The sequence below is a fragment of the Aythya marila genome (genome assembly GCF_965140915.1).
Source record: "Aythya marila genome assembly, chromosome: 20".
Classification (NCBI taxonomy): domain Eukaryota; kingdom Metazoa; phylum Chordata; class Aves; order Anseriformes; family Anatidae; genus Aythya; species Aythya marila.
In genome coordinates this window covers 3,507,566-3,751,358 of record NC_139061.1, presented here as the reverse complement: position 1 = coordinate 3,751,358, position 243,793 = coordinate 3,507,566, and the positions used below count along the sequence as shown (strand labels likewise).

Below are 243,793 nucleotides of genomic sequence, written 5' to 3'. Positions count from 1 at the left end.
GGGTTAAAACGTGAGGTGAAGGTGGGGTTAAAACTTGAGGTGGAGATGGGCTTAGGGTTAAAACTTGAGGTGAAGGTGGGGTTAAAACTTGAGGTGAAGGTGGGGTTAAAACTTGAGGTAGAGGTGGGTTTGGGGTTAAAACCTAATCCAAAGGTGGGCTGAGGTGGGGCTTATGCATTTTCCCCTCAGCCACCAACTGGCCCTGGTAATCATCTCGAGCCCCGTCTGCCAGCCGGGCTCCACACACAACGAGCGTTCCCTCAGCGGCTGCATAGCACCACAGCTTAATAACACTGGAGCTGGGGCACCCATTATGTGGACCCACACTGAACCATGCCGAGCCCCCCGTGTTCCCCCATATCCCCGGGGGTCGCTGAGGAGAACCCCCTCCCGCCAAACCCCAACCCCTGACAGGACTTGAGGGGGGGGGGCAGTGGGCGGAGCCTAAACCAGACCCCGCCCCCTCCCTGCCTGGCCCCGCCCCCGGCTGTCAGGCGGCAGCCGCCGGTCCCGCGGGCAGGGGCTGGGGCTGGGGCTGGGGCGGCCGCGGGATGCGGCGCTGAGGCGGCGGAGGAGGAGGAGGAGGAGGAGGAGGAGGAAGAAGAGGAGGAGGAGGCTCGGTGGTGGCGGCGGCTCCGCGCTGGAGGCTCCGCGGCGCTGCCTCCCGCAGCCCCATGATGTGCCTGGAAAGCGACGGCTCCTCCGGCAGCAGCCCGGCTTGCGGCGGGCGGCTCCGAGCCGGTGACGAGGAAGAGGAGGAGGAGGAGGAGGAGGAGGAGGAAGAAGAGGAGGGAGAGCGCGGCTGCTGCGGCCGGGGAGCGGAGGGCGAGGTGCAGACGCTGTCGGGCAGCATGAACCCGCCGCCCGAGCGCCCCGCAGCCCGCCGCAAGGCGCCGAGCCTCGGCCGGGCACGCGTGGCCGCCGCCGGCATCCTCAGCGTGGGCAACGTGCTCAACTACCTGGACCGGTACACGGTGGCAGGTGAGGGCAGCGCTGCTTTTCTGGGGCTTTTGAGGCTCCTGGATGGGGTCCCCGGCTGGCATTTGGGGTTTTGGGGTCGGGGCTCGGAGCGCGGTGGGGTTGCAGGGGTCCCGGCTCCGTCTCGCCCTGCGGTGGGGTAGGGTGAGGCGGGCTGCAGCGGCGCCCATTGTGAGCCCCCCTGGTGGTATTGTTCTCTGCTTTGCCTTAATTTTATGGGAAATCAAAGGAGGAGTCCTTTGTTTGGCCGGGCTTGGCACGGCGCTTCTTCTCCGGGCAGCCCCGGCAGGGATACTGGAGGGGCTGCGGGGTGCCAGCAGCATCCCCAGGCCAGGGGGCAGCACCCGCTGGGGAGGCGCAGCCCCCACGAACACGGAGTGCGAGCCACGCCGAAGGAAAAACCCTTCTCCAGGAGGGTCCCTGCCCCGTGGACCTGGCAAGCAGGTGCCACCAGCACTGGGATGGGCGCTGGGGCATTGCGCTGCACCTTGCGGGGCGCCTTTCGCCTTCGAGCCGGGCGCTGCCAGCCCAGGTTTGGACACGAACGTGTGCCAGGATGCGCTGCTCAGTCCCTAGAGGGGACTCCTCGTTTATTCCCGTCAGGCGATAGCAGCGGGGAAGAAAACGATCGCCGAAGTTTTTCTAATTAGAAATGAAGTAGGCTTGGCGGCACTCAACTGTCTCGTGTAATTAACCGTAATGCATATTCTGCGTTTGGCAATACTGATAATTTCTGTCTTCGGAGCTTACAAATGCGTCTGCGCATGTATGAATTTTGCTCTATGCATATACATACTTTAATCGCTAGGACTCGGTGTGGTGTTAAGCAAATCAGCGTATTTGTTTATGCTGCATTAAAATATGTTTGTAGGGCAGTAATAGGGTGCAAGGGATACAAACCCAGTCGTTGCTGTCAGCGTAAGTTGGCCAGGATGGTTTGGTTCTGTTTGCGGTAGCAAAGTGGAAAGGGTTAGAATGAAAATTTAGCTGAGTGCTGTTGTGGCTTTTTATTATGATATTTAGACAGGGCTTGCTCCTTCTGGAAATGCAAAGGCCCAGTCTTGGGAGGTACCAAGCAGTCACTTGGTCCTCAGCATGTTACAGGAGGAAGCCTGAAGATCCAATATTGCTCTGTTATTAGCCGAGGAAATTGTAGTTTGCTCCCTCACCCTCAAATAGGAATCTCTAGTGCGGAGACTGACCACGAAGCACCATTTTCCTTCCATGCATAGAAAGCTTCCTTTTCAGGAAGCTATCCCCCAGCATGCATACACAGGCTATTTATACATGTATTTAAATCATTATCTTATTCACCTGTTTGTAATGTTACTTTGAGCAACAGTTCTGTCATCTCTTTTTTTTGGTCTTCAAGTACAGAATATGTGGGATGCTCTGGCAAGGGAGGGGAGAAGCATCTTCATTTGTGGGAAGGCTGAAAAGTGCCTGACCAAAGAGAGGATAAAAATGCCTGCCTGCTGGGATGTAGCATCACCAGCACTACAGCATTTCTAGGGTAAGCTCTGGCTTGGCAGTACCCAGTAACCGCCCCGTGGAACTTATCTGCTAGCTTTCAGCTTGATAGCAAAGGTTACGAGATCTCCAACATCAGACTTTCCCTTTAGGGACAGCTGGGGGCAGAACCAAGTTTTGCACGACCTATTTGTCTTGTGCTGGTTGGTATTTGTTTTTCAAACTGATGTTTTATAAAGTGCTAATCTGAAACAAGGAACAATTTAAATCTGGTCTAATAGAAGAGCTGTGGTAATAAAATTATATATTTTTGTGCTCAAAGCTGACTTCATAATGAAGTCTTCTTTAAAAGCAATCTTTGCTTTTATTTGTTGAGTCTCAGTGCATACCACATACTTATGTGACGTGCACTTGCATATGAATCAAGCTAGCACTTTGAATATTCAGTTCATGTCTCAAGACAGGTAATAATTAGTGAACACAACTCTTCAGACCTTCAAAGTACGTTGCAAATATGAATTGTTGCAGCAACATAATATGGTGCTTTAACACTAGCCACATTACGGCAGGGGAAGTAGCATGAGAAGTTACGACTCACCTAAGGCCAGTGACCTGCTGTGAGAACTGTGTTAATTCCTGGTTCCAGCTCCATCTGAAAAAAGTGTTCAGGAGCGGCGGTACCGATGGAAACTGGTTCCTGGGGGCTTGTGTCTCCAGGGTGATCCCTGCTGTGGGTTCTCTGAGGTCAAATAAGAGTTGACCTTTGTCATTAACCTTTCTCTTGGTGTCCTGTAAGAGTCCTCTGCCCATTTTTTTCTCTCTTTTTTTAAAGGAAAACTTTAGGACTTCTTCCTGAAATGCCCCAAAGTGGTCAGTAGGCAGCTGACTGATAGACATGAGCAGAGAACCTGGTTGTTTGGCCATGATGCTAAAAGTATGCCTTCTGTCTTATTTTAAAACTTAATTCACAGCCGTTTTGGTCTTCCTGGTCACAGATGCACGTTTTTAAAGCAGGTATATATTTAGTCAAAGTCATCATATTTAGAAAAGATGATGATCTGTGGAATTCTTTGTGGCAGATGTAATTCTCAGAGCATCTTCTGCTATTTTCTAACTAACCCACACCAGTTAGATAATACACATCCAGTCAGTGCAGGGAGCTCTTATGTAACAGAAAGAAATTGGAGGCTGCCCTCTCCCATGGCACTTCTTGCTCCTCATTGCTAAAAGATGGACAGCAAATGCAGTGTTTCTTGGTGTTTATGCTCTTAATTCTGAATATAAAGATTGTGTATAATGATTTTTTTCAGGGTAATCTTTTTCAGGTGCAGCAAAGAAAGAAGTAGGTACCTGTTTCCCTAGTTCTGGTTTCAAGGACGTCCCATTACAGGTGAAAGACGTTTGGGACGGGATGTGTCTTTTGGTATCTGGGACATTCAGTGACAAAACTGGAGTGCAGTTGGAGATGTGGGACATGCACAGCTTCACACCTGACACTGAGTTGAGGCTCTTTTGGGAATACGCAGTAAAACTGGGCCTCTGCTGAGGACCGTCCTATTTCCTATGGTTTAAGAATAAGTTTCTTCCAATACTTTCAAAATAAAAAGCCTGAATAGTGATATTGAATCTTTCAGAACCGTCCTAATGTTGGTGCAGAGCTGAGAATTCCCACTGTGTATGGGGAATATTAGAATATAATGATATTTGGGAGAAGCTCTCCCAGACAAAATGTGGGAGTGCCTCTACTGTGGCTCTTATAAAGAAAAGATTGAAAACAGTGCTGAACATTACTGACTTGAAGGGAAATGATCCTCTGCAATTTTCTTAATAGGTCTTTGATCATACTGAAAACAGTTGCCTGTGGAAAGAGTGTTCTTTCAAAGAGCTGTGATATTGTGTTGCTATTAGAAAAACAAAAAATAAGGAAAAGGGAAGATTAGCAGTTATGAAATCCTTGTAGATTACCTGTGACACTATAGCATTTCAGCCATCTAGTGATGCTGGGACATATCCTCTTCCTTAATGAAGTTTTGGGAAAAGTCATCTTACCTTCAGAAGCTTGGAATGCGGTTTTGCAATTATGCCACGAATGACCTTTTACTGTGCCTGCTGTTGACGATGAAAATAGTCTTGCTTCATTTAGGGTGTCACCTCCACCTTCTAATTCAGACGCTACTTCCTGGCATTTCTGTAGTGCCTTTAATTTAAAGGTAATGATTTAATTAAGCTGGAGAACTCCCCAGCAAAGTAAATGAGTCTTACTATCCCACTACAGAAGGGGAAGAGTTGTAGAGTGTCGGCGATTTGCCCATGGTAATGTAGTTAGTGGCAGAGTCCTGGCTGGGACGAGTCCATCCTTGAGATTCTCTGTCCCTGTGACGCAGTAAGCCATAGGCTTTGGTCTGGTGTTTTTGTCTTGTAAATGTCTGTAACTTGCTAATAACCATATTTGTGTTAATTAGCCTCCCATTACAACACATAGTTGCAAATACCATTCTTTGAAGATACACACACATGCAAATGATTACTGAAAGTTGAAAGTCAAGTTTAAAACTATGTAGTACAAGCTATAACTGAAGGGTTAGGAAGGGTTCAAAACTAACTCCAAATGCCAAGACATTCAGGAGTTTATGAGGCAAAACTGCTTTCTGTAATTTGTGAGTTCACGTTTGCAATTGTAATCTATTACCTTAATGTGTGAAATCTTAGACTGCATGAATATCATTCATGTTTCGTACTGAATGGTCTTCATGCAATCTAAGTATCATACAGGTAGTGGGATAAAGGGAGCCCCTTATCCCGACTGTAACAAGACTATGCTCAGTGCTTATAGTTTCAGGGAGGAAACCATTAAGTGGCAGTGCAAGCTCTTCATTTTTCATCTAGTGAAGCTAATCTGAGTCTTGCTATTACCTAGGATTCAGCTGTAGGACTGCAATGCTGGCAAACACTAAGAAAGGATGCTTGAGCCAGTGGTGTCAGTAGCTCACAGACACGAGAATCTGCAAAGGAACAACAGTATTTTTTTTTGCTTGGGCACCTGTTACTGGCTCAGAATTCAAGAAGTGCTGCAGTGTGAACAAAAGCCGGGAGAACTGAAACTCACACACTTCAGAAACGAGCAATAGAAATCACTCTGCAGCGCGATGGTGAAGCCTGTGTAGTAGCATCTGGTTCTCTAATGTTGTCTTTCCCCTGTGCGATGGGCTTTCCTGCATCGTCAGCTACTTCCTGTTTGCTGGCTCTTATGCCAGTTGGCAGGATTTGTTCCTGAGTATTTTACATTTCAAGTGAAGTCTTATTATGTTTAATCATAGTATTTTTCTTCCTTGTGATGTAGATTTGCCAGATAGTTACTATCTTTGTTATTATGTGCAGATTTTCCTGTTTGCCTCTGAGATCCTCTTTTATGCCTGTTGATTTATTTTATCCCTAAAGCATCCAAGCATTCACAGTCAGTGAATATGGGCTTTATTACATGGAGTTAAGGTCCTCATAAATATTCAGTGCATTCTTAAGAATGTGATGATCTTATTAGTCCCTTGATCTCTGAGACTGTCAATATTAGAAGCTGTGTGGAGAAGCTTCTCTGGTCAAAGGTGTAGGAATTCTGTAATCATTCCTTCAGGACTTTTCAAATATCATGCCAAGCTATAATATGGTTAAATTCCATCAGTCGCCTTGTTTTCAGATGTTCCTATTTATCATATATTTACTCTTTATTACTTCTCGTTGACTGTACACCAGAAGCAGCTAAACTGCACACTAGGTAGCATGGTAGACTACTAGGTTCAGTAGACATTGGTAAAAGACAGTGACTTTGCCATAACATGAAAGTCCACAGCTCTTGCTTTATATTTTAGAGAAGGTCACCCTGTATTGCAGGGGAACTTATGACTGAAATATGGTGTGATAAAATGTTGCCTGAATCAAAGTTTGTAAAGATGTAAAGATCTTGAGGTACTTTATAATAAAGGTTCTGCTAATAAGGGTTTGTGACACCTATTCAGGAGATTCAGCAGGAAACCACAGTTTTATTTTACAGATAGAAATTAAGAACTTTGGAGATCAGAACTTTTGCTGAGTTGCTTGTTGGCATCATCATTGCTCTATGTGTACTAATTATAGGCAAGGACCCTGTAGTGCAGCTCCTGCTGAACAAGACAGTGCGCCCACAGTACTTATAATCCACATGCATCAGTGTTTTGGGCTTAGGTGGCAAGGTTTTGGTAGCAGGGGAGCTGCGGGGCTGGCATCTGGGAGCAGAGCCCAGCAGTTGCCCCATGTCAGATCAGAGTCAGATCCAAAAGGGACCTGCTGCTGGCCAGAGACGAGCCTGTAAGAGATGTTGGTTGTGCCTCTGGGAGAGCAAAAAGGGAAAAACCTGCTGCATGACTGCAGCTGGGAGAGAGGAGTGAGAGCATGTAGAGAGCCAGCCCTGCAGCCCCCAAGGTGAGTGCAGGAGGTGCTCCAGGCACACAGCAGCAGTTCCCCTGCAGTCTGTGGAGAGGCCCCTGGTGGAGCAGGCTGTCCCCCTGCACCCATGGGTCCCACATGGAGCAGATCTCCACGCTGCAGCCCGTGGAGGAGCCCCTGATGGAGCAGGTGGATGTGGCCTGGAGGAGGCTGCGGCCCATGGAGAGCCCCTGCAGGAGCAGGCCCTGGGGCAGAGCTGCAGCCCGTGGAGAGGAGCCCACGCAGGAGCAGGGGGTCTGGGGGGAGCTGCCACCCATGGGGGACCCGTGCTGGAGCAGTTTGCTCCTGAAGGATGGATTCAGACCCCTGTGGGAGCAGGTTTTGAAGAGCTGCTGCCTGTGGGAAGCCTCCAGACCCCATGTGGAGCAGGGGCAGAGTGAGGATGAAGGAGTGGCAGAAACGAAGCATAAGGGACTCACCTCAGCCCCCATTCCCCAGCACTGCCTGGGGGGAAGCAATGGTGAGGGTGGGTGGTGGAGAGGTGCTCTTAGTTCTCACTGCTCTACTCTGTTATCTGTAGGCAATAAATTACATTAATCTCCCTTACGCTGAGTCTGGTCTGCCCATGATGGTAATTGGTGAGTGATCTCCCTGTCTTTATCTCAGTCTCTGAGCTTTCTTTTCATCATAGCTTCTCCCCTTGTTCTGTAGAGGAGGGGCAGCGGTGGAGCTTAGCTAGCTGTCGGTGTGAAGCCACCACAGTCAGGAGATACCAGAGGGCTGTAGGCCACAGAACCTGAGGGAAATGAGACACTGGAGAGGTTAGTGTAAGGAGCCCCAGCAGAGAAGCTGGTATGTCCTTCTGTAGGCAGCACAGCCAGAGACTGGGGAGGGATTTGAGGGAAGGCAACAGGAGCAATCAGCAGGTGTCTGCAGGCAACATCTACCAAACATGATGAGCATCACAGCAAAAAGCATGAACATGTCCATGGGAAATGGGAGATGGAGGATAACATCTTTCTCTCTAGTTGAGTTTTCTGGAAATTGGTGCTGTGGATGTAGGGTGTTGAGTGTTTCAGAGAAAAAAATAATGAATGTTCAAAATCAGTTCTATGCAGGCCCTATGAAATGCCTAAGGGGCCATGGAGGTTAATGGGAGTTGAGCAGGATGGGCTTGGGCTCAGAGCCCGAAGAGGTGCAGTGATGTGAACAACTCCTGCTGGTTTCTAGAGAGGTTTGGGTACAGAAGGTGGCATGAAAACTGTATTCTTGGTGAACTGGTCTGAAATTCTTGTCTGAAAGTCAAGAAGCACATCTGAGACAGGTACGGGCAAAACAATAGCAAAAGCTTGACAGCAAAGTAAAACCAAGCCCCTTAGTTCTGATTTATGACTTCTAGAAAACCTCCCTTTGAGTTTGGTACTATTAAAATAGCTTGGCATGCTATTTATAGACTGAACGAGTACTGTACTTAGAATTGGCGTGTGCAGTAGGCATCTCATACACACATTTTCTTTTTTTTTTGACACGTTTGCTTGCATTGTTGTTTTGTGGGTGTTTGTCTTGTGTAACCCAGTTATTTCTGTAGGGTTGCAGAGAGAGGAAGTGAAAGGGAGGGAACACGAGTTTCCCTGCTTTTGGTTTTACAGCAGTATAAATAATCAGGAAAGTGAGAATATAAGGGATCCCGGATGGGCTGTGGGATCCTTCACTTCACAAAGCAACAGCTTTGGACCTGTTCCCAGTCAGGAGAGGCTGAAGGTTTCTTCTGGAGGGCTCTGTGCTGGTTTCCTCCCCTCTCTTCATGATGCGCTGTGTTTCATGAAAGCCTCCACACAAGACAACCAGCATGTTGTCTCTCAAAATATAGAACTGCAACAACAAACAAGGTGGTGAGGGTGATGTTTCAGCTCCCACCTGTACTTTGGTTTTGAGGGAACATGTGTCAGTCACCCCTCTACAGAACTGCAGATTTTCTGTCACAACTGAAAATCACAGAACAACTTTCCCTGAAGAGAAGGGACAGAAAGAAAACAGACAGAAGAAAAACTCAGCTTTATGTCTCGCCATACCTAAATGCAGCAGTATGAATATGCCATGCTTATGTTGTTAGTGAACAGAATCATCTCCTACAGGTTTTTTTGTTTGTTTGTTTGTTTGTTTTGTTTGTTTGTTTGTTTTAATACCTTTCCTATGCTTCTGCTTGTGGCCAGCAGCTGCAGTGGCTGATCAGAGCAGTGCTGGGAGAAGATCACGGCTATACAGAGAAAAGCTGCAGTAGCAGCTTGGAGCTTGGCTGGCAGAATGAGAGAAGCACATGGTGGAATGAAAATCCCTTCAGCCTTGCCATGTGATGGTGTTTCTTTATTTTTATTTTAAGGCTGCGTTGAGCCAAAACTGCTCTAATCCATTTTATTCCTTGTTCAGGCTTTTGCCCATAATTAAGTAAATAACAGAACACAGTTAATTATTTCTGTTTCATAGCTTTCAATTTTCTTGAGTAGTATTAGAAACACATCGTTACTGCCGTAGAATGTGAGCCCTGTGCTCTTGGCGACATGGAAAACAACAAGAGTGGATGAGCTGACAGGTGACAGGACTTGGGGCTGTGTGGAGCCTGCAGGGCTTGAATTAAACTTACCTGCAGGTTTGCTTTGATTCCTGTGGCTGTCCTGTGATCTGCACTCTGCATATTTTCATTCCAGAGAGGAGATCCTTTGGGAGAGACTACCAACAAAGCAGTGCAGATCCCAAAAAGGGGGGGGTCATGCCCTGTTTGGTACATGCAATTTTTGCTTTCTTCTGTCTGTCACCTCTTTATTTCATGATCTGGGCCTGTGTTGTAGTGACGACCTTGGATGTTGTGCATTTATGCTGGTGTATAGAGTTGCTTTAGCTCAGTTTTTCTACCAGGTGTGCAGTTTGGGAAGCTTAGGAACAGCTGTTTGCTCTTGCTGTATTCCTCTTCAGTGAGGAATTGCTCATTTGATTTTTTTTTTTTTTTTTATTTGAAAATGTGTGACTGTAACAGGATATTGGTGCTTTTTTATTTTTCTTTCCCCAACAAGGTACTAGATTCTCCATTTTATACTGCCGTTAGCGTTGTGTTGTCTTCTCCAACAGACCCATATCTCATATTGCAACCCATATCCCAGCTGGACCCCTGCAGCATGAGGAGCTAAATACCCTGACGTGGCACCAGCCAACCAAGCTCCGCTGCCATCCAGTAATAATTTAAGTAATTGGGCAGCTCGGGGTGGGGAGTGCTGGTTCTGGGACACTCGCTCAGGACTGCTTGAGGTATGTAGGGCAGGGACTAATTTTGTGCAGTTCCAAGCATACTGTCAGTGCTAAATAATAATTAATATAGAATTGCAACACTATTAATAAATATCACCTGTGTAGGTTAGGAAACAAACTTTGCAATAAAGAAAAATGATTTCTTCTTTTTTTTTTTCCTGACACACCAATGCGGTTCCTAAAGAGCTGTCATTGCATGTGTTTGTGTGTTAAGCTATTAGAGCTCAAATACTGCTGCAGCTATATGACTGTCAAAACACCTATAATGGTCTTGTTATTCCATCCAGCAGCCAGAAATGCTGACTAACTTTCAGGATAACAATCTTTTATATATTCAGGAAACAAAATACCCACGGGCCACTGGTGACTGACAGCTACAGTGCTCTGATTAGAGCTGACAGTTCCTGATCAGCTGTGTCTTGGATGTGTTAGTCTCTTTTCTGATGGGGAAGGGAAGGACAAAAGCAACACATTGTGATAGAATCAGGAGATAAGACTTTTTTGTCGTTGTTGTTGTTTTTTTGTTGTTGTTGTTGTTGTTTTTTTTTCTTTTGCAATTTTAAAGGAATTTGCGACTCAGAACTACCAAACATAGTACCCAGGTAATAGTGCTTGGAAGAGCAACCACTGATCTCTCCGTGATGGCTTTCCCATAATGGGGTATGGAAAATACTAAGGTGCCAATTTCCAGTTGTTGATTTTAGCTGTAACAACAATGTGCTGCGATTCCTGAGCTTCTGATGATGGGCAATTAAGCAATGGCCACTGAACAGTGTGGGGTTTTTTGTTTGTTTTCTTCCAAACAGTATTAATACAAAGGAGAAAATGATTTTGCCCCTAAATGAGAGGAATCCCGGTGTTGTGTTCACTTGTGCTTGCATGCAATCTGCATTAACAATCTCATAATCCCTAATAAAAAACCTGGAGTCATGGGACACAGCGTGATGTTGGGTGATAGCTCTGGGCAAAGGTTGGGCGCTTGCCCACTAGCCCTCTCTGCCCTTTCATCGGGCCTTTTTCCCCAACAGCATTCCTTAGCTGTTGAGGGAATAACAAACTTCATTTCATTTACCAATGTGTTCATTTAATTTGCGTTTTTATATGCTTGCAGATGCTGGATGCTCACAAGCACTGTGCAGCATTATCCCTCATGTGCTGCGGTGCGCTTGCCAGCTCTGTGGTGCACTTTGAACTGTTCAGAAGCACTGAAAAGCACTGAAATGCATTCGATAGATGTAAGATATAATATATCAAATAATGAGTTTACTGCTCTTCCCTATTTCATTACAACAGTGGCTTGGTAACACAGCTAAAACTTAGTCGCTCATCATTTCCTTCAGAAAACCTGTATTTGGATTTAGGCATAAATTGCACCTCTTGCATGTGGGCAAATTCCAGCTTGGCATAAAGGATGTCATGTGCAGCTATTTTTTGAGTTAGGTAAGTGCCTGGTTTTGTAAGCTAGTGCACTGTTTGAGACTTGCACCAACACCCATAAAGCTGGGTGGACCTTTCGCTACTTGCTGAAATAAATTTTGTCTCCAAGTTGCTGGGGTTGGAGGCATCTTTCTCGAAGAAATAAACCTGTAAGTCCCAGCAGTTAGAGGTGCTGTGCAAGGGGAACAGCTGCGCTTCTTGGAGCTCACTTCTAGCCCAAACATATTTGTCGAGTCATTGCATGTGGCCCTTCCACAGGGTCTGAGTCTCTCATGCCATGCTTAAGTAAAATTTTTTATTTTTTTTTAAAGGTGTGCTAAGATGCATGTGAAATTAAGGCCTTTTTTGGCAGTTATTTATGGTGCAGTTGGTGAATTTTAAGTTGTTACTAAGCCTCCAAAACTATCAGTTTTTTGGACCACGGCTTGAGAGGGATTGCAGCAGTAGCTGAAGAACATGGAGGTGAATCCCTTCTGCTCTGTTCTTCATTGTTCTTGTTAAACTTGTTTTTTCTCTCCCTAATCAGTAATGCTTCTGTATTCATAATAACTTTCAAAATCATGTTAAAATATATATAATGGTATAAAATGTCAAAAACTGAGTGCCTGATCGCAAGCTTACATTTGCCTCAAAAATGTACACTTAAATCACTTGCATCACTGAAAGCCACTTTACTTCCTCAGAATAAATTAGCAGTAGAGCTGTGTTAGCACCAGGCTTCTTGAAGAAAAAGGCAAGTTCTGTGAGTGGCTGGAAAGAGGTTTCTAGCTAATACAGTCTGAATTAGGATTTAACCTTCTTGATTTAGATATTTATTTGAGCTTTGTTACACTCTCCCTTCACATTTTCCATGTGAATATGAAATATGTTCATCACCATTTAGTAATTACTGGACTCAGTAACCGGACAATACTTGTTTTTATTCACTCCAAGACTTGTGCAACTGAGCTGTAAGCTGTTTCAGTCTTGAGTGGGAGAGATTTCTTATGCAACCACTGTCTGTAGTGAGAGAAGAGTGTGCGGAACAAGCAGAGCCTTGGGAGAGCTCAGTCTGGCTGCCTGGCCATGGACACTCAGCCCCCGGGCTTTGCCTGGCTGCCAGAAGCCAACAGGTAGGATCGTTCGTGGTGCAGACATCACAAGTTAGTAGACTGAAATCACTGATCCCATAATTCAGCTGTTTCTAAATTTCATCAATCACACTTCTGGCTGCCAAAACAAATGTTTTTCAGCCTTTCATTTTTCCTGGTAGATTAAAACAAAGACATACTTTTTTTTTTTTTTTTAATGCATGAATTTTGCTGCAGCAAAGGAAAATGCTGAGAGGAAACTCTACCAGCAGCGCTGGTTTTCCACCATTTTCAGTTCTTTCCTATGCATGAATAAGGCTTGCTTTCACGTTTTTTTTGACATATTTTTTATTTTTCATCATTGGCATTGACATCATATAGAGGATTACTGTTTGCAGCTTCCAGTTGAACACATTGACTCCATTTTCCTTTGCTGGTGTTGAGTTGTAAAGGCAAGAGACCTAAAATATAGACATTACAGTCATGCAGAAAGTTTCTATTTAAAAAAACTTATAAAACTAAGTATGGTGGTTCTAAAATATACTTGCTCTTTTATAATTACACACTTTAGATATTAATACATGTAATTTTGAAAGTGTAATTTAGTCTCCGGTAGGTAGCATCACGACGATTTTAAGGTAGGTTTAAAAAAAAAAAAGTGCCTAAATATCTTGACAAGAGCAATTTTCTTCTTTAGGATCTTCCTGGGTTTAGTATGGAGGACCGGATCCTAGACTGTGGTGAGGTTTTTTTGTTTTTGTTTTTAATTTTGAGCCAGGACAGCAGAGGCTGAATTGATCTGTCTCTTAAAGAAACAGCCTCAGGGTGCTCCCATGGGATTTCAGGACTGGAGGGAAGCAAGAGCACACTTTGGGTACATGCAGTTGGCCAGTTACAGCTCAAAAAGAGGCTTGTGGCAGCTCTTAAAAAGCCAGTTAATAAAAGAGTTGCTAGCATCTGCAAGTGTTATGGACAAAGCGTGTCAGTCTGTGCGCGTGCTGGTGTGCTCACAACCAGACTCCAGACTCCCCTGCTCTGTATTTCTCTGAAAACATTAGTTTCCCTTTAAATCTGGGATAGTGTCTTTCCAGTCAAAATTGCTATGTGGCATGTGGTTTGCTGAGGGGAAAGCAAGTAATTTGTTGTCTACCGGGCGATCGTGCCATGTCAGCTGTCTGATCCCCCTGTAATTTCGCTGTGGACCACTGCTCAGAGCCCCTGCTGCTGAGCATGCAGCTGCATGAGCCCTTTACGTTCAGCATGGGTGCTTGGAGGGTCCTCACTCTTTATGTCCTTCTTTCCCTCCCCCAGGCTGTCACTTGTGTGTAATCAAATTAAGCAGTGGCACCAGCCCCAGCAGAGAAGAGCCCCTCTGTTAGAAGGCAGGCAGTCCCTTTAGAGTTTGCTCGCAGATTTCATCATTTGCACCTGCCTTTACTGGCTACTGATCCGACCTTGCCTGCCAGCAGCCTGTGCTGAGAAGTGGTCCCTGTTCCTTCTATCTCAATTAAGAGTTTTAAGGACACTTCTTTACTTGCCAGCCTCCTAAAGCTTGTCTTTGTCCACAAACACGCTGCATTATATTTTTACAGGGTCCAGTTGAACAGTGCTTTCAGCGCGTGTAAGGAACACGAGAAAGGGCACTGTTAGGAGGTTTCTGTTAAATACATAAAGAGCGGCAGCAGCCCAAATCACCAGCAACTGGTGTCAAGTGATAGCTGTGTGAGGATGCTGGGTGATCTGAGGCAGTCATTCGTGGCACGCTGCAGGTTTTTATTTGAAATTCTCTGTAAGTTGTAAGGCCTGGCTTGCTGTCTCTAGACATTGTGGGCCTAGGGCTGCTGTCCCTGCCTGCACAGGGCCCCGTGGGCCAGACACACTTCTGCCTTGGCAGCAGCCCATGGGTGTGAAATGGCCTTTGGGCTGTGTGATGGGGGAAATCAGGCTGTGACAGGGGAAATTCAGGCTGGATATTTGGAAGAGGTTCTTCACCAAGAGGGTTGTCACACACTGGAACAGGCTGCCCAGGGACGCAGTCATGGCACCAGGCCTGTCGGAGTTTAAGACGCGTTTGGACTGTGCACTTAGTCATATGGTCTGAATTTTTGGGTAGACCTGTGTGGTGCCAGGGGTTAGACTCGATCCTTGTGGGTCCCTTCCGACTGGGGATATTCTGTGATGTTGTGACTGCACAGGTCCTTCTGTCCTGCCCCTCACTGCCTGAGGCAGCCCTTGGAGCCCCAGCAGCCATCGCTTTCTCAATGTCGAAGTTGGAAACTATTTCCTCCACCATCACCTACAGGTGTTTCCCTATGCCATGAAGCCATCTCGTTTTAATATCTTCCATTGCAAAGTATTCACTTCTTTGTATTCAGCACTTCTTGGCTCCACACAGCCTGTGTCCGCTCTTTTTCTCTCATTAAAATCATGAACTCAGCACTGTGTGGAGGAACTTTCTGAGGGGCCTGCTCAGCAAACTGCAGCAGTTGGTTTATGTTGGGGTTTGCTACTGCAGCCCCCTCATCAGGGATAATTTTGCTGCTATGCTTTCATTTGGGTGATGGATATTGCAAATTCCTCTGTGGGGGTTGCAGAGGTACCTGTGCACCCAGAGGGAGAACCCCTGTGCCAGAGCTGGAGCGTACTGTGGGGCTTGCCGCCTTGTTTCTGCTATTGCGTGTTAAAAGCATGAGCCTAGCTGCTAAGTACCTCCCCTTGGTGATTGCTAAATGTAGTTCTTTATGTATAAGCAAGCTCAAACAATAGAAAATATATGAAATATGAGCCCTTTCTTTGTGCTCGGGTGGGAACATTCATCTCGCTTTGGTGAGGAACGTTCACCTCACATTTCCGAACATTGTGTTCAGCAGATGAGCCGCTTCCTCCTCCTCCTTCAGCTTTTGGTTTCTCCTTGGAGAAAGGGCTGAGAGGCAGTGCTAAGATGGACTGTTAGAGTAATTATGGAAAGGAGCGGGCATAGTTTTAAAGATGCTGTTGTGTGATTTCTTTGTTACTGGATGGAGGAGGGGAAGATTGGCGTGGTCTTTGTTTTCACACAGTGTGGTCTACTGACATGTAGATGAGCAAGAGTTACCCTGGGAAAGAGTCGCCTTCAGACTATAGCCGTGTCCCCAACTGGAGAGAAGAGCCATCATACAAGGAAACCTGAAATATGTTTATATCCCACAGCTGGCATCCTTCTCTCAAGCTGAGCACTTACAAAGATTACAGAAATTTTCATGTTGTCTTTGCTGCGTGACTCTGTCGCTGCATTAAATTTGCTGAGAGAAACCTCCTTGCATGCACATAGGCATAATTTCACACAACCTAAGGCAATGAGATTAAATTACGGAGAAACTTGTTTTCTAAACAGTTGCTCTCAGCCCAATTTCGCAGAGACTTTAATAAGACAAACAACAAATAGAAAAACTTTTTTTTTTTTTTTTTAAAAAAAAGCCCTTAAAATAGAGATGAGGTTAAAAGGAGACTATCTAATTTTGTTTGCATTGTGGTCCTAATTTGTCGCTCCTGGTGACTTGAATTCCTCACAAATTGCTGGTTTGTCTGCAGATCTGTAATTCCCAAATGCTGTAATTTTGCCCTTAGAAATGTTGGCCACTGGTAGCTCTTTCTGAGTTGGAATTTTGAATGACTTAAATTCCACTGCATGGTCTTTTTCTGTTTAACCTAGGTGGAGACTTTTGCCTCCTGAGGAGTGGGAGGTATAGGAGGTGCCTCCTGTATGTCTAAAGAAGGTGCTTACATTGCCTGTTGGCTGGAGGAGAGGTCTGTGTTTTTAGTGCTGTGGGCAGCCATCAGAAGATCAGGCTAGAGAACCAGGCTGTCCTGGTGTAGGACACTTCAAAATGTGAGATCAAATGCTACTGCTGTGCAAAGTCCAGGGCTTTCCCAAATGCTCTGCTCTTCAACTCCTACCAGCTAGTGAAAGGCTCACATTCTGCTGTAAGCCTTCGGCTGGTTTGAAAGCACTAGTTGCATATTTTGAGTTTCAGCTAGCATCCAGTCCCTTATTCTAGGCCATATGTTTAATTGTTGTGACATAAACTGAAAGAATACATCATTTATTGTAATGCCTGAAAACCTGAAATACCAAGATGAAAGGAGAGATGGATCTGAGTTGCACTTTCATCTGGTTTTCATCATTTGAGTTGGTTTTCATCTCTATTTTTTTTTTATTATTATTTTTTAAGAGCACTGAGAAATGAAACCTTATTCGTAGTTCGTTTTTTACATTAAGATTATCCTCTGGGCTTCCCCGTGATAAACTGTTGTTAAAGTGATAGCCTTAGTATAGATGTCTCAGGAAAGAGGACATGACAAATAAATGCTGTCAACAAAACTAGATTTTTCAAGAGCTTGTGATGTAACCTAAGCTGTGGATGAAGGTCTGTCTTGAAGGACAGAGATACTTCAAGTTCTAGATATTTTGACTTAGATATCTTGATATTTCTGCCCAGCTCTGTATTGGAGTTTTGATGCCTACTAAAGTAGTTACTGAAGCTTCTTAAATCTGAAGTGCCTGGGGAAATCCTTTTGGTTATACTCTAATTATGTATCATTTCCAGTTAGAAATTGCAATTAAGGGCTCTGTCGTGCTCTGTTCTGTGCAGACGAGTAATGACAATGAGGGTTGGGAGGCCTGAGCTGTCTGCATACGACATGCATCATCTGTGCAATGGGCACCAATTCTTTCACTGCTCTTTCCTTCTGTGCAATAGGCATAGCCTCTACCAATAAGGCTGACCGCTGTTATCTGTGCTTCTGAACAAATTAACGAGGTTCTAGATTGTTTAATATGTAGCAGCACAGTGGGCCTTTGCAGTTTGCAGGATGCTTACGGGGTGCAGCAGCAGAAATAGCACTGCAGGCGCTTCTGTGCAGTCAGTGTACAGCAAGAAAGTAAAACCACATTGTGTAATTTTATGAAAGAGAAGTGTGTAATTTAAGCAAAATGCTTTACTTGATAGGCTGCAAGCATTTATTTTTCAAACATGCCATGAAATGTTAGTAGTGGGTATGTATCAAAACGTTTGATTGTGAAGGAGGAATGTTTATTTTGGGTTGAAAAGTTTTAGAAAGGAAATTATACTCATATCTTCATCAAAGTTGAGTAATGGGAAGATGGTTTGTAAGGAAAACAGCTGGGCTGAAATCTGTTCATGTTAGCGTGAATAAAGGGCAGTTGCACAGTGTTTCTGCTCTGTGACTGGGATCAGGATTTGACTCCCTTTTTCCTGTGTGAGAAAAAGAGTAAGTTGAAAAAGGAACAGAGAGCTCAAGCTAGGTTTCTGACACTGCCACGAATCATTGCTGCTTGCATTACACAGAGTGGATCCTGTTGCAGCAGTCACTGTGCATTTTGACACTGCTGGACCTCTGAAAGTGGTGCTGGAAGCAAGATTGCAAATAGAAAGATGATGGAGAGGGGACTCAGCCAGGGGACTTCAGCACGAACATGTAAAAACCACAGGCAGCCGCTGTCCCAGAGCGTGGCCATCCTGCAGACCTGCAGCATGCGCCTGGGTAGCTGGGCACAGCCTCTCCAGCTCTGCTTTCCCACCTAGTGCATCAAGACTGCCAAGAACTCCACAAATTGGAGCCCCCAGCACAAGAAAGACAGGGGCATAGTAGAATGAGTCCAGCGGGAGCCACAAAGGTGATCAAGGGGCTGGAGCACCTCTTTTATGAAGGGAGTTGGGGTTATTCAGCCTGGAGAAGAGAAGGAAGACCTCCTCTGAAAGGCCACAATGGGGCTTATTTTTTTATAAATAAGGTGGAGGGTGACTTTTTACATGGGCAGATGGTGCTCAAGGCCAGGCTGGATGGGGCTTTGGGCAGCCTGGGCTGGTGGGAAGATTCCCTGCTCATGGCAGGGCTTGGAATTAGGTGATCTTGAAGGTCCCTTCCAAGCCAAACCATTCTGTGATTCTATGATTATAATCAATACTCACAATGGTTCAGTAGATTAGTTAATTAGTAATGTCAAAGCATTGGTGATGACAATGTTGTTGAGCTGCTCTGCCTTGTGTTTGGAAGCTGAGGACAGCAATTGGAATAGGTGGATCCAGAGATGGCTGCTCAGAGCAACAAAGATATCTTCCATCTACCTGCTCCGGTTGTTTTCAAGCTGCCAGGGAAACACGGATGCTCTGCTCGCTGCCTTGTGTTTGGCAGGCACTTTCCAGTGTGGCAAAGCACCGTGCTCCTGCAAATGAATATGCAGTTCGTTTGTGAATGAGTTGGCGTGCACAGCTAATTTCCTTTTGCACCTCTTGTCTGCAGCTGATGTTGGTGTGTGTTAAAACATGAAGATTTCCCTGCATTATGCTGAGGGAGAGAGCGCATGAATGAGACAGCGAGTGTGCGTGCAAAGGGAAAGAGGAAGAGAAGGGCTTTTAAGTAAAAAAATATGATGGATTGCATTTAAATACCTCTACTTTGACAGAAATTAATGGTGTAATTCAGGGCATATCAATTAAGATGAAGGACTTGGAGAGGAAATTGATGCAACTCAAAGCACTTTAGGAGCTCCTGAAACTAGGCTGTAGCTAGCTGGAACAAGGGAGGCGAGCATTTGGACGTGCCTCTGTTGAAATAAGATGTGCTTGGTCTTCTCTGAAGGTTTACTGGAATATTTGTAAGCAGTGGCACTGCTAATTTTTTCTTAGAAGGTGAAGTAGCTACTATTTTCTGCAGGGAGGAGAAAGTAAAATAAACCATACATACACCACCAGCGCTTTCCCTTCCAGGTGCTTTTCCTCCCCTGTAGCTGTGGCCATGGCCACACCAGTGGCTGTTTTGGCAGGTGGAGCAGGAGCAGGTAGGCACAGCAGGGTGTGCAGATGGGAGTAAGCGGGGGACTGGGACACTGCGCTCATCACATAAGAAAGATGAAGCAATTGAACCTTTGTGGGAGGCAGAAGGCGGCAAAAACAAACAAACAAACAAAAAAACACAACACAAACAGACGACTCATCCCTTAATCAGATAGCCATAGTATTATTTTGGTAGCAAAGCAAAAGTTAGATGTATATTTTTTTTGTCTTTACAGAAGCAGGGCTTGTTTCTTAACAGTTTTATGAAAAGAAGGGGTGTTGCCTGGTCAAAATACCTGTCAGAATGACAGAAGCAATACATTGTTTTCTTGCATTCTCCTTCTGTTTGCCTCTCACTTAACCAGAGGCCTGGTTGTGTTATGTCTGTGCTAACTGTACCAGGAATCACTGTTTGGTTTGTAAAAATTAAATAAAAAGAGGAGGGGCAGCTCTGATGCAGTCTATCAGAAACATACACCCTACAGATAATAATAATTGCTGCAACCGTGGCCACAATATTGAGTAGGCCTTTCAAGTTTACCATGAAATTTATAAACAAGTGCATTTTGGTTCGATTGAAGCGTGATCAGGTTTTGGAGCCTGTTTATTTCTTTTTTTTGGGGGGGGGATTTTCTGCACAAACACAAGATTTTTGAAGAGCTTAGTCTTAGAGGATTCAGGAACTGCAGCAACAGCTGTGCAAGGAGAGCGCCAAATGCAAGGGTGAACAAGCAGATGAGAGATGGCAATTCTGAAATCCTACTCCTTAAAGTTAGGACTGATTCTGTGAGTGTTAAAAAAGCCACAGCGTGAGGCAGTGTGTGCTATTGTCAAATGGGAAGCTAAAACTTGTCAAATGTCTGCTGGCAACTCCAGAGAGTGAAGCTTCTGCTTTCATTGCTGAGTCAGGGTGAAGGTTTCTCAGAGCTCCATCTGCCTTTATTAACCTCCTTCCTGCAATCCTCCTTTCAAGGTCATAGTCTTTACCTTTAATTGGCTCATTTCCCTACAGCTTGATGTAAAAATACATGCTTAAAAATGATATAAGCGTAAGGCTTATTAGCATGGAGTAGGAAATCAGGAAATCAAGTATGTTTAAATAGTTCTTGCCGTACAACTCTCCTTAGTTTTTGGACTATTTTGCTCATGCTGTTGCTCCACCGCAGCAGAAATCTCACTCCAGCTGTGCATGTGAAGGGTGCAAATATCAGCACCAGCAATTTTCTTCAAGCATTTTCTTTGTGTTCGAATGGAGCACAAAAAAAAGGCATCTGATCTGACAGGCAAACCTGATGATGGCTGTGCAGAAACACTTCTCGGTTTTGTTTTCAAAGCGATTTCTACAGGTTTTCTCCCCTTCTCTATTGCACAATTCATCTGAATGGAGATGTATTATGCCTCTGGCACACAGCAGGCTCTATGTCTATAGTTGTTTTATGCAGTCTTTTCTTTTTGCAGCATCTTAGCGTGGCTTGCCTGAGGTGAATATTCTCTTTCTCCCCACACCAATAAAGTGGCCCTAATAACAATATGAAACTGGGAAATTATGCAGAAAGGAAGAAGGTAGGAGTAGGATAGAGCATGTTTGCATTTGACAAATGTATCTGTCATCTCTAACACCTGCTGGCCATCTTCTGTTACCTCTGAATTCTGCAGTCCTCCTCTGGGCTGTAGCACATAAGACAGGGACCAGCAGTTTGTGACCCCATCTACAAGGAGGCAAATATTTTTGCCCCAAATTCCAGGTCATTTAATGTGTTTGCAAGAGGTTTCCCTCAGTCTCTGATGTCCTTTCAGATGTCATTCTCCATAGTTCTATTTTGTCTTACCTGTAGCAGACACTTGATAAGAATGATGGTATAAGGTTATACATGTATTTTTAAACAGTGGTTGTATAAAAATCAAACTGCTGATCTTGTTTCTTGACAGAGAAGGAAGACTCACTATATTTGGTTTCAGTTTTAGTATTCTTGGAGCAGTTCTGGCATTTCCTAAAGTTGCTTCCATCACAAACTGAGCCATATGAACAGGAGACAAAATCAAAATCAAATCCATTGCATGGGAATTAGTGTTGACATGAAAGGCAAGTTTCTTAACTGCAGAAGGAGTGATAGTTATTCAGATATTCCAGCAGAAAAAAAATGTTCAACTGATTTAGGGGACAATATATTCTCAACGTATATACATGCCTTACAGTACTAGTAAATACAGCATTTTAGGATTTGATTATGCTTTTATGTAGAAATCTCTCTTGTCTAAAACAGTGCCTTGAGAAAAGGACAGATGGCAACTCTTTCCCAACTCAACTTCTGTAGTGAATAAACGGGTGGCTACAATCCTTCTGGTTATTAGCAGTGATATATATTAAGAAGATGCCAATTTGTATTTGCTACATGTCTTAGATTTCACGCAACACTGCAGCACTGTGATAGAGAGGTATTAAAAAGCAGCAGCTACGTGATAGGCACTTTTCCAACCATTTTTGTTCTCTGTCCAGCTTTTCAAGAACAACCAGCTATGTCACAGTTCCTCAAAACTGAATCAATTTCCTTGGGGATCACCAGGTGCCTTCGAAGCATGCCTGGGGTATTTCCAGCTAAGCGTTAATAAGGCTTCTTTCCTAGGCAGATGGGTGTTCTGGGTGTATTTTGCGTTGGCACAAATGATTTTGCCTTCAGTAACTTCTAGTTTTCTGTACATTTTTGATCCTTTCGAAGTTTAGGTCTGTGGTTGGGGACTGCAGTAGGCTGATGAAGCATGAACAAGACTCTCAAGGTGATCTACTTATGAGTTCTTGTTCCTTATTAATTACCATTGTTGTAATGAACAGGCGGCTAATACAGGAGGCAGGAGAAGGGCAAAAAGCAATTTTTCAGATTTCTAAGAAATCCATTGGCTGGTAAAGAAAGGCTACCGGTTTGTTTCCTTCTAAAATCCACTTGCATCGGATCCATCGTCACTTCCACTTTCTTTTCAGTGGCAAACCAGGCAGAGCAGATCGAGGGTACAGCTTTGTGGTTGTGCACAAATCTCCTTTAACTTGCCATAAAGTGAGAGAGAAATTGGATGGCATGGATGGAGTTCTTTTTTGCTTGATTTCCTTCCTCTCATTGCTGCTAACATGAACATGTGAAAATTACCCCAAGCAAAAACACTTAAGCTGAGATATAATCTGCCAAGGGAATTTGGGCATCCAGCACCTGCTTAAAATAACAATAAATTAGACAACTGGTTGCCATATTCTCAGTGCAGCTTTGAAAGTCTCTGCCTGAAAGTATAATTACAAATAAGATTTAAACAATGCCATTTATGTATAAAAGCTTTCTGTGAGTCATGAATTGCAGCTTTCTAAATTAATGGAAAGATTAATTTTCTCATTTTCATTTCTCTCCTCCCCAATACCTTGTGGGGAGTAGCTCACGGAGTAAATGACTTCTGGTACCCCATCGGTGTGGAGATTGGTGAGGAATGCTGCAGCTCCCTTGGCCAAGCGCGTCCCTCCTGGGAACACCTGGGTGCCTGCTGAGACCTGCACGGAGGTGTTTGGGTGCCAATCGTGCCTGCCTGTTGGCCTGACTTGAAAGCACCCTCGGTAGCTTGGCGTTTGCCTCTTTGAAAATAAAGTTCCTCGCGGTACGGGAGCTGGCGTATCTCTCTTGTCAGGTCCTTGCGGATTTACCTGCTATCCGCGTGTGCTGGAACGTGTTTGGTGGTGAGCTGTGTCTGTGCTTTGGGGTGTTCTGCACTTCTGTCCAGACCAAACTTCTGTCGGTACAGCACCAAGGGACTGCCATAAGCAGCAGTCAGCAGGTGCTCTGCCCAGCTTCCCAGCAGGTATCTTGCGCTCCATGTGGGGCTTGGAAGCCAGCGAGATTCCAGCCAACGTCACGAGCGGAAGGAATAAAAGCTTTTGGGCACGGCATGCTTATGCAAGACCTGAAGTCTGCACCTGCACCTGCAATATGTATACCCCACAGCAGAACGCTTGACAAGGAGTTTCTTTCATCTGAGAATCTTTTTATCTGATGGCACCAGCCTTGGTGCTCGGAGTTTGCATTACTTCCTGAATCCTCAGTAGCTTTGCTGACCACACAGGCACATTGCAGCTCCTGAGTTACCCTCGGTAATCAGATGGCACTGAGATCATTTGCTGCTTTGCTTCAGAGACAGGCACGGCTTTTTCTTTTTTTTTTTTTTCTTTTAATCCCCTCTATGTTATTCAGAGTTCTAATGGACATATAAGAAAGATGGTTTATTTCCTGACCTACACTTAAATAAAGAATAAATGTTGAAAAGGATTGACATATGTCCTAAAAGAAGTGCCTTTAATACCAGGGATTGAAGTGCATGGGTTTCTGTTCAGATTGAGGGTTGAGTTGTCTTTTGATTTTAACTGAATCTTTTCTTTTTCTTATCTATTCAGCAAGAAAGTATATCACAGGAGCCCAACAGGTTGTTTCTTCAAAGGGAGTTCTTTTTATATTGTGTACAAGATTGGTGGCTAAGCATTTGCTTCCTGATCCCATCTCTTCAGCAGCTTAGATATTAGTATGCCAAAGCATGGTGTGGGTAGGGAGGGAGAGAGAAATACTGCTTATGTTAGTTGCTTGTGTGCAGCACCTGTGTCCAAGCTTGGTTATCTCCAGAGATTTCACAGTTTTTCACTTCACCCACGAAAACATCTGGAGAGCGGGAATGAGAGTTCTGGACTGTATATCCCCAAAGTGATGTCTGCTGGCCACCTAAAAAACTTCGAGATCTTGTAAGGTTTGATTTTTCACCTAAATTGTGTGATGTCTTTCTTTATGAAAACACAGACAATTTTGACTAACAGAGGTGAGACTAGTAAGTGATACAGGATAATGCATGTATTTCTGTGTTTGTAGGTGCAATGGGGCAATACTGCTGATTTGCTTCTTCATAGAAAAGAATATCCTCCATGGCTGGCTTCAGATCTATAACGTAGATGCCTATAGCTATTCTGAAACAGGAACGTTGCTCTGAAGTAAAATCTTACTACTACGACCAAAATAAAGAACTACAGCAATTCCAGTAAATGGAAGCGAATTGCAAGGGAAGCAGTTTCCTTTAAACTGAGGATATTTTGTAAGTCACTCTCTCCAGGTTATTCTTTGTCTCCCATTAATGTTTTGATCATTTGGCCCATTTCAACCACATTTGAAGAAGGAAGACTTCTCAAAGGTACAATGCTGAGAGAGGTTTCATAGAAATCTGGATACAGGAAAATGAGAGTCCCTGTAACATGGTCTTAGCCTTTATTAGATATGAAAGAATCCACAAGGGCAAAAGATTTTCAACATCCACCACCTCTGAAAAACCTTGGAAAATGCATCTTCAAGATATAAAGCTGTAGGAAAACAGGGATCATTAGTTCTGCTTTTAGGGACTTATTTTTAATTTATTTTATTTTTTTGCTATAAACTTACTAAGAATTCACTCGTGGGACATCACCAAACCACTTTTTTGGGAAAGATGTGGGCTTCTATGAGCTATGTCTTGTGGCTGTCCTGGGGTATACCTCAGGACAGTTCATGAATAGAAGCTTAACAAATTTAAGCCTTTTATTGTTTGCTTAGGGTTAAGGGGGGAAACCCAAGCTCCTTCTCTATCTACCTGTATTGCTGTGTCTCCCAAAACCAGTGGAGGCAATGTCCTTTTTTTCTTCTTCTGCTCTGCTAACTATCATAGATTGAAATGTGGGAGACTTGCTGGCAACCATTTAAAAAAAAAAAAAAAAAAAGAGAGAGAGAGAGAAAGAAAAAAAGACTTTTGAGAAATGACAGGTTTAATGCTATCCTTTCTTTAAACAGACACCTCTCTACGAGGTGAAGGAAAGGTTTTCCTGTGTCCTGGAGAGAATGTACAATTATTAATATTTTTTTCTGAATTTCTGTACTCATATATTTTTTAAGAAATTCATTACTGAATGTCCCAAGGGATAGTTCATGAAATTTGGTATCAGTCTGAAATTCGTGCAAGGAAGTCAGGCAGAGCTGGGTCTGTCACTGGGTGATGTTGAGGTGGAATTTAGCAGCATCGAACGCTCAGCTACGTCCTGGCATGCTGCAGGAAGAACTGGGGTTCACCTCCCACAAAGAAGGAAGCGTGCTATAGTGGTTTATCCACGGGAAATGTTTCCTTTCCTTCCACCCTGGTCTTTCCTTCAGCATGGCAGTAAATTTTTGATTCCTTGTTTTGCCTTGCAGCCGTTAAAAGAGGCAGGCCCATCAGCACTGTCGTATCACAGACAGCAGGCACTGTGAAATCAGACCTTTGATCAAAGGCCTTTGTGATTGCAATATCAGAGGCTGAGTAGCCTTTATCACCTACCCACAATCTACAAATAAAGTTTGAACGAGGAAAGTGGTTAAAATGGATCTGCTTTCCCATCACAGAAATAAAAGCTACCCGAAATCAGAGAGCCTCTCACTTCTAATAACAGCAACAGCAAAAATGTCCCTGTCTGTTTTTTATTTGGGATGCACATGTCTTATAATTAATCTTCCTTCTACTAATTTGCCTTTCATCTGGGGCTCTTCTAAGCACTTCACAAGAGCATAATAACCGAGCCCTCCTGTATCTGTGACAGACATGATTATTGTTATTATCTTCATTTGACTAATGTGGGCTCAGAACCTCTGCGGGATCAAATAACTCACCCAAGGTTAAATAGCGATTTAGTGTCAGGACCTGGAGCAGAGCTGCCCTGGCTCTTCAGCCTGGGCTGAGCTCAGGTTTTGCGAACATGGGTGTGTGAGCAGTGCACGTCACTGTCCTGTTACCAGAGCCCTTTGGTAGAGGTCCCGTGCTGATGCAGCTCAGCAAAAACAAAGTCACAGCAGTGGAGGGAGAGCTTCAGAAATTGCTGTAGCTCACCCTGGATAAAACACTCTGGGACAACCCCTGTTTGTGCTGTGAGGATTTCCTGGTGTCACTGCCGTTGCGTGGCTACATGAATGACCCATTCCAATTATAGAGAAGCCCCAGCCCTCGTGCTCATTTTAGATTTTAGTACACGTTGCTCTCATCTAACCGCACGCCCCCATGCAGATAGAAGGTTTTACATACAGCTTTTGCTGCCGTATTGGCTATCAGACGTAGCAGAGCACAGTAGGTTCTTTAATAGGTCATGCTTAAGAAGGCAGGGTGATGTATTTAAATACCTCCTATGATAACGCCAAAGCTGGTTCCTTTTATCTTTTACTTAACAGTGCTGTGGGTGAGCCCTGGCTTCCTTAATGAGCTTTTGTGCCCCACACGAATCATCTTTGAAATCCCCGCGTGCTGTGCTAATTCACTGAACAAAACCACTCACCTTGTCAGCTAGATGAATTAAAAGACGTTGGGGTTAGGGTAACTAGCGCAGCACCATGCTCAGTCATTTCCTAGCACAGCTTGACCAGTGCCCAGGGAGAAATACAAATGCTGAATGTGTGTTCTTAGTGTGGGAGGTGCGTGCACACGTGTGCGTGCACGTGAGGAGCGTTGTGTTGCTTCGTGCCTAGGGAGGGATGTTTTCAGTCAATGGGTGATGCTGAAGTTGGCAGAAGAGCTTTTCTGCCCATTCACAGCTTAAAAAATGCCCGTGATTAAAGGACTGCTCCCGATTAGAGCACAGCGAAGGCTGCTTTAAATAGCTACAGAAAAAGCACAAGGCAACTCCAGGAGACTGCTTTGGCAGTGTGTAGTAACATACTTTCAAGTCTCATCAGCAAGAAAAATGTTTCCCTCAGGTCATGTGTGGATATGAAAAGAGCTCCTCAAAACAGGACCTTTGGATTTATTGACATCGTGTGCTATACATCGATGCACTGTGCACTAGGATTCCTGCGCAGATCAGTGTGATGGGAGAGCACCAAGCGAATACAAGAATAGGGAGGGGGAAGGAGGAAGGGGATGGGGGATGATCAGAAGGTGGGTGAGGAGACCTAGGGTTGTGGTTATCGTGCTCTAGAGAGAGCAGGGAAAACGGTGTGTGGGGGGGGTACAAGAGAGCAGCTGGCAAAGGTGGACTTGGAGCAGCTTTATCCTCCTTTCTTTATGCAGGATGACAGACTCCTAAGCCTATTTGCCATGTTCAGCAGCAGTGTCTCTAAGATGTTTAAGGCATTTAACACCAAGAGCTATTCTGGGATTACTAAAGGTAGGGGAGATACTTGTATCGCCAGTCAAAAGCTTTTTCATCTGCAAGTTACAGCAGGAAGATTTAGGTAGCTACTTGAAACAGCAGGGTATTTTCACATGTTTCCTGTCTTCTTAGAAGTGGGCTGCAGCGCCAAGTTGGCATTGGTGTTTTAGCAGTGGAGGATATGCTATAGGCAATTCCAGCTTTTCTTCCTTTTGCACTTAAAGCCTTGTGATCCTATCCAGATCTAGGTCACAGAGGGAGATTTGTGCAGTGGACATGAACTAACATTAAGAAGCCACTTCTTCAAATTCGGATGCAGCTTGGCAGGAGCACTGGAGATGTGCTTGTATCCCCCCGTGCTGATGCCAAGCTGATTACCAGCCCTCGTTATTACCCCAGGACTGTGGCAGCAGACATATCACGCATTCACTTTTAAACAGTGGTGGTTGTGCATGGCAGAAACCTGCTTGGAACATGTTTGCTGTTGTGCCTGGTGGCTTTAACGCCTTGCTGCTCTTCTGCAGGCCACTTGGTACAGGATACCTCTGCATCTGGAATCTCCTCCGTGTTTTATAAAAAAAAATCCCTCTCTGCAGTGAAAAGGCTGGGAAGCCCCTTGCAGCTTAATACCATTATGCCAGCACGCCCTGGACAGCTTGCGATGTTCCAAAATAGCTCTGAGGCATTGCTAAAGAGAAGCGAAATGCAAACAAGAAATGAGATGTAGTCACTTGGAAATATGTCCGATCTGAGCGCATATTTTTGCGGATTTGATAGAAATCTTCTTAACTGGAGAAATTAGCTGTCATCTGCTGTAAATCACAAGTCACTAATTACCCCAGTTGCTCACTCACATCTCAGTCTTCCTTGTTATAAAAGCGTGAGGCTTTAGAGGGGAGGGAGTGGGTAAAAACCCCTCACTGCCTGGAGTCAGTGACAGAGAGCACAGAAGCTTTCTTCTGTTAGCCTTCCTAACCTTGAAAACGGCATTTTTTTTCTTTAAATAACTTTATTAAACTTTCTGAATTTTATTATAATGACATGATTTACTGCCAGCCCCAGAGGAAGAGCTGCATGCACCCAGAAGGTGCACGGGATAGCACAAGCTTTGGGTGGGCTTCCTGTTCCCACCCCGCATGTGGGGCTGTGTGAGAGGCTGAGATAACGGCTGGGGAATGAGGCAGGCAGCAAACTGACCACATAGAGGTTGTGCTTGCACAGAATTAGGTCGAGAACGATTAGCTCATGTCATGCACACCATTAGTGTGCAGCTTAGTACTGTTGCAATATTTGCATGTACCTCAGCAGGTTCCAAAGCAGTAATATTTTACCATTAAATAGCAGTACCTATTTACTAGGTAAGCGATATTATGTTGTCAGTAAGGCGTGGCAATATGTTTCAAATGTATTTGGTTAAAATATAAGCAATAAGATGTGACAGTAAAGGCATCAAATTGATTAGAACAAGAGCCTAACCATTGCACGGTATCTCCAGAAGAAATAGTGAATGACTCTTTTGTAGATTTTGCCTAGCCAGAAAACCATGAGAACGGAGCTGTGAAGTCCATAACCACATCCATCTAAAGCCAAGAAAAATCTCCAAAATCTATCCAAAGAGAGGTTTTGTAGATGCCTATTTTCATTTGCTTGCCATTTGTGGCTCATGCCAGGTTCCTGACTCACTGTCACTCCGCTACGGTGATACGCTGAGCTTTCCAACAAAGCAAACAAGGGGGCGGTGAGTCACCGGCTGCATTCGTATGTGCTTCATTTGCTCTATCATTAGCTATACTGTTTTTGTTTATTTTAATTAGCTCATGCACAAAGTCTCGGAGATACATTTCGTTGCACGAATTAGCTAGGCTGCTTAGTCTTCAGTAAAGATTAGAAAGCCAGAAGACAATGAGCATTTTGGGTGGCAGGTCCACCTTTTTCTGCCATAGTGTGCCTACAGAGAGTAGGAATGGGGGGAATCTCTGAATTTTCCAAGATTTGAATAAGTGGGACAAAAATGTCCTTATTTTTTTGAGGGTCTGCTGTTTCATCTGGAAATTTGTGAAGCCTGTAGCCTTTTCCCTCAGTAAAGATTTTGTTTCTTTCTGTGTTAGAGCAGAAGTATTACTGTGCAAAGTGTGTCTCACTTGGTCTGTATGCATTAAAAAACTACAAAAGGCGTCTGAACTGAGTGCTGATAGAGAAGATGGGTATGGGAGAAAGGTCTGGCCAGCTTCGTCTGAAAGCTGCTAATGATTTCTGTCATCTCAGATGACTAATGCAAACCTCGGTGACTAGTTATGTTTCTGTTTGTTGTTTGAAGTTACAGCTTCTGATTTTTCTGTTCCACATAAGGAATCATTCCAAGCCTCAACAAACAAGTTTGTTTTTAAGCCCAGGTCTAGGTGCCAGTTCATTTTAGCCTGTCTTTTTAGCCAAATCACGTAATTTGTCTCTAATTGAAGTCTTTCCTGGGCTTGTGGGAATTGCAAGGCTGGTTCAGATAGGCTAAGGCAGGAGTCTCAAAGTGAGACGAGGCAGGGGGGAAATTAAAGATCTCTCTGGGAGCTCTATGGCGGGGAGGAAAGGAAAGCAAAGGGACACAGCAAGCTCAGTCTCAGATGTGACCCGTTTCCTTTTGTAGTTTTACTGGTGAGAGCTGTTGTTGTATTGGATCACAAGCAGAAATTCATCCATGTTCTGGAATTTATTTAAGCTCCTGGACCCCTGTTGGCTGAGGATTCCATGTTCTCCATTTGACAAGGGCTTCCTTCCCAGCCATAGTCCTGGGAACAGGCCTACACTGTAATTAGGGAGATGAGGGATTTGATTTGGGTGTGGTTTTGCCACTGAGGCACCCAGCATTTGGCAGCCACAGTTGCATTCAAAGTCCTACTTGTTTTGTTTTGATTTTTTTGTTTTTAATCTGAACAGGACTAGCTGTCCTGTGCTGCCTTCCCTGGACACCCTGACCCTGTGTTAATGATGCCTTGTGCTAATCGATTCTACACCTGATGAATTTTTTTTATATCCCCTCCCACTCTTGCAGGCAATTCTGTGCTAAGACTTTGCATGCAACATTACAGTGGATTTCTGGCTATATTAGGGAAAACATCATTTATTACTACTTACTCTCCGCCAGAGAGAGAGAAGTGTTTTTGTTGTTGTCTTTTAATATCTTTTCTTCTCTAAGCCCTTGGCTAATTGCATTCCTGATTATATATTTTTTTTCCTAAAGCTTAATTACTTGTTACATACCATGCAGGTAAGCCAATAGCCTTTGGGAATGAATGAATAGCTCAGATACTTCCCCACTGATATTACAATAATGATAAAAACATTGAATGGAAAAAGTGGGTGTGACAGGTGGTACTAGTCTCCGAGGGTAGCGTTGTTTTTCTATTCAGAATAGGAATGGCAATACAAAGCAGACAGAAAGTTTTGTTTCATTTCCCAAGCAACAGTGTGCTTAGCAGAGTGTGCAGCACCTCTCCTCTTGTGAAAGCCCACTGAAGATGCTGTTGGGGAAAACCAGCAAGTCCTCTCGTGTGCTGGAGCTCCGGGTGCACGTCCCTGTGGTTCTGACCCCATTTCAGACCCAGATCCATTCGGGACCTTCACCCAGTCACCTTTGGGAGCGTGCAGGGGGGGTGGCCTCTCCCACCCTGGGGCGCTCAGTGTCCGTGGAGGCTTTGAACTCTTATTGAACACTTCCTTGGACTGGGTTTTGTTAGAAGATTTGTTAACAGCAGCTTCACGGCCTGTAAGTGACGGCAGCATTGGGCCTGGAGACCCTGGCTGGCTCAGAGCTTTGGCTCAAGCTGCTGTGCTGGCGTTGCCTCCTCACAGTGCCTCTATTGCTCAGGGAAACCCCTTCCTAAGCACGCCACTGTGGGTGCTGGCAGTTTATTCCAGTGCTTTCTAGGTCAGGAGTTTCTTGCCTGTCAGCGTGAGCAGATCTTAGGAAATCCTTGTTTTGATTTGTCATGTTGCTGGGTTTGTTTTGTTTGCCTGCTTTTCTCCTAATTCTGCAATGTTATTTCAAAATCAAAGAGGGCTGTTTCATCAATGCACACTGTCATGTCCTGCAACGGTGGAAATGAGTTTTGCAGAAGGCAAGTCTGTGTGTATGTCCTGAGGAAGCTCCTGCCGATGTTTTTGAGCAGGACATCACCACTCATTTAGCAATACCTAAGCAGCAGCCCTGCTTCTTTTGCATGCAAGACAGGGAATGCTTTCATGGCAGTCCAAAGAAGGTGGTACCACACTTCAGTTCTCGACTTGCGAGTTCTGTAGCAGTGGGAATTTATCTTGTGGTACAAATATCAGCGGGGCTACCACCGTGTTGTTCTGCAGCTGAGTATTTAAATAGGGTCCAAATTGTGAAGCCTGCATTTAATAGCTAGTGGGTGGCTGAGCTGTAGCCAGCTCGTTTGAAGCTTAGGGATGTGTGTGTGAACTGCAGTCACACCTTGGGGTTGCAGAGAAGATATAATCACAGAGACCTCAGAATAAACTTCTCCCCACCTAATCTTTTCACATGTCTCTGAACAGACAGGTGTGTGCACCACTCCTCTGTCTGCTTAATGCATTATTTGAAGCAGGTTGAACATGGCTGCAGGCAAGAAGGAGAGCCTGATGGTAACGAGGTGGCTTGTGTTTAATGGCTAGGAGGCCAGGGCTTGGCCATCCCTGCCCGGCTGCCTCCACCTAAGGGAGCTGGCCCCAGAACCAGGGAGCATCACCTGGGAAGGAAAACGCCTTCGTAAGGAGAGGCAGGTGCACCAGGGAACAGAGGAAAAATACTTGTTGGTACAGTCTGCTCTCTTTGGGAGCTAAGAGAGTGAGGCTGGGTTCTCCTCCATATTCTCTGAGGCTTCCCCAAAGAGAGGTGCAAGGCCAGGGCTGCACCAGGGCAAGGAGAGGGTGTGAGTGTGTCAGTGCCCAGCTGCTTCCCAGGGAAAGCAGTGTGCCGGTTCCTTTCAGACACATAACTTTTCCCCATTAAAAGATACCATTTTAAGTGTTTGTGCTTTTTTCAATAAGTATACTGGCCAGTGGGACTGCAGCACACAAGCACTGCTCAAAGAACACCCATTGAGTTACCGAGGCAAGTCTCAGGGAGCTGAAACCTGTAGCATTGGTCCCGTAGCTTTGCACTCCATGCACAGCCTCACTCTGTGTTTGCCTTGGAAGCAGCTGGAAATCAAAGGGGGGTGTTTTGTTTTGGTGAGTGGGAAACAGGGCTCTCCCAAGGGAAGCTATAATGTCATTTTGCTTTGAAATTGTGATTTCAGTGTGGCTGAGCATATGAACACTTTCGTACCATGGCAACTCTTTATTCATGTGTAAAGGTTAGGTTAAGAGCCCGTGTTTCATTTAAATATAAAGGGTATCCAAGGCACTCTTCGCATTGGTTCTGCTACAGAGTAGTTCTGTAAATGATGGCTAACACAAGAAACGTCTGTACTAAGGTGACCTTCTGTTCAGAGCAGCTTTTTACCCCATAGCAGATTACCATCAAGTCCTGCAGCTTTTGGTTTGTTGTAGCTCTGGCCAGCAGACAAAGTGTGTCCTGACATGAGCTTGCCTCACGTATGATCAGCACCACCCACCTCCATGTTTGCAGCCCGACCTGAGCACTTCCAGGAAAATTCTTCTTTCCCAAAGCATTTCCTCTAAATCAGAGATAACCTAGGCCATTAAATGTGGGCCTGCATTCCTCCAAGTTGGGTCTTTCGTGCTCACTGTTTGTGAAATGACCATTACAGAACAGGAGGCCACAGCACTCTGGATCTTGTACTGGGCCCTGGAAGCCCTCAGACACTGAAGGCGGATGAGGTCAGCCACATTCCTCTTCCCCATTTACTTGACATTCCTATCTAACACTCCACACCCAACCACCTTTTATCCTCCAAATTGCTCTTAAAAGTCCTCTTCATGGCCAGTGCCCACAAAAATCCCACATGTCTTTGTCAGGTGCTCAGACACCAGAGCAGTCCCATACTGGGGCCTAGTAACCTAGTAACCTATCTATTAACCTGGATGGGGCTGGAGGATCTAAACCCACAGGCAGTCATAGTCATCGCTCAGGGTTTCCAATCCTGTCTCTGTGCCCATCTCGATCAGCACTCCAGGTCAGGTGCTGCCTGGGTTTCGTCTCTCCAAGCTCCGCATCAGCATTAATAATGGCTGGTTCAGCTGGCGGGGTGCTTTGGGGAGCTGGCACCACATTTCCTGTATCTTTGTTCCGTCCTGAGAATGCCAAGTGTGGTTGAGGAAATAATAGGTGATAGCCCTAGCGTGTGCCATGTAATCAGACAGACATCCCAAATGGCTCTCAGCCTCGCCAAGAGGCTGTCTCGAGGAGAGTGGTGCCTGCTGTTAGCTGCTCATGGCTGTTTCCAGGTCCTCCAGACATGTAAGCATGAACTTTAATCCAAGCAGAGCCTTGTCAGTCACACGTGGCGGCTTCCCTTTCCTGGATTGCATCAGGAGCTGTGAGACACCCGGCAGCACATCTCCAGGAGCAACACCATCGCTGTCTGGAGCCTGGATCCAGCTGCCTCTGCCTCCCCATCACCTCAAAGCAGAAGGGAAAGTCAAAAGCTCTATCATTTTGCTGTGTTCTCCCTTGGTCTATCATTGCTTAATTGTATCCCTGAGCTTTATTAAAGTTTGGGGTGAGTCATTGCCATGCTGAGGTGAAAACAGAGCTGAGTGAATTTAGGAGGAGTGTCTTCCCATGTGCTGAGCAGGAGAAATCCCACAGCAGAGAGAAACTCCTATCACTCCATAGGTGTGTTGCATCATCTGCTTGCTCCTGCCTCTAATTTAATGCTCCAAATCCCATATCAAAACACCTGGAGTCCAAAGAGAATATAAAATAGACTTGGAAGAGGAAATTCATGCCAATTAGACATGCAGATCTCTCTTAATCACCTGAGATCTTCTTCCAAGCTCATGCAGGCCTTGTAATTGCGGTGCTATGTTGTTCTGCTGCATTGCCTATCCACAGAACCCACTTCCTTCTCCACCGTCGGAGTGAAGTTATAAGTATAAGCCAGGGTGGCTGCACTTCAGTGCCCTAATTGTGTTTCCTTTATGGCTACAGTAGTTGAAGCTGGTGAAGTACGTTGGAGAAAAGCACTACAGAACTGCAAAGCCATTGTCACAGCATAGGAAATTTCTTTGGGATCAACAGAAAGACCTCTCCCTCGCTGTGTAGGCATCGTTACAGCCCCTTGCACTTGCTGTTCTGGTTTGTGGTGCATGTCCAAAAGAATTCTTCTTTCTGAGGCTATGGCTCCTATCACCTCCCAGGCTGCTCCTCCTGGTACCTTTTGGTGGTTTCATGTGCCTATTTGGCATTGTGGCATGGCTGGGAATATGCTGCTGTAGGCAGGGCAGGCACCTCGGGGTGGTGGAGGCAGCTCTGGACATGTGCGTGTGTTCTCATTAGGAGCTCATGTGCTCTGATCAGTCACCGGATTAGGAGCACAGCTTCACACAGTAACCGGGACTGGACGGGACCTCTGCAGATAATCTAGTTCAACCTCTCTGCTCAAAGCATTCTTTGTAGTTCCTTTAAAGCTAAGTAATCGGTCACTTACCCACCTTTATTAAGTTATTTAAAATATATTTTATGAATATGTTTTGGAAATGAGATGTGCCCCCCCCTCCCCTGCAATGAGTTAAATGTAAACTCCCATCTTTGCTCGCCTCTTGTTAAAACTTTTTAAGTCTCCTTTTGTTAAAACTTTTCTTGTTAAAACTTTTTCCTGGATTCAGTTTAATTAATTAATATATTTATTTATTGAGCCATTTGAAGCACCTAAGGTGCAGAATCAAATTTCCCTGTGTTTCTATGAAATAACAAAAGCAAGGGATCTGGATTCTGCAGTAGTGTTGCTGAAGGAAAGAAAGAAAGAAAGAAAAGTAGAAACCAACAAAACAAAAACACCAAAAATAGACAAACAATGAAACCCCAAACCAAATGAAAAAACTGGTCTTATTTAAGAAGAAAGGAAAGACCAGTTTCCACAAGGATTTCATCCCCAAACCCTTGGCATGATGTTATATCTGCTGAGCTATGCTGTTACTGCAGTAGCTTAAAACTATTGAGTGAGCATGTATAGAAAATAAGCCAATGTGCAAACTTTAGAATTTGTATGTCTAAAGGACTCAAATTTGAGGCTTTGCGTATGCTTCCCGAAGTGTTTGAGATGTATGCTTTTCAAGGGCTGTGAAGGTATTGAGTTTCTGCTCTGTTTTCCTTGCAGGTGTGTTACTAGACATCCAGCAGCACTTTGGAGTCAAAGACAGTGGGGCTGGCTTGCTACAAACAGGTAAGAGTATTTGTTTTCTTGCTGGTTTGGTAACCTTGCTCATCTCAGAAGGGTGCTTTCAGATTTCTTCACTTAAGGTCTTTGGTATGTTTGCTGTGAAATGCACTCTTACGAGGAAGAAGAATGAGGATGTGGTTGGGGGTTGTTTTTTTTAGTGGGGGCGTTGTTTTGTTTTGCTCGCGGGCAAGAGGTCAGGGCTCAATGAGTGCAGAATGAGCCAAGAACAAAGGAACCTAATGATGTTATTTATGACAAATTCAAATAAGAGATGGCTACCTAGATCAGAAAGCTCATGATAACCCAACAGCAGGATCCTGTTGTTCTTGCTCAACAGAGGTCACTACTAAGTATGAGGTGTGATGCCCTTCATGTGTTCTATGGAGAATCTGCTGAATGTACAGTAATTGGGAGAACAGTGTGACACAAAAATGTAAAACACATCAGGACAAACACCTGAGGATGAAAACTGCAGGAAGTGCTGACAATCATTGCATTTATGCTACCTCATTGATTAAAAATACCCCTGTGATTTTGGTGACATTAACATCAGACATTTCTCTCCCTGTATTTAAGGAAGAAAGATAATTGAAATTCTGATGTCTGTCCTTTTAATGTTGCAGACATCTGCAGACAGAGCTGTACAACCCCAGGAAAAACCCAGCTTTTCTGGCCTGTGGTCCAGAGGTGGTTTAATGGAGTGGCTTTGTCAAGGACTAGAGTTGATGACACTGAGTAGCAGTCTCATGACAGCACATTTGATCTTATGGAGAGTTGAAAGGACTAGCCACACAGCAAATGCAGTATTTTAAGGAGAAGAACAGTCCGGTTTGGAAGCTTCTGACAGAATTATTAGTTGGAGTTGTAGAAATGTGATGCTGTGGTTGTCCTGCCATTGTCCTCTGCCTGAGGAAACCACCCTGGAACAATTGTATCTCTGAAAAAGTTCGAATTTGATTAGGGTTAAAAATAGCGGGGCAGAAGGATGCTTTTCCAATCCATTTTTTCACAGTGATTACCAAATGCTCACCAGGATCTTGTGTGTGGAACCATAGCCAACAAAAAGGTGTATAAAATGATTCACTCTTCATGATCACACTAGAGGTGAGAATGTTCTGGAGCTCCATCAATTGGCCATAGGTTTCAGGCTATTTGAATCACTGCAACATTTCCTCCTTGTTATTTTCTACAGCCCATATCATAGCAGGTTCCTCATCTGTGGTTAGAGCTTCTTGGTAGTGTTGCAATACAAACAATTAATAGTAGTCCATATTAGGGCTTTAAAAATACTCAGGGGACAGCAGAGTCCAGCTAAGCTGGTGTGTGCAGCACGCGTCCAGAACAGAAGGTCTGAGCTTTACAAGTGTAACTGATCATAAGGAGCATCCACCAGTTATGCCCAAAGTGGCACTGGGTGTCTGTCAGGCTCTTTTCTACACCAATTATTTGTTTTTATTTATGGTGCTCAGAGGAACAGATCCTCAATGTATCATTAGACATGAAGTGCCTTCAACAAAACATTCTGGTGGAAAATGGCACTTGCCAAAGCACATATATAATCTTCATTCCTCTCAGTGGATGAAATCCCTCTGCAGATGATTTACTGACAGCAAGCAAGAGCTAACCTCCAACGGGGCATTCCATTTGTTAATTGCAAGATGTGTTATTTATTTCTCTAGCAAATGTACAGGGCATCTGAAAACAGCATCATTGAGAGAGTGCTGCTGAGTGTGTCATGATTTTTGTAATCAATAAATATTGCTTTAAGAAAAGCAACATTTTCTCTTGTTTTTTGCTGATCTGAAAACGGAGGGCTTGACTTTGCCCCTGCTCTGTAGATACTGATGTATTAATCACAGTGCCATCACAATCCAAGGAAACGACTGTTCACAAAGTAATACACCATTTCGCATAAGTGAGGTTAGGGGCACATAACTGAAAACTTATTAAATGTATTACTTCAGCTTAACAAATTTCTGCCTGGCAGCTGGCCCATGGCCCATGCACTCTTGACGCTGGCAGAATAAAACATGCTGGCCTAAACTGCTGTAAACACTACCTAAAATCTTGCAACTATTCTCCAAGTCTGACCTCTCTAAGTGTGCAGACTGAGGGAAATGGATGCAGAGTGTTAAAGTGTTTGGCCAAGGTTGTAAAGGAAGCCTGCAGTTGAGCTGGGACCAGAACTGAAGTCTCCCAGATCTCTGTCTTAACCTTGAACAGTTCTTTTCCAAGCAGAGAGTCAGAAATATCATCTTACTCCCAGGAGACGGTCCTGCTAACTAATTGAGTGATATGAGACGAAAGACTGCTCATCCTGAATATGTCCTCTGAATAAAGAGTAGATTAGTCTTCAGGTTGTTAATCCTGCATCTCAATGAGTCCTAAATTAATTTACAATGTTAATGAGGGGGAGTGAAATGTGGTATTCTCTGTTAGTTCATATCATTCATCAAACAGGCTTTAAAAAATAATAAAGAAAATCCTTTTAACTGAGAAAAAACAAGGCTGCTCACAGTGCTTTAGGAAGAGATGGTGGAGAAAACTCAAACAGCAAGGGGAAAAGAAATCCACCAAAGGCAATGTATCGCCCTGCAGTCATACCATAACCCATTCTTTGCAGGCACAACCAGTCTCTTAGCTCCCTCACTCCGAACATTCAAAAGCCAATTCATGCACTCTCAGCTTCTGCTGCTCTCTGGAAAGCAAAGGTGACTGCTTTCTTAGGAATTGCCAAGGCAGAATTTGAATTTTCATCTTGTCTTATATTAATCCCAAGATACAAGATATTTGCCTAGGAGATATAATGAAAACTGGTTACAGGAAAACTGTAACTCCCTGCACAGCAAATTTGCAGGGACGCTCCAGCCTCATCCATAATGGAAAGGAGCAGAATGTGGTAGCCTCTGTAGCAAGGATCCCATGACAGCAAAGGACACACTGACAGATGTATCACAATTGCTGCTTGCTCGGTAGCGTTGTAGAGTAACAGGCATATAACTATGTTGATTTCAGAGCCTCAATTATGCCTTAATGATACTAAAATTCTTCCCTTTTAAAGCTCTACATGCGCACAGTTATATAAATAATAGTTAAGTGCACTTAATGGTCCTACAGGTCAGCGTCCAAGCTTAATTGTTTCCTTTCCTTTCTTACTGGTTGCCTTTCCCAGATGGAGAAAGGATAATCTTGACTGATCTCAGAAGGTTATGAGGCATCTCCTTGCCCACTTGAGTAGAGACAGTAATTTGGACTTGCCAAAACTAGAGTCCTCTTAAAACACAAAGACTGGGAGTATGGGGAACAGACTTATCAAACTGCTTCAAAATAGCGTTACTTATATCACATTTGCTTCCATATGCAATTAGCCCACAGGAGCAGTGCCCACTACTGCACTGTTTTTCACTGAATTTTCTTTCCCTTCTTTCTTCATTTTTTGTGCTTTATTGCTCTGCCTGCTTTCCTTGCCCTTGAGTTTATTTTGCTTTGCATCTCTTTCCAGTGTCTATTTAGCAGACCAGAACTCTAATAATAACAGTGCCTGGCTCTCAGTACAGTTTGTCTTCTGTATATCTCCGGATTTTTTACATAGGAGGGAAAATGAGGCTTGCCCTGTTCTACAGATGGAAACCAAAAAAAACAGATGGGAGAAATGTCCTGCCCAAAGTCACACAGCAGGCCTGAGGCAGAGCCAAAATGAGAACTGCAGTCCAGTTCCTGGACACAGCACTCAGCCAGGGCAGTGGTTAGACCCCGAGCTTTGGTCCTTGTTAATGGCACTGCAGTCTCCTAGCCTAGGCAGCTCAGGCTCTGGGGAAGGAACATTAAACAGTGGGGACTGCCGCAAGCAGAAGCTGTGAGCCATCAAATGGAGATTATGGCAAGGATTTTGTTAAAATTCAGAATTGTTGTTGTCAGGAAGAGCATAGGGATGTCATTAGAGCAAATCCCGGTAAGCAGAAGTTTGTACCGCCAGGTCAGAAGCTAAGAAATGTGAGGCAGTGGAGATCTGGATGGGAACTGCAGCTCTGAAAGAACTTGTGTCTGCACACAAAGAGAAGATGGGCACTTCCCTGAATGCCTTTCAGCCCCTGTTTTTCCCAGGAAGCCTAGGTACTTTCTTAAGTCTCGTTGTGGGCTGATTTTTCTTGTAAGGATCAATTGCAACTAAAACTTCTGTTCATTTGAAAAGTGAAACTTTTACCCGCCGGAGTTGCCCTACCTTTTGAGCTAACCTAGCCTTGCAGTAGGTTGCAGCCTTGCAAGGCTGTTAGCAGCTCTGGCGTGCTGTGATTGCATCAAACAGGCCAAGGGCCTGTGAAGTGGGAAGGAGACTTGACATAGGGGAGGGCATACGGGAATGATGAGATAAACCAGACTTACCAGAAGGAAGGTTTTTCTTTCAACTGCCTTTGACTCACGTCTTGTCATTGGCTTATGATGACAGTTGATACTGCTCTGACATTTTTGATGTATTCCAAACAAAGACCACTGCCTCTGGATGAGATGCTAACCTTGAATATGTGTATATTACGTGATCTGTAGGTGCCACATGCTTCTTTCCTATTCTACCATCTGCTTCCACCTGAATAGATGCTGTCTTGTTTCCCATCCCTACTGTGCATAACCCAGTCAAATCTTCATCTTTCACTTCTTCCTGCACATGCTTGTCTGTTCTCCTTCCCTTGCTAGAGCAGAGGAACTCATCTTTTGGACATCTCCCTGTTTTCTATTTAAAATTCACAAGCTTTCATTTTGAGTGAATGTCTTCTCCACATCACAAGGAGAGCACTCCCCAAGGCCTGCTATCTCAGGTGTCCCATGCTATTGCAAGCCAGAAGGTGAGGTAGAAAGTTTTGTGGCTGCTTTTCTTAACTTGTGACTGCAAACGGTTGGGACCACCATGCCTTACCCAGAGCAGCTCATACTTCTGTCATCTCTTTCCCCAGCCATGCCAAGCATCCTTACGTCCACGTTACCCCACTGGGGCTCTGGAGCTCTGAATGCCAGGACAGGGTGGATCTCTCTTTGTGCCAAAATCAGATCCTCAAAGTCATATAAAAATGAGTAAAGCCTCTTTCCCCATTTCACCCTGTCTGATTTTGTGTAACTTTTTCAGAACTTCTCCAATATTCTGTAGATTGATGGTAATACAGGGATTAGGGCAGTTTGTATAGGACAGCTTGGTTTTAAGCAATAAAGATGAAGAAGCAGGACTCTGTTCACACAATGTGCCTCTTCAGGTTGTTTATTTACCAAGGTAGGGTGACCTGAGATAGACCAGAGCCTGCTTATTGCCCGCATAAGTCCTTTACACATTCTGGCAGGCCTTTTGTCCTGTGTGCTAGGATGGTGTCCGACACGCCAAGAAGTCTGGGCAGTCTGAAGGTCTGATTCATGAAAGCACTTAAACGTATTTGGAAATCTCTTTGCAATCAAGAATGAAAGTATTATCTTGAATCAGTGAGCAGGTTATGGGAAAATGTGTTTGTGCCCTAGCCCAGTCCCGTGTACACTGAGGACCAGGCTATAAAAATGCTGCTCACAATGGGAGCGATCGCTAGACAGCCCTATATTGCAAAGTAAATAGTCTTTGCTGTGGGGAGAGGGACAGGGAGGGGAAGATGTCCTTGGCTGCTGCTAACAGCAGGTAAATACTTGAGCCAGGGTTGCACTTTGTCTTTTTATTGTATGTGTCAGCAAGTGAGTGCAGGCTCCTAGAACAGGGGAACTCTCCAGACTGGCTTGTCTTCATTAACGTCTTGATTTTATGGCGCTACATGACCGCTAACACAACATAACAATTCATTTCCCTGTCCCGCCTTCCTCTGCAGAAGGAAGGTTTGCCCTAGCTGTTGGCCTTTCAGCCAGGGCAGGTACTTGGGCTGGTGTTGCAAGAGACTCTTGCACTTGTGCTGCCTGTGGCATGCCTGTTCTTTAAGCAGATACTGGCCTATTTCCCCTCAAGCTGTAGTTCCAGCACCTCTTGCCAAAGCTGTGTTCATTTCGGTAATTTATTATAAGTTTGAGGGGAGAGATTTCCCACAGATTTTAGAGAAGTAGTTATCATTCCACCCGAATTTCTCATAGTTCTTAACATAGCCAGCTCATCTCCCCCTGCAGATGTTCCTCAAACCTCAGAATTTCATTCTAGCTCTTTATGCTGGAAGAGGGATTTTTTATTGGGATTGTACAGTGCTTTTAACCAACCTTCTCTTAATACCAGCTCTGCAACCTCATACAGCAGTTTTCTGCAAGGTATCATGTGTATCATGCCCAAATAGTTCAGAAGGGCCAAACTTGCTGCCTTTTGTTATTTACATTTACACTGCTTTTGGACTTCTGAGAGAAGGAGATGAACATTTGAATCATCTTAAGGTTTTGTGTTTTTTTTTTTTTTTTTTCTTTTTTCTTTTTTTTCTTTTCTTTTTTCTTACTGTTATTAGACATCTAGTGGCTACCAGCTGCTGAAAGAGAGAGGTGTGTACTTGTATTCAAGACTTCACATTTGGCTTACTTTTTATCCTTCCCCTGTGTGATGACACTAAAAGCTTTTGCGAGTAAGTGGACAACCTGCTGAGCTTTAATGCATGCTTTTCATTGAGTCTGAGAGTCTGATCTTCAAGTATGGTGAGCAGAGGATTGTTTCTATGTGATCTAAACCAGAAGGAGCTCTGTATTCCCTCTTTACTCTGATCTGGATCTGTGCATATTTGCTACTGATTCCCGTTGAGCCGTGTAAAGGTATGTGTTAGCCCAGAGGGGAAGATTTTTTGTCTTGACATGGAGAGAAGGAGGACATAGGCCTTCTATGAACTCAGGGTAAGAAAATAGACCTAACCTTTACAGTGCATTCTGTATATTTACTGTGCTTCATCCCAGGGGAGCCGTGAATGTTTTTCGCTCTTAAAAGATTTATTTTAGGATTGTTTTGGTTTTGTGTTGTTCCTTGCACACATCTGAAGAACTCTCATTTTCTTCGAATGCAAACCTAGAGCTCTGCAGGGCTGTGTTGTGAAAAATGTAAGCAGTTATGTTCATACGGGGGGGCTCCGATCAGGTGATAAAGAGGTCAGGCTTGGCCTGTGCCTGCTAGGAGATTTCCAAGCTAATTTCGTGTAGTTGGAAGCGATGTCGGAGGAGGTGTTTGATTTGAAAAGAGATCATTTGGATAAACCAAATAGTTTTGACCCAGTGTAAAAGAGCTCTGGAGCACCAGAGGTGCCAGCTTGCTATGAAGCAAAGTGCATTGCTGTTATACATGTAACACAGCAGGCACCTCACAGACTCTGGAAGTATAGGGGCATTTCTGTACTGGGGGAATGAAATACTAGGGTTCCGGACCAATCCTTGTGGTTGTTTTATTTCTCTGATGTCCTGTCTTGAGTTCCCGGTGATCTAAACATTTGGCTTTTCCTCCAAACTAATGGCTCTCAAAATTCTGGGGCTGTGCACCAAACCACTGTACATCCTTACAATCAGATTTTTATAGTGTATTTACAGTAATTTTTCCCATCTGCTGATAGAAGGTTGTATGGCAAAGACCAATTTTCTCTTTAAATTATGCAGGGAACCTGCTTTCAGAGGGGAAATATTACTGACCACAGTCATTGCTTATCCCAGTTTGACATTAGTTCTCACAAAAAATCTGAGTGTACGTAAACATTTTTGGCTGAACGCTCTCTTCAGTTGTTTTCGAGTTTTAGTCAAATGGCTGTGAATGGTGTAGGTTCTTAACAATCAAGTCTCAGAGGAAAAATAACCAGTTATTTGATGGGATGAATAGTGGAAGCAGGCGTTCACACATGCTGATGTTCTTTGCTGCTGCAAGCAGGGAAATGTCTTCATTTTCAGCAGGAAGGATCTTTCCAGGGAATGTTCAGTCCTGATCCTTTTATTCCCCCCACTCAGTTACACATCAAGTTATTCTGAATTAAAAATTTAGACAGATTTAACCATTTCCTTTAACAATTTTCATGCACTGATGTTCACAGCAATGGGAATTATTTTGCATAATCTCTTTCTGCATCATTCTCCTTGCTCTTTGTAGATGCACTGGACTGGGGATGAGGCGATTCTGATTTATGCTGTTGTGGGACAGCAGTGTTGAGCTGAGAACAGTAACAGTAGCATGATCCTTCTGCAAAGAGTTGCCTTAAATAAATAAGAAGCTGCAAGAACTTTATTTATTTATTATTTGAGATACACTAAGTAATTTTAAGTGGATGGTTACAATAAATTACTATTAGGGTAGGCTTGGAAGTGAATTAGGGAGGCAATACAGATAAAGCAGTTTGAACTTTGATTTCTTTTCACAGTACTCCAGTGGAACATGCTCCAAGTTATTTGGTACTGGCTTTTTCCTTGCCTCTATCCACCCTATATTTGAGGGGTCCTGTTGGGGTTAGCTGTCAGCTCCATGCTTCCATATTCACCATGCTATAGTTTTTCCAACCTACCTGGCCATATAAATAACATTAAAAGTGCCAGAGTTCTCTTGGCCATGCCTTTTGAGCACTAGAAATCATTGGCAAAGTCTGACAAAGAGAGGTGCTATTTCATGGGAGCCTCTGTGACTAAACAGAGCCAGGTAAGGAACATGGGTGAGTTAAAGAAAACAAAAGGTTTTTTTTTTTCTTACTCTGGAATGCACAGGGTGCTTGCTTTTAGAGATCCATGCGTCACCAAACCAAGTTGCATTCAATTTAAGCATCTGGGCTGTTTTTAAAAGCAGTCTCCTATTTTACAGGTGTGGTTTGGGATATATAAATGCTTAACTAATTGTGACTGCAAATCAAAGTAGTTAAGTGGCACAAATAGCACCAGCAAAATTGCTCCCAGGGTAAATTGCAAGCTCAAAATTAGTGACTGAGTTGAGGATCCTTTAAAAACATGATACTAAAAATAGGTATTAGTTCAGAAGGGCTGATGTAAAGAGTTGTTATGGTGAGAACCATGCAAGTGTTTGACTAGATAAATCCACCTCCTTCATCAATCTTCTTGAAGGTAAAACTGCAGAACAGGAACATGAAAATGTCACATCAATTTTTCTTTTTTTCTTTTCTTCCCCTCACCCCCATTTTTAAATTGACATCTTCTACCAGCAATGCGCTGCCCATATGACATCCCTGCTGCAGGAGTTCACAAGAGCACTGCTAAAATGTATAAATCTAATGCACTGCTCTGTTGCTCCAGCTCACGGTGCAGAATTTAAGCTATCAGCTCTGCAGCTGCTTTTGCTTAGTCATGCGGCCTTAGAACGATGATCCATCTCTAAGGGCTATTTGATTTTATTTTGCATCTTTTATAAAAATGATGAAATCTTCTCATGAAGAAGCCTACTTCTGCAGGATGTTTAGCTTCACAGATACCTGCCGTGCCCTGCCCAGATACCAGCCCTACAAGTTGGCTGCCATGCTGAAGGTGCTGGGGGTTTGTTGGCTGCAGGGGGGCTGTAAAAAGACTGCACAGAGAATCAAATGCAAGATCCTGCATTGGATTCAGCGTCCTGTACGTGGGCTGTCTGGAAGCTTCTTTTCTCTCTTCTTGTCTTGTTGAATGAGCTGCTGTACTTTCAGTTTAGCACTAACACGTGCCAGGTATTTTAGACATGGATACAATCAGCGGAACCTTGTAGAAAGAAAAAATGGCAACGAGCTGAAGTCTGCAGCAACGACTCCACTGGTGATCTACATCAGTTTTGCAGGCTTCCCGTGTCCATACAGGTGGTTTGACATTTCAGTGTCTGGCCACAGAAATAAGGAGATTCCACGGGGAGACTGTGTGCCTTCGTGAGGGAGCCTTGCCTTTGTGTAAGGACACACCCTGGGAAAGCACGGGGGCCTGGTGATGGCCAGAACACATTTCCCTGTTTGACACACACAGTGAGTTTCGCAGCCTGTGCTAACAGAAGTGGTGGAAAATAAAATTCTTTTCCTGGTTCTTCGAAGTGTGTGACTAATGGTTTGCATGGACATTTTGACTTGCTAATAAGAATTGCAGCACTGCAAAAGTCCTGCTTGGTATCTCTACATCTCTAGATCTCTAGATCTTTGGCTAGAGCCAGAGTTGGCCCTAATTTTTTTTTTTCTTTTCCGCATTCCTACGTACCAGCTGTCCCCAGAAGTGCTACATTTAAAACCCCAAGAAGTTCAGTTTGCTTTGGATTCTGAACTGAGACACCTGAGCTGACACCCCAGCCTGTAAATCCCATTCCGTTTCTTTTGGTCTCTACAGGCAGCTGTGAGAGTAAGAAGAACAAGTAGGGTCTGTTAACTTCTCCAGGTTTGTCCATCAGTTCTCAGGGAATTATTATTTGTGTGATACGAGAATAGGGAGTTCTGTGGAGGAAAAGTGGATTCTTTTGATAGGTTGTTGTGGTTCATGTGCAAAGAGACTTGGCTGCGTATTGCTTACTCGATTCTACGTGTACCCTTGTGTATGGGGGGTGTCCGAGTTTGGGTGTGTGAAGTGGAGCAGAGTTCAGCACCCTCCGCAGAGAGGACCTCCCAGCTCCTCACAAGATCACTGAGGCTAAATCCATAACCGTGTGTTTACCCTGCTGGTGGTGAATTGTGCTCCATCAGGTGTGGGTCTGCTGCTGTCCCCTGCCTCCTCCAGCTGCTGTCACCAGCCCAGAGATGCAGGGGGTTCATTTCTGCTTTTCCCACCCAGAGCCTTCAGTTACTTCCAGCTGTGTGCTAACTGCTTTGAAACCCATGAATGTAATCATACAGCAAAGTATTAGCAAATGTCATACAAAGGTGTGTGTGTGGAGGGGGGGGGGTGCAAAATAAAGAAAAAAATATTTAAAAGAAAAGTCTCTTGAAAAAAAAAACAGGAGAGAGAGAATTTTCCTGCAAAGCAGGTTGTCCAAAGTTGCCTGTGTTCTCTGAGGATGTTTCATGGCAGCAAAGGTGATAATACAGGATATTATACAATAAATGTTGAATTTTCTCTAAAAGCTCCCCAGTGAGATACTTCAATCATCTGCTAATGTTATACCTCCCAGTGGCTTGAACAATGCAGTGTATGACACTGAGCTGCAGAAATGTTTGCATTGTATGTAAAAGATGTTGGGTTTCCTTGTTTGGACTTACGGAGCTTGATCTTTATGAGTTCTTAGTCCAGAAACTAGGCTCCTATGTCTAATCACCAGGTAGATAAACTGCTGGCAACACCAGAGCAAGTTTTCCCCCAAGACTCAGTTTTCGGCTGTACAGGACTGCTAGTAGGAGCCGTATCTGTCATCCTGGGAAACTGATGATGGTGTGGTGTCTAGGGAAGGGAATGGAGCAAGTGCTGAACTCAGACTGTCTTTAGACGGGCCACCAGTCAGTCATCACTCTCACCTCCTACATATTTAGGCCTGATTGAAATGGTCTTTTTTAATACGTTAACAATCCCCGAATTCACCAAATATTGTCTTTCCTTTTTCCCATTAATGTAACTGATGAAGCATAAAGGCATTGCATTTGCAAACCTTGCGCATTGCAGTATTTATTTCGAGTAGTTGTTTTCTAAGAGTACTCATTCTGCCAGAAATATACTAGTGAGAATAAATGTAAAAGCAGAGATTATTTAAAACAGGAAGGTAGTCATGCACAGGCTATCGAAGCGACTATTAACCTTGGGTTCTTTTATAGAGGTCATGTTCTTTTATCCAGGGATGCACCTTCGGTTGCCAAGCTCGCTCCTGGATCTGCAATTCGGCTTGCTATGGGAGTGTTTGTACAAGTCAGGGATACCTTGGAAATTCTTCTGGGTAATAATCTCAGAAATAACAACTGTCAGACAGATCCCCAGTGCAGGCTCCACCGCAGTTATGATTATTTTCCTTTTGCAAACCATGGCAAATTAAAGCATTAGGAACAACATCAGTATTTGAACAATTTCCTTAAAGAGGTTTATCGCTTTCTGAAGGCCACTCAGAAATACGTCCTCTTTGTCTAAATTGCTGTTTATAAAAGCAAGAATCAAGAGCATTTCCAAATGATGCCAGCCAAAACAAATCAATGATTAATTTCTGTGGAATCACGATGGCCACGTGGAGGGCTGAGAGAGGCTTCCTTCCATGCTCTTCACAACCCTTCTTTCTTCCATGCGTTCACAACCCCTCCGCTGTGCTCAGGCCACGGCTGTTCGAGTGGTGATGGTGGCTGCCCTGTGCTGTGCTGGCTGCGCAAAGCCATGGGAGGTGGGATGTTGTAGGGTCTTCTGTATGTTGTAGGGTCCTCCAGATGTTGTAGGGTCCTCCTCCAAACTTCTCTGGCTTGCTCCCATGTCTTGTTAGACATTGGGTTTGGGTGGGTGCCTGGAAAGCCTGTCTGTTGTGGCTAAGAGAAGCATAGGTGGAATTATGAAATGTGCTTTCACAGAAAGGGAAAAGAGCATGGTACCAGCTGGGAGTCTAAAGCCTTCTTTTTGGCCAACGTTTTATCCTCCTCTATGGTACATCCAGCCTCCTCCCTGACCCCACGGTGCTGTAATGGTTCGGCGTTGCCTTTCCTGGCCCTTGCAGCTATTGCTGGATCCGTTCTGACCAGACACGCAGCATCTGTGACTGCAGGCGTAATGACTGGGGACATAACATAAATAAGAAGCAGTTCAGGGTACAGGATAAGTGAGAGCACAAACGGTTCCTTCCTTGCCTTTTTAGAGAATTGGTGACTCATAATGAAACTAGACAGCAAATACTTCGTTTATACTGGCGACACTCTTGGCCAATGTGTCTGGCCCGATTCGGCCAGCCCCTGCCTCTGTGCGCACACATTTTGCCTTCACATGCCTGCCCCTCACTTCCCCCTCAGGGGACAAGTTTTAAAGATAATCTGCGTTATTCGTTTGCTCATTCTTAAAAACGAGGGGAGTGTAAAAGCACGTGAAGGCAGGTTGTGTGTTTTATCTTTTCCTCGTAATGCAGAAGCAGTCAGCAGAGGTCAGTTGCTGGGAACCACTCTGCAAACTCACCGGCGAGCGGTTAGCTCGTGGAAATGAAAACCACCAGGAGTGTTGTTAGGGCCGGAGCTTAAAAGGCTAGATCTTCATCTGGATAACAGATTGTAATAATAATCTAAATTAATTCTTGGGAGGGAGAGAAATCCTGAAGCCTGAGGGCTTAAACCAGCCTCTAAGTGATTCAGCTGCCTGCGTAGGGATTTTCTGTACTTTCCTCGGAAGGATCTGCTCGCTGTTACTGTCACAGACAGGATACCAGATTACACGGCTTTCTTATCAGTTGCCATTGTTCTCGTGTTTTTATGAAGTGGTCTCCTGAGGTTACATGAAAGGTCTTTTATTGGGGGATTCATTATTCTGTGTACAGTGGCAGCGCCTTGGGCAGAACGATGGACACTGCCGTTAGGGAGAAACTGGGAGATTCCATCGAGAGAGCAGCTCTCCCATTGCTGCTTTGAAATGAAACCCAGCCAGCACTGCAGAAAGTTCCTCTGTAAAAGGAATGCAGTTTTGGGTGGTAGCTTACATAGCAAGAGCTGTCATTGAGCTAGATGCTTCTGTATTTCACATCTTTTCTCTACTTTTCTGCCATCTCAGAAAAAAAGCAGGAGCAGGACACTACACCGAAATTCCCTCTGAAATCAGCAAGCAGTATTTTAGAAGTAAGGGTCTGGGGGGCGGCGTTAAGAAATGTATGTGCTTCCTCCACAAATCTGTCTGTGAGAAGCACTAAATCCCCTGGGAAAGGGGAAATTTGGAGGAAAAACTTTGAGGGAAGTAAAACCATCCCAGGCTGCTTGCTGGATTAACACCCAGCAAAAGCAGTTACCCACAGCTGCTTTTATATCCACATCGTCTGTGAATTTTAGCATGTGTCTATTCCACAGTGATTTCTATTCCTACAAAAAGGGAGTTAGTGTAAAGCCACACGTGGTGAAATTTTAAGAGCAGTACCTCATGGCAGTGCTGTGTACACCCGAGAACCAGGTAGTGAATAAAAATCAGCTACATCAGATGTTCTCGCCAAGCTCTTGTGATAAGGGGTAATATTTTCACCCTTTAAAATTCAGTTTAATCTGGCAAATATTTGCCTTCCTCCAGATAACTCGAGGCAGATAGCGTAAGAGCAGGGTGAGGTTGGTCTGTTTAGAGAGATCTGAACTGATCTCCATGAAGGAAGTTGGCTACAATACAGAGATGAATCACCATTTTCTCCCTGCAGACCAATACTTTTCTTAGTTATTGAGGTTATATTGCTTTTAAAGGATACAGTTTTCCTGATCTGCCAAAAGCACTCTTGAAGATGTATATGGCTTGAGCTGGAAAGGTAACAATTCTGCAGGAGAGCAATGCGAAAGGAGTTTGCTGCCAAAGCCTGGCACACTTTTATTTGCACATGTAGAAGCACACACTGTGAATACAAGTCCTTGTCCCGATGTCTGTGCTCTGCTCCTGCACTTTAGCAGGATCTGGAGTGCACTGGAGCAAAGTCTAATTTCATCCTTTTAACCTGACCAGAGTAGAAAATGTTTGTAAATGAGGCTGTCAGTGCCAAGCTAGTTGATAGCCAATTACCTAATTAAAATGAGAGTATAGCCATCTTCCTTTCCAAACCAGGAGCATGTACTTTGGCAAGCCTGCTGTAGATGGTACAGTGGATCCCTAAAGAACTGCAATAACAATAAAGAAAATCAATGTGTCCCGCCGGCTGCCCGGAGGGGATGTGTCCTCCCCATGCATGGAGCAGCGTGGATCTGCAGGGCTTTGATGGGGGGCTTTCTCCTGCCGCTCTCAGCATCCCCTTGCTGCCCACTGGCATCGCCCTCAGGGCTGGCAGCCTGAAGATGCCCCATGAGCCTGGAGCCGTGCTGGAAGGCGATGGCTGAGGGGCTGCTCCTGGCTGGGACTGCTCACAGAAAGAGCAGCCAGGCAGCACATCCCCTGCCCTGCCGCGGAGCTGGAATTGACTCACCTGATCTGTGCCCCAGCTGCTCGTACAGCCTGCTGCGAGGGATGCGTTTGGTCACTACAGGGATTCCCCAGCTTTGTAAATACAACCAGCAGCTATTAGGAGCTCATGGGAAGAGGTTAACAAGGCACTGGTACTGCAAAATAGTCATTTATTTCTGAGTTTCCTTTTACAAACAAACCTGAAGCCTGACGAAAGCTCTGGGATACGAATATATCAGATACTTTTTTTTTAAGCAAGTTTCCATGAGTGCCATGGCATGAGAAGCTCCTGATTCCACTTTAGAGAGAAGGGGAAGCACTTCCTATGGTATTGTTTTTCATAGGAAGCTGCTGCTGTTGGTAAATTAAATGTAGCAAAGAATTTATTAGTAATACACTGAACTATTAATGCATCTCGCTTTTTTCCTGTTCTTTCATTGCTCCAAAGAGGAGGTTTTGAGATTGATTTCTCTTTGAGACAGAATGACTCCTACCAAGCACTAGTTAATGATTTGAAATTAAAATGTTCATTGAGGTGGCATGTAGGATTAGTCTGGTCTGGTGGCAAGAAGGGATGGGAAACCCCATTTTAGGATGAAAATACTCTGAAATTGGAAGCAAGGACCATTGTTATACCAGATAAGAATGATACACCCTTCTATTAAGAGAATAACAGATTTGAAGCATTTTTGTTGCTACTTAAATCTGATTCATGGCACGCAGCACAAATTCCAGGGATCAAGGGATTTAGATTATTCTACATTATCAGCTTTAGGCTGTCATTTCGTGGTGTGTTTAAGTACACACTGGGGTTGAAAAGGCTTCGTGGGCAAAGGTGCACACAACTGCTCCTGCCCTAAGGAACTCTTCCTGCCCTAAGGTTAGTTTTCCATCCTCAGCAGCTCCCCAGTTTTGCTCTCCTGATGGCCACACGAGCTCTGGTGCTGGTGCAAGAGAAATGAATAGAATAAAGATCCTTTGATTATGTGGTCATTTAAATGCTTTTCTCTGGCTCTCTTTAGCCGTGCACCCTGGCTCTAGGGACTTTACCCTGCCCTCATCCCTGCCAGAGCTTTAGTTGGGATTTGAGCTCTCCTGTGGACAGCATGTGTGCAGCACATCCTGAAAAACTGCACAGAACGGGAAAAACAAATCTCCTTTCAAATGTGTTCTTCTTCCTGAGTGCCAGGAGTGATGGCTGGCAGTTTCTGTACCAGCAGCTAAGATCGTTTTATGTGTGTTTCGGTCATGTTGAGGCAAAACCAATCTTGTAGAAGTGTCGCTCGTAATGTCGCAGTGCTGCAAAGCTATTGACCAGCTGCGTACCTCTGGGATCTCCTGTTTAGTTTGGGATTGACCAGAACAAAAACAAATCCATCCTAATTGGCTAGCTAAGTTAATGAGGTTTTCCTGCCACTGATTGCTCAGTGGCAAAAACCAACCCCATGTCACACATTGCATGGGCACAGACGTACAGCCAGGAACAGGTGGGCGACCCTGCAGCGCTCTCAAACAGCAAAGCTGGTCAAGTCAAATGGAGAGGAAACTTCCAGGGTACAAAGCTTCTGTTAACTGACCAGGTGCTGTGTTATTTTACCCTGAGAGTACGTGTGGGCAAGGACAAGGTCCTCTGTAGTTTTAGAAGCATAACTTTGTGAACCACATTCAAGCTTTTACAAGTAATTCTAGGAGCAATTCAGTAACACATTAATAAACCATTACCTAATCAAGCTGGCAGAAATGATGCAGATGCAATTATGTCTTTTTATTTTAAAATTTTATTTTTATTTAGAATAATGAAGGAATAGTCCAGACCAAAGGTCCTTTTAATATATTATTCAGCCTTCCATTGTGATCAGTAGCACATGTATAAGAAAAAAAATAAAAATAAAAATAAAAATAAAAATAAAAATAAAATAAACAAGACAGGATCATGGTGATAATTCCCTGGTATAAGTTATCCACTGGATAGCTGAGGACTTTCTAAACAGGGAGATTATCTTTAGTAGCCCTCAGAGTGGACTTTTTCTAATCCTGTTTTGAAATAACATAAACCTCGAGCTCCTGTGATAACATCCCAGTGTTTAGTTAAGTTCTGTGCGTAAAGTATCTCCTTTTGATTTGAATTTTGCAGCTGCCTCTTGGTCAGTCTCCTAATGATGAGTTATTTCAGGTTTGCCCTTTTCCATAGCATTCATGGTGCCAGACCTCTTCTGTAGCCCCCACGAGTTGTCTGTTTCCCAGTATGTTTCATGTTTTACTGTGAAAGGACCTGTTTTGTCCCCTGGACAGTTTTCTGATACTCTCTCTACTTTTCCCAGTAATAACCCTTTATGTTTTAGGGATGCAGTAAACTTACGAGTATTAGAATGTGTTTACTGGCAAAGAGGCTCTGATCTGTGATGCATTGGGGATTCGTAAACAGTTACACAGAAACAAAAAACTCAGCTCTAATGTCCACTGAATCAGGCGGGAGTCCTTCCATCGACTTTGCTTAGGAGTCTAAATCAAACTGCACTAAAAGCTTTTTGCAGAAATACATCTCCAAGTGGAAGTGGATATAAAACAAAAGTGGCTTTGACTTATTTAATCATTCATTTCCATACTGTAGGAAATGCAAAATCAGGGTTTAAACAGACAGAGAAGCTCATTTTCTGTGTTCTGCTGCTAAGTGTCAGCAATGTTATGTTTTTGTAGGCAATAGCTTTGCATGCTTTTGTATGTCACTGCCATGGAAAGCAGACTCCCATAGCCTGCTGTTCCTAGCCCCTCTTTTAGGCCACCATGTAGTGAAGCAGACTGTGGAACTGACCCAGATGTGAAGATATTTTTGATGGGGAGAGTCTGCTGGAGAGACACAGTGGTGTCTACTCTTCACGTGTTCTCACATGCAAGTTTTAATCCCCCAATCAAACATACTGCATAGCCACAGGAAACAAAAAAATCTGCTACCAAATACACTTTTTATTTCATTCCAAAACATGTTCCTTGCTGTTGGCTGTCTGCTGGACTCCCAGAAGCAGCTCACTGTGGGGTTAGGCCATTGTAGGCACAAGGAAAGTGGAGGACTTACACCAGAACCCTTCCTTTCGATTGCTGCCTGCAGCATTGTATTAGGAAGCACATCTCTAGTAACACAGTAGCTGGTTTATTGATGTTCAGGTTTCCAAATCCCTTTAAAACAGTGGCAATGTAATCACTGTAATTCCCAAAGTGAGAAGCAGAAGGTGGGTTTGTTTTTTTCTTTTCCTTTTTTTTTCTTTTTAAATTGCATTGCCTGTATAGAGCTGTTCAAAATTTAATCTAGTAGCAAGTTAGCTCCTGCATGAAGTAAATTTGCTGGACATCCAGAGAGACTGAACAGCACAGTAAAATGCAAGCTTTTCCTTTTCTGTTTTAGATCTTGCTGTTATACCACACTCAGCTTCCAATTCACAGCCGCGTTTTCCTTGCCTCCACAGCACTGATTGCCTGAATCAGAACCCCAAGACTGATTTCAAATGTGGTTTGAGACATTTTAGCCTCTTTGCAAGGCCCAGGTGAAAGGAGGATCATTACCAGCATTTAGGGAGCACTGGTGTGCTTTGGGCCGTAGACGTGAGGACCACAGACATGATGTTGTTAACATACCAGCTTAGGCAGGCCTGCAGAAAGCAGGCTGCAGCCACCGTGTTTGCTTGAGGTTTCTGTGGCAGGCAGTATACATGATAGCAAGGCTCATGTTCTCTGCAGCACATTGTACCTGATCGTTTCTGTGTTCCTGGCTTGTCTACAAGCAGCAATACTGCTGGCTGCAGGCGTATGCCAGCCTCAAGCCTTTGGTGACAGCGACAATCAGGGTCAGCAGCCGGCAGCACGGCTGTCACAACCACCCCTCGCTGCTGCTCAGACCTCCCTTTGTCCTCTGAACAGCTCTTGAAGTCGGCTCTTTGGCAGAGCAGAATGACAGTATTCACATCTTACAGGTACTTGCAGGAGGATTTGTGGAGTGAATGTTCAGTGTTTGATCTGTAGCTGAGTGATGTTGTCTGAAGCCCACTCGTGTGAGAAGCTGCAGGCCATGCCCGTCTGTGGGCCGCAGCGCTCCTCGTTAAGCGTGCTTTCCATTTCCAGGCCTCCCCTTCATTAGAGCTCTTTCTTGTAGCTGTTGTCTAGGCTTTGGGGACTGAAGAGGGATGCATCTCCATCCCTCAGCAGCAATGCAGAGTGAAATATGGCTCACAGCCATACATCGCATACTCGCCCCGTATGGGCTGGTGGTGTGTTGTGCTGTACGTGGCAGTTCTGAGAGCTCCGACTTCCACCTGACCGCTGGGCTGTAGTTGCTCTTTGCCGAGCACAGCTTCTCTCAAAGCTCTGGGGTTATTAATGTGTTATTGGACTAGTCTTCTGGTTATTCTTGTCTGATTTTCTGTTTCCAAGGAGTGGATTTCCCTGCAATTCCCCCTGAAGCAACTATTCCTGTTGGCTGAGGGGAACAAAGCAAGTCTTCAGGATATCCTTTGCTGGGAATATAAGGGCTAACTCTCGGAAGGGTCTGGGTTCTGCAGTGAGGCAAAGGGGGGGAATTACCAGCATCAAGTCCTTCCCTGGGCGGCATCTTGTCTGATGCCAGACGAGGACTTGCCAGGAAAGCTGTGTTCAGGCCTCGTCTGTCTTTACAGGCACGTTGTTGTAACTGGGTTCTGACCCTGTCACAGCAAAGGGAACCAAGCGGCATCGTACAGCAGCCGTCTTCTCGATGTAAACACGTATGTCGATGCTGTGTGTGTATATCTTCACCCTAAACATGTCGCTTATATTTTGTGTCAGTTTGCTCTAAGGAAAACTGGCACCTCATGGTGCAACATGCTCCCCGTGGAGAAGAAAGGATATCTTGGAGCTTGAATGCTGGTGAGTGGCATCTGCAGTGAGGGAAACACAACCTGAAGGGTCCTGCCAAACAGGGAGATACTAGAGAAATGCAAACAGTGTGAGTAATCAGGTTCACACCTTTTAAAGCACTGCTTTTGTTCTCATTAATGTGCTGAGGATGCGAGCACACAAGGGTTGGCAGTTACGGAATTCTCTGTTTGATCTCATACTTCGTTCTGGTCTGGGGGAGCTTTCCTGGCCATGTCAAAACAAACATTTGTACCTAAGTCCAATTGATGTGGTGTGTTCCCAAGCCTTTTTTTTTTTTTTTTTTTTTTTTTTAATGCTCCTGGGTTTGATGCTATTAGTATATCACAGCTTTGCACAACATATGGAACTGATGGTGTGTTTCAAAGCTCCTTACACTTGTCAGAAACTTCTAGTCTGCACGATAGTCTGGAACCCAGTGATCTTGTGTTTTGCACTTGGCAAAATGCAGTAACATGATCCATCTGTTGGCTGTTGAATCAGAAATGAAGTAAAACAAAATCCGTGCAGAGGGTGATATAGCAGCATACCTACAGTAGAGTTTGTGATAATGAGGATTTGGAGGCTAAAGTTCTGCGCAAACAATTGCATTGTAAGAACTCATCATCCGTCAAAGGAAGAATGTTTTAAATCATGTTGCTGAGATTTCCCAGGGCCTCGGATTGCCCTGTAGTCAGACATCTCTTTTCCCTTGATCACATCACTGTGTTGTGTCTAAGCTCTCAGGTTCAATGATAAGCTGTGCCAAAGGATCTTTGTTCTTGCTTGGCTCGTATGGTGCTGTAAGAAAAAAATCACTCTTAGTTGTGATAGTAGACTTTCAAAAATACCTTTAGCATAGATAAGGTCCTGTAAACAGGACACTGCTGAAGCTGGAAGACCCACATGGGTTTGAGATTTCTGTAGTTCATCTTGGGCAGGTCCCTTTTCCTGTGTCTTAATTTCCTTACCCCTGAAGTAGAAATTAATGATATTTAACTTCCTTTCTAAATTGTCCCAAGCCTCACTGTGATTAAATGTGCTGTGTATGTGCTGAGGAGTATTATTATAGCATAAAGCTGTAATGAAAATGAAAACAATCAAAGAGGCACTGGAAAAACATGTCTTTGAGACAGTGGGGCTGGATGGGCTCTTGGAAGAGCCTTATTCCTCTGCAGGCAGATGTCAGCGGATACCAACAGCAGCTTGAATAACACGAGCCCAAGTCCCTGGTGTAGAAATGGCTCCAACAAATCCCAGCGGAGCAGCGTCTCATGCAGAAAGAGCAGGATTGTGCTTGCACACACCCGTAAATTATCCCATCTGAGTGAGCTGGGTGTTCTGGTATTCTCATTGTTTGGAAATTTGTTGTTGGGAGAATATTAACAACCTCGCAGCACATAGTTCTCTGCTGTGTCTAGGTGGATTGCCAGTCCCTTGAGGCAGGGGCTGTCTGGGTTTGCCTTCCACACAGCCAAACACATTGTCAGCACTCAATTAGATGTGGATATATGGTTTCATGCTGACTCAGAGCTCAAAGATAGCCACTATTTTTTTTCTTGTTGAGCATCCCTGCTTAGAGCAAGTGAGCTATTTTTACCGGAACCTTTCTAACATTTTTCCTGATAGGAAAAAATAAATCCTGCACGCTTGAAGTCAAAACCAAAAGAAGGGATCTTTTCCCGGAGGTGTCTGTAATGTTCTCAGCCTTCCAGTAAGGGAGAAGTGCAGTCCCTGCGGGTGTCAGTGTCGATGCCTCTTCCCTCAGGGTTACACTATGTGGGTGACCTGGGGGCAGGAGAGCCCCCCTCGGAGACACAAGCAGCTGATCAGTCCACATAAGAAAAGAGCTACGGAGACAGAAGCAGCAGTGTCTTAGGAACCAAGGGGTGCAGAGCTGATGGGTCAGAGCCCTTACAGGCAACAATTGCAGAGCAAAGTTGGTAGATTTGTGTTTGGAGGGAAAATGAGAGAAAAATAACAGCGACCCAGCCTAGTTCCAGTAGGCAGAAACATTCTGGGGCTGTTAGCTCAAAGGTCTGTGCTTTCTCTTTCTCCCCTCATCTCCTGTGCTTCCACTTCTGGGCTTTACTTTCCCGGTGGTTACAGACAGCTCTCCACAGGGGAAGGTGCTGGCTGAGCGGCAGCTCCCTGCCTGCAGTCCCTGAGAGATGTCAGAAGCACACGAAGTACGCAAAGAGGCAGGGGAGGATGCTTTCTATATCCACTGTGTGCTTGGCAGAGGAGAGGGAAGGGAGTGTAAGATAGATGGTTTTTAGAGCTACACATTTTTGTAATTCCAGCTGTGCACAGAAAAAGCTGGGCAGTGCTGGCTATGAAGGTGCTCGTGCACCTGTACGGGGTGGGACAGGCATTCAGAGGCAGAAATAGACACCGAGCCGTCCTGTTTGGCAATTACCCTCTTCCTGCATTCTCATCACGGCTGGCATTTTAGTGGCTAAGCCACAAAGGGCGGTATGAAGACAAATGTGATCTCCTTTTGAAAATACCTGTACTTAAAAGAACCTCCCTCCTGAGATGGCATTCGTTATGTGTCACACGGTAATTTGCTCCTGCAGAAATGGATCTCAGCTCCACCCGGCGCTGGGACTGAGCCACTTTTGCTGGCACTGTTGGAGATGGAGCACTAAGAAATTAGCTGCATGGCGTACTTAATGGTGACTGACGTTGCTATAGCTGCCCACAGCTGCTCTGAATGCAGTCCCTGCCTTTTCAGTGTCTTATCCCAAATCCCAGTGGATTCCTAACTCTGCCCTGGCTTGCTCTGTACATCTCTTCAAGTGCTGGTAACGTTCTGAGAGGGCTTTAAGTGGAAATGGAAGAGGAGCTGTTGATTAGGAAGAGGCAAATGAAATGCCAGCTTCTGTCACAGTTCTCTCCTAACACAAAAGATTTGTGGCAGGGGGTTGATCCGGAGCAGCAGCTGCTGTGGTGTCACTGGGATGCTCACAGGAGAGGGTGAATACAAGAAGGAGAAAATGCTGTGGGAGAGGCAGAGGAGCCAGCCTGGAAGAGGCTGGCACAAGCACCAGGCTCCTTTACTGGAGTACACCCCTCTGCATTGTGCTGTGGCCTTCTCTTCCCAGCTGAACGCACAGGTAATTTCCCGTCTTCTGGATAAGATCTGTCCTTCATGGTGTTCACTTGTCTTAGAACCCCAGCTCCTGCTCTGGAGTAAGCCAGGTTTCCATCCCATCTGGTAACATGGCCTAGCTTCATTCACCTCCACTCAGCCATTGCAGTGACTGTAAAGTCACTTTTTGTTTGTTGTAGAGCTGTGTCTAGTGTTCAGGAGTCTCATCTGTCATTTGCAGGAGTAATTGCAAAAATTGATTCATGGGAAATGCCTGTAACAGGCAGATCCTTTTGACAGATCGCACGGCCATCATACTCTGCATTTATTTGAGTCAATCAATGCTTTGATGCATATTTGGGTCATAAATACTCTGATAGCAATTGCATTTATTATTATGACAGCTGTGTTCTATTATCTATTATTTATTAGGTTCTGTTGTCCTTTCGTTTTACACCTTGTGGAGCTGTCAAGTTGGCTGTTTACTGGTGACAAAACTCACAGCTCATTTCAGAACAGAACCTTCCAAAAATAAATTCTCCAAAGGGATTTGAGTAACAGCAGGCTATATGCTGTTGGAGAGGCACTGGACGATCTTTTTTGGGTTTGTTTTACTGGAAAGAGCAGGTTTGTGCGTTTTTGCCTACTTTTGCCCAAATTCCAGAATTAGACTTCACATTTATCATCCAGAGGTCATTGAAGCTAATAAGCCGGCTGATTAATGTGAATTTTGGATCACACCCTGTGTGTCTCAGATTTGAATTAATCGGGTTATTCAATATTTGAAATGGTGGGATGCTGACTTGGATGTTTCTAATTTTCCCTTAGAAGCTCTTTTAGCTTTATGTCTTTTTACATCATAAAAACGGCAGGAGATCTGATTGTGAGGCGAATGAATTTCGGTGTCCTTCCAAGGGCAAGGCCAAACTGCAGTAGGCAGAGGCAGAGTCATTTTCTGCTCCTCATTCCCAATAAACAGCCACATACCCTGTGTGCCAGGAGGCTGCACCAGCTTTGCAAGGTGCCGAGCACATTGGTGTTAATTCAGGAAAAGCATTTAACCACGGAGCCGATGACTCTAAAGTGCTTAATATAAGCGTGTGCTTAAGTGCCTTGTTGGACTGGGGCCAGTGCAGTTAGACCCTTGCAGTGCTGAGGTTTGTAAGCCAAAATTTGTGCTAGCTTAACAGCAAGATCGTCCGTACTATTACTGTGATGTAATGCTGCACGTACTTCTTTTTGCATATGAACATTTCTGTGTCTTTATCTGTTTATTTTACTGTAGGAGCAAAAATAGTAAATCTGTAATTCCCACCATAAACATCACAGTGCAAAGTTGATATACACACAATTGCATGGCTTACAAAGTAGATGTAAATGGGTATATATTATTTATAAAGCAGCTTTGACATCTTCATATATTAAAAAGGAAGAGACATTTAGATCATTTCACAGTTGAGCATTCTGCATATTTTTGGGCTATCATGTATCACCATCCATGAAAATTTCATAATTTGTGTCCAAACCACTTTAATTGTATGCATACATTCCAACCAAAGGAGTGTGCAGCCTGCTCTTGCCTTTTTTTTAATTTATTTTCCCCCCACCCATTTCCACTCTTAAAATAGATGGCTAAGGTAGGACACTGCCAAAAGCCCACCCTGCCTTCCTGGAACTACCCAACATGAGTCATAACTCTGTGACCAAAGGTGGGTCCCCAGGTATTCCAGTGTCCCACCCACATCCTCCCGGGTTAGCTGAACCCAAGGCAGGCAGTAAAAGCCAAAATTTATCCTGGGATAACTAAACAGCACTAAAAGCAGTGTAGTTGTTCTCATCCAAATCTCTCATCAAATCTCTAATGCAGACAAAAGCCAAGTATAAATCAGCCTGGTTATTTCTGCAAAGTTCCACATGAATTGTGAATAAGGTGTGAGCACCGTGTTTTAGGTATTTTCGGTGGTGTTACAGGTCTAGGCTGGAGGAGTGAACTCTGAAGCTAAGGAGATTTTGCAGGGAATATTCTACCAGGAGCCTCATTCCTACATGCCAGAAGGTCTTGGGTTAACGCTTGTTGTTTGTTTGTTTGTTGTTTGTTTGTTTTGGTGGGGAAGCCTGGGGGAATGGGAACTCATAGCCTTTCAGTTAAAGACATCCCTGGCCTGTGAGGGAATTGTAGGTCAGAACTGTTTCTTTTAGTGAAGTAGTTGCTCAGGGACGTGTGAAAATACAAATTCCATGCTGGTGAAAGCACCTAAGGAGAACTAGAGCTTTCTGCCTAACTACAGGGCTGGTGCCAGTACAGTGAACCTGGTAGTGAAAACTTTTTCCTTACTGCCTCATGATTGCCTTAATGCACTGGTAGGATGGATGAAAGAATTTCAGTTTTTGTGGCCTGTTTCTCTCTGGTTTCTGCTGCAATGACCAACAAGGAGCCCATGTTTTGCTTTCTGTTTAAAATTCCTTTCAGCCTTCACTTCACCTTCTCAGGGATGTTTGTGCAGAAGCTCTTCATTTATTCTGCCCTGGTTTTGCCAATCCCTGGATTCTGTGCTCACAGCAGACGGTGAAGGGCTGATGTTTTCAGACACAGCACAAGATCAGTGCCTGAAGTTTCTCTGGGAATGAGAAAGCTGGTTGATTAAGAAGACACTGACTTCTGAAAGCCTATCAGATCGCCTGACTTTGTAAGCCAGGGCTGCAGAACATCTAATTACATGGAACTGCTCTCTAGAGGATTTGGCTTGCAGAAAATTAGTTTTCATGTTCTTGGCCTGATGTTTATTAATGATTTCTTTCCTTTTCTCCCTTTGCAGTTTTCATCTGCAGTTTCATGGTTGCGGCGCCCATCTTTGGTTACCTTGGGGACCGTTTCAACAGAAAGATCATCCTCAGCTGTGGGATCTTCTTCTGGTCAGCTGTCACTTTTTCCAGCTCCTTCATCACTGAACAGGTAAGATCTCTGCAAAGGCACTTTGCGGGGTGTCCTGAATTGCTGGACAATATGTTCCTAAAAACACCCGTGACATGCTGCTCGAGTGGAAGGTATCCCTCGGGTGCATGTTGGACATATGGTGTGTTGTGCTGCCTGGCCTCTTGTGGTTGAAGTGTGATCTGGGTAACTGTTCTTCCCTAACTGTGAAATCTGTTATCCTTTGATCATGCACGTTCATAAAAATAACAAGTGAGACTTAGCGAAACAACAGTTTCTGTTGATAGAAGAGTTTTGTTTTGGGAGAGATTCTCAAGAAACTTTAAAAGGCTTAAAAAAGACTTGAAAACAATCCATGGCTATACAGTGGGTCTCTTGTCCTCTTATATCATAGCAGAAGCCATTGGAGTTTGTTGGGAAGTCTGCTTATGGCATGTGGGATGACAAATGCATCAGTTTGTTTCCTTTCTGTCAAAGGCAGTGGATGATAGCACGGAGATTAGACATAATTTTAGCTCCTTTTACACTAGATGATGGATATGTCTGGGGAACTGATGATGGAGTTGTCAGGCTTGCTTCATTTTGTCAAGCTACACACAGCATCCCACACCTGCTTTCGGCACAGCCACAGCACCCCGTTTTGAGGACTCCTCTTTGTGTTCTTTTCCTCGCCTCTCAGAGGCACTTAGAGGAAACAATTATCTGGCAGATTCTCAGGAAGAATATCCTCTTGTTTAAATCATATTATAGAGGAGGTTTAATTGCTGCATGTGGCAACATTCCTGGAGAGACAAATCACTGCTCCTGGTAGCATCGGACTGATTTCCCCAAGAGAGGCAGGGGCATTCCTCATCCTTTCTGCCCAGCTGCGATCCAGAGATTTCAACAGTTGGGTCACGCCTAAAGAATGACAGCCTAAACCTCTCCTCCCTGCTCCCTCCTGCCCACGCACGTGCTCTGCTGTTTCTAATAACAGAGAGTTTCCACCTAAAACAGGCAGTGGCAGTCACATGTCTGTCTGGCTTTCAAGCTGGCTTGTCACTGCGTTGCTAATAAAAAACGCATATGGCCAAGTGCAGAAGCCTTTAACTCCTGTAAATTGTTCAGGTTTATAACTGGGCAGGAAGCATCCTTTCTAAAGAAAGAACATGTCATCTAAAATTAGGCTAGCTTTAAAAAAAATAAATCAAAAAAAAAAAAGCCACCCACAACTTTCTTTTCATGATATTTTGCAAAATCAGCTGGATTGTAGCCCAAAGAAGAGGGAAGCATTTTTTGAAGAACCAATTGGACTTCTCACATTATGGCCATGCATTCAGGCTCAGGTTCTCAGCAGTCTCACTGCAATGAACCTGGTCCTGTAGTTAATGTCTTCTCCTCCTCTGCTTGTTAGGCACTGGACCTGGCCTGATGTCATTTACGTTTTCAGAGCAGATTTCTAGTTTAAGGATTTGGGGCCTCTTAGCCCCAAAGGACTAATATAGTAAGGATTAATATATATCGTCATCAGTATACAGGAGCTCAGAGTGGAAGTGGCGTATCTGTAGCCAACGAGAGGGAGAACAATATAATATAAATAAATATAAATAATATAAAGCTGGACTGTGTTGGAAATCCAGACCCCAGTGTTTTGGAAGTGACAAAAGAACCACAATCAAATAGCCTGATGAATTGATTTCTCCTGGATTTATATAAATACTAACTCTGGACCCAAACTACAACCTTGGATACAAACTCCCCCATATCTAGAAAAGTCTCCTCTACTCCTTTTTACTATAGTCCTGAGCTCTACCAGGTGTTATGGAGTATTTTGCAGCTGCTGTATGGCTGTGCTCTACCCAGTGGCTGCAGCAGCTGAACAAGGTCGTAAACATAATCACAACTTCACGTGGTATCCCTGCCACTTCGGTATCCTTCTTGGAGGTCTGATCTCTAACTGTGAGGACATGCCACATTGAACAAGGTGAATTCCTGAAATACTAATGAGAACAAGCATCAGAGAAAAGCTGATGCAGTTTTTTTTTTTCTTTATGCAGTGACTCACCAGGCATTTTTTCAGATTTTTCACTTTTAAGATTCATTTAAGGAGCAAAACACTGGCTTTTCTCTCAACATTTTTTCCTCCTTTCTTTTAAGACAGTATGTGTGTTTGTCACAGAGAAAGGCTAGGAGCTGAAATGCGAAGAAACATTTGCTGGCAGAAATAAAAGCAGTAGGGAGGCTACTATAAGTAGATAACGTAATATAAGTAGATACATACTATAAGTAGATACACATCCAAGTTAGCATGAAAACCCGTGGCTAGAAAGAGCAAGTTGGCACAGGCAGAGCCCATAGAATCCTGTACAGAAAACTCCTTTATGTGGTGACAACAAAAATACTGAAAGAGTCCAGAAACTACAGTCATTCAGTAGAAATAGCAAACCGTGTCTTCAGGGATTGCCTTTCTTCAAATTTTGACAGTGTCTAGTGCCCCGTGAATGCTGTCACTGTGTAATTAATAGAGTACACATCCACATAGTGTAGGTTTGGAGTGTAAATGGAAGCAGACAGAGGCAGAAAGCAGCTACAGTTCTGGTGGACACTGAAGGCACACAAATTGTAAAGGTTTCTGGCAGTGTGTTGATAAAATTTGAATGTATAAAGAACAATCAAAAGGCTGTAATTTGAGTGAAAATGTAAATTATTTATAATATATTGTGGAAACAAGCATATAGAAAAGGACATTTTCATTTGTCCTACTGTCAAATTATGCAGTAAGGAAATAACTCATGTGACAAGAAAAGAACATGGGGGAGATTATTCATCAAGTAAATGAAGAGTGAATCTCCCATCCTCCAAGATCTAAGTAATAGGCTCTCACAGGACAGAATCAGTCCAAAATTTAAGGATTTAAGGCTAGTTTTAGAGTGTTTAGGAGGTGGTGGTTACAGAAAACAACAATGCATCATGCATAGCAAAAATAAATAAATAAATAAACAATCAAAGTAACGGACCCAAATAAATACTGTATCAGAGAGTAATTCCATAAATGCACTCGGTTTCATGGATGAAAATAGCTGGCGATAAATTTAACTAAAGGAAATCATCAGAAGTAACATGACTGCGATGATATTGAGAAGTTCGCATTTATGCTATTGAATAATGGAATTTGACAATTTACGTCAATGCACCACTTCTCTGTAGAAAAATGAGAAAAGAGTCCTCCAGCACTTTGTCTCTGATACCTGCACATTTCTGCTCTATAACACTGTTTAACACTTCCTAAAATAAAAGTTATATAAAAAGTCATTAACAAACTTGTTCATTAATCTAAAATTGTTTAAAGTTGTTACATATTTAGGCAGATCTCTAGATTAGCTCTGTTTATAGAAACTTCAATAAAGCATGTATATATCTTAATTTGTGTTTTGTAAGTATGAACACCTGCTTAGAAATGACTTCCCTTTATGCACGCCTTTTAATTAGTTCTGCACCTGCAAGTATACAAATTTTGGTACTTTCACCTGCAAAACCATTTTTTTGTTGATTTAGCTTCTGGCAACCATTTGGCTTTTGGCAAGCACATTGGGGTTGTTGGTTTATGCTTCACAATAAATCAGCAAAAAATAATTGAGCTGCTTGCACAGTGTAGAGTCACAGCACAGAGAAATTCACCGAGCGTACAAACCTCATGGAGTTTTTTTACTAAGATGCATTTCCATCCATACAAATAGCTAAATATTTGTCTCTCTCCCTCTATATCAATATAAACTCTGCTTTAATAAGTGATTATTTTTTCTCTAGATAGTGTTTTCATGAGCATAGTACCTGATTACCCGTGTTTTGGCTGAGCATCCTGAGCTGGCTGATAGTCCAGAACATCACTGGGAAGAGTACGTAGCCCCATTTGCACCATTCTCTTGTTCTGAGCAGCTTCACTTGAAGAAATGATCTGGAGTGATCAGGCCACATGCTGAGAGTTTATTTCTGGCTACTCGAATATCCACATCTATTAGTCGTAATACTACTATTAGCTCTGAGAGCTGACCATTTTGGCCAGAAATCTGTCCTGAATGAAAGCTTGTTTTTGGCACTAACTTTCCCACACTTCTTAGCAGAAACTTCTGAGAGCTCAGGACCCCTCTCCCTCGCAGACAGACACCAGCTTCTTAAAGCAAGAAAGAACTTGAAGGTGGAAAGTTGCAGACTATTCTCCCAGTCTTGTGAAATCCTGCCATTTCCCACGTGAACGTCATGAGTAAAGCATATTTCTGTGTAAAAGGGATGCTATTTAACAGATGAGCAAAGTACTCTGCTAAGAAGTTTGGCTCCAGTAGGTTGGGAGAACAGGCATACCTAATAATCAAGCAGACCAGGCTGTGGTAATGTGGGTTTGCTGGGAGACATCAGATCTGCAGATGGTAACAAGTTCGGGAATGTGAAAGCAAAGAATAACAAGGTAAACAGGGAATATGCTTTTGAATCCTTCAGTTCTTTGTTAAATATTTCTGTTTAAATGTCAATATAGCTAATGTGATACAACCTTCTCATTGCACCACCTGCAAGGTAATCAGTATAGGTATGTCTACTACTGTTTTTTCTTTTTCCTCTTCTTTTGATTTATCTCTGAAAGAGGAAGCAAATAGTCCACTATGGAATTCCAGCTAGCCTGCAGTGCTTGCTAAAGTCCTGTGTTTCAGACTTGACAGATCTATATTTATTGCCAAAGCTCATCTTTCAAGGAGTGCTGAAAGAGAGGCAGCAAATTAAATGAAGTATGGAACAAATGGTTAGCTGAGTTAATTTTAAAAAACATAAACACAAACCAAGCCCACACCCCTACACACCATGATTCACTCCAAGCAAAAAAGTGTGCTGGCAGAAGTTGTCTTATAAAACATACAGCTTCTGCTCCTTTGTTACCACTGCATATGATAAATCCCCAGTTTGAAAACCAGAAGCAAACAAAAGCCTGAAGCCATCTTTTTTGTATGTAAGAAGGGAACCGAGTGTTATCTGGGAATCGCTGTGAATTGCTGGAATGTTTATAACCCATTGTTTCATCCTATTATTTTAGAGGGGAAGTCTCTTTTAGAAAGAAGGCAAAATAGATTCTCCAAGCACCTTTGCACAGTCTGTTATATATACACTCAGTCCTTTCCCTCATGTGCAATTCTTGACTCCTTGGGTGGCTGTTGCAGAAATCTGCTGGGGCTGACACGGGATGCTCCTGGACTAAGGCTCTTAGCTGCCTCTGGTGTATTTTGCCAGCCCTTAATGTGGTACTGGAGCCCTACAGATGAGCATCAGCTATTGACATTTGGATTTCTGCATGCTTGCCCTTTTTCATGACTTCTCTGGAAAAATATTGTCCCCACATACTTTCATATCCCAGAGGCAGAGATTTGAGTGGGTCATGCACTACAGTAGCCAAGGCTCTTGCAGCCCTGTGCATAGTGCTGGTATTGTACCCTGCTGCTCCTCGTGGTAGCTGTAGCCCAGTCCTGCTTTGCCTCTGCTCTGTTAAGATGAGACATGATGATCTGCACATCCCTTCCTTCCCCCCAGCTATCAGAGCTCCCTCCTCACCATGGCAGAGCTGCTGTGCTGTGGGATGGCTCACTGGGTCCCAGGTGAGGGAGGATGCCGTGCTGAAGCTGGGTGGAGGAGAGGGAAAGGATAAGGGCTCTCATCATCTCTCTGCACAGACTCCACTGCAGAATTAAGTTCTTTAGGGACGGAGTCTGCATCACTTTCCCTAATACCTGAGAGCACTCATATTAACTTGCATGATCTCATATGGATTATGTGAGGTGGATTGGAGGAAAACTGTAAATCATTTTTTATTCTTTCAATAATGAAGCATTGCCTGGGCTGGTATTCAGGTGTGCTGGGCATCTGTCATGTCTGCTAGGGTCTTCAGCACAGCTGATACCAAATACTGCATGGGAAACTGTCTTCTTGTAAAAGCAACATCTTCTCTCACACAGACAAGTGTAATGATTTGAACTCTTGAATCGTGGGTCCTCATTGTTCCCTCAGATTTTGCTGACTTAGGACAGCAGAGATGGGAGAAGATTTACATAGATGCAGTAGTTGCAGCTTGCTGAAATAAAGTGAGTGTAGAATTACCAAATTACCATCGCGTGTTTGTCCCTGACTGCTTTATACTCCTACCCTGTCCCTTTCTACAACTTGCAAAGGAAATTATAAATGAAAAGCGGGTTAGGGTATTCTCAGAACATCAGCCCCCAAAAGACAATCAATGAAAGAAGGAGGCTTTTTCTAGGTGTTACCAGAAATGCAAATGGTGTATTTTCAGCTTGGAGTGGTTTTTCCCTCTCCAGTATTTGTATCTATGTATCTGCAAAGCACTTGGGAAGAGTTATTGAAAACCCAGCTGGTGATGGCTGCCAGGAGAGAGTCAGTATAGCTCCAAAGCTTATTCAGAAAGCTTATTCATATGATGGAAAAAAAAAAGGAACTTAAAGAAACTATCATAAGGAATATCTCTACCATACATAGCATTCCCAGTCTACAGTGGGTCTGGAACAGGGCCGGTTGTGCTCTCACCTTCAGGACCTGAGAGCAAGCAAGGTTACAGCCCCAAGTCTCAGCTCCCCAGAGGTTGGGGCAGTCAGACACCACCCTTTGCTACCTATTTTGGGGTTAATAAATCTGAAATAGTGCAAAATCTGAATCAAATCTGTGGATGCTGAAATAAGAAGGGATGCTTCTGTCATTCAGTGTTGTAACTCACCCGAACTGATGCATCCTGTTGCCAGTTCATTAAAGCGAAGGCAGCAATTTGCACAGAAATGTCAGAACTGCTCCTCAGAGCTCGGACATTTTCTGGAGCAGGTGGACAGAGGTTTGTGCTGGGAGAGAATCCAGAAATAGGCTTGAGGCTAAATCCTAATTTGCCTTAGGTCTCTGCGAGGGCTCCCTGTAATTGCCTTTTTCAGAGAGCCATTGGTTATCTGGGTTATTGGAAAATGTTTAAATCATTATCATTGGGTCTGCGACTGTGGTTCTGATTCAGCTCGTCCTTTGGAAGTCTGTGGGAGCCTTTTCTGTGTCCTTGTGGGAATTGAGTCAGACCCTACATCTTTTTAATCAGTATGCTTACATTTGGTGCTGTTTCATTGGATCAGGAAGATGCCTAGAGGCACCAGCTGGGGACTGTGGTGCAGGCATGAAAAATCTTCACAGGCTGAAGACCTTTACAGCTTTGTCCCATTGTTATGAAGAAACCTGAATTTACAGTCTCTAGGTTGGAGAGGAGGAAGGGTGAGCTGCTGTGCCTTTTAATGGATGGTTTGGAGGCAATGCCTGCTTGTAGCTACCATCCTGCCTGTCCTGCTTTTATTGTGTCTGAGCAGGAAATCTCACCTGAACCAGTTATTTGCTGAGGAAGCAGAGAGAGGAGGGTGTATTTATTCCATTGCCAGGCTGTGTGTGTCTTGGAAGCATTCCTTCTTGTGTTGCCTGGCAAAATGTGTACTTGTCATACTGCAGCAGAGGCCTCACACCAGAGCATGCTGATGGACCACAAAAAGGTTGTCTTATTGCTTCAATGCTGCCTTATTGGAAGTCTCTAAAATGCTTTAGCATTGTGCTTTATAAATAATTATTACTGCATCTTAAGGTCAACCACATTCAGAACATCCCCAGATTGGAAGAAAAGGAAAATGTTCCTTAAATAGACTGAGATTGAACCAGTTGGGAAAAAAAAAAAAAGTGCTGCATGTGAGCTTCCAAGCAGACCTTGGAATATAGAGTAAGGAATTACCAAATGTTGTATCAGTTTGATGTGGTCCTTGCAGTGGTGGCTGTGATCTGAGGAGCACAAACCACTCCTGGTGCAGTGTGCCCCCATCGCATGCTGTGCTCCAGCGCTGGGGAAGTCTGCTTGGGTCAAACGAGGAGGCAAACAAGGAGGCAAAGCAATCTGGATGGCACCGGGTGATCCTGTTCCTTTGGAAGTAAGCTTCCCAGACAACTGTGTAGTGAAGGTATTGGATTATGTCCCCTTCTGCTTCACTAGGGTGCTCAAATACAGGTCTGGAGAGATGTTACTGTTCGTTTGAGGGTGCAAGCTGACGTGCAATTAGCATGGATGGAAATGAGGCAGTTTATGGCCAGTGTTCTTGAAGCTTATGACTTGGAAAGAAGCATGATGCTTCAGGAGAGCTTGATTAACGATGCCTGACAGACAAAGAAAATAAACAATTAATTCCACCCAGTTTAAGGCTCATTAGGGGGCCTGGAAACAAAGCTACTCTATTAACAGGGCCTTGGTGGGGCTTGAAAGTTGGGCATATTGTCCTGGAAAACAGGATGCAGGAGAGAGAGAAAGTGTTATTCAGCTGCTTTGGCTTGTGTTCAGATGCAAAAGGATTGATTTGGGCCTTTTTTTTTTGGTTGAGCTTTAGTTACCTACTAACAGAAAAGCCTGGGTCACACTGTAGGAAGTGTAAGTGATTCTTCAGTAGCCCACACACTCCATGGCCTCCTGGGTCGTGCATAAAGGCTGAGAAAAGGACCATTGTGCTCCAAGTAATGTGCAAATAGTGTGAAGATGGGAAGTGTCTTGTGGTACCGGGTGCTAAATCAGTCTTTTGAAGTGCTGGCATTGCTTTTTAAATGCATAAAGTTCACATGGTACACAAAACACTGGATTTGCAATTCGGATAACAACGAATTAGAGTACTAATCTCAGCCCCATGTAATGCGTTTGGAGCTGGAAATGCCTGGGAATGGTGCTGATCATCCTGTCTGAACATGATGGGCACGGTCTCATGAGAAGATAGTGACATAACAAATGCATTTAACATAGTTAAATGGGATTGTCATTTTGTTAAATCAGCTGGCTTTTGAGAATGAAATGAAGCTACAGCATGACAAAACCTTGCCACTTTATAGCGCTCCAAGAAGCATGTAACAACTGTTTAAAGAAGATCATGAATAAGAAGCTAGGTAGGAGGAATCGGTAAATGCATCAGCTTCTCTCTGGAAATCTGATGCTAAAAGTGAGACGTCAGTCAGATGTAAGCCAAGCATATCGTAAGGTCGGCCTTTCTCACAGTGCTTGGGTGCTCCCGGATCCTGGCTGAGTCAGCAAGCCAGAGAAGTGTGAGAACAGAAAGCAAGAAATAAAATTCGCTTTAGAGTCTGGAATGATTCCAATGTTTTTTCAGCAAAGTTGCCTACAAGATCTGCCGTGCTGGTGTACTTAAGCCTATATTGTGTACAAAGGAAAATATGCTAAGAATCGGTGAAACAACCAATTTTCTGGCGCTGTAGCTTTCTTTGAGGTAATTTTATTTAAACCTTGAGTTATTCCATTCCAGTGTATCCTTTATTGACTATTAGAAATCATTCTACCCTTGAAAATACATATAATTAGTACAAAACTTTCACACCTGGGTGTCCCAGTCAGTTGGCTGATGCTTGTTTCAAAGGGTGCTGAGAAATCATAGTTTTTGCAGTTGTCTCAGGGAGAGAAACATGGGGTTCTGCTCTCCAAGAAATTTGATTAAATTTCAATTTAAAAATTGATCCAAACCAAAGCAAAGCATGATTGAGCCAAGACAGCCCATCGGGTTCATGTGGTTAGATCTCATAAGTTTCTATAAGCATCAAAGAAGGTGGAGATGTTGTTACCGTTGTGTTCCACTGCCTGTAAGTTTTTATTCTGAAAAAAAAACTGCTATTTGTTTACAGCCAGGTTGCCTGGATTCAGTCTCTGCTCATGACTCATCCCGTGGCTGGAACACGCCAGCCTGTTGCTGCCTGTGAATACTCTTCAATGTTGTGTATTCCAGGTGATACTCCAGCTACTGTTATCTGAAAGATTGGCTGTCAAGAGCCTTGCATGGTTTCCACAGTTGCAAAACTCTGCTGTGGTTCTCCCAATCTTTGTGATTACGTTATGGTTGCCTTGGCACGTCCTGGTGAGGGAACGGTGATAATGGCTAATGCTGGAGATATTTGTTGCAAGCACCACTAAGTGTGTCCCGCATGACAGATTTGGAACAAGAAACAACAGTTTGTTTCCGACCCAGAACCACTAACTTTTCTCAGGGGAGCACTTTTGGAAGATACATTCTGGCCAAAGTGTGTGTAATGGTGCTGTAACACGGAGAAATGACCACTATTTCAGCCATCTGAAATGTTACAGGCTCCTTTTTTGTCTGACACCAGATCCACAAGGATGAAAAGAAGTGCTTTAACTCAGTGTCCTAGCAAGCACTGGCAACATGGGACACTTTACGATCCCTGTGATTTATTTGAAAACATCGACCTTTTTCTTTAAGGTCTATTTTATAAGCAGCTGTGCATGTAGCACTCCACCAGACAGTGTTCTGGTGCATAAGCAAGCTGCTCTGTTACATTCCTTCCAGTTACATTCCAGACCCCCATCTTTAATGACCAATATTAATGACCAAGACTAAATTCAGAAGAACATAAATCCCAACATTTGAGTGTCATGTAATGTTTTTACCAAGTCAGGTCAATCAGATGAAAAGCCCTTCAATTAGAAAGCTGAAATCCAGCTTTGTCTTAACTGAGGCTTTTGTCCTGGCCTGGTGGTGATGCTTCATCACCCAGTATCTTGTAATTACATTACTTAATTAGATAGAGAATGCAAATTAGGCCTTTTCTTTTTCCTTTTCTTTTTCTTTTTCTTTTTTTCTTTTTCTTTTTCTTTTTCTTTTTCTTTTTCTTTTTCTTTTTCTTTTTCTTTTTCTTTTTCTTTTTCTTTTTCTTTTTCTTTTTCTTTTTCTTTTTCTTTTTCTTTTTCTTTTTCTTTTTCTTTTTCTCTTCCTCTTCCTCTTCCTCTTCCTCTTCCTCTTCCTCTTCCTCTTCCTTTTCATTTCCTGCCCCAAAACGACTGAAAAGTAATAGAAAAGTCTCTTGGGACTGCCACAGGTTTGAAGAGAGGCCAGTGATGGGAAGCTGGATTTCAGAGGAACTAAGAAAATCTTGGCCCTGATTTTTGTATGTGTGGAGCACACAGCAGATCCCTGCTGGCTCTGGGAAGCACCATGGGAGTCTTGCTACTTTCAGGGTATTTTTGTTTTTGTTTTTTTCTCCAGAGTGCTTAATTAGATGCTTCACTTTAGAGCCTATCTGTAGGTATCCAGTTGTTAAACACTTTAGTTGCTGATTGAAGTGCATGAGAAGTGAAAAAGTAGCATCTTATAGTCTTTATTGGTTAATCTTACATACTAAATGATAATATAAATCTCATAATATAAGATCACTTTAATCAGCCAGTATCTCAAGTAGATTTCCAAATAAAACTCTCCACATTCAATTAAGTGTGCCTGAACAGGCCACCTGGGAGAACTAAAGCCATTAACAAATACTAGAGACAATCAAAGGAAAGGTGAGTGGACTTTGTTTCATCTCCCTTGCTAAATTCTATGTATAAATATGTATTTAGTTCTCTTTCTCCTTGCTGTAGTCTCTCTTGTACTCCTCGGGGGGCTCTGAATACCAGATGAATTTTCCCAGAAGGAAATTGTTCAAAGGTGAGGAGCTTAGAGTTAAAAGTTGGTAGGCCACTGAATGCATCCAAAATGAGCCAAAGTTTTGAAGTGTTTGACACAGTGCAGTTGGATGCAATAGAAGAATCAGATTTGCTTTAGAAACTGTAGTGTAAATCCATCCTAATTCAAAGGGTTATAAATTAATGCTTGAGTAAATGACTGAACAAGTGTGCTGAGGTTTCAGTAACTCAGCAGCTTGCATCTTGGTATGGTGTACTGGTCTTGGTATGGTTTACTGGTCTCACCTGTAACATGCTTGTAACCTCCAGCCACCATATAATAAGCAGGTGTGAATTAAATGAGCATATTCTCTAGTACATTTATTTGCTTTGCCTATCTATCTGGAGAAGCAGGTTGGATACTTGAAGGAAGACTGAGAGCATTTTCACTTCAGTGTTTAACCTGAAAGTAACCTGCTCTGGAGAATTCAGGGGAAGACCTTTGGGTACGATAAGCGTCCTTCATTGGACACGAATATTTAAACTTGTACACTTCCTGTGCCCAAGAAGATCTCAGGGAAGCCAAGTGACGAAAAGCCTGCTTGGGGTGAAGGCGACAGAGACGCAGTAGATAAGATGTTGTCTGCCCTACGGATGTGAGAATTTGAACAGCTTACCTTTGCTAAGGTGGCATCCTTCCTCCAGAACTGTGCTCCTAGCCCTAGAGAGCCTGTAGTGATGTTTCAGAAAAGCTAACTTGTTGCTCTGTTATTACTGTTCACTGTCCAGTGTGCCATGTAATGGGTCATGTCCTTCACTTCAAACCAGGCAAACTGCTTGGTCAAGCTCTGATGTGTGCAGGGGTACTTGAGCTTTCAGGTCAGGACATTCAACTACTGGAGGGTTCTTCTCACAGTAAGCTTGGCTGATGGAGATGCTGTTCAGGGAGGCAGTGGAAAGCCCCAAGAACAATTTTGGCATGAACCTGAGCCAATGTATACTCTTGACATCAAGTGTGTTTGGAAAGACCTAGAGGACCTTTATTTCTGTACCTAAAATCTGCTTTACGAAGCTTTGAATAGCCTTCATCCTCTGAAAAGCAGCTTTACAAATACTTGCTGTCTTTTCCATGTCATCAAACAATACTGAGGAATGCATAGCTCCCTGGGGAGGCTCAGACTCAGCCTGCTGCGTTGCTTTAATTTCAGAGCTTTTTATCAAAGACTCAATCCAACCCAGAGCTGCAGTGAGAAATGCTGAATAGGATGTGAAGCACAGGATGAGGACAGGGCTGTATGGCCTCCCAGTTCTATCTTGTTGAGGCCTGCAGCTGGAGACAGTGTAAGGCCAAATGTTCTTGTAAGCCTTTTCAGGATGTCATCTGGCCTCAGATATGGAGGAGAAAAGGTTCAGGGGGATCCTATCAATGTGTATCAATACCTTTCAGAGGGCAGTAAGGGTGGAGCAAGACCCTTCTCAATGATGCCCAGAGGAAAGATGAGGCAATAGGCATAAGCTGAAATAAGAAAATTCCATTTAAAGATAAGAAGAAACATTTTTACTGTGAAGATGGTAAAATACTATAACAGGTTGTCCAGAGAGGCTGTAGCTTCTCCATCCTTGGAGATATTCAAGACACGATCCTGAGCTACCTGTTGTGACTTTGAGCAGGGGACTTGGATTAGGTGACCTGTAGAGGCTTGTTCCTTCCAACCTCAACCATACTTTGATTCTGTGATGTGCGGGCAAAGGAGAACGGTGTGAAAATGATGAGGAAAGATGGACTTGGCTTCAAGAGTTCAGTTTGAAAGGAGGCAACCATAGAACTTAAATCCAATAGTGATACAAGGTACAGGAGATGTTGTGTGCAGCAGTGACTTACAAGGCAGTTGTGGTTATAAAGAGATGGGGAGGGAAAAGTGGTTATGTGTAAGTGATGACATGCACTACAGGGGGAAAAAAGAGGGGTCTAAGCCCACTTGCTTCTCTGCAGTGGACCAAACAGCAAAAGAACTGGCAACTGCAGTGAATCTCCCCAAGCTTCCCTACCAGCACCACTCATTTCTGTTAAAGGAAGAAAGTCACGGTGGAGGTGAGAAGAGTTGTTTACAGCTAGCAAGACAGATAGCTGTACTATGAACCTCTAAGTGCACTTCTATCTCTCTATTAAAAATACTAAAATAATAGACAGCTGAGTGCTAGCAGCTCACACCATTACATCAGAGCTGATATTTCAACAGCCTGTTGCCAACCAGGCTCCACACAAGCATGCACCATGGCTAGGCCATTTCCATGCCACACAGACTAAACATAAAGCGGCTCCTTTCAGTTGTGGGAAATCCTGAAAACAATGCTTACCCAACCTATTGAAGCAGAAGGAAAATATCTACCAACAAAACATCTAGTGAACAGTTCTGCTCCCATGGTTTTATATATCTTGTTTTCTCTGATGGCAATCTTCATGACTGATTAGTTAGGAATACTTGTAGATGAAGGCAGATATTTGTCTTCCCTCATTCTTGCACAAAGATTTCCCTGACAGTAAGAAACCAAATGGCCAAAATTTGGCATGAATATTCAGTTGCTTAAAAGTCTAGGCTGCACTTGACAGAAAGACATGGTCTTCAGGACTGGCACAGGGAGACTCACAAATGCTGAATATATATCCCCTCTCTAGCTTTTCATAAGTTTGATTCTCTTTTAATTGAAGGACAGTTAGGACCATTCACACAACAAGGTAAGAGGTAGGATTTTGTGGTCTGTATCTAGATGTGACACACCATTGCTATTCAGTGTGCGAACCCAGGACTTGCATCCAACATGGAAAGCCAATGCCTTTGTTAGATGTATTCAAAATGTATAAAGCTTTGGGAGTGCACAGAGCTGGGAGATGTATTTAGGCTTATCTATTCTGCTGTAACCTTTGCCATCCTCCTGAGATACGGAATGGAATTTAAAACATCAACATCATCATTTAATGCCAACTTGTCTTTCGTGACATGTGAATGTTCCTTTCTGACTTGGAAACTTTCAGCTTCTTAAAGGTGGCTCCATCATTGCTGGGAAGACTAAAAGAAATGCTTGGTGTCTAAACAAATATCTCACCTGCATTTGTAATTTCATTCCATTGCTCAGCTCTTCTAGTGATTCTCAGCTAATGAGGTGGAATTTAAACTGTGAGTTTAGAGGAGCCAATGCTCTTAGTCACAATACCGATACTTAGAGGCATACTCCTGTTTTGGTTTGCATCATGATTAATGGCACAGCTTTGTGTACCTGTGGTAAAGGGTGTGGTGTGTCATCTTTAACCACTTAGATCCCTGCAAAATGCTGATAGGGCTAGGAAAACGTAATGAAATGCAACAAATGGTGTTTGTGTGACCAGGGCAAATGTTTGCATGTAAATGCAGCTGTCTGTCAAAAGCGACCACAGTTGTCCAGCCCTTGAATATTCTTTTGAGCTCCTTGGGCTTTACTTCGGGCAGCTGACTCCTGAAGTACATCAGATATACTATATCATATATATATACATATATCAGATATAATATATCAATTATCTGTCTTCAGTTGGTCTAACTGATCACTTGGGACTGCTGCGGTACGCTGGATATTGTCAGTGCAACACCCTGCCAGCCACAGAAATGCAAGAGTATAGCTACAGTACAGTTCAACGGAGTTTCCTCTAGAAATACACAGAAATTAAATCAATCCTGATGCTTTCTCCTTAGTTTCCACACATCGATTCTAGACTTTATGTAGCAGTCTTCCTGGCATGTTGGCATGGATTGCTTTCTCTATGCGTGTCTTCTTTCCAAGGATGCAAACCCTTGTTTGTTGCATAATGTTTATATAAAATAAAATAAAATAAAATAAAATAAAATAAAATAAAATAAAATAAAATAAAATAAAATAAAATAAAATAAAATAAAATAAAATAAAATAAAATAAAATAAAATAAAATAAAATAAAATAAAATAAAAAATTATTGCAAGCCTAAGTAGTTCAAATATGGAATTCCATGGTCCTGAGCCTTCTTTTAGAAAAGTTAAATGTAGATCTGTAGAAGGTTAACTCAATATCCTTGTAATGAGAAGGGTGCAGATGCAGTTCCTGGAGCTGTATAACAGAGCCATCTTTTGGACCAGCAACATTGGTTCAAAACATAGCTTGCACTGGTGCTGTGCATTCATACTAGTAATTTACTCTACATTGGCTATATCTGTGTGATTTTACCAGTTCATGTAGCCCTAATCTAAATGAAGCATGTATTGAGCTTGTTTTAGAGACCCTTACAAGCTACTTCACATGCAAATGCAAACGCTTAATAACTAAAGCTTAAGGATCATGTGATTCTTTAGACAGTAAATCTGGTGGTTCAGAGTTGTACACATATTTGGCAGCTTATAGGTTTATCACTTACAGCTAATCTTTTAGAGAACTGTGGCTTAATTCCTTTTGTTAACTAATTAAAAAAGAGAAAGAAGTTAAAGCTGCAATTAGACCTATTAAGACTTGTATTACTCATTCAGTGGTCTGTGCAACTAGGATAAATGTATAATTAGGAGGTTTGTCCAAACATGATTAAAGCTAGTCATGTGTCCTATGCCATCAAATATTGATGCGTGCATGAGATTGAGAGTAAAGCCATATGAAAATGTGAGTATAAACCATGTCATACTTTTCAGAGAAAATATATGATCTCTCTTTTGGTGTATTATAAATATTTCATGCAAATGATGAAAGCTTTTTTCAGATGAAAATCCTGGAGGGATCATGTCTGGCCTATAGCTCCCTGTGGGCTAGTATCATTCGCAGCAGTAGTTAGACCAGGTCCATCTGACCCCATCAGCTATTGCTGTTGTTGTGTGCAGCTTGCTGATAGTTTAAGAAATCCAGAAGTTTTCAGGCAGTGCATCTCTATTGGAACCATAAACCATAGAATATCTTGAGATGGAAGGGATCTACAAAGATAATCGAGTCCAACTCCTGGCTCCACACAGGACCACCCAAAATATCAGACCTGATAACCCCTATGTCTGAGAGCCTTGTCCAAATGCTCCTTGAACTCTGGCAAGCTCAGTGCTGTGACCACATCCCTGGGCAGCCTGTCCCAGTGTCCAACCACCTCTGGGTGCAGAACCTTTCCCTAACCCCCAGCCTGACCCTCCCCTGTCCCAGCTCCATGCCATCCCCTCGGGTCCTGTCACTGTCCCCAGAGAGCAGAGCTCAACGCCTGCCCCTCCGCTCCCCTCGTGAGGGAGCTGCAGGCCGCCATGAGGCCTCCCCTTGGCCGGCCCTGCTATGGACTGAGCAATATGGGTGACTTTAGCTGCTCCTCATGCATCTTGCCCTCTAGACCCTTCACCGTCTTTGTTGCCCTCCTTTGGACGTTCTCTAATGTTCTTCTTATGTCCTTATATTGTGGTGCGCAGAACTGCACTCAGTACTTGAGATGAGGCCACACCAGTTCAGTGATCAGCTGATGCCCTGAGGCATGAGGATTTGTATCCCTTCAAAAACTCTTATCTGTTTTGGAGGATTGGGTTTCTTTTTTGTTTTGGTTTGCTAGTTTTCAAATTACAAAGTAGTAAATTCTTCAGCTTAGAGCTAGGGCATGTTTTTCCTTCCATGTGGTTAAGAGACGTGAAGAAGAGCAGGTCCACTGACCTTATCTACCTCAGATAAACATGCATGAGGGCTTTCTCTGTGCACTAGTTTCTGGTGCTGGTCTCTCGTGAAGGGGGATTCCCAGGAAGACTGTGGCAGTTCAGATTCTCTGTCAGCCATGATTCTTTCCGTAAATTGGTGGGTTTGTGGCATATACAAGTTGGCGAAAGAGACTCAGAGCACCTTTGCATCCTAAATTGCTCCCAGAGCTCATAGCAGTTGCATGGTATGGATCAGATGTCCCGACCACAACTCCTCTCCAGCTGTCCACATCCATGCCGGAGGTCAGAGCTGGTACCTAGGAGCCCTGCCGCAGCATGGCAGTGTCTGTGACCCTCTCTGCAACACTTTCAGCTGAAGCACAGGCAGGGAAGTGTATTACTGCCATACAGCCCGTTCAAAGAAAACCATTGCATCTTTACAAACCAGGAGTTGTTGGCAGCTCTCAAAGAGATGCAGACATCTTTGACATGACTGTTAGCAAAAATGAAAGGCATAAATAGATTGTTTGCTGTAATAACTCTGTTTCAAAAACCTTCAGTTGCTAGTGATGACCCAGAGAAAAAGACACTGAAGTCTTGAAGCTGCTGGTCGTAACCTTCAGAAATGGAATAAGCTCAGGTGCTGAAAGCGCACTAAGTCTTTTTCAATTTTCCTGCCAGAGTGAGAAGTATTTGCTCAGATGAACAAATTACAGAACAGCTCCAAAGCAATGCAGAAAAGAATAAGCTTCTTAATATATACCAATTTCTGCTTGGGGAACAGTGAAATTCATTTACCGGTTCCCTCTCTTAGCTGCCTGTGCTGCTCTTAAGGGCAGATAATGTAGAGAAGAATTTGGCTGGTGTCAGCCCTTTTTGCCTCACTAAATTGCTGAGAGTCCTGGGGTAGGCAAAGATGATAAAGTACTTGGGGGAAAATGTAGTGTAGAGGAAATGGTAGAAGTGTCCTGCTCCGGCTATGGAGGAGAATGGAGCTTCCTGTGTATGAGTAATATCTGTCATTCCCATTTGTTTATGTCGGTTGTAATATTCACATACAAAGAGAGAGAAAAACATGTGCGTATGGGTGTATGTGTATATAAATACACACATAAAATAGCAGTTGTCTACATTGCATGCATAGTGGTTTTGGGATCTGTTTCTAAGTGGTTCATGGTATATCCGTGGATATACCACGCGTAAGAATTTTTGAGTCATTTTGTTGTTTGTATTTTTTTTTCCTATATGAAAAATGAAAAGATTAGGCCTCTCTCTGAGAGGACTGTTTTTTTTTTTTTTTTATCTTGGGGGTAGGTACCCAGCAGTCCCTGTTCAGAGATGACAAAACATATGTTCCACTAACTGTTATTAGAGATGGAAGATTGAAGGCTCTAGCTTACTGAAATTACTGCATATTTTTTTTGTATAGGTACCAAGAGAAAGTGTGCTAGCAAATATCCAGAGATGTTTCAGAAAGATTAGAACAGGCACTAGCTTTGCAATCTTACAGAGCTCTAAAACAAGGCACAACATGATAAATTATAATTCCCTGGTATTGTTGTAGATTTTTAATGTTGTGCCTTGTCATTACACCTAAATAGCTGTATTATCCATAGTGCTGAATATATCATCTCAGAATGGAAATAGCATTTATGTCTTTATGCACATTTTGTTTTTATCAGATTGCTGACATTACCATCTGAAGTCAGAATCTCATGATGTAAATTTGGATACCTTTATACCTTTTCTTCAGAGAATATATTTAAAATAGTAAGTAGATATTTGGAGTGTGTAAGCAAGGGATAAGCCAGAGAGGAGGAATCGAGGAGGAACTAGGGGAGAGGAACAAGTATATTACTTGTTGCAGATGATTTCATTGTATGAGGATTCTGATTCAATAGTATAGGTGGAACCAAGTCACTCTTTACCACTATTAGAATTTTTCCCACAATTTTCCTGCTTTAAGCAGTGTTTGACAGGAAGCTTATAACAACGTTATTTGGAGGAAATCCCTGTCCAGTTTAATCAGGGAGTGATTCCTGGCTGGTAAGCACAAACCTGGGGCATTTTTATGTAGGTATTTCAAATTTGAGGAACATCCAGTGCATTTGCAAATTTGTCATTCTACAGGTGTAACGATCATATACTCATGCCAAAACGGACAGATGACTGTTTTGTCTGTCACACTCTCTGTGATCCAAGACTTAACCTCTTACGAAACCAAAATCAGCCTCCAATTCCCCTGCTTTCTAATTCTGCATGACTAAGTCATTCAGTATGTTATAAATACTGTTGCTCATTCCAAATACATTGGGTACCTGTGCAGCAATCATTGTCAGCATACTCCCGTAGTAATGTGGAGTGGTTTAGCATTGGGCAACTGGCATAAATTAAAAACTTGAGTCACAGTATTGCCCTTTCTGCATACACCCACACATCTCTGTTACGTATGTGCCACTTATGGGAGTTAGATGAATGACAGCAGCACCGCAAACGCCCTCCCAGCAAACAAGGAACTTGTACACACTCAGAAAATAGGTATCGATGCAAGATTTACATCAAAATAAGAGGAAGTGAAGAGTGCACAAAAGTATTTGTTTTATGTGGCTACAGGAATTTTCAAGAAATATTTTTCAGCTAGGGGATTGCGGTACAGAAGACAATGAAAATATGCTGGTGGTAAAGTTTTGTCTGCTTTATGACTGAGGTGTGTGTCTTGATGTTTGCATGGCATTTTCCATCTTTGTGAATGAAAGACCTGTATTCTGGCTTAGGTTTTGCTGTAGGGCATGAAATCAGTCATTTTCCTGCAACTCCGCTGTAATTGCTCGTTATTCTTAAAGTATTTTCATGTTTAAGGACATATCACATTCCCTGCTGTTCTTCACAAATGATCTATAGAATAATAACAGTAAACTTAGGATTTGTAGAGGCTACATTTGTAGAAAAAGGTTCCCTGCACATACAGTTTTCTGCAGTTGAGTGGTGTTTAATTGCTGCACCTGCAATTACTTCTGGGTGTAGCTCAGGTTGCTCAGATGTCTAAGAACTTGATCGTGCTGATGTATCAAGCATTTTGGCATCAAAGTACTGTGCCTTATGCCTTCAAACAGCAGCACCCAGAAAATTGCAGGTGTACCAGAAAAGGTTGGCTTGAAAATCAGGTCCTTGCACTTTACAAAAATGTTGGCTGAAACAGGGTAACAGCCCATGAAAAAAATTCTATTAGATGAATAATTCCTTTTCATCCACCTCAGGCTGTGTCGTGCTGAATGTGAAGCCCCTCTCCTTGTTCTGTTCAGTTACCATTTACTTGGAAGGGCACATCATTCTTTGGGCAGCTTAATGCTTTTGTAACCTGCTCAGTTGCCTTGTGTGGCTCTGAATCTTTCATCTGGTGGTAATAGTTGCTGAGCACACGGATGTTCATGTGTTCAGGTGGCTCACAGTAAATCTCAAGTCTTATCTCTTCATAACTCTGTGCATCTCGGCTCAGACTGTAACCTGAGCTTTCTCAGAAGTGTTCAGCTGTGGCTTAGTCTGTCTTCCTGCTGCAAGGGGGAGATTTATGCTTTTTTCAAGGAAAGCAGAGAGGTCGGTGCTTAGCACCTTTGGAAATCCTCCATTATTCAGTATCTTCTAATCATGGAGAAAATCAAGAGTTTGGGAGATTGCGGGTTCAACTCCTGCGCAGCTTTGAAGAGCCTCCAGAATTTCACCAGTCTTAACTCGTCCCTTGGCATGCCGGGGAGGCTGTGGTTGCGCTCGGCAGGTATTACTTTCCCTGGATCCCAGAAGCAGGATTTGTTATACTCAGACACCTCCCAAAATCTCCCTCTGTCAGTGCACTGTTGCTGGCAATTAGATTTAACATGCTGAAAATAAATTGAGGGTCTTGCTGTCTTAGAAAATCATATTGAGTGCGATATGGTATTATTGCTACTTTTCTTTCATGCCTATAAATCTTCACAAAAAATATATGGTCCCTTTTATCCCCAGCAAGAGATAAATAAAAAGAATCTGAGGTTTTAAAAAATAAATGCATACAATGTTATCACTTTCCATTCACATGTGTTTATATTTCCCTAGCTGGGCAGCTTTCACTGTTGTCCATCCTGAATTCAAAAATATAAAGCGACGCTTGCTAAGGTGTTTTATTTCTTTTTGCAGTATTTCTGGCTTCTTGTGCTCTCACGAGGTTTGGTTGGCATCGGCGAAGCAAGTTACTCCACTATTGCTCCAACCATCATCGGAGACCTTTTCACCAAAAACACAAGGACCCTTATGCTGTCTGTTTTCTACTTTGCAATTCCTCTTGGCAGGTAGGTAACATAATGCTTTTTTCATCTGCTTTTGGCTTTTCTTTTAAAGTTAGCTCACACAAATCTTGAGTTGCTAAAGATGATAGTTGTTCTGTCTTTGGTTGGAACAATTTAGACAGGAAAATATTGTCAGAAGTGACTAATTAGTTGCAGGAATTGAATTATTTTTTCTAGCCCTGTTACTCGTTCACGTGTGACTTTTGGGAACTAGCGGGAAGGATTTATTTATTTTTTTACAGAAATTGGGTGGGAATGGAAACAAAATATTTTAACTGACTTTCTTGGAGCATTATTAAACTAAGCTATCAATTTGAATACTATTATATTTGTTCTGAATTGGTGCTTCAATTAATTTGAGGTCCATCCACTGTGGATTGAAAGGTCAGCTATGAACTTGAGATCAGTGTCCAATATTCCATTGGATTTCAGCATTTTTAGACCAACAGTGCTGGGAAGAGTTACATATTAGCTGCTATCCTCTTCATCCCCCACGTTTCTTCCCTGAAGAACTAGAAGAGACTAGAACACACAATTGATTTTGACTGTTTTTATCTTTGCTTAAGAACAGCTGTGATTGTGGTACTCTATTAAAACTCAGACTGATTCTCATCCTTTCATCACTTTCAGTGGCTTGGGATACATCACTGGATCAAGTGTGAAGCAAGTTGCTGGAGACTGGCACTGGGCATTGCGGGTAAGCCAGTCTCTTGGTGTGACATTCACATGCAGGTTTCCATTTTTGAGCTTATAACGTTGACTATTCCACAAGCAAAAAGTGCTTGTTGGGATTTTTTTTTTCCAAATCCTTCAGCTCTTCAATGATAAAGATAGCTTGAAATTCAAAATGTTCCTAAAAATGCTTTTTTTTTTTTCTTTTCAAAGTATATATTTTTGTTTATTTTTCCTCTGTAAAATTGCACATTGTGAACACTCTGAATTCACCTTCAATAAGCACTAGCCTGGCTTTGGGCCAGTTCATAGGAAACTTTACTGAGTCTTATATATCAGTTTTAATAACATCTTAATAACAGCTGTATCAGTTGATCAGTGTTAGAAGAGTTCTATCACACAAATCCCCAACCTGTTATTATATACACTGTTATATAGAGACGGTAAAGGATTGGAGATTAACGCCTGTGGATATTAAGTGCATAGCAGATGCATTCTCTAAGCAAATTGGAAAGGTATGTGGTTTTGGCTCATTGTACTTGTTTTTCTCCCTGCTTGGGAGCAAGAATTTTCCAATCACTTTATTATCAGTCAACCATGGTTTCTTGATGAGTTTGGGAAGATGAGGCATTGGCCTTAAATCAACTCCACAGTCTTTCAGGCCCTTGCTGTCAAGAAACTCTGAGAATGGCTTCCTGCTTTGAGGAAAAAACACTTTGTTCCAGTTTCCGCTTGTTTTTCTGCCCTGAGACAGTCGGTTTCCTTCTACTTTAACCTCTTGGGACCTTGATAAACGTGTTGAAAAGATAATACATTCCAATCACATACGCACAAACAAATCCTGCACACAAAGATGTCTTGAAAGAGCTGGCAGGAAGCAGCCCAGCAGAACTGTTTTCTGACCTTTGTCAGTCTGGGTGGCATGTGCCCCAGTGAGTTGCATTCTCTGGCTTTGGCACTTCATGAGGACAATGAATCTCATATAGCCCAGGCCAACCCCATTTGTAACAGCAGGTGATGAAATATGTGGGTTCCCATCTCAAGTGAATGTTCCTTTCTGTGGCACGGACAATTGCCTGTCCAGCAAAGGTAAGAAAAGCCAGGAAAGTCACTGTGAACAGTTCATTTGCACCTAGGAGAGTTTCCATCTGTCAACCTGAAATGAAAAGAATTAGGTTTAATAACCTAAAGCTTCAGACCAAGAGAGTGCTTGCCTCATTCAATAGCAGAAATGCTTTAAGGGTAATATGAACTTTTGAGCAAAGGTTAACACAAGGGAAGAGAAACTCCAAAGCCCCTTCTCCCAGTCAAATTGTCTGATTTTCGGGTGGCCTTTTGCAGACCCAGGAGTTGGACTTCATGATTCTTGTGGGTCCCTTCCAACTCAGGATATTCTATGGTTGTATGATTTAATGATTTATCTTGGACCACTCTTCTATCTGTAAAATCCAAATAACTAGTTTGTACAAAGAAATCATCACTAGCACTTTTCTGTTTGGTTGAAGTCTCCATAGTTATCCTGAGAAATCCAGACAGTCTGCAAGGCTGTACCCCTTATGGGATCTTGATTTCCACCGTAAATGACACATGGATGCACGATTCCCTGACTGTGTGAAACTGTGGGAATCTGTAAGACAAGCTCCATACTTCCGTGAGTGTTTCTTAGGACAGGATTGCTTAGTTTTGTTAGTCAAACAGCACATGTCGAAAGCTTCCAGACATCAGCATAAAGGAGCCTCTGTTCTTTTGGCAATCGTTGTACTCCTGCAAGATGTACTAGATTTGCCAACGTGATGCTTCCCTCTGTGATGCCCTGTGGCCTCCAGCTCTGGAGGAGGTCAGGAATACTCAGTGGGCTGAAGAAGGCAGAAGGGCACTTTGGCTAGGGGCAACTTTGTCTCTGGATCTAGCACTAATGTCAGTGTTTTGCTGTAACATTGCTGAGTATCAACAGATATTATCCTGTCAGGGGAGTAAGCCTCCAGATAAAAATCAGAGACTTGAAATTGTATGGCTCTAGAAAATACCAGCATTTCCTTTGTTTGTTTGTTTTGCTTAACAGTGCTATGTCTTCTGTTCAACTGTGATAAGAGTACTGTATTGAGCTTCATTTGTCCCTGGATGAGGAACACTCCTGGCTTTCCAGTTCTAAAATATTTTTTTTGTCTTCCATTACCTTCCCTAGAAGAGTTCTGGATTTGTCTTCTTTGGGCATGTAATATATCTCTATGTGTAAAGACCATTTTCAGGTTATTATTGGAAGCATATTTTTAGGAACAGGAATTTTATTTTGAAAATGGCATGTACAGAAGAGATAATAGTTCACTGAAAGTCCGTGTTTCTATTTTCCTAGTAGAACCATTTTCCATGCTAACAATAATGGAATTTCAGTGTCAAAAGGAGAATCACATTCATAGCTTGTAAAACACTGTAGAATGTTTGCATTTTTGTCTAGTGATTGACAGAAGGGATTGGAAACTCGGAAACCTAAGTCTTGAATGTGTCATTTTTCTGTCTTCCAGCTTGAATTTTCATTGTTTCTTAGTCTGCTGCACACTGAGGTAATCACTGAAAGCTGCCTGAAAATGAGAAACCATTGCAGATTAGATGGAAGACCACAGAAAGGGTTGCATGTCAAGCAAGGATTTTCAAAACCAACATGCTCCCCAGATCCAGAAATCTTTCACCTGGGTTCATTGCCCATAAGAGGCTTTTAAACTCTCCCAGAAATCAGTTGGTCTCTTAGCCCAGTTGGGTGCAGGTTTCCAAAGAGTTAAACATCACCCAGAATCTTGGTACTGTAATTACACAACTAAATGGACTGCCTTACCTCAGAGTATTCTCAAAGCTTCATGCTTGCAAAGTGAGATAAGAGAGTCCCAGGAATGACAGGGAGGAAGGAAAGGAGCAGATGCCTCAGTGTGCTCACAGATTCTGGATAGCCATAAAGAGCTGGGTTGCTGAAATGAGACTAATGTAATCTGTTTCTTACTGACTACTCAAATCAAACACTGCTGACTTCCTCTGCTATTTTCCTGTTCCTTTCTCACAGGTATCTCCACTCCTAGGAATGATAACAGGGACACTCATCTTGATATTTGTACCCGCTGCTAAAAGAGGAAATGTTGAACAACTTGGGGGACAGCTGAAGGCTCGGACCTCATGGCTAAGAGACATGAAGGCACTGATAAGAAAGTAAGAACACCCTGCTGACGTATGCTTTGCCTCTACTGCTTAATGTGAACATCAAATGGCCTGTACTTAACACTGTGGGGTTGGAAAGTGGCATCATGCACAGTTGCAGAAAATTCGGTGTGTGGGCCTAGGAAAGAAAATCACAGTTACGTTTTCACTGGATGTTGACTGTGATGACAAAGATGAATTCCATCTTTTGCTCTAACTTTTCCAAGATTCAGATCTAAGAGTCTGCTTTGTTTGGCTCATATGTCAGACTAATTAAGGCTTTTGAAGTGTAGAAATTGCTGTGTTCCTGTATTGTTGTGCCACTGTTGTTCAGATGTCCTTTTATATCCTTTTATATGTCCCTTATATTCATTTTCTTCCTTGAAAAAGCTACTCTGCTGAGTGGAGAGTTCAATTCCAAAGCAATTTAAGAGGAGAAAATACACAAAAGCTTGCACTACATGGCAAATTTAAATATATATATATAATATATATATATAACCACATGTGACTGCATGTGCATAGAATGTGGTTGGATGCTTGTATATCTGCATAAAAGATCACACGCTTCTGAGTTTTTAAACAGCTGCACTTGCTTCCAGAATGCTTGCCTTTGAATGTGCAAATATTTGTGTGTGTAAATTCAGTGTTACCTTGGAATTCTGATGTAAAACCTGTGGTGTCCTTCATTCTTAGAACTGCTGGCTAGGATGTCTTCCTGGTGTTGTCACACAGTGTCAAAGGGCTATGAAAAGTGGTGATGGTTAATTTATTGGTATTTTTATATTACTTATTTTGGTGGTTTATCCAAGTAGCAAGCATATAGTAACCTGGAAATAACTTGGATGGGGAGGGAGAGGTGGAGCTGGTAATTCGGGTAACCAGGTGATATTATGGTGACAGTGCTGTAATTCACACATCACATTTTAGTGATTAAGTACTGATCGTCTCCTGAAAGGGTCCCAAAAAAGTGGTCCCTTTGAAGCACCTCTGAAGAGTTAAGCACATTATTATCAATAGAACGTCTTATATGAAGAAATATTTCCTGCTTCTTCTTCTCCATTTCTTTGTACCTCGTGTTATCTCTGCCCCTTGGCAAAGGGAGGTGAGTAGTGGGTCCTCTCCTGGTGCCCTCACTCTTTCAGTTTTCCTTCTAACCCTTCCCTTGGTTTTGCCTCTCGTGTCTCCACAGCCGCAGCTATGTGTTCTCCTCACTGGCCACCTCAGCTGTCTCTTTTGCCACTGGGGCACTCGGCATGTGGATCCCTCTCTACCTTTACAGAGCACAAGTCGTGCAGAAGACTGCAGAGACTTGCAATGCGCAGCCCTGTGGCACCAAAGATAGGTGAGGTTCATACACCACTGCTTTAAAGAGGGGGGAGGGAGGGTGGGGGCTTATTTACCAGAGGAAACAGGCAAGTCCCATGGAGTCAAGTCACTAGAATGTCTGTAATTTCCTGTAGATCCTTGCAACAATGATAGGAAATGCTGGGATTGTAAACTGGGTTTTATTTCTCTTCTTTTCTTCATTGCATGAAGTCAAACCAAGGCAGAAGTGATGACCTCAGCTCAGTCTTAGTTCCCAGGCTACTGTACAGAAGGAGAAAAGAGACAGCTGTCTTTGCCTCAAAAAATGGTTGGAGAGCTGAGAGAGAATGAGGTTTCTTAAGACCCATACTGATTTCTATGATAGCAGTGGAATCAACTGGCGTGTCAGGGTAGCCAAGGTAGTGGCTATAATTCAGGGCTTGGACTGGTTCCCCTAAAGGCTGCAGGAACTGGCCCCGAAGGCTTTTATTTCTGTGAGAGGGAGGACTTCACTGTGTTTCATCGCTCTGTATACTACTGTGTATACTGAGTTTTGCTGAAGATCTGGGAGACTTTGGTTTGGATTGCTTGATGTTACATGGTGTGTTTTTTCAGAGCCAGTGATATAATGTAGCTTGCAGCACATACGCTGTGAGAAGTAATTCATTGTTCTGTGCTTTACCATAATAGCACAGAGCATAAAATGCTAACAAAAAATAAATGTATTTCTCCAGGTGAATAAAAGATATGAAAAACTGCCTTTTGCCAGCTCTTTTGCTTTTTAGCTTTTGAGGGAAGAATAACATTAGGAAAGCCTTCTTGCTCTAGCTGACACAATCTCATCACAGGTAAACTACTTAGTGGTTTGGAGTACCATCGACTAGAGCACCCAGCAGGCAGCCTCGCTCTATTCTGAAAAATGCAGTGAGCAGAAAATACAGCTCCAGTCAGACTGCCCATCTGCTGTTCACAAAGACAAGTTTTCCACTCCTTGATGACACCTATATTTTGAGCTACCCTGGAGCTACTTTCATGTAGTTGCCAAAGACTGTAGCCTGAGTCCTGCACATACAATACTAAGAAACCTTGACAGCTCCTGCTCTTGAATTTAAATAAATGCATTTTGTATGTGTATTATAACAGCAAAATAATCTAATCAGCCTTCTTTGAAATGGGCTGGAAGGAGTTAGAAAATTGCTGGTGTTTGTTGTCTTGTTAGGTTTCCATTTCCTTAAGCTTCCAAGTGCCTGCTCTGTCCATGATTTCCCTTACATGATCATTGTGCAGGTTATTACTTAGGGTCTTTTGTACATAATTAGCTATACAATGCACTTTGTAGGGAGCTAAGTTCCACACAAAGAAGCAGTATGAGCCCTCTGCATCTCTGTGTGTTCATCAATGCCCTTGTACAAGGCTGAATTTTATCTGCTGTTTTCCGTAATTTCAGGGGAAGGGTGCTGCAAACACAAACACTGAGGATGTAGCTCATTTGTTTTATTTTAAACATGCAAAGCCAATATCCAGATTTTCACCAGCCAGTTTACCCTACTAATTTGTTCATAGGTCATCCCCATTTTGGAGAAAAAATCCAGAAAAATAACTGACTCTCTCTCTCTCTCTCTCTTTTTTTTTTTTTTTTTTTTTAATAGCTTGATCTTTGGAGCAATCACATGCTTCACCGGTTTCCTGGGTGTTATCACAGGAGCTGGGGCAACCAAATGGTGCCGCTTAAAAACCCAGCGAGCTGATCCTCTTGTCTGTGCTGTTGGCATGCTGGGGTCAGCCATCTTCATCTGTCTGATCTTCGTTGCTGCCAAGAGCAGCATTGTGGGAGCCTATGTAAGTATAATCCTTTGCATATGTCAGTCTTCTGTCTACCAAACACCTTAGAAGATTGAGTGCATTGTCCCCTGCAGGAAGGCTTCGATGCTTTTCCCACTCTAAATGTTCTTCATTTTTCCCCTTGGCATATTGGCACTGTATAGATGTGCTTGGAAGGAAAATGTGTTTCACTGTTTATCCCCTCTTACTGTCATCAGAATTTAGACCTGGGCATTTAGCTCTTGCATAGAAACTCACAGTTCCCTGCCTTTGGGTTGTTCTCTCTGTACCTCTATCCATAATGCTATTGCTCTTGCCTAATGGTTTGGTACAGGAAAATTGGCAGCTTCCCTTACAATAAGGGTTTTGTAGCAGCAGTGATACCAAATTGTAATTACAATATAACTTGTCTGTGGGCACGCTTTTGGCTACTTGTAAGTACCATTAATTTCCATAACTAAGTAGCTTGCTGCAAACCAACAGTAATTAACATGTAAGTTCAATTTGTTGTTGTTTTCTATATTACCATAGCACCTGAAATTCTAGTCACAGCTCAGGAATACACAATACTTGATGCTGCACAAATGCAGATTTAAACAATGGTCCCACCAGAGCATTTATAACCTAAAGATATAAAAAGACATCAGATAGTTCCAGACAAATAGTGTGAAGGGAGAAGGAAAAACTCAAGATAATGTATAATAACCTGGTATGAGGTATTAGTCTTGCTTTCAGGAAAGAGTGGAAATCCAGTACACTGAACAGCTCTCAGGTTCTCTTTCAGTGTAATAGAGGGAAGCTTGATAACTTTTTGAAGGGACAGCTTGAAATGGTTTGAGTAGTGGGATAATTTCCAAAAGCCTACCCTAGTCTCCACACAGCAGTGCACACTTCAGCAAGCAATGAGAATTCGTTTACAGTTAATCAAACAAACCATCTATTGCAATTCCTCACTTCTCTGTATTTCTAGCACTAGCGTAGCCACGGTTATTTTCTAGGTATTTGAATAGCTGCCATCACAACAGGGGAACACAAGAAGAAAGAATGGAAGTTTAAAAACATGAACACAGAACCAAGAATGCCTACTCTGGCTATTCAGGAAGTGTCAGGACCTCTGGCTCATGGCATGGCCTACAGCTAACCTTTGATTCAATGATCAGCAGAAAAATGACCACCTGGGACAACCTGTAAGAGGGTGTTACTGGTTGGCAAAACATTAGCCTTCCTTTTATTCCAGCTGTCTCCAAAAGAAGAGATCTGTCAGATCCCCCTGCCTGCCCCTCCCCTCCACTTCTTTGTGCAGTCAGACCTGTGATTTTCTCCTTTGCCAGCCCTGATGACAGACATGTTCATTTATGGTGCTTAGTCTCTTTATGCAGAAAGTCCTCCCTTTCTAAGCTGGAAATACTGTTTTCAAAAAATGTACAATGAAAGGTGGTTATTGGTCTCATTTTCTCTCTGCTTCTTTTTTTTTTTTTAATTCTCAAGGCAGCAGCTTTTTAGCTTCCATATTTCCATGTGACTATTCCGCATTGTGTAAATATATAAATATAGATGGTATCATTTAACCAGTCTTAGAAACAGTTTATTTTATGATGCATGAGCAGTAAATCTAATAAAGAGTCAATGATGTGCATTGGAAGCTATATCTGCATATGGAGGGGGTATAAAGAATATACACCTATTTGCTGATGCTGTTAGGCTGATGCGTACATTTGTTGCAGGTAACACTGTCTCTCTGTAGCCCTAAATATGCTTTCTCTGCTGCTAGAAAAGTATTGCATGTAAAGTAGATAAGAGAGCCTAGTTAAAGTACCAAATGGGGAATCAGAGATCTGAACTCTCTTTATAGATTCTAGATGTGGTGGGGGTAAGTTATTTGTTTTACCTCTGCAAAATGAGGATTCTCAACTTACAAACTTACCTTGGATCATTAATGATTGTAAATCACCTGAAGTTAAGAGATCTGTGGATAAGCAACTCACTACAACTTTATATAAGAAAAAAAAAAAAAAAAAAGTGACACAACATCTGCTATTGATGGTGTTTAGTGTTACAGGTGCTAACCCCACTGAGAGAACAGGTCTATTTTGGAGCTACCAATGTCTCATAACACAAGGTATTACCATGGTGGTGCTATATATCAATTGAATTGACTTTTCAAAGCAAGTTTCAAACATGAGCCCTTGTTTTTCCACACCATTCAATGTTATTTCAATCATATAGACACTTGAGTGTTTAATTCCTTTTATTTCACTGGGAGACCTGTTCTGCAGGCTTGCATGGTGTAGCAGTGCCTCTACAGTTAAAACCACCTGTTATAAGTCTCATAGGTCTAAAATGCAGCAGGCTTTGTTCTCTGACCCTGAAGTTGGAAACCCCAGATTTGATGGACGACATGATAATTAGGTTACCCTCCTTATCTCAAGATCCACGATAACAGCTTGTTCTGGAAAGAATAAGGTACAAGTTGTGGGTGGCTTTTCTCGTCTCTGATCGCTTCCTTTATAGCTGTATCCTGGCTCTCATCCTGAAACAGAGCTTTCATCCTGAAACTCATCCTTGAGTTCTGTATGACCATGAAAAGCAAGAGTAATGTTCCAGTCAGCTCCCCAGCATGGTGGTATTTCCCCACCTTCTGTACCATGACTGCCCTTAGACTTCAGTCACTGGTCATACCATGCCAAAAGCGAAGTTACTGCATTTGGATCTCTCTTTGTTTCAGAGCATTAAAATGATCACTTCCAACATTTAGATAGCTAGACTTGGAGTTTAGCCTCAAACATAAAGGTCCATAAGAGACCAAGAATTGCTTGGCTTGTTTGTTTGTTTTTTGAAAAGACCTAAGGTGTGGCCACCTTGCCCCTTACACGCTGTCAGCTCTCTGCTGTCTTCCTCCCCTCCCATGCATATGTTCTTCCTCCTGCACGGTCTTGTCTTGCAGGTGGTTTTGGTCCCTGAGGGCAGCTTCTATTCCTTTTCCATAGCAGTCCCTCCTCCTTGGAGCAGATAGACAGACTTCTTTGTTTATCCCATCTTTTCACATTAATCCAGTAAATGACTGGAAGCAGTAGAGTGGCTGGAAAGACAAAATAAAACAGCGTTCTGTATCATTTAGCTGTCCAGACACTTGTATTTCTGTCTTTATACTATCTTGCTTTGCTGTATAGTGCAAACAGTTCTTACTCTGTTTTCCTTGCAGCATGTGTTCTAGTGTGTTGTATTGCAGCTCCTTAAAGCAGCAATTTGTATATCTTCCGGTCTCACTCCTTCTGAAATGTGTGTTCTTTGAAATATTGGTTTTCAAACCTGCCTCTTGAAACCCATTAGCTGGATAGCATCATTGTATCATACTGCTCAGACATTTCAGCAGCGTATTTTAGACTGGTTTCAGTCTCCAGGTGATTAGAGAGATATGTTCTGCCTCCTTTTGACAGTGTTCCAAGCTCCTGTTGTACCTCAATTTCAGCATCCATTTCAATTCCTCAAAGACATTTCATGATCTTGCACAAACAACAGCTCCCAGGCTAAGCCCTTGCCATAGAGTTTTTACAGCATCTCAGTGTCAGCTCCAGGGAGCTTTCTGTTGACATGGTGTTGGTGACTTATCTGCTTCCGAGGCATCAATATTGCCCAACACTGGGATGGAGTTAGGCTTGCTTCAAATTGAAGAGTACATGTGGGAGTCTTAGCCACCATTTCAAAGAGAACTTCAAATAATGAAGATGTAGACAGATACACACGCTTTGCAAATAGCCATAGAGAGAGTTTATAACCTACTTAGATCTTGCTGGGAGAGCTGCTGGTGTGACAGCTCTGAAGTCTACTTTACTTATCATTTTTTGGAATCAGAATTTGCTCACTCTGATCACATAAACAGAAAGACTTCAGGGGGACTGAACTTCTATCGGCTTATCAAAGATGAGCAACTGGATACCAAAAGGAGATGGTGAGATATTATACAACACAGCTGGATTCAGAAGATCTATCTCTGCAGCTGAAATCTCACTGTAAAATGATGGTTCTAAAAGTGTGTGAGGAGTTAAACCCATGACCATTTCAGGAGCTATCGATCTGTTCTGGAGGCTGCCCTATTTGCAGTAAGCATCCCTAGAGCCTCTCTCCAGCAGAAATGCTGCATATCCTCATATGCCCTTTGTGGTGGATGAACTCATTTTTACAAATCCCCATTAGCAGCCGACTCTTTTTTTAATGTCAGTATCTTTTGTCCTACTTTTTGATCTTCCTCTTGTTCCTCTTTTTCTTTTACCAGTATCCACATGAGGCACATGTTTCATGGAAAAGCGTTGGGCGAAATGCACGCTCAATAATTCAGGTCTGGTGCTCTGAAGTTTGTAACATTTCAGTGATTCATCGGACTTAGGCTGAATTTGTGCAGAAGAGGGCAAGTTTTACTTGCTGTGTGTAACAGCTTGTGTGTGTGTGTGTAACTTATATAACCTTAAGGCAAGCAGTTGCCTGTTTCCAGTGTTTTATGATCAGGCAGGGCATGTCGATGCTGCTTTCAGGAGCGTGATAACATCTTTTCCCAAGCTCGGTTTAATCTCTCCAGCTGCAGAACTCCAGCAACAGTGGCTGCAAAGCTGTGATAGGGCAGATTTCAGTGCAGGTCAGGAGAGCCCACCTGGGATCTGGGATGCCCTTGCTGCACGTCACTTAACTTTTGTTGACACCTTCATTCTTTGGCTCTGTCTGTCTTAGCTCGGCAGTTCAGCCGAGCTCAAGGCAGAGCAGTGGACAGTGGGAAAATGGAAAGAGAAGACTTCCTAGCTCAGCAGCTGGGCTGTAACTGGCTCAGACACCATCACAGAGGAAGCAGGTCCAGTCACTGAAAGAGGGGATAGGGAGGAGGAAGGTATGGGAAACAAAAATAATTTTAGAAACAAATAGAGGAAGAAGCTTTCTGTAGGTCAGTGCGTAAGTGTTGCTAAATAAAGCTGTCTATTCCTGGCAGTGACATGGTGGTCGGAGGGCTATAGGCGATCTCGAGCAGGGTGTGGGAAAGGAGACTGCTGTAGTCACGTCAGACCAACCATAGGCATGGATCTCTGAGTTCCTCCTCCCACCCCAAACTGCTCATGTGCAAGCAACAGGGGCTGGGTTGGGGCTGTGAGTGTCAGAGCTTGCAAAGAGAACCACAAAATGACATCCATCTGAATGCTTCCTCAGAGCAAAGTGTGTTGTGTATTTCTTGCTGCTTTTGTTTCATCAATGTATTGTACCCAAGTCAACATAACAAAAGCTGAACATATGGTAAATAAAAGGAGAATCTTTGGTTACCTGAATCCAAACCTCCATAGCTGCTAAGTTTTCTCTCTAGATATAACAACAACAAAAAGCTGGGGGTGAGGTGGGTTAGCTGGGCAAAAAGCAACCTTTGGGGAATGTCCAGTAAAGGTTTTTGCTTGCCTCCTTACTGGAGAGGAGCAGGGAGGGTCATCCTTACAAGTCTGATTATTTAAGTGGTGTTTCATCTGTGTGCTCTTCGTAATACACAAAGGAAGATGGAAATGTGTGTCTGGAAGATTTTCTGTCCTTTTTTGTTGTTCTGTTGACCCTACTTTTCTTTGTTAAATTGTTAACCTACAGCATAAAAGCAAAGGGTCGACAACTGAAATACAGGGAAAAAGTTTTCTGATGTGGGCAGTGTTCCCCTTGAAACTGTGTCACCCTAACTCTGTTGGGCTCAGTTTGATAAACATTTCTTTTAATGACCAGGTTAAATTAGTTTCTTCTCTTGGTGATCACTTCCAGTTCTTCAACTGCTCTAACTGTTTGCAGAACCATTTAGTGAACTGCATCAGGGAACTGACTTGAGCTAAAAATAAGCAAAACAAGCCCCTTTTCCACCACCTCCCCCTCAAAAAGAGATTCTTTGCCTCGTAGCAGTTTTCTGATCCGAATCCCAGCTTGGTCCCATTGTACAAGCGCAAGAGAGAAGGCAGCCTGGGGATGGGAGTAAGTGAGGAAGGGCTGCCAGGGGTGGAAAGGGTGCATGGTGGCTGTTTATACCACACCACCATCCCACTGCGTACATAGGGCTTTTAATGTATTTTGTTGACAGTCTCCACAGAGTCAAGAGTTGCAGCTCACTACAAGACAGCGATGTTGCGAGGCCCATACTTAAGTCCTTTCTTAAGTGCACCTAGATATTAGCAACATAAAACTTGTTATAGTGGCTAGACTTATGTTCCCCTCAAAAAGGGCAACAATATACTACAGAGGGTAGGAATCTTGCACGTGGTGGGTATTTGGTTTGCTAGAGTTTAACAGAGAACTTGGTGCCTAGCGAAGAAAAGGACTGTTCTGGGGAGCTGGGGCTTTCTGGCTTCTCTAACTGACCTTTGGAAACAGAATGATTTCAGCATGGAAGTCCAGGGCTGTCGCTTCTGTTTGGCTTCTCATCTTCATCTGTTACCAAAGGTGTCAGCCTTATATTTATCTGTCCTGTAGATCATAAACAGTTTATACTAATGAAGCTGCAGGCCAACCCTCTCAGGGCTCAGATAAACATCTATAGGTTTCTAGTACTCGGGATAACCACAACATGAACCAGAAGTGGATTGTGTACAGAAGAATCCTTTGAATGGATTTGAGACAAATAAGCGACAAAGGAAAGTTTGTGACAGGTTATTTTTCCCTTAAATGTCAAGTGAATAAATCTTCTCCTTTTTGTGTGTTTTGTTACAACAGATTTGCATTTTTATTGGAGAAACTCTTCTGTTTTCAAACTGGGCTATCACAGCAGACATACTAATGGTGAGTGTACCTTGGAACAGCATCTTTCTCTTCTGGGGGCCAGAGCAGTTTGTCAGCTTGCAAGAACAACCTGAAGTTCACATCTTCATTTAAATGCCTAGTCCCTAGTTCAGCCTATTCTATGTTTGTCTTTTTTTTTTTTTTTTTTTTTTTTTTTTACTTGCTGAAAAGGAAAGTGAGAGAAAAAGAAAAAAAAATCTGCTTTTTCTTTTTCCTGAGCACCAAGGTGAGGCATTGTCCATAAGGGACACCATTACTAGGTTCAAATAGTTTCCCCAAATATTAAGTATTTTCATAAAACCTCACATGTAAAGAACTCAGTCAGCATTTCCTAATAGCACATTAGTAAATTTTGTTATCAATAACTTGGCTTTGTTCTGTAATAGGAAATCCTTCCCTCCCGCCCTCCCCTGACCACAAAGGCAGCCATCTACCTCTCTCCTTGGCTTAACTCCAGCAAACCTAGCATTCAACACATACACAATAGAAAACCTCTGGGAAAGAAGAGAGGAAAAGAAAGTATAAAGAATTTTTGGACTAAGTCCACCTTGTTCAAGAGGAAACTGTCTGGGATTTTTCACCTCGTGTCCTTCATTTTCCATTCTCTCCCTACCATAGTGCTTCCTAAGTCTTACAAATCAGCAGGCTGATGTTAGCAACTAGATTTTTGTCTGAAGTAGTCTGCATGTTTGCTAAAGAGCCTTGCATGTTTGCTGATGCTGCCATCAGAGACGTACAGAGCCTTTCAAATACCTTGAAATCCCATTGTGAGGGAGGTTTCTTGTTGCTTATTGTTTGATAAAGAAGGAAACTAGGGCACAGAACCATTACAGGACTTGCCCGAGGTCTTTTGGCAGGTTGTTGACTAAGCTAAAAATACAATCAGTCTGGCATCAATAGAAAACTCCCTTGACTTGTATTTGTTGCTTATGCAAACATCAACAAGAAAGCAATCCGGCTCAGTGTTTCTAGATATAAAGATACTGGGGTTGATACATTGATTTGACAAGAACTTCAAGCTTCTGCTTAAATTCTGTTTGTGGTTTAAGTTCAAGGTTGTGTTTATATTTTAAGATGGCTCTGTAGCTGCTGTAATTGCACTGCCTGATGATCCTTCAGTCTTTCACTCATTTGTGCAGAGAGCACTTTGTGAGGTAGGGCAGTATGGTTAATGCCACAGCTCTCGGGTATGAATAAGACACAGAAGCAAAGGTTGTCAGTACACCTCAGGACTGTTAGAAGGCTTTTAATTTCTCAGGTTCGCTCCTCCTACCAATCTAGCCTTACTGTGTTAGAGCTCAGCGTAGGCCGAGCAGGTGTTTACCCTGTACTTATATTGGTTTTGCAGCTTGTGCTGATTTCAAGGCTGTCGCTGCCGTTCATTCAGTGGTATCTCAACATTTAGACAGATGTGCCTTCTCCAGACAGCTGTGCTGAGGAAGAAATTATAGTACAGTATCTGTAGCTGCTCATTACTGCCTCCTGCCAGAGCTTTCTGTCACATCCTGTCTTTGGCAATGAGATTCACAGGAGTGCTCCCAATTCTCTCTGCTCAAAATTAGCTTGTGTAGCAGATCTGTTATATCCTCCCTGGCACTGCCTGAAAGAAGTAAGGGGCAGGCCATGGAGCATGTCTGCAGTCCTCCAGCAGTGGCTCTCAAAGAGCAGCTCAGGTGGCAAACGCTGCTGTCATCAAGGCTTCGCTGGATGAAGGGGATCTGCTCGACACGTTCAAGGTCCTGCATAAAATCTGTGCCAGAAAGAACTGAAACTTGACCTCTGTTGTCTCAAGCTAACCTCAGAAGACATTCTTCTCCCAAACAATTCATTATATTGAATGTACCAAGGATGCCATCATTATTCCATTTTAATTACTGAGCTTTTTTGTGTTGATTTCAATGTGACTTTGGTATCCTGTAGCTTTTTAATAGCTTTTATAGGTTTGCCATCTGTTTTGTATGAGCAGCATCATATAGTCAGTTGCATTTTGCACGGTTGCATTTGCAGTTGTATATATTGCTCTAGTGCAAAAAAAGAAAAAAAATCCCCCTTAAGAAATGATTGGAAATAATTGGAAAAATCTTCTTAGTTCCAATTCTGAAAACACAAGAAGGAAGCAAAAAGCATGTTAAAAACTGGATTTTGGTAATTGATGCCAACTCTTAAGTTAGCTGTTCTCTTGCCTGTTCAGACAAATGAACTGGAGTGTCATATCTAATGCCCAGCTTAATGCATTATCAGCATGAGTAGAACTGTAAAAGTGCCATCCGAATAAATGTAAACGTCCACTTAGATCAATGCAAGCCTGTAAGCAGATGGTCTGAAGTATGTTTATGTTACACAAGGGGTTTGAGAGGATGTTTTGTCAGACAATAGGTGAGAGGCAGGGCTATAGCCATGTTTGACAGGCAGCTCTGTAAGAAGTTCTAGCCAGAGAAAGGTGTGGATATGCTTCTGTGAGATGCACTTTAAATGTTTTGCAAATTAATTTCTACTGATTACTATTTATTTGGTGTAATCAGAAGTGTGTCTGTTCTTGCCTGAGGCTGGTAAGGAGTTTAAAAGCATTATTAGTGTAAGCCTAACAACACTTTAATCATATACATAAATATTATCTTATTTTCATAGACAAAAAGCTTTCAATACTGGCTGATTTCAGTGAGAGCAGACTTATGCCAGAAGCGAGGGTTTTGGTAACTGCATCCCAAGTGATTTATCATAGCTCTCCCAAGATTTGTAGATCTCACGACTGCTTAAGAGCCCTATCTGGCAAGTTGGTAAGCACCTTCAGAGGTTTTGCAAGTTTAATTTCCTTGGCAAAAAGAAGGATGTTTGCTTCGTATCTTCAAACTTAATTGTTGGCTCTTCACAGATTCGTGCTTCCATTGCTCTTCTGTTCTTGCCAGTGTGGCAGCCTGTCTGCAGTTCCTCAAGCTGACTGCAGTAAAAGGTGCTGAGGGCTAGGTTTGATAAACTGTCAGCACTGCAGCATGCACCGCGCTGCCTGAGATTTGAAAAGGCTGATATTTGTTCCAAATGCAAATTTGTACAAAACAAGCCTTATTCTCCTGAGCACAACTCTCCAAATCTCCTCCCAGGCACATGTTCAGATGGTGCTTAGGGAAGGGAGGTGGTTCTTATGGAGCATGCTAATTATGAAACAGATTTTATCAGCCATCTTTGCAAATTGGCCTCAAAATTACCAGAAACCCAAAGTAGCATTAAAACTGCCTTGTAACAGCAGTAATGAATGAGCTTCAGTGCAGCAGGCGAGCGTGTAACATTGTGAGTGCTTGGGATTTTGTGGAGTCTGGTCCTCATAGTGGGGTTTTTCCTCTATAGCACATCTCAGAAATAAAGATGAGGGACAGGGGCTTGGTGGCATTTTTGTGTGAGAGCCAGCAGACAACTTGAAGGACCTCAGCTACAACAACATACTCTCATTAGATCTTTGATGAGAAAAGCCATCCTCCAGCTTATGCAAAGTCCTGACACTCATGCAAAAAAAAATGCTCTCCATATTTTCCTTTTCTTCTAAAACATTAGCTCCTTCTAAATGGAGGAGACCAGCCATAGTGTTTTGCTGTACAGTCTAAGTCTTCCTTTAGTCTTGAAACAGGCTGAGACTGACTGTGGCTGAGCTACAGCCCTGGAGGAATGTGCCTTTTGTTCTGCCAACCTTCCCCATAAATAAAAGACAATTATTTATGCAGTGTAAAATACTGTGTATTTTTACAGCTGAAGAAACAGCATTTCCAGAAGCAGCTTGAATTGTTGCTTCCCTCAGTGAGCTCCCACATGTCACAGAGCTGTGTGTGCTGTCCTTTAGATTTTAGGGCAGGGAGGGAAACACGAACGGAGGTGCACAGCCTGCTTGGGGCACCTGCACGCAGCTCTGAGCAGGAAGGCTGTGCCTGGTTCTCCTGTGGGCCAGGGTTTGTAGGTGGATGTGTACTTCCACACGTGCTGCGATTTGGAGACCAGATTAGCCTCCTTTCACTTCATGTAAAAGTTCCTTTTTAGACAGAGTCTGTCTGTGACTCGTCAGTGTGCACGAAGGGCTCTCAGGCTGCTTTCCCTGGAGCACAGCCTTTGCCTGTCCTGAACACCTGGGCTGTTCCCTGCTCTGCGGGGATGGAGTTTACCTCAGTTTTCTTTGCCTTTGGGGATGAAAGAGACCAGTGTGTGTTGCCCTCAGGATTACTGTGTGACCCAGAAAGAGCAGCAATTGTTTTAGAGTGTAGTTTTCTCTCACGATCAAACTTCAGACCTTACCTCTTTGGCCCATGGCCTTCTGCTGGGAGAAGGGTGATCTCTCCTTGGCTTTCCTGGTGAGCTGGTTTCAGACCAGCTCATTCTGCCAGTTTCCCTACAGGAAGGGAATGTCAGCAGCAAACCGTGCCCTTTCTGAGCCTCTATTTAGAGAGGAGAGGTTTGCCAGAGCCGCTTGGTCAGCCTTCCCACCCATCCTGTGTGCTGCCTGCTCTGAACCTGGAGGCAGAGATGAGCCGTGGCAATCCCACGGGCTTCCGCCTAGACCGCTGTGGCTGTCCCACCTCCAGTTTCTGTGGGATGGTCGAACCAGGCCCGGTCTGGTTTGAATTTAGGTCTATTTTAGTATCAAAATGCCCCTTTAAGGCTGTAATTTACTGCTGCCTTCCTAGAACAGTGGCTAATGTTTGCTACCAGCTGCTTCCTCCCCATTGGAATAAAATGCTTTCTAAGCAGGGATAGGGTGGAGTATGTTTTGGTGTCTTGTAGAGGCTGGTTTAAGCCTTTTTTTCCTAATCTTTTTAACATTTTAACAATTTAACATCTCATTTTTTAACATCTTTTTAGAGGAGGAAAAATGTCACGTTCGTTTGCTTGCAGGATGGTCAGATGGGATTGGTTTGGTTTTTGTCATTTGAATTCCAGGCTAAGTTCACCAAGTGTTTTGGTGCCTTTTACTGATAAACCATATTGATGGTTTCAGCCAGCAGGCAAACTGATGGCAAACTGAAAACTGGTTGGAAATTGTGCCACTACTTGCTGTATTTATGCATAATACAGATGTACATGCAAAATTATGTATAATTGTGTGTATTCATGTGTATATAGACATAGATATATACACACACGATGCAGCAATTATTCAAATTTTTTTCTCCAGTTGGCTTTAATTCACTGTCACTCATTGAAAATGAAAAGTTTTGAATACATTTACAATTTCTAAGAAAAGGGAAACAATATAGAGCCAGGCAGGCTTTATTTTCCAGCTTTGTTACAATGAAGTGTAGTGTGCAAAAAATATATATTTTAGCACAAGTTTAAAATTCCGTGTTTCAAAGATCTACACAACTCTAGCCTCTTGAATTAGATAGAGTTTCAATTTATTTTCTCAAATGCCTTTTTCTCGAACAGCTCTTGCAGAATGCCTCTCACTGCAGCTGTGTGACCTGGGGCCAGGTGGAAAGAACAGTAACTCATTTTTTTGTGTTTTATTTTGTCTAATCTATCCAGGTTGTACCCATTACCGTGTGTCTTTGGGGAATGGTAATGAATTGTGTGGCTCTCCTGGTGTTTCACAGTGTGACCTTCAGTATGTCTCTGTGTCTCTAATAAAGTCTAGACCTTGATTTTCCTCTTGGGATTTCTGTGAGCCTTCAAGTCCATTTTGAGCTCTTTGATGCAAAAGGAGGCCAGTGTCTGACATCTGTAGTCAGGTGGCTGCTGTGGATCTGATCATTTGCTTTTCTGATGCAGCACAGGAGTTTAACAGGGTACCCATTTCATACGTGGCATCAGTGTGCATTAGCAGTGTGCATTTGCAGCTTTGTCAAACCAGTAAGGAAAGAAGTGGTGTGTCTTTCCCAAGGCATATGCATAAAGCCCTAATGAAAAGCATTTAATCTAATTTTACCCATCATTCCCAATTGCCTGTGCTTGGGATGAGATGATCATTATAAAAAGGCACAAATTCTCTTCTGGCGTGGATTTTCTGGGTGTTGTTTCTGTTCTTTTATTATAGTTAACTCTTCCCACTGCAGAGAGGGCCACTCCGGGAGGGTGTGATGAGCACTGAAGCACTGCTTCAGGCTCTGTGCCCTGAGGTACGTTGCTGTTGAGCAGTTAGTTCTCCTTGACTCAACCAGCTAAGGCAAATTCATCTCTGTGTGTTCTAGCTGGGGACACACCAGTCCTGAAATGTCACATTTAATTAATAAACAACTTCAGGAAAGCATTGCAAGAAAGAGTTGAAGCCTGGGAAGGCAGGCCTTGTGAAGAAAAGCTAAAAGCAGTCCATCAGAGAGAATGTAGAAGAGTAAAAGGGATCTCGGTCCACAAATAGCTAAACCAGAGTCATTTCTGGCAGAGCAGGCAGCTCTCCAAAGAAACAGAAAAAGGCAGAACAAGACTCGGTGCTCAGAAGTGGAAACAGTTCACTTGGATTTAGGAATTCTTCATTATTTACAGTCTTTAAATCAAGACAGGATCAATTTCTAAACCAGGATGTGAGGATGTGGTGATGTTCTTAGCCAGCTTCTTTCACAAGTTTTATGCAGGAAACTTTTTTTTCTGTTTCTAAATGTATGTTATAAAACAAAGATCTTTCCACAGGACCAGAGTTCGTTGTTTTGGTTTGCTTTGTTGTTTTTTTTTAATCTTTCATTCCTTTCTATGGTTATAGCCCTGTTTTCTGCAGGCTCTGGTCCCTTAATCAGGAAATAATTCATGTTTTCCATTGATCCTGTGTAGTCAGATTAATATTGCGTGACCTGGCTGAGGGTGTTATGTCCTGTTAGAGGAGTGGAGACCACACGACAATATCTTGGCTCTGGAAAATTTCCGTAATGTGTGTTATCTTTCAAAAGTGGAATCCCATTTTATTGTATTTTATTTTTTTGTAGGGAAAATGAATTCCCTCAAAAACTGCATTAATTAAGCAATACAAGAGAGCTGGACGGGTTCTTTAGTTGAGTTTCCTTATGTATTTATTTTTCTTTTCCTTTCTTCTTTGCAGTACGTGGTCATCCCAACGCGCCGTGCAACCGCAGTGGCCTTGCAGAGCTTCACTTCGCACCTCCTGGGAGATGCTGGCAGTCCTTATCTGATTGGATTTGTAAGTGCTCACAGCAGGTTTCGGCAGGGTTGTGCGCCCACGTTTGTGTTTGTTTACTGACTGTTTCTCTAACTTGCCAAGCTGAACTATGCTCGGGAAGGGAGGCCTGTATTTGTCAGCAGAATGGGAAGTGGTGCAGTGCAATGCAACTTTTTTACACGCTTTCGTTATCTGTGGGCCACAATTCAAACATGGGAGGAACACTTGTGCACAAGAAGTGAGCTTCTAAATCTGCTTGGCCAGGGCATTTGTAGACTGCACTGTAAAGTGAGATTGGTTGCTTCTGTGGTATGGACAGCAGTCCATTAGGAATTAGATTGGAACAGGGGTGGTGGTAGTGGGGTTATTAGTATTCCTTCTGGTGTGCATATTTTGTTTTCTATTAGTTGTATGCCTTTCTGTTACTGCTGCACTTGTTGGCCTTGGTTTGACTTGAGACATCTCTTATTATGCCACCATTACCCTACTGCAGAGTGAAACAAAAGTCCCTGCTCCAAAAATAGGCCATCAGAGAATGTTCCTAGCTGAAAATATAAGGCCTGGGAAAATGTAATGAAAGAAATCTAGCTATACTGGGGTCATTTATTTCCCTTGAAACCTTCTGTTGTGTTTAATGCACTGCATTTCAGAGAATATAGATCATTGTTTATAAAATACAGCAACCTCCATGTAAAGCATTAAGTGATAGTGCTCATGTTGTGTTGAAGGTGCTACAGTTTTCCAGCAATGTAACTGGGACTTTAATTAGTCTTTACACCTGAGAGAGAGCACTTGATGTGCTCTTGCTGCTCAGTAATGCTGGCTGCTGTGGAACTTTTTTTAACAGCTATTTCTCTTCTACTTATCCCATACTCACTAGCGGGTGTATATATACATATTTATTTGTGTTTAACATATATATTTATATATACACACATAATATTTTATACACACATAATATTTACTGTTGAATGCGAGGTCCCCAAAACAATATAGTTGCTCTGTAGCCCTCTGAAGTTGACATGAAAAGACAAATATAGATAAGACTGAATGGATCAAAGAAATGAGAGACATCCCTAGAGAACAAATATATATGATTTGGCTTAGTCTTTATTTACATCAATGTTCTGGGCACCCCAGGAGAAATGATCTTATTTTAGAAAGTATTTGAAAGTGATGAGAACAAAGGAGACACTGGGAGAGATGGATTGTGTAGGGTGGGCAACATGGGGGAATGTGAAGTAGGAGTGGAATAGGCAGGCATTGCTTTGGGGATGGGTGCCAGGGATGAGGGGCAGGGTCTGGGATGCAGGAGAGGCTCCCAGGTGACTGCTGCGTGTTCCCTCTTCTTTTTAAATAACAGGAACATCTAGGACCCTGAATGTTGAACATTGCCTAGGGCTCTTGTGTCACAGATAGACACAACTTTGGTTGTAGAAAAAATTGTGCCTTGCCCTTCTGGTGTTTAGACACCAAGCAAGTTGTGAGTTACTTCAGGCTGCCTGCCTGAAAGATGCTTAAACCCAATTTAATGGCTGCCTTGGTCTTTCTTTAGAGTGGGGAAATATTAATTACGATTTTGAATTACTCTTTTCTAATGCTGTAGTTTTTGGGCGGTTCTTGCTTGGGAGGAGGCTCTCCAAGTACAAGCCTTCCCTGCAGGGAGCCAGAGGGAATCACTTGTGCCATGGGAGGCACCGGCACCCGCTTCTGTAGCCTCTGGGCTGGCTTGGCTGACTCATGCTCCTGCACTACTCAGGCTGAAAGGTCAACTGGAGCTTTCAGATACAGGAAAACAAATGCTGTTCAAAGTGAAAGGACAAGCAGACAAATTTTCCGCTAAGACAAGCTCGCAAATTAATTGTTCACGTCTGCAGGCTTTTGCCACTGGAATCGTCCAGCTGAGCAGTGGGCCAGAGACCTGCAGGCAGCATAGAAATCTCACTTGGACAAGTTAAAGAAATGGCTTAGATCTAGGATTTCCAAGGCAGGCTACAGGAGCTAAGGAACCATCTCCTGGTGACTTCAAAAGAGAGTTGGGAGTCCAATTCCCGTGGTCCTAGGAATCCCCAGCCTGAGGACACCGTGCAGCAGGCCAACACCAGCATGCAGGTCTTGAAAGAGAGAGGGAGAAGGCACGATAAAGCAAATGAAATGACATAACAGGAACACTAGAAACAGTGAAATTCAGCCTCCTGATCACTCGGGGTGAGAGACCCTCAAGATCTGCCATTTCTTCTAACTGCTTACAACTTCCACCTGAGGCTCCCTCACTAAAAGAGCAATGCTTTGATCCAAATATAGAAACAGAGAATCATTAGGGTTGGAAAAGACTTCCAAGATCATCTGGTCTAACTGTCCCCCTACCACAGGTATCACCCACTAAACCATGTCCCTAAGCACCACGTCCAACCTCTCCTTAAACAGCTCCAAAATAGCTGGCATCTTACATAGTTTTGGGGGAGTTCACAGTGAGTTTCTTTCCAGCAGTGCCCTTAGTACAGAATCAGATACTCACGTCCTTGTAGGACTAAGCTGTGTCAGCCAGTTGTCTCTGTTTGCTGGATACCAATAAATGTTGTATTGATCTTATAATCCTCATGTAGAGCATAGAAAAGTACTTAGCAGCTGCAGCCTCGCATGTGCGATTGCTCCCTTGCTCTGTGGTGTGTTGTAAAAGTTGAAGGTCAGACTCACGTTTTTCTGTAATCTCCCCCACTTCCAAATCCTGCCGTGCAGTTACATCTGATGAATGTTTTGCATTTATGCACTTTCCTATAATCATCAAAAGTGCCAAATATATGCTAGTGTTTAAAAGCTAAGTGGAAGGCAGCGGGTATGTATGGTTGTTTTTCATGTCTCTTTAAATATTGATAACTTTTTTTACAGTAAAAAAAAGATTAAGATTGTCTTACAAAGAAGCTATGCAAATGCAGTCTGAGGGTGGCAGCTATAATTTGCATAAGGTTTTACTACCTGCCAAACACAGAGATCAATTCCTACAAATCAGTGCTGCCTGTTCATTCACAAATTAGAATAGGCATTGCTGCAGTGTTTCGTTAGATGAGCCAGTTTTCGTTCCTATATAACTGTACCTTTTTCAGGACCTTTGCGATACCCTGCAGAATTTAAATAATTCCCATTTAACACCTTGGAGTATATCTCCATGCTTTATTTTTGAGGTAATTTCCCCTGTTTTATGTATTAGACCCCCGTGCCTTGGTACTTTGGCTTTCCTTCCTCCAAATCTGCCATTTTCTTTTCTCTGTGAGCACAGCAGCATTTTCCTCTTCCACGCTTGCCTTGCTTCTAGTCCTGGCCGTGAGGAGAGGCAGGCACCTGCTGCAGGCTCTGAATGTGCCAGGGAAATTGCTGCTGTGGGCACGCACTGTCCTGGCTGCTCTGGTGCTGGTGTCTCTTCTGTTAGCTTTCTGCTTTATTAAATTCTTCCACATCTTCCCTACACAACCATCCATCAGCTCTGGGGACTGAAACCTGCCTGCATCTGTCACCTGGCAGCACCAAGGTGAGAGGAATGGGGCTTTAAAGTGCCGGTGGTCAGCATCCCTCCCCCCGTACCTTTTGCTGGGCTGAAAACTGCTCCCTGTGCCCCACTGGCTGGGTACCCACCTGGCCTGACCTCCTTGGCTGCCACTTCTTTAGGTTTATCAGAGGGACACAACCTCCAGCCAAGCAGTGTGGGGCCAGCAGCCCGCGTCTGGCATTGAGTCTGTTTGTACCATGCCTGAGCACGCTGTTTTTCCTGGCAGCACAGCCCACAAGTGCCTGGACAGGCATCTTCTCTCTGAACAGTTCCCTTCTGAAAGCCAGGTCTGAGTGTGGGTGACCTCGTAATTAATTGTAAGCAAGTGTGAGCTGTTCTGCTTTGTTTTGAAGGGGTTTTGTGCAATTTTATTACCTAGAAAAAAAAATTACGAATAAGCCAGTTGTCACCCTTCACTTTTCTCCCCCAGCTTTCTTATGTGAGTAGGTTGATAAACTAGAGCTAATGAGCTACTTAAATAGCAGGAATGCTAATGGCCTTCCTTTAGCAAGTAGTTAGCAGAACAGTGTTAATTATCACTGGTGCAGAGTATCAAGAAGGCACATCAGCATATGATTAGGGGCAAGAAAATTTGTAGGGAATGCAGTAACTGAGACGCTTCTTTAATGAAAGTTATAATTGGAGGTATAGCTATAACAGCCTTCTTGTCCCAGTTTGAGGCAGCCTTTTTGGTGATTTGCTTTTAAAGATGTTTACCCATCCAAGTAAATATGTAGGTATAGGAAGGAGATTTTCTACATGAAAATGCTTGCCTGCTTGGGGAAGCTGAATTCATGTGTTATGGTTTACAACTCCTATTTTATGGTTTAAAATACTATGGCTACTCCAGAGTAGATCTGCGGACACTGCTACTCTGCAATAACATTCTCTCCAGTTTACTCTGCTACACTAAAACAGACAAATGTGCAAGTTGTTCTCCCAGCATCACTGTTTTATGGACTATCAGGAGCTATTCCACTGCTGTTGTGCAGTTAAGGGTGGAACAGAGGTCTCTGTCTTGTTGCCTTTTGCAGCAAGCCCCTTTCCAGGAAGGCCACCTCCCTTTTGCTGAGGACTCTTTTTGGTGTGTGTCTGCCTTGTTCATTTTTCAGGGCTTGCACCCTTTGAGAGCAGAATCAAGTTTTCAGTGAGCATTGCCTGTAATGATGAATCAAACCCTGCATCCTGAGAGCTGTCCCCCTGCCCAGTGGCACTGCATTTGAGGGATCAGACCAGAAGCTGTTTTTTACCCATTTCTTTCCCTGCCACGCAATCATGAACCCGTAACAGCACTGTGCTGGTGCTCACGAGGAGTATTGGCTGGGGGAGCACAGCTCAGGGTACTGGTGTAGTAAGTGACTTTTCTAGGATCGTCGCATACAGTTCTAATATTTATAGCATATCTGAGTGCATCTAGGCAGCATCTTCCATCACCTGATGGAGAGAGGTGGCATGGGAGACACAGTCATGGTTGTGATTGTTCCTAGTTTCCTTACCAAGTGCCAGCTGCTTTGACTGCTGTTCTGTAGCCCCAGAGTATCGCTCCTGCAGTCTTCCCCCACAGCCGTGCTTGCAATATGACCCAGATTGTGGTGGATAAACTGGGGCTTGCTCTCATAGTCCAATATCTGATGCATGTGTTTCATGGAAATATTTCAAGGAAAACTATCCCCAGACTCTCATCCTTACTAACTATTTCTTCAAGCAGTAAATTTGCATTGAGGATTTCTCTGGTCCTGGCTGAGCTGAGTAATTAAAAGCTTTTTTCAGAGTGCATGAAAAGGCCAAATCTTTGACATGGCTGTCAGCTGCAAAAAAGGGGAGAATTAAGCACCTGGAAATCAATCTGCACAGGATTTATTTCATTTCAGTGACCTAACAAGCTTTCCATTTCTGCTGACTCATCAACAGACAAGATTTAAATCTGTCCTAAAAAAAATAACCAGATGACTTCCCTTATATAAAACAGTCTTTGCCAAGGGCTCACAGCCTGGTTTTCTTTTCCAGAAGAAAAAAGTGCTGTGCACCTGTCATTCCCTGTGACTTTGGTTAGAAGTGCAGCTTCTCAGTATTTTTGATAAATGGATGTTTAAAGTATGTACAAGTATCTAATTAAAGCAAACCCAGAGGTGATCAGAGGTGATCTTTGTTCCACTCAAGTGTTTCAAGCTCTGTCCCATCTGCTCTGTCACTTCTTTTCTGTGCACTAAAGATCTCACCTAAGTGGCTTCTTTCTCAAGTTCCAAGGACCCTGTAAACTCCCAGCATGACCAGTGGAAGGTGCCAGTCCCCCTTGCTGCTGCCAAGCATCATGTCGCTCCAGTCTGCAGCAGGGAAGATGGTGATGGGTATCCATCCTGCAAAGAAATGAGAGTGCAGGGACAGGGATACTGCTAAAGGTGTGCTCCCAAACTGCAGTCCCCTACCACAGACCTGATTTTTGCACCTAAGTGGGCATCACCCACCCCTACACATTTAGTACCTGTGCCCTAACATGAGCCATGTTTCCTGATTCCACATTGCCTGTGGTACAAGGCATCTCCTGCTGGGAGAGAAGAAAGTCAGTGTTGCCTTACAAAATCCCTGGGCAGCCCAGACCTGAAGAGAAGGGCAGTTAATGACATGGAGAAAATAGTCTTCCAAACCTCTCCTGTTGGCTAGGGCAAATGTTGTCTGGAGGCAAATGTTGCTCTAACACCAACAGACACACAAAGTCCATTTGTTAGCATTGAAAGTGGAACACTTGATTGATTTTTTTAATTTTCTCTGGCCCTTTTAAGGAAGCACCAGTTATTTAATGAAGTCTGCTGATCCTGGGAGGAGTAAAAGGGCATAAACAGATGAGCCCAACACAGGGGAAGCAGTGCAGGAATTCTTGCTACAGGTCATACTCAGGTACCATGCACAAATGCAGGCTATTGATATTGTCACCAGCCAGGTAACAAATTTGGCTTTGATCTCAGAAGGGCACAATTAAGGTTAACAGGATGTTTGACTTTTAGTCCTCCAACATGGGATTACGAGGGGTGCTGTGTTAAGGAGTCGTGCTGAAGAGAGGAGCCAGAGAGAACCTGGCTTGTACCCAATTGGTAATAATAAAAATGGGGAATTTGTGCCAGGTACTGCAGTGGAAATATCCTTTTGTGTAGCAAAATTTGTGTCCAAAAGGCAAAGCCAGAAATGTAGAAAAAAAACAAGCAATTGCAGAGGAATTGAGATGTACCACTCAGCAATAAGAGAGGGCAAGTGAGATGATGATTGCCATTACATTGTACAATTAGGGAATGACTTTAACTGCTCCTGCTCTTCAGGAGGGAGAGTAACACAGGAGCAAGGTGTCTTGCTGTAGAGCTTCAGCATACCTGAATATCCATTGGTCCAAAAAAACAGCACATGCTTCCAGAGAAAGTTTCCCTTTGCCGTCTTCTGCACTCAGACTGAGACACGAGCAGAGATTCGGGATGTGAGGATCAGGCCCCTTGGAGCCGTACTGTTTGTTCTCCAGACAGTGGGCATTTTCTCTTGCTGGACTCCACCCAGCTGCTTGCCGCCCACTGAACACATGTCGGTTGTGTTCTCTTATAAAAACACCGTGAGCTGAAGTGTATTCAGCAAAGTCATTCGTCTTGGCCCAAGACCTATCTTACAGAAAAGAAGATGTGAACTTTCATGCTTAAGATGTTATCGAATCCTTGCAAAACTTGCAATGCAGTAGGAGAGCTCACTCACTTTCCACCCCCAGGTTTTGGATAAATGTTTTGGAGTTTTTTGCCACTTACCAATTGGCAGAGCAAGAGAAGCAATCCCGTACCTGACTCCTTGCTGAAGAACTGGAACTGACTGCATGCAGCACCTGCTCATTGTTACTTGGGACAGAAAGAAGACACTGAAAATGATTCTAGATTGGGTCTTGCCAGATCACAGTTAGACAACTCAGAGTCCCATCATTGCAAGGAGCCTGCAAGCCAAAAATTGAGAGGCCAGAGCAGACCATTTGGCAAACTGTGTGTCATTCTTGGAGCACAAGGCTGTAATAACATCCTGTGTCCTCTGGAGAGGAGATGCCAAAGTCCCAGCCTTAGCAGGTGGCTTGTACTGAGTAGAACACAACAAAGCAGAATAGTGACTGCAGGTTAACAGCAAAAACAATATCTAAGCCCTGATAAAAGTTCCAGAATTAAGAGATTGGTGAGCGCACTATAGGAAACTGAGGTGAAATCAGTTTCCAAATCCATCTGGCTTGAGGGATGGAATTTTACCTTGGATGGGAGGAAACACTGCTGTTCCTAAAACATGCACTTAAGATTCTGTTGGATTAAAAATTTCAAAGGTATTTCAAAGGTACCATAATTAACATTACCAAGACCTGTTGGTATAAAAGGTCAATATGATGCGTTAGAAGGTATAATTAGGAGTGTGGGGCAAGGTGTATTGGGAGTTTTATTTGTTGGAGACTACATTTTCAAACCTGTTTTTAGCCTAGAATGTCATGTCACCTATGGCTGGCTTTTCATCATCCGTAGCTGATCTATCATGTCAATTTGGTGAGTGATTTATTGCCTGCTCCTTTCGGAGGATAATTGGATCCATTCCCAATAATGAAATTTCTCAGTTTCTGTTGTAGAATAGCCTCAGTTCTGGCTATTGCACACGGATTGAATAAGGAATTTTGGTTCATAATGAAGAGAAGGGGAAATGTGGGGAACTAAGGTGTCTGGATACAAGAGGGAATAGATTGCCAGCTGAGGTCCCTGTCTTCTGGGAGCAGTGCGTGTGCTGTTGATTTCCTGGTGGTGCATTCTTTTCACATTCAAGTCTTTTTGCTACTTTTTTTAATGTCTCTCAGATTGTTAGCCACTGTTGTTTGTCTTTCAGTCTAAGGACTTTTTTAGCCATCAGTTCTCACCTGAGACTTGGTGCTAATGCTCCTGTTTGTGTGTGTGTGTGTTATACAATGTGAATGAAGTTCTCTTTGAGAGGCCAGGAATGCTTCCTTTGCTATATCTGAAACACTGAAATTTTCTCCTCCTCCTTTCTAGAGCAGGGAGTGAAACAGAGAAATCTGGCTAAAAACCTTCCATCAGTTCTGTAGATACACTCTTCCTGTGTTTATTCACTTGTCTCTGCTTGACATTGCTGTCATGAGAGCCGGTCCTCTGCTCTTTCGTGCGCAGCGTAGTTTCCCCTCCTGCACCAGGCTGGCTGCTTCTCCTTCCCTTCACTGGAGCTGGAGTCAGGCTGAGTAATGAGGAGGATATTAAGTCACGGAGGCCACCAGTGCTCCAAAGAATCTCCCTGCTACAGAGCCTTTAAAGCACACACCGTGACCTCTTCATTGGTGTCTCCCTGAGTGTCATCTCTCTGTGACCTTCTGTTGAGCTTGGCCCCTCTGAGGCATCTCTACGCACACATTTACCTCCCAGGTCAATGCAGTTGGCTGCAGGGCTGTGAATCGCTGCTTCCTCCTGACTGTAACATTTTATCACTTCACTTAGCTGTAGTTTGTCTAGATTTAAGCTTTCAGTGTAAGATTTTGCTACACCACCTTCCTCATCGGCAACAGCATGGCAGTTTGGGAGGTGCTGCACAAGCTTTGACTGTTTCTAGAACTGATTTGCATGTGTGCACGGCCGCAGGATTTTATGCTGCAAATTGCCTGCAGTCTTTTGGTATCAACTGGCATTTCTGTCTCAACAAAAGGTCACAGACAAAGCCAGAACTGGACATTTAAATAGCCAATGCCTTGGGACTCACCCTTACTGCTGCTACCTCTGTTTGATTTATAGAGCGTAGTTGTTTGCTGGACAGTAAATATTAAAATGTGATTGTCTTAGCTGCAGACACTCATTAAATATTACTGAGCTTTAGCAAGAGCTTCTCATACCGATTTAAATACTGCGAGGTTAGACACCCGCTGATTCAATCACTGAGGTAGCTAGGGAGAAGGTGGAGAGGGCTGAGGGAAGAATAACAGATTGGGACAGAAGAATGATGGAGAGGGGAACCTTGCCATGCTGCTCACAGCGAGAAGTGCCCGGGCTCCAGAGTGCAGAATAACTGCGTTCGGAAGGCTAAAGCACGCAAAGGGCATTCAGCCTCTCATGAACAAACTCTTCCATTTTAAATGTTGTGCACATGTTCAGTGGGTGGTTGTTTAGGGAGCTGTGTTCCCTCGGTATTATCATGTCTATTTTTCATCTAAGTGACTAATTTTTTTTTTCTCTTCTCTCCTAGATCTCAGACCTGATACGACAAAGCACAAAAGAGTCCCCGCTCTGGGAGTTCCTCAGCTTGGGGTATGCACTCATGCTCTGCCCGTTTGTCGTTGTCCTAGGAGGGATGTTTTTCCTGGCCACAGCCCTCTTCTTCCTAAGTGACCGAGCCAAAGCCGAACAACAGTGAGTAACCTGGCAATTGCAAATGGGGAAGTACCAAAGCCTGTTTTCTCTCTCGAACTCTTATGCTTGTACTCTTTCCCTGGGCCTTGGTCCTTCCAGGTAAAGGATGTCAGGTTGTATGGTAAGAACCTCAGCTCAGCAGAGTGCATGAGGCTGCACGAAGCACAGGGGCTTGGGTCATGCTGGCTGGGCATCCTTTACACGCTTCTGCTCTGGTAGATCTGTGACTGGCTTACGACCTGGAGGGGAGCACAGCACTTACAATCACAGACCCCTTTTACCCTTGCGTGAGCATGCCACAGGCCAGGCCATCCGTGAGGGGCTGCTGTGTGCTGGACCTGTGGACTGCTAGGTGGACAGCAAGAGATACCTTACAGAGCTTGGTGGTCAGCTTTGAGCCCAGAGTCCCATCTCAGCCCCCTGTGTCCTGCTCACCCCCTCTAATCTACAGCACAGCAGGCAAGAAGGAAGGAAGCTGTGTATGTGGGGACACACGCGCTCAAGGGTCACTGTACTAAAGATAGTCTTACCCAGTCCCTTGTTACAGCTTGTAAAAAAAAGCTACTGTTTTGCAGTAAAGAAACCGATTCGGACCACCTCACGGTTGGCAACTACAGTAATTCAGAAGACGCTTCCACATGACATACACACTCCTGGGGTTAGTCTCTTTCTCCTAATTGTTGAACAATAAGAGTACCTGTGTATAATGGCATGCTGAATATGCGGGCAGGTGACTAGTCTGGAGCTAGCTGGAGGTTGACTTTGCCTTGCTCCCACTGGGAGGAGGAGGAGGTTATCATTCCTGTGAAGTGGCTGCGAGAGCCATTTGCAGCGGTAGAGGAACAACGGCGTAGATGTGCTGTGGTAGCAGCAGTGCTGCATCAGACAGCCACAGCAACGGGGACTTTGTGTGACTGAGCTTCACCTGTGTAGATCTCACTGCACAAGTGTTTGCATCGGTTTAGTGACACATGTAGATACGTGAAGCAAAAAAACACTATGTGGACATTTTAGCAGCCTGTGATAATTGCACAGACCAAGAGAGCAGAGCATACGTTGCTGTACATTGCAGAGAGTGGCCCTGGAGTGTCACTGTCACTAGAAATGATACAGCTACAAGGCAAAAAAGGCGTTTGGAAATTGACACAAGCGTGTGAACAGTTTGGGTGACACTCTATGGCTCACACCATCTTATCAGATGGATGCAAGAGATTTGAAAGCAGTGCCAAAATGCTGTCCTGAGTCCCTGTAAGAGCAGCTCCACCTTCCTTTTACTAACACACACAAATACAAGATAAGGTTTTTCCTCTCCTGGTGCCTATAGGTATCTATTCCACCTATGATGAAGTGTTTAAACATGCTGGAGAAAACAAGACAAACAAGACCTCATCATGTATCTTGTAAGAAGCTTAAGTCTTGCATAGTTGAACTTTGGTGTGGCTTTGGGGATGTGGCATGACAGGCGTGTGCCCGGTTTGTTACTATACATGTATGCTTATAAAGGCTTTAAGTTGTAGTAAGTGAAGATGTTAGGAAGAACCTCCTAAGAGAAAGAAGAGGGCAATGGTACAGCAGAGAATCTGGAGAAGACATGAAAACCTGTATGGGTACCTAAGGGCCTCCAGAGCCTGGGGAGCCATGAGGATGGGAACTGCTCTGGCTGCCTTTCGGCTCTGTTCCTGTAATGCCAGACATGAGCTGTACACGCAAGTCTAAGCAGTGCTGATCCCTTGGGGACATGGCAAGATGAACAGAAGTTTCTAGGTGCTCAGGGTGACTTTTATTGCAGCTGGGAGCCAAAAACACAATTTGGTGATAGGGTAGTAAGTAGTAGAGAGATCACAACCTACAGCTCTCTTTTATCCTGAATAAATGTGTTTATTTTTGTCTGTTGTTGTCTAGCCTGAGCAGATTTGGTTGTACTCTGTTCCTCCCAAAGCATGCCAGCTCCCAAACCAGTCACAAACAGGTCCACTTAGTGAAGAACCTTAGTTACACAGGCATCAGACCTGCTTTTGCTGTACTCTCTTTTTCAGCATCTTTCCCTTTCCTGGTCCGATTCGCACTCATTTCTGAATTTTACATTACTCAGTCACTGATCCTACCGTTGCAATCTGTCCCAGAGGCAGAGCAGTTGTCATAAACAATGGCTAACAAAGCAATCTCTCTCGAATGACTTCTGCATTCTTTCTGGATACGCACACTCCCATGTTAAAAATACTCTGTCATCCTACCATCAGATTTCTGGAGACTGCAGCTTAATTCAGGCTTGACACACTGCTGAACAGTAAGGCAGTATCTTTAATAAGGTTGGCAACTGCTGAGTAAGGCTTCTCTGCCTGCCATGTGCGTGGTGTCTGTGCTGTCAACTGGGTCCCGTCTGCTCTTGCTGACAGGGTTTGGTGGTCTTCTTGGAAGAATTTACAGAGAAGGATTTGTTATTAGCTGCATGTCTGCCTGTGAGAGAAGACAAGTGAGTGTTTTGCTATTAGCAGCTTAGAGCTCCATGCTGGACTCAAACCCAGTGTCCATCTCCCAGCTATCTGACAGGCCATCTGCACTTGGCACCGCGCACCTTTGGCAATGATAACTGCCTGCCTGGCCAAGCCTCTCTCATATCCTACCTGTTATTTGCTGGGTATGGGAGAATTTCTTTTTCAAGACGCCTTATTTTCTCTCTGCAGTCAGTCGTGCTGCTCAGACAACGGGACTTGGAGCTGTGCTTTGCCAAAAGAAATCAATTAACCTGCAGGAATCACGAACGCCAGTGTCACATGCCAGAGATTAAATCCATTCATCACCAGTAGGGTCAGGGCGTGTGGGCCAGATGTCGCAGACTCCTCTAATGAACTAATATGGAAGCAAAGAAGTGTAACGCTGCTCTCTGCAGCCCTGCTCTGCCTATGGAAATTAAGCTTTCTCTGCTTTAATTTCAGTGCTTCTGTGAAAAGGAGTTCTTTTTTTGGTTTGGTTTGGTTTGTTTGTTCCTTTGTGTGATGGTCTCTGGGTGTTTGCTTTGAGATAATTTCTTCTTCCAGGCAGGACACAGTATCAGGATAGCAACACTACTTTCCTGTAAAGCTTTTTCCAGTTTCCACCACGTTTCCTTTCAAAAACAGAATTTCCAGGCTTTCAGTGCCTCATGGTGTTCTTACGCTGCTTTTATCATTGCCACAGTTCTTGGCATATGTTGTGCACTGCTTTTGTAGCACAGGAATTCCAGTCAATGGGGTTGCCCCTCTCACAAAAACACTCAGAAAAAAAATCTTTATATAGCAACTCTTTTCCTAAAAAATCCTGATTCTTTTACAGTGACTTTGATACTGTCTTAGGAGTCTGACTGCTTAAAGAGGCTTTCAGTCAATTTAGGACTAGCAGAGAACACGATACAGTACATCACTCTGTAATATAATCCAATCGTTTTTGGTGCAATTTTTAAAACACAAATTTAACCTCACCCTTCCAAAGTGCTAAGAGAGACAAAACGGTTAGAGAATAGTTTCTGTAAGAGCTCTTATGCACTCGTAATCATAAATATAGCAGTTCTTTATGAAACCACTCCACTACAATTACGGCTGTGGTTTCACTCGACTATCCTGTTGGTCCTTTCCTGTTCTGTAGTGCTCTGGTGGAGGGCTAAAGCAGTCATGTTTTCTTTCCAAACATACCTACCTTCTGTTATATATTTCTCTTACATGCATAATGAAAATTTATGACACCCAAGTGGTACTTGGAGATGCTCTGGGAGAGCATACATACAAGGAGAGGGGAGAGTATCCTGCCAGGACAGAGCCCTGCAGAAACAGATCAGAAATCTTATTATCATCCAGATAATAATAATTAGTTACAATAATAACTTATAATAATTATTACAATTAACATGTTAATGACTAATATAAATATTATAATAATTATTGTAATAACTAATGAATATCAGCCAGATAATATAATTAGTTATCAGCCAGAAGGCAACTTCCAGAGGTCAGGAGCACTTCAGGTACTTCACTTGGAAGTAAAAGCTCAGCACTGCTGGGAATTGCGTCTGTGGTCTATGGCTTGTTTCTTGCTCGTAATGCAGATAACTTGAAAAAACAAAGCCTCACCCTGGAGAGCTGCAGAAGAAATGCCTATATTAGTACTTAGTAGGAGCAGTGGCTTCACTAGTAATTAGGAAGAATGTGCTCTTTTCATTATGAAAAGTTTTTTTAAAAAGTCCTTTCCACAAGCTCTGACCACTTTTGGATGCCAGGGCATATAAATCACTGTAATGTAATTAGCATGTAAGATGATTTTTTCTGGGCAGTCAGCATGAGTGTCAGGAGCATCAGGAGCTTTGCTGTGCAACGCTCCTCTGTTTCTGCACAGACACCGACCTGTGGGACCACAGATGCTCTGCAGCAGGCACAGGGTGGTTCTGTAGTCCAGGGTCCAGTCTCCAACGATGTCTACTTCCAGTTGTTGCTGAGAGAAAACCCAAATTCACCTAGATTTTTCCAGAAAGACACCACCCTGTGCAGGTGTTGGATAATCTACCCCTCAAATGATTTTTTTTTTTTCCTATATCACTTTTTATTTAATCACTGATTTTGTACCTGGAGGCTTGAGATTTTCTGTTCTTTCCTGTCGCATCCAGCCATACAGCAAGATGCTCTGGATGGCTACCCAAGGTTTATAATTGTTCAGTCTCTCCCTGCATCCTGTATGATATATGCTGGGTATTTCTGCCAAAGATACAGCAATGCAGATCAGGCAGCAGGATGCAACTGCAGCGTATATCCCTGGCGCAGACACAAACAGGAATAAATAGCTGCCCTGATGCAGCTGGTCACAACAAAAGAATTTAGGTATTTAACTAGCTACCACCCATCACTGCAGAGAGACCTGCAGGCATAAATGGTTCACCTGCTTGTTTACATGACTGGTAAAGAATCAGGTTACTTTAACACCTCTAGAAGGGTTTTTTTCTTTCCTAAAATCAAACATTTCATTAGAAAAAAAAAATATATATATATATTTGATCAGGTGAGGAAACTCTAGCTGAGTAGCAGTGTAATTAACATTTAATTTTAAAAGTGGTGGTAAAACACTGCAAAGAAAATACTTATTACAGACTAGATAGTGCAAGACAGAAAGAACAATTCCTAGTCCCTGCACCTTTTCTGCTGTCTTAAACATGGCAAATCTGAAAATTGCATTACAGGAAAAATGAGAATAATCCATTTTCAGACTCTGTCTCCTGCCTCACATCAGGCTTATTTTTAGCCTTTTCTAGAACTAGATATAAAATGATCTTCCAGTTCTCCTATTGCAGCAATTTGAAAGTGCCTGACCTTATTTTTGCTTTGCAGATTCTATTATGTGGGGCAGGGGAAGGACTCACAGAGCTGTCAAGCCTCCTTTCTCTGATTTTTCTGTGGCAGTGGTTAGAGACAGAAAGGAACCCATCAAGTGACCTTATGCTGTTGTCAGTACAGGAGAGTCCCCTCCATTAACAGTGTCACAGGTATAACTGGGGGGCTGGATTGATGTACAGCACATTCCACTCCGGTCATTTGCATTACTGAAAAGAATTTATCTTTCATGAGATAATTTAAGATGTGCTGCAAGGTGTTTTTTTAGAGAAGCTGAACATGAACTTTAGAGAGCTGTCTCAGTGCTGCATTGAAGCAGTGCCAGTCTGAGGATTTCAGGGCCAGCTAGTGGATTTAATCACACAAGTCCCATACAGGAATATTTGAACAGTTCACCCACTGCTGATATTCAGCTATTTATGGGGAATAACACGATTGCTTTGCTTGCTTTTTTCACTTTACAAAAAAAGAATGAGTTAAATATTTTCTATAGAAATATAAGCTCAGGATACTTTTTTTAGCCCAGATAAGATGCCCTTAGCCTTTTGAAGGCATGCCGATTTGCAGCAAAAAGCCCAGCTTAGGATGCAGAGGCTCTGTGATGATAAAGGGAGAAAGGCAAGGAGTGGAGTGTGTTCTGAAGATCATAGAGTGACATGAAAAAGATGCATAGACTTCAGATGGAACAGGATTAGACTATTAGATGGTTTATATTGAACCAAAGAGTTGGGAGGTGGTGAAAATATAAGTGTTTTTTTTTTTTTTTTATTGGTGGAAAAAGCCTACTTGTAGAACTGGTGTGTGGTTTTTGTTTGTTTTTTCCCTGTTTACTAGTTACGTTTCTAAATTTGTAAATGGAGCTAGCAGATACAAGAATGTAGTGGCTTGGGACGAGCTGAATTTTAAATGCTGATTTGCTTTCTTCAATTGGGAGCTGCTGGTTTATGCAGATGGAAAATATGGTCTTATACCAAACAATTAACTGTTTTGTTCTCTTGCTTTAGTCAACCTGCAGATTTCCTGCAGGTTATGTAGAAGATGTCAAAGGTCAGTCTGGTTGTTCACAGACACGTTGAGATGAATCGCAGTCCTTACACAAAATGCTCACAGCATTTGAAATATGCTGTTCAAGTTAATTGTTGGCAGCAGGAGCTTTGCTTAAGTATAGGCAGAAGGACAGAGCCAGCTGGTGCTGGCATAGCTCTTGCTGTCTGCAGGCTGTGGCAGAGGCTGCAGGCAGAACGTCGTGGTTGTCCAAGCCCCTCCATTGCCCATACATACTGTCCTTTTGAGGTTAATCTCCTGTGCCACAGTATTCCTAGACTATTCCCAGCTGTTTGCTGTTCTACAGCAGAAAGGGAATTGTTCCATGTGGCTGAAGTTAGAGGGAGGCACAGCTTCCTTTTCCAAGAGCATCACAAGAACTGCTTTGAGTCCTGCTGTCTTGGTTACTGACTCTGCTGTGACCTTCAAGAAGTAAATGCTATCCCTAAAATGCTCATCATCTGGAAAACAGGATTAAAAGCTCTTGCCCACAAGGTGGAAGGGGACTTAAACCATATGCTCACAATCGATGAAATATGGCACATTGTCACTGCAAAGGACAGTTCTTGGCGTGCAAGGACATTGCCACACAGGAAGGTATTTTAAACTCATGCTAAGACAGTTTCTTTGCTAAGGCTGCCCTGGCACAGGTATGAAATCTGATGAAATCTCATGCAGGTGACTGGAGCAACTGAACAGAAGGCAGTCTTCCAAGCCAGAAAGCCTTTCTGACACAGGGAAATAGAACCAGTAATGAAAAATGCTGCTTTGCCAGTCTGTTTCCTGAAGACTGTCACAGTCACAGAACGTATTATAAAGGTATTGACTTTTATCAGCAGTAGATGACCTCTTCAGGTGGCGAACTGCATGCTCATATTCAAGGCAACTGTGTTAATAGGCTAATTAGCACTTAGCATAATGGCAGTCCGTGGACTTGTGCACTCTGAACCTGGACCAGAGGTGTTTGGCAAGGCAGATTTTCAGCCAGTCGTGACTCTGTGTGTGTGTTAGAGTAATTTAATTGTGGTTGGGGCCTTGGCCTGAGTGACGTCTTTTAGTAAAACAGGGACAAAACTGTTAGCTTATTACTTCCAGTACTTCCACGAGGCCTGTCTGAAGTGTTCTGGCTTAGTCATTCCTCAAGTTGCTGCCAGACCACAACCACATGCCAGAAAGGGCTTGCCCAGACCATTACAGCAGAGCAGAGCAGGACAGTTCCCCATAGAGGTGGACTTGTCAGTACGAGGTTAAAGGTTGGACTGGATGGTCTTAGAGCTCTTTTCCAGCCTGAGTGATTCTGTGATACCTGGTAGCTTAGAGACTGGTAAAAGGAGCTGTATCATGAGGCAGTTATTTTTGGAGGGTAAGAAATATGTTTGGTTGGTTGGTTGGCATCAGGAAATTGTACAGGAGTTTTTGTTTAAAGATTTAATTAGATCACACCTGTCATGTTTTATCCTCCCTCTCATTCAATCATGAGAAAAAAAAAAAAAAAAAAAAAAAAAAAAGCAAGACCCTCCATTTCCTCTTTCTTCCTTTATTTCAGTGGACATGAGAGTTACGATTTTATCTACGTTTTCCATGGCACAGGCAATCCCACCACCTTAACCCTGAGTTCATCATTATCTGGCAGCATTGTATACACAGGGACAGACTCAAGCCCAAAGTTTTGAGGGCTTCAGAGACCTGCATCTTCAGTAGCTTTGGAAGCCCCATTAGCGTACCACCACAGAGCAGTAAGGCAGAGTTAGCTCTGAAGTTCATTTTCATCCAAGACCTTGGTGCCTAATGAGTGCTGTTAACTGCTCTTATTCAGATCTGTTCTGTTGCAGCTGCCTGGAAAAATAGAAGAAAAGGTTATTAATTTTTTCTTTACACCATTTTTCTCCTCTGATAAGATCTATGGAAGAGGAAAAATAGAAGCTGACCGTGTTTATTCCTCTGGGGAGAAATATATTCAGCACCTGGGTTAAATGAGCAGATAGAAAATACTAACAGAGTCTGTGCAGCTTTGAGGGGCTGTACCAAATAAATAGAGAAAAAAAATGTATTTGCTGTACACGATCATCATATTCTGTTCACCAAACCAACTGATGTGCAGGAAGAGAAGGGGATTTAAGCCAATTCATTACTTTAGTGCAGCTGGCAGAGCACCTGTCACCACCAGCATGAAGCCCCCATCAGGCTGAACCCACAAGAGAGCTGCTGCTCAGTGCAGGCTGACACCGTTTCTGGCTGCAGAGGGAAGGGCAGCTCTATGCCAGCAGCTGCCAGGAGGGCTGCACTCAACCAGGTCCCGTTGTAGTTTGGTTTGGAGTGCTTCAGATTTACACAAGCCCCAGGCTTCCTCTCTGGGTAGAAGTGAGTGAGCAGAAGCAGCCAGCAGAGCTAAATTAAGCAGTGGTTTCCTACTCCAATGTAAGCTACTCCTGTTCTGCTTCTTTTTTAAAAAAAAAAATAGTGTTATGCTTAGTGTTCTTTAGTAAACTGACCTCAGTGTCATCCAGCATACCCTTTTCCTGGGAGGCTGGAGGAACCTGTCATGCTGCATCAGGAAGCTCGGTGCATGGACTATTTTTAGCTGTGCCAGTCCTGTCCCTGTACCACTCGCTGGGATCTTTCTAGCTTGATGTATTACTACTGCTCACCTTCCATGCATCTTCACCTTCAGTCCTTGTTTTCAGATGCAGCATGCTAGGAGCCTTTTAAATCAAAGCGCTGAGTTTCAGCGGTAATGCATGTTGTTAATCTTGAGTGTCTTGGACAAAGTTAGTGATTTCACTATCAAAATAGCTCGAGTTCAGTTAAAACAGGACATGCTGTCTGGAAGCAATCCTTAATTTGGCTGTTCTTACACCTGGCTCAGGACATAATAGGTTGCACTAAGGTTAAATGTAAAGCAGCCGTCTTTTAGGGCTGAGATGGAGGTAGAAATGCACCAGGCATCTTGTTCAGTGTCACAGCAGAACTCTGCTGTAGAGCAGGGAACTCCAGCCCCTTCCTATTGCAGGTGAAAATTGCAACTATTCTTTGTTACTGGAGGACAGTAATGGCTTGTGCTTGTGTATTCTACACTGCTTGATGAAATACTCTGTGTAACAAAGGGTTTACAAGGTACATACTTGAACTGGAGTCTCCAGCCCGCTGGTTGTGCTGTTGGTAACATGTCTGGCAAAAAGGAGGTGCCTTGTTGGGACCAGTGTGTTACCTGCACAAATGTGGTGGAGAGCCAAGCTGAACAAGTGCTGTGCAGGAGCTAGGGCAGCAGGTTTGGGTTCTGCAGTCAACAAAATCCCAAGGGCAAGCAGAATACCCTTTGATCCATTTCAGGGCCAAAAATCTTTGCACGAAGTCAGCGCCCACACGTGCAGCCCTGTTAGCACTGTGCGTTACTAGATGAAACCTGGTGCTTTCAATGGAGTTTGAGTGAATCAAAGTCCTCAAGGGAAATATAACAAAATCCCAGTGAAATGCAGCTATACATCCCTGCGTGGTGAAATACTGGTGAGACAAAGCCGTAGAGTCTGTGTAGAGTATGACTGACAAATAAATGGGGTAATTTGTGCTTTTTACGAGGTGTTTCCTGGTCCTCTGCTCCCTACCTGCTTGTTTTGCTAGCAGGCCAACTGCAAGCTGTGTTTCTGAGGGTGCTGACAGTATGCAGTGGTGGAAAATATGAGTGAGGTGGTCTGCAGACTTGTGTCCATTTCCCTCCTTTGTTTATGAAAATGTTAACGTGTTTTGGCAACTGGCTTCGGCAAGGATTTACGTCGTGCAACTGATCCCTGCCGTAACAAGCTGGTGGATGAAGTGAGCGATGTCAAACGTACCTTCCTAATGTCCCTGCCTTTCTGAACCACAGCTGGTAAACTAGGAGGTGGTTATTGTGCAGGGAGAGAACTTTGCCTGTGCCTAAGCCCACTTCATGCTCCTTTGTTTTAGAGATCTCTTCTAGCTGCAGCTACACTTGTCCTCTTTTAGGGATCAGAGAGACCACAGTGACCGCACTACTTCTACCCTAGGCTTTTACTTTACCTGATGGACCTGAAGTTGTGTGCATCTGAAGATCAAGAAACCCAAAGAGGAAGGCTGCCCAAAGCTCTCCTGCTCCATAATGATTTAGTCAGTTCTCTGCAGGAATGCAGTGATAACGATGGTGTGAGCTAATGGTGTGTGCAAGCGACTTCCCCTGTTCGTTTATCAATTGATAAGATTCACTGCCACGTCTGAAAGTCATACAGGTGTGGAGCTGCAAATCAGGATGCTTCGCCTTGATTTTTCTCACAAAGGTTGAGGCAGCAATGTTAGATTTGAATGCTACTGATGAGCTTCAGTAGCTGGATTTGCAGATTGCTGCACCTGGCTGGGCTGCTAATCATCACCGACACACGGCTGGCACGTGTGTCATTGGCTCTAAAGCTCTGATGCAAAGAGACTCTTTAATTACCTGCAGTATTTGGAAAAGAAATTTCATGTTTTTCACAGATTTAAGACCTTAAGGTCTCTGCCTTTCAGTGTCTGTCCATGTAAACACTTCATCACCTAACATTTCTGGTTGCAGTGTGTTCACAAGGCCTTCTGGAAATGCTCCTTGGCCTTGCAGTGCTTACGGGAGGGACAGATGGCTGCTGCCCAAGCTTGGGTGCTCCCAGTGTTCATCAACAACCTCACCGAGACCTTGTGTTTGCCAGCTGAGTTTGTTCAGCTTTTGTAAGTGGGTCTGACCCTTCTTTCTGCTGAGGCCACTGACATCAGCCCTGCTGCCCAGTAAGCGCTTCCCAGGCAGCTTTCAAAAGCTGCTCATTGAACCCAGGTTTACCCCAGCACTGTCTGAGAAAACTCAGCCAGCGAGGACTCTGCTGAAGGGTGCCATTTGTGACTCCTACATTCATATCCCCCCTGAAGCACTGCTTCAGCCAGACACTTAGAGCTCATCGCGGTGCTCCAGGAACACACAACTCCCTCCTGTGAGATGGAGGAAGGAGCCTTAGTCACCGGCAGGGCTGCTGCTACGTACAGTGATGTAGCTGCCCCTGTAGCCCCAGTACTCTACTGAATGAGCTCTTGTTAGTCAAATAATGAGTTATTTGCAGGCTAGAAGGACCCCACTGAAGCGTTTTATTGTTGGTTGTAAAAGTTAAGTGATGTTAAGTACAGCAGGCTGTAAAAATTAGGATGTTATTTCCTAATACGCTTCGCTGTTACAGAAGCCGGAGCCTGACTTGTTTAGATAACAAGAGAGCGAGGCCTTTTGGCAATCTACAGGATACTAAAATACGTGTGTTGTTTAGGTTATGTATGAAACTGAACATTAAAGGGTGTCCGTAGCGTTCACAAAAGTTTTATTTAAGCACAGCCTCTCTCTAGGAGTCTCATGCACGATGGTGCCCCACACACCGGTCTGTAAGTGTGTTCTTCTTGACATCCCGTTACCTGCTTGAGGTTAAGCTCATGGACCGAAATGATAAAGGTGTAGAGCTCAAACATTCAGTAGGCTGTATCTTATGGAAGTCAGTGGGATATATATCCCCCCATGGCTTCTCACAGCTTCACCCCACATCGCTGGAACAGTCAGAACTGCAGGTAGGAAGGGCGGTCTGGGTTTTGTTCGTGCTGGCACAGGGTGGAGCAAAGCATTCAGGGACTGGATTTGAGCAGCAAAGCCTCTCTCAAAGGCTTTGGAAGGCCCAGATTGTGCCAGGAACTGTGCAGCAGTGTACAGCTGTACTCTGCCACTACAAACCGTAAGCTCCAGCATCTGTTGGACTGGTGAGCAGCTACACTGACAGACCCAGCACTTGGAGAAACATCTCTGCACAGTTCCTGAAACTGAAACTAGTGTATAGCTGACCTGTAAGGGGTTCTGGTGACTCATCTGTTATCTTAAATTCATCTTCTTTTTCTTATGCAATTCTCTCACCTGCTGAGGTGCTGTGAAATTAGATGCATTTTACACAGTATAAATATTTAACAGCCCTAAAGCATGTAGTTTAATATTAAACAGTCACATAAATGCTTCGGAATTATAGATGCTGTCACATTACATGGAAATGGTTTGATAGCATCTAGGAGAAGTATTTGGGTTTGACAGGGGAGGAAATGATGGGGTCAGAAGGAGTTGGTCTCATTTTTAACTGCTAGAGGAGCCCATAAAAACAATCAAAAAGAGTTGTACAGCTTCTGTTCTTGAAAGGCAATTTGGGCAAGTTTCCTCCCCCTCAGGAAATAAGAGAGTGGTTCCCACCCTGCTCTCTTCAAGGAATGAAAACATTCACAATCTTGAGAAAACAATGCAGAGAAAATAGAACAATTTGGGAACCACTGTTTAGTCAGCAGATATCCCCAAATCGGAAGCGATAACCTATTCAGTGTGGGATTATCATTATCAGAAAGACAAGTGGGACTTAAATGAGGATTTATATGCTCTTGAGTCGTGTTAGCTTAAGCCCATGCAAGACATTTTACCACCTAAGAGAATCTAAAATTTATTATGAGCATTTTTGCTTAAAAAAATAAATTCAGAGCTGACCTGCTGCCACCCGTCAGCTGGGCTTTGTTGAAACCCGGCTGTGCACAAGTCAGTGACCATTGTCTACAGCACAGTGTTTGAGAATGAAGGCTGCCCTGAAATTTGGGAGACTACTTCAGTTCTCTCTTCTGCCTACGAGCTTCCTGTGTGATTCCTGAAAGTCCATTCTGTCCCCAGCAGGTTCTCAGAGTCATGTGGGGTCTAATTTCCTGTGAAATCTTCTCAGTGCATTTCAGGAACAGCCCCCCTAGGCCTCCATTCCCTTCTGTAAAAGAGAGATAAAGCAGAAGTTGAGAGAAATGCATTAAAATGCAGCGGACGAGTCATTCTCGTGACTTCAAGGTAGCAGAAGTACTTATGCGGGGGGTACTTTTTATTCCATAGGAGGCTGAAACATACGTGATACAAGAAGCAGAGCCTTGTGTGCTCACCTGTCAGCAATGCAGGGGGGGTCTCTACACGAGAGATGGTGTAGTGTCAAAACAAATGTCTTCTGTGTATATTCTGTATCTTGTAAAATGTGGAAGGGGTACCTCGGTAAGGGACATTGCTTTCCAACAACATTACTGAGCAGTCAAACAGCTGGAGTTTTAGTATTCTGCGATAGCTTCATAAAATAGCATGGTTTACTTCCTGCTTCTAGCACTGCCTGTAGCATCACAAGGTAATGTTTCAGCTCTCTGATGTATTCTGATAATGAAAGCATAGTTAAAATGTTCAATAGACTGTCCAGTGCAGTAGGGCTACAAAGAAAGGTAATTCTACAAAGAAGCTCAGGGCAGCTCCTGCATTAAAACCACCTCAGTTCAGAGCCTTCAAATGCAGAAAAGGCACAGAGGCTTCTTTGTGTCTTGGAGAAAACTTCCTGCGAGGTTGGTGCAATGTTCTCTAGGCTGAGCTGGGCCAATTTCTGCTGCAGATATTTCTTGGAAGTTGACCTCTAACCACTGGTTCATTTTCATCCTGGAACAGGTCTTAACCCAGCACCATCCCCTTTCAGCATCAAAGGGTGTCTCAGGCCAGGTGTGAAGTCTGGGGAGCCACAGATGAGTTTTAATGAATCGGCATTTTCCAAAGGAAAATGATGCTTCACTGCGTTCTTACCTGGTAGGCACTCAGGCAGATACTTTCTGTGATCTTGCCTGTAAACCTGCCCGGGTTTTTCACTGATTCAGACAAAAGTGGTGCTTTTGCATGTGATTGCAAAATCCTGCTGCAATCCTTTCAGGTATACAATACCAGTTTTAGTTTGTTATTCTAAGTTAGCAGCCAAGTGGTATGAGAAGACTCCTACTTTGTGACTCATTTGTTCTCCTCTTGGCCAAGTACAGCTAGAGTGCATTTGGGTAAAGCACTCAAACAAACGTGGCTCCTTAAAGCCAGACCCTTAAGTGAGGTCGGGGTTTTCCAGCACGGTTATCCAGAACCCGGCAGTTCCACTGATGTCAGTGACCACCCAAGACAGAAAGCAAGTCCCAGGTTTATTGCAGTCCGGGGGTGACTTGTCCTTCTTACAGTCCACATTAGGGCCCTGCTGGGCTTAACGTTATCAAAGGAGATTGTTCCTGTCCCTCAGTAACCACAAGCTGGGAAGGCATGAGTGGTGTTTAAAAAGCCAGAGAGGAGGGGACATTTGCAGCTGCAGGAGAGCTGGTGGCAGCTCCAGCCTAGAGCTGCTGCTGAGGAAGGCTGAATTGCACAGGGTGTGTACTGCAACAAGAAGGAGCAGGTCTACGGGATAAACCTTTTGAAACTACAACTGCTTTTTTCCCTGGGTACCTCACACAGCAAACAGGATCCGTCCCCCTCGCTGCCCTCAGTAGCAGGAGGCAACAGCTTCTCCCTGGCGATGCTGCCGTCCTCGCCGGACCCCATCAATCACTTGGGAGCAGTTGTCTGGAACAGCAGCAGGTCTTCAGGAGCTGAAAATTGAAAGGCAGCTTTCTTTTTAATTTAATTTTTATCAGTGGTGACTGTTTACATTTATGCTGTCAAGTCTGAAGGACACCATCCAACAGGCATTGTATGCACAGCCTTGTCACTGGCTTCGGGAAACAATTGCTACGTCTGAATGCCTCCGGGGCCTTCCCAAGTCCTTGTCAATTAGTGTCAGCAATATTACTTGGCGTGTTCCAGCAATTGTCAGAACTGCTATCAGACACCACTGTGAAAGGGTTTCAGCTTTAATAACTGTCCTGCCCTGTAGTATAACGTGCTATCTCTTTAGAAACTGTTAAGCAGTGGGAACCTGGATTTAAGAGGCTGGTATGTTTTTGGAAGTCTACTCCTTGGCCAGCTGCAGCTCTCTCATGTCTCTCTTGTTCTCCCTTCCCCAGGGTGAATCACCTCGTGATGCCACCAGCCTCTGTCAAAGTCTGAGACGGTGAGTGACCCCAACCAGCAACTGCTTTCAGCTACCCATCCTCTCCAAACCCCTACCAACTCATTTCTTTCCATATCACTTGGAAACTGGTTAATTTTTGATAGCCACAATCTGCACCTTTGCTACCTTGGACCCAAATCAGAGCAAAGCAAGAACACAAAAACCAGGGGTCAAAACTCAAGTGTCCTTTGTTGCACTGAGGTATTTCTAGAAGCCTTGTGCTCCCCTCTTGGAGCAGGTAAGGCCATGCAACCCCTATCAGCTTGAACACCCAGAGGTGCGATTGTCCGAAGCCAGAATTTAGGCTTTGCCCAAATATATCTTGCATTCCCAAAACTTGCTGCTGCTTTGCTTTTGGTCTAACATCTGCTCACTGTCACGTAGCCATTTCTAGCAGATTCCAAATCCAAACATTTCTGCTGAAAAATGCTTTGTGGCAGCACGAGAACGCCCGTGTTGCTGCTAGGACTGTCCCCACTGCAACCCTCAGTCAAGGGTGATGGCTCTGAGACCTTGGCAGGGAGCCAGCGGGACAGCCCCACTCCCACTCCCACTCCCTCTCCTCCCTTGTGTTCAGGCTGTTCTTATCGCTCACCGGCAGTCACAGCATCGCAGCTCAGAGCTGCAACAATTGATAAACACTTCCCAGCATTTTACTGTAGCCAAAATTAATTACAGCAAGATTTGTTTTTTGAAGAGGAGATTTCTTTTCTATGAATTAAATGCATTGAAAGACTAATCATAAAATCAGAACTCGGTAACACACATAAGAAGGGCCTTTTGGGGAAAACGATTTATTACAATCTCTAGCATAGCAGATGTATTATTTCCACGGAGGGGAGGATGTTTTGGTAGAGGCTGAGGATAAAGTAGGCCTGCCTGTACCTTGCAGTCTCTGGGCTGGATGTGTAACCATACGCCGTCATTTATCAGCAGCTTTTAGACAAAAGTTTTTTTAAAAAAACACAAAAGACTCAAAAATTGGGGAGCAAGTGTGAGTTGGTGTTGCTGCGACTTCCCTTACAGAACTGAACACTTGGGTCCTGTGCACACATTTTTTTTTCACTGTACTTTTTTTTTTTTTCTCTTTTGGTCCCATTTTATACAAGTTGAGAGAAACCAGGCTATCTTTATAGGGAATTTTTCCATAACCCAGCAGTCACTGGTTTTTAAGGTCAGGGACAATTTCCTGCACAATATGGGGCACAGAACCTCTCACAGGAAATCCTGCAGTGAGAGAGCTGGTTATCCTTTCCACATAAGCTAGGAAAGCGGCCGGCTGCTTCAATAATCCACAGCGTGCACAAGTGGAATCTCACCAGTCAGGGGAGATGCTGATGCTGCCCTTTAAAGCCAGTGCACACCACCAGCGTCGGGCTGAAGGCAGCGCCTGCTCCACTTTGTCAGCAGCAGGACTGGCAGCGGGGCTCCGCGCTGGGGATGTGCACGCAGGGCTGCCCCCACCCCTAACCGGGCTCTCCGGGGGAAGCAGTTTTGAAAATGACAATTTTAGGTGAGAGGTGGTCTCTTCTTGGATGAACTGTAGGGGTTAAAAGCAGCCTAGCAAAACTCAGCCCTGCTCTCCTCTGTGCCACTGCAACCCACAGCACAGCTGTACCTGTAACACCGAGGTGAACAGGACACAGCTGACGCCCTTAATTACTACAGGCAGGAGTGTAAATCTGGGACAGTTTGCCTGGATCACAGCATCTTTGTGCTTCACCATTACCAAGCACCGCTCACGCCGAGCCCCCTAACCACCTTTTCTCTTGTTTGTAGTTGCCAGTGAAGGAAACCACATGTGGACTCCTGCTTCCACCACCACAATCTCCAGCTCGAAGCCCTTCCATACTGGAACCGGCGGCTCCTTCAGCTCCACGCCGCCCCGGGAGGGTTCTCCAGCACCAAACCCATCGCAGCGCTCCACCTGCGGGGCCGGGCAGCAGGAGATGAGCAGGGCAGCCTGGAACAAACGCTGCTGGAGCGTAAGGACATTCCCAGGTTCCTCTGAGCATCGCAAGCAACTCTCCACCGGCCCCACAACCCAAGTGAGTGACTGTAGATTGTGTACATGGTTTTAGTTGTAGCCGATGAAGTCCACATCGTTTATAGGACAAGCTCCGTCCTAGCGAATGCTGCTGTTCTGCCAGCACTCCCGCACCCAGAGACTGCACTAGTTTGGGGACCTGTTCTGTACATCACCTTTTCTTTAACACTGAAGGCTCAATTCAGATTATTATTTTTTATTTAAATATGTCGTAAGATGCTTTATCTCTGCTGAAGACATATATATAAATATATATATTTAGATAAACAGTTTTTATTTAAACATTTGAGATCTGGAGCTGCCTGTGCAACCCTACCAGCCATGAATACGTCCACAACTCTCCTCATCTCAGTGCCCTGCTGTCAGGCCCTGGGAGGGCACCACAGGAAGAGTCCCAGGGGCTGGATGACTGCCTGTCACCCGAAGCTGAGCAATGGGACAGAGGAGAGAGTTTCACTGCACTGGGTATGCTGGCGGTTGTTACAGAAAGGCCCAGAACTTTTGACAGAAATACCTAGGGGCTCCAGATTTTGCTCAATATACTAAATTCAGCCTTGCCTAGGAGATTCACAGGTTTTAAAAATACCAAAATCCAGCTGGCTGAATTGCTTTACCTAGGGCCTGGTAGTGCAATACTGCTGTGCCAGTGACATCACGCTTTGTTTACACGCATATCACGGTATGTGCATTGTCCGTGCTAATTCTCCCTTGTCAGTATTTTCAAAGCAGGTGGCTGATACTCTACAGTAGCTGTTCCCTTTGGAACGATGGTTAGGTATAATGCATGTCCATCCCCAAGCACACTCCCAGCCTGCTCTTACTGGGGTGTCAGTTAATCATTTATCTTTATAAAGATGTACTTGAGATCTTTAATATACAAGGCCAGTGTCTGAACAAATGCAGAAGAGTGTGTCTGTAAAGCAGTCAGAGTGCCATTCCCCAAGAGTCTTATGTCCTGCACAAGCCAAATTTATGCTATGTCAGCTTGATGCTGCAAGAGTGTGGGGAAGGAGGGAGAGCACAGACCCTGGAGAAAAAGTCAGGCTTCCAGAGAAAGGGCATTCTTCCATGAGCTCCCCACTCCCTTGCAATGTTCAGATGTTTGCCATAGTTTAGACTCTCTCCAGTTTAGTCCACACCTTGAGAAGGTGACTGCACCTCGCTCTTGTGCTCATGTTTCATAAGTATCTGTGGCTGGGCTGCAAGTAGGACTAAATCAGCAAAGGAAATGCAACGCTGGGACTTGAACCAATTTAAGCCTGAAGTTGGCTGTCCTGATTCTGGTGTACGTTTGTTCAGGGACATAGGAAGGTGCTGTTAGTAAAGGTGGGTTTTACCTCTCATTCACTTGCTGGATGTACTGTGAGCTACAGTACGCTGTTATTGTAAATACAGTCAGTAACTCCAGTTACCAGCAAACTGGTCAGCACTCACTGCGTAGCCAGTCTCTGCCCAGGCAGATGTGTTTTGAGGGTGACTCCTATAACAACGTGAGCATTTCCTCCTCACGAGCCTCCACAGGACTATTCTGCAGAGGCTAGCCTGTCACCTCAAATACTTTTACAACGTCTCTAAGATTTGGTTAAGCAACTAGTGCCAGAAATTTTCCTCGAGTGCTTGGGCATCCTCTGGAAAACAGCAAGTGGGTGCTAGAAATAATAAAGCAAAACAAATCCAAAACAATGCTTCATTTCCCACCTCGTGCCACTATTTACGTTTGTAGGGGAAATACCAGTGCTGTAGTCTAGGAGCCAAATTTTTGGCTTTAAAGGCACATGAATTTCTGATTCCCATTAAGAAATTCTTTGTTAAGCTGGCTAAAAAGAAACAAAAAGCAACCAAACAATTAGTCATTTCATCTCAGAGACCAAAGAAGATTTGCTGTATTTCCCAAATTGCTTTTCTGATAGGCTCTCTCTGCTGTAGCATTTACTGTCAACAAAATGAAGCATTAATGCAAAAGTTCAGAGGTTAGAAATTATCCTTAAATGTAATTCTCAGGCATCAATAATGAAAAGGGAACTTAAATATGTTGTAGTTTCACTGGCTCTCCTTGTTTGTGACAAACCCCAGTCCTTGTTGGAGAAGCTCTGCACTGTTACAGGAGGCCAGCTTTATCTTCTGTGAATATGAAGGAAATTGCTGTGGCTTTCTTTTTAACAAGGATAAGGGGATGGGAGTAAACAAGGGAGTGAGAAGTGAGTCCTACCTGCAGCAGTTCCATGCCAAGGGACCCCTGAATCCCTGCTCCCACCTGTTCCAGGCTAAGAGAGGGGAGCCAAAGCAGCAGCAATGACAGCTCAGGAGAGATGAACAGGAGAAGGGACAGAAAATCTGGCTGCTGCCCCTTTACATATTCATGGCTCCGTATTCAAATGGCTAGAAGCTGAAGGTTGGATTTCTTGTTGAGTGTGTCTTGTTTTAGCTGTGTGTTTGTATTCCAAACTGGAAGAATTACTCAGTGAGAGCTTCTATAACGTTACTCTGTCTGTTAGAGGGAAACCAGCTCACTTGGATCAAGGGTCTGCAGACCCTTGGGGAAAGTCACTACCTGGGCCTCAGTTCCTGTACGTGCAGAGCTGAGATGCTTGCTGCTGAAATGAAGTGCTGTTGTTTCTGTACTATAGTGGAGGTCAGAAGCTCCCCATTATTAAAATACAGCTTACCATATCATATTGTACTGGTGCTGAATTCTGGACTTTAGCATGCAGGATTGTGCTGGTTTCCATTATAGCTCTGTGTGTAACAATTTTAGGTAGGTATAGATGTAGTCAGGCCCAGAAGCTGTTAGGACCATTTGGCTGTTGACCTCATAAAGCAGTGTACAAGTGGAACCATTTTTGGTATACACATAGGAAGTGTTTCTGGAATAAGAACAGAAGTCTAGGCTGGATACGTACTACTTATAGCAAAGCTGAATAACAACCCTTATGAAAATTAGTATCTCTGTTTTTATAAAGAAAGGCTGGTAATAGGAAAAAATAATTAGTTTTTAATAAAGAATACACATATTTTAGTATCCATCACAACCAACGATGCAAGATTTCAGCCCATCACTTAAATAAATAGTTGTTCAGACCGTCAAGGTTACATTCGCAATTCAAAACTTCCACATAAAATTAAATGGTCGCAGTAAGGACAGAAACACCTGCAAAGCCTCTGGTTTCCTGCACACAAATTGACTTCATGTGAATGTCTGAAAATGAGTGTGCACAAAAAGCAGCCCTTGAACGCATTTGAAAACATAGGGGAAAATACTACACCAAAAGGGAGCAAGCACCCCATCCCTCATGCCCTCCCATGCATGTATCCATCTCAGGCAAGGGAGCCAAGCGAGGGGAGAGGATTCAGGTTTTGGGCTGGTGCTGCTGCATTGTACCTTACCCTGCTCCTCAGGCTGTGGCTGGCCTTTCCGCAGTGCTCTGCCCTTGCTCCCCACCTCACTCCCTGCAGGGCTGCAGCAAGGCGCAGTGCAGGCTCCTTCCACCCTCCCTGTGCTCCCTGGGACCCAGAGGGTTCGATGCAGCCTTGCTGCACGCATCAGGGTCTGTGCCTACCTGTGCAGGGCGTGGGGTGTCCAGGGGTGTCCAAGGGTGTGCAGGGCTTAGGGACAGTCCAGGATGCCCCTCAGTCAATCACCAGGGCTTTCTTCTGCTCCACTTCATGAACAGTTTATTGTGTTTTTTTTTAAGCAAGTGTTAACTCCCTCCGCAGCTAATAGTGCATTTGCACCAGTGTACCACTGTGAAGCAGCCAGGCTGCTCGTACACAGCAAGAGGAACAGAGGTAACAGGAACTGCACAGAGAGGCAAGAAAATTACCCAAAAAGCAGCAAGCTGCCAGCCCGAGTAACTACACTGCCTCCTGCTGCCACCACTTACGATCTGGGTGAACCCAAGAGCCTCTCACCTTTTACAGACTAGCTAAGAGAGAACCTCAGGGTGCCATAACCCTACTAGATGAATGGATGTACTCTGGAAAGCAGAGTTCCTCTCTGCACCTTCTGTCCTAATTGTTTGTTTTCTTCTCTGTTTGCTTTATTGTTTGGTAAACCAGCACTTACAATCACTTTTACTATGTGATGTATGGGAGTAGAATAGTATATTTTCTTGTTATACAAGGGAGGAGTATAAAATAGTTTTCTGATTTCTTTCAGAAGCAAATGACTATTTTATTTTTTAAGAGCAACTGATTGTGAATCTCAGAGTATAAAAAAGAGAAATAAGCCAAATATATACCTTTATGTAAATTAAGAAATAAAAGTATTTAAAACATACCTCCCGGCTCCCTTTCCTGTGTCACCACTTGCTCTGGTTGTGCTCTCCCGTGGCTGCTGCCCGTGGGGCTGGTCCCTGGGATGAGGCTGCCCCAAGCCCCACGGCTCCTGCCACAAACACTGACATGGCCCCAACAAGCCCACGGTGTCTGGGCTGGCCACCAGCTGCCTGGGGCTGGTGTAAGAGCAACACCACTGGCAGGGGCAGGGGGAGCAGGGGGTGGGGGTGGCAGCCTCCTCTTCCCTGGGTCGGCCGCCTGGGTCCAGCTCAGGGCCGGAGCTTTAGGGGAAGGTGTCGGTGCTGGGCAGAGACGGGGTGAGCTGACAGCAAAGCCAGCGCAGTGGTAGCCGTGGGTCAGGTGTTTGGGACAAGGGGCAGAAGCAGAGCAGGAATTAATCCAAGGCACAGCTGGCCCCAAGGCCACCCTTCTCCAGGGGTCCTGCCAAGCCTCAGCTGCTGGCTCCACAGGGCAGTGGCTGCTTGTTCGTGGGCAAAACAGGGTGAAGGGGCTGGGTCTGCTGCTTCAGGTGCAACGTGCTGCTGCACAGCAGCTCTCCTGTCCTGGCCACACAGACAAGGCACAACTCAGCCCAAGTGTCTCCTCTCACCGGCCACGGAAGCGTTCTCCATCTCCTACAGGCCTCCACACCTCCCTTCCATGTGCTTTTCTTTCAATGCAGAGCAGGTGTCCAGGCCAGGAGGCCTGCCCCGCTGCAAGCAAAGGGTTTGTCCGTCTAAAAAACCAACCCTGATCACCTTGTGGCACTGCATCTCAGGGCTTTCTGCTTAATCGTACTGTGTAAGTGACTTAAGCACGGTTTCATAGGTTTTGATGTTCGAGCAGCTCAGTTTGAAGCTCCGCTACTTCAGCATCCGTCAGCCAACAACTGCTGCCATGGCTGTACTGTTCCCTTTTCTGGATCACAGACATCGACGTGCCCGTACCCACACCCCACACAGCCACCCGGACACTCGGTCACTCTTCCAGCCCCAGTAGCTGTCCCTGTTGATAAATCCTCCCCACGCTGGTCCCCTCGAGATCCCACCAAGGCCATCTGCAGTCTGACACAGCCTCACTGCACGAGTTTGCAGAGCACCTTCTCTGACCACCCTCGACACACGTCGACACCAGAGCAGGGCATCGCCTTGGGAAGACCAAGCGGGCTGTACAAGCTGCTGCCATTTATGCTGGAGGTGTCTGAGCTCACTGCTGGTGGTCGTTTACATTTGTACAGAGATCCCGACTGCCTGGCAACCTCTCTTTCACTTCCAATCAACTCCAACACACTTCAGCCCCCTCCTGTTGTCCCCGGCACAATCTTGGTATGACACAAATAAAGCATTAAGCTTAGCATTTGAAAAATATGCTGAAAAGGATGCATTTACAGTTGATTCATCCTTTTCTGTGGCTATATGCAATGGCCAACAGATGCAAGGCAAGCCAGGAGGAAATCCACGTGGCCAGGCTTTCCGGCCACCAGGAAGAGCCATGCTGTGACCCTGGATGCTGGGAACAGGGGGGCTGCAGCCGGCCCGGGACCCCCTTTGCAGCACAGAGCCTGCCGCAAGGCACTGCTCCAGGCCAAGCCTGCAAGCCAGCAGCAACCAGCCGGGGCGGCACAGGGCACCCCCAGTGCCCCAACAGTCGCCCTCTCATCACTCCTGCCACAAAAACTTCCTCTCCCCATTCACAGCCCCTCTCCCTCTTGCTCGGCTTGGGACAGGCAGGTGTTTATTGCCCTTTGCAGGGGACAGATTTTACCACCCAGCTTCACCCGACTGCCACTTGCAGCCTCCCCTAGGAATTCAGGCCGAATCTTCCACCAGTCACAGGCAGTGGGGAGAGTCCTAACGCACCTCGTGCACCAAAAGATCGTGATTTTGGTTAAAACAGTCTATAACTTTCAGACAAGGAGCAGCACAGGACTGAGAAAGGTGAGCTCACAGCCCTGCTCCTGGCAGGACCCCCCTGCCTCAGGCAGAGGCCTTTCCCTAGCACCAGGCCCGCAGACAGGCAGGAGAGCTCCCGGAGCTCAGAGCCCCAGGGCCTGCGGCTCTTTTCTTGCCTTCAGCACAACCCTTGAGCTCTCATCACTGCCAAAGAGCTTCTGAGCCCAGGACAGCTGAAAAGAAAAGGCTTCATTAAAATCAAAGCCTGGTCTATCCCCTGCAAGCCCTGAAGGTCCGGTGACAGATGGACATGAAATCAAGGCAAATGAAACCTTTGCAATCGTTGGAAGGCACAAATAAGTGCCAGTGAAACACGATTTGCCATGGTGGATTAGTGACTGCATTTATACACCGTGCATCAAAGCCAGGCTAAAGCCAGGTAATTTAATTGGCAATGAAGTTGTTACTGCAGCAGTGTGTTCGATGCCTCACAGCTTTCCTGTCCCTTTTCCCTTTGCTCTGCAAACACTGCAGACACACACAGGAGCACAGCAGCGGGCAGGGAGGTCACTGTCGGCCTCTCCAGCCTGGCAGCGGGCACTGCCCAGGTGCCATCCCCCTGCCAGGTCCAAGGCCAGGTCCACGCCACGCCTCGCCCTGCCCTGGTTTCTTCCCAAAAGGACAAACGGATCTGCATGGCCTCAAACCTGGTCCTTAAAACAACCCAGCGGTGTCTGAGCGCCACACATCACACGAGCTGGGGAGGAGACCCTCAGACATCCCCAAAGGCTTCACTGCAAGGGCTCTCAGGACAGACTCCTGCGTGTGGCCCCAGTACCTGCTGGGCCACCACCTGCCAGGCCCGGGAGCGCCAGGCTCAGCTCCCACCACCATCAGGCTGCTGCTGTCCTGCTGCACAGCCTGAGACAGCCCGGGGGGCTCCAGTGCTGTCCCCCAAATCCCCACATACCCGGTACCCGTCTGCTCACCTGGCTTCCCCCTCCCCACACCTGCACTCTGTTTCTCCTCTGGTTCTGCAGGGGCAGCAGTGCAAAGTCCCCAGACATGCTACTTCCAGGCACAAAGAGAAGGAAAGAAATCATTAGTGAGGCAGACTTGAAGACATGAAACCTTCACTCCCCTTCAGAGCATCGCCAGACCATTAAAGGCAGGTGACCTGCTGGCCTTGGGTGACCTGCTGGCCTCTTACCTGCTGCGTCTGCACAGAAGTTGAGAAGTCATCACTCAGGAGACAGCTGGGGGGGCATCGAGATCCAGGGGCTTTGCTGGGACTGAGGTCTTAACCAGGCAATGAACCAGCTTTCAGTATGAAATGGCAGAGACTGGGCAACAGCCCCGATGCCAGCAGCCCTCTTTGTCTCCTTGCTCTTGGAGACGGGAGCAGCGGTAATTGCCAACACCTTCTGGCTGGGCACAGCGGCTGGCAGCTCTCCTGGGGGTTCGAGAGCAGCTCTTCTAGTCAAGGCCCTGCAATAACACCCAGATCAACAAAGGGCTTGGGAGAAAAGCGCTGTCAGGACGAGTCCAGCCCCAGTTTGCTCAGAACTGGCTGGTGTTTGAGGTGAGGAAATTGCAAGTGAGAGAGCACTGCACTGAGAGGCCAACAGCAGCCTTCACCAAGCTCAGTCCTGCACCACCGCAGCCCCTGCTGAGCCTGGAGGCCAACAGTTGGCCTGAGGGGGCTAAAGGAGAGCTTCCCTTCACGTGCCAAGGGACCCTGACAACCCCACAGAGCTCCCCTTCTCCTCCTTCCCCAGCCTGTGCCTCTGCCTAAAAGGTTTTGGACTCAAAGGGCCCGGCTCCAGCCAGCTCCCCCTCCTCATCCAGCACAGACGAAGGCTGCAGCCTCCAGTGCACCAAGTGCTCCTCGGCGCTGCCTCCCTGGAGGGCCAGAGGAAGGCTGCTGTGAAGGCAGGAAGCAAAAGGCGGGGGCAGGCAGGACACCCTCTGCTGAGCCCTGCCAGCAGGCACCACAGCTCAGCCCTTGCCCGCTGCTGCCAGGAGCTCCTTGGGGTGTGCGGCAGGCCTCGGGGATCGCTGCTGGGACATGGAAGTGCCTCCTGGGGACCTTTAGGCCTTTTAAGTCATTGCAAAGGCAGACGGACAAACAGCCACGGACAAACGCAGCCTTTTGCAGCTCTTCTCTCGCTCCCTCCAAAAGCCCCACGGCAATTCCGGTGCCCTTACCCGTGCCTGGCAGAACAGACCCACCTGCGGGAGGACAGGCAAGGAGGGAAGAGGCTTTAGAGGCAACCACAAGGTGAGTGGGGTTTCAAACGCCTTCAGACCCAGCTCCCACAGGAGCCAAGAGCCCAGCACAGTGAAGGAGGTCCTGGCGCTCTGCAGAGCGCTGATGGCTTCCAGGAGCCCAGGAATACGTAAGAAGAAGCTTTTCCGAGCGGTCGCCTTCGCAGAGTGCTGTGTGCCTGCTGGTAGCAGGTGTGTGCGTGGCTGCACTGCGGGCCTGGCAGCCCAGCAGATCCATTAACCATTTCCATTGCTTCACTGCTTTATTGATGTCCCTGTGCTGTCACAGGGGCCGTCACCCTTCCAGCAAAGGGCTGTGCGAGAGAAAGCAAAGCGGTGAGCTCATGGTAGTTACTGGTGACACCTGAGCAGCCCAAATTGGATATATTTAACCTCAGAATATGCAAGTGCAAACCCATTTAACCCCCAGGCATGTCAGGTATTCAGCATCTCCCAGCCTGGAAAAGCTGCAAGCACTGCTGGGCCTGGCCAGGACAGAAACATCCCTTTAGGGATCACTCCTGAACCTCCAGGGCTCGACCACACAACAGCAGTGCCAGCTCACCACCGCATCTCCTCAGGGGATCCAAGCAAGCCTCTTGCTTTTGCCTTGGGGAAATCAAGGGGGAAAAAAGGAGGCCGTGCTCCCCAGCACAGGCTGTTTGGCACTGCCAGAGCCCAGACAGGACGAGGCCTCCTGAAGCTTTAGCTGAACCTCCCACACAAGCCAGACCTACAGCTTTAGAGCTCAGCATTATGGCAGTTTTATTTAAATTCAAGGAGGGCATAAAAATATAGTTATAAAAGATGCTAAAACAGTCCTCTGAGTCACATTAGCCATGCCAGGCCTGGGTGAGTCCATGAAGTTTTACTCCTGCAGCGCTGGAGCTTTTTTCTCTTTCCTTTTCTTCTTGGCTTTGCCCTGCTTCTGTGGGGTCTCCTGGCTGGCGCTCCCTTTGGCTTTCTTTGCAGCTGGAACCTGCTCAGCTTCGTTACCTGCATCACCTTTTCTTTTTCTATTCCTCTTCTTCTTCTTTTTGTCAGCCACGGCATCACCGTTCACAGCTCCACCCTTGCTGCCTGCTGCTGCCACCCCATTCTCCCTGACCCCTCTGTTCCGATTCTTGTGTTTCTTGCTGCCAGGCACAGGGCCTTGCTTTTGCTCGGGGCTTCCTGTTCCCAGGGCTTGCCCCTCTGGGGCTGCTGGCTCTCCATCTTTTCTACCTCCTGGTGCTACTCCGTTCTCCTGGACGCCTTTCTTGCGATTCTTGCGTTTCTTGGTCTCTGGGAGGAAGCCTTTCTTCTTCCGCTTCAGCGGCTCCGCTGCCTGCACGGGTTTATTGGCTGCTTTCTCTTTCTTGGGCTTCCTGCAGAGAGAACACCAAAAATCAACACTAACTCAGTTTACAGCCAGGAAGCACCGTGGTGCATGCTCCAGGCAGAAGCAGGAGGAAGCGGAGAACCCCCCACAAACCCTTCCAGCCTCACCCAGGCAGCCCAGTATAACCCAGTTATTGCCCTGCACCAGCTCAGTCCCCAGAAAGGCACCTAAAAAGGAACCAGGCTGCAATCCCACAGCCCTTCTGGAGAGTTGTTTGTGCTGTGCCAGTTCAGGGTGGAAAAAAAAAACACATCCTGAGAACACGATGTTAGTGTTTGCCTCTCAGCACCTCCACAAACCACACCTGCTGCAGGTCCAGTCCAGCTCACCTGCACAAAGATCCCTGGGTCCCACAGCAAGACGGCACCAACAGGGGCAGCAGGCTGCGCCCTCAAACCCCATCCCTTCCTCAGGCAGCACACAAAACTCGGTGTTTCATGCCCACTAAACCCTCAGCCACCCCGTTTGCAGTCTCTCCTTGCTGCTAACCCAGGCCTTGCCCCTGGGCCAGACCCAGCAGTGCGGTGCCAAGCGAGCTGTGTGGGACTGCTGATGGGACCGGGGCTGTGCCACGGGGCTGGGTGAGGCCACCGTGCCCTGGCAGGCTGTTGGAGGCATCAGGAGGGGCCACAGCAACAGTTTCAGCTGCCTTGTGCAATTCCTCCCTGCCTGTGAGCCCTCTCACAGCGAGCCACATGCAAGCCTTTCCCCCAGAACCTCTTGCAGGGCTGAGATGCCTCAGATGAGGCCACCCACAGGCTGAGGCTGTGACTCCCAGCCGTCAGCAGAGCCACCCAGAGCTGTGCACAGTGCTAAATGCTGCCAGAAGGAAGAGGAAACAAAAAGCCCAATTGCAAGCTACTGGCAGGAAGGAAAAAAAGATCCTGCCCTTCTTTTTCCCCAGGAGTAAAAGTCAAATCCAGGTGCCACTTAGCACGGGAGCATTGAAGCACGAAGGCTGAACGCTCCCAGCCTTCAAAGCAAGGCAACCTGGCTGGGGACCCAGGCACCGAGGAGCCCAAAAATCACTGGGGGGGGGCTGAAGGCCCTGGGCAGGGTCTCTCTGGTATTCACTCACTTCCCCTGACAGCTGCTCGTTCCCTGCAGGCTCACATCTGCAGGATCAGCCCACGCTGATGTGGTAGGAGCTGAGTGATTGAGCCCAGCCCAGAAATGCCCCGCAACGTTGGCGATGGCTCTTGCACCAGGCCACTGCTCAGAGCTGCAGGTGCTCTGTCCTTGGGTAATTGACTGTCTTACATCTGCTGGCAAGAGCAGATCAGATATCAGACATGCCTCGCAACCCTCTCCCAAAAAAGGCCCGATCCTAACCATGCACACACCTGAGCAATGAGCCTAGCACCAAGCAAAACAAGAAGCGTTTCACCCTCACCACCCCAGCAGCTCCAGTTAAGTCAAACCCCAGTCTGAGCTCAGTGCCTTGATTTCCCTTCCCTTCCTGCTTCCCCAGGCCAAAGAAGCCAAGCAGGACAGGCAGGCAGCCCTGCAGGCGAACCGAGAAGCCCGGGTGCCAGCCCTACGTACGTGTGGTTCAGCCACCGCATGGCATTCCAGTAGAGAGAGTCGAGGCGTGCTGACTTCCCGATGCCTTCCTGCTGGTTCAGAGCTACCAGCACTTTGTCCAGCTCCATCAGCTCCACGTGCAGCTTCTGCAAGAGGCAAGTGCACACTGACAACGTGCAGGGTGAGCTCAGAAGGAGCCACCTGGCTTCTCTAGGCCACTGCCCTGAGCCCATCCACAAACACGCTTCAAGTTGGGGGCAAAAACTGGCGAGTTACACCACTACATACAGGGTTTGCTTGAAAACTGGGTCTCTAGCATGCCAAACATGAGTCTAAGCTAGAATTATCTGGCATGAAAGGGACTGAAAGGTCCTTTAGTCCTTTTTCCTTTTCACCCTGTGACTGGGAAAGGGGGGATGAAGATGATGTGCTATGTACCTACCCTAAAGAAAAGCAAAAGTGTTTTCAGTCTGGTTTCGAAAGAACTCAATCATGCTGCTTCTGACTGCCTGTAACAGCTTCTGTGACCCAGTGGACAATCTCAGTAAAACCAGACAGAAAGGGGTGTCTCAGAGGCTGTTCAGGTCCTCCAAGAACCCCGGAAATAATCTCTCTCCCCACCCACTTTCCTATTAGGTCTCCACAAAGAAATGGGCTGTGGTGCGAGCTTATCAGTAGGAAACTGGGCTTCAGCAATTATGCTGCTTGCGTTATTTTGCTCTCATAAATAAAACCATGTTGGAAACTTATTTTGTCACCTATAGAAAATCTCCTCGTGTTCAAAAATACCATTTTTCTTTAGAGCTGAACAATGCCCCATTCCAGCTCACAAAGCTTCTGCGTAAGTCTCAGTTTCTGGTAATCAGTCTCTGGGGTTCAGTGAAGAGGAGAGAGCGATCATCTGGGACAAAACCCAGCTCACCCCCACCGTACCCTAGGCTGCATTTCTCCCAATGAGAAAGGAGATGGCACGGATGTTTGTGGAACACTGCACAAATCCTTCAGCAAGTTCTTGGAGATCAGCTCTCAAGAGCTATGGATCTCTCCTTCAGACTGGAGGGGTTTTCTGTACTCAAATCCAGCCAGGCGTTCCCTCCAAGGGAAGGGATGTAGTGATGAAGCAGTCACAAGGTAAAATCCAGGCCTGAGAGCTGACAGAGCTCTTGGTGGTACAGCCCTTTGGCAGTCCGTGTGTCGAGGAGTCAAAGCCCCGCGGGATCGGGTCACGCTCTCACCTGCTGCGTCACGGTTTTGAGGAGGAAGTTCAACAGCTCCAAGCTCCTGGCAACTTTCTCCTTCTCGGCCTTCACCCTAAACTCGTCGACCATTTTCAAAGTCTGCAAATTAAAGGGAGAGATGGAAGAGGAGGGTGCGTTAAATGGGGAAACAAATCGCTCTTCTCAGGGAAAGCAGAAAATCGGTAGGGGTTTGCAGGGTTAACCTGTCACCAAAACAACTCTGGAACGACGAAACCCACCAAACGCCTGGGAGGGTATGAGGTGGGAGCTGCTGTAGCCCAGGTTAATTAAAAAGTATCCGGACAAAATAAGAGCAAGCCGCTCTTCCTTTGTGCCTATCACAAAGGCACCACCCTGCTGCTCTCCCTCGTCTCTAAGCTGAAGCAAAACTGGCGACAGGTTGCTGGCTCCTGGAGAAAAAGAGGGAAGACAATAACCCCGTATGGAAAGGCCAGGAGAGTGGCAGACAACAGACTCACCTGAGGGACAGCAGCAACCCAGCTGCAGGAGCTGGGATTTGCACACAAGGCGCTAATGTAAAAACCCATTAACACTCACGCCTGGGAAATCCCAGTTGCCGGCACTAGAACAGGGCTTGTCAATCAAGCTTAAACCCGCTGAAAAGGATGGAGAAAATCTCATCGCTTTGTGTTACCTTTATGTGCTGCAGGCTTTCTGAGACACTGAAAGGTCTGGCTTAGAGGAAAATCACTCCTGAGACAGGTCAAATAAAAGCCAGAGTTATTTACAAGTAGAGAAGCGCAGCGAAGAGCCACGGAAAGGCAGCTGGATCAGAGCGGCCACCCAGGGGCTCAGGGGTGCTGATCCTCTGCCTGCAGCTGGTCCTCGAAGCCCTGCTTACGTGGTCCTTATCCTCCCTGCTGCACTGCTGTGTGAATGCACAACCACAGCAAGCCCCGTGGCTGGTACGGGTACGCTAACGTGAGTCGGATTTGTGGGGACAAGCGTGCCATCGCCTGCGGTGTGCCCATGGCAGCTCCTGTCCCTGCAGGAGGCTGTGCTCGTGGCCAAGCTGCCTCTGCCTGGAGTGTGAGTGTGCCAAACTGGTAACAGGCAAGGTTTGCCCCAGCCGGAGCACCCTCGGGTGATGAGGTGCCGCACCAAACCTGTACCCGGTGGTCCAGAGGTGGGGGTGTGCTGCGAGGCGCCTCCTCTCCCTTAGAGCAGCTGCAGCTTTCCCTGGAAGGCATTTGCAGGACTTAAAGGAAACGGTTCTCCAGCTATGGCAGCATAAAGCAGGCAGATAAAGTAAAAATCCTTGCAGACACTGAGAGGAGGGAGGAATTCATTCCCCAAAGCGAGGCTGTTGGGCAGTGGCCCTCCAACAGCAAATACCGATGGCCAGCAAGAGCCTAAGGAACACTGAGCAGAAAAACGGGGGAGACCACAAAATGCTCTGCAGGAATAGCAGCCTGCAAGTCCAGTTATGTACTGTCTGTGCAGGATTCCAGCCCCTGGGAGTGCCTCTTTTAAATAACGAAAACACAGCCATCTCCTGACCAGGACACACGAGCTCTGTGTCAGAAAGCCACCACGGTTTGCTGGCTGGAATCGAAGTGGCAACTTCATCTGCCCATCAGTACCTCGCTGACAATCACTGCCTCCTGATAGACAGACGAGCTGCAACCCTGCTCCAGAGATGTCATTAACCTGCAAGGTCACACAATTCGATGGCTCAGAAGTCTCTCAGGTGAAACAAGGAACAAATATTGGGGTGTGTGACTGAAAAACCCCATCACATGTAGGACACAATGGGCCCTGCACACTCCATGAATTGCACCTACCACGGTAAGTAACAGGAATGGTCAGCAAATCAGTTATGAAACAAAGACTGATTCACATAAAACATTTCTTTGCAGTGTTAGAAGAAGATAGTGGTAGGCTAACAGTCCTTGCTGGCTCAAGCAGCTTTCCGAGGGGCTGTTTAGGTTCAGGTCTCTGTTTTGCTAAGTCACAGTGAGAGAAAATCAGTACAGGTTGTCAGCACTTGGACAGGAGCAAGAGGAAGCAGGACCATACTGTGAGGAGGAGCCACAATGAAGTCAACTAAAATTTCATCATTTTAATATACAAATGCTAAAGAATTAAGAAGGTGTTCCAAATAAATTGCAGTTTCACTGTAGATAAGTGATGCATCTAAATCGTGCAGGCTTGGCTGTCTGTCCTTGCTGCCATCCCTTCTCACAGCATTGATATTCTGAAGGGTTTGAAGCACACCCTGCTGAAGTCAATAGACAAACCTCTGAACAGCACTCGAGGGGCTGATGCTACAAGTCCACAGCAGTTGTCAGGTGCTTGGGAAACTGGGACGTGCACTGAGTGGTCTGGGTGCCCGACCAAACTCCTGCAGAGCTGCAGAAGGAAAGGCAGCGTGGCTTCCCTGCTGGAGATGGGAGATACCACGGGGCTACTGACATCACTGCAGTGAGACTAAACATCAAAATTAAAGGATGTGTTTTGCATGAGCCTGGAAACCAAGGCATGGTTACACCCGCACAAACAGCCAGAGGCGATCCAGTACAATTTAGGTGCTCTGCAAACAAACAGCTCCCTACTAACATGGATTGCTTTGAAACAGCTCTCAAAAGACCATGAAGGAGCAAGGAAAACGGTGGGGGGTGGATGGAGAAGCCAGAGGAGCAACAAAAAAGCAGCAGATAGTGAAGAAGTGCAGAATGCACAATTCTCTCTGGTCCAGCACTGCCAGGTATTGCTTTAAGGAAGCTGGATGCAGAGAAGCGTTGCCGTTCCTCAACTGCTCTCCTTTCCCCTTCCCTTCTGCTTCAAAGGGCATAAAAGAAATGTACTCCAACGAGCACAGAAATGCCAGCTCCTCTGTATGTGGCACGGTTCAGACAGCCCTGCCTTTGAGAGTCTCCAGCCCAGTTCCTGCTCAGCTCGGTGCCATTTTCCCAATCTCACCACCACGCAGAACTTCCCCATGACTTGCTACCAGAGATGCTCTCTGCTGTCACGCCGTGCTTCGCTCCCTCCCTCCCATAGCAGGGAGTGCACACAGCCCGGCGTTTGGGGTTTGTGTTGGGATGTTAATAAAGGAAACTGATGGGGCTGCTGGCAAGCCTTGGGGACTGCTCCCAGGGAATGAAATCCCAAGTCTCTTCCACGCTGAGTCCAAACCTCAAAAGCAGCTTTCCCAATTCCTAAATTCTTAATGTCCTAAATTCTTGCTACATGCAGTACCCACCTTGTCTGTAGGCTGGGGGTTTGCAAAGCAGATTACTTGGGTCCCTCACTCAGTGATCTGGAAGCTGAAGCTAGCACTGCCACCCCGAGTGCGTGGGTCAGGCGTTTTAGGGGCCTACAATAATTTCACTTGGGGCACATGTAAAATGCAATAAAAATAAAGCGAAAACCATTATGTAACAGATGGCAGACTGCAACATGTGGCAAACATGCCTTAAAAAGAAAAGCAGCATTTCAGTCATCTGCAGCATCCTTCGGAGAGCCTCACACACCGGTTAGATTGCAAAAGCCCTGCACGAGGTATCTCCATTTTACACAGCAGAACCGAGGCACAAAGCAGTGGCTTTGCTTCCAGCTCTGCTGTAGGTGATGGAGGGTCCAGTGAAAACCCAGCCAAGCTTGTCAGACTGCCTGTTCTGTGATTCTCTGCCATGTGCTGTTTGCAAAGGCATCCAACTCTCCCTTCCCCAGCCCTCTAAAAGCACTAGGAGTGGCATAACCCCATCACCTAACACGAAGAGCAGGGAGCACGTGGCTTGTACTCAGGAGCCACACTTCACCACTTGCTGATCTTGTTCTTTTGCTGCCATTGCTGCCTCTGTTACTCTGCTCCTTCAGTAACAGCCAGGCCCAATTTCAGGGAACCCTGGTTCCAGTTCCAGCTCGGTAATACCCGTGACAGGTAATCGTGCCTGCACATCTCGGCTGTCAGCATATCTGGGCAGGTCACTTTCCAAAAGGAAAAAGCAGGGAGGCAGTTTCCACAGCTGGAACTCCCACCTCGTCGCAAGTCAATGCAGCAACACGGTTCCTGACTCGCCCTGCGTGGATTCAGCTGGCAGAGGTTGGGGCTTGCTGTGCCAAACACGCTGCTTCCAGGGGCCTCTGGCTGTGGCTGGTGGATGGCACTCCTGGATCCAGAGTCCTCTGCTTCTAGGATTTCTACAAGAACAGCACATCCTCAGCAACCTATCCATCAGTATTTCTTTTATTTCTAAGCCCTGTTATCCCAGCTATTTCAGGATCCAACCTTCACTGCACCTCTCACTGCGGTCCCCAGCATTACTTCACCTCCACAAGGGCTGCGGAAAACAAGTTTGCTGGCGCACAGGAGGTGAATACCCGCAGTAATTCACTCACAGAAGTAGGACAGGGAGATGGCAGCTAGAAAGGGGCATTAACCACGTAGCTCCATGCCTCAGATTCCCAGGCTGGATTTTAGCCTAAGCCCAGAACCCCTCTAAAAGCTGCAACAGAGCAAAAGGTGCTGCGTGTGCATCTGGAGCCAGTCAGCATCCCAGCCACTGCCCCGCTCTCCCTGCAGGGAAATGTCAATAAGCTGTTTCAGGGAGCAAAGCAGTGTTTCTGGAAGTCTCCCCAATTGCAGCTGCCTGCAACCTCAGCCTCCTGCTCCTCCTCCCGTTCACAGGTACCTCGGTGGGGACACGCTCAGCCCCGACTTACAAGGCACAGCAGTACCTCGGCGTCCGGATGAGCACCCTGCCACCGAGAGCAGAGCACATCTCGCTGGATGTGAACACCGTGTAACGTTTATGCATTCCCAGCACGTCCTTCAGCCTGCTCCATTGTTCAAAACAAACAGCCCTTCCCCTCCGTGGGCTCAGCCTGACAGATCTGCGCGCTCCGGTGAAGCCCGGCCAACCTGCATTCTTTCCACCTGCCGTGCTATCTCCATCCTTCCCCCTCCTCCCCCAAACAGACCTGATGCTGACGGATAAATGTGCAGATTCACGGCCGAATGCAGTGCCAAGAGCCTCCTGCAAAACACACACCTCCACCCACCCCGCACGGCCTTGCACCCCCTGGCACAGCCCGGGGCTGCTGCCCTGAGCTCTGTTCTCCAGCAGCAAACAGCTCAGCCAAGTTTCCGCCCCGCTGAACGTCCGTGGTCACACTCAGATAGAGCTCAAGAAGCCTGAGCTCGCTTTGCTGACTGCTTCCACGCTGGCTGTGAAAGCTGAAGCTTTGCTCTTTGCTCCGTGCTGCTCACAAGGTCCATGAGCAGACACGACCTGAAGTTTTGCTGCTGCTGTGGCTCGGCTCCCCGTGGTGGAGCCACACTCTGAGGGCCCCCCTAAGCGGGTTTGGGGCCCTACAAGTACGTGCCCATTACCTGAGCCGAAGCGCAAGATCTCCCATGTCAACAGGCAGGTGAGCTGAGAGGTGTGGGAGGGGAACAGTCCTCCTGTGCTGTTCAGAGCAATAACAAACCGAGCTAATAACAAACTGAAAAGCAAATGAAGGATTTCAGCATTCGGCACACTCGTAGCTCCTGTCATTATCTGATGCAAGCACCCTTGTCTCACCTGTAATTACCCTCCCCTTGCTCCTGAGGGGCATGCCAGCCTTATTCCCACCATTTTGCAGAGGCTCAGGAGGCTGAGCACAGCACTGACCCACACAGACCATGGCAGAGCCAGGAATCAGCCAGGAACTTAAAACCCAGGCGAGCCATCTCCAAACACTTCCTTTGTGACCGTGTTCATTGAACGCGCTCAAACTTAGGGCTAAATAATGGAAGATGAGATGGGGACGAGGGAAGAGTGGGCTTTCCATCCATCCACAGAGCAAGATCCACTTTTCACACCAATGCACACAGTTTACATTAGCACATCCACACAGGGAGGGGTTCTCACACCACCCACTTGAAGGGCTGCTGCCAAGAGCACTAAAGGAGGAAAAAAAGCATGGACAATCCCTCCTCCCGTCGTTCCCTCTCACTGAAGTTTCTGAAGACTGAAAGTGTAGACAGAGAGAGTAGGGGACTAAGCAAACCCACATGCTGAAGGGTGTAATTAAAGGTCCTTTTCTGCAATGTTTATTTTGGCTGTTATTAGAGGGAGGAGCCCAGAAATCAAGATGACATTCTTACAGAAAATGCCAGGGCTTTCCCAAGTTTAAAGATCTGATCATTTTCTCCATAGACCGCATGCAAAAGCAGCAGGGAAAAACCATACGGGACAGCGGAGGGAACAGAGGGAATGAATTCTCCGCAGAGACATCCAGTACTCTGAAAGCACGTCAAAGATATCAGTTAAATCACGACTGGCCTCATTTTACAAGCTGAGAGGCTGAGAAAGGGCAATGAATTAAGAATTTATAAGGATGGACAGATAAAAGTTCAGACAATCTTCAAGAAAAAAAGAAAGAAGAATGGCTTTCTTAGAGATTTGATGAAGTCACTGTTAATAATTTATCTCCATACAAATGAAGACACCAGTAATCAAATGTGATGCCCTTCAGAAATGAAGGGCAGGAGGCTGTGTAGCATAACTCTCTCTGCTTCTTCACATGCCGAGTGGCTCCAGCTACTGACTTTAAATCCCTTGCTGAACCACACGACACCGACAAAACCCTCTAATGCCCTATGATGGAAGTCTTCAGAGAGTATAGAGTAACTTTCAAACTATGAGTCCTGGAAAAGAGGTTTATCTATGAATAAAAAAAAGAAAAGAGGGTTATCTATACCACTCCTCGCCCGGGCCATGTAATCCCCTGCCTGTCTACACTCGCTCCTTTCTACAGAAAAACAGCTTTGGTCCAGCCCTGAAGCTGGGTCCTGGGTGCTGTGAGTGTTTTTACACCCCAGGATGCCCTGATTGCACTTGGGGACCAACCGACCAACCTGAACGCTCTACGCTCTGCTCTTCCTGTCCTTTACGCAGGATACAACACTGGCAAAACAAGTGAAAGAAAAAAGAAACCAGTGAAGTTGGGCCCTTCCTCTCACGTACTTACTGCACAAGTCAGACAAAGGAAACCCTCAGGAAACTGCTGCATACAAGCCAGAGAAAGCAGCTTTACCAACAGTTTTTCTGACAGCTGTTTTGTTTTGAAGTTGCCCAACCACGAAAATACGCTTTTTGTGGCATACTCCTCAAATCCTTTTCCATTTTCCCGTCTTTCACGTTGTAACTGGGAGTTTCAGCCTAGGCTGGAAGTTACACGAAGCACCTCGGTTCAGGAGGGCAAGCCAGTCCCTGGGAAAGGGATGACACAAAAAGGTAATGAAATTATGTATTCAGATCCCAGAGCTTCCTGCCCCAAATCTGTCACTGAGTTACTAAAAATTGGCATGGCTTCAAGATCACTCTAAAGACAAGACAGCGATTTTATAACCCATCAGAGAGAAAACAGAAATACACCTAACAAGGGGGACAAACACCAAAACATGCCCACAATGACAACCAGCAGGGATGAAAGACCGAACTGAGAGCAGCACGATAAAGTCAAAAAGATGATGTGTGATCCCTAGCAAAGAGATCCCTCACCAAAACGGTGACTGTTCCCTACGGGATATGGGGAATTTGGGCCTCCCGGGTCCTGCCACTGACTCTGGGCAGCCTGAACCCACGGCCACCAGCTTCCTCCTGGAGATAGCACGGGGACAGGGACTGGTGCCCAACACAGAGCTCTTCTGAAGCCAAGTTAAGGAACAGTCAGATTGTCCAAGCAGAGAGAGGGTCTCTGGGATGTCCCAGGAGATCAAAGCTTGATTCTTGGCTCGCCTCCCAGCCAAGCATGTCATCTGCAAAACAGGGAGAACAACTGCAGCTAAACGCATCAGCTCTTGGATTTCTGCAGAATACTTTCATCATTACATCAGCAACTCACTGGTTAGAATTTCCTTTGTAAAGCGCTTTGAGACCTGCTGATAAAAGAACAAAGCTGTCTCGAAGAGGAAGGAGTCTCTCTCAGAGGCTACAGCACCTCAGGTGAGCTCTGTCATTTACAGCATGAGGCAACAGCACTTTGTACTGTAAACACAACCGAGCTGTCTAGACTCCCAACCTCAGAATAAACTTGAACAGCCGTCCAAAGGTTCTGCTTGGTGTGATGCAGCCTGTTGAGGACACAGGAGGCCAAAACTGTGCTAGAACTCTCTCTCTGCTCCTCACCACGGCCTGCTGTTCAATAAAAGCAGCTCACGGGGCAGTCCCAGGGCCTGTGGATGAAATTTTCTACCCAAAAGACCCAGCAGGAAAAGCCAAGGTCACCAACAGCAAGTAGGGCTCTCCTAAGAACGAGTCAACCCCACAGTAACCGCAAGGATATCAAGATTTGCCTTGCTGACAGCAAGGAGGTGGCAGACATGAACCCCTCATGACTGTGATATCTGTTTTATAAGCATGCTTAAGCATCTTGGGAACAAATAAGGTCACATTAGCTTATGTAAGCACAAGAGCCATTGCCCCACAGCAGCCGGAGCTGCTATTTCAGGAAGCTGTCTCTTCATTTAAAGCTCCTGGCTGTTGATTCTCCCTCATCTGCCTCTTGCTTTTGCACAGATAATTCAATGATATCCAAGGCTGCAGTCTTCTCACGTTGCTTCTTCCCCAGTTCCAGCACGTATCAGTGCCCCACACCCTGCCAGGCTCCTCACCAGGTGGTCTGTAGGTATGCAGTGCACGCACTGAGGCAGCACAGGACGGAAAGCAGACAGCAGCAGGTAGCCTCCTGTCCTCTCACACAGCCTTACACCTGCAATGACAATCCTGCACTTCGAGAGCCACCAGCCCCATAGCTACAAACCTGACCAAGGACACAGAGCGCAGGAGGAAAGCCTTCAGGGGGCAGCTTAAGGACAATGCCACTGCCTGACTTACAAGTGCACGTCAGCCTCCTCAGTCGCAGAGTTGGCCCTCCCAGGCTGTTGCACTGGCTCGCTGTGTCAGAGGGGTATAAAATTCTGCATTACCATTTTTTCTTCTTAAATGATCTCTTTGTGAAATATGGTGGCAGGAAAGGCCCATGACAGCAAACACAGATCTTTTAGCTAGAGGTAGGACGATAAAATTTCATCATTTAGGATTTCCAGAGCATTGTGAATTACTGCCCTCAGTCAGTTTCTCGTGGGTAAGTGCTCCCACACCAACACCTACCTGTGAACACATCTCCTCAGAAATCAGGGCTGACCCACTGAAACAAGATGGAGCTTCAGGAGACAGCTGCAGCTCTGCAAGTGCCCTCCCTACCCTCTAGATAAGCAGAGGCATGGACGGACTTTGGGGACAGCAATGGTGTTGTTTGGCCCAAGCTCTTACTAATAGCAATTGCTTACTCCAAGCAATCTCACCCCATAATTTCAGCACCAAGCCTGTAACTTCCACCTGGCCTGCAGCTCCTCCTTCAGACAAGCACACAATTTCCACCCGGAAATTCAGAGCTAATAAACTCAGCAAGCTATTTTAATGGTGGATTATTCCCTTTGACAAATACATCTTTTCTACAGATGCAAAATTGCCCAATTTCCAGCCTCCAGATTTCACTGTGACTTCTAAGTGGGATTTTTATTATCTCCAAAAGAGATCGGTCACGATATGAATATTGTTCTACTACACAAGAAAGCTGCTGCATGTTTTTACAGCTATTACTCAGGTGTGCATTTCAGAGAAAACGTGCAAAAAGACACAGAATACCTTCTGCAGCTCTAGAAAGTTTTACAGCACAATTGTCAGCCTTTGGCCATGAGTTAAAACTGTTGTACGGAATATAAGGTCTTTGATCCCTACAAACTGCAGCAACATTTAAAGAGGAGCAGCCGATCCAACTCCAAGGAGCCATACCAGCACTGTGCTGCTGCAAAAGCAGAGCAGGAGGAAAGGAGGGAAAAAAATGCATATACATCCACCTACAGAGCAAATGGGAATGGAAAAATGTTATGTCAGAGCTTTTTGAGAACAGCCAAAAAGAGAAGTAGCACCCGTGTGCCGCTGGCAGCTAACAGTGTAGGAGGCTGCTGCCCACAGGGTACACCTCGCACAGCCCAAACAAACTGACACTATTTCCCAGGAATTTTTCTTTAAACACAAATGGCCACAGAAATGAGAGGCGCTGAGGAAGCTTTGGTAGCAAAGCTCATTAAAATATTGGAGGGGTTGCAAGATGCTAAACTTTCCCTGCCGAGGATAGCATAAAGGCATCGTAAATGTTTGTGGTTTCCCAGTGAATCACTGAAGTCCTGCAGGCGTTTAGCTGCTGCAGAGAAACATGGAGAAACCAAGCTGGGAGGAGTGGCATGTTTTGTGTAGCTGGAAAATAAAACCATAGCTAACTCCACCCATTGGATTCCTGATGTCACCATTAAATACAAGCATTTAATGAAGCCCAGGATTACCTGCTTCATCAAGTATTGTAAACACCACCTCTGAATTCCTTGATTTAAGCTTGCTTAGATTTGTCCCTCCTCAAAAGAAAACAAGGCTAATTGTTCTGTTCCACTATGGTAAGCTGGAATGCCCTAAATCACCAGGTAACCAGCATGTAAGGAAACAGGAATGAAAGCTACCCTTAGGAAGAGGCCAATACTTCAGTTACATGTGAACACCAGGACTGGAATGTCCCATCTCATGGCGTTTAGTCACCACACCATAACATTAATTTGGCTGTTTGGTTCCCCCCATCAATCCCCAAGCAGCTAATTGGATGGCATCCTTCAATCTCCTCCCTCACAGATCACCTCCTACAGAACAGCTGCACCCAGAAGCTGTCTTCAGGTACAATCCACGCCTGCCACTGCATCAGGAGCCCTGCAATTTCTGTATCACTGTTTGTTTTTTCTATACATGCACTGCTTGCCGATGTATGTAAAGGTTTCCCTGGTAAATAATTTCAGCAAACGCGTCTGGTCCAGAAGGTCTGCAATGCACCAGGAGCCAGAAGTCTAACAAACCTCAGCTCTCTATTTGTCCTTGAATTTTATTCAAATACAGAACCTCCATAAGACTTTGTGAAATTAAGTCAGTGTTCACAATACCTTTCATTTCAAAACTTATTTTTAAAGCAACCTAAAATTGACCCGAGTGTATCCCCTAAATCTCTGTTCCTCCACTTCTTGGCTCCATACACAAGCACTAAGCTGTACCAGGCACCTTGTTGCGCTCTGCAAAAACACATCTTGTGCTCTGCAAAAAAAATAGCAGTGCTACAAGAATGCCGTAATCCCCGTGAACACTACTCAGACCTGGGGTGAGCAGGCACAACCCCACGGGAGCACAGCCTCAGACTCCAGCTCCGAGGCCACGCTCCACTCCAGCGAAAGCAGCGTCCCGCAGGTGCTCCCCGTACACTGAACACGTTGAAGCTTGTTACCTCCGACACTTGGCTGATGCTCTCTCTGATCAATTCCTCCCACTCCTCCTCGGTCATGGAGAGCTTCAGCTCACGAAGCGGCAGAACCTTCTGGAGAAGCAGGCAGGCCTGGGCCTGAAAGAGAAAGGGAAGAGAAGGCGTGAAACTGCGCGCTCTCTAGGGAAGGTGTTAGCAATGCAAATACCCCACTGAAGCAAACAACTTAGCCCAGCAGCTGGGGAACGCTGTGTTACAGACACTGTATTTATCATCGCCCTGTTAGAAAGCAGCCTCTAGACCCTGATGGAGCCAGTCCTCAACAGAGAGGGTCGTGATTGCTGGTTGAACACACGGATTTAGAAGCGGAGGTCAAAGGGGTGGGAAGGGATCATGCTGCTCCTGGATTCGGGCGCTGCTATCCGAAACATGCTTTCATATCTGGTCTGAGCACACTGATTTAGTCCCCACAAGTCTTCAGGCAGCTCTTTGCGTGACTCTACCCTCTACTGTGCCCTGACAAACGCAGTAGGCACAAATAAACAAAAATAAAAGCTGGCAGATCAGCAAACGCTGCTTTCCAAAGGAACCCCAGATGGAAGCTGCTGTTCGAGCAGCACTCAGCCTTGCCCTGCAGTCAGGCTCACTCGGTAAGCCTGGAAGTTAACACAGCAATGAGAAAGGGCAGCCAGTGGAAAACCAACAGTAATCTGCAATCTTCTCACCTGTCCTTTCCTGTTTCAGCATCCCCCTTGTAAGGTTCTTAGGTACAAGATTAATTCAGCAATGGACAAAAGCAAATGACAGAAACACAGAGAATACTCTAATGAGGATTAGTGCAAATAGTTTAGAGGATTTAAAGGGAATGTTTTCCTAACAGCATGGAGTTAGTGAGCAAATTCTATCCACATACAAAGACAAATTACTGCCTCTAGCTGCCACCATGCAGACCAAAATCGAATGCAGGTATAAATAACAAAAATCATTGGGAATTGTATCAAGAATTAATCTCGTCCAAAGGAAGCAAGGGCTGCCCTTTTTTAAGCATACACCGCAGCTGAACCCACCCCTACAGACAACAACCGAGCTGAATTTGTGAAATTCTTTATCAAAGATGCCCTTGAGATCAAAAGTCTAAGAGATCTCAAGAAAAAAAAAATAGACTGGTGATACCAAACCTGGCCTGCAGATACCCCATAGACACAAAGGAAGGAACCTGAAAACCATACAGCAGGGGGCTAGAAACTGGCCACGTGGTACCCACACTTTGGAGCATTTGTAGGGAACTCTTTGTTAAACAACTCAAGGTGAGGGAAGAGAAGAAATCTCTAGATTTTCTGAGAGCATTAAGACCATCCAGTGTTGTAGGTGGTCAAACCCCCAGCCTGAAGGGCTCAGGAAGGTCTGTGCGCCCCATCCAGCACACTCCAGGCTCCTGTGATGGAGGGTTATGTGTTTCTCAATGCCCAATTATCCCACAGGCACCCAGAGCAGCTTTCTGTATTAAAGGATCTGCCGGAGAGACAAGACATCAAACACAAGGCCCCCACCAGAAAACTCCAGTGCTTGTGTTTGTGTTACACCAGAGCAACGTCACACAGCGATGTGAGCTTACCTCCAGCTTGCACCAGTGTGGCCAACGTACAAAATTATCCAACTAGAGCAAGCTTTCACCAACAAACTACTTCTGTTCATTACTTGGGGGAGAACAGAAGGGAGAAACCAACAAGACTACGTCAAGAGATTTATGTTGATTTAATGAGAGAGGGAGAGCCCTAATGCCATGTTCGAGGCAGGCGAGCTTACATATTCCTTGTAATTATGGGGAGGCTGCGTCCTACAGAACAAATTATGGCATGTCTGCATGCATGTACCAAATGTAGTGGAAAGTCACTTTGGTGCAATTACAGCGAGAACGTGACCCTCGCAGTAAATGAAAGGCCATAATTCATTCTGAAGGGCTCAGGCAGGGTCATAAACCTCAAGGCACCATCTCTTCGGCAATTACAAAAGCATTCACACTGCAAATGGGGGAAAAGCACAGAGAGGGGGCCTCTTAAGCAACCCTGGTGGTATTACAGGATTTACTCAAGAGATGAGCAGAGGACCAGAGGCACAAGGAAGCATGCCAGTCAGCAGTGGCAAGAGCGCTGCAGTGAGGAAAAGAGCTGGAAAGGAATCAAAGCCATCCAAAGGAACGAGGAGCTCTGCAGACCTGAGGTTCAATGGATGGACTGACAGAGAGACCCTAAACAAGACCTGCTTCTTGGTCAGCACTACGCTTGACAATGACTTAAAAAGAAAGGAAGAAACCCGCTGCACATCCATCCCTTCTGTGTCACAGGCTGGGAAGTCAAAATACCCAGGCATCTGAGCACCCTGGCTGGTGCTATCCATCTTTAGCAGTTTTGTCACGCTCCCAGCTTTCATACCTCCAACCCCTATATTAGATTAAAGCAAAGAGAAAATAAGTTTTGATTTCCATGTAATTAAAACATTGCTATTGCTGTACTCAACGCACTCCTGTGTTTCATGATTGTTTCTTTAACCCAGTGATAATTTAGTATCAAGCGTGAACAACTTTCCTCATTTGAAAGAGTAATAGTGAAATAAGAGATCTGCTTGTTGGTTGAAATAAAATTGGGCTTAAGAACATCTCGGTTGGAGAGCAGACGTGACACTAATAATTATAATGTCCTACGCTGGAGTTTAAGGTGATCGTATTTATCGCACACTCGGTGACTCCTCTGATCTCAGATGCAGTTATTAACGTGCAGCTCTCACACAGCCTATTTTTCCAGAGCAAACTGCGCAGTTAAATAGAGGAAGTTAAAGCACTGGGAGAAGAGCTGACTCGAGTGGAGTCAGCCAGAAGGCTCAGGGGCAGAACCAAAACTAAAATCCAGTTCTTCAACCCAGCAGGAAAGAGCACGGCCCACTCCTCCCACCGATGCTATCCCATTTCTGCAAGTTCAAGCCAGAACAGGAGAGGCACCGATATCCCTCTTTAGAGAGAGGCACATCCACTGCACTTTGCTCCCAGCACTGATCAGCACCTGAAGAAGGATCCTAGATGCCACCAGGAGATTGCTTAACCAGTAAATGCTCTCAGGGAAACCATCTAGCAAGCAGGACCATGAAGCTGCCACATCATCTTGGAAAATAACAGCCTTCAGCCGTGGCCTTTCAGCAACAAACTCATCCGATGTGCTGTCAGGGCTCCCCCCCGAGAAATGCCGAACCACTGGCTGAAAGGTCAGGGAACAGCTCCCTGCAGAACAGTCAGGGAGTCACAAAAAAGGTTTTTTTTGCAGGAGTCACAAAAAGGGTTTTAAACGCTCAAAAAGATTCGCTTTCACGAGCTCCAGGAGCTTCTCCTGAAAACAAGTGCTTTATCACCTAACGTAAGCGGGGCTAGGAGTAGAGGTGCTATGCAGAAATAAGGAAGGACCCAAAGTGACCTGGATTCCCAGATCCCTTGAAATCACAAAGAAGCAGCTCTCTCTTTGCAGTTCACCTCCTTTATCTTCCCTAAAAAATCAGACACAATGCAGCCGAAAGGAGATACATTAGGGATGTGAACTTCCACGCATTTGGAAGTGAATGTTCACTTCTCACCTCCCACCTGCTTCCAAGGTTTCCAGACACCACATGCCATTTCACCTCAGCATCACGCTAGCCTGCTTTTTGGGAGCCCAGCTACTCAATGTTTTCCAAGAATGAGGCCGTTCAGAGGATTTTTCAAGCCATCTCCCAGACTAAGCCTCTTCCCATTGCTAGTCACTTCTGCAAACCAGCTGCTGTTACTTGGTGGCGCCCTGTGACAGTGCGCGTAATCCAGAAAGATCCTTCAGAAACAAAAAATTGCCACAAAATCTACCCATTTTCTGTTCTGTGAAACAGAGGGTTTAGTGTGTGTGCACAAATGCAAGAAAAACGTGCACAGGAAAACTGCATTCATGCAAGATGTTTCCATTCATGTGTATTAAAAAAAAATAGCATTTTACCAGCTTGTGCTCAAGGACACAAGCCCTCTCCTGGCTGAGCAGCAGTAAAGAAAAACCATTCCCTCTATACACATCACACCCGGATCCCTGTCTACTTTCTTACAGCTTTCTCGGAAACAGTTAGGACCTGTCCAGGTGCCCACTAGAAGAGGCACTGATCCTACACAAAGCAGCAATTCCTGACTCCTCACCAAGGCTTCTGAAGAGCAAGACCACACGCAGAACACATTAGGAGGAGCCAAGCCACTCCAGCGGTACAAACCCTCAGCATCAGAGCATTATTAACCCCTGTCATTTCTCAGAGTCCATCCTTTACCCTTAATATGTTCATGATGTGTCTTTTACACGCGATGCAGGCACCAGCTGCACACATTTTACCATCATGTCACAGACCAGCAGCAATTTGAATTGGGTTTGGCAATTTTGGAAGCTGCCACAACAACACTGTTACCAGGAATCTCAAAGAGGCTTCTCTGCATTTTCTCAGTGCCAAATCAAGCCTGCTGTGTTTACGACAGCCCTGCAAAGGAGCCAAGTGTCATCAGCACTTCACAAGCGGACAGAAATAGCAGAACACCCAAGGGTCCCAGCTACCAAACTCCGGTCCAGTTCAGAAGAGAAAGCTCCCACCACCACCAAGCACAGCCTCTGAAATGAGAATGTGTGAGAATATTCCCAGGCAGTGACAGCTTTTTATTAAGGAGGGAGAAGAATGCTGCAGCCCAGCCATGCCCTAGGAGCCGCTCGGTTGCCTACTCAGAGCATTTACTCCTTAAGTTCAGTAAAAACAAAACAAAACAAAGGCCATAAAATAGTACAAAAAATAAATACAAGTGAATTCTGTTCAAGCAAGGATAGTAGATACATACATACACTCCCACATATATCTATCAACCATATAACTAAATGAGGCAGAAAGGCTCATTATCAGTCCACGTGGGAGAAGAGAACAAACAATAACTAACTGTAGTGCTGACCCTGTGGTTTTCTGGCAGTTTTGTTTATTTCTTTCTTATCCAGAATGACTACACAAAATGCCATTCAGTATCAATGGTCAAGATTTCTCTCTGAGACAGTAAACGTGCTCCCTGCAGTAACTGAGATGTGCTGCTAATTGCCAGATGTGCTCACCTCCCTGTTTTGGAAGCTAAAAAGGAGAGCAGGCTGGCTGGGTTACACAACCTACCTTTACCCTTTTCAGTAAAGGACAAGATATGCAGCCCGACTGCTTTAAATGGCAAGCAACGGATTAACCCCTGCCAATTCAGCCACTGTCTTCTTATTGAAGCTTTCTTATTGAGAACCTAGCACGGGGTAGCCATGTAGGTCGAACAGCAGCTCTCCTCGGTCTCCGTCCTGCTGAGCTGGGTGGAGGGGAATGGACCGAGATGTCTTTGATTCACTGCAGTTGTGGAAGAGAAAAGCCACAGAGAAACAAGCCTTTGTGGCGATTATGTCTGCAATGTTGAAGAGACAAAGGCACGACCTAAATTCATGTTAAAAAAAATAACACACCACTGTTAATAGGAAGACACTCGATTCTTATGCAATGAGAAATGCTTTTCTCAGTCCCACGTGTTTTAGGAAGCCGGCTGGAGGTGGCTTTGTGAGTGAGTGAAAAAAGGTATCACACAAACACATTCCCATGAGAAAAGACACTGAAACCAGCAGTCACCCACTGCCATCAGCAGAGGAGCAAGAACAGGAGGGTGTGCTCACCCTGCAGCACCCCAAAGGGGGTCTGAGGGCTCACGTTTGGCAGCTGATCCCAAAGCAGCCTGCAGGGGAAAGCTGATTAACCTTCCAAGCTCCCTTGGGTACTTCCCGCTTAGAGAAGAGAGACACCAAGTTAGCTGGCTGGCCCGGAGCACATAGCAGGACAGTAAGAGTCTCCTGACCCAGGACGGTCCCTGAGCTGCAGCAGTCCTCCCTACACGTTTTAACAGACGTGGTGGGAAGTTTAAATGCTTACCAAATACACAAAGATGCATTTTCCCCACCCATCATTTTTTTTAAGGGGCACAGTTTTATCAACATGAAGTATGCCACCAGCCTGACAAGTGCTTCTCTTTCCCTTTTTATGTATATAGAAATAAATAAAGGGAATATAAATACACACACACAGAGAACCTTAGAAAATGACAAGTTTTTGCAACTCAAACTTATTTTTAGGACTGAAGAAGCATCAGGAGCTTTAGTGCTATCATCATTTCACTGCTCTTGGAAGTCCAGGAGACAAAAATATACAGGTGGCATCACACCACACAGGCTACTGGCATTTCAGAGCACTGGTATCTCCCCTCTGGCATACACACGACAGCAGCAAGGCTGCTGGATAACCTGACCTGCCAGCACATTTGATTCAGTGAAGGAATACATTATAAAACAGCAGCTCGCAGTATGTAATCCTCAGCATTAAGACTATTCTCCAACCACAGGGATATGGCAAAAAAATAAATGCACTTCTGAAAATTCTCACCTACCAAGGCCTGTGAGACCGCAATCACATGGATCACACGCTGCATTAGCAACAAATGCTACCAGGAAAGCTGGGCTAAAAAAACATATGCCAAGAATATGGGAAATTCTAAACGAGCCTTTTTTTTTGAATTGTAAAAAATAGTCAAACTATGAAATAAATTCCTAGGCTATGTGCCATTTGTTGCGTGTTAAAAAACAAGAAAACACAGCACGCTGCAGCTAACAGGTCTCCTGGTTATAGGAGAGTAACTTGTCATTTATTACTACAGGGCAGGGCGTCCAGAGCACCACAGCAGAAGTCTCTTCCAATTACTGTCACAGCTTTTATGAAAAGAAAACTAACAGCATGCAAAGCCACGAAGCAAGTGCTAATCTACCCCCATTTCTACTCCTACGGTTCCCCTATTTTTGTGTTTACGTTGGGTGTGGGATGGAGAGAACGGCTCCAACAGCACAGCACTGAGTTTTGAAAGGGCTTGCTTTCATTCCTCTGCCACATTTGCTCTTTGCATTTTACCATTTATGAGCCTGTAAGCTACAGATCTATTTGATAACAGTTTGGCAGGCAGAACCCAAGTTAGGAACACCCCAGAAAGTTATTCAAAAGGACAAATTATGAGAGTTAAAGGAGAAAAACCTTTAAAAGAGATGAGCATGGTGCTCCCTGCTCCGTACAGCAGGTTTGCAGCAGGCAGTGCAGAAGCAAGAGCAGTTCCATACATATTGCGAGGTATACTCAAGCTTGCTGTCGTACCTTGACACATTATAAACAGAATTATAAAAGATTCGGATAACCCACTGAGCCCTGCAAAGCTGTGGACATGAAGGAAGTGTCATGACCAGTATTTAATGGAGGAATTTAACTTGTGACTTAACTTAAAAGCCTGGACTTTCACACAGCCCGTTGACCTCAAAAGGATCAAACTGCAAATTCTCTGGGGAAGACAAGAGGAGGGGGAAAAAAAGGACTCTCTCCCTTTCCTAAGTTAAGGACAAACAAAACAAGTATCCTCCAAGAGCACTAACCAGTATTCTCACTGAAGAAGCATCAAATGCCAAACATTTACTTAAAACATACAAAGGCTTTAGGCATAGCAAAAGAAAACCAGAGACAACTAAGAAAGCTCTAGTTTCCCTCAGTCCCCAAGCTGTAACTGCAGCACTCTGCACGTGGCACACGCAGACGTGTTTCATGTGTTTCAGTTGCAAGGGGACGGGAAGATAAGGCAAAGCCCTGACTGTGGCTTTAAAAAGCTATTTTTGAGAACAAACATTAATGTTAAACAGCCACAGCACTGCCGGAACGATGCACATAAAAGCAGTGGGGCTGAGGTTCCCAGCTAGCAGCTAGCTGCAAGGTTTCAGAGTGCAAAGCACTGGCCCCTTCTGGGATAAAAGGGACTTGGTACAGCATGGCTGCTGTGTTCGGATGTGCCAACTGCCCATGCAAGGACACATGAGCATCTCCACAACCCTTTCTTGGTTTAAAAATATGCTGAACAGTCAACCTCCCAAGGCAGCCTCGTAAATTGGACATCCACCTCTACCTGAAACCTATCCTGATGCCCTTTCTGGTGCTGAGCACCACACTGTCAGCAGGAGAAATCCTGTGCAGAGCTCCTGCCTGCAGGGCCTGTGCAGGGCCTATGAAGCTGGTGAAGGTTCTGGAACACAAATCCTGTGAGGGGCGGCTGAGGGAACTGGGGGTGTTTGGTCTGGGGAAGGGGAGGCTCGGGGGAGGCCTCATTGCTCTCTGCAACTCCCTGAAAGGAAGGTGTGGGGAGCTGGGGGTCGGCCTCTCCTCACAGCTAACCAGTGATAGGGCCAGAGGGAATGGCCTCAGGTTGTGCCAGGGGAGGTTCAGGTGGGAAATGAGGAGACATTTCTGCTCAGGAAGAGCAGTCAGGCACTGGGTTGCCCAGGGAGGTGGTGGAGTCACCGTCCCTGGGGGTGTTCAAGGGAAGGTTGGACGTGGTGCTTGGGGACATGGTTTAGTGGGTGATGGTGGTGGTAGGGGGATGGTTGGACCAGATGATCTTGGAGGCCTTTTCCAACCTTAATGATTCTGTGTGCAGAGCAGGCCCAGTGACAGCCCCCACAGGCCAGCTGTGTTATCCGGGACTGCCCAGGCTCCTGGGGCCTTCCAGCAGTCACAGCCAGCTCATGCTGGCCCAGAAAGACCACGAAAATCTATCCTGCACGATCATCTTGCTCAGGAGCTGAATTCAATATTCCCTGCTACAACCCAGTGCCTCCAGACTAATCAATCAGCTCTTTCAAGACATTCCCTTGGCCGGCCTTGCCAAGGCCCGATATTGCTGTCGGTGACAGGGGAACGTGAGCAGGATCCAACGTGGCAGGCACCGAAGTCGTCTCACCAGACACCAGTTTCCTGGCCTGTAAACCTGCCCTCCTGCCTCCAGGCATGGCCAAGGCAGAATAATGAAATAGAAGCAAACACAGAGCAAAATCCCCTGCCCACCAGCCCCTGCCCTTGCTCCCACACCCTCCCTGTGCACCCAACACCCCCTGCAATGCTCTGGACCGGGAAGGAATTTGCTCCTCACCCTCCCTCGCTCTGGCCTTGCCAAAAAAACAGCAAAGAGGAGATTTACAAACCCAAGAACAAGATTTTCCAGCCAAAAAGTGATCACAACAAATGGTATTTTACAGTTTAAATTAAGTTCCTGTGACAAATGGATGAGAAAAAGTTTGCAAGGCTAGTTAATTACAATATGTAAAGCATTTATGTGGCATCTAAATCATATTTTACAACCTTGGATGACAGAGGCAATCTTACTCAGTGTACTCCCACCAAACATCCTAGCTCATCAGGCTCTTGCAGTTTTCGGTGTTTTAGAATAAACCATTCTGCACTGCAAACCAGTTTCATCCCAAGTAGACTGCACCTGTTCCTCTCTCCTAGTAAAAAAGCAGATTTCCACAGATACAGCAGGATACTTTCCATCCAGGAAGCTTTAAATAACTCACAACAGCTTGCATATTAGCACGTTTAAAAATAATTGTCACACATGAGACACATTTTGCTCATCTACCAGATGTAGATTATCTGTTAAGGCCTTCTTGAGCGCAAGAAATTATCAATGAGCTTTGTTTTTTCGTGCCTCATTTTTAATGATAACTTTTATTTCTTAACCCTTGAAACAGCCAACATCCTTCTCTCTAGCCAACTTCTAAACAAGCTAAGCAGTAGTTTGCAAATGCAAGGCGTTGTTGTGTCCTTACGGCAGCTGGAACATATGGCCCCAGTAATTCCCAGTGCAGGCCAGCCTTCCTGTTACTACCTCCAGCTCATGGGGAAACAGAAAATGGCAAAGGAATCGCCGGCTTATCACCTGCTAGGTGGAGCAGTAAGTCTCCTCCTCAGAAGCTGAACTGGGTCTCACCTCCAGGAAAGGAGCTCGTCACCAGGGACTGAGAGGTGCTGGAAATCTCTTGCCAAAATGAAAGTAAGGGAAAACCAAATGCACAGGCTGTTGGTGCTACACTCAGATCTTCATCCCTGCTTTGGAAGTTCTGCTTTTGACTTTGAGGTTTCACTACCTTGCTTGCTGAGAAAGAATAAAAACTCCCTGGAAGACAGCAACTGAGACAACACCGACTGTGAAGAAATCCCATCACTCTACCCCTCCTGCTGACTCCCCACCTCCTCTTTTTAATTTTTATTATCCTTCACACCCTTCTTCACCCACAGCTCAGATGTCCTGCTTTAAGCAGCAGAAAGGAGAAGTCAAGAAATCTATACAAGTCCATGACTATTCCCAAGGCTCTGAGCAGCAGCTGTCGCATCGATCAGACGGGCTGTTAACTTCATTCTGCTGCTACCAAGCGCTTGTCTACACTACAGAAAGTTTTATCACATTAGCTATGCTGGCATATCCTCCTCCTTCACAGCATGGAAGCAGCTATTCCAAGACACGAGCACTTTAAACCACCACCACTCAATCTGGCCGAAAACACGGGATGAGCTAAACCCCACAGAAACCACTTTATGCAATACAGCTGCACCTACACTTACCGTTAGGTCAGCCTGAGCCCTACAGGTAAGAACAGCAGAAAGCCAAGGACTGGCACTCAGGATGCTGAAGAAGCCTGCCTGCAGAGCTGGGAATATGTGCAGGGTTCACGTACATACAGGTTTCTTCATGCCCTAAAACATCATTACTTAATTTGTTTAAGCAAGGACTCTGCAAATCACCGGCAAGTGTGCTCTCCGCTGCAGGAGGAGGGGATTTTTTCCACGCTTGGTTCCTCTACAAGCAGTGCTTTGGAGGATGCTCTTGTCAGGGTAAAAGCCTAATGAGAGGAACCCACTTCCAAGAACCTGCTCGGGACTAGGGTTGCAATGGGGCATTTGTGCTCGTTTCAGCCTGCTGCTTGTTTCAGCACCGTTCTGCTGGAAGCCAGGACAGAAGAAAAGAACAAATAAAAATAAAAGCTCCCTCCCACATTCACCACAATCTAGCATGAACTAGTGACAGAAATAAGACGTTACCAGATTTTAAAGGCAATAAAGATGAGGCAGTACACATGGGGAAAAGATCTGGCACTGCAATTTTTCAGAGGCTATCTGCTTGCTAAATGCTGTGCTGCACTGGCAGGCTTTCTGCCTGAGATGAAGGGTCTGGAGGACATTCAGGCAGTCAAAACCAAGAACATGCCGTATAACACATCGAGCTCGTGGGCCAGGCCTGGCTGAAGGCAGTAGACACCAGCTTTGATTGTTTCATTCAGACACAGCCAGTGAACATTCAGGGCTGGGAAAGACATTATATACCTGTGCTCTTTTTTTGTTACCAGAGGCCAACTGGCAGCCCCTCAGGGGGCTGCGATCCATACGGACCGATCCATATATCGGTCTGCTGCTTTGGTGGACGCAGAGATTCATTTCTCCCCGGGGTAGCTACTTACCATATATCAGAAGGGCCAATCAGTCTTAATGTTTCCCTCAAAAAAAAGTCAATACCTTATTATCCTAAATTCTTGGAAAATACAAAGATGCCATAATTAAGTGAGCTGCATGAGAACACAAGATAAATCGGTAGCAGAATGCAGATTAGCATCCATGAGCAGTGATGTTTTCTTGCTCTATCCATAATGCCCAATTACAGGAATATAACTGGCGAGGAATATTGGTACCACAGGATGTACTGAGATCACAAGAGGAAAGAACACCAATGGACCCTCAGCAATGCATCCAAGCCTCTCCCTTCCCGCTTCAAAACAACAACAAAAAAAAGAGTAAAAAATATAAATAATAATAATAAAAATCTGGAAATATGCACCTTTCCCTCTCCACTTCCAAATACAATTCTCTCCAAAATTAAAAACAAAGTCACACTTAAAAAAAAAAAAAAAAAGATAATAATGATTTGGTTTCTTGGTATGGCCCTGTTTATTCTGGAGCATTTCCACTTTGCTTTTACAAGCTCCTCGCTCTAAACACCAGAGGAAAAAAAAAAACCAACCTTTTGTAAAGAAATGAAAGCAAAGATTCTCACAGAACATTCCAGTAGCTAAGGCTCAAAGAACAGTGCCAAAGATGAGACACCTCTTGGAGAATCAGTACTGAGGGCACCGTCCTTTCTCTCGACATCTTCTTCAAAAATACCCCTTCCCCAAAACTTTCATTTTGTCAGTGTGGATTATACCCACATACACACGGGATTCTCAAACACCAAGAGGCTGCACTGACACCTCAAGTTACTTGCATGCATTTGTAAGACCAAAACCAAAATTGCTCCTGCCAGTTCCCTGACCTGGCTGCTCCTCCCAACACTTCCGAAGCCAGATGTCTCCTCTGCACAACAAAGCCAATTTTCCTCAATTCAGGAGGGACACGCAATAGGATTTTCTTTAGGCTATTCAAAAGGCAGCTACTGCATAATGCAGCCTATTTAAGGAGATTTTGTTAAAGTCAAATTTAATAATTTAGGAGATTTAAGAGCAGTATGTGTTTGAAAAAAGCTCAAATTGCCTAGGCACTGTGTGTCTTTTAGCTGCAGTCCCTGATTCACCAGACCAGACTTAATGTTGCAGGGATGAAGGTTATCATCTTTTGAGAACATTTATCAGCAAATAATAAGAAATTAGAATTCCAAGTCACTCAAATGTCAACTACTGAAGTTTAGCTTTCAAACAGTAAAAAAAAAAAAAGTACACATCAGTAAAATTGTTAGCTTGGAACACCGAAATAAACAGCATTGCTAAGCAAAAAAAAAAAAAAAAAAAGTTGGAAATTGCACTGGGCTGAGCTTTGTAGATTCACCGATCCGGCCACTTGCCAGCATTATCTTTTCAATTTGCAGAATCCACAGAGAGAAGCATCGTGATGTGACAGAGTGCACATTGTCCCAGGGAAAAGAAGCGTGGTTCGAGTCCCTGTTCTGCTCAGGGGTTGCTGAGAAATCCTGCCAGGAGATCCTCATTCTTTCCTGCAGGGAAATCTTTACTCCTCTCTAATGCTTTAACTTTTGCAAAGTGACCTTTCAATGCAGGCTAAGGGAAAGCAGAAACAAGCAGACAAACCCCATCCCTCCCCTATCCCCAAACAGCAACAGAGGGACCCACCACTTTCTATGGGGGCTCGTAAGCACGTCCTTGTCAGCGAACACTGCTCAGGTTGGCATTTGGTTTTGCACTGCAGAAGCCCTCATCCTTCACCACCTGCCAACAAAACTCCCCCCACGCTTGCTATTATTTCCAAACCATTATCCAGCAGCCCGCTGTGAACACAGCACCAAACGCTACCCAAAACTTCCAGCCTGACATTTAGAAAATATTTTGCCACATGAATACAGCTCAAGCCCATACGATGGTCACCGGCTCATCACAACCACAGGTGTTTCCTCCCTTTCTGCCTGTGCTGTTATTAAATACACAGCAACGAGCCTGCCTCCAAGCACAGCTCTCCATGCGCTCCGTACCTGCTCACGGAGCTGCCGACGGGGCTGCGTTTGCCAGGCTGAGCAGAGCACACTTGGGAGGTTCGCTCTCAGTGCACATCTCTTTAAAAACTATCAACTCCCCATGTGGCAGATGGCAAGTTTAATTTACTAGGCTAGGAAATTACTCTGCCATGGAAAATCACTGCAATGTGGGATGTATCTAACTCAGCAAGTCCATCCAAGACACAGGGCTGATAATGCTACCCATTGATCCCAACCTTGCATAGCTCTGGCCAGCAGCTGTGTCTCCAGTACCAGCTAAAGCCTATGTGACCTTCTGATTTTCTTATTTCTTCCCAGCAACACACTGGATGTGTGCTTCCTCTGTTAACGTTGGATTTGCTACATGGTCATCGGCACAATTAGCTGAACAGCAGTGAGCAGAATGAGCAGTCTGCATCCTCAGAATCAGAACGAAGAGGCAAGGAAGAGCTTTTGTGTGTTTGTGCTGTGCTCGGGGTGGTGGAATTTAAAGACTGGGACACCTACGAGGGCAGCTTCCCTGTGCCAGCCTGGCATCACTATGGATGTGCATGTGGGTAGTACAGACATCTGCCTGATAGACACCTTTTTTTTTGCAAAATACAGAGGAGCCATTAAAATGCACCAAGAAATACAGGAGAAACCCTCATCTGAAGACAAAAAATGAGCAAATGTGAGCAGTCAGCAGCACGCACGATGTTCCAAAGAGACCCTGCAAGGCCCAGCGACAGGGGCCTGTCCGAATGAAACACAACATGAGCACACAACGTGCTCAGCACAAGTACAAGCAGAAACTCATGCCATGGGATTTCAAGCACTCAGCCTAAATGCAGTCAGGAGGACCTGAAAAATTTAAACAGCTCTTTTTAAATTTTCAACCATCTCATACAAGCGAGAGGAAAGCGAGAAACATGGCTTAAAGCAATCACTGGAGAAGGCCACATTTTACTATCACATCAGACACCTTTCCAAAGAACATCAGAGACTATTTATGGATACTGTCAACATCTTCTGGTCCTCTGAAATAAAACAGTTTCTTTTTGAGCTCTCCCAATGCAAGAGGCTCTCAAAAATGAAAGCTGGGATACAATAATCCACATCCACAACCATCTGAAAGGTCTAGGAATTAAAAATCTTGGTACAAAAAATGTAGAGCACTGGCCCTGACCCAGCAAAGCACTTAAGCATCCAAGTGTTCCCCCTTCAGCTTCAGAGGGCCAGTTTACATACCTAGAGTTACAACATGTCACAGGGCTGTGCTGGCTCGGGACCAGATAGCTCAAAAATGTGCAAGAGACCACCCCTGGTTCAGCTTTACCTTGCAGCACTCAGGATCTCCTTGACCATCTCCTTACAGAAAACAAAAACAGGAACAGGAGCAGGACGCTCGCTGGAGCCAAAGCGTGTCAGTCTGACACACATTTTCCAGCTGCAAATGGCTTCTCTTGTAAGAAGGGTCACTAAAAAAAGGGCATATAGTGGACAGAGGAAGACAGCAGCCACTGTGACAATGCATGGCACAAAGAAATCTGCACTGCCTGCAGGTAATTCACCCTCCTGAAGCTCTGCTCACCTCGATGCGACCCTGGGACGAGTCCTCCCCCTAGTGACACCTCTGCGAAGGACAGAGGCACCACACGTCCTACCTCTGCGAGGCGACAGGGGATGCTTTGAAGGGCTGGTACTGGCACCAGCAGTCCAGCTCTCCCTTCGGATGGAAAGGGGCAGAGCTGAACTGGTGCTGGTGCTCATCTGGGGAGGTTTCTTTTGCTTCATGATTAACAACAGCTAATGCAAAATATTCTGTAACAAGTCCTTCCCGATACCACCTGCTGGAAACTATCTGCGAGGATGCAGGCGACGCATGGTGCATGAACGTAGTGATCTGTTCATTTATCACAGCACGAGGAGGAACTCTCCCACACATACACACAGAGGGGTGCTGGCTCCTGACGCTTTGCAGTGCCTTTACTGCTTTTGCAGTATTAAAGTTTAATTACTTTTTAACTTAGATACTTACACAGAACATAAACCGCTCAGAACGATAACTGTCAACCAGCCAAGACCTCTTTGGCAGGACGTCGGGATCATGTTTTACTCTTCTGGTGATGGCAGCTCTGGCACAGAATTGCTTCAGTTCTGTAAAAGTATGTCTATATATGTTTGATCCCTTTGGGGAGACTGCCAAAGTACCGAGATTAATTAGCAACTTACCCAAAATACACTCTCTATTAGATCTTAAAGGGTTCCTTGTCACAGAATGCTTTATAAAAACACATTTTGAAATATTAATGAATCTATATGACAAAAGATGACATTTCGAACTCCGTCTCAGTGCCCATTCTCATCTCCACACTAAGTAAAATGACTTTTATTAGTTTCATGACAGCTCTGCACTTACATCAGCTTTGCAGAGCTGTAGCCAAATCATGGAAAAGAAACTCACTTGATGGACAAATAGAGCATCGTTATGCTCCCAGCTACTGCGACGTCCTCAATCAATATAGATTTGAAAGTAAATAACATGACAGGGATGCATTCAAACAGATGTGTGACTACGCTGCAGAAATAACTACAAAGGCTCTTAGTAATTGTGTTGAAATGTACAGTTGTAGTGCCTTTCCCAAAGGAGCAGAACAAGGGACAGATACCAATTCATTTGCCTAAACCCTGGCAAAACATTACAGACTGGAAGCGGTCTGTGTCTGCCAGTGAAAACAGGACAAGGACAACAACTTACTCCTGGTAGCAGTGGATAGTTCGTTTACTAGTCTTTCCCAAACTGGTTGTGACCATAAATTAAATTTCTATCAGAACTCAAAGACAAAAGAGGTGGGGCCTGTGTTGAGCCACTTACCCTTATGAGGCCTTTGCACAACAGCTGATACACAAAGCCATTAAACTTAATTAAACCCAACAATGGAGGAGTCAACCCTTAAAAGAAGGCTTCCCTACAGAGGTTACCACCGGTGAGATATCTCCAACCATGTGCCCAAGGCAAAAGCTCTTCTATTTCAACCTGCTTGCAGGGCAGCAGGGCGTAGTGCATGTCCTTGCTCAGTGCTCAGTGCTGTACTCAATGAACCACGATGCAGAGAATCCCCCCGTGCACCAGCTACCTGCGGCAGAAAAGCAAGAAGGCTCCACAGAGAGGCTGTCAAGGAGCCTAAAACATCTCTACAGAAGTCCTAATGATGACATTTTGCAGCAGTGCCTTGTGTTGAGAACACCAGCTCAGAAAAATCACACTTGGTTCTGAGCAAAATTGTAATCCCCTGAGGAGAGAAGGAACTGTCCTACCTCTGTGGGTGCTAAATGCTCTGTTGGGAGCAGTGCTTCCCACAGCACTGTGCTGCTGGCCAACAAGCAGAGTTTCTTAGGGAAAAGCATGCTTGTTCCAGCCTTCCAGAGGCTGTGCTTCAGCCAGTTCAGAGCTGGCACCTGGAGTGTGTGCTTGCCTGCAGAAACCGGCACCAGCAGTAAGCCTGGGAACTTTGGGGCAACCAGGCACACATTGCCTTGCTTCCTCTGCCTCCCAGACTAACAGAGTGAGGTGACAGCTAGGCAAGAAGCAGCAGAGCACCAGCACATCCAGTCCCCTGGCAGTCCCAGCCTGTACGAGCATGGGTGGGGGGCACTGCGTAAGAACCTCACCGTAATTAACAGTGCGCCACCAAGGGCTTGGCGCTGCGAGAGCCTCACTGGGACAGCCCGAGACCGCACAGTTACAGAACTGGATGTTACTGTGGTTCTGCTCAGCGTACTGATGCTGCTAAAAATAAACCAGGAAGACATTCCTCACCTAAGGCTCAGGAGGGTTCTGGTATGCAGCTGAGTCATGCACCAATCATTAAAATAAACACTTCTCAATTTCTGGTTCACGCTCCATCAGCACAAGCCAAAAACACAAGCCTTTTGTGCATATCGAAAAAGCAACACTGCACCCGCTGAAACAAGGCACAAGGAAGCAATCTGAAGGTCAAGGTCTTCTGGAAACAATTGCAGTAACAAGAAAAAAAAAGAGAAATTAAGAAAGGAGGAAGTAAGAAAAAGATCACACGCACTTTTTTTTCCCAAACAGAATTGGAGAGAACATGTTCAGTGCTTGTGGAAGACATCAGACTGACAGCAGCATCCTTAGCCAACAGAGCAGCACAAGCCTCCCCTGCCTTGTAGCACCACACTCGTTTTGCTTGGCTAATTGTAATGCTCTGCACTGCCAACAGATCACCTGTGCCAGAAGCTCGGTGAAGTTATTAGCACCAGGTCAACGCAAAGGTGTATCACATGAGCTCAACTTTTGATGATTTGTCATTTTCCCACCCTGGTCTTATCATGTAGAATATATCTCAGCTGTCATTCGTGTCCAAGTTACACAGAGGGCATGTGTATACGCAGGTATGCTTACAGGTCAGGGATTCTAGAAATGTGAGCTACACTTTAACCAGATGATGCTTACACTTGAGTAAGAGAAAGCTATCAACCTTCTTACACGTACAAAAAGACTGTGATGTGTACACCGGTACCATTGTCCTGCCACTGAAGGCATCTCTGCTACCCAAGTATAAGGCCATACGTAATTAGTGTGACCGATTTTCAACACCTCTGTCTGTAGAACTGAATCCAACAAGCTGGACTAGGCTGGACTAGGCTAGCCAAAAATGTTATAATTTTCTTTCTTCATTACTTTAACTTGAAGCATTCTTTTCACATGCTCAAGATCCTCTTGAAAAGCTTCACAGTAACTGCTTACACTCTAGTGATTTCATACAATTTCTAGTCACTTTTTCCTACAGTAGACAACAGTGCATGAACACACCATGGATGTGCAGCCTTATTCTAAGAAAACAGTGCAGCTTTCTAAGTTACATGTTGGTTTCACTTAACCACGGGAAAACAAACATCGACACAACTTCAGGAAAAAGATCCTGGCTGCTATTGTAGTGTTAAAAGGAAAAAAAAAGAAAAACACAGCAAAACCCACAAGATCGCTCAGTTAAGTAAATGAAAGACATCCAAACATCAGTGCGTTCATTTTTCTAAAGCCTGAAGCATTTTAGCTTGCACACAGGCACCTTTGGGACAGCAGTCTTTCTTCTTTAGCTCCACACTTAAAGATATGCAGAATTCTGGATAAATAAGCCAGGCAACCCATAACACTGAGCGTTCAGAGCCCCAGCTCCCAGAGCCCGTGCACTGAGCTGGCAGAATACGATCTGTCGTGTCCTGCAGTCGGTGTGGTCTCACAAAAGGTGAGGCCTGGCCCAGATGCATGAACTGCCTGAAACCAGCTGATTTTGCAGATCCGCTGTCACACGTTTCCTTCTTGTGTCTTTCTGACGTATGGGTTCAAACAGCGACCAGGGGAATTCAGGGTGGGACGAAATCCTCCTTCCCAGGTCAAGCACCCACTGCCCTTCCTTCTCCCACCCACAAGTGACCCCGATGTCTCCAGCTCTTTTCTTTTCCAGGGCATTTGTTATGTGAGTGTCTCCTGCAGGCAGCCCTGCTCTGGGAGTAACCCCACAGGATCAGAGCTTGGCTACAGGTACGAGCTGCAGTTTCAAGCTCAGTCTCAAAATTCACTGTTCCAGTTTAAAACTCGTTACACGGGCTGAGCTCACTGCTCAGTCTGCTTACCCAGCCCCTGAGAGCAAGGTTTAAAACTGCCCTCAGAGCTCTCAGCCCTCTGAGTGCTCTGTTTCATCTTACAAATTACTTCGCTGTGGAGGTGAAAAACCTTCCTGCTGCTTTAGGCACGTAGGAACAGCAACAAAAGAAAAAAAGATGATGATTTAAGTCACACAATCTAAAATGTTTCTTTTAAAGCTTCATTTTTACGCTTTGCAATTGACACACCTGCCTTTGGATCTCTCCAAGGGAGCTGTCTCTCCAGCAGTCACCCAGACCAAAGCCACACTATCGGATGGCTACAAGCACCTCAATCCTAATGGACACAACGCAAAAGGTTCAATGTTCTCCGGGTTTTAGAGGTGAGCACCTGAGGGAGACAGGATGCACAGAAAGGCTGCAGCAAAGCCAAGAGCCAGTTGCCCAAGTCACCAGTTTCATCCAGCCCTGAACACAACCAGCGAATTGCCCAACCTTAAAATTCACACAGCACAAGGGGAAAAAAAAAAAAAAGGGATGTATAAAGGGGAGAGGTAAGTTTTTACTCAAAGCATTTTCACAATGATCTTCCAATATTTGACAGCACAAATACCAGGGCAGCAGGCAGGCAGCGGGGTCCCCAGGGTCAGGACAACTGGCTGGGGCTGCAGAGGCCACGCTGCTCCTCCCCAGGCCAGCACCAGCTGAGCACCATGTGAACGGCTCCAGCATCTCCTAGAGGAACCTCTCTGCTACAGCTGCCCAGCGGCTGAGCTCAGCAGAGCCACAGCAGCCCACAACAGAGGGCACAGGGAACAACATTGCACCTACAGGTTGGATTTGCTGTTTCTAGAGAAGAGCCCGGTGGTCCAGGCCTTGCCACACACTGTACAGCTTGCTGAGGAAATCACCTCTACCAGGCCAGGACCACCACTCAGGGATCACGTTTTACTTGACACTACAAGCCCCAGCAAAAGCAGAGACCCCTGAAGTAAGAGCTGGACACGCCTGCTAGCCACCACAGCACCTTTAAGCCCCTTAAAAAACTCAGGGACTGATGTGGCTGAGAGGAGGGACAGAAAAGCCCTGCCGGCCCCATGCTGCTCTCACGGACTCCCCATTTTTCAGAGTGAGGGGAAGGGACGCCCTCCATCCCATCCACCCCAAGAACCACCTTTACTTTTGCTCAAAGCTAGCTACAAACCCAACCTGAAAGCTCCTACCCATGTGGGAAGGGCCTCCCCCAGACCAAGCGAGTGTGGGCAGCAGCCCTGCTGGGCCAGAGCCCAGGGGTTCATTACCAACCCACCTTCCTAATGAACCAGGGCTCATTACCAACCCACCTTCCTAATGAACCAGGGTTCGTTACCTCCACCTCCCCATGCAGAGCACAAGTCCCAACCCAGCCCAGCCCTGAGGACTTCCTGCCAAGGGGATTTGCAGAGCTAAGAAGTCAATCCCACAGTGGGATTAGCTGTTCATACAGATAGAGCAAGCACAGCCAGAACGATCAGCACTAATAACAGGAGTGTTAGAAAGGGAATTATGCCTCATATCTCTGGCACTGAGTTAGTGCAATGCTCAGAGGTCAATATTCAGAGGCTGAAGATGGAAAACTACCCCCCTCTTACCTTTGGAGCACTGGGGCTTGTCAAAGTCAGGCTGTCAGGAGCCATTGGGTGTCTTATTTAAGACTCTGAGATGGGACAGCCCTTTTGGTAGCTGAGCCCCTCCGCCTCACCCCCCCAGAGGCTGCGGAGGCTCCAGGGAAGTTATGCCCCTGCTTTGCTCCTGACATCACTTTGCCACGTGCACTCATCTGGCTTTGTCCCCATCGGACACCACCAAAGCACTGAGAATTGAAAACGTGCATTAAGAATCAGTGGAAATATTTTATCTGAAAACCTGTCAAATCGGACATTTGATGAGGGGAAGCCAGAATTCCTGAAAAGGAAACAGTTTGCAGAAAAGTAAAGCTGCAACTCCAAAAGCTTTACATAGCTTATTCTCCACATTGCCTTTGTTTAAACAGCAGCACATCCACGTTCTCCATCCACACTCCCACACACAGCACGCTGCACGTCCTCCCCTTCCCCTCCCACCCACAGATAAACTGGCTCTGGAAACAAAGCTTGTGCAGATAACCATGGAAGCTCTGAAAAAAGGACAATGCTGTTCCCTGTAGGGAAGTGAAGATACCCACGTAAATGAAGTTGTCTTCTTGGGATATTGTTCTGGTCTCTTGAGGATAGGATCAAGTACATACCTTATAATTAATTTGTTTGTCATTTGTGTAACACATCCTTATTCCTACCCACTGAGATTACTCATAGCTTAATTTTCTCTCTTTTTTTTTTTTCTTTTTTTTTTTTCCTTTTTTTTTTTTGTTGTTGTTGTTTTGTTTAAATCACAGCCATTCCTATTAGGTAAAACAGCCTGAAATTCAATTTTCACAGACAATGTAAAGCAGCCCTAAAGGAAACTCACACCTAGATCCCTCCGCTTTCCTTCCAGTGATCAGAAACAATAAAACAGCTATTTATGAAACAGAAAGGTCGATCTAGGATGCACTTCTGCAAGGGACAAATGCACATTACAGCTAGGGGGTGGGAAAGTTTGAGACACAATGCTACTGGCCTAAAGGGGTTTTGGTTATTAACTGCGTGGAAGACACCCCCACTGCAGCACAGTGAAAATCCAGACAGGAATCATTCCCTGGTCATGCAACAGTGAGCTGTGCAGTCACCCTGCAACGTTTTATTGATAAGGCTCCACTAATTTCGTGTTAGTCAGGCACATGCAATCAACCATCAAAAATCAGATCTATAGCACAGGTGGTTTCAAACTAGACACAGAAGCACGTGGCCTAGGAAATGCAGGGCAGCTGGCAAGGCACGGAGCAAGACTCAAGAAGCTAACTTGGGGCTAGTGTTCGGAGGCAAGGATTACGACATGCTGCATTAACACAGAGGAACATCTTACCAACAAGAAAGTAATCAAGGAATAAGTGACTGAAGGCAACATTACAGCAATCAGGCTTCAGCCCTGGAAGCTGCAGGCAGTTTTTAAAGGAGATGCTACCAAAGAGCCTCCATGACTGTGAATACATAAGCTGTTTCCACAACTTTAGTCACACACCTCAAGTAGCAAGGCAGTATTTGCAAAAGCTCTCCCCCCAGGAAGCCCAATTCTCAAAATTGGGCAGCCCTAAAGGCAGCAATAAGCATATTAAGCGTCATCAGAACTGCCGTGATTAAGCGACTTTGCTGATTGACTGTTTAATACAGCCTTGTTTGTTTGCTTTCTTTCTTACCTGCTGATGTTGCCTGGCTCCCGCTGTGATAGACTTGACGAGAGTGTCTACTAATGGCTTACACATGATCTGTAACAAAGAAAGACCCAGTCTCTTATTAGTGGTTTGCTGACAGAAAGGTTTGTTTTTCACGCAAAATGGTCTATATTTTACACAGCTTTTTGAGCAAGAAGAAAATGCTGCAAGGAAAGTGTCCAGAGACCAGCAACAGCTTATTTGAAAATTAGCAGCTTCGCTCACACCAGCCTGGGTGAAATCTTGGTCACAACAAAATCAGCAGCAAAACTCAGAGCTTGGAAAAATCTGGCAAAGATTTCACCTCCTGTGTTCTGCCTGCTTCTTGATTTAAGCCTGTATCTGCCTGGCACTTTATGGAGGCAGTTCACTTCATGCACAGGAACAGTCCCAGAGCAGAGGAGAACATGCTGAGTTAAAGTATCAGAGCTTGGGGACAGGTCTGATCCCATGAGCAACAGGGACCAGAACTAACTCCCAATAGGAAAGCCTCTGTAGAGAGGTTATCTTAAAGTTGCACCCTGCAACAATTCTTCATCGAAACAACATTTCCAGAGTAGGGGTTACTGTCAGCAAAGACTGCTGAATCTCTTTTCTGGCATAATCCAACAATTTCTAGGCTTCTATACAAAATCCTGCCAACTTTATGGGGAGAAAGAATCCAGGCACAAGAAATGAGAAAGCAGGTGGATTGCAAACACCTAACTGGCAGACCTCCCGTGCTGTCTATCAGGCACTCAGAGGTCTGGCCCTAACAAAACATGGATAGCAATTTGCTGCAAAGTTCACTGAGGTCTTGTGTAGATGGTTATTTCAACCACACCACCTAAAATGGCTTCTTTTGGGAGGTAGGAAGACCACTAAAGGAACAGACAGCTCTAGCAAGTGGGTAAAACCCAGCTTTAGAAAGGCCAGCAGCTACATAAATCACTACTTTTGTTTTATAAAAGGGATGAGCTTAAAGACTTAAAAAGGCATTTCTGCAAGGAACAGTCATTTGGAATCCACAGGCTCTAAAAGAAACCTGCAGATCTTTTTAAGCTTGCTCTCCAAGTGCACAGCACGTAACTCTCCTCTTCCCCTCATTTCACTGTCTCACATAGGTGGTGCCATGGGATGGTGTCCTAAGAAATGTGGTATGCAAAAGAGCTTTTTCCTTAATGGATTCCCTCCTTCTCTGGAAGTATGGAGCGTCTTCCCCTGTTACACAAACCTGTGTCTCCTCCCACCCTCCCTTCAGACATCAGTTCTAAAAAGTTGAAGATCCTTGAGAAAGGGTTTCTGGCTGCTGTCTCTATCTCTTCCTCTGACGTAAAAATTGCTGAAGAACCTTATGGCATCCAGACCCACGGATGGTTTCATAAAAACTGGCTGTCCTTATAGTGGAGAGCAGCTCTAAGCATGGGTGAAGTCTGCAGGAAATGCCTCAAAGATTGTGGACACTGACACTGTCTGAAGATCCAGTTTGCAGATTGGACTCCAATTAGATTCTACATCCTACAGCCTTCTTGGAAAAAAAAATGAGAAGCGGAGCATGCAGTCAGAGCGAAGTTGACCAGAAGCTGCATTAGCTGTTTAAACAACCTGGCCCCTCCTGCCTTTGTGCAAGCATTGTTCATCCACGTTATCTCAAATACTGGTAAGGAATTAGAGCTTCTTAGGGCATCCTTTACAGAGCAGCCCTCTATCCATCTACATTCTCCATGCTCTATCCCAATCCAAACCACAAAGGAGATCCTCGCCTTCTGCAGCACTGCTATCAAAACATGCAGTGTTACGAGTTTAAGAAGGTGAAAATCTGAGGAAACCATGCAGCAGTTTTAAAAGCCCACAAAAAAAAAAAGGGAAAGTTTCTCTCCCTACTTTCAGCAGGCTTACAGCTGTGTTTTGGAGCCACCAGCAGCCAGGCAGCAACACTTACTGGGAAGCGGGTGAAGAGATCGAGAAACATGGAGCTGGTAAGGGCGCTGTTGCGTTTAGTCAGGAACTGCGTCAGTGCCTCCTGGTACACTGCAGTCACTCTCTCCACATCCAAGCAGCCAGTGCTCAAAACCTATGGGGAAAAAGCAAAAGAAAAAAATTTCCCCTAAAACACAAGAATCAATCATTGCTAAATGAAGCAATTTATTTCTACCAGTGCAGAGATTTTTCCAGTAGCTAGATATTCTTGGGTAGTTTATATGATACAGGCATATGAGCTAGCACATAGAACCAAGACAAAACAACAAAGCAGGTCCCAAATGTGCTCTCCTAAGTTCCCATAGCAGAACGATCGTGTTAGTGAAGCGCTGCAGAGAAGCCCTCATGCTGATCAGGGACCCAGCAGTCCCAGAGATGTGTAAATGCTCTAATATCCCCCTCTGGTGGGGAACAAGAAACCCAAACACACAACTGAGACCTGCAGAGGCCATGTGGATCTGAACTAACAGCACAGGGCTGAACAAAGGGTGCAGCACCACATCCTGACCTTCCTGACTGCTCTCATCTTGCCAGGGAAACACAGCTCTCTAGAGCAGGAAGATTTAAGGCCCAGGTGACCAAAGCTGGGATCTTCACAACAGCAGATGGGTGTTTTGCAAGCTTCTGCCCAAGGAATTTTTCCACAGCCATACAACAAATTAAAGCCATGTTAATGCTGTGCCCTGTTCTCAGGTCAAACTCCTACTGCTACTGCAACTGAGCACAAGCTAGACTGAAGATGTGAGGGTCTTAAGTGCCTATGCTTAGCACTTACTTGATGTACCTACCTGTAGGGGAAAAAATTGATCCCTTCCTACGCAAATGTTTACTACAAAAAAAAAATGCTCTGTAGTGACAGGTTTTTCTATAAATTTAGGTCTGTTCTAGTTTCATCTTGTGGCTTACTGAAAAGCTCCAGAACACGCTCACAAAGAACTGCTCACTGGAAACAAACCTCATTTGTCTCTGGTTCCCTCCTACAAAACCTTTTAAGACTCAACACAGCACCAGCAGCAGCACCCAAACTGGACTGTGTCGCTTCCCGAAAACCACCAACTCCCTTCAGCTGCTGGCTGTGGTCTCAGACCAGAGCCCCGTTCCCACAATAACAGCCTTTGCTCTGAAGCTGCAGAAGGATGCAGCACGTCTCACCCAACACGCGTGGTGTTTATATTCTCCAAACATCTCCTCCTTTGTTTCTCTTTCCAGGAAGGCCCAGCACAGAACAAGAGCTGCTTGGATTAGCACTCCTGGTCTCTCGCTAAGCCTTAAAAACACTCACTATCTTTTCAGCTGCTAATAATATCTCAGTGTTTGTAATTTCCAGGCCCTCCTCGGTCACGAGGAAGCCCTGTTTATTTTCCTCCCCCTTGAAATGTCAGCAGGATTAAGGCACTAAGCCCTGCACATAGTTTAAGAGGTTCAGAGGCAAGTACAGCCTAGCTGGAGAAACCCTGCTCCCTGGTTTCTAGTGGAAGGGACTGCACCGAGCTGCCCAACACACAGGGGCACCAAATTCAGAGAGCTGTGAATTCAGCAGAGACAGCAGGTGACAGGGAAATACAGCAAGGCTCCCCAGGTGATACGCTCACAAAGCAGAACCAGATGAAGACCCTCCATGCAAACAGCTGCCACTGAGATCTGGGCTACTCCTCTCTCTCTTCACTCTGAGATTACTCAGTCCAAAACTCAGAGAGGAGTTCACCCTCATCCACCACTGCCCCGTGTACCCCTGCTCCTCAGCGCCCTCCCAGAAAACACACAGACTGCAAAGAGCTTAATGCAAAGAACAGCAAATAAGTCAGGAGGGCAGTGCAAATACACATGAGGATAAAGTAACCTGGATCTGCTGTGTACCAGCAGCCCCTGCTGGCTATGGGCAAGCAGGCACTGCAAAGGCAGAGGGTGAGGCAGAAGGGAAGGGAAATGTGACAGTTTATGGCACGGAAAAGAAATCATGGAGACAGCTATCCGCAGACAGAGGAAACAGGGAGATGGGATAAGCAATGCCCACTCAGCAGAACAGGGTAATGCAAGTTCACTGGCAAAAACACTGCCGTGACAGCAGCCTGCTGTCTTACCTGACAAGCCTGTGGGATGGCGTTCTTCTGCTTCTTTGGCGCAGAGACAGGAGCTGGAGACTTGTCAGACACACTGCCTTTCAACACTTTGAGCAGGTACAAGGAGGCACTAAGAAACAAAAAGGGGGAGAACAGAGCAGTTACCACAGTACCGCTGCAAATCCACCTGAGGGCAGAGGCCAGGTGATGCGGGCAGCCTGTTCCCTCCCGAGAGAGGTTAAAGAGCCTGAGAGGGTCCCTTTCTGCAACCTAACCCACTCTTGCAGATTTAAAGACAAATCTCAGGAGGCTGCATCCTTTCACTGGCCGTCACTGCAGTCACACACATCTTCACTACCAGCCTCATTTCCTCAAGCACTTGCTACCAGTTTTGACTAGCACAGTTTCAGAATTCCTGCATTTGCCCACGATTTGAGAGCCTGCAGAGCCCAGCCAGTGCTGCAGCCCTCCCAGCCTGGGCTGCTGTGTGCCTGCAGAACTCAAGTAAATCACCTGAGAGAGCCTGCAGACAGCCTGCTACTTTTGAGAAGTGTCATCTTAACTGAACATGCACACAGCAGCTCCACTGGCACTGCCAGAAGGTGTCAGGGAGCCGTGTGGCACACGGAGCCAGCCCTGCACTGCCAGGAATTGCCATGGGTCCTGCGCAACCATGGGCTAGGGGTGCTGCAGGGCCAGCACTGCCCAACGGCACTGGGTTGACCATGCAGCATGTGCCCACTAAATAAAATTATCTTGAGAAATCCCAGATGGAGTCTGAAAGTCTCCCTGAATCTGCCTGCAAGCCACAAGAGAGCCTGCTGGTAAACGGCACTTCTGTTTGTATCAGGGAACAGCAAGATTACACGTTTCCTAGTAGATTCACATGTGGCTTATCCTAATTCACCTGTAGGCAGTGGCAAAGGAATGAACACTTGTACAGACAAGAGCCACAGTCACTGCTGTTTGCACTGAGCCACCACGGAGACAGGAAACCCCAGGATTTACAGAATGATCATTGCAGATGGACCATAAATTACACTCATCCCTGCACTGAATCACACACAATTCATTACTCTCTGATGAAGCCTCCTGGGAGCATTTTCCATCACTATTAGCAAAGCTGTATGAGGCAACTGCTGTATCACAGAGCCCCTAGAAGATCATCACCAAAAAACGGACATCTCTGTTTCAAAATGCTTCACACTGTCAGGATGTGTCCTCATGTAAACTAGTCCTCATGTAAACAGACACAGGCAGCCAGCCTTCATGGAGCCTCTCACTTTTGTGAACTGTTTAACCAGCAACATTATGCCTGCTTACAGACCAGCCACAGTCACAGCCATGCCCACAGAGCTGACTGGAGAAGCTCCTTCTTAACACTTACCTGAAATAATAGAGAGCCACTGAGGAATCAGTGTGCTTGCAGGCTTTTTTCACAAGCCTCTCCACAAAGGCATGCAAATCATCTTGCAGGGCTTCCACTTTCTTGCAGTACTGCTTAGCTCGGCACAGTGAGTTCCTGAAAGAGCATTGAGAACAAACTCAAAGCCACTACCAACAGAAAGAGCTCTGGAGAACACAACTATGAACCCTTATCACTGGGCTTAGTGCAACACATACACAGACACGGTGCTAGCTCTGGGCAGCAAAAGAAGCAGTCTTTGCTGGGGCAACAACTGCTCTTCACCTCAAGCAACTTACTCAGGTGGCAAAGTCAACTCTCCTCCAAAGCTCCCACAAAGTGAAGCTGGCTGCCTCAAACTCTGCTACTGCAGAACTGCTTCTTAGCAGCAGGTAGAAAGCAGCACTGAAAGCACCTCAGAGCAGTGCTGAGGATGGCAGGGAGTGGTGCACAGAGGCCACACCACACACCGTGCATTATGCCTCCATCTAGCTTGTATCCTGCTTTATTTGTGGCAATGAGCAGCGAGAATTTGCACTTTGCCTGTCTTAATAATAATTTGTTGTGAGTTTTATTCCAGCCACAACAGGAACTCTGTAAGTGTGGGCAGTTGTCACGAAGTCTGACTCAGAGGTCAGAGGCCCATGGAGATATTCAGCAATGTGGTACTGTGCCTGCAGCACCAACTGTTTGTTCTGTAGGTCTGACACTTGACTCTTTAAGTCCCTTAGACTAGAAAACCCAGATCCTGATTGCTATCCTGCAGGTTATAGCTAAGCACTGTCTATGTGTGTATGTGCAGTAATCTAATTCTCCATCATCTATAAGCACAGCTATTGACTCCAGTGTTAAAAAGACTCATTTCTAGGATTCAGTCAACACTACTGGTGCCTATCAAAAGCCCTCACCAATTAGCTGGAGGATTACGGACACTTACGTGAAGATAAGAGCTGTTTTCTGCAGGAAATCAACCTCCTGCTTGTCCGAGTCTGAGCTCATGCACTGTTCTATCACCTGAAGCAGAGGCTCGATGATGTCAAACACCAGGGGGTTCTCTGGTTGCTTACTGAGGAACACTTCAATCAGATCCAGCACCTGCAAACGTAAAGTTACTGAGCTGAGAACTAATGCAGACAGGGAAACATGATGGATCTACCCAGCACAGCTCCTTCAGAACAGAGCAAGGTACAGGGAAGGGGTTTGAAGAAAACTGTACTTGCAGCTGAGATCAGTGTACCTTCTGCTATCACCTGTAATGCCACAGCATGAGACCATAGAGATTTGAAGTTTGAAACTGAAGATTAAAAGCTGCTGGTTGACTTCAGCCTATTTTTTGCAGTGACATCATTTAAAAAAGCAGTGTCACTGACACCCAGCCAGACCTGCAGCCACTGCAACTTGGCACAGATCCCTGTTAGCTCCACTGACGGATAGCTCTTACCCCCACAAGTCCCCTTTGACCTGCAGACACCGCATTACCATAAAATCATCCTCTTATTGCCCAGCATTGAAACAAAACTGCAGTGAAGCCAATGGTCACTACACTAATCAGCCTTCCTCCTAGCTACCCTGACACCGGACATTTGGATGCGTGAGCCGCTGCAGCTGTCCCTGGATGCCCCAACACCCTGGACAGCCCATGCTGACACCAGGTGGCCTCAGGTCAGCATTACAGACACAAATAACCAGGGGGTGTTAACCACAACCCGCCGGAGTTAATGAGCCTAACAAGACAAGAAAAGCTTAGGCTGCAAGGTTACAGGAGAGATTTTGTGTGTTTGTTCACACTAAGGCACATCATAACTAACGTTAAGTAGCTCGTGGCTTGCAGTAGGCTACAGCCAGCACGCTAGTTCACCAAAGCTCTTTGCATCAGACACAGATCTCATACCTTGATCTTGAAATCTCTCCGCAGGATCTTCTCTTTCCGAATCCTGTCTCTCTCATCCTTCTTTGCCTGGATCCGTTTCTGCTGCTCCGCAAAGAGGGCCGAGATGTTCTTGTCCAGGGCCATCATAGCCTCATCATCCAGATCTTCATCACTCTCATCTTCTCCCTTTTGTTTTTCAGAATGCAAAAGCCACGTCACTCCATGGACTTCAAAAACAGCTCCCAGCCCTCCCCTGCCTGGGACTGCCCTGACTCTGCAGGGAGAGGAGAACCATGGCCACTTCAGGGCAAATTCACAGTGGGGATGTTGCTACCTCCAGACCCAGAACAGCAACATGGAGAAGGAAAACAGATGCTTAGACCACTGAGAAACATAGTTCGTATTTCCTGTTAGGTAATCCTGGCTGCACTGTACCAACACTTAGAGCTAGAGGACTGGGAGAGGAAAGAGGCCTGGGGTTTGGACACTAGCTCCCTCTGCGCTGTTTTTCCTTCAATAAAGAGGTTAATATGCTGCTATGTTCATAAACTTTATAGGAATCATTAAGCCACACTCCAGCACTGCTACAACGAGGCTCCAGAGTGGCCCACTGGGATCACACTCCTCCTCACAGGCTAGCCAACACAGACACCACATAGCAGTATCTCAGTGCTTTAGTTCACATCAATCTTCTTTATTGCAGGCAGGAAAACAAGTTATCAGGCTAGACTAGGCAAGCAATAGCACTCAAGGCACACTAACAATAAATAAAAGAAAAAGTGACTTATTGGCAGAGCTTTCTTTGACGATCCTGACCTCCTGCATCAAATGCCATACAAAGATGATTGCCAGGGTTATCACCACATAGGCTCAGATAAGATGCAGGGATTCAATAATCTTTCACTGCCCCAAACCTCCTGGTATCAAAGTAGACACTCAAAACATACCAATACATTCTGTGCTTTGAGAACATTCATCAGCTGACTGCGAAAATCTTCATCAACTTCTTCATCTTTTTCCTCGTCTCCGCTGTCATTCTCTTCCTCAGTGTCATCTTCATCTGAGGAGTCCTCACTTTCTTCATCATCCTGAGGAAGAAAAGTTCATCTCCTGACCTATCCGTTCTTCAAGCCCTACTTCATTCCTGATTCCCAGGTGTGTAACTTCAGAAATAAAAGCTCAAGTCTCCCCTCACCCCGTTATCTTGTCTACAGCCCTCAGATTGAGGTAAGGACACCTCAACTAACAACAGAGATAACAGGTCTTCACAGGAGCTAAAAGCAGAGCATAATACAGGCTTCTCTGTCACATTAAACAAGTTTTAAAGAGAAGATTCCAAGGAAGAAATGAATTAACAGCCCCCATCTGACTTTCCTTTCTGCTAATGCCTGTAATGCTTTGTGACTCGGATCTCTGTAGTTCTTAGAATCCGAGATCTCAAATTCAGGTTACTGTGCATCGCAGCAATGATTCAATGTGTGCCTGCCAACGAGAGGCCTGTGCTAAGGTCAGGATGCAGTTGTTTGTTCTCAGGAAGCCTCACCTATTCAGACAGCCATACCTACAACAGCGTTTTCCTTCAAGCCCGAGAGACTAATAAATTTGTACTTCCAGCAAACCATTTCTGTGTTGCACATTTAAAATAAATCCTAATAGAACAACAGCTATTTCATTCAAGACAGAGAAATGCAGTTACATCTATTACCACAGATCAGCAGAAACATTATTTTTAAATGGCAAAGGTCTGAAAAGTATTTGGCACAGGCAATGGCCCAACAATTACCGTGTCCTGAGCAGACTTTTTGTCTGATTCTTCCATCACAACAACAGCACTTTCTTCATCCTGATCTTGGTATGGATCAAGAACCTGCAGAAAATAGGAATTGTTTTTCTTGTTTTCCATACTTTGTTTTGGTGCCTTTGTGTGTACAACAGACATGAATTTCAGCACAGCCAGAGAGCTGGATGATGATGTAGTAAGTAAGGGCATTCAACTTTCTGGCTTGTAATACCATGTTTGTTCACACATTAAGTTCTTTCTATAAGTAACAAAAACTGTGGAGAAAATTGAAGATGTTGGAGACAGATCAAACATTTTCATTTGTTACAAATTAAGTATTAGGTTCATCCTATAATATACTTGACAGCTGATCCCTGCAATCTATAATACCCTCTCAGTAGACACTGCTTTACTCAGTGATGTGACCAATGCAGATTTTCAGTGCCAGTTATTTTTAGCACCTCTACACTTAGCCTTTCTAGAAATAAAGAACAAGTTACCATTGATACTCACATATAAAACCTAACAGCTATATAAAATGTCCCAGGAATTTCCTTGGGCTAAAACTACTAACGAATACAGCCTAAAACTAGCGCATCTCAGGCTCCCACAAAGAAACTGTCTGCAAGCTGCTTTTATAATTCAGCAGCACACATTATGACAGACATCTTCTAAATTGAGGAGGCTTTTATTTAATCCCAAAATAGAGACACACTTCTATATCTGTTAGGGACAAGACAGGCAAACGGTACAATGCCCTACTAATGTCTCACTTACATCCAAGATCAGCTGCAGGCCCTTCTTGGTCAGATTAGGACAAATGCGTCCAAACACGCTCTTGGAGATCCGACGTATGAGCAGGCTGGGCTGGGCAAGGAGGGAGAGGAGGATTTCCACAATCACCTCAACCCATCCTGGCTCTGTGTTCTCTGCAAAGGAACAAACAAACAATGACAGGTAGGGGCAAAACCACTGCACTGGCACAGTGAGAAGAGGCTGCAGATAAATTCACAAAGGGAAAAAAAAAAAAGACAGCCCTTGCAGATACTATTTGAACTACTCATTCAACAACACAGACCAGAAATAATTGAGTGTGAAAGTAAAGACTGTTGCTGTATTGGAAAGGCTGCTAACCATGGGGAGAAACACACCTGAAATTGTCTTTAGGCCACTGCAAAGCCTCACCAAGTAACAAACTTATTGTTCATTTAATCATTAGTTAGATTACCAGTTCTTCAAGTCATGGGACACCTACTTGGCCACATTAAAGCAATCAGCAGTTAGACAGCAAAAGCACATGATTTTTATAGTGTTTCCAATGAAATCAGGAGTCACAGTAGCCCATGAAAAGTGCTGAGTTTTAAGAGTGGCCCCTCAGTCTGAGAGTTCAGGACCATTAGTCTGAAAGTTTGGGAATCCTCATCTACATACAACCAAGTCACCCAAAATTATAGCTTTTGTTTTCACAGTACCCACAGATTTACACAGGGATTTAAGGAGACAATAAGACCATAGTTAGAGAGGAAGTCATAAGAACAAGACAGGTTCTTTCCTGCTCAAGTCCCAACCTATCTCCACAGGCCCAAAATGAGAGCAGGCTAAAGCAGCAAACAGGCTGTATCTACACACGGGACACATTTAGATGGCCCAGAACTTGAGCTCTGAAAGCAGCAAGTTTCAGGCCTGCTGGCTGCATTCAGCAAGCTCTCAGGCAGCACAGAACAAGGACTTAACAGGACTGAACTCCCTTGGATGCTACTCAAGTGAACCACAGCCAGCCCTGAAGCCCACCTATTCTATAAGGGGCACCCAGAAACACCACCAGATGATGATGTGGATGGCAAACGGGCAAGAAATTTAGAAAGACATGGGAAAAGAACAACGGAGACTCTCCTGGGGACAACTGCATTAAGCCAGAAATGATGGAGTCAGAGTGCTTCACTAATGCAGAACCACGATTTCTGTCTTTGACAGAGCATTAACAATCCCACCCCACTTCTTTCTGCAGAAAGGACTCACCGGTCTTTTTCTTCTTAGGTTCCTTGCTGAATGCCCTCTCTGTGCAGTTCAGAAGGTCACTCAGAAGATCCATTGTCTCAGATGGGTTCTGTTCAATTACATACAGACAGTAAGCACCCTCTCTGTGAATTCCCCACTAACAACAGCAGCACAAGTCATATATCCCCAATATAAGAATCTCACTAAATAGGTACAGATATTAAAATCAGCTGCTAAACCCCTTTGCAGAAGAAAATATGAAACTAAGTAGAAATTACTCCACTCAGCAGCAAATCAAGGGCAAAAACAATGCTCAGACCAAACTTTGCCCCTGTAAGTTGATGTCTACAGTCAGTGTAAGAACCAGAGTTTATAAGCTGCCAATTGCCCGTTTTTAGTAGCCAGAGGCTGTGAAAGATTGGATCTCTGAACAAAAACATCTGCAGCTGGGTGTTCAGAATACCCAGCTGTCAACATATTTTACACCATTCAAATATGCTTCAGAGATCTTACCTTGAAAAGGTGAATGGCCATTAAAAGCAGAAATTGCTGAAAAGCAAAGATTTTGGCACTATCTGCTTTATTTTCCTTCTTCTGCAGGTTCTTCACAGACTGAAGTGTTCTGAAGAAAGAAATCTTTTTGAGTCTTTCACAATTACCACAGCAAATCCTCTCCTATGATCAGACTAAAATCATGACCAAATCTTCAGTACCATCTTCTGTACTCAGCATTTTATTTACAGATATTGGACATATGTACAGTATACCCAACAAATTAACCCAACAATAGCATCTCAACCTCTGTATGGCTTAAAAAAACCTCTGCACTTGGGCACAGGCTACATTCCTAATACTACAGCCAAGGCATAGTAGACTTTTATAGGAAATAAAGCTCAGAAAAGAGCACCAGAAACAGTCACTGGGAAGTTAGAACAGGCATTATTAGGGGAAAAGCTTAGCAGAGTTGCTAACATGCTTGGGAGAAAGACTAGAAGTGAAAATAGAGAAGGGCACAGCCACCTACACACACTTAACACACTGGTGGAACAAAAAGGAATTGGGTGATGAGAAACAGAAAGGCATCCTGCTACCCAGTGCCTGGTGCAGGATACTCAAAGGAAAGAAACAAAACTGCCACTGCCTGTGAAATGGTTCAAATGGTTCTGCTACAGCAGCCAGAACAACAGGAGGACAAAAGAATACAGCCAAAAGTTTTTACCAGCCCAGAGACTAAGACTAGGGCTTTTTTACCTTCCTCATCCCAGCAACCCAGAACCCAGCTTCCCGAGTCTCTCACCTCTCCCAGGCATCTCTCTGATCCTTGGTAAAAGGCTTCACAGCTTTGACGTACTTCTCACTGGAGAGCAGCTCGTTGGCATACTCAACAAGGAGGAAGATCCACAGCTTCCCATCGGCAGTCACACCATGGACGTGCTTTTCCCTCAAGGCTGCAGCCTCTGCCGTATCCCCCAAAACGCTCAAAGTGTTTAAAGTCTGAAGCAACCTGCAAAGAAAAACAGTCAGCATGTTATCAGCAGAGGAACAAGATGACCTTCTCCATACTCCCCTAAATAATGCCCAAGGCAGAGCACTCATCTCAGAATTCTGGTCACAGCCCAGATTCACAGGGCATAGTTTCAACCCATACATGTATCCAAGCACAGGGATGTATAGCTCATTGTCTCAGTGCCCCCAAGGACACCATACACTGTCTATTATTCTTGTCCTCAGCTGTTTCCCATTCTATGTCCCATCTATTTTGCCTCTACTGAGGTTACAGCACCAGCCTTGGCAAGTACCTAAGAGTGTCTGTTGTTATAGGTCTGTTTTAGTCTCATGCATAGCGGACAGAAAGCCAACAACAACCTGTGTAACCCCTCAACCTCTCTATAGTCCTTTCTCTTCTAGCTTGCAACAGAGACAACAGAAAACATATGAGAAAAAGCATTCTGAGCTCAACTCTACATTTACCTGATCATCATGCACATACTCGACAAGTTTGCCATGCAAAAACGTTTTTACTGAAAAAAATGTTTAGGATTTTCAAGAAATCTGTCTAGGATCTCCTTAAGAAAAGCCATTCCCTGGTCCTAGAGTCAAACAGAAACACTCCAGTTCCAGCTCACAGGCCCAAACCTCTTGCTGTGCCATTTGCAGGGTGATTTTATTCTCGGGAAAGAAGAGAAATTTCCAAGCAAATGCAAGCAAAACCCTTACCCAAAGAAGTAGTTTGCTGCCAGTGAGTGAGCCTGTTCATCTAGGGGCTCTGATAAAAGGGCATTTGTTTCCGGTATTTGGGAAGTCTTTTTCTTAGTCTCAAAGAAAGCATGGAAGAAGCAAAACCTAGAGTAGACAAAATGAGAAAAAAAATTAACTGCCAGTTTGGTCATAACAGAGCAAAACCAACCCATGTGTGCAAAACTAAATAGAACACAACACTACATATTTACCAAATTTTTTTCAAGGACCTCCAAGCCATGAAAAATACCACTATCTACATTAAAACCTTTTCCTCAAGGTATGTGGGGTAAAAAGAGAGAAGGATGCTCATGACTTCACAAAAGTGTCAACACTTGAGGCCGCACAATACAATACTCGGACTGTCACGACTGGGTCATATCCTTCAAGGCTTTCAAAGTGAAAGATAAATACCAGTGACATCCTCAAACAGCCTAGGTAAGCAGGAATTTAAAATTTACTGAAAATGTACAGGACCAAGTTGATCATAAGGGTATAAATGAGAAGAGTTTGTCCAAGTTTGCAGAATGTATTTTAAAAACAGAACCCAGTCTCCTAAATGACTAATGTTACGGAATATTTCCATGTCAATTTGCCCAGTGCCATGGGAATTGCTCAGCTGGAATACTGCTGTAGGGCTAACCAGAATTGTTGCAAGCACATGTGGCATTAAGCCTTTAAATCGTTCCCACCTGGAAATGTCCATGACAAGGTCCTCTTCTTTCTTCACTGGACTTTCAATGATGCTCATAAGCCGGTGGATGATCCATTTCCTCAATCGAGCAATCTTATGTTGTGTTCTTTCAGTAAAGAAGCAAACACAATCAGCAGTATGAACGCTACACTGAAGTAAACACAAAACTCACAATCTGCTGCAGCAAGAGGCGGCTTTCAGTGTTAGTGTTGCTTTCTTCAGTAAGAAAGCAACAGGTAAGTAAGAAGAGAGACAATCTTCCCAATTTTGCTTTACACTATGCAAAAGACAACATATTTATGCCACTAAGGAACTACACAGTTCACTGATGACACTTCAGGAATTGCATTAGTCCATCTCTGACCTCACTCTATGGACATGTAACACACACACATGGTGTTTTAATAGCTTATGTCTTCTTCGGAAGAGCTCCCTGCCCAGGTAACCCATTATCCACAGCACCAAGCTGGGATATTCAGTGAGTAGCTGTGCCAAAGTGGAGGACAGAGCTGCCTCTTGGGAAGCTTTCCTAGCTGGAAATTGTGACAAATATCTATGAAGGACCTAAATCTTTACAGGAGACTTAAGACAAAAAGTGGGTGCTTTGCTGTGGGCCAAGAAGCTGAGAGCACTCAAGGCAGTTAAATATTCAAACTCAGATAAAAGGAATACGCAATTCCTACAAAGACCTGAGAGTCTGTAGTGAAAAAGGAAGCCACTGGAGACTTTTGCCTGTTCCCAAAACAGTTGCCAGGGCTAGAAAAGCAAGAGAAAAGGCTTTTCTGGCCATCCAGTCTGTTTTGATCAGGGAACAGATTTCTAGCTGGTTCTCACTGCGTTTGCTCCTACATAACTTAATTTTGTCCCAGCAAAAGAGTCAGATGTTGGGCCTAAACCTTCTGGGACAGAGGAAACGGAACAGGAAACAATTGTCAGCTCATGGCAAGGGAGCCAGCAAACTCTGGCTGTCCGACCCTGACTTCACACAGGTAGCTACTCCAACCACAAACAGAAAGGAAAAAAAGAAGGTGCATCACCAACATACTCACTTGTTCACATTTTCTGGGTTCTGCTTCTGACGGCTAGTTGAGAAATCTAAACAACAGCTCAAGTCTGGCCTGAGGAACATGTCTTTGAGCCAGTCAATGTATTTCTGCAACACCACTGGCTGCAGGTGTCTGACTACCCTCCAAATGCTGGGCACCACTGGATAGCCTTGATTCGTGAGAGTAGAGAAGCCGATCATTACTGCTAGCTGCCTCTCTGGATCATCACAGCTGTTCAGAAATGCATCTACGTATGCTTCCATCTCTGGAGCAAATTTAAATCGGTCTGGAAGCTGAAAAAAAGAGTCAAATGAGTAGGTTAAGAACCTTACACTGAGTCTGAGTATCTTTATGAGCACAAACCACTGTCCAGATTTGACTGCCATAAGGAAATTAAAGTCACGTGCCTGAATATTTGTCATACAATTAGGCGGGATCAGAAAAGTCACCTATTTCATCTTATGGTCTTCCTCACGTAAGAGGAACCACTGTAAGCAACCACACAATCCTGGCACGTACCTCAACCCTTCAATTTGGGCTTTCCCAACCAGTCAAGCTTGAGCAGGCTGGACCACGTGCTGGCCAGTGCAGCGAAGCTCTTAGGCTGATTCTTTTTATGGGGATGAGCTCAGGATGTTACTCACACCATCTGCCTTACACCTTCCCTTGATTCAGAAATTCCCCCACATTATTTCTGGTCTCCTCTAGCAGCCCTGGATCCTCCTCACCTACAGTGCACAGAAAAAATCCCACCTTCTCTCCCTGGTGTCTCTGAAGTGTTGAGGCATTCTGAAAGGAGGAGGAGTTGACATGTTTAACCCTAAAAACATGTCCTGAAGTGTTGCTCTTTTGTGCTAAGGCCTATCCTAAGTGCTGTCACTGGTCTGCAAGGTGTGCAGCTGGCAGACTCTTGGCCCTTGGAACATTGTCCAACAGCATGCAGACCAGGACACATCTCACCTCACCACACATCTCATTTCATCACGTCTTTTCACAGCCTACAGTGTTCATTCCCACTCATTTGTTCTGAAAAAGCAGAACTTTAACTGGTGAAACCTCGAAGAGGGCAGGCTGTGGCTTCACTCCAAAAAATGAAACTTTTGTAAATCAATAAAACAGCTTATCTGGTATCACCATGTCATAAGCAAAATAGCAACCTAGCAGGAACAGGAACGGTAATGAATGTGTAGGGAATGATGGTCTTAAAATAAAGAGTTTATAGATTTCCAATTAACTACAAATCCATCCAACCATAAAATAAATCCTCCAGCAAGCCATTTCACACAAAACACAACTTCACAAGGTCCTGTATTTAAAACCCCATACATGTGTATGAAAGCTGGGAGAAAAACTCCGGAAGATTCTGCCATAAACAGGCTAGTAACTCACAACAGGGGATTCATCAATCATTTCCCAACAAAAGCAAATCAAGTACATTTGCTTGCTTGTTTAAACAAAAAAATAGATCCAGTAAGATAACTGTCAGTCAATATCAGACTCAAGCTTTGTCTAGTTTCATCTCCAAGAACAACCTGAATCCCCTAAGAAAGTATAAGATTATAGCATTTGCTTTCCAAAAACAACCTGTATCAAGGAAGAAAACAAAACTAAATAAAATCAACAGCAAAGAAAATCAAACTAAGACCTTTTCTACTTCTTCATCAACAATACTAGGCTTTTCTTTTGTGAGACATTGCGTTCAGTGATTTGCACACTTCAGACAGGAATTAAATTAGCAAATCTTTTGATGCACATGGAAGAACACAGCCTAGTTCACTGTGGAACACAAAAAGAAGCAAGATACAGGAAAACAAGCAAGCCAGTGGATAAACCCTGGCAAAAGTAACTTCATATCCAGGGGCACCATGATAATCATTATTTTCAGAGCAAAAGTGCACATCCATTTCTGCTTTGGTACTAGAATTGAAAGACTACAAAGTCCTGTCCCTCCCAAGAGAAGACAATGATTTTGGGGCCTACATCAGAATATTTAGGACTAGGACATCATGAAAAGACAAGCCAAAGCCCATTTTTATTGGTATTCTTTCATTTTTCCTCCCCTTGTTGCAGGTTTTTTTTTTGCTTGCTTGCTTTGCAGGAGGGAAGGCAGAGGACTTCCAAAATCCAGCTCCCATATTGCACTGAGATGTGCATATTGAAGCAAGTACTAAAATACACAGAAGCATGAGTCGTCCCTTTTTGTCTTTGCTTTCAAATGTTCATGCAACACCCAGCACAATGACAGACAAAAAGGAGCTTCTGGACATGCAAAATCAAAAGGCCTGTCAAAGGATGACACGTGACGTTGTCAATATGCTGAGGGCTGCCCTTCCTCTGCTTCCCCCACGGCAAGAGCTTTCTCGGCAGCACCAATGGAAGCAGGGGGCTCAGTGCTGAACAGTTTCAAACTCCTTAAAGTAAGTCTGAATAGTAATACACAAATAGACAATAACAATCAAAAGCAGTCTTATAAAAGCCACTGCAACCAGCAGTCACACAATAACCCTACCTTTAGTAAGGGCTAAATTTAGTCCAAGGTCTAAATCACATAAACTTATTTTTAATACAGGAAGACGTGTAACAGGAAAGGTGGACAGGGGCTGGGGGGAGGTTCTGCTCAGAACAGGGGCTTTAGGCCTGAGCACAAGTACTTTCAAAGGACCTACCTGACTTGTTACCACATGTTCTCCGTAGAGCTGCATCACCTTCCCTTTGAGAACCATCTGTAGCTGATCCAGAGACAACAAGGGCAGAGCGCTCCCCAGCAACCGGTAGCACATGTAACTGAACAGAAGCGAGGAACATTAACATTTTCTCAAGTAGAGCCACAGCCGTAAAGCCACAAAGAAAGATAAGACAGAGAAGAAGTGGTGACGCAGGCTATGTGGAGTACACAAGAAGACAGAAGTCAAAAACACACACTTTCTACATGGATCCAGTGTTCAAAAATCATACTGCTGAAAATTTTCCTTCTGGCTAGCACAGCTGTTCAGATCTTTGTCCAAAGCAGGTCCTCTGCTGCCCAGAAATAGATCAGTCCACACCAGCAGCCCCTTCCTCAATGCACTTGCTGGATCTCTTCTCTCTACGTGTTTATTTCCACAGGCCTAAAAACACTTACTTGTTTGTGAAACTTGCTGTCAAATTTGATCAAAATTGCCCAATGGGCTTAAGAATTATTAGGCAGACATTCTGCAGACACCTCTGCAGAAAAACAGGCTAAAAAGGAAACACTTTTGAGCACACAAAGGTTATTTTCAGACTTACCCAATTCAAGACAAGTAAGACAAGGTTTAAACTTGGAAAAACGTTTTCCCTTCACTGTGATATTCATACAACATGTTAAGAAAATATCTAAGTGCACCTCTGACTTTCAAACTCTTGATTTAATAAAGATTAAACCTGGCCACAGACTGTCATGCTATGGTCCAAAAAATGAAATTATGCTCCCCCAAAATGCTCACACTCACGTTCAGGATTTTGCAGCGTGTTTGTACAGCATGAGTCTCCACAGACAGTTTAAATAATCCTACAAAGATCTAGTGTTAGACTTGAAAAAGGAGCTGAAATAGACACTGTTATGATTTCAGCCCCAGCCATATCCTTCTAAAACACAGACCATGTCAGCACCCAAACCAAAGGAGCCCAATAATATCTAGGTGTTTTAATGGAGCCCATCCTACAAAGCACAAATCTAGCAGTATTAGATACAAAGTTCACAACCTTGGTTTATCTACACAGAAGTTGTCTTTAAGCCATGACAACAAAACAGCCACTCTCTCAGACACTTACAGAACGGAATGGTACATTTCCTCTGACAAGTCTTGTAGGAGCACACTACTGATTGAAGACAACTTTATGCCTGACAGGGGTATCACTGTCATGTGCTGTCCTTGGTAAATTTAAGCCCAAATTTGTTACACATCGTAATTCCAACAGAAAACTTACTGGTAACTTGTGGATTTAGGCTTCCTATAAAGTTTCTCATGAATACCTAAATAATCAAATGTTCTCATGTTGTTTACAAGAAACCATAAGTTCAGTCCTACCACAGGAACAGAAAGATACAAGAAACAGAAGCAAGAAACAGAAGAATAATAGGGGAAAAAAAAAAAAAAGTGTATGTTAAAACAAACCTCACAGGTCCTGATTTCTCCTTGAATAGCCCGTTCTCCACAGCTTCTTTCCAGAACAGTTCAAAGGCACCTTCCTTTAATGAAACTTCGAGCAAAGCAAGCCCTACACTGGGCAATTTCTTGTCCTTCTTCTCTGACTTGGCAGCACTTTGCAGAAGCTCTACAAGTCTAGAAGAAGAAAGCATACGATGTGAGAGAATGGGCCTGGAAGGGGATTGCTGAAGGCCAAATTCATCCCACTGAAGAATGCAGGACACTTACAGAGCATTGCAGGCAGAGCTATAATTTAGTAAACGGCAGAGCAGTTAGTGCCTACCCCTTAATAACACCTGCAGTAGCAAATGCAGGCAGAAGGAAAGCGTTACTTTTCTCACTGCTATCCAAGAGACCAATAATATTGTATTTGATAGTCTTAATTTTAACAACTTACTTGGGAATATTTTCTTCATTTACAATAGTAGGTGATCCAAACAGCTTCTTCAGCTTTTTAGGTTTCAGAACACCAGGGAATTTCTGTATGCCCACAAGTAAAAGGTGGAGGTTCTCTGGAGACTGGAAAGCTGAAGTGAAGTCAGCTTGCAGGATACCAAACAGGACCTCCTCAAATATGGTTTCAGGAACCTAGGTCAGAATGAAGGTAAGAGAGCATGTGAGAAACATCTGAGGGCATTTTACCAACCTGCTGTGCAGTACATGAAAATATCTGTATTGTAGGGCATCTTACTAAAAGCCTGAGTGTTCCAGAAACTTCAGAAACAGCTTTTATGGTGCAACCAAAAATCATGAACAAATTTTTATCCAGTATTACTATCCAGTCCCCAGGTGCTTAACTACAGGGAGCAGGACAATATGTTGTCATCAAACAGCAGTTCTGGTCAACTCCAGCTGAAATTGTTCTCTTGCCATCTGCCTGTTCCTGTCTGTACTGCTGTGCAGCTCAGAGAGGAGTAAACACTCTTGGATTAGCTTTTAATTATATTTCCATTAAAAGTTACTTATTTCAGTAGGATTTGTTGGTAAACAACTGTGTTGAATGGTTTTAGAGGACACCAGATCCAATGTTTTCATCAATAAAATATGGAAAGAGTCAAAACGGCTTACATTTGGATTTTCTGAAAGATTAGATTCAAAATACATTTAAACCTAACATCAGGAGTAGACGGACTAAGGTAAACCAGAGCATCCTTCTCAGAAAAAAAAAAGCATCTGCCCACAGATAACTTAGAAAATAGGTCCTGCAGTTTAAACTTACTCTTCCATAACTCCCCTTTGACTTTTAACTATGAACAAACCAATGGAAAAGCAGTCCCCAAAGCGAAGTCCTCCCTCCTATCTACCACATGCTGTGGCTATACCTCCGACAGGATGTCCACAATAGTTTTGCTAGGGAGATCTTTGAGGTGTGCTTGGTATTGTGTCAACTGCTGGAGAAGCTGGATACTCTCCAGCAGAGCTTTCTGGTCCTAGAAAGGAAAAGTACATCAAAAATAGAAGACATACATTAGAGGTTAAACAGAAGGCTTAAATAATCCACTACTGAGACCCTCATGTCTATTTCGAATAAGAAAACAATTGCTTCCTGATGTGCAACTTTTCCCAACAGTATTTTCTGGCTGTATGTGACTACAGATGCCTTACTTCCATAAGACGTAGTGAAACTTTTGGTACCATCTGACACAGTTTCTACTTTCTAGTCAGGAATTGATGTTTAGAAGGTACAAAAACTGTATGGATAATGCAAAAGAAATGAATTGGACTTGATGCTCCAAGTCCCATCTCATCCACTAGCCAATGGCCCAGTCTTTCTTTCCACATCCTCTCTCTACTTCAGCCAGCCTGAGAACCCCTACTCACAAGCAACGTAACAGCAGTGTTACCTTAACAAGCCGGCCAGATTGAAATAAAGCTATAACTCCAAAAAAGTTTCCAAAAGCTGCATTTCTCACAAGTTTCTGAAAAAGAAAAAAAATATTGGAGTAAAAATCCACCCCACTGAGATGTTAGATCTCACATTCAACTACAACTCTGACAGAGAGTTGAAAAACAACCCCCCATATTATGTTTAAGAGCTACTGTCCTAGATTTTCTCTCCAACACACAAACAAATCTCAGATAAAACATGGACAGACAAGAGTATCATCAACTTCCAGTTTTCAGAAATATTTCAGTTATTGCATTGTACTCGTTTCTCTCAGTAAGAACCCCAAAGTTACAGTATCCAGGCTCCAAACTGTCAAAGAACAGAGAAAGTTAAACTTGCTGTTCAATGATGCTATGCGCTGACTCACCTTCTTCACTTTTTCAAGATTGTGTTTTTCTTTTATCTGTTCCAGGACACTGAATACTGGAATTTCCTCAAAAGCCTGCAACACCTGAGGAGATGGATGAGACAGCTCAGTTTGCAGTTTGTTCACTCTATGAAGTATTAACAAGTTCAGCCAAAACAGACCTGAACACTAGATGTGCTGCTGTGGGCAATAATGGAGCACAATTAGATCAGTAAAATATGTGTCAGAATTACAACTAGTGCAGACATAAATATATCTGCTGATATTCCTTTTTTTGTTGTTGTTTTTTTCTTTACATGGCATAGCAGGATTAATAATGAGAGCATCCTGCTGCAACTATATGACCCTGTAGAAAAGCAATGAGACTTTTCAGCATGGGCAAGGCCCTGACCCAAGCGGGAAGAGCACAGGCTCCTGTGTATTATCAGCTTGTTAGGCGAGATGGGGTCACATCCATGGCAATGACACATAAAGTTATGTGTATAGACTCAATGTCTGCAACTACATGTTATGTTAGAGACTCAAACAGCATCAAGAAAGTATCCTGAAGTGGGTAGTAAAGGGTTGCCTTTTCAGATCTCCCACAAAAAGCACCCAATATCAGAAGGAAGTTATTTTTAAGAAGCCCAGACAGTTCTAAACGCAGCACGTGTAAAAACTTGGCCATATTTCACCAGTGAAGGCTGCTCCTGAGGCACGACCGAACCCCTCGCGGCCCCCACAGGGGGGGAGCAGCGGCCCCAGCACTGACCTGCGCCAGGGCCAAGCTGAAGCCCGGCCGGGCGGCCTCACGGGTGGCTCCCAGCCCTTCCACCAGGCGTTTGAGGGCGTACTGCATCTCTTCGTCCTGAAACACAAACCCAGGCGTTTTTGGGGAGGCGCCGAGCATCCCGCGGGACCCGGCCGCGCCTGCCCCCTTCCATCCATCCCTCCATCCCTCCATCCATCCCGGTCCCCCCCTCACCTTTCCGCCATCCCTCAGGTGCCGCAGGAGGTTCTCGGTGGCCGCCAGCCGCACCTCCTGCTCGGGTTTGGCGATGTCCCAGAAGAGATCGAGGAAGGCTCGGCCCTGCCGCAGCACCCCGCGGGGGTCCGCGACACCCCCCCCGCCGCCGCCACCCGCCGCCCGCTCCGCCATGCCGCTACCACACGTGGGGCCGCCACCACCGCCGCTCCCTGCCCGCTCCTCCTCTTCCGGGGCAGCGGGGACGGAGCTGGCCCCGCACCGAGCCTGGTCCCGCACCGGGGGTGTCCCCACGCGGGGTCTGTCCCCACGCGGGGGTTGTCCCCGCACCGGGGTTGTCCCCGCACCCGGCCGCCGCCGCCCCCCCCCCCCCCCCCCCAGCCCCGAGCCCCCCTCAGCGCCATCTTCGCGTCCCCGCCCGTCCCTCCCGAGCCCCCGGGGGGGATCGGGGCGCCGTGAGGGGGCACACCCGCGGTTAAACCCCCGCGGCCGGCCCCGCTTCTCCCCCGCAGCCCCTCAGCGAGCCGCGGGGCTGCTCCGAGGGCGGTGCGGGCGCTTGGAAAGCGGCGGAGGTCGAGGGAACGGGGTGGGGGAAAGCTGGTGAATGCTTCCAGACACGTGCAAGCAAGAACTCCTCACGAACTCCTTTATTTTAATGACAATTTTTATTCTTATTTAACTATCATTTTTATTTGTATTTGTATTTTTGACGAGCACTGAGAGAGCACACGCCGCAAAGCGCAGGGGCTCCCTGCTGGTTCTCCCCTCACGCGGCTCCCTCCTTCCCTCCCGGCTCGGCGGGGCTCCTGCCCCACGCTCCGGGCCCCCTGTCCCGTCCCGTCCCGCCCCGTCCCCGGGGCCGCCCCTCAGCGCGGCGGTGCCCGCACGGCACAAAGGCGGCGGGGCCCGCGCTCCGCGCCCGCCTGTGACGGCGACTTCCCGACAGGCAGCGGCGCGGGCAGCCCCGCTGGAGGTGCGAGGAGAGGAGGGGGGGGTGGGAGCTGGAGACAGGCACCGCGACGGGCAGCCCCGGCCGGGGCCCCGCCGTATATAAGCGGCGCGGGGTCCTGCGGGCGCGGTCCTGTCACGCTCGCCCGGGGAGGAGGCTGAGGTGGCGATGGCGGATTTCGATCCTTACGACGATCGGGCCTACAGCAGCTTCGGCGGCGGCCGGGGGTGAGCGCGGGGAGGCTGGGGAAGGCTGGGGAACGACCGGGGATCCTCCCGGAGGGAGCGGGGAGGGAGATAGGGAGGGGCGACCCCCCCCAACATGCACGCTCCGGGCCTGCCCCCCCCCCCCCCCCCGCTGGGCCTGGCGAGGAGGGGGCGCGGCCGGGCCTCGGCCCTGTGGGGATGGGATGGGGGGGGTAAAAGGGGAGGGGGAGGGAGGGACGGGAGGGGGGCGCCGCCTCCGGCAGCCTGCTGGCCCCTCGCCTCCCGCCTCTCGGCTTTGTGGAGGCGCGGGGAGGCGGCTGCGGTGGTCTGGGAGGGGGTAAGGGCGGCTCGCCCCCCCCCCCTCCTCGCTTCGCTCCGCAGCAGATTTGGGGCTTGGTGGCTGGGGAGAGCCGGGAAGGGGCGGGAGGCGGAGGGTGTCGCTGTGCTCCCGCCGGCCCGGAGGCGAGGGGAGGGAGCGGGAGGGGGGGGATTTAGGGAGGTGCTGGGCCGGAGCCAAGGTAAGGCCGTGAGGAGCTGCAGCAGGGACACGGCGGGAGGAGGGAGCTGCCCGTGGAGGGCTCGAAGCCCCGGTGCGGGCGGGACGAGCTCGGCACGGCGGAGAGGGGAGGGAGCCGCGGCGGCCCCGAGAGCAGGCGGCGTTGTGCCTGCGGCGGGGAGGAAATGGGAGGGCTCTGCGGTGCCTCCGCTCGGGGAGAGCCGGGAGCTGCCGGCCTCTCTTGCCTTATCCTGGCTCCCGGTGCTGGCTCCAGCCCTCAGATCCGTGGGGCCTGGCTCGGCTCTGGAGACCGCACGTGTTTGGGGGGAGTGGGCTGCGAAAGCAGTGACCAGCAACTACAGAGTTTGCCTTAAACCGTGTTAGGAAGACACAAGTAGTTAACTTTTTTGAAGGTTGATGCTGTACAAGTTTGCTCTAAATTAAAACACCAGGTATAAAACTGTGAAATAAACTATTTGCAAGCAAATGTTAACGAGTATGCTGTTTTTGTCATTTAGTCTTCCAAGATGTTTCCTAATCAACAGTTCTCCTCTGCTGTGGTCAGAGGAGTAAACAAGTTTCATTTCCAGGCTGCCCAGGTAGCAGGGAGGTGGTGGTGCTGAGGCTCTAGCAGGAGTGAGTTGCCTTGCATTCAGCAAATCTCTGGCACTTAGGCTCTGTAAACTAGTTTTTGTGCATAAACGTCCTTTGTCTAAAGAGGAGATGTCCCAGAGCAAACAGAAGGGATGGCTATTCCTAGTTTTGCCACTTCTTAAATTCTTAATAGATACATTGACAACTGCCTGAGGTGGCACTTGACACTCATAATTCAGATGTTACTGTAAAGTAGCAAAACAAAAGTTGAAGTGTTACTTTCATATTCAGATTTCTTTAATAGAGTACTTAAACTTGCTCTCAGGCAAGGCTCAGATACTTGCTTTGGTGAACTAAAGGTGAACTGCTTAGTAGATGCTTCGGCAGATGTTTCTGGTAAGTAACTAGGAGGTAATTCTGTAGTTTGGGTGCTACGGGTCCTGAGCTTTGTGCAGTCTTGCGTGTAGCAAAAACGTGACTCTTCTTGAAGGTTCTGATTAAAAAATCTTTTGTTATCTTAGGGAGACTCCTGCTCATTTTTAGGTGCTCTAGGACTGCAGGAATAGTGTAAACTCAGTAGAGATGTAGTTTGTCAGAGCTACCCTCTGTGGAGCATTATTGTGAGATTGCAGTGAGGCAGATAGGAAACAGTGGCTCCTGGTGAGCTCTAATGTAGCTAAGACAACTGCCTTGTTCTCCTCTCAAAATGACACAGGAGGGCAACGGAGGATGACTGGTTTGAGATGGGATTTTGCTGTACTTGAGATGTCTGGCAGTGAACTGATTACAAGTTGAAGCATGACACTGATGTGCGAGTCAACTTATTCCAGAGGGAAAACATGCTGTTGACATTAATAACAAAAGCATACTATAAAAGCTTTCTGGTTGGAGTGTTGGAGCCCAGAATTTGACACCAAAATCCATTCTTGGTCATGCTGTGGCCTAGCTGGAACACTGAGCATCTGTAGAGCCTCTCAGGGTTGAAGGAGACTGCGTTTATCACTCCTGGCCTGCTGGTAGGCTGCTTGGTTAGGCGTGGTCTTTGTACCAGGTTACCCATGCGGGACACCTTAATCAAAGGTTAAGATTCATCCCATGAATCATGATACAGTAAGTGGAAATGGAGAGCTAGTATTTATGCTTCTGGATCCTGTTTCCTACCCATTTACTACTAATAAATACCTCTTAATTCTTAGGCTCAAGCAAGCTTCTTGCTGAAGACACGTAGCACTTACTGTAGGGATGTACTGGGTTGCCCGAATAAATTCAGTGTGTGCTTAGTGTTGTGGTCTGGAGACTCCTGATGAATCTTGTCTTGCTGAGTCTGATGGTGTCTCTGGTGAAATACTGAAGCTGCAATCCGATTACGCTGTTGTCTGTTTGCTGGGCAAAAAGATAAATCCAGAACTATTGTTTTGATCCTTTGTGAAAGGCTATTAAACTCAAATGACAGCTTTCCAAAATATTCCTGACTCAGAATATTTGACAGACTGTGTTCTGAACAGCTAAACTTCCTAAAAGTAGCTTCAAAATAATAGTTTGGGTGCTCTTTCACCCCAGCGTGGCCTTACGATGTCACCCAACTCAGTCCACCAAAAAGTAAACCTAATTATAGGGATGCTGCCTCTGGCCTCTGCTAGAAGCAAGCTTTCTTCAACTTTCTGCTTTCATTTCATGGAGGAAAAAAAAAAAAGGTGTTTGATTCCCCTGCTAAGATGACATAATTATTACCTAGGTGTGTCTCAGTGAAAGTTGCACTGGGTGGGAAATGCAGATACACATCTAATGCTTTGGTGTGACCCGGGTCACTCAGTTCAGGGCTGTTCTTAATTATATTGATGCTTGTCCTGTTTTATTATGAATTATGCATCTTGTTTGAATCTTGGATCCTGAAGTCAGTCTTACTTTTTATTTCACCATTTCAATGTTGGAAAAAAATGTAGCAAGGTGTAGGAACAGCGTCTTTTGGTGTTGCAAAACTCCTTGTCCTGCTGTACTTGAAGCCTGCAGGAAGCTTAGTTTGGAACCTGGTTTGTGACCCTTCCTGTTCTTCAGATGAAGACTGAAAGACCAAGTCCATAGCTATTTGATAACCGAGGCTTTAGTGGAAGATCTTCAAAAAGAATACGTCACTTCAGAAAAATATCCATAGGAATTGCATAACGGGACATGGATTTACACACAACTTCCCTCCCCCCAAATCCTGGCGTGTTATGGTAGAAACATGGCTTGTTTGCAGCACCGAGTTTCTTTGGGGGATTGCAAACTTCAGGGTGTGGTTTCAGAGGCAGCTCGATTCATCTAAGTGAGGCTGCTGTTGAAAGCTGCAGTTGGAGCCCTGGCTTGTGTTCTCCTTCCTGTGCTGGCACAAGTGCCTTTTGCAGCTGATCACCTTGTTGATACGGTGAATTCATCTGTAAGGGGAGTGCTCAGATGAATTAGTGCACAGAGCCGGCTGATGGGCAGCCCAGGAAACATGGTGAGAGTGCACAAAAGGAGGGAATGCTCTTTTAAACTCATCCGAAGCAATATTGATGTTACTATTGGACATAAAAATGAAGGTTTTGAGCTGCAAGTTAAGTGTAGTATTTTAAGGGTTTTTGTAAAAACCTCAATGAGAATGAAGGATGAAGGCATGGAACTGATTTGACATGTTTCAGAGTTCTGCCCTTCATGCAGAGCACCCAGCTATAGCAGCTTCTGGTCTTGAACCTGTTTTGACTCTGATTCTTTATTGAGACAAAGGCAGACGTGGAATATTGTCAGAAATGCTAAAATATGAACCTGGCTGGGCACTAATTAAATGTACTGAGGTAGTTACTTGGGTTTGTGCAGCAGCATGTTGATACTGTTGGTGAAACTCCTGCGCTGGTACCATGAATAGGCACAAGTGGCAGGCTTACCTAGAAAGAGTTAAGGAGTCTTATCCAAGATTTCTGCATTATGTCATTTGTTCGCAATAAAATATTTATTCTGGAATGAAGAGGGGAAAAAAAGGTGGACAAGTACTGTGGACCTTCTTGCTGCATGCAACTAGCCAGAATAATACAAGATAATGAAGGTATTTGAACCTCTGCAGAAATCCAGTTAGTTCTTGTCACCAGGCAAACCCTGGATGGCACACTCGGAGTTCCTTTGCACTTTCAAATGTTCAGGGAGCCTCTTGTAAAGGGAGCAGACATGAACAAAATCCAATAAAAGGAAGGCACTGAAGAAGAGAACATGGCAGAGCTGTAGGTAGGCTTCTCAGATGCAGCAAAAGTTGCCTAGGCAGAGCAAGGGGCATTGAACCAGTGATGGGGGCATCCTGTAGCCAGCAAGTCCGGGAGCTGTAAGTTAAGGGCCTCGTGTCCACAGTGACTGCTCTCTGTAATGGAGATCAAGGTTAGCTTGAGAAGCGTAGGCTCCATGGGAAATCAACATGCAGATGTGTTGGATTAATACAGTGAAGAACGGAGCTGGTAATTTTTTAGTTCCTCAGCAACCAGTGCTGATAGCCTTAACTGAGGGGAAGAATAGGAAAAAGCAGCCTAGTTTTCTTCTGATGAGCCCAAAAGGAAGAAGTACCCAAATATCATTTAAATTGCTTTTCTGCCTTTAGAAAGTCTTGTTCAACTAAGCTGGTTAGCCTGTGTTCCAAGTATTACAGTCCAGGTGCCCTTCAGATATCTGACAGCTGGTTACAGCAGTAACTTTTCAGAGATGAGGATGTCTCTTAAGCAAATGAAGGTGATTGTGGAGTTGATGTTATACTATTTAGCTAAAAGCATGAGTTCCACATAAACTTTGGGATATGCCTGTGTCATGCAGGCATTTCCTTACTGCAATAAATTCTTGAAATCTGTTCTGGGATGCGTTGTGTTGAGTAGGGAACAGTGTAGATGACCTTAGTTTGAGATTTCCTTAATGTCTTCTGAAACAAGGAAGAAGTTCATTCATCAGTTCATTACTGACTCTATCTGTAAGATAGCTAAGGATATTGTTCATTTGTTCTCCCACTGAAGTACTGATCAGGTCATGCTAAAAAGGAGTTGGTCAGTAGTGGAGGTGGCAGATGCAGGTAAAGGGATGCTACCAGGAGTTGTGGAAGCTGACTGAAGCAGGGGGAAGAGATCCACTTCTGATAAATCCACTAGCACCTGGGCAGTGCTGCGTACTGTATTATGGGGAGTCAGGTTCCAGAAATGGACTTCTTTTCCAACAGGTCTCGTGGTGGTGGCCTTGGTGCCCGCAAACAGAAAGAGCTGCCAACAGAACCCCCTTTCACAGCGTATGTGGGAAACCTACCCTTCAACACTGTTCAAGGAGACATAGATGCCATCTTCAAGGATCTCAGTGTAAGGAGTGTACGACTAGTCAGAGACAAGGAAACAGACAAATTTAAAGGTGAGTGTTCAGAGTTGGTTCAGTTGTAGGTTGCTAACTGGTAAGAGAATCATCTACTTCTAAAATTGTTTTAATGGGGAATTTGCTCTGCTCTGAAGTGCAGTTTGTTTGTTCTTCAGTGTTGATTTATGCAAAGTTGTCTTTCACCAACAAACATCTCATTTGAATGAGATTCACTGTTACTTCCATCACAAGATGCAGTCTGATCAAGTCAATATTTGCCCTGCTGTAAGAGGCTCTCAAACCTTGTCTTTATGAATTGTAACAAAGCTGAAGTGTCTGAGCCACTCAAGATCAGTGGTCTTTGGTTTTGAGTACTTAGGCAATCTTTCTGTAGCTCAGCAGACTCCCATTGCTTTGCCTTTTCCTTTAGTAGGTTAGGTAGGAAGGAAAAGCAGTTCAGTGAGCTATTCACACAATTGAATTAGAGCATGTAAATCATATTTCCATTGGAAATGACTGAGGGGAAATGGAGTACTTCCTAAGTTACTTTTTAAGTTACTTTTTGGGGGGAATACAGTTTGAGGAATTTCAGCAAAGGAATAGCAAATTTACTAAATGGTGCAGTGACAGAAAATCAGACCATTGGCCAAGCAGGTACCTCATCTTCTTATTTAAAGATGCTAGTAACAAATGTCAATATTTATCTGAATAACTGTCTAAAGGTGTAGATCAAATTTATCTGCAGTGGGAACATACTGTAAAGGAAATTAATCAGCCTTTTAGCGTTTGTGTTCTGTCCATGTAGAGCTCTATTGCAGGCTCTGTCCCAACTGTTAATAAGCATAGGTAAATGCATTCATCTTTAATGATGTTTGGTTTGTGAGCAGTGTACATCTTGTACTTATTTGTAGTTCGTGGTTGAAAGAGAAGACTTAGATATACAGGAAGAGAAGCTTTTTACAGTTGCTTTCTAAAGTGCTGGTATTAATTTCTGGGTTTCTTCTTACAGGATTTTGTTACGTAGAGTTTGATGAGGTGGAGTCACTCAAGGAAGCTCTTACATATGATGGTGCAGTAAGTACATTTCCAATTAATTTGTGAAAGAGAAAAATAAGCACAAGTCTCAAGCTTCTTGGCAGCCCATCTGGCAATTTCTGAAGAGATTCTCATCTTTATTTAACAGCTTTTGGGTGACCGATCACTCCGAGTGGACATAGCAGAAGGCAGAAAACAGGATAAAGGTGGCTTTGGCTTCAGAAAAGGTGGCGGGCCTGATGACAGAGGTGACTTTCATTTTCCTAAATAGATTCTTAAATATAGCAGCTGGAGTTATGACTTCTGGTGCTAACTAATGCATGCAAGGCACGCAAGAAAACACAAAGACAGTAGTGGAAAGAAAACTTGTACGTACCTAGTGTAGTTGCTGCCGCTCCTGAAATTGCTGGAATAGATGTGCTTCGTGTCCCAAAGCTGCGTGTGTGTCACTGCTAACCTTGGAATTGAGACCAATCCCCCTAGCACTGTGCAGTCTCTTGCAGAGGACAATAATAAGCCCAATGGTCTGATCTGCTACTATTTTATTAGTGTGTAAAAATGAGTAATCAAAGTAATTGCAAGTGTATGAATATGTATTTTGTATATATTGTCTGATGTTCCAGTGTAAGAACAGGCTTTTCTGTAGCTACAGAACTTACTTGAACTACATTGACTGGAGCTTTTCATCAGTCTGGTTTAGAGAAGCTTTTCTGACCACTCGTTCTTGGTTAACAAAGCTGATCTTTCGTTCCTATCCAATGGAACTTGGTGGTACTGGAATGAAGGGATTTTCCAGCAGCATGACTTTGGATATGGAAGGACTGGACTTTGGTTTGGTGTCCCCTTATCAGTCTTTCCCACAGCTTTAGACCTGAACACAATTGTGGCTTTTTTCCTAGGAATGGGAGGAGGTTCCCGAGAATCCAGAGGAGGTGGATGGGATTCCAGAGATGACTTCGGTTCTGGTATCAGTATTAACACTTATAAGATAGGCGGCCTAAAAGGCACAAATGTTCTCATTTTCATGTCAGCTATGTTTGTCCCCATTTCTGTTTTGACTCAGTCCACTGTATGCCAACTTAGGACATCCTGTGGCTGCAGTGGGATTCTTCAGGGGAAACTTCAATTGCTTTGTAACAGAGGAAATGGTCTTCATTTTAAGCTTTATGAAGTGATCTTTAATATCAGAATACTAGGCTGAATGTAGTCTGGGATGTCTAGGTTTCAAGCACAGCATTTCTCACACATGAGCCCAAGTACATGTTTCAATAGTAGCAGAAACGACAGGCCATGTGGAAAAACAGATACTGGTGCTGCATTCTCTCAAAGCAGAGGCTTTCACCTCTCTCAAGAGGTTGATAATGTAATGCCATGTGAAATGTGTACTCCTGGAGCAAATGATATCTCCAAAGTTGTGTTAGTTCCAAAGCACTTTTAAATAGAAAACATTCCTAAAAGTTAGGTCTGTTCTGGTAATGCAAGGTGCAGCGAATGACTGAACTTGCTGAGTGGAAGGTACTGATGGAGCCATTGTTTATTTTTGACTTCCAGTTAGTTTCCAGTTATTAGTGTCCAGGGTGATATTAACTCAATTGCTTTTGTCCTCTGAACTTGTGGGTTTGGTCCATTTTCTGATGGGGAGATGTTGGCAAGTGCAACTGTGCAGTGTCTGGTCTCTGCATGAGTGGAATGGACAAAGTAGGAGAGGTAACCATGAGCTGCTGGCATGGAACTCAGCATGGTGCTGGAGAGAGGAAGCTTGCTACAATGCTGTGCTTAACCTGCCTTCGTAGCTAAGCATTCTGGTGTCGCAGCCTTATACCTTTACTGGCAGCTTCTTCAGATGCACACTTCAGCTGGCTAGGTGCTGGGTGAGTGATTTGTGTGCTGAAGTTTAGCGTTGAAGTCTTACTTGGTACAGAAGCTTTTCTTCTCAGGTTGACTTGCGCTGGATCAAGTCTTAAAGATTGCTGTTTGGCACTGAAGTAAAGGACAGTTCTGCAACTCTGCCAAATGCTAAATTGGAAAGGAGAATCTCAGATGGGAATAAAACATCTTTCCCTTCCAAGCAGCTTCTAAAAAAACTGTGTTCCACTTAAGTATGCTGCTAGCCTGAAATATCTTCCTACCATTGAGAGCTGTCGGGGGATATTCCAGGATGGTCACTGGTGCAGAATGGAAGTTGGTCAGTGACAGGTAGTTCTTGGTGGCTTTTGATACGCAAATTGAAGAAATGTAGTCAGCTTCACATTTAAAGTCTGCTGTGTTTTTTTTTTTCTTAGCTCTTTCATTAGTCAAGCAGATCCCTGGGCATTTTATAGTATAGTTGAAAAGCCTTGGTTTTGCTCCATTTTTCAAAGGCCTTCTTAAGGATTGTTTCATTACTCCCTGGCTCTTTTCCCATTTGCTCTGCTCCTGCAGGTTTCATGCTAAGGCTGCGGCCAGTGTGATCTGTCCACAGCAGAACTCAGGGTACCTGTAGTGTTACCTCGTCATTCAGCTTCTGGTGTTAACAATCTGAAGTTGCAGCTGAAGTTCATATTTTAATGGTGCTTGGTAACCTGGTTTCAAAGACTGAGTATGAAACAAACTCTAGGTGGATAAAGCAGGTTCTGAACTTGGCATAGTGCACTGGATTTCAAATGCAATCTGTATGACTCTTCCAGAATGCGTTAGATCTGTGAAGCAATCTGTCTACAGACAAAGGCTCTCAGTGCATCATCTTGGACTGACAGCTGTGCCTTGCGAGGTTTTCCAGTCATCCAGATAAATCTAGATAAAAGCGTTGTGAAATGTGCTCCTTACATTCACCATCTTCCTTCTTCAGGATTCAAAGATGATGACTTCTTGGGAGGCCGGGGTCGAGGCACTCGCCCTGGAGACCGACGACCACCAGGTGCCTCAATGGGAAGTGGTGGCACTGGTCGTTTCCGAGATGGGCCTCCCCTTCGTGGATCTTCCATGGACTTCAGAGAGCCAACAGAAGGTAAACTCCTTTTCTCTTCTGTAATTCAGTCTTCTTGAATGACACGTGTTGTTTCTTCATCAGGCTAAAGCTGCTTGCCCTTGGTAGAGAAGTCTGAAAACCTTACTGTTTTGTCTTGCAGAGGAAAGAGCACAGCGACCCCGGCTTCAGCTCAAACCTCGAACAGTTGCTACTCCCCTCAATCAAGTAGCCAACCCAAATTCTGCTATCTTTGGTGGAGCCAAGCCCCGAGAGGAAGTAGTAAAAGAGCACGACTGAGCTTGGGGTTGAGAGGGAATGGGGAGGCGGGAGAAAAAGCAAGACAGTACAGAGTGACTAGCTCTGCTGGAATGTCAACCCTGCAGTTTACCATTCCTGCCATCTGGCATTTGTCCTCTTTGAAACTGAAAACACAGAGCTTGTGAATGCATGTCAGCTGTTAACAAGTGGTTTTTAGTACGTTCTTGGCTTTGCTGTATCTAGTGCCTGCTTTGTGCTGAGTTTCCTCTTCTGTTTCCTTCCAAGCAGCACAGTTGCCAGTAGATAAGGCAGTGTAGCTGCTTCCACAGGTGTGGAGGTCTCTGGACAAAGGTGCTGCTTCACTTCCTCCTTTCTGGGTTTGTTTTACTTTAGAAGCACAGGTTAGACTTAGTTATTACCCTGTATTGTTTCCTTTTACTTCCTCAGTGCTCCTCTTCTGACCTGCATGTCTCGTTCTGTATTGCTGTGGCTCTGAAGAGGAAAACTGGAGAGTCCAGATGAGTTGAGCGGAGTAACTTTCAGTTCTAACCATGTAGTGAAATACCATTTAGGACAATTAATGACTTACTGTATCCAGCAGAGCCCCTTAGAAAGCTAAGGGGGGAACTGCCCTTTCACACAGGTTACCAGGAAGTATCAATTTAATAGATACGAGTCAAGTTGGCTGGCAAGCCTGGTGGATAGGTGGAAGCAGTACGGATAAAGCATCTCCCAGCAGCCTGTTGCTGGTGACTGGTAGAATTCAAAATGGTATGATACTACACCTCGGAGCTCAAGGTTAGTGCTGCAAAAATGTGCCCGAGCACAGCTGCTCACTGGCTCTTTCTGCTTACATTTCTTTGGGTTTTACATGTTTGGTAAATTTTTAAATGAAGTTTCTACAAATAAAATTGACTTTTTTATTTTTCTTTAAGGAGTATATACTTTGCCATGCAGTATGTAATTGTCATTACCCCCTGTTTTTCTTTGCCCAGTGGTGTACAGTTTTAAGACCTCTGCTTTGAGAATACCATGAAAATGGGCAGATTAGAAACTGTCATGAAATAGATTCTCTTCCTGTAGAAGTTTGGGTGAAAAGCATCTCTAACCGCTGCATCTCTGAACTTGAAGTGTTTCTCACCAGTGTTGGGAGTGTTCTTTGTGGGAGGAGGGAGGGGAGGTGGAGGCTGGAGCTAAGGGGGAGAGCATTCATGTTTAAAAACAGCCTGGATCTCTAACACTGAAGTGCAGACATGTCCAGTGTGCAAGGAAAAACTTGGGCCCCTAACACTAGTGCTGACAGCTCCCAGATAAAACAGCTGGCACACGAGAGCACTTCCAGAAGAAGTTTGGAAGCATGGCTGCTTTACTGCCAGCGTCACTGCTAGTAGGGAATTCCTTCTCTGAAGTTTCTTTTGTAATGTCAGAGTCCCAGCAATTTACAGAACTACTCTTTCCTTCCTTCTGCCTGTCACTTAATCTGCTTTTGAGATAAGAACCATTTGTCTAACACTAATAATTAATTTAAGACAGACATGCATTTGTGTGGTTGTATTCCAAACCAATAATTGACCTATTTACATCTTCAATGTGGAAAAGATTTTAAGAACAAATTCCCATATAAAAACTCACCTCTAGTCAAGACAGTTGACTTTTAAATGTAAAAATGAAAAGGAAAAAAAAAAAGAAAAATTCCAAACACTTAACACATTCTGCTTCATAACAAAATAAATTTATGGATATGGTATTTTGTGAATGATCTTTTAAATAAAAGAAAACATTAAGTAATATTTAACACTGGTCTTTATTTGAGTCTGCTCTAGCTTGTGTCCCCCTCCTCCCCTCCCAAAGTTCTCCAACATTGCTTTAATCTGGAATTAACAGGCAAAGAAATGAGGTGGGGGGGATTGGAAAAGAAAAAGGGAAGAAATAGGATCTAAGCAGCTGCTGGGAACATGTAGGAGACAGTGAAGTAAAAATTCTGTAGGAGTGGAGGCAAGCCCAAGTTTTGTCCTGTGGCTTCAGTACAACCAGCTGTAGTGCAAGGGCTGCCCGGCAGCGTGGAAGTACTGTGGCCTGCAGTGAGGGAGCTCCGGGTGGCATTTCCCAGCAGCTGGGCTCTGCTACTCTGAACACAGTGCCCTGCTGGTTGAGGGCAAGCTCTGTCCTTCCAGGCTGGGCAGTGGTCTGTTCCATACGGTGTCTTTTAGGTGAAACAAACTGGTCAGCTTGCTAGTGTTCTGCCCAGTTTCTTCCAACTTTTTTAGCTGTCTTGTTCCCTACTAGACCTGGCTGTTACGGTGTCTTTGAAGTATGTGCATACTGCAGGGTAAGCCAAGAGCCATGGTTTTTTATTGAGGAAATGAGCCCTGACCTTCCCGCTGGTTTTACTGCTTCCCATAGCATGAAAGGGTGGGAAGTGTTCTGTCTTCCAGCGATTCAGTCTGCTCACTATCCTCAAATGTGCTCTTAGGGCAGCTTGAGCAGAGAATCCAAATCCTTCTCTGCAGTGACTCACCGAGGCAGACTGCAGCACCAGCCTGTCCCACCTGAGTATCTCCTGAGGTGTAGCAGAAGGGCTGGCTGGCTGGAGATGGTGGCCTTCAGCTGCTTCCACAAGGCTTGCTCATAGCTGGTCTCAAACCTAATGAGGGAAGCAATAATTTTATCCCTCTGCATGGTGAAAAGTACCACTGCCGTGTGAGAGGCAGAAAACAGCTCTTGTTCAAATAGTGTTTTTCTGTACCTACTAACCTTCAAGTCAAGGGTTTCCCCCTGATGAAAGCAGCCAAGTCCCAGTATAGTTTTACCTTTTTTTAATAGTTTAATAGATGTGTACATTTTGTGTTGCCTGGTTGTTTGTTTTCCTTTTTTTTTTTTTTTTTTTTTTTTGGAAGGCTCTGAAACATGCTTCCCACATGGCTTGGGGTCAGACTCTTCCACTCCTTTTTCCCCTTCTAATATGTAATTAACATTTTCCTGTAGAGATCAAACCAGCTTGTGTCAACAGCTGACAAAACCTTTAATTTTCGTATGATTGTGTCATTTCAGTTTTGTAGGAGGAAGCAAGACTTTTTCCCACCTCCCACCAGCAACGGGCAGGCAACGGGCAGCTCAGGTTTAAGCTGTAATGCTTAACGTTACCTGCAGCTTGAGGCTAAACCTGGCATGGCAAAGCCTAGACCAAGGAGGTTACCAGCAGCAGCAGTAACAAACAGATAATTCCCTCTGTGGCTAGTCATATTCTCACTACGTTATTTCTAGTAGCAGTGCTGAGTTTTCTTCGAGCTTGAACTTAAAAATGAGCAAAACTGCAGCAGGAGTGTAGTAGACAGGTTTTGGTACTGAAATTAAATGAAGGCATAGCTCTGCTTTGCTGCTGTGGAACGAGCTTTGTGTTCCTGCAGGGGGGTTGCAGCTCGGGAAGGTTGGTGTGGTGACTGGGGGCACTGTGGGAGAATGCCCAGGAGTAAACAGCATGCACCTAATGTGCTGTGAAGCTGTGCTGTCAGCCCCTCAAAAATAAAAACCACAGCTCCCGCACCCAGGAGCAGCCCTCAGTGAGCTGACCCCGGCCTCTAACAGCACCCCGTGTGCTGTGACTGCTGTTTGATGGCAGGAGAAACAAGCAGAGGAGCGTTCAGCTGTAGGGACGATGGGCTGGTGCCTGGGTCTGGTTAGAGTTGTGCCCGTGGGGGTGGCTTCCTTGCCTCTGGGAAGCAGCGGTGAGATGCACTGGGACAGCTGAAGAGCCTCCAGTGTTGCCTGTGTGTTGGATGATGACCACGTGTTGGGTGTGCCAGAGCGATCACAGCCAAGAGTCCCTGTCCCAGGGCAGTTTGGGGCAATGCTGGTATTTTACAACTTGTTTTATGAATTCTGTCATAGTTTCAATGCTGTCTTTAGCACGTAGACTAGGAGCATTTGCTACCTGTAGCACTGACAGCTGGCTCGTCTTCAGAAAAGAAGATGTTGAGAATTTTAGAGCAAATCCTATTGCAGTGCATCCTTTTAGTAGAAAAGATTTAATAATCAAGCTGGTAAACTTTGAAATGCACCCTTTGTCAGAGCATTCAGCACAGTAACTTTCACAGCAACCCCTGTCCCGCTGACTGCTTTCAGCAAAGCTCCTCGGAGTGGCTTTTCCAGAATCTCCCTGTTTGCCTGGAGCGTGTTTTTGAACAAAGCTGAGTGTAGATGGCTGATTTCCTAAGCAGACCTCGTTCCTTCTCAGTGCATGAAGTACGTCTCGGGGTTATTCAGACTGGCTGAACACAATCAGCAAGCTGTGAACTCTTGAGCATCCTTAAAATTGTGTGAAGCTGATGTTCTGCATTCTGAGGGTTTCTGGGTTTCACTACCAGAGGAGCCCAGAGGCTCTGGAGGAATGAGGTGGTCAGTGTACATCTCGTGGCATATTCTAGCGCCGCATCAGTTACTTTGGGGGCATTTTTTCTGGACTGGATTTTTGGGATTCCATTTTATAGGTGACGCTCGTCTTAAAGTTTTAGAAAGGGGAGTTTCTGTGGCTGAAAGGGAATTTGATTTCCAGCTGACTGGAATATTTCTCGTCTGGCAGCTGAATCCCTCCTCTTCTGTGTCACTTATCCCAGTACAGGCTTTTAAGGAATCGAGTATATATGAAGCAGCAGAGGGCTGTTTTTTAGTGTGTACATACATAGCACATTTATACGGTCTGCAGTTTATTCTGTTACTTGCGATACCACTCGCTATGGCAGTATTAAATCAATCAGGGGTATTTAAAACTGTGTGATCATATTCTTGGACTCCGCTGTCTGAACTGATTTAATCCTTCGGTGCCAGACACTCGACTGCCAGGCCTGGTGCACGTTAGTAACAGCACTATCCTGATGTCGCTGCATGCCCTGGGCTAATTGGGAAATGTCCTCGCAAAGCTGTGTGTCTGCAGCGTGCACCTTTCTGCTCGTTAGGGGCTGTGCAGGAGCTTTGCTGGTTCCTCCCCCGCTTATCTGGACAGGAGGGCTGGCAGATGGGGTTCTGGTAGCACACTGTTACGCTGTGCATACGGTGCTGCTACTAGGGCTGAGATCACGTTCCTCACGTTACTGTAGCTGCTCGGGTTATTAAATCTGAAGTATTTTACGGTTTCCTTTTCCACAGCTGCAATAACTGTTACATGGCACTGCCTGCCCAGCGGCAGGCTAATTTTAACACCGGCTTCCCTCATTTCTGTCCCTTTTGCAGAAAAGGCTGTCCAAGGGCTTTAAGGATCTTCAGCGCTGTTACAGAAACAACCTGCTTACCTGTAAGCTCACGAATTCTTGTGCAAAGCTCTTAGAGTATCCCAGGGTTGGTGTCGTTGCTGGGAACACTGCTGGTTGCCACCTTTCTGCCCGGTAGGTCGCAGCCAGGTTAGTGTTCAGCACGGCAGGGATTTGCTTCCTACTATGAGATTGTTTTGTTCATGTCACCGTGCTCCCAAGACCCGCCTCTTTCCTTTAAATAAACCAAAAAAATCACCAAGTACCTCTATGAACCCCGGCAAAATCTGTACTGTAACGAATCTGTAAAATTTATATTGCTGTAAAAAATTAAATAAAAGCATTCAAACCTTCTAGGTTTTTGTGTTCAAATATAAGAATTATTTTGTCAGCAAGGATGAACCGAGCAGGATAAGAACGGGAAGAAGCTTTACAGCACCACAGGGAGGCACAGAATTAGCCCTTTCAAGTCTTACTTGGCCAAAATGCGTAAAGCACCTGGAAACCCTAGCTGTGAGCTTTCTTTCCACTGGGTGGTAGCAGCTCGTATCTTCGGCTGTAACAGAGCTGCTTTCAGTTTCGGCTCGGTGAGATCAATTTGCAGTGGGGCGTGCAGCTGGGGCAGGGTGGGAGGTGCCACTTCCCCTTTAGCTGGGGAAGTGCTCAAACTGTAGCTTAGAGGAAAGACGGTTCTTGGGCTTCACAAAAACGTGTGCGCTCCGTTAGCAAGTCAGAAAATTTCCTCCAAGACGTGATTTTTTGTTAAAGCTGCCATGAAAACTTGGCAAAAACTCAAGTAGCTTGTGGTTGGGGTGAGATGTGCTTGCTCTGGTCCCAGAGCTTGCAGGGAGGTTTGATCTGTGTGCAGGTCTCTCACAGTGTCACTGGTAATTCACTTGCAAAATTTACAAGCTCCAGGAGAAAGATCCTGTTGGAGCTTGCAAAGCTTTCCTCAGAACTTTAAGCATGTCTCTGCAGAAGGCCAGGTTTAGATAATGATTTTTTTTTTCTAATCACAGTTTCTCTGACCAGCATTAGCTGTTAGCTCCAGCAAATGCAGCTGGTGATCAGACCCCACCTTTACCAGAGGATGTCACCTGGCCCCCAGGGCATTCAGCAGGTAAGCTGGGGACAGAAGCTGCCTTCCCACGGCCTGTCTGGGCCCCAAGAGATCTTTCTGCAGCTGGTTAGCTGGGTAGCAGAAGGAGGGGGAAAAAAAAATAGAGTTGGGTTCATTGGTAAAATGGACTGAAGGTAAATTTGCTCACAGGGGAAAGACAGGAACTGAAATGGGTCAGCTTTGAAAGGACAAAGATGGAATTGTAATGTGTTTCCCATCGTTTATTGCAGCAGATAAAAGCGTGATGCGCCCTTCTTTGGCCTTTTACCAGGCCAGAAATGGTTTCTAGAAGCGGGTATGGATGTGCCACGGGGATTATGGAAGTGTCAGGGACTGCGTGGGGCCTGATACCAACACGAGCAGAGTTTGATGTTTGGGAGCAGAACTTGTGGCTGTGTTGGTGGCTGCATGGCTCTGACACTGAACACTTCTTGTGAGAAATATAAAATATATATCTAAAAAACATAAAGATGGATGGGAAGCAGCTTCCGTGTGGCCATCTGCCTTGCTGAGTAAGGCGAGAAAAGGGCACGATCAGCCTTGTGGAAGGACTGACGTCCTCGAAGGGCGTCGCTCGACCCAAGGGCTGCTGCAACATACTCGAGGTGATCCCACTGCCTCGTATGGGCAATCATCCTCGCTAACCGTGCCGCTCCTCAGGCACAGCAGTGGCTTTTACCTGCCCTGTAGGGGCTGGGCAGCCAGGACGATGGGCGCCCAGCACGAGGTGCCTTTGCTCCAGCCCGTGCCAGCCTTGGTAAGGTCCCTGCGGAGGCACTGAGTCATCTCTGAAGCTGTGGGGCGGATCAGAGAGGCTGCGGGCAAGTAAAGGGTCTCTTTTTAGCACTGGTTGTTCCTAATAAAATAATAAACTTCTTCTGATATGAAAAAGGAGAACTGTAATTGTCCCCAGTGTAGTCAGAGCAACGGTTTTGCTCTAAGCAACATTTTTTTAAAGCTTCTGTCAGCTGCTTATGTTTAAATAGATAAATGCTGCTAGAAAACACGTAATAAACTACTTCATAGCTGTGAGCTCTGCCAGAAAAGCCCGTTTTGTAGCAGCTGGACCAGCAGTGGGAGGTGGTGCAGTTCGCATCCCGTGCACAGAGCCACACGTACGCCCTACAAGCCATTCACAGCTGGCTCTCGCTCTTCTGGCCTCTGTTTCAGCCCCCACGCGCTGAGTTTTTTGATCCATGCCTGGATTTCACACGGGAGCCCTTTATTTTTGCACCTCTGGTTAGAATCGGAGTAGATAAAATCTAAATATGAGCGCATAGGCGCAGAGAGTGGTTAACTGTCTTGGCAGAGCAATGTTTCCTCTGACAGCCTGATAGCAAAGTTCCCATCCCAGAGTTGCGGACGCTGTGAGCAGATGATTATTTTATCATTTTCGTGATAGAAGAGTTCCCTTCTGGGGGAGAGAGGGAGAGGGAAGGTTGCAGCTCACTGGCTACAGCATCTCGAGGGCACCCCAGCTCATTTAAATACAACAAAATTTCCCTTGGCTGAACGATTTGCATGACCGTATGTATGTAGTGCCCTGGTGAGAGGTGGCGTGAGATGTTTTGTTTGCAGTTGTAAAACGTGTGCCGGGCTGGCTGTTGCACTCTGCCAGCTATAAATACGTGGGGCTGCCGCGTGCACGTCCTATTCTTAGAGCAGGATTCGTGTCCCTGCACCGTGTCGGGGCTTCAGGCCAGCAGTTATCCCCGAGCCCTTATTCATAACCCCTCCTCAGTCTTTTCAAGTGCAAAAGAAAATCATGAGCTACTGTTTTGGGGTTGTTTTACTGTTTTTTTTATCAGTGCAGCGCGTTTGTGCTTGCCATCTGCACGCTGCCGCTGCTGGAGCACGAGACAAGGTTTTGTTCTTACTGCCGGGCAGAACGGATCTCAGTGGGGCTGCCAGTCTGGCCGCTAGCAGCAGTGCCCTCCGGCTCTGTGCTGCCCTTCCAAGGCTGTCATCCTGTCTGTAAAACCTGAGAGAAGGCTTCCAACTTATCTCGCCTCTTCCAAGCTTTGTCAGGCAGCGCCTGCTGCAAGTAACGCTCAGCGCAGCGATGATTATCCCGAGGCTCTTTGCTAGAGGGGAAATGACTGCGGGCATTGAACGTTGAAGGGGCATCAGCCGAACCTGGAGCTCGAGGGCTCTGTCAGCGTGCGTGGCTCTCACCCGAGCCTCTTCCTCTCCCCCTGAGGATCTGAACGGCTTCTGCGAGAGGTGGCTCTGTGCGAGCACCGCCCGTGGGGCTCCCGTGAGCCGGAGAGGGGCTGACCGGCGGCCGGCGGCGGATGTTGGGGTTAATGATTCAGATGGTGACAGGAAACCAGCAGCTGGCTAACGATCCTCTCCTCGGAGGAACCGGCACTCGGAGGTGCGTGAGGAGCTGGGACGGATGGGGACGGCCAGCTGAGGCTGCAGGTGAGCTGGGACGGGCGGGTGGCACCCAGGCTTTGGGGACCTGCAGGTGGTCCTGACAGCGCGGTGAGCTCACGGATCCTGGGCTGGAGCTCGGTGAGTGTTTTAGCGAAGGTTTGGGGTCGCCCCTGCCAGATCCCTCTGAAACACGCCGTGTTACTCCCCGCTGCTGCTCATGACCACCATCTGATGAGCTCCGAGGTAGGAAAAGTGCCAAATAAAACCTTTCCGCAGCATTTAGACCCCTCGAGATGAGAGCCCACCACGTGCAATCCGGTTTGCCTGTTTTACGCCATTATTTTTTACATCTCCTGTTCCCCTCTGCTGATGTCAGGGTAGCTTTTTTAAACTGTGTTCCTTCCGCATTTGTTTCTACTAAAATTTTCTGGGCATTTTGGGGTCCCCATAGCACGAGCAGGCCGTGCTGAGCTGCCATCCCCACGGATGTGTCCAGTCCTGCTTTGGGCTCCCGCTTCTGGGACCGCTGCACCCCACCACGTCTTCCCCTCCAAAGCCTAATCCCATAAAACAGCTGATTTTCACTACAGTTTTTGGATTTTCCATGTTTTAGGGCTTACTGGCACCTTATGAATGTGTTTATCTTACTCTATATTAGTGCTTGAAATAACTAACCTCAGACAGAAAATAGATCTTTGTCCTTGCATCAGTTTTCTCTTGTGATCAATGTTCAGCGTAATGGGGGCTGTGAGGTAGACTCATTAGGAAAACTGGGGATAATTGTGGGATAATCCTGTCTGATATCAGCTCATGTTCATTAATCAGGGGTAAATAGGAGTGCTTGTTATGTAGGGGTACTTACTTCCAGGCACACAAATTCCCTGTATCTTCGGTGCCTATCTTGCATCCCCCCGGACTCTGCAGGGAAGGGCATTGCATGGCTCAATGCTGCCCAAACCATGGAAAATTAGGGACAGTTACAAGATATTTCCATGGAATTCGTCCTTATGCTGACGGGCATGCATGTGATTAGGATTTTGTGCTATATTTTCCAGCTGAGGCTTTTAAAAGCATTTTGTAAAGTGCTCGTCTATGCGAGAGTTCATTTATCAATTCAGTTGTCCCTCTTGTCCTGTGTCCTACTGAGGTGTGCCTCCCGCTCTCCTGGCATAAAATAAAGCATGCTCTACTTGAATAGCTGTACAAAAACAGATCCTATCTATACCACAGCAGTTTTCTCAAGAAAAAATGACACTGGCATCAAATCAGGTAGAAAATGGGGCATGCAGACCTCTGGAAGGAGCTTGCCTGAAGGCTCAGCACTGGTCATTGAAGTGGTTCCAACCACAAGATCTTCCTTTGGTCTGAGACTTCAATTTCTAAGTGGATGGGACTTTCTGCGGCAATCTGTGCAACGTAGACAAACAGAAAGTCGCGTTTCTTTTCTTAGAAATGTTAGAGCCACTGGGTCAAGCTGAATATTGCATCTGTTTGATAAGTCCATGTTCCACGTTTCACACAGCGAGTTTTTAAATAATCTCTCCGCTTTATAGTTCGTGCCAGTGACTCATCCAATCAGTATGAATTAGTCTTAATTTATTAAGACCATGAAACTAACTTTCAGGAGGGGAGGGAAGGCTGTTTGATATTTGCTTTTTGGGGCATTTTAACAGATAGGTTTAGTTTATGACCTAAAGCAGCATTTTCAGTCTTTATCTTGCAGTGAAAACTTATAGGGTGGGCTTGGTATCTGCAAAGAGCCAAAAATGATTTCATCAGAAATGATCTGAAAGGATAAAAAAATCACTTGAACTGTGCCACATCAACGCGCTCCTCGCTCTTCTGCATTTTTGGCAAAAAGTTTAAGTACTCTTAAAGGGTAATTAAGTAAGCTTCTCACCCCTCATGCTGCTCCAGGAAAGCTGCCCCAGACTTTCCATCCCTCTGGCAATCAGGGATTTTATATCTAGACTGTGCACGTTCAGCTTATACCCTCTCATGGTCACACCGGTGTTGTCTTTTAAAGTTAAATAACATTTCGCACTTGGGTGTTTCTGTCCCAGACAGGCTGACAGTGAATGCCTGTGGGACTTCAGCAGATGTAAAACCAGCAGCCTTCCAGCCCTCCCTGCAGAAACCAGCTCTCCTCCCGGGGCTGGCGATGGTGGCCCCATTTTTGGGGACCATCTTGTAACTCTCACTGCTGGGTGAAAGAAACCCTCCGGGTAGGGCTAGAAACCTCCTGCCCCAGCAGCCCAGGTGAGACAACTTACTGTACACACTGCAGGACTTTTTGCAAGTCATTTTCTTCTTCCCATTAAAAAATAAAATTAAATTTAAAAAAGCATGTTTCATTGCTAGACATAGCCAAGGACATGAGAAGAGATACCCTGTTCAGACGGGCGTGCTGCAGGGATTTTAGCTCTGGCCACAGTTCATTTATTTTCTCTGGGTGCTGCAATTCATTGCCCACATTCATTCATTTATTTATTCTGGGTGCTGCTCTCAGGGCCGTGGGCATTGCCTGCTGTGGGAGGTGCCACCGGCACCAGCTTCTTCCTGTGAGGAAAAACTTCTGCCAGTGCTAAAAAGGAGATAAACGCACAAAAAGAAAAGGGATGTGTGTATACACAGAACGGGCCATACCTTCCCTCTCTGAATTTTACTTCTGAAGATCTGAATCTCTTCAGAAGGTTTTTTCTACATGCTTGAGTTTAGCTCATTGAAAGCAAGCCCGCTCAGCAGGCCCTTCACTCTGCATCTTTCTCTTATGCTCAGGCCTCGTCACAGACCACACTGGCTCAAGCCTATTTATTCTCCTCGCCCATTTCCCCAAGGCAGACAGCGGGGAAAGCACGTTCAGCCTTCCAGATAACTTATTTATAACCCGCCAGCAGTGAGTAAGTGCCTCCAACCTTCTGCTTGTCATAAACGTGTTCATCACCCTCTCCTATCAGCTCCTTTCCAGCACAGACGTGTGATTTCTTGCCTCGGCACCAAGGTGCTGGGCAGCTGAGGAGAGGAGCGGTGCCCACTCCATCTGAGCTCCCCACCTGGGCAGGACCCCAGAAGTCCTGCTCTCATTTGGTCTTTTTTTTTTTTTAAAAAAAAAATTACTTTTTTTGAAGGCATATGGTTTATTTGGGGAATTAAAACTGCTTGACCCAAGTGCTTAAGTAAATACTTTCAGCAAAACGTGGAATTGTTGGACCCCCTGTGAACTCCCTGGGCAGCAAGCCCTGCAGGTTCACAATGCATTTCCAGTACAGCACCAAGGAGATATTTCATGCCTTACGAGAGGAGGTTCTGTAACAAAAAGAATGGATTTTCATCAACTTGTGCTTTTGCTGAATGCAAATAATAACCTCCAGGCTGGGGCCGTGCTTGTCATCAGTGCTGGCGGGGACACTGAGCGGAAGCCTGTGCGGTGCCCGTTCAGCAGCCCCTGCGAGCAGTCCTAGTTCCCAGAGAGAGAGAGGTTCGGGAAGTGGCCAGTTTTGTTACGTTACTGACCGCTGTAGAAGTAAAACCACTGCTAGAAGGGAGATGGTGACCTGCCCTACAAAGGCACGAACTAGGTCAGTGCTGTTGGGCTCTTTCAGCTTTGCCTTACCTTAAAAAAAAAAAAAAAAAAAAGAGAGAGAGAGAGAGAAAGAGAGAGAGAAAAACACCCCCAAAACTGCCTTTAATAATAATAATAATAATAATAATAATAATAATAATAATAATAATAATAATCAGCACCACCACAACTCACACCATGCCCTGGTCATTAGGCTGCTGGTACAGGACTGGGGCTCCCACCGCCAGATTGCAAACCTCCCACCAGTGTCCTCAGCCAAGGCTGGTGTGCACGGGAGGACGTCTGTGCAATACCAAGAGATGCGTGGCCGCTGCATGGGGAGGCCTTTGGGTTTTCTTTTGTGCGAGCCACTTTGGGGTTTCATTTGTGTGAGTCGGGGGTCACTGTGACTAGCAGTTTGGGGAAAGAAATGGCATTTACTCCTTTACGCAAGTGGAAGAAGAAGGTCCTGAGCAGGGTGAAATCCATCTGTTGCTTTCTATAAGAAATATAGACGTATTTTTTCCCCTTCCCTATCCAGCCATAACAACACCATCCAGACTTGAACTGTGATATGGGAGATTCAGGTTAGGCAGCAGGGAAACTTCCCACCTGGCAGCGCAGCAAGTTTCTGGCCTCCAGTGAGGTGTAATGTGTCCAGCACTAGGGGCTAAAGAGGAAGATTTAGGGGGGAAAAAAATCTGTAGGTAAAGAAAATCTGGCCCTGGGGAACAGGAATGGGCAAAGTGATCAGTCCCAGTCCCAGCAGGCTGCTTTCTGTGATACGTGTAGGTTTGTGTTTCAAAGGGAGAAACTGAAGCCGTATCGTGGTGATTATTGAATAAGTGTGTGGCTGTGGCTCGTGGAGTCACCGGGTGTGGAAAGGAGGGGACGAGCAGGTGCATCGCTGGCAGCGGTTCTGCCAGAAGCAGAGCAGAGAAGTCCGGCATTATGGGGGCTCACGGGTCGCTCTCGGGGCTGTGTTGCAGGCTGGACACTGCGGAGCCATGGCGCAGCTGGAGCTGCTGTGGGCGGCTGCCGCGCTGATGCTGCTCGGGGCGGCCGTCAGCGCCTGTGTCAGGTGCCAGCTCTCCGGTAAGGTGCTGCCGTGGGCACGGGGACCCCGGGGCTGGCTGGGAGGGTGCTTTCCTTCTGGGGTGTCCCCTCAGCATGGGGGGGTGGTGGGTGCCAGCAGCTTGGGAGGCTGCAGGATGGGGCTAGGGTCCCCACAAAGAGTTTCCTGAATGCATTTCAGCAGTCCTTCCCTTTCTGATCTTGAAGGCCTGCGTCACCCTTTTGTAAGAGCTTTCTTTCTTTTCTTTCAGGTACAAAGCGAGAAAAGAAGCAGAGCAAGCAGACGAATCAGTAAGTTGCCTTTTGCCATAATGTTTCTTCCCAAAACTGCTTGGGAGACCCTGGCCAGACCCAGCCCCACTGCATGCCCTGCACATCCACCAGCTGGGCAGTGCTCCTCCGATATCTGGACCTCACATGAAATAATACATACATATATATATTTATTATTTAACTATATTTATGAACATGTTCTGTACCTTCTATATATCTGTACCCCAGCTCTGCTGCCAGCAGTGCACAAGGCAGCGTGCCCCTGTAAAGGGGGAATGCCGTCACAAGAAGCAACCCGAAATGAAGCTGTGCCCACGAGGCCCGTGAGTCAGTAACCCAGTGGAAAAATGTCTGGAAAAATAGGAAGGGCACATCTCTGCCTTGTCCCGTCATGGATGGGACAGGGAGAGACACATGGCTCCACAGGCAAAGCTCTGCCCGGTGCTGGTGGGGACGCATGCCAGAGCCAGCCCTCACAGCTGCAGCTCGAACAGCGAAGGAAACACGACCATGCACGCGCACACCCCCTTATTTCCTTCGCTAACAGACAAACCACAGCTAAATGATATTAAAAAAAAAAAAAAAAAAAAAAAAAAAAGCCAACACTTTTTTAACCTTTGATAAAGGAGTGAGCGTGGTGTGAAGGGGCTCTGCCAGAGGCCAGGCTGCCCGGCAGCGGGGCTTTGTGCCCTTCACGGAGCAACGCATGAGCCACTGATGGCTCTGTCCCACCACGAGCCTGTGCTGTTGTCCTGGCTTGTTGGAATTTGTGCCTGGATTCATTTGGATTTGTGCCTGGATTTCGGGCTCATGGTGTCCCCACCGACATCTTCCTCACCCCTGGGTCTTTCCCTTGGCTGGTGTCAGCTGCGCTGCCCACGGGCCTCAAGCACATCTCTGCTGCGGAGGCCCACACAGAGGAGGCCCCAAGGGAGGCGGAGGGAAAGAATGGCCTCAGGGCCACCTCAGGTCTGTGTGGTCTGCAGCACCGGGTCTATTTTCCGTGTCGTGCACCCCACGGTTCAGCTGACGTGGTGTCTCTGTCTTTTCCAGGCTCGGAAGCCAGCAGAGCTTTGAGGTGATTCGGTCCCACTCCAGTGAGTACAGCCCTTGCAGGGGCTCAGGGTGGGGGCTCTGCGGGCACGGGGCGAGGCTGTGTGAAAATAAGAAGGTGACCACAAAGCCAGGCAGCCGCTGGCAGTGTGGAAGCCTCCTCAGGCGCTTCTGGGCATGTGGATTCCGAACTCTGACAAAAACCTCCATTTCCATTGAGAACAGATCACTAAAACCATGGAAGCACAGGAGGTTTGGGCCCCTGACAGCACGCTGCTGGCGCTGTGGGGGAGCCCCAAGCGATAGCAGTGACTCATCCGTCATCGCCCTCTCGCTGCTTCCTGCGGTGGGGCTGGTTGCGTGCTGACCTTTTGGTTCCTACCCTGACCGAGCCGCTGGCAGGGCTGCAGAAAATGTCACCAGCCCTGCCCAGCCCTGTCCCACCAGGCCCCAGCAAGTGTCCGCACCATCCCAGCCAAAGCTGGGGGCCTGTCAGTACAGCTCAGCTGGGCAGAAAGGGTGCTGAGCACACAACAGGCCCCCAAATTGAGCGTGTTTGGGGGAGAATAGGAAATAAGGCAGCGATTAGGATTGTGGCTTCCTCTGATGTGTTTGCTAGCTCTGCTGCCTGCACAGGCAGCGCGTTTCTCTCTACTCGCTTCCCATTTGGGCCTTGGTGTGCTCTTGAGGAACAATTTGGAAGCTGTTTCAGGGCACGTTAGAGAAACGCTTGCTAATACTGGGGAGTTCACTGCGTTGGATGCTCTGTGCTCGTGCTGTAATATCTGCTGCCGTTGTCATTAACATCTCGTTTCGTTCTTGGTGCTAGCTGTAACGCGAAGGCTAGACCAGATTAAGGAACCTGAAAACTTCACAATAACAAGGTAGGTAACAAAAAAAAACACACAACAAGGCATAACCTAGCTGTAGAGGCAAGCTTGGATGAAGTTTACCCAACATATGAGAATGCCGAGGGTTTGGGACTGGATGCCGTGCCTTGTAAGTGAGGCTTGGGCTGTGCTTGCTAGTCAGTCGTGGGTTTAGTCTTTTTCTGGATTTTCTTCAGCCCACCTGCATCTTACTCGTAGTATTGAAGTAAAACCCAAGGAAACGGGCTGTGGTAGTCTGTAACAGGTACACCACAAAAAAAGAACCTGCTGTTCTTTGCTTAGAAGCAGTTTGACATGAGAGATCCCCTCCTGCCCACCACCAGCACCCCAGGAAGCAGGGCAGCAATTGCTGCACTACCCAGGCGTGGTCATCCCCACCTTGGGGTTTCACCCCAAACCCGCCAGCTCGATGCATTTCCTGTTGCAAACAGACAAGGGGGTTTCACGGACAGAGGTTTTCCTGCGGTTTGCTCAGAGCTGAGGATTTAGCTCCCTTCTCCTGCAAGCCTCAGCTACAAACAACGCATTAGCCCAGCGGCACCTGCAGGCTCACGCAGTGCTCGCTGTCTTTCAGGAAAGCCCACGAGGAGCTCGGTGCCTCCCGTCCCTTTGGCATTGGTGAGTATCTCCGCCAGGACGCCTGCCTGCTCGGTGGGCTCCGTGCCCACATGGCAGTAGGGACAGACCAGCCACAGAATTCCTGGGTGGGGATGTAGTGAATCTGTGCTTGTTTACATAGCAGGGAGCTCCCTTTGTGTCTACACGGGGACTCTCAATAAGAACTGGATCCGAGGGTAAATCCAGGCTGATTTGCTATGTCTTGCTGGTTCTGCTAAGAGCCGTGGGGCTGGATAATCCAAAATCTGCCCCCAGCTGTTCCCGCTGTGTCTGTGCTGTCTGTGCGCTGCGAAGGCAGCCAGTGCTGGGTATCCCCTGCCTGTGTCCCCCCATAACATCTCCCTGTGTTTTATCCCAGATAGCAGGACCGAGCCCCGGTACCAGAACTTCCTGACAGGTACGTGCCACGTGGGTGGCTTCGGGGGCTTGGGGTGGCTCACAGTGGGCATCAGGTGAGAGGCAGCCCTGGCAGGCAGGTGGGAAGCAGCACGCTGTGGCTCTGGTTCGCTGCTGTTAAGCTGCACATGATCTAATTAACAGCTGAAAGGAGGGCTCCTTCCTGGAGCTGGCATCAGCCCTACACGGATTATGGTCGTGTGGGGCTATGCTCTGCTCTCCCAAAATGGGGGCTATGTCCCTGATTTCCCCTCACCTCGTGGGGTCCGTCCTGCTCTGCTCAGGGCTCCTGGCCCTGCTCGGTGCTGCCTCAGTGGGTTTTGGGGCTTGCTGTCCGCCAGGGCCATCTGCTATAGCCAGGCTTGGAAAATGTTGGGGTTTTGAGTTTATGCAACCAGTGTGCTAACAGGAAATCCCTTGTGCTTGCAGAGGACTACCTGTGTGAGGATGCTGCCTACGTGTAAGTGACCGCAGTTGCTCACCACTGCTCGGAGAGCCATGGGCCTCCCTGAGCAGCAGCAGCTGAGCGAGGTTTCCTTCTTGCAGGGAGCCCATCGCTGTGGATTTCTATGAGCAGGCCAAGTGCTTCACCTCACCCAAAGGTAAGGTCTCTATGCGAGCACCACCACAGCCTCCAGCATGGCGTGCTGGCTGCCCCGTGGTTGCAGGGAGCCCACAGCGCTGCCCCTCTCCACTTTGCTGCCCCATCACCATTTGGCCTGAGGCAGGCACAGTCCAGGGCATGCCTTGCACCAAAAGGAGGGCTTCGAATGTTTTGTGTGCTTGGCTTATGGGGACAGGGAGTGAAGGTGGGGCAAAACACACTGCTCCATTCAAAGGCACCTTTTCCAGGCAAATATTGCATCCGTGAGACATTCTTGCCTCCCTGGGCACTCAGTGTTTCACGGCGCTGGCTTGGGCATCAGTCTGTTACCTGAAATGAACTTCAGAACGCAAATCCTATTTTTTATTTAAAGAGATTGAGGGGAAGAGAAAAAAAAAAAAAAGAAAAAAGACAGAAAAAAAATATTATTTACCAAAAAAAGTACCTTATTCCAAAAAAAAAAAAAAAAAAAACAACAACAACAAAACAACCCTTGTGTGGCTCAGCTGCCCACAGGCACATCCAGAGAGCTGACCTGCACAGGCTGTCCCCAAAACCAACACTTTTTAGTCTATGGCAGGTTTTGTGGCCAACAGCCCTCTCCTGCAGGCAGCTGACAGCAAAGCACAAAGCCCAGTGGGGGCTGTGCCCTTCCCGCACTGCTCCTGCTTCCCTACACCCTTTTTCTCCCTTTCTTCTCTCTGCCAGCCAAAGAGGAGGACTCCCATTCCTACCAGAATGTCTTCATTGGGGACACGTGTAGCTCTGGGCTGGGTACGTGCAGCGCTTCGTGCCGAGATTCATCGCGGTTTAGTCCCCAGCTCGGGTTGCTCATCACTGCCAGCATAAGGCGCTGGACCACAGGGGCTTTGGGCTTCTGTCCTGGGCTGTCACAATCACAAAATGAAGATGTTTCACTTTCCTTTGGCGCTGCCCACGCCGCTGTTTGGAGCGATGAGGGGAGGCAGGAGCGTGGGGCTGCCCCAAGCCCGTCCGTGCCTGTAGGAACCAGGGCTGGGAGGTGGCTGAGGCAGTGTCACCAGCCTGTGGTGGCACTGGGAGGGGGTTTCCAGGGTCTGCTTTTAGCCTGCTCACTGTTCAGCATCGTCCTGTCCGAATTCTGCTTGCTCACAGATGACGTGGATGACTACGAGAACAGCACGGCGATACACGCCTGGAAAATCGAGCAAAGTGCGGGTATGTCCTCAGCAGCTGCCTACGGACTGGGCTTGTGGGTGGGATGCCTGCTGTGCTACACCACACTCCTTTTGGGATATTTTTTCATCCATGATGAACATCCAAGCGCACAAACTGCTGTGTACACGTGGCAGTTTTACATTTGGATGTGGCTGCAGTGGGACGGGGCGTTCCCAGTGCTTGCAAGGCCACCATGGCTGTGCCCATCTCGAAGCCCCTCTGAAACCCTGACGCTGTGATGTGAGGTTTCTTAGCCTGGCTACAAAAATGTGTCAATGCTGAGGGCTAAACGTGCTGGCCAAAAATGCAGTGCATATGGTGGGTGTTTCCAAATTATCCCAGTTAATGATGGGTGCTTTCCTTCTTCGTTAGCAGCGCTGTACATAGACAGCCAGGACGAGGAGCCGGACTACGTTAACACCAACCCCGCGTCGGACCCCACCCTGCTGTCAAAGCAGAGGTAAGGAGAGCAAACACTTGATGAACATATTTAGGGGAGGGAGGATTGCGTTTGGGTTGTGAAACCAATTCTGAGCAGCTTCAGGCTGCGTGCTGTGGGCAGGACCCCCAAACCCCGCTGGTTTGTGCAGTGCAGGGGCAGAGCACAGCGAGGGGTCCCCTGGAGCCCCGGCTGATGCTGCACACCCTGCTCTGCGCTCAGCAGCAACCCGGTAGCTGCTGATACCGAGTTTCTGGAGGCAATTAAAAGCCAAAAGCATGCGCAGAGCGCCCTGAAGTCTTCCTGCAGCTCTGAGCGAGTGGGTGACAAAATACAGTGTCAGTACGGAAGAAAACCAGCCCCAGAGACACCAAGCACCACAACGGGGGCTGCTTTATGGCCCCAAATGGGCTCCCGCAGCCCTCGTGGGGAGTCTGCAGTAAATGGCAGCTGAGCCATTAGCAGAGATCAAAAAGGCAAGGGAGTGGATGTGGGTTGCTGGGAAAGGGTTAAAAAACCCACAACCATCACCGTGCTCATGTATGAGCCTGTGGTGTCTCTACAGCGTGCAGTGCTGGTCACCCTGCTCGGGACTGGAGCCCAGCTGGGACAGGTACTGGGACCAGTATCGCTCCCCGCTGGGTTTTTGCTCTCCGAGCACCTGCAGGACGCAGTGGGATCGTCCCTGTGCCAAGTGGCACCCACAGACTGCAGGTGCCAGTGGCAGGCCGACCCCAGATGGGATTTTTTTGAAACCATGCAAAGTATTTAAGGCTTGCCATCACCATCCAAAACCCAAACGCCCTGTTCTTAGTGTTGCAGCATTTGTTTGAACCTCAGCAGCCCATCCTCAGCAGCATTTGCCCTCACAACCACTGCTGGCGGGGTGCTGTGCCCAGGGCAGGTTGTGCTTTTTGGCCAAGGACTTTGCCGTGTGTCACTCGGGTCTCATCCCAACAGCACACGCACGTGGTGCGGCCAGCAGCAAATACAGCTGGGTCTGCTGCACACCTGGCGTGGGGACCCGCGGCCCAGCATCTCTGCCGGGACGGGGACAGCACCTGTGTGTTGTGGTTTAACACCACGCCAGCTGCCTGCACGAGCCCCAGCGTGAGCAACGTGCTCAGCACCTCCCTTTTGCTTGAGCTGGAGTGAACTGAGATTGTGCTGTAGCAATGGGCTGCTTCAGAGAGGGCTGCAGAGCTCGCTTTGTTTGCCTTTTGGAAGGTGGTTACGGAATAGCCAGGCACCACGACAGCTGAGTATCTGCAGGGAAGGAAGCAAGCCAGGTTATCCCTGAAATAAATGATAGGGCTGTAATGGTAACTTCTATAAGCAATTCTGCATTTATTCCTCTTCCACGGAGAAATTTCAGGGCTGAAGGGATTACATCTGTGCATTAGTCACAGCAGACCTCCTGCTTTTTGCTCTGCTAACGTCTACACAGCACTGGGCACACCAGGCTGCTCCATCTGCTGTTTGTAACAGGACAGTGCCCGCCTCACCTGGAGATGGGAGAGGAACAAACAGGGCTGAGAGATGGCCAAAACCTTTAGCACAGCTACTGTAATGACCCCTCCTGATTTTGTGGAGAGCAACAATCACAGCAGTACCAGGCTACCACAAATAGACCCCTAGATGTGATAAGGAGTGCTGGGAAGCCAGAAGAGGGAGGGATTGCTGTCCTGAGGAGTCCTGGTGATGCAGATTTTCTGGGAAGACCTCCAATCATAAACCCTGGCAGAAAGCTACCATGTGTAAATTACTTCTGGTGGCTCTGTCAGCAAATTAAACTTGACAATGCACTTTTTGCCATTATAACAATGCCTCCATTACAGATTTTGCTAGCAGAGCTGTGCTATGCAATCCCCATGCCCAGCCACAATGGGTCTGCCACTGAGGGAGGATGGGTTCAGAAATGGGCTGCCGGCCCCGCTGTGCTCTCTGCTCTGGGGCTGCTGCCCAGATCTACACGTTCTGCAGTGCTTCAGGGGTCTGCTTCCCTGCCTGGGAAGGAAATGCAACAGGCAGCAGGGCTAAGAAGGTGAAAGTGGGGACTAAAAGTCAGTGAACTCACTGTTTTCCCCTTCCTCTTTTTAGTAAACTGCGTAAAGTCTGAAGGAGCCCTTCGCCAAGCTGTAAGGGCACACCCAGCCAGCATGTACATAGGGAAGGAGGAGTCTTCGATTCTGCAGTGAAATCTTCTCCAGATTGTGCCCAAGATCGTGTGGAACTGGTGCTGCTGAGAGGAGGAAAGGCTCTGCTTGAAGTCCAGCTGCAGATGTGCGTTGGAGGGAGCGCTCTGCCTGGCAGTGAAGCCTGGCTGACCCCTTCAGCGGCTCCCTTGGGCACGCCACGAGCTCGTTATCCTGTCTCACTTCCCTGCACGTCTGCTGGAGGGAGGACAGCTACTCTGTGCAATGTTTTCTCCTGTCAAGCATGAAATTAATCTTTAAATTGCTGAGCGGTAATGCAGCCAACTACTTAATTTGTCAGGCTGACTCATGCACGATGGCATTCGAACGCGGGGATTATGTTCTGATTTAGTTCCTCTGCTCTCCTGCAGAAGCTGTTTCCTACAGGAGAGGAACTGGCAAGGCAGAGGTTGCTTTTACGGCAGCAGTGGTTCTCTGGAGCTAAATGAGATACCAAACTGTTCACAAAAGCTAAGGACTAAAGAGGATTAAATCCTCATCTTATTCACAGCTCGTAATTCCCAGTGTCTGTGGCAGTTCTCCTTGTGTTTCGTTATCTGTTTTATAACGATACAAAGGCACTGCAACAACTGAGAAGGTCCAATCCACTGCCGTCAGCCTCAGAAATTGCACTGGTCCTTCAGATTTGCCATAGGAACATCAGTTCTGAAACATAACCCTTGTCTCTTGAGCCCTCATGTCTAGATTTGGCTCTGTCATAGCACTTATTTATTAAAATTGAAAATCCTCCAAAGCAAATCTGGCGTTTTATTATGGTTTGCTATGATGTGTGCGTTGTCTTTGTGATCGAGCGAGACAGGCTGAGATGGGAGCACGTGCAGAAATGACACCGAATGGTGTGCAGGATCCTGCTGGGAGAAAACAGAGCTCCACAGAGCCTCGTTCCTCAAAATTGGTTTGGAAAACTATGCTTCAAGAAGGGAAGAGGCCCACAGCACTCGTCTCCAGGACTGGTAAGAATGAAAAGAAGAGCTAAGGGCGAGTGAGCCCTGGAGTGGGAGAAGGGGATGTCAGGTGCTTCCTGCTGCAAATGTCTCGGCTGTATTTTTAGCAGAATTGCTGAGAGCGTGGGGCCACCGCTCGTGTAGCTGAAATAGCAGGTGGTTTGGTGTTTGGCTTGGAAGCTTTACTTCTACCTCCTACAAGTGCATTTACTCCTGCTCCCGCAAGACTTTTCCAGCAGAGAAAATAGTGTGCTTCAGGAGCTTCCCCAGGCAGAGCTATCAGCCCCCCTTTCTACTTACCCCTCCCAGTTCCGCTTCTGCTCGTGCCCTCATGTTTTCTGATGTTTAAATGCCCTGCAAAAAGTTTGTGTGAGTGGGGGACACTGACCACAGAGAAGAGGAACGTGCTGGCATCCCAGAGCGCGTGGAGCAGACACGGTGACAGCCACAGCCTGTGCTGGCTCTGCACAGCCTTGCGGACAGGCAAGGAGGTGAGGAGAGCCCCTTGCTGCTGACACAGAGCATCTGCCCCATGCTGGGCCATGAAGCTGCCGTCCTTGGTGACTAATTCAGCACCTGAAGAAGCTCCCATTTTCATGAAGTGCTACAGATAAGATTTTGCAAGATCTGCTGGAGGGAAAGTGTGAGCTCCATTTTCAGTGATGTTGCACCTATTTGTGGTTCATCTTACAACCAGAGGGAGACATTAAGCACTTAAGACACGTTTATCAGCAGTAAAAGATCCTTTGGCAGGCAGCAATAGATTCAGCTAAAGGACTCCCAGAAAGTTCTAGCTGTTAGGTGAGCGTGCAGCCAAGACACTAAAACACAAGGTTCACTGCTCTCTTTGCTGAGCAGGGAGGCAGCTCAGACCAGTTGCATTCTCCCGGAATGAGGTTCCTTCACTGCCAGACTCTGAAAGCTGCAGTGCGTAAGCGGTAGCTAGATGTGCTGTCTGTTCCCTCGCCCTACTGGGACTGAGCAAATTGCCCTCCTTCAGCTCTCCAGAACAGCCAGCTGCAGAGAGGGGTAAATCCTTCCTTAGCTCTGTAAAGCTCCTGAAGTACTTTTCAGGCAGTGATCTCATTATGCTGGAAGATGTCCAGGGGCTCTTACGGTAAGTTTCATCAACGCTTCTAGTCTTGTTCTGAAAGACTTCAGGTTTTTTGTGAGGACATACATGCGTGTTCACTGACCTGCTGTCCTTTCAGGACTCTTTTTTAGGTGCGCAAGGATTATTTCTGGTGCTAAACCAAAACTGTCGGCTCCTGCGTTGCCTGACAATAATTCAAGGAGAATCAACATCTCCCATGGGTACATACAGCTCTTTTTCCTCACGTTAGGTAGGCAGCCAAGTGAGCAACGCGCTTCCTGTTTTCAATGTAGAAGACGCATTAAATGCAGTTTTGGCACTGCTGGTACGGCTATCGCAAATGGACCGGGGAGCCTTCACTGGCTACTGGAAGCAGCAGCTCTGCACTCAGAGGCGGTGAGCAGTTAAATATGTGAGAACAGGCAGCACTGCTGGCCTCTCAGACCGCTGCTACTCCTCTTACAGGGAAAGGTGAGCAAAAGGAAATCCTCCCAGTGCTGCAGAGGATTAGCTCAGGAGCGAATCAGCTCCAAATTGGAGATGAAAAGCAGCTGTTGAGTATTGCCACAAAGAAAAGCACTTAGCAGGTAGGATCAGGACCTGTGATCCTCCAGGTTTCTCACTTTCACTGGCACTGACAGAGCAAACCACACAACGCACAGGTAGGTGCGTCCGCTGGGGCAAGGAGCAGCCTTATGAATCCTACTAATACGACATTTGTTATTTTATGAAGCTGCCACTGTAACACCTCTTCTTTCTATTCGGCAGTGAACATATTTAACTAGGAGAAGGCAGAGCAGGCTGTCTGTGATGTACAGACAAGGGAAAATCAGTCTAGTGTTTAAATAATGTGTCTTATTTAAGCTTTTGCAAACAAAAGCTATGATGTGTCTGTAAAGGACTCAGTGGCTTAATCATCTTAGTGCATTGTTATATATTTAGCAGTGTTTGTGCTAGCGTTAACAATTCAGTAACTCGGAACCAAACTTACCCCAGTTTGACTAAAATCTAGTGAAAGAAGAAGGTACTTTGAGTATTGCGTCCATTATTCCAAGAACTGCTTCCTTTATTCCATTCAGGAGCAACCTCAAACATGCCTGTGCTTTAGCTTTCCATTATCTTGCTTTCCTGCACTTTGAGTTAAAAAAGGGTTGTCTTAAAGCTCTGTCAGAGGGGCTGCAGAGCTCTGATGGCACAACTTACAATGCTGCCAGCCCTTGCTGCTGGAACTCCTTACCCCTGTGGCTGAGTTGGAGAAAAGGAGGGTGTAACCAGTGCTGGGGCTGGTCTTTAGACTGAAGCTGCCTGCAGAGGTGGATTTGGTGCTGAAACAATGTGGTTTGGGCAACTGGCTGCTGGGGGTGGTATCTTCAACACAAGGGGCAGGGAGAAGAGCAGGCACCAGTAACTTGTACTCCTACCGTGTTTTGTTTGACTGCTGTAACAACAACATGCTTCGTTAAGAGCTCTGCTTACAGAAATATATCTGACACCTGATATGGAGGTGGTCAAACTTAATTTATATTTGTTTCTGCATTTCACACTTTATTGCTCCTCTGCACTTGTGGGGTGGTTTCCAAATCTAAGCAGAGAGGAAATCATGATGCTGTAGTTTTTTGGTATGTTGAAATTACTGTAAAATATTACCTAACCTGGACAAGCAAAAACAGAGAACACAAATGCAGAGCGTACCAGAACTTGGTGTATTTTTTTTTTTAAAGATTACAGGTGGAGTGTCCAAAATAAATAGCTGGCATCATCAAGAAATGTTTATTTCTCCCGTACGTTTGGTGGAAACATCTTCCTTACCCCAGCACATGAAGAGCACCCAGAAATGGCACCTCCTCAGCATGCCTCGATTGTAACTCAGTCACGGCTCTGTCTGTGCAGAAGTTTTTTCTTGGTCTCAGTGAGACCACCATTCTTGATCAATAATAAGTTGTGATCACTAACGAGGGGATTGATATTTTGTCTCTCCTGCTGTTAGGTCTTGGTATCATTACCCACGAGCATTTTTGCTGAGTACTAGAGAGACCTTACTGCTTCTCCTTTCTGGCCTGCCACAGTCCTTTCTACCTCAATTACACAACAGGCAGAAGTTCTTGGGTTAAAGATTTCAAAGCTTTATTGATCAAATAAAAAAAAAATACAAGTTATTTTACAATAGAACCTGGTTATTTTTCTGGGATTTAGCAAAACCAGGGGGACAGAATTCATGACACACACGCAGCTGCCGACCTTGCATGTCTTCACCTTCCAGAAGAGGGGTTTCAGCTCGATCAGGTATCTAACTTGCTGCAGGGGCTGCCGTCTTCTGACACAGCCTGGCCAACAGTCCAGCCATTTGCAAAAGCGAGTTCACACCTTCTGCTATTTTCATGTGCGTGTAGCCAATTTCCTGATGAGGAAAACGTTGTCAAACCTTCTGTTTTTTTTCCACAGTCTGTATGGTGTGACTAATGACACTCCTCTAAATAGAACATATCCCTTACTGCTAAGAAACCATCTTCAGAGTCACGTAAAGATTAAAAAAAAAAAAAACGTTTTTTGGCAAGACTATTATATTCCCATGTAGACCAATTAGATCGATTTTTATTTATTTATTTTTGTAATTGAAGCCTGTGCTTCCCCATATTTTTTTTGTGTAAGGAGCAAGGTGCTTGTATCTGAGGACAGGTTTTAAATCTTAAGAGTGATTCCATTATACCAGTTCACCATTTGTCAACTGGCTGTTAAAATAATTTAATATTTTACTATCCATGGGACTAGAATCTAGTATGCTCTTCACGAAAGTTCTTAAGGAGTTTTTAGAGGCTTTGATGTAAATAATAAGTTCAGCCAGCATTGCATTTGTTATTAATCCATCGCTAAAATACTGACCTTTATAAATTCCAGTTTCAGATATTCAGGCATTTGAAAGGTTTTGCACACACGGAAGATGTTACCAATCACATCTTCTGGAGAGTATCCAAGTCTCCACAGGTGAGCAAGAATCTGTGCAGGAAAGAATAATCCCTTGTTTATCTGCAAAACCTAGCAGGTGAGTAAAGTACATTCGGTTTTGGGACAGCTGTATACAGCTAGTGAAAATATATGTACTACTTATCCAGCAATTCAACATCAATTCTGTTTAGCAAGTAATTTCAAAACTATTTGTTCTCCCCCCCCCTTTTTTTTTTTTGGCTTGATGGATTATTCATCTGAACAAACTGCTGGAAAAAAACGGGACTTAATTTATTAATTCATATACATGGTTTTGCCCTTATTCTAAAGAGCAATGTACACCGAATTCTTCAGAGCAGGTGTTCTTTAAATAAAAGGTGTCTGCAGAGACAAAACCCACGAAAGCCAACCTTGTATGCTTCATCAATATTTGCATTTATGCAGTGCTGTATCATTTCTTTCACAAGCAGAGGATGAGGCTCGTCACATACCTGTATCAGAGAAATATTACACTTTAAAATACTAGAGCATCCCATATTAAAGCCCCAAGTATTTTCACCAAGTTTCTGTACAGCTGAAATACTGAATCAGACACATCTTACAATCCAAATTAGATTGATTACATTGTAAGTAATATGACTTTTCTGATAACATAGCTACCCTACCACGGTGCACTCAATAGCACTACATGAGAACACAAGTAATAGATTCAAGTTATCATTGTGAAATTTCCCAGCAGTTAGGTGATCCGTGTGATTTGAGAGAGCTGGAAAGTCAGAAAGCTTCAGATGAGCTGTTTGGGACTGAAGAACTCTCTGCCTTTTCAAAAAGTATGTACACTTCTTTTGACTAATACCTGCTACATACATAGCATGGTCTGCAAAGGGGTAAAGACTTTCAACGTCTCATATACCTGAAGGAAGGTCTCACGTAGTTAGGCAGTGTTAGACTTCCAGCTTTATTGTTTTACAGCATTACTAACCTTAAAGACATTTTCACTGTTTATAAAGCCAAACCCAGAATATGTGGACTGTAAGTTGTTTAATGCCTGCAAAAAGAAAAACAAAGACTTCAGTCATTTTCGGAAGTGCTGCGCTTCTGGCTCCTCTCCTCAGGAGGAAATACATTTTTGGGGAAATTACACCAAAAATGGAGTTTTCAGTTAGGCAACAGAATAAACTGTAAATGCATGCAGACATTGTTTTCTCCCAGAAATTCAGCATCTGATTTCCAGCAATTTGCTTTTAAGGAGCAGATCCACTTTAACACCTTGCAAAAACAAGCAGTTTAATTACTCTTGTGCCACAGATCACATCCCCTTTTCCTTATCTCTCCAAAGATACATCCTTGAGAGCAGCAATTCAAACTTTTTTGCTTTAAGCAGAAGCCTTTGTTTCATTGCCTTCCCCCTTCTACCTGTCTCATATCTCCTTGGGCTGTGAAGATAATGGCTTCCAACCCATCATCTGTATATGGCACATCCTCTTTCTCGACAATTTTCAGTAGCCTCGCAAGGATTTGCGAATCCGTCAGCTTGGTGTAGCGCAGCACTGCGCACCGAGATTGAATAGGTTCTGAGGACAGAGATGCGTAATTAGCATTTGAACTAGTGCTAAACAAGGGCAGTCTAAAGCTCTACACTGTGTTAGCCTACAGGCCAGCTCTTTCTGACTTCTGATTGTGTTTCAGAAAGCAAGACAATAAAAGGGGTTCAACATCCAGTTAACAATACACCAATATCATAAACTGTAGCAGAGCTGGATGGAGATTAAGCCCAAAAAAATCTGCTTCTGCAGTCATGCACAGCGCTATCCATTAAAAACAGCTGTTCAGAAGGTTCACTGGCTACGCAAACACGCTCTTCTTTTATTAGCTGGATGTTCAGATGGTTTGAGTTTTCAGACGTACCAGGGCTTCTTGCAATGAGCAGGCTCGAGGTATTTCTGAAAACTGCTTTGAAAGTACTCAGCAGTATGGGGAGTGTTTAACTAAAACACCCAGGGACTAACAGCACCTTACCTATGATTTTGTCAGAGGCATTGCATGCGAGTGCAAAGCGTGTTGTTTTGGAATAAATTTCCATTGTTCTTCTCAACGCTTGCTGTGCTCCATCTGTCATGCTGAAAGAGAAAAGGAGTTAGGATAGATTTTACCCTTCACTGACTTATAGCTGCAGCCTAATAATTATTTTTAGACAAGCTTCAGACTTACTGATATTAGACAGTACTTTGTAAGCTAGGCAGCTTTTGCTAGGCATGTGAACAGATCACCCTACAACACAGATAATCGCTGAGACCTCCATAAAATTAACACACAAAATTAAATCATTAATACTCTGAAAAATACTTCTAATTACATGCAGGTACAGGAAAATGTCCCATTTTCATCAGCCAGTAAACTGGAAGATGCTAAGATCACATCAAACTAAATCCTGAAGTGTTTCAACCCAATATTCAGCATCTCCTTTGAAGCAATGATCTCTACGTGATGTGAGGAATCTTCTAAAAGCACTGTTCAGTACCCATTTGTTTCCTCCTAAATTGTTTTGATAGCCTGATAGAAACATCTAATACTGTCCAAGACAGCAACTCTGCAGACAGAGAACAGATAAAAAAGATTTCACACAGTAGCTGAAATAAAAAAAAAAAAAACACAACGTACCTGTCTGCTTCATCAAGGATGATTATTTTATGCCGACCTTTTGGAAGCGTGACCTTTTGCTGGGCAAACATTTTGATTTTGTTTCTCACAACGTCAATGCCTCTGGAACAATAATTCAAGTCACTTATGATCAGTTGGGTGAAATTACACAATGGATTTTATTCAGCAGACACTGGCTGAAGGGCTCCCGTGCTCCCCATTCCTGTGCTGTTTGTTTCCGTTCCATCAGCAGTGCCGGTGTAATTGTTGTGAAGCTGTGCTGGTAGCCAGACGGCCAAGCAGAGTCGGATTTAAACACCAATCCCCCTCCTTTTTGGAGGTTTTGAAAAAAGCAATTTAACAGCTTCTATCAGTAGCTTTACTGCCACAAAAGCACTTATGTCTGGCAAATGGTAGGAGTAATAAGCAAACAAGGGCAGAACTGTTTATTTCTGCACTGCTACTTTGCCAGTACTTCACAGAGCCGTACCAATAAACCCGGCCATAAATCAAGACAGTTTAAGAAAAACATCTGGACAGATTTCATCATATTAGCACAACACGGATACCTTCCTAGACTGAGTCCCACTGAAGTATTACTTTTAAAAGTAAAGGATTTTACTGTTTGTAAAGTGTAGAAAATGAATGCTGTACTATCAGTTATAGAACTACAGAATTCAAAAGGCAGGTACAAAGCACTGTACTCTTGAACCCTCCCCAAAACGTCCCTAGAATACGTCAGGACAGGGTCTGCTACAGAGCTTGGGAAATATAATCAGCCTTTAGTGCCTGATCCTCAGAGAAGAGTCAGTGTCCTCGCTATACCTAATACCCATATCCTACAGTTTTAACCCCAACTGTCCTTACTCTTAATTTCTATCACTTCACTTTTTCTCCTAAGTACTGACGAGTTTCATTATAAACAACTCATTCACTTTTTATCAGGATCTTCATGAATGCAGGAAGCATAACTCTTCAAAGTAAATTTGAGAAGACAGTACCGCTATGTATTCTGCACTCCGTTTATATTAGTGTGTGTGTGAAAGTACCTATCTAGATATAAAACATCAGGTGATAATATCTGTGTTGCTAGTTGGACACCAAAAATTGCCTTTGAGTTGGAAAAACTACATTAAAGTAAGTACTAGAGGCCCTACCAAAACATTAAACCTATCAAGCAGAACTGAGTTCAACTAAAAATAAAAATGGATACTTGCTTCTTCGTTAAAAGTTTGACCAGGTTTGTTCACTCTCACCTGTCATTTGAGGCATTCAGCTCCAAAACAGCATCCTTTAACGCAGGACCAAGCAGAGCACGAGCCAAGCAGAGGATACTGGTGGTTTTACCTGTTCCTGGGGGACCCTAGAGATACAACAATTGCTGATAAGTTTAATGCCATTTTCTAAGCTGTACGCTCTACAATGCTCCCCAGTCATGAAACAGAGCTGCAACAGAGGAAGTGCAGAGAGAACATAGGTCTAAAAGTTGTCTTCAGCATCTTGCCTGCAACAGTGGAGGAGAAGCATAAGACACACTTCAATAAGCACCTGAGGGCCAAGTTAGTTTTCAGTAACAGAAGGTAGTTTACTTCTTGTGTATTCTGCTGAAAATACTGCTCTGTAACCATACAATCAACATCACTGTTACCAGTACACTCAGGTACAATGCAAACCCATACTGAGAGGTTGCTGTGCCTAGATTTCAGAAGCCAGGACCCACAACAGTGAAATACCACACGGCAATACTTACAGCAATGATAATATTTGGTACATTCCCCTCTTTTGCAAAGACCTAAGAAAGAATAATTAAAAACATACATATAAGAAAATGGTAGGAAGAAATAGTTTCCAATTCTATTCTATTTTAATCATGAGTAACAGAGCTACCATTTATTTTCTTCCCTCCTGGTTTCTTTCTTTCTTTCTTTTTTTTTTTTTTTTAAAAAAAAAAAAAACACATTGCTGCTTTTATGTTTTTCAGTTGAACTGTTAAGTCAGTTCCTAGAATAATATGGAAAAACGTTAAAGTACTGAATCTCACAGGCCTTTACTCTTTCCCTTCTATTTGCTTTAAAGATATATTTGCTAGTATAAACATTCTACTAACAAATGCTACTTTTACAAATTAATTTGTCATGGAAAATATTTTTCTTCTAGAGAAAAAAAGTGTTGTTTTTGTTTCCTTCTGTAGTAATATAAACTATACTTACTCATTGAAACAATATAACAGGTACACATGTAAAAATGTTGTATCATAGCTGGGCCAATTTAAACAACATCCCAGTTCAAGAAGGCTTGTTTCTTTAGGACATTGCTCTATTATGTCCAAAAACTTGTCATTTCTTAAGTAAATCATAAGGTTTTTTGTCCACATGCTCAAGTATAGCTCCACTGGTCTGTGGCTCTGTGCAGAATTATGGTTTTTGAGCTAACCCATCAAAAAATAGAGCAACAGCTACACACCTCCAACCTGCTCACTGTATCTTCATTTCCAACTATTTCACACAGTTTCATGGGTCTGTATTTTTCCACCCTGTAGAAGTAAAACACTTCAGACACACATGGCCATACTTTCATAGCGGTTTACACTGCCGGAAAAGGAGGCTCACACTACGTTGAACGCCAAGTTGTTTTATTTTGACCAGCGTAAGAAGGACGAAAACACCACAACCGCCTGGGGTTCGCCTTCACGCCTCAGCCTGACAGGACAGGGCTGACAGGGGAGGCACCGCCCGCGCCTGAAGGGCCAGATCTCGCCCGGGCTGGGCCCCGCAGGGCTGAGCGGGGGTTTCTCGCTTCCCACCCCGCGGTGAGCACCTCGCAGCCAGCCGCCGAGGGGAGGGAGGGGCCGGATCCCCTGGGTTCGCCCCATGCCCGGCTCCCCCCGACCGCAGCCCCCTCACAGCCGCCCCTGAGGTGAAGCGAGGCGACAGCGCGGCGCGAGCCCCCTCTCTTCCCGCCCACGGCTCGCCCCGCCCCCCGCCTCTTCCCATTGGCTCCTGCACGCCTAGTCCCGCCCCGCGCCCCGCTCTCCACCAATGGCCGCGCCGCTCGGCCCTTCCTCCCGCCCACCGCCCGGCTCCATTTTCCCCACCGCCCCGCGCCCCGCGGCCCCCTCAGGCCTCACCAGGGCAGCTCGTAATGGCCGCCGCCGGCGGCGGGAGCGGGCCCCGGGGCGTCGGCGGGTCCCCGCTTCTTGCCCTGGGCCCCGGCCTTCTCCGCCTCCTCCGCCTCCATCGCGGCGGTGGCGGCTGCAGCGGGCCCAAGCCCGTCTTCCCGCCGCCTGCCTGAGGGGAGGAACGCGCTCCGGGCCCGCCTCGTAGGGCGGAGCGGATCCTGCCCCGGCCTCCCGGGGGTGGCCGCTCAGTGGCCGGGAGCGGGGCTCCGGCAGCTCCGGGGGGCGCCTGGGGTGGGCTGGGGGCTCCATGGGGGCAGGCAGAGCCCTCGGCTCTTCTGGAGTGTCCCCCCTCTGTGACATGTTGTGTCAAAGCTGTGTGTTCCCCCTCAAGGACATGTTAAGTTGTTTAATAAAAACGCTACTGTGTTTGCACCTCAGGAGAATAAGCCTTTGTTTCTTTTTCATCTAACCACGTTTATTTCCCCCTATAAAAAGAGAACAATAAAAGATGCACCACGAAATACCGTATTATAAGGTGCAGTGCTGTGAATGTTCAAATTCACGTAGCGGGAGGTACTTGTCCTAAATCCCAGCAGTTCCTGAGGCCTTCGTACATGCCGAAGCTCTGCTCATGTTCAGCACAGTGACGCTTGTTTCAGCTCAGTGAGCGCAGGGTCTGTCCCTCAGTCTGGGCTCTAATCCCTTGGGAATGCTTCTAATTTAAGACAGAATCACAGAATCACAGAATTGTCTAGGTTGGAAGAGACCTCCGAGATCACCCAGTCCAACCTCTGACCTAACCCTAACCAGTCCTCCACTAAACCATATCACTGAGCTCTGCATCTAAACGTCTTTTAAAGACCTGCAGGGATGGTGACTGAACCACTTCGCTGGGCAGCCCATCCCAATGCCTCACAACACTTTCAGTAAAGTTCTTCCTAATATCCAACCTAAACCTCCTCTGGCACAACTTCAGCCTGTTCCCCCTCGTCCTGTCACCAGGCACATGGGAGAACAGACCAACCCCCACCTCGCTACAGCCTCCTTTAAGGTACTTATAGAGAGCGATAAGGTCG

At 45.4% G+C, this 243,793-nt stretch overlaps 5 protein-coding genes across 9 annotated transcripts; 3 read left to right on the top strand and 2 right to left on the bottom strand.

Annotated features, from left to right (window-relative positions):
• Positions 1-674: 674 nt before the first annotated feature.
• On the top strand, positions 675-135,672 carry LOC309886095 (sphingosine-1-phosphate transporter SPNS2-like; the record flags this gene model as incomplete). The annotated part of the gene is made up of 13 exons (XM_082776653.1): positions 675-981; positions 35,933-35,998; positions 61,694-61,830; positions 83,107-83,258; positions 83,886-83,952; positions 86,980-87,122; positions 88,303-88,455; positions 90,068-90,257; positions 96,954-97,019; positions 104,023-104,121; positions 113,879-114,042; positions 129,303-129,349; positions 131,129-135,672. The coding sequence occupies 12 exons, from the start codon at positions 675-677 to the stop codon at positions 129,343-129,345; spliced, it is 1,587 nt and encodes a 528-aa protein (XP_082632779.1). The 3' UTR covers positions 129,346-129,349; positions 131,129-135,672.
• Positions 135,673-140,577: 4,905 nt separating this feature from the next.
• Positions 140,578-200,275, bottom strand: MYBBP1A (MYB binding protein 1a; the record flags this gene model as incomplete). The annotated part of the gene is made up of 27 exons (XM_082776415.1): positions 140,578-141,198; positions 142,758-142,882; positions 143,972-144,073; positions 155,312-155,425; positions 177,649-177,717; positions 179,585-179,716; positions 181,704-181,812; positions 183,070-183,204; positions 184,025-184,182; positions 184,979-185,143; positions 185,905-186,045; positions 186,741-186,824; positions 187,515-187,666; positions 188,757-188,844; positions 189,249-189,357; positions 190,033-190,239; positions 190,953-191,078; positions 191,666-191,773; positions 192,717-193,006; positions 195,380-195,497; positions 196,850-197,017; positions 197,280-197,470; positions 198,205-198,312; positions 198,727-198,801; positions 199,138-199,221; positions 199,889-199,984; positions 200,102-200,275. The coding sequence occupies 27 exons, from the start codon at positions 200,273-200,275 to the stop codon at positions 140,700-140,702; spliced, it is 3,927 nt and encodes a 1,308-aa protein (XP_082632541.1). The 3' UTR covers positions 140,578-140,699.
• Positions 200,276-201,118: 843 nt separating this feature from the next.
• On the top strand, positions 201,119-212,710 carry EIF4H (eukaryotic translation initiation factor 4H). 2 transcript variants are annotated; one of them, XM_082776397.1, is made up of 7 exons: positions 201,119-201,277; positions 206,551-206,732; positions 207,685-207,749; positions 207,859-207,958; positions 208,610-208,675; positions 210,538-210,696; positions 210,818-212,710. In XM_082776397.1, exons 1-7 carry the CDS (start codon positions 201,219-201,221, stop codon positions 210,952-210,954), a joined length of 768 nt encoding a protein of 255 aa, XP_082632523.1. In that variant the 5' UTR covers positions 201,119-201,218; the 3' UTR covers positions 210,955-212,710. The 2 variants fall into 2 exon arrangements, with proteins under 2 accessions (XP_082632523.1, XP_082632524.1); XM_082776398.1 differs by lacking the exon at positions 208,610-208,675.
• Positions 212,711-219,127: 6,417 nt separating this feature from the next.
• Positions 219,128-232,699, top strand: LAT2 (linker for activation of T cells family member 2). 4 transcript variants are annotated; one of them, XM_082776639.1, is made up of 14 exons: positions 221,890-221,916; positions 222,436-222,557; positions 224,209-224,314; positions 224,545-224,584; positions 225,620-225,663; positions 226,449-226,503; positions 227,084-227,127; positions 227,486-227,524; positions 227,953-227,983; positions 228,070-228,125; positions 228,836-228,901; positions 229,262-229,324; positions 229,697-229,784; positions 231,864-232,699. In XM_082776639.1, exons 3-14 carry the CDS (start codon positions 224,227-224,229, stop codon positions 231,880-231,882), a joined length of 633 nt encoding a protein of 210 aa, XP_082632765.1. In that variant the 5' UTR covers positions 221,890-221,916; positions 222,436-222,557; positions 224,209-224,226; the 3' UTR covers positions 231,883-232,699. The 4 variants fall into 4 exon arrangements, with proteins under 4 accessions (XP_082632766.1, XP_082632767.1, XP_082632764.1 ...); XM_082776640.1 differs by lacking the exons at positions 221,890-221,916; positions 222,436-222,557 and adding an exon at positions 219,128-219,655; XM_082776641.1 differs by lacking the exons at positions 221,890-221,916; positions 222,436-222,557 and adding an exon at positions 219,128-219,702 and having other exon boundaries at positions 229,700-229,784.
• Positions 232,700-236,121: 3,422 nt separating this feature from the next.
• Positions 236,122-242,898, bottom strand: RFC2 (replication factor C subunit 2). Its single transcript, XM_082776336.1, has 11 exons — positions 242,727-242,898; positions 242,063-242,132; positions 241,350-241,391; positions 240,856-240,962; positions 239,621-239,722; positions 238,979-239,079; positions 238,376-238,533; positions 237,942-238,007; positions 237,370-237,450; positions 236,897-237,010; positions 236,122-236,414 (listed from the first exon to the last, which is right to left on the bottom strand). Exons 1-11 carry the CDS (start codon positions 242,834-242,836, stop codon positions 236,304-236,306), a joined length of 1,062 nt encoding a protein of 353 aa, XP_082632462.1. The 5' UTR covers positions 242,837-242,898; the 3' UTR covers positions 236,122-236,303.
• Between the last annotated feature and the right edge of the window lie 895 nt (positions 242,899-243,793).

Excerpts from the sequence above, each read along its gene's own strand:
- EIF4H (XM_082776397.1), top strand. The coding sequence starts at position 201,219 with ATGGCGGATTTCGATCCTTACGACGATCGGGCCTACAGCAGCTTCGGC. Across the intron at positions 201,278-206,550 it reads AGCTTCGGCGGCGGCCGGGG|GTCTCGTGGTGGTGGCCTTG; the intron begins GTGAGCGCGGGG and ends CTTTTCCAACAG. Across the intron at positions 208,676-210,537 it reads CAGAGATGACTTCGGTTCTG|GATTCAAAGATGATGACTTC; the intron begins GTATCAGTATTA and ends TTCCTTCTTCAG.
- LAT2 (XM_082776640.1), top strand. The coding sequence starts at position 224,227 with ATGGCGCAGCTGGAGCTGCTGTGGGCGGCTGCCGCGCTGATGCTGCTC. Across the intron at positions 224,315-224,544 it reads TGTCAGGTGCCAGCTCTCCG|GTACAAAGCGAGAAAAGAAG; the intron begins GTAAGGTGCTGC and ends CTTTTCTTTCAG. Across the intron at positions 227,525-227,952 it reads GTACCAGAACTTCCTGACAG|AGGACTACCTGTGTGAGGAT; the intron begins GTACGTGCCACG and ends TTGTGCTTGCAG.
- RFC2 (XM_082776336.1), bottom strand. The coding sequence starts at position 242,836 with ATGGAGGCGGAGGAGGCGGAGAAGGCCGGGGCCCAGGGCAAGAAGCGG. Across the intron at positions 242,133-242,726 it reads GGCCATTACGAGCTGCCCTG|GGTGGAAAAATACAGACCCA; the intron begins GTGAGGCCTGAG and ends TTACTTCTACAG. Across the intron at positions 238,008-238,375 it reads CCCAAGGAGATATGAGACAG|GCATTAAACAACTTACAGTC; the intron begins GTAGAAGGGGGA and ends TTCTTTTTGCAG.